Raw genomic sequence first — 247,037 nt, forward strand, 5'->3', positions numbered from 1 at the left:
AATTTACAGTTGGACATGACAGTTAGGACGGCCTTGAGGCGAAAAGGACTGGTGCAGCTTGTCCAACCCTCCATTCTCATCCCCCTTGGCAGCCCTACTGGCCTCCTCTCCCTGCGGTGGTCAGGAGCAGATTGGCAGCGATGTCTCCAGATTGCCCCCAGCTGTTCTGGGTGGGCGGGCCCTGTCAGAACTTCAGCCCTGTCAAAACTTTGACTTTGGGCCTTCCAACTGGCTGGAACTCTGGTCTGTCCTGGTGAGACAGGCTTTTCGCCTTCTGATTGGCCCCTCCACTTGTCAGTCTGGGGCCAAGGGGCCAATCCAGGAGTTTTGATCACGGACACAGCCTACCCCAACACTCCTTACTGTTTTATTAAGAGGGACAGATTCTATTATTAAAGTGTTGCACTTCATTTATACAATTATCATATGGATGAAACCTAGCTGGGTAGCAGCCCTTGTGAAAAGGATTTGGGGTTCTTAATATGAGCCAGCAGTGCGATAACAGCAGTAAAAAAGGCTCAGGAGATTTTAGGCAGAAGCGTGATGTCGAAGTCACATGGGGCATAAAGCTGTACACTGCTTTTGTTAGACTTTCCCTGGAGTACTGTGTTCAATTTTCAACCTCCACAGTTTAGAAAGGATGGCAACAAGCTGGAAGGAGTCCTGTGTAGGGCAACAAAGTTGGTGGGAATTTGGAGACCATGTCCCATGAGAAGAGACTGAAGGATCTGGGAGCACCTATGTTGCAGAAGAGACTCTTACAAGTTGATATGATTGCCATCTTCCAGTATGTAAGGCAATGGCATGCAAAGGATGAGGCAGGCATATTTTTGGTAGGATTTAAATCAATGCAGCAAAAGGAGGTTTCCTTTAAACTTGGGGAAGAGCTTCCTAACAGTGAGGTATGTTTGACACGGGTGTCCCCAATACTTTTGAGCCTGCAAGCATATTCAGAAGGCTGACAAAGCGTGGTGGGCACAGCCACAAAAGAGCTGCCTCGGGAGGCAAAGCCAACTGTAAACTGATTGCAGCAGCTTTCCTTCAGCCCCACACGGGAGATCCAGTGGTAGCGGCTGCTGCTACATTAATGGTTTTAAAAACCCCAGATCTCAAGGGGCCAATTAGAAGTGGCAGCCGGTCAAAGGTCCCACCTGCTTTCCAACTGGTGGGTGCCAGGAAAAGTGTCACTATGGTCTAGAATCAGGGGTAGTCAAACTGCGGCCCTCCAGATGTCCATGGACTACAATTCCCATGGGCCCTTGAATGCTGGCCGCAGTTTGACTACCCCTCACTAGATGACCCTGCTGGGCCCGTTCCACTCTGAGAATGAATAAATAAATAATACTTTTTGAGGGACAGAATATAGAACTGTCAAAAGTCCTGGCTTTTAAGGCTTTTTGGTTCTTACTCATACTCCTTTATAAAGACTGCTTCATAATCAACGCAGCAGTGAGTATTTCATGCTTCCCAGCAACAATAATTTCAAATAGCACTGGGATGCTAATTAATATATGGGGCAGAAATCTCTGGACATGGTGTAGTCCTCCAAGCTGGCCCCCTGGGGTGCTTTATAAAATGCACCACGTTCCACCGAGGGGCCTCATTTATTCATTTCCTCACCCACGAGTTTACCCTCCCAAGGATGCTAAATTGTCTTTCTGCTGTGGCAATACTTACTGGCATTACCTCCCAAACCATCGATGTTGCATTCATGCTGAGGTAAGACTGAGGGGTTTAGCTAGTGCTAAAGTACATTTTGCGCTGAGCTTCACCAGAAATTGGATGGGCATTTTATTTTCTGGGTTAGCTCTGCAGTTCATTTTTGTGCAGTCCCTAATGACAGAAGTCTATCACTTTTTAAATTGCAATGGAAATGCCTGTTCAAGCATGAAGTGTTCCATGCGGTGTCTTCTTCTTAGGAGACCATACCACTTTGAGATTCACATGAAGGGGTTACTGCTTTGGAGGTGCCCCCTCTTTCATGTCTGTGGCCAGTACCAAACCAGCCTCTCATATTGGGGTGCATCTCTATGTGTGAGTGAGATGCTGGTTTGGCTCTGCCCACTGACCTGAAAGAGGGGGCAGCTCCACTCTCTCCACACCATGCATAATTTTAAAACATCTATCACATCACACCTTAGTCATCTCTCCTCTAAAACGAAAAGTTCCGGACTCTTCAGCCTTTCCTCATAAGGAAGGTACTCTGGCCCTAATCCTCTTGCTCACCCTTCTCTGTCTCTCTTCTAGCTCTTCGGGGGCCTTTTTTGAAATACGATGACCAGAACTGTACACAGTATTCCAGATTATCCATGCAGGGACATTACGACATCAGTAGTTTTATTCTCAGTCCCTTTCCTAATACTTCCTAAAGCCGTCTTTGCCTTTTTCACCACTGCAGCACGCTGGGTGGACCCTTTCATTGAGTTATCTGCTACAACTCTGAGATAGCTTCTCCTCCTTTTTCTCCTCTCGGTCTCAGCAAGTTCAGACCCCATTAGCCTGTATGGGGATTTTGGCCCCAATGTGCCACACAGTTACCAACACTGAACTTCATCTGCCACACTGCTAGTCAGGGAGAGGTTCCAATGAAGCCTACTCACAGACTTCTGTAGGGCCAGACCGTTGACTATATCTGATGTTATCTGCAAAGATAACTCTGTTACTAACACAGTTTCCATCCCACAGAAACAATAAGCAACACACATACAGGAACAAATGTATATGGTTATACCTTGATCAGGCCCTTTTCACATCCTGCCAAAGATACATAAGCCTGGCCCCCTGGACAACCATTAACTTAAGCATAGGCACCATCACTATAGGTGCATCAGGATACATGGACTCCATCCTCATACAGTATTTCTATCCCCAGTTATGTCCATGATACCACAGATTTCATGAAGAAACTGCAGTCATACAATCATAGAATCATAGAATCGTAGAGTTGGAAGGGGCCATACAGGCCATCTAGTCCAACCCCCTGCTCAACGCAGGATCAGCCAAAAGCAACCTAAAGCATCCAAGAAAAGTGTGTACCCAACCTTTGCTTGAAGACTGCCAGTGAGGGGGAGCTCACCACCTCCCTAGGCAGCCTATTCCACTGCTGAAGTACTCTGACTGTGAAAAAGTTTTTCCTGATATCTAGTCTATATTGTTGTACTTGCAGTTTAAACCCATTACTGCGTGTCCTTTGCAGCCAACGGAGACAGCATCCTGCCCTCCTCCAAATGACAACCTTTCAAATACTTAAAGAGGGCTATCATGTCCCCTCTCAACCTCCTTTTCTCCAGGCTGAACACTCCCAAGTCCCTCGACCAATCTTCATAGGGCTTGGTCCCTTGGCCCGAGAAGGGGAGGGGGGGGAAAGAAGGAAAAAAAAACGGGAAGGGAAGGAGAAAGCGAGAGGAGAAAGGACTGAAATAAAGAAAAGGGGAGGGGGGGAGCGGGGAGGGGAGGGGAGGGGGGGAAAGAAAAAAAAACGGGAAGGGAAGGAGAAAGTGAGAGGAGAAAGGACTGAAATAAAGAAAAGGGGAGAGGGAGGGGAGAAGGGGAGGGGGGGAAAGAAGAAAAAAAACGGGAAGGGAAGGAGAAAGTGAGAGGAGAAAGGACTGAAATAAAGAAAAGGAGAGGGGAGAGGGAGAAAGGAAATACTCCAAAATCAAAAAAGAGGAGGAATCAAGAGGGAGTCAAAGATAGCCCAACCTTCACCAGCTACCAACCCACACCTGACTTATCCCCACCCCCCTACCCAGCCAAACCAAATTAAATCAACATATCCACCCACCAATCAGCCAAAACAATAAACCCAACACAATTAAACACCATCAACTGAGCTACCCCAAACCCACCCAAAAAAATTTACTCCTACCAATTAAACAACTAATCCCCACCCCAAACAACTGATTCTACCCCAAAACCACCCAAATAATCAATCCTACTAATTAAACAAGCAATCACCAATTGAACACCCAACCCAGCCTGAGGAAATTAGCTCAATCAACCAATTAGCCCAACTTACCAACCAACCCAATAACTTGCCCCCCACTTACCAAACAACCCTACCATCCAACTGAACCACACCCAATTCATAAACCTCAGTCCCAACCCAACATGAAATAACACACAGATCACTCATACACCACACACCCCTGGATTGGGCAACCCTGAGGTGCCACAATAGGCGATCGGGACTACCCCTCCAGGCTCCCACAACGATACACATCCTACACCCAACACATAACTACACAAGCGGAACTGGGAAGCCCTGAGAGGCTGTAATTAGCGATCAGGGCCAACCTCCCACAGATACACAACTCACACACACAAAGACAGAACCGGGGTTTAACAATCAACCCCAGCCAAACCACTGAACCAAGAATTGAACCAACAGTGTCCATAGAGCTCACAATGCCTAACAAATCTGAGGAAGGAGGAAAAGCAGGGGCCATGATAGGGTCAGGGATCCCAATAATAAGGGGCAAAGGCAGGGACAGCGGATGGCGGAGGTACATCAAACCAAGGGGGCCGAAAACCAACCATACTCAGGCCCCCTCCAGACTCCGCCCCATCCCTCGTGACACTAGGGTGGAGGCAAAGGTAAACAACCCGCCTCTGACACTGGTGCTGTGCAACGCCAGGTCAATAAACAACAAAACCTCTACGCTGCAAAACTACTTTGCAGAGCAAAGAGCAGACCTGGCGTGCTTGACAGAAACCTGGACCAGGGAGGGGGAGACAGTTGCCCTCAAAGACCTAGCCCCTGCTGGGTTCTCTGTCCTCCACCAGTCCCGGACAGCGGGGCGGGGAGGAGGGGTGGCAATCCTAACCCGAGAGGCTTTCTCCTTTAGAGCCCTCCCTGCGCCGTCAATACCAGGCATTGAATGTGTTGGCCTCGGATGGGGATCAACTGAGAGCGTGGCCATCTGGCTAGTGTACCACGCGCCCAATGCACCGCCAGATGCCCTGCCTGCCCTGCTAGAGGCGGTGGCGGCCTGGACGCTACAGTTCTCCAGTCTACTAGTCCTGGGGGACTTTAACGTCCATGCTGAGCTACCGTCCTCTAGAACTGGACAGGACCTAGTGCCAACCATGGCAACACTGGGGCTCTCGCAATTTGTTGTTGGCCCCACCCATCAAGCAGGCCACACCCTGGACCTTATTTTCGGCGTAGGTTTGGATGTGGATCTGGTCACAACAACAGCCGTGCCATGGTCAGACCACTATGCTCTAAAGGCTCGGCTAAGGCTTCCACCACCTCCTCAGTTGGGCGCCGAGCAAATTTTAGCTCGCCCGCGGAGACTTATGGATCCAATAGGATTCCTGAACGCTCTGCGGGAACCAATGCCTCCCGGCACTTCTCTCAATGGCCTGGTCAGTGACTGGCATGACAGACTGCTGACTGCCATTGATGAGATAGCTCCCCGACGCCCTCTCCGGCCCCGTCTCAAGCGGGCCCCCTGGTACACCGAGGAGCTTCGCGACAAGAAACGGGAACTGAGACGGCTAGAGCGAGTTTGGAGGAAGACTCGTGACGAAGCCTCGAGAACATCTTATAGAATGCAGATGAAAGCCTATGAGATGGCGGTGAAGTCAGTAAAACGCAATTTTTACTCGGCTACCATCGCATCTGCAGACTCACGCCCAGCTCAATTGTTTAAGGTAGTTCGATCCCTCACTGCTCTGATTGAAGGGCAACAAAACAGTAGCCAATTCGACATCAGCTGTGAGGCATTTGCGAGTCATTTTGCAGACAAAATCTCGACACTCCGCCACGACCTCCCTCCAACCTTAGATACAAAAAGTGAACTAGAGGCCCCTTGGCCATCTTTGGAGAAAACTATGAGTAACTTCAGACGACTCACGCTGGCCGAAGTGGACAGGATACTAGCGACAACAAGACCAACTACATGCCCACTAGACCCTTGCCCATCCTGGCTCTTAAAAACAGCCGGCATAAGAATAAAGGGCCCCCTCCGGGAGATAATCAACCTATCTCTCACAACAGGAGAATTCCCGGAGGGTTTGAAAGAGGCTGTGGTACGTCCACTGTTGAAAAAAACATCTCTAAATCCACAAGAGCCTAACAACTACAGGCCCGTCTCACACCTAGCATTTCTGGGCAAGACGATAGAAAGGGCAGTCGCAAACCAACTGACGGAGTACCTGGAAGAAGCTTCGGTCCTAGACCCATCCCAGTCTGGCTTCCGGCCTGGCCATGGGGTAGAGACAGCGCTAGTCGCCCTGACGGACGACCTCCGTCGCCAGTTAGATCGAGGCGGGTCGGCACTGCTGATATTATTAGACCTCTCAGCAGCGTTCGACACAGTCGATCACGAGCTTCTAGCTCGCCGCCTCATCGATGCTGGAATACAAGGGACAGCCCTTCAATGGCTGATCTCCTTCCTCCAGGATCGTGGACAGAGGGTTGCAATAGGAGAGAAAACATCAGGCCGCCGGCAACTTACTTGTGGAGTCCCACAAGGAGCGGTCCTCTCTCCTATCCTATTTAACATCTTCATGCGCCCTCTCGCACAACTGGTACGGAAGTTTGGGCTGGGTTGCCACCAATATGCAGATGACACCCAGCTCTTCCTCCTGATGGATGGCCGCCCTGACTCTCCCCCAGAAGCATTAGCCAGCTGCCTGGAAGCAGTGACGAGATGGCTCAAGCAGAGTCGTCTGAAGCTCAATCCTTCAAAGACGGAGGTCCTGTGGCTGGGTAGGAAGGGCCCATGCGAGGAAGCGCGCCTGCCTACCCTGGATGGCGTGCAGCTCTCTACGGCTCACTCCGCCAGGAACCTAGGCGTGATTCTGGACGCCTCCCTCACAATGGAGGCCCAGATCACAAAGGTAGCGCGGCTGGCATTCTACCATCTCCGCCAAGCCAAACTACTAGCGCCCTACCTGGCCCCGGAACACCTAGCCACAGTGATCAATGCGACGGTCACCTCTAGACTGGACTTTTGTAACTCGCTCTACGCAGGCCTGCCCTCAGCCCTGACCCGGAAACTACAACTGGTTCAAAATGCAGCAGCCAGGATCCTCACAGCAACACCGTGGAGGTCTCATATCCGGCCTATTCTCCACCAGCTGCAATGGTTACCAGTTGAATTCCGGATCAGACTAAAGGTTCTGGTTATTACCTTCAAGGCCATACGCGGTCAGGGCCCAGTGTACCTGAGGGACCGCCTCCCCGCCTATGCCCCCAAAAGAGCTCTGCGCTCTACTACCACCAACCAGCTAAGGATCCCTGGCCCTAAAGAAGTCCGTCTGGTCTCGACCAGGGCCAGAGCATTCTCTGTTCTGGCCCCTACCTGGTGGAACGAGCTCCCAGAAGAGATCAGGGCCCTGACGGAGCTTAAACAGTTCCGCAGGGCCTGCAAAAAGGAGCTCCTCCATCAGGCATTTGGCTGAGACCAGACGTAATCAACAGCGACCAAGGGCCCCTGCTCCCCCCCCACCCCCCCTCAGAATTCAATAAATAAACCACCCCCCTCAGAATCCCAGCAATAAGCCCTGGACCTGTTTGTAGTACTATATTGTTATACCGTTATATTGTGCTGTTATTTTTGGTTACAATTATTAGTTATCAGTTATACATGTTACAGACTGTTTTATGTATTGTTCTCTGTTATGATGTAAACCGCCCTGAGCCTCCGGGGAGGGCGGTATATAAGTATGATAAATAAATAAAATAAAATAAATCGCTCTCTTCTGTACCCTTTCAATTTTATCTACATCCTTCTTGAAGTGAGGCCTCCAGAACGGCACACAGTACTCCAAGTGTGGTCTGACCAGTGCCGTATTCAATGGGACTATGACATCTTGTGATTTTGATGTGATGCCCCTGTTGATACAGCCCAAAATGGCATTTGCCTTTTTTACCACTGCATCACACTGTCTGCTCATGTTTAGCGTACAATCCACAAGTACCCCAAGGTCTCATTCACACACAGTGTTACCTAGAAGCGTATCCCCCATCCAGTAGGCATGCTTTTCATTTTTCTGACCCAGATGCAGAACTTTACACTTATCTTTCATTGTCCATTGTCCATCTCCCAGACAACAGCCTTCTAGCCACCATGGATGTTGAGTTTCTGCACACCAACACCTCCCCCCCCAATCAGGATGGATTACAAGCCATTAGGAACATAATCTCTGACACCACCACAGCAGATTTTGCCACTGAACTCTACATGTTTGCTTTCACCCACAGCAACTTCAGGTTTGGTGATACCTTATGCCTCCAAATCAATGGCAATGCCATGGGCACCTGCATGGCTTCATAGATTATGCCAACATGTTCAGGGAGGATCTAGAAGAGCATTTTCTGAACTCCTACCCACTGGCACTTCTCCTGTACTTGGGATTCATTACTGACATTTTCAGTGTCTGGACCCATGATAAGGAAACCCACAAGAGATTTCACCAAGCATTCTACCTCACCATTAATCTAATTATGAATTACTCTGCACAATAAATACAGTATTTGCTGGCGTATAAAACTACTTTCCCCCCCTGAAAAACATGCCTCCAAGTGGGGGGGGGGTCGTCCTATATGCCAGGTGCACTTCATTTGGGATAGACATAGCTGCCCATAGTGGCCCATAGTGGCCCATAGTACTGTAATGTAATGTAACAAACTCTATATTTTGAGTGGAAATGTTGGGGGGTCATCTTATACGCCCAGTCATCTTATACGCCAGCAAATACGGTAAACTTCCTGGAACTACAAGACAGATACACAAGGTACATGTAAGTACTATATTACACCAGAAACGGACAGATGGCAGATATATTCATTTATATTTATATACTGCCGCTCTCAAATGTCTTGTGGCGGTTTACAAAGGTTCATGAGTACAATAAAATCCTGTAAAAACCCATTAAAACATAATTAAAACACAATATCACAATGGCAAATAACAAATATATAACCCACTCCCCTCCCCCCATTCAGCAAAGGTCTATTACTCTCTATTTGGGCTACATGTCTCCAGCTGTCAGCCCAACCACAGCACTCTATTGTCCCTAGCCAAGCCCTATGCTATAGTCACATCTACTCCAGCCCCTCAGACAGAGATACTCACTCAAAGGATCCACAGCAGGCATTATCCTCCTGATATGGTGAGAAAGATGATTGGAAAGGTCAGAATGAGACACAGGGACAGTTTGGTACAAGACAAGCCCAAAGAAAATGGCAACAGAACACCACTGGTGGCCACAGACAGCTCACAACTTAAGCCAGTTCAGCTAGGGATGCCAGCCTCCAGGTGGGACCTGAGGGTTCCCCAGAATTACAGCTCATTGCCAGACTAGAGAGATCCGTCCCCTTGGAGAAAAGGGTGGGTAGATTCTACGGTATTGTACACCACTGAAATCCCTGTCCTCCCCACGAATCCATCTCCAAATACCCAGGAATTAAATAATAATAATAATAATAATAATAATAATAATAATAATAATAATAATAATAATAATAATAATAATAATAATAATAATTTCACATCCTGAATTTGGCAACAAACAAACAAAAACCCAACACCCTTCCTCACCGGTGACCTAGCAGCCCTACCGACAACCCATGCTGGATAGTGACCCTTCCCTCACACAGACACCGGGCGGCTGACCTTTTCTTGCTTACAGACAGGCTGCTAACCTCAAACACCTCCTCCCTGCAATAAACTACTTCACAGCAACATGGGCTCTGACACCAAGGCCTACAAGAAACCAAGAAGCCAACTTTGCTCTCCTATAAACCCTCACACTATCCCTGGGCCCAGCAACATCAGCCAGGCCATCAAGTGGCAGCAATGCCCTCCTGCATTGGAGAAACAGGGTAGCCCCTACAGCAAGGAAGAAGCAGACATAAGTCTGACATTAGAAACCACAATATTTAAAAAGTGAGGGAATATTTAAACCTTCCAGGACATTCAGTTGCTGACCTAAGAGGAGCAGTTCTCTTACAAAGGAATTTTAGAGAGATTAGAGAAACTGCTGAATTGCAACTGATAATGAAACTCAAGACAATGCATCCACCTGGACTCAATCGAGACCTAGGTTTCTTGTCTCATGATTTTTCCACACCAGCTAGTGTCATTTGGCATCTGAAGTCACTGCACTCTCCAAGATATAAGAATAGAGGGATTCACATTCTATCTGTATCTGACGAAGGGAGCAGTGACTCGTGAAAGCTCATACCTTGACACAGATTTTGTTAGCCTTTAAGGTGCTACTGCACACTTACTCCTTCCTACAGTAAGCAAAGTCAGAAAAATTCCTTTCCAGAAAAGATATTGGAAGAACATCCCCCCCCCCCCTTCGAGACTGTAAAATAATTGTATCAACATCTTTGACCTCTTGCTTGGCAAAAATGAATCAAGAAATACAAACCAGAAAACACAAGTTAAGAGAGTAAACGCTGCATGCCAGTCAGTTAAGGACACTTGATCCTTAACAAACAATGCCTTTCAGAAACACACTGAAGATGTCAAGTTTCTTCCAGGTGTGGCTGCTGTACCTAACAGCAGAGCTCTTCTTATATGGCATCTCGGATGAAATCTGGAGGCAAACTTCCAGGGGCAGCTATGGGGGAGGGAGCTCTACATCAATTGCCTTCTGGATGGAAGAATGTCCATCCCCAAATCTGATACTCCTGTAGATTCTTTAAGCTCCAACCTAATAAAAAGAGGGATGGAATCTTTGATTAAGGGGTTAGTAGTGCATAAGCCATGTACTCCCTAAACCCTGCTAGATGGAGGCTGTGACGAAGGGGTTACCAACATCCTAGGTCTTCTTCCTTCCTTCCTGCTACCTCCCCTGTAGCCTGTTATCTAGCAGAAGGGCTAACCATTCCCTCCAGGCCTGAGTCACTGAGTCACTCCCTAGAAGGGAGACACTCTGCAGGATGCCCACTGCAGCTTCTCCCCTCCACCCGGAGTGGCCCCACCCTCTTGGGTTACTTGTCAGGAGCTATTGCCAATCAGGTGTGACTGTGCCAGGCTGGCCTCAGTGCCTTAAGGCCCAGAAGCACTCCACACTGCAGCTGTTCCTCCGTCATATGGCCACCCTGGGTTGGGCATACCACCAAGCTCCTGGGCAGGCCCAGCTTCCACAGGCCTGCCACCTTGAGGACTGACTGCTCCATTGTGCCCACTGGCAAAGACAGGGGCAAATTCTGTAGGATGCAGGCCATTGCTCCCGCTGGTCCTCTGGTACATACGGGGTGTGCTGGGGCTATCCCCAGAGATCCATGAGGGAAAGCTCAGTGCGACATGGTAGCAACATGTACATAATCCCACCCTGTGTTTGTGCATCCACATGGGTGAAACACACTGTGCATAGTGATCATATTGCTAGATAGGTGCATAAAACTGTAATATATTTAACTGGTTATCTGTTTTTATCTCACCCTTCTTCCAAGGAGTGCAGGGTACCTGGCTCCCATTCCTCTTGTTTTCCTCACAACAACTCTCTGTAAATGCATCAGGGGTTAACTTGGGTTGCTTAATTTTGCACTCCTTGAATTTCCAGTTATGCAAGAACAGCAGGTTTACTTTTCCTGGCAGTTTTGTTTTGGGTTTATGCAATATTGTTTAGCCCTTTTGATGGGCCAGGTCCTCTGCACTCCGTCACAGTGAGATCAGACTGTTGAAACCACTAACACTACAGCACTCCACAGGTGAGAGTCAGGTGAACTGAGCAGATACAATTGAGGCTTCAAAATGTCTTTCAGAATGTCAAGTTTATGAACAATCAGCAAAGCATTCTATGTATAAGGCTGATGAACAGGCCTTAAAATCATCGCCTGGGCGAGCTATTTTCATCTCCTTCCCCAGGGTGCCTGCCTCCAATGGGGACTTGGGGATCCTGCAGAATTACAACTCATCTCCAGATGAAAGAGACCAAAACCTGTGGAGAAAATTAATACTCTGGAGGGTAAACTCTATGGGGCTGTTGCCCACTGAGGTGGCCCCTGTCCTCACCAGGCTCAATCCCCAAATCTCCAGGAGTCTCTCTAAGTGGATCAGGCAACCCTGCCCCATATTGTCCATCGGTGGCCAGAACGAACTGGCAAGCCTCCCTCCAGGAGTAGACTAGATAAGGGGGAATTATGCAGACGAGGAAACCTTGCTGTAACTCTGCAAAAAACACCATGTTTTCTTCGGCTTCTGTATTTGGCGTTGTTTCCCCCACGGAAGCCCCACTTTGGTATTTTCAATTCTGCACAGTACTCACTCCTTCTGGTGGAGAGAGCACGTTTTCTGAATCATTTCCTCACATTATTTTAAACTTGCATTGCAATGTCTTTTCCTTTATACTGGTACCATGGACACCTTCTTTGGCAATTGTAAAAGTTCTGTGTTTTTGCTCCTCCCATGCATTCTCATCCACCAATGGGTGAGCAGACAGCCGCTTTCTGTTTGCAGCCCCTCTTCCATCAATGGGAGGTTGATGTGCCCCTTGGTCACCCCACCCACCACTACTATTACAACATCACACTAGCAGGGAGCGCAAAGTTGGACTAGCTCTACTGCAATGAATGGATGGGAACAAAAGTGGTCACTTGCACAGTGCATGGTTGATTATGGATTTAAAAAAAAATTAAAGGTGTTGCTTTAACTCTGAGGACTTCTGTTGGAGCTGCATGTAAACATGGAAGGTCATACCAAGATCCCTCTAAGCACCTGGGAGACCAACCAAAGTTTCAGGGTATGAATTTTGAAGAGTCAAAGTGCCTTGTTTAAAAAGAGAGTAGAGCCATTTCATGTTTGAGAGAGGAGCTTCAACACCTGGAAATTTGCACCCAGAAACTGTGATTGGTGTCTAAGGTGCTCCTGGACTCAAATCTAACTGAGGATACAAGTACACCAAATGAGGAACTGACTTCCATGGGGACTGACAGCAGAATTTGCGAAACAATATGTGAAAGATTATTTTATTTATTTTTCTATTTTTATACCACTTCCTCTTTACCATTTTGCTGCACTATTTCCTTATTTACTGCCCAGTATTACCTGACAAGGCATTTTATGGGACACTCCTAAGTACAGAATTGAAACTTCTGGTTTCATAACTTTGTGCCTTTTATTGTCCCAGGACTGTTGTAACCTGCATGACCTGTTTTCCAAGAGTCGGTCAACAAATTGTGCAAGCCAAGCCAACGTTCATAACCTCTGACTTACAAAAGCTATGCTGCACTTCAAAGAGCCCTTTTATATATGTATTCAGGGACAGCCTGGAACGGCCATTAAACAAACAAGAGTACCGCAAAAGACAGTGGGATTTATTACAAACACTCGAGAACAATATTTTAGAAATAAAAAGGCAGAAATCCTGCACCTTTATTAACCCTTACCATGCCAAAAAGCCTCCAGAACGCCTAGAACAGGCTGGAACAGGCATTAAACAAACAACAGTACCACAAAAAAAAAAAAAAAACAGCAGGATGCTTTACAGACAGTCAAGGATAATATTTTAGAAATGAAAAAGTGGAACTCCCACAACTTTATTAACCCTTTCCAGCCAAAATATCCGAGGAAAATCCTGGAACAGGCTGGAATGGGCATTAAACAAATAATAGTACCAAAAAAATCAGTAGGACATGTTTAAGGCATTCCAGAACAATATTTTTGAAGTCCAAACACAGAAATATCATGCACTTATTAAACTGTTTGAGGCTAAAATACTTCTGGAATATCCCACAACAGGCTGGAATGAGTACTAAAGAAATCATAGTACCTAAAAAAAAAATGGTAGCATGCAGTAAAAGCACTCTAGAACAGTAATTTGGACATCAAAACACAGAAGATCTGTCTGGTTGATTCAGGAACCCAGGAGCATGTGCAATCCCCCATGAAGAGCAAGCCCCAACGTAGACCAGTCACAGGACCCCACAGGTGAGAGTTCTAGGTCTTCTCCCCCGCCGTCCCCACAAAGCTCAGGAAACACTTCACAGTCCCCTGCAGGAAAGAGTTTTAGTTCTGCTCCCCAGGGTATGAAGAAGCAGGTACTGGTAACTGGGGATTCCTTGCTAAGAGATGTAGAGGCTGAAGTGTGTAGACCAGACTTGCTGCCTCGAGAGGTCTGCTGCCTACCTGGTGCACGCATCAAGGATGTGACAGAACGGCTGGACAGGCTCATCAAGCCTACAGATCATTACCCCTTCCTTCTCATCCATGTAGAAACAAATAATACGGCCCAGCAGAACGTGGAACATATTAAAAAAGACTTTGTGGATCTGGGGGAAAAGGTAAAGGTTGTGTTTTCATCAGTTCTCCCTGTAAGTGGCCGTGGCTTAGGAAGAGAGAGAAAAATTATGCAAGTAAATGACAGGCTACGTCACTGGTGTCATCAGGAAAGGTTGTCTCGAGAGGTCTGCTGTCATGTCAGACCAACCTTATCTCTTTTTTTGAGAAAGTGACTACCTTGCTGGATCAGGGGACATGCTGTGGACATAGTTTATCTGGATTTCAGTAAAGCTTTTGATAAGGTTCCACATGATATTCTTGTTCACAAGTTGGTAAAATGCGGTATGGATCCTGATTCTGTCAGGTGGATCAATAACTGGTTGACAAATCGTACCCAGAGGGTACTTGTTAATGGTTCAGCATCTTCTTGGAAAAGAGTGACAAGTGGAGTACCCCAAGGATCAGTCCTGGGGCCTGTGCTGTTCAACATATTTATAAATGATTTGGATGAGGGATTAGAGGGGATACTTATTAAATTTGCAGATGATACTATACTGGGAAGGGTAACAAATACAACTGAAGACAGAAACAGAATACAAGATGATCTTGTTAGGCTCGAGAAGTTCAATAGGGACAAATGGAAAGTTCTGCATTTAGGTAGGAAAAACCAAATACATCAATATAAGATGGGGGAGACTTGTCTTGGCAGTAGCATGTGCGAAAAGGATCTAGGAGTCTTAGTAGACCACACATTGAACATGAGTAGGCAGTGTGACTCATTGGCTAAAAAGGCAAATGGGATTTCGGGCTGTATCAAACGGAGTATTGTGTCCAGATCACGCACCCTGGTATGGTTCGGCCTTACTTGGAGTACTTTGTTCAGTTTTGGGCACCCCAATTGAAGAGGGATGTAGACAAACCGGAGCGTGTCCAGAGGACAAAGATGGTGAGGGGTTTGGAAACCAAGACATATGAGGAAAAGTTGGGGGAGCTTGTTCTATTTAGCCTGGAGAGGACACGACTGAGAGGGGATCTTCAAGTATTTAAAAGGCTGCCATAGGATGGAGCAGAGTTGTTCTCTCTTGCCATGGAGGGATGGACCAGAACCAATGGGATGAAATTAATTCAAGAGAAATCCCATCTAAACACCTGGATGACGTTCCTGACAGAGTGGTTTCTCAGTGGAACAGGCTTCCTCGGGAGGTGGTGGGTTCTCAATCTTTGGAGATTTTTAAACAGAGGCTGAATAGCCATCTGACGGAGAGGCTGATTCTGTGAAGGCTCAAGGGGGGTGGCAGATTACAGTGGGTGAGTGATTGGGTGGTGAGTGTCCTGCATAGTGCAGGGGGTTGCACTAGATGACCCAGGAGATCCTTTCCAACTCTATGATTCCATGATTCTAAATATTGTGCACAGATAAACCCTTTCCAGGCCCAAATGCCTCCAAAATGGGGGAAAGTATTTCACAGTTAAGTGGCTGCATTCCAATTTGAGCAGAGGTTTCCTGAGAGGAGCTGAGGAAATGTCCCCCACAGGTTCAGGAGTGGACAGAACAAACCCTGGGCCAACTAGAGGCTTCCAATTTGCCACATTTCTCCTGGGAACACGCAGCCTCCCAGGAATTTGCTGGGCATGTGGGGAGCGGTGGCACCCCGAGGAGTGGCGCCACAAATTATGTTATGTTATTTATTTAGCGTTCCGGTACATTGTTCTGCAGTGCAGGGCTGTCCCAAAGGGTTGTCCTGGTAAGGGTTAATACAGGTGCGGGATTTCGGTCTTTTCACGTCTAAAATAGAGTCCTCGAGTGTTTGTAATGCAACCCACAGTTTTTGGCAGGACTCTTGTTTGACCCATGCCCCTTCGGTCTTCTGCCCTGTCTCCATCATTCACGCAAAGCACCTATGGCCATGAAGCGCCATTGAACTGAAACACCATCACAAAAGGCCTCGCGCCGAGGGGCCATACTTCAAGCACGTTGGGCTCTTTAAACAAGGGCGACAGACGCGGGAAGACGGGCGCTGCAGCCAGCAGGTGCACCCCATGACGGGCCGGGCAAAGACTACGCATCCCGGCATGCCCCGCGCTCGCCCGCTCGCGGCTCTTTCAGCAGGCGGCGATTGGTGGCTTCCTCGGACGCGCTACTCCCCACCTCCTCCGAAACAACGGTCGGCCCTCCTCGCCCACACAGAGCCGGTGCCTTCCTCGGGGCCCCGCCCAGTGGGCGGGCTCGTCGGTCGGCATCCCCCTATCGCAGGGCCTGCCTTCAGCAGACCCACCCACCCACCCACCCGCCTCCTCGGAGGAGCCGCGCTCGCCCCCCAATCCCCGCCCCCTCCGCGCCCGCCTCAGCCGCGGTCCCGGCGCTGAGGGGGCTGCGGGGACTCCGCGGGAGCCGCGACCCGCCGCCCATGCGCAAGATGTTCTCCCGGAGGGGCCACGCCGACGTCCGCAAGTCCACCCAGAAAGCGCTGGACCCGCGCAAGGACGTCCTCACTCGCCTCAAGCACCTCCGGGCGCTCATGGGTGAGTGGGGGGGCGGCCGGGGGGGGGGCGAGTTCGAATTCCGCCCGGGATCCGGCCCCTTGGAGGCGATGCGAGGGCAGGGAGACAAAGGCAGCCACAGTGCGGGGACCCCAGCGTCAGCCCCCCTCCCGAAGAAGAAGAAGAAGAAGAGAGGCGGGTTTTTAGTCCCCCGCTTTTCACAACCCGAAGGAGCCCCAAAGCGGCTGACAAGCCCCCCTGGCCCTTCCTCCCCCCACGACAGGCACCTGAGGGGTAGGCGAGGCTGAGCGAGCTCTGAGAGAACTGAAACTAGCCCAAGGTTCCCCAGCTGGCTGCACGTGGAGGAGGAGACGGGGAGCGAACCCCGTTCTCCCCATTAGAGTTTGCCACTAACCATTCCATCACACTGTCACTCCAGAGCTGCCCGTAAGGCACATTTGTGTACTCCTTGAATGCAGATCACAGCTGAGGGGTGTCCCTTGTATGTGGGCGACCGGCAGCAGAAACTTGGAGAGTGGCTAGCTCTAGTCTGGCTGGTTCAAAAGAAGCCCACTCTCTGTAGGTAGCCTGTCCTCTCTCCCTCCGCCCCCCACCTGTAGTGCTGGGAAACAAGTTGCACACCTTACTGCTGTTCTGTCCCACAGCCTTCCATCAGTGTCACAATGACCTATTTCTCAGGGGCGTTGTTGCCAAAAAAAGATAGTACTTTAAAGTTCTCCGTGTTAAGTAAGTGTATGAGACTTGAAGTTCTGTAAATGGTGATGAAATCAGAAGGCGCACGAGAACAGTCTTTGAGCCCTTCGCACGACTCTTTGCAGAGCGTGTGGGTCATGTAAAAATATAAACCTCAAGGTTCATGCTGCCACATCCGGCCCATGCCCTGAGGCAGCCTTTTTGCTAGAGTAAGGTAAAGGTAAAAGTAGCCCCTGTGCAAGCACTGGGTCATGTCTGACCCTTGGGGTGATGCCCTCCAGCGTTTTCATGGCAGACTCAATACAGGGTGGCTTTGCCAGTGCTAGAGTACCCCTGGGCTTTTCGCCAAAAGTCAGTCATGTGAATTAACGATCTGCATTCATCTCACACTGTATCAGTGCTCCTGTGCGAATTGCTTGAGTTCGATGTGGGCAGAAGTGTCCTGCAAAGAGATCTTGAAATAGTACTGCATGTTTGGAAGTTTTGAGCTCTCTTAACTGGCTGAATAAAATTTGCATTTCTTGATTCTATCTTGTCTCACCTTCCTGTAAGTAAACAGAAAAGTGATCATCCAGGAAGTTGCACAAGATAATGGCCAGGTACTCACTGAGAGGTAAATTTTGTCTTGAGCTCCGTAAATTAACAGACTGCAAATTGGAGCTCAAATGACTGGATGCCTTGTCCAAAAGAGATCATGAGCCCGCGCTTCAGAAATGGCTGTGTTCCATGAAATCTAGATTCAAGTGAATAGCCATGTAGGTCTGAAGCAAGAGAACAAAATGTGAGTCCAGGGGCACCTTTAAGATCCAGCATGGCAACTTACCTGAATCTGCACTCAGTCATGTGAATTATTATTATTATTATTATTATTATTATTATTATTATTATTATTATTATTATTATTATTATTATTATTATTATTATTATTATTATTATTGGGGGGGTTACAGCCCCTAGACCCAAGTTGTCCATCTCAGTGAGGATTAGGCCACTAAAGTGTTGGTCTGTTGCAAGAAAATAAAAAAAAGTCCAGTGGCATCGTGAAGATTTAACAAGTCTTTTTTAGTCTTTAGGGGGCTGCTGGACATTAGACATTATTGAGACTGATTGAGACATTAGTTTATTATAGCTGTATGTTTTCCCTTTATATGAATTTAGGATTAGGATTGATATTAAAGGGATAAAGGCACTGCTTTTCCCCATGAGAACTTTGAAACATGCAGTGAGGACATCTCTTAAACATTAACTTTTGTAACTTTTTTTTTGTAACGTATAACCATGTTAGAGTTCTGGGAAGCTGTCGATAAAAGGTGTTCCTAAACAAGAATACTCAAGCTGTAGATTATTCGTTGCAAACCCCCCCCCCCCCCGCAAACAAAAATTTGTCCAAATGTATACATTATAATCTGCAAAATCTTGCAGGGATAAAAGCCTAAGTAAACCTGCCTTCAACAACTTAGTCTTCATGCACTTACCTAATTTGTTAGTAGAGGGGAGAACAATGTTCTAAGTCCTGTTGAGTCCTCAGTTGAGGGGGAAAGTGTCATGTAAATACCTAAATAAATAAATGGCCTTGCAGAATGTCACTGTCAATGTAGTCCGTGAGCCCCTGGTCCATACCTTACAGCAGAAAGGAGAGCAGGGTATAGCTTGGTTCTAAAGAGGACATTCCTAAAATTTTTGGCTTGTGTAACTCTATGAGGGCGTCATCCCAAGGGTCAGACATGACCCGGTGCTTACACAGGGGATACCTTTACCTTTAACTCTATGAGTTCTCTTTTAAGAAGCCAAAGTTTTGCTTAAGTGAATGCCTTTAGTCATTTATTTTGATTTTAGACTGCCCTGGAGGTTTGGGTAGGTAATCCTTGTTGAAAGCTATTAATTTAAAATGAAACATAATGGAGATTGAAAGTCTCCACCCTGTGCTATTTGTAACCAGGTGCCTAAAAGTTATCAAAAACTTAATTTTTGGTATCATTAGAATAGCCTACATCTTTTGTTTATCTTTTGTTTCTTCATATTGATTCTGGACGATTAGAATTCAAACTTGGTTATATGTAAACTAGTAATTCTGATTCTGTGTACCAGAAGGGTTAGTGCCCCTTTGAGAAATGAATTAAGTAATTTAGAGTACTTCTATCTTGTCTTTCTTCATTCTGTCCTGACAGCAAGTCTAAGTGAGATGTGCGGCTGAGAGAGAGGTTACCCTGTGAGCCCTATGAACTCAACAGAACAGAGTCCAATAGTGCCTTTAAGACCAACAGAGATTTATTCAAGGCGTGAGTTTTTGAGTGTATGCAAGGGAACAAGGATCATTAGAGAATAGATATAAAGGAAAAGTAAATTAGTAGCAAATTAGTAAACTGTGTCATCGCATCCAAATTATGCAGTATGATAATTCTTGGCTAAAAAAGCTAATCAGTCCTCTGGATTCAGTTGTAGTTCACAAAAACATTGGAGAAATTAAAAAGTAATTAATGGCAGTTCCCAGTTGTGGAAAGAAATAATTAAAAGACACTAGTTACTACACTTTAAACCTTATATCATGCTGGTACTTAAAGGATTCTCTGTGCCCTCATCCACAACAGGTGTTATCCATTTCAGCTCATTATTGTGGCTTTGTCTCCTCCTGTTTACCTCAACTGGAGGCAGATAACATTGCACTTTTGGTACATCTAGCACCTTTGTATAACTGAAGTTCCTTTCTGAGATGTGGGAGAGGCCTGGTAGGTAACCTGGGTTGTGCAAACTGCTCTTGTGATTTGGAGAGTTTTGGAATAAATCATGAAATCAGATAGCTGGAAGAAAATTATATTCTTGGTTGTCAACTTGGATTCTATGGGGAAAATGTGCCAGATTGGACAGGCCTGCCTCCTTGCAGATGTAACTGATTATGAAGAATGAGGGCATTTTATTATTTACTAGTATCAAACCCTGTTTTAAAAACGGGATTTAGAAAGTGGTGGCAGGAGGGAGGGCTCCTGCATAGTGGAGCAGCTCAGTGCAGCCACCCTCCCCTGCCCCCTGGAGGGTGGGAGGGCTTCTGCAGAGCATGGTGGCCCAGCCACAAGAGTTGGGCTGCCTGTGCCGGTGCTACAGAGCACGGCCAGCTGCCCTTCCTCACGCTTCGGTGGGGGGAGGCAGGAAGACCACTACGATACGATACAATAACATTTAATTAAAAGCAATATGGTACAAATACGGATAAAACAATATTTCTCCAATGTTGCGTACATAAAATTGTAGACGAGGGCTACTGAGTTACAATTTAAAATAAACACTGTGTATCAAGGTGGGGACACCTGTAAAACAGCTTTGGCTTGGATCTTCCTGGCGGCCAGAGCGAAAAGTGCCACCCTATATGAAATATAGGGGTCTATATCTGATAACAGATAGGCGACTTTATCAAAATCAGAAGTGGGGTGTGAGTTTGGTAGTAACTTGGCAAGGAATTTGCCCCTCGGTTCAGAATACAGGGGACAAGCCAAAACATAGTGGGGCAGGTCCTCCACAGATGAATTTCCACATTCTTTGGTGGGCAGGTGTGCTGGGAGCACAGCAGCCCATCCATAGGAGCTGTCCCACCAGGACTAGCACTGCACCTGTGGTGGAGTGTGGCCAGCCTCCTCCCACCTTTTCCCTGTTTTAACATTCACCTGGTTCTTCCTCTTTGCTGCCAAGTGCCCCAAAGGGGCACCAGGCTAGATCTTCTACCCAGGCTTTTAAAATTGTTTTTATGGCATGCCTGTGAACTATCTTTTGGCTTAATGACTTTGGTTTTGATGATGATGCATCAGGAGGAGTTCAGCAAACATTTGACTTTCTCATATTTGATGCTGAAGTCTTTCCCTACTCCATCAAAATACAACCACAGTCCAGTGGCACTTTGAAGATGGATAGCATGTATTATTGTATGATCTTTCATGAATCACAGCCCACTGTCAGATGCCTAATCTGTCTTTTGTTTCCAGCGTATTTGTCAACCTTTTTTTTGCTTTTTTTGCTTGTTCATTTTAATATTTTATTTAACTAAAGGAATTTTGTTGGTTCCTGGCCTTTTGTGAGTATTTTTCATTAGCTTTGTGGATTTTAATTTTGTGATACGGCTACAGGAATGTATACTGGGAATGGTCCAAGCATTCTTAGATCCCATTTATTTCCGTGAGAGAGATTTAAATATGTGCTCAATTCTTCCATTAAAATCAATTGGACTTTAAAGAGTGTTTATTTAGCTGGAGCACACTCTTCATTTTTTCAGGAAGCTTATAAAATAGGTGTGTCCAGACATTTTGGACACTGCCTCTCTTCCTGTTTTGTCAGTCTACTTTCCCAGGGGACTTCATTTACTCCCTGTTTATTTACTTAAAATCCATTTTCTGATGCTCTCTTTTCCTCCTTCCTTTAAAGTTAGGAAACCTGACATTTCCTAATCTTCCTCCAGACAATTTGCAGTCTTCACACTCTCCATTTCTTTCTTAAGACAACTGAGCTGTTTAGACAAGGAAGTCTAGGTTGGGTGACTGAATCCAGAGTGGAAAGGAGCTGTACTCTCACAGGGACTGGCTAAGGGAGGGGCCTGGGAGATTATCCCAAACCTGGCCAAGGTTAGGAATTCTCTTCTGGGGTCAGAGGTTTCCTTAGTCCTGTGTTTTGAGAGTACCAATAAGGGATTCTGGGGAGAGTAGACAGTTGTCTCTAAATAAGTAAATGTATTTGATTAGATATCTACTGCCAAACCCATAAACTAGTCCTGACTATTTAGTCCTCTCCCCAAAAGTTTAATACATTTTAGTTACTTAGTTACTTATTGGTAAACTTGCAATGCCTCTTGTGTGTGGTGGTTTTCTGAGGTAGAATTACAGGAGAGCATCTTAATCCAGTTGGCTGGTGCCGCTTTTCCCTATAACAGCAAGGCACAGATCATCAGCAGAGAGAGAGAGAGAGAGAGTGAGAAAGAGAGAAAGAGAAAAGAGAGAGAGAGAGAGAAAGAAAGAAAGAAAGAAAGAAAGAAAGAAAGAAAGAAAGAAAGAAAGAAAGAAAGAAAGAAAGAAAGAAAGAAAGAAAGAAAGAAAGAAAGAAAGAAAGAAAGAAAGAAAGAAAGAAAGAAAGAAAGAGGAAGGGATTTGTATTTGAAAGGAGGAAGTTTACATCAGCCACAGTTCCTCCCTCCTTCCCCAAAATAAAGGTGTCTCGTGCATTGGGATTGGGCTAAGTGCCTGGCCTTCTCCTGGTGGTGACACCTGCCTTTCACTTCAATGGGAACCCAAGGCTCATGGAAAAGCTATTTCATTACCCTTGTCCAAATGTCTTGGAAGGTTCCATTGAAAATGAATGTGTCTGTGTGTGTGTGTGTGTGTGTGTGTGTGTATGCACAAACAATGTTAATTGTAAGCCATTATTGTGAAAGTTATTTTTCTACATTACGGGTCATTTGTAAGCTTAAAGGCTTCTTTCTCTTACATGCTTTGTTTGATTCTCTGATGCATATAAAGTTTTCCCTTGTTTCAAATGTTCTTTCAAATTTCCCATCCTCTTCATCATGGGTCTCAGTCCAGGTAGCAACATGAATACCTTGTGAACCCAGAAGAAGTGGAGTCTGCTTCCTTTTATGTGAAGAGTCGTGAATTATTTAGTCTCTCATGGGTTCATGTAAGAGCATTAAACCTATTAGCAAGCTTCTTATGAGTAGGTAAAGAAATCGTGTTTTGCATAAACCCCTATACTTTTAACGTTGTTCCTGCATCAGCCCTTCCACTTATCCCCGTCTCTCTCTGTCCCCCCCCCACACACACACATACCCTGTGCTTGCCAAACAGTTGAATGACAGAAGCTGAGCAGACAAAAGAGATTATTACAAATATGGATTTTTCCTACACAGAGTACTTCTGGCACTTGTTCCAATGGATGTCAAGGATTTCTCGTTCACCTTGCTTGTTCTTTGTGTTCTTTACATAAACATCTAGTATTATTGTTTGCGTCGGGAGTGACTGGCTGTCCTGCTGGGAGCAGGGCTTCCTGTAATTCTCTGCAACTCTTAATGGGCATCATTGAGAGGCTTCTGCTGCACATCAGAGTTCGTTTGAAACTGCTTATCAGGATAGTCCTCAGTGGACTTCCAGTGGCCTATAACAGGGGCACTGTGGTCCTCCAGATGTCCATGGACTACAATTCCCATGAGCCCCTGCCAATACTGGCAGGGGCTCATGGGCATTGTAGTCCATGGACATCTGGAGGACCACAGGTTGACTACCCCTGGCCTATAAGCTTCTCCAGCAACAGCTGGAAATTGTGTCCATTGCACATATTCTATTCACACACATACAAAATTATCATACCCTCAAACTGATTAAAATTTTTAAAAGCATTTTTTTCCTGAGGAGTGTGTATGTGTATGCATGGGGTGTTTCATATAGAAAGTTAACACAAATCCAGGTCACTGTTGGGTATTCTAGAATTATTCTCAAGGACTTCAGCTCTTGATACAAACCCCAATCCCTTGATGCAAACCCCATATGATGGATATTAAGGAATCTTAATTGAAATGTTTTCACCATGGTGCTCTGTAAATGCAGTCTTCTAAGCACTTTGAAAACAGGAGCCACTCTGTTCTATGGTCACGGGAAAGCCAGCAGCTGTTCTGTCATCACTAGGCATATTTGGTAGCTCCACATCCATGAGTTAGGTCAGCAGGGCTGTTGAGTACATTGGGGATGAAGAAGACGATATTTCAGAGGTCTTGGTTGTTCATAGTCTTTGTTTTCATATTATAGGTTGGATCTGGGCATTTAAGGGGTGATCCAGGGGAAATATTTGTCTGTGGGGCTCATGGGGCTCTCAGCAAGCCCCAGCTTGACCAGACATCATAGCAATCTCTTGGAGGCACTGTCTGTTGTACAATTCTGGACAGCCTGTGTGTGTGTGTAGCTACAGAATGGCATAAGAAGGAAGTTGAACTTTTTTTTGCACAACCAGAGCCATTATTTGAGTGCTTCAATGGAACCATGCCAGATTCTGCTTCCAAAGCTAAAGTTACTGTTCCAGAGTAAAGGTTAGATGCTTTTAAAAATAATTCACGTAGCGGTACTTTTATTGGCCCTAACTAGAGTGGAAACAAACAGCAGAGAGGATATGTTAACATTTCTGTGCTATATATTCTGCAGGAAGGGTGGAAATCTGCTGTTTGCAAGAATGCTGTCTAAATCAAAATCTATTTATCCATTTTAACAACATAGATGCTGCCAAAAAATGAGCAAGCAGGAGGGGATTCCAGAGGTGTCCCAGCACTGAATAAATCTAAGTCAGGTGCTTCCTCCATTCTCCAATGCATAGTTAGTTTCTGTAGCATTTGTTGTTGAAATCTGACTAAAAGCCTGCATAAGCACAGGAGTTTAGCAAGCAACCAGTTTCCTGGCAGACAGTCTGCCTCTGCGGCAGTTCAACCTGCAGGTTTCTGGCAGGACAGTTAAGTCATCTTCCAGCATCCAAACTCTGAGGCTGGTAGTTTCAAAAAGGAAATTCACAGAATACTTAGAGGTGCTATATTTAAACATGTCCATTTGTAGTTGTCATTACGCCTTACTGTAAAATCTGCAAACTGGCCATCCCTCTTTTCCTGTGCAGATTGTAAGGTTGTCAGGCTATATTTAGAATCATAGAATCATAGAGTTGGAAGGGGCCATACAGGCCATCTAGTCCAACCCCCTGCTCAACGCAGGATCAGCCCTAAGCATCCTAAAGCATCCAAGAAAAGTGTGTATCCAACCTTTGCTTGAAGACTGCCAGTGAGGGGGAGCTCACCACCTCCTTAGGCAGCCTATTCCACTGCTGAATTATTTTGACTGTGAAAAATTTTTTCCTGATACCTAGCCTAGATCATTTTACTTGAAGTTTAAGCCCATTACTGCGGGTCCTCTCCTCTGCAGCCAACAGAAACAGCATCCTGCCCTCCTCCAAGTGACAACCTTTCAAACACTTAAAGAGGGCTATCATGTCCCTTCTCAACCTCCTTTTCTCCAGGCTGAACATTCCCAAGTCCCTCAACCTATCTTCATAGGGCTTGGTCCCCTGGCCCCAGATCATCTTCGTCGCTCTCCTCTGTACCCTTTCAATTTTATCTACGTCCTTCTTGAAGTGAGGCCTCCAGAACAATTCCCTATCCACTTAAGTATCTGAAAATCCAGATTGCAGTCCTTCAACTTATCCATCAGAACATCATGGGGAACCTTGTCAAAAGCTTTACTAAAATCCAAGTAAATGATATCAACCGAATTTCCACGATCCAGCAAACCTGTTACTTGGTCAAAAAAGGAAACCAGGTTGGTCAGGCAGGACCTGTTGGAGACAAATCCATGCTGACTTCCTTGGATCACCAAATTGTCCTCCAGATGTTTGCAGATCGCTCCCTTTAATATCTGCTCCATTATCTTCCCCACAACAGAGGTCAGACTCACTGGTCTGTAGTTTCCTGGGTCATCCTTCCTCCCTTTTTTGAAGATCGGAATAACGTTTGCTCTCTTCCAGTCCTCCGGGACATCTCCAGTCCTTAAAGAGGTTCTGAAGATGATGGACAAGGGCTGTGCAAGTTCTCTGGAAAGTTCTTTGAGCACTCTCAGGTGCATTTCATCCGGACCAGGGGATTTGAACTCATCCAGTGCAGCTAAATGCCTCTCGACAACCTCTCTATCCATGTTAACTAGACTGGATTTTTATTAAAGCGAGTGCCATGCTGACATCTGCCTATGCTTCTTCATGTACTTTTGTTTGGTGATAAGCAGGGGAAAGTAACACCAGTTTAGAATTTGACTCTATGATCTATATTAAATAGTGGGTTCAATAAGGTGTGGAGTCACTCGTGGAGTGAAACATGAGCTCTATTTGGAACGAACTAGAGAACAGCCCACTACCCTCATTTATATACAGTCCAGGCTTTCCACCATAGCTTGTTATTGGCTCTGTGCGAGTCCCCAGGTGTAACCTAATTAGACCTTTTGAACTATCCAGTAGTAGGGTGGATCCTGCATGTTGACCAATAATTTTAAAATGATTTTAAAGGTCCCTACCCCAGTTTTGGGGCTCATCAGTTGAAATGTTTCCCCAACCCTAAAATAACTTCACAGAGAACTCAGAGAGAACACTATAAAAAGGTGAATATGCCAGGTAAATACTGCAGAGCACTGAACCAAAGAGATAGTAAAAAAAAAAAAGCCAGGAATACCACTAGCAGTGTTATGGGAATATATACCTAGCCTTCTCAGTCATGGCTCTAAAGCTTTGGCTCTCCCTCCATTCCTCAGGGAGATTTGTCTGTTGTCTTTCACCAGTGAGTGGGTAAAGATTTTTTGGGGTTTGTTTGGTATTTCCCCAGTAACTGTTATTAGTGTAGTTTGAGCATTCTCAGCTTGGTTCAGCAGCACATACCAACCTTTTCTGGTGCCCATCAAACTTTTTTAGAAAGCGGGCGGGGCTAAGTGTGTCTATCTGCTCAGCAAGGCTTCTGATTGGAGATGTAATTGGTTGTGCAGATTTTTTTACAACATTGTTTTGGCAGCAGCCCATCAGCACAGGCATCTTCACTGTTTGATTGAAGTTCAAAATTGAGAAAGGAGTTTGGCAAGGCTTTATACTGTCGCCTTGCCTATTTAACTTGTATGTGGGGCACATGAGAAAGGCGGGATTAGAGGATTCATAAATTGGGATCAAGATTGCAGGAAGAAATATCAACAACCTCAGATATGTAGATGATACCACTCTAATGGCAGAAAGTGAAGAGGAACTAAAGAGCCTGTTGATGCGGGTGAAGGAAGAGAGTGCAAAAGTTGGCTTGAAACTCAACATCAAGAAAAAAAAGATCATGGCATCCGGCCCTCTCAATTCCTGGCAAATAGATGGGGAAGAAATGGAGATAGTGACAGGTTTTACTTTTGGGGGGGATCAGCAGGTGTTCTGAGTCGGTCGGCCTCAAGCAAACGCCTGGTGGAAGAGCTCCCTCTTGCAGGCCCTGCAGAACTGTGGAAGTTCGGGCAGGGCTCTGATCTCCTCAGGGAGCTCGTTCCACCAGGTGGGGGTCAGGACCAAGAAGGCTCTGGCCCTTGTTGAGGTCCGACACGCTTCTCTGGGCCCAGGGATCCGCAGCCAGTTGGAGGTGGCAGAGCGTAAGGCTCTTTTGGGGGTATAGGCAGGAAGGCGGTCTCTCAGATACACTGGGCCCAAACCACGTATGGCCTTAAAGGTGATTACCAGAACCTTAAGCTTAATCCGGAATTCAACTGGGAGTCAGCCAAGTTGTTGGAGTGCCGGCCGGATGTTTGATCTCCGTGATGTTTTAGTGAGAATCCTGGCCGCAGCATTCTGTACCAGTTGTAGTTTCTGGATCAAGGATGAGGGTAGGCCTGCGTAGAGCGAGTTGCAGAAGTCCAGCCTAGAGGTGACGGTCACATGGATCACTGCGATAAGGAAGGCCGAGCGTCAAACAATTGAGGCTTTTGAACTCTGGTGCTGGAGAAGACTCTTGCGAGTCCCTTGGACTGCAAGGCGAACAAACCGGTCAGTCCTAGAGGAGATCAGCCCTGACTGCTCCTTAGAAGGCCAGATCCTGAAGATGAAACTCAAATACTTTGGCCACCTCATGAGAAGGAAGTTCGCCCTGGAGAAGAGCCTAATGCTGGGAGAGATTGAGGGCAAAAGAAGAAGGGGACGACAGAGAATGAGGTGGCTGGATGGAGTCACTGAAGCAGTCGGTGCAAACTTAAATGGACTCCAGGGAATGGTAGAGGACAGGAAGGCCTGGAGGATCATTGTTCATGGGGTCGTGATGGGTCGGACACGACTTCGCACCTAACAACAACAACAACAACAAAGCTGTGGCAGCGTTGTGTGACTGACTCTGCTTTTTCCGGCAGCCATTTTTCAGCTTGCCCATCACACTGTTTTAGAATTCCACAGGTTTGGAAGATTGGGGACCCCTGGCATAGTGGCTAAAGTGTTGGACTAGGATCTGGGAAACCCAGGTTTGAATCCCCGCCCTCCCATGGAAGCTTACTGGGTGACCGTGTACCAGCCACATACTCAGAGTTGTTGTGGGTATAAAACTGAGGAAGGGAGACAGTTAGGGTGTAATTCAAGTAAATAAATCACATGTGTTTTTAGTGAATTATATAAGCTGTTTAAATGTTCTGATGATTCCCATTGGTGGGGACCCTGCTTGGGTGGAAATGTACAGTAAAAAATAAGCATTACTCTTTTCCACATAATGTTTGTTTTGTTTTTTTGTTTGTTTTTTTGCTCTACAGATGCTATTGATGGAAGTGAACTTAAACCATTTTTTGAAGCTAATTATTCTCAGATTTATTTTATCTTCTATGAAAATTTCATAACACTGGAAACTAGCTTGAAACAAAAAGGTAAGTTTTACTTTAAGGTGTTTCTTCAGTAGTTAAAGCCTTTTGGGTTCTTAATGCTGTTATGCTTATATAAATATTATTCTCCATCTAGAAAACAACTTCCCGTATATCTGAAAGACATTTAATAATTGAGGACTAAAATTTACAGTTGAGCACTAAGGCAAAATGTTACATATTTGTAAAGATTACAATACTAATCCTGTTCTTAGAGAACTGTTCTTTGCATCTCTACAAATAGCTCTAAAGAAAATTAGCCTTGAAACTCTGAGCATGGTTCAAGACATGCATTTGTAAGTGTGTGACTCTCTTTAAAGTTGTTTGTTTTATAGCTATGATGGACTCCCTTCCTCCCATTCTGAGATAAATTTTCCCTTCAAAATCAAGTGTTGTTCCTTCACAGACTGAGCTGCCCTTGCAGTATGGCTTCTTTGTTTGAAAACGAAGCTGACTGTATCACCCTGTCATTGATAGATCTTTTGGCTTAACTCAGCCCTGGCACTGTTGGGGAAGGTGGAGAGCCCTCTTTGCTTAAATCCCCTTTTCAGGCTTGCACTGATATGTGGCTGACAACTAACAAACAAAAGTAAGGTAAAGAGTTGTTGTAATGATTTGTTATATTGCTTTGTGCCCAGCATAAAAACCTGCAGTTTAAATTTGCAGGGAGATATGCTGGACATACAGCTATATAATATCCAATCAACTACTAGAGGGAACAAAACACGCAGAAAAAAAAGTAAAGGCTGAACTGAACTCAGAAACTGCATCTCTTGCAGGATTTGGTTTTCAGATTAGTATCTTGATCCGTAATAACAACAGTGTGCCTCTATTCCTAGGAAATAAATCACAAAGGGAAGAGCTGGACTCCATTCTCTTTCTTTTTGAAGTAAGTTCTTACATTTCTGAATCTCATGTCTACTTCATAGTAATAAGGAACAGGTTCTCTTTCTGGCAAACATTTCTCACAAACAGTATATCAAGATTGCTTTCTGACTATTTGACAGTGTTGTGAATAGGAGTTAGCAGCTCCTGTTCTCTCTCCTTCCTCCATATGACTAGGAACTGAACTGTTAACAAAATATTTTACCTGACATCTGGAGGGGTTTTTAAATGCTTCTGATTATTTCTTTGGGAATGGGAAGGGGATAAGTTAGAAGGCTCCTAGTAGCCTCCAGGGCTTGATAGCTGTCTTTAAAAGGTTTACTTAAATTTGCCCCATCCAGAGCAGGCTGTAGAAGGATTTGCAATATAGGGTAGATAGTGTTTGTATGCTTTAGTAGCTGTAGTAAGGGTTACACTAGTAGTAATCTGTGTTCATTGCTTTATTGCACTGAATAAATTTGCTTACTGCGGGTTGGATCCCACAGATCAATTGCTCTAACAGTGGCATTTTCTGGCTCCTTTGTCAAATTAAGATGCTCCTTTGCCAAAGTAAGACCCTCTTGCACCAAAAACATTCTTATTATCTACCTATATGCCCTCCATCTATTTATGTCTTGTTCCTTGCCTGGTCACAGTGCCCATATTGACTGTACGTCCTTTCTCCCTCTGAGGCAGAAGACAATTGTGGTGGGTGATTCCCACCATCCACTCAGGAGGGCAGGAACTACTTTTTTCTTTTTCCTGTCTTCTTGATGGAAGTCACCCTCCATTCTGCTTTTTTCCTACTTCAACAGGGAGAGCAGTTATTTTAGTTGGCTGTCCTTCTTTATTCTACTCTACTCCCGTACTACTTTCTCATTACATTCTTGTTACATCTTTAACTCTTTTGCTGAATTTCTGTCCCCTACTCCTAGGCTCAATCAAGAGAACAAAGACAAGCTCCAAATTGAAGCGGTGGCCATTTTAAACAGGCTTGCAAAGCATAACTTGCAGGGTGCTCAAGCTATAGATGGGAGAGATGGCAGCAGTGGCCTTCTCTCTGACAATGGTTTCATGTATAGTTTCAGTTATATGTAAACCACTCTGAGCCTTCGTGGAGGGTGGTATATTAATTAATTAATTAATTAATTAATTAATTAATTAATTAATTAATTAATTGGAGGCTTCAATCTCCACAGAAGCCACGGAACCACCAGATCGAGCAGGCCAGGGACACTAGCTGGGCTGCTGTGACTGTCAGAACACCACCATCAGAGTCCCAAAAGCACATTAAAAATGCTGCTTAGAAAATGCAGCATTGGAGGCTCAGGCCTGAGCATTGGAGGCTCAGTCAGCTGATTTCAAGAAGCAGCTGTTTTGACAGCCAGGGTGATGTACTTAGAGAGCTACCTACAGCCTCCACAAGTTAAATAATCCCGGAATTGGGAGGCAGCCATCTCATTTCAACCAAAGTTCTTCAGACTGGAAATGAAAATGTTCCTTGACCCTTTAATTTCCCTCTGAATTTCTTCATGTCTGTAAGGATGGAGATTGAAAGTTATTGTCAGCAGAGTGCTCTAAGATCAGTCAGACCCTTATCTAGCTGCCTTCCTCTCCCTCAGGGCATGAGAATAAAAGGGGAACTATTTTGAGTTGAAAGACTGTTGGTTGGCCCACTAAAGCAGCATGGTAAAAGGGGAATAAAGCCCTCTAATAACATATGGCCCCTCCTTCGAGAGTGACACTAATAACAGGGAGGAAGAAGAATTTCTATCAGATGAGGAAGATGAGAAGATAGAGATCCCTGAACAGTCAGATTTTTCAGATCCAAGGACTATAGTATTGTGAACATCAGGGTACATTAGCTTTGCTTTAACTTAAGAATGTTTTTTATTTAGCTCTTTGGCCTCTTCTCTCTCTGGGTGCACCTTCTTTTAGTTAATCTCTCAGCTTGTGTAGCCACTGACTGCCATACTGGAACCCTGCAGGGTCAAAACTGAGACATGCAAAGCAGAAACTTGCCCAGTTGCAGTTCCCTAAATTATTGATTCTGGGTGACTTAAATTTCCATGTGGACTCGTTGTCCCCAGGACTTGGCCCGGACCTGGTGTCGGCCATGGTGTTGCTGGGGTTCTCACAATTTGTTGTTGGTCCCAACTATCAGGCTGGCCATACCCTTGATTTGATCTTTGGTGCAGGTGTAGAGGTAGATCTGGTGGCAAATAACATCATTCCATGGTTGGACCACCATGCCCTAAAGGTTCAGCTAAGGATACCACCCCCTCCTTGTTTGGGTGATAGATGTATTTTAGTCCACCCACCAAGACATATGGAATCTGAGGGATTCATGAATGATCTGCAGGACTCGATACCCTCCAAAATCTTGTTGGAGGCCATTATTATTATTATTATTATTATTATTATTATTATTATTATTATTATTATTATTATTATTATTATTATTATTATTATTATTATTCGATTTATTTCCTGCCACTCCCTAAGCGGCACGTGGCGGGTCACAATGTCTTACAAACCCGTTAAACTCCCATTAAATGACTTAAAACCATCACAACATGGTGGACGCAAAAAGAACTGGCGGTCCCGCCTTTTGGCCGCCATTAACAAGATTGCTCCTGAGTGCCTCTCCGCCCTCACCTCAAACAGGTTACTTGGTTTTCCTCGGAGCTTCAGGAGAGGAGGAGAAAGGTTAGACAGCTAGAGCAAGTGTGGCGGAAGAATCAGGACAAGGCAGCAAAGACATCTCATTGCACACTTATGAGGGCATATGAGATGGTGTTGAAAGCAGTGAAGCATGATTACTTAGCAGCAGAAATCACGTCCGTTAGCTCTTGCCCATCACAATTCTATAGGCTAGTTCTGTCTCTTACCGCCCTCAAGGAAGGGCGCCAAAATTGCACTTAGGCTGTGAGGCTTTAACGGTCTTATTTGCAGATAAAGTCTTGTTGCTCTGCTGCAACCTTACTGCCATGGTTGATACAGAATGTGAACTGGAAGCTCCATGCCTGTCATGAGGGATTAGGTGGCTCTTTATCTGAAGTGGACAAATTGCTAGGGTCAGTGAGGGTGACCACTTGCCCCCGTGATCCCTGCTTAAGTTGGGCGACCAGTAAATAGGTGATCTACTAAGGGAAATTGTCAACCTCTCCCTTTCATCAGTAGACTTCCCTGAAAGGCTACAGGTGGCAGTGGTTTGTCCTCTTCTGCAGGATCCCTCTAGCTACTGCCGGATTTCACATCTTGTGTTCCTGGGAAAGGTGGCTGAGATGGCCGTTGCAGGCCAGCACCTGGCATTATTGCAAGAAAGTTCGCCCCTGGATCCATACCAGTCTCGCTTCTGTCCTGGCCGTGGGGTGGAGACCATCCTGGTTGCTCTAATGGATGATCTCCAGCGCCAACTGGACCCAGGCGGATTGGCCATTCTTGTTCAAAGTCAAGTCAAGCTGTAGTGAAAACCAGAGAGAGTGGGACAAAGGCAAAACATAAATTGGAATTAGGAACAGAGTTGAAAGCCAAAGAGTTGAGGAGCCAAAGCATGGTTGATAAACAAGTTGAAGAGCCAGCACAGAGAGGTCAGAGAAATCGGTGTCAGAGCAGGAACGTCAGACAAGCCAGAGGTTGAAGAGCCGGGGTTTTGCTGTGGCAAACTTGCCTCAAGGCTCTGCTGGAATAGCCAGAAGCCAGGTGGGGCAGCCCTCAGAAAGCCTGAAGCTAACCATCATCCATGGAAGGAGCTGCAGCTGGATCTCATCTACCCTGACAAGCATGGTAATCTTCTGACAGCTATCAGGGTAGATTGCCTCCTCCACTGCTGCTATTCAGGGCTTGCAGCAGCCTCGGCCTGGGACCAGTGCTGCTCCTCCAGGGGTTCTTCCATACTGGTATCTGGTTTATCCAAAGGCTTGACATAGTAGGGCTGGGTACCCACCTGTCTGGGCTCAGGCTGCTCATCATCAGGCTGGGTGGTAGCATCCTGGTAGCACCGAGAGTGGGTCAGGCACCTCCTCCAGACTGGTGTCCTCTGGCACCAACTCCAAAGGTGCAGCTGGAGTGGGCATGACACTGGTGGACAGATCTTGTGCTTCAAGATATCCGCACATACGCAGGATCTTAAAGGGTCTTCCATGAAGGATCCCCCTCGGAGGCATAGATTTTCCAAATTGGAAATTGCACACTGCACTATCATAGCTAACAAAATCTCCTTCTGCCTGAATCATACACATGCTAGATATTAAGAGAGCTCCAGAAGCATATATGCTCAGCACAGAACATATCAGTAAAACCAATGATGTATTCATTACCATCTTCTCATCAAACTTGGAGAGTAAAAAGTTCAGATCTATCATCAGTAACTGCCTCAAAGCCTACAAAAACTTGACATTCCACATTGTGGAATATCAGTGAGAAGTGCAGCAACTAATGCAGCCTTTGCTAAGCACCACAGTGGAGGAAGTATACTGCAGTGATATGGTCCTCCATCTTTATGTTCATCAATTATTGTTAATTCTGTGTATACAACTCAGCTGATGACACATTCAGCAGAAGAGCCTTCCAGCACATAACAAATGCAAATGATGATGACCTACCCCCCAAAATAGGACACTTATGGGCGGTCCTTCTCCTCTGAGGAAAGGAGGACATCTTGCCCCTCCCAATTCATCGTCAATAAGTAGGATTATCAACCTACTACCTTTCTAGTTTTATCTAGTTTCAGTTGTAACTGTTCTATATTAGTACGCATTTAAGTCAATGTTACATGTTACCTTTTCCCTTCTCCCTCCCCTTTGTTTTTGTTTTTTCTTCCTTTTTCCTCTTTCTTTCCCCTTTGTCTGGATGCCCCACATCTGAGGATCATTGTTTTCTACCACCCACCATGTCATTACTGCAATTTATGATATCACTCTTCCATGGCATAGGCTGATACAGGAGCCGCTGTTCTAGATAGGGATTAAATTGGAAGGGGGCAGATTACGATTCTGCTATTTTATATCATAGAGTTTTATGGGATTTTATTTTTATCATAGCCTGGACAGCTCAATTTGTAACCCACCACAAGCTGGCATGTCTGAGAGCGGTGGGGAATAAACCAAATGAATAAATTAATAAATATTATAGTTTTAAAGTCCATCTTTGACTGCGGCTTTCGACATTACCTGAACTGAAGGGAGGGACTCCCACCAAGGAGACAGGAAGGAGAAAAAAGTTCCTTCCTCCCCGAGTAGATGTCCTTCTTTCCTTAGAGGACAAGGGCCCTTCACAGTAAATATCCAGTGGTTGTTCCCTGACTTGGCAAAGTGTGTGGCTGAGTGTGCTGCCACTATGACTGACAAAGGTAATGACAGTGTGTGCTGTTCACTCTTCCCTGGTGGTGCTGGGTAGCATGTGCAGCGAGGAACATGGCTGACACATTACCCGCATGGTGGTAGGTAGGCACCAGAGGAAGTGCTCAGGCAGGGGGTTGGCCCCAATGTTCCCTCTAATCCCCCCCCCCTGCCCTGGAGCAGTTCAAATACTGAGCAGAATATGCTATAATTTTAAAATGGATAATGGGCAATGCAAGGCCCTGCTGCTGAGTGGGGCTTCCTGTGTTCATGAAAAGCTGCTCACTCATACAGCTCAGAGGGAACCCTGGTTGGCCCTGCAAGATGCCTTTGTTCCTGGCACCCCCCCCCCTCCCGGGGCAGTTCAGGGGTTATTGGCAATTTCCCCTAATGTTGAGATACTTTGAGATAATATTCCTTATGGTTTGCAGATAATCTGGTTTAGAAGTAGTTCCCAACATCATGTTGTAAGAACAAAAAAGTCACCAAATGGGTTATTAAATGCATCTGCTTGATTAAAAAGAAAAATTGAGCAGCCTGTTTAAGTCAAAGTTTACTCTTTAAATTATTCTTAGTCATGCAATAAATGCAGGAGCAAAAGAACTATGAATAAAAGAACTGGCAAGTTCCCTGGTGTGTTGGTTAGAAGTAGTACCTAATTTCTATTTCAAGTGTGCTAATGGATTTCCATATAAATGAAGTAAAACACAAAAGGGAGTATTCCGCACAAGGGGGTTTCCCAAGGTATTTTTTTATGATGAAAATCTAAACAAGATGTCAGTAGCCATTTGGAATTTATTTCAGATTGATGATTGATGATTACAGATGCTTTCTTTTTCACTATCGATAAAGATACACAGTATAGGGATTTAAAATTAATGCATAGACTATTACGTTGTTTTGGAGTTAATCTAAGTCTTGATGCTAAGAATAGCTTTGTACTTCATTCATGTTACCAGTTATTTGTTACGAAGAATCTAGAACTCTCTTCCTAGGGAGATTTGTTTGTCCATTTCTGTTGCCATCAGGGACCAGTGTTTTGTTTTGCCGTTCCGTCAGTGATCCCTCCTTCCTGACCAATGTTCCAATTGCTGTTTTTGTGTCTTTGCATGTTATTTTGCTGTTTTTAATTGATTTAATTATGTTTTTTTGGCGGGGGGTGTTAAAATATGCTTTATATATATTTTAATTAGCCATCTTGATAGCCCGTGGGAGGTTAGAAAGTGTGGGGATATAAATTTTGATGTTGATATTGATTGTTTGGCCTGCGAATTTCCAAGACCCATTAAGTTTTGACAGAAACAGTGGAATCCTTTCACTTATAGAACAGGATCCCTTTTGGGTTACTTTGAGTCAGATATCTTTTTTCTCTTCCGCCAGTGCAAACTTTGTTTTACTTCAAATTATTTAAAGTATAAGTTCTCCAATCTGGGGAATTGATTACTCAATTTAGAACATTTTCTTTAGCAATGGTAGTTAAACAACTGATACCTTTGAATAGCACTGTAAATGCCACAAGGAATCAGGTAGTCTTTTTATACTATTGAAGAAGTAATCTTCCCCGGTCAACAGATGGATTGTAAGCAGAAGTGAATACTTTGACAGAGGATACCCTGCCCCCTTTCTAAAGCAAATTAGAAATTTATCTTTTTTATCAAGTAAGGATTTTGAGTGGATATTATCTGCTAATCTGATATAAAATGTTTTATCCTGTTTTCTGCAGAGAATATTACAATTTCTACCAGAAAGAGTTTTCTTTCGGTGGCATTTCCACAGTATAGGTAAGAGAACTTGAGTGCCTAGCCATTTACTATACACATTTTTATTACTGATTTCAGTATGTGCTCTGCTTTTGATTTAAGTCAATATGAAAATTCCAATTTGTGTTAATGAAATTAAACTGTCCGCTGTTCTGCTTTCTTTTTATCAGTTTTGCTAAACTTGATAGAGGTATTAAAACGTTCTTTGAGATATAGTTCTTTTCATTTGTTAATGGAATAATTTTTAACAACTCAGAATTAAGGAATTAATTGTTCATTGGGTTGGTTCCCCTCACCAGCTTGAGGCAAGGGCTTTAAATTAAATTTTCTACTGTATACAATTACTGAAGGTTTTCACAGCTGGAGTCAACTGGTTGTTGTGAGTTTTCCATGCTGTATGGCTCTGGTCTCGTAGTTTTAGTCCTTGATGTTTCACTAGTAACTGTGGGTGGTATCTTCAGAGGTAAGACATGTCAAAATTGGAATCTCTTTGTGCCAAACTGTGTGGTGTCTGAACAGTTATGCTGAAATACTGGACAATACCAGTGGTTAATATGTTAGACCAGCCTTTTTCAACATTCTCACCATGGAGGAGCCGCTGAAATAATTTTTCAGGCTTTGAGGAGCCCCAGAAGTAATATCAGCTGACCATGTCTCCCTACTATGCCCCCTGGAGGTGACATGTTACCGGAAGTGACATCGCAACCCTTGTTAACAGGCATGCTCAAGGAGACCTGGGGGGGGATAGGATATGGTTTAAGCCAGGAGCAGGCATGCAGACTTCACCCCCCCCCCCCAGGCACAAAACCCATGAGAGAACCCATGCTCAGGGGAAGAGGGGGTGATGGAAGTGGCCAGCTCCCTAACCTGTGGTTGGGTCCATTAAGGCAGGAGGGGAAAGGCCATGGACCCCTTCCAGAGCTCCCGTGGACCCCTGTGGATCCACGAACCTCTGATTGGAAATCCCTGTGTTAGACTATACAGGGAAGCCATTGAAATTCACAAACACCAATACAGTTTCAACAAAAAAGAGTCTGAAAATCAATAAACCTGGCTACCAGCCTAAGAACACCAGAATAAAAAACCATGGAATTCTAAAAACACTTCACAACAGTTCATCAGACAAGACAGTTGAAGATCTTGACTAATGAACATGCAAATGAACTCCACTCAAACACAGAAAAAGTGCTTCCTAGTCCCAGTCCATCCCCTGAGAGACTCCCAGGTATCTTATTTTATTTATTATTAAATTTATAAAGCAGGAAGGTGATGCATTACCCCTCCTTCCCAATAAGTAAATAAAATGTCCAGCAACTGTTCATACACTCTACACTTTGGCAAGGAGAGATCTTGCCATGTCCAACCTCTGAAGAAAGCCAGCATGGTGTAGCGGTTAAGATCAGCAGCTTCTAATCTGGATTTGATTTCCCACTCCTCCATGTGCATCCAGCTAGGAGACCTTGGGCTAGGAATGGGAAGGCAACTGTAAGCCGCTTTGAGCCTCCTTCGGGTAGGGAAAAGCGGCATATAAGAACCAACTCTTCTTCTTCTTCTAGTCACAGTTCTCAGAGCTCTCAATCCCATCTACCTCACAGGTTGCCTGCTGTGGGGAAAGAAAGGGAAGGCGCTTTGAAACTCCTTTGGGTAGTGAAAAGCGGGATATAAAAACCAACCTTTCTCTTCTGGATGCCAGACCATGGCCGACACAGCTCAGAAAACCCACAGTAACCAGTTTCTACTCTATTCTTCCGATAAACATTCTTTGAAAAGGCAGATGAGGAGCTGAAGCTCTTTCTGGGCTGTCTCATTTCATTCCTTGGGGAGGTGCTCACATGATGGCAAAGCTCCTGCATACTGACTGGTCTGGCTTCTTCCTGGTTGACTTATAGTTTTCTATGTGGAGAGATGGTTTTCGATCAACATTGTTCCAGCATGTGAGTTCCCATGGCAGTGGACTGTGGTCTGACTCAGAAAAGGGCCACTGCTTCATCTACTGTGCATGGATTGTAAGCATTTCTGAGGGGACTGCTTTTGGCTAAGCTAATAATAATAATAATAATGGCTAAGCTAATAATAATAATAATAATAATAATAATAATAATAATAATAATAATAATAATTATTATTATTATTATTATTATTATTATTATTATTATTAGTGGGTTTAAGGCCACGTATACTTTGGCTGATAGAGGATACCTCAGATTATTTGGAAATGTTATAACCTGTTTTTCCTCTCCTCAGGTTCAGTCTTGAAGAAACTTTTGCACACTGGAAATTGTCTTAAGGTATTTTATTTTGTGATTACATATGCATAAAATGCTTTTTATTTACTTAAAACTTGCAGCAAAGGAATTATTGGAGAGTTCAAATCCACATGAAATTCAGCGCTCTATTTCCCTTCCAGTGCTTCTTGGTCGCATTTGTCATGTTAGGTTTTCTGTTTCACAAATGACATAGAAGCCCTGTCTGGCTGTTCCCAAGGTCTACCTGAGCTCCTTATATTGCTCTTGATTGCCTGCTTCTGGCAGTAATTCACCATCTGTTTTAAGTCCAGTGTATACTTTAGGCCTTTCTCTCAGAATTCCTTTCTTCCTTTCCGCATAGTGAATTGACTAGGGATGAAACGCCAATTCCAGGCTGAGAAATTTCCAGGGATCTGAGGCATAGCAACTCTACCTCCTGGCATCTCTTTCAGATTCTAGGGCATCCTCTATATGAAGTTTAATTCAGTCAGACAGATGACTTCTCTTTCCCTCAAAGAAATTGACTTGCTAAACTGGCTTGAAGTTCCTTTACTCTTTCAACATTTCTAGCTTTCATACCAGCTTCTCTATATGTGAGGAAAGGGCTTACCTGTCAGGAAATTCTAGTGAAGGAGAGTATATCTATAGTGGAAAGCATCTGGGTGAAAATAAGCGAGGGGAAAACAGCGTGGTGGTTGATGTCTGCTACCGACCACCTGACCAACGAGAGGATGTGGAAGTGACCATGTCCTCATAGAATTCCTTTTGAGATGGGGAGGCAAGGAAGCTTGTAGCCAGATGCGGATGTTGGATTTTCATAGGGCAAACTTTAATAAACTCAGACATGATGAGTGTCATACCATGGACGAGAATGCTGGAAGGGAAGGGAGCATGTGAAGGGTGGGCGCTACTCAAACAAGAGCTATTGCTTGCTCAATCAATGACTATCCCAGAAAGACGAAAACATTGCAGGAGCTCTAAGAAGCCTATTTGGATGAACAGAGAACTTCAAGAGGAACTAAGAAAGAAAAGGGAAATGTTCAGGAAATGGAGGGAAAGACAGAGCTCTAAAGAAGAGTACCTACAGGTTACTAGGCACTGTAGATCAATCATCAGAAAGGCCAAAGCTGAGAATGAGCTAAGATTGGCCAGGGAAGCACACCGTAACAAGAAAAGATTTTTCAGTTATGTTAGGAGCAAACGTAAAGTAAAGGAGGCAATAGGCCCACTGTTGGATGCGGCTGGACAAACTCTAATGGAGGATGCAGAGAAAGCAGAAAGGCTCAGCGCCTATTTTACATCTGTTTTTTCCCACAGGTCAAAGGGTTTAGGCACATCTAGAGATGGCAGTAGCCAAGAGATAGTGTCTGGGTGGCAGGTTGACATGGACAGAGAGGTTGTTGAGAGGCATCTATCTGCACTGAATGAGTTCAAATCCCCTGGGCCAGATGAAATGCACCTGAGAGTGCTCAAAGAACTTTCCGGAGAACTTGCAGAACCCTTGTCCATCATCTTCGGGACCTCTTTAAGGACTGGAGATGTCCCAGTGGACTGGAAGAGAGCAAACGTTATTCCGATCTTCAAAAAAGGGAGGAAGGATGACCAGGGAAATTACAGACCAGTGAGTCTGACCTCTGTTGTGTGTAAAATAATGGAGCAGATTTTAAAGGGAGCAATCTGCAAACATCCGGAGGACAATTTGGTCCAAGGAAGTCAGCATGGATTTGTCTCCAGCAGGTCCTGTCAGACCAACCTGGTTTCCTTTTTTGAGCAAGTAACAGGTTTGCTGGATCGTGGAAATTCAGTTGATGTTGTTTACTTGGATTTTAGTAAAGCTTTTAATAAGATACCCCATGATGTTCTTTTTTTATAATTTTATTATTTATTATTATATGAAGCATTTACAGAAAAGTAAAGAGAAAAAAGCGACCAGCTGATATGGTTTGCCATCCTCTTTTAACATACATATTCAGTTCCCATCACCTATTAATCCTAATCTAGAAGTTTTTACAATTTTTCTTAGCAAAATTATTGTTAATACATATGAGAATATGATCTATTATAAGAATATATTCTATTATTATCTTAAGTGATATACGGTCAGTCCCTTCATAAACTGGCCCTGACCTAAGAGTTACTGCTGCTGTCTTGTTAAACATATGAAGTATAGTTTGTCATCTTCTTTTAGTATACATATTGGCATACATATTCAGTTCCCATCACATATTGATCCTGATCTAGAAGTTATTACCATCTTTCTTAGCAGAGTAATTGTTGATACATATAAGAGTATAATCTATTATAAGAATATATTCTATTATTGTCTTAGATGATATAAAGTCAGTTTCCTTCATATATTGGTCCTGTCCTAAGAGTTACTGCCGCTGTCTTCCCCACAGGAAACCAGGAGAATGCTCCACTGTTCAACACATCCTTCAGGTGGTCGCAGAAAATGAAATTGTGTTTTTTTCCATAGTAGAGTATTTCTGATTGTCCTTCTGTCAGGGCCAAAGAAGTCTCTTGCTTGATTCTTGCTTGCAGTCGCCTTTAAGTAGGCTCTGTATACTTTATCAATCTGGATTTCTTCCTCTGGTCGCACAGAGATATCTCCTGATAGCTTTTTGCGTGCTGTCGCCTTTGAATAGACTCTTTTTATTTTGCTGATCCAAATAACTTCCTGCTCTAAATAGACTTCCAAGTTTTCGGTGCTTTCCTTCCTTAAATCTGTTTTCCCAAGTTCTTCCAAGGTGCTTTGGATTTTTACGTCCCTAGCTCTCTCCCCCTCCTGTTGATTAACTTCCAGACATTGAATTCTCGTTTGTATTGTTGACTGAGCTGTGTCCTCTTCAACTGCTCTCTCCAGACCGTGGGCTCCGTCCAAAAGCTCCCCCTTAGTCCCTCGGATTTCCTTTTCCACCTTATTGACTGCTTTCAGTATCTTTGAGTTCCCTTCGCATAACAAATGGAAAAGCTGTGCCTTAGTTAATTTTTCCATGGTTCTAGGCAGTCACAAAGTATAAACAGAAAGTCTCGTGAGGTCTCGCGGGAGCACGAGCGATCCCAAATTATCAGTTTGTCGATCTCCATATCAAGTCAGCTTCCCCCACTGAACTCTCTCCAGCAAAGCTTTAAAGTCTCTTTTTTCTTAAGCTCTCTCTTTGTTTGGTTAGTGGGTATAATTAGCTGGGAGCCTCTCACTCAAAGAAAGATGGAATTCACTTGTAAATTGGTTGGGGGGGGGGGAAGAGCTTGTGGGGAAAGAAAAGGAAAAACCCGAAAGCTTTCAATCCTTACTGTTGTAGACTTCAGCTCCTGTCAGTCTAGTAAAAGATGATCTGGGAAGAATGTAGGGTCAGCTGGTCGTTTCAGGCTTAGAAAGTTATTTATGACAAGAGCGCCATCATGACCTTAAGCACATGCCGCGGTTGATCCAGAGAGCTTCGTCTCTCTCCCTCTCCACGGATCTGTAGGACCCTCAGGATGCCGTTCCCAGTTCCTGGGGCGACCTGGGAGCAGATTTGCGTATCTGCTCAGGTCCGCCAGGTGCGGTTGCTCCTGACCCGCAGCATGGCTTAAGAGCCGGACAGAAGCCCAGATGTTACGGCGCCATCTTCAGTCGTACTTCCGATACCCAATGATGTTCTGATGGATAAATTGAAGGACTGCAATCTGGATTTTCAGACAGCTAGGTGGATAGGGAATTGGTTAGAGAACCGCACTCAAAAAGTTGTTGTCAATGGTGTTTCATCAGACTGGAGAGAGGTGAGTAGCGGGGTACCTCAGGGCTCGGTGCTCGGTCCGGTACTTTTTAACATATTTATTAATCATCTAGATGAGGGGGTGGAAGGACTACTCATCAAATGTGCAGATGACACCAAATTGGGAGGACTGGCAAATACTCCAGAAGATAGAGCCAGAGTTCAACGAGATCTGAACACAATGGAAAAATGGGCAAATGAGAACAAGATGCAATTTAATAAAGATAAGTGTAAAGTTCTGCATCTGGGTCAGAAAAATGAAAAGCATACCTACTGGATGGGGGATAAGCTTCTAGGTAACACTGTGTGTGAACGAGGCCTTGGGGTACTTGTGAATTGTAAACTAAACATGAGCAGGCAGTGTGATGCAGCGGTAAAAAAGGCGAATGCCATTTTGGGCTGTATCAACAGGGGCATCACATCAAAATCACAAGATGTCATAGTCCCATTGTATACGGCACTGGTCAGACCACACCTGGAGTACTGTGTGCAGTTCTGGAGGCCTCACTTCAAGGAGGACGTAGATAAAATTGAAAGGGTACAGAGGAGCGCGATGAGGATGATCTGGGGCCAAGGGACCAAGCCCTATGAAGATAGGTTGAGGGACTTGGGAATGTTCAGCCTGGAGAAAAGGAGGCTGAGAGGGGACATGATAGCCCTCTTTAAGTATTTGAAGGTTGTCATTTGGGGGAGGGCAGGATGCTGTTCCCATTGGCTGCAGAGGAAAGGACACGCAGTAATGGGTTTAAACTACAAGTACAACGATATAGGCTAGATATCAGGAAAAAAAAATTCACAGTCAGAGTAGTTCAGCAGTGGAATAGGTTGCCTAAGGAGGTGGTGAGCTCCCCCTCACTGGCAGTCTTCAAGCAAAGGTTGGATACACACTTTTCTTGGATGTTTTAGGTTGCTTAGGGCTGATCCTGCGTTGAGCAGGGGGTTGGACTAGATGGCCTGTATGGGTCCTTTTAACTCTATGATTCTCCAAAGCAAACAAAACCAATAGGCAAAAGTTTGTGTCTTCTTGAGATTTATTAAATCCTAAATAATCTTACAACCAGAATGGGTTCCCAGGTATTCAATCCCGCATTCTATTGCTTCTTCAGTGGTTGCAGTTGTAGTCTTAATATAACATCATATAACATCACCAGTATTACAGTATTACAGGTACAGGATGTCACATAGGCAATAGCTACCAGTGTATTTGGTCTTATTCATAGCACCTCCAAAAATCAGGTGAATGGAGGAAGATATTGAAGTTAAAAGAAACAGCTTGTGGGTTCAGAAGTAAAAACGCTGCATCGTACAATTCAAGTTTTACAGGAGAGAGATTACTTAATGTCTCTGGATTTAAAGGAAGCATACTTCCACATGCCTATTCACCTTCTGTCTAGACCAGGGATAGTCAAACTGCGGCCCTCCAGATGTCCATGGACTACAATTCCCATGAGCCCCTGCCAGCAAATGCTGGCAGGGGCTCATGGGAATTGCAGTCCATGGACATCTGGAGGGCCGCAGTTTGACTACCCCTGGTCTAGACAGTTCCTGCAGTTTGCCTTCAACAAGCATCATTAGCAGTACAAGGCACTTTTGTATGGCTTGTCAATTTTGCTGCGTGTTTTCACAAAGAACACGATTGCCTTAAAAGCGACACACATACACCTAACTAAATGCCATCTTAATCAGAACATACAACCTGAGACTAGCAGAACCCAACCCAACATATACCATTCAGTTGCTTCAATCCTATGGTTTCCTGATGAATTTTCAGCGTTGCCTGATCCTCATGAGGGATCTCGTTCATCTGGGAGCCAGAATAAATACCCAATGGTCAAAGGTTTTCTTACCAGCCGAGAGACAGTCAGAAAGCAGAATAACGGTGAATTCCACTTGTGAGCAGAAACTTGGGGGCATGATCTTCTCATCCCAACTCCTGGGCTTTCTCATTGCAACCATAAACCTAGTGCCTTGGGTGCGATTCCACACAAGGATTCTGTAACGGATGCTAATCCATACTAAAGAGACATGAGAAAGAAGAGACACAAAAGCTTCTTCCTAACATCAGTCCTGAAGAACTCAGCAAGGTGGTCGAGACTGTTGAACAATCTGAGCTGAGGCATTCATTTCCTTTAGCAGGCACACATCACTGTGGCAACAGATGCCAGAATGAACATATAGGGAATGCATTGTTTGGACTGGATGGCCCTGGAGAAACAGACATCGGAAGAGAGAAAGAACAACATAAACCTGTTTGAGCAAAGAGATATTAAAATTCCAGGGTCTGATTCAACAAGAGTATATCCTTGTAAAGCTGGACACTATTGCTGCAAAGCCCTGCATAAACCACCAGGGTGGTACCACGGTGGTACCAAGGCAATTCTACACATATACTGTAGTGGGCAGAGAAGAATCTGTTGGGATTCAGAGTGCAACATGTTCAGGGAACATTATGACTTTAATATGGGGTGATAAAAATTTTAGTAGAAGACTTATCTATTGTTTGTGGTTAAAATAGTTTGCAGATTAACAGTATCATCTAAAGTTTGTTGTTGTTAGATGTGAAGTGTGAACCCATCGTGACCCCATGGACAATGATCCTCCAGGCCTTCCTGTCCTCTACCATTCCTCGAAGTCCATTTAAGTTTGCACCTACTGCTTCAGTGACTCCATCCAGCCACCTCATTCTCTGTCGTCCCCTTCTTTTGCCCTCAATTGCTCCCAGCATTAGGCTCCTCTCCAGGGAGTCCTTCCTTCTCATGAGGTGGCCAAAGTATTTGAGTTTCATCTTCAGGATCTGGCCTTCTAAGGAGCAGTCAGGGCTGATCTCCTCTAGAACTGACAGGTTTGTTCACCTTGCAGTCCAAGGGACTCGCAAGAGTCTTCTCCAGCACCAGAGTTCAAAAGCCTCAATTCTTTGACGCTCGGCCTTCCTTATGGTCCAACTTTCACAGCCATACATTGCAACTGGGAAGTCCATAGCCTTGACTAGACGTTGACAGGATGCTGTCTAGATTTTACCATAGCTTTCCTCCCCAGGAGCAAGTGTCTTTTAATTTCTTTGCTGCAGTCTCCATCTGCAGTGATCTTGGAGCCCAGGAAAATAAAATCTGTCACTACTTCCATTTCTTCCCCATCTATTTGCCAGAAATTAAGATGGCCGGATGCCATGATCTTCGTTTTCTTGATGTTCAGTTTCAAGCCAACTTTTGTACTCTCCTCCTTCACCCGCATCAAGAGGCTCTTTAATTCCTCTTCGCTTTCTGCCATTAGAGTGGTATCATCTGCATATCTGAGGTTGTTGATATTTCTCCCTGCAATCTTGATCCCAATTTGTGATTCATCTAACCCCACCTTTCTCATGATGTGCTCCGCATACAAGTTAAATAGGCAAGGCGACAGTATATAGCCTTGCCGAACTCCTTTCTCAATTTTGAACCAATCAGTGTTTCCATGCCCAGTTATCACTGTTGCTTCTTTACCTGTGTATAGGTTTCTCAAGAGATAGATAAGATGCTCTGGTATTCCCATCTCTTTAAGAACTTGCCACAATTTGTTGTGCTCCACAAAATCAAAGTCTTTAGCATAGTCAATGAAGTAGAAGTAAATGTTCTTCTGGAACTCCCTAGCTTTCTCAAAGATCCAGTGTATGTTGGCATTTTGATCTCTAGTTCCTCTGCCTCTTCGAAATCCTGCCTGTACTTCTGGAAGTTCTTGGTCCACATATTGCTGGAGCCTAGCTTGTAGGATTTTAAGCATAACTTTGCTAGTTTGAGAAATTAGTGCAGTAGTTTGAACATTCTTTGGCATTTATTTATCTTATTTATTTATTTATTATTGCCCTTCTTTGGGATTGGAATGTAAACTGACCTTTTCCAATCCTGTGGCCACTGTTGAGTTTTCCAAATTTGCTGGCATATTGAGTGTAGCACTGTTACTGCATCGTCTTTTGAGATTTTGAATAGTTCAACTGGAATGCTGTCACCTCCACTAGCTTTATTGTTGCTCAGACATCCTAAGGCCCATTGGACTTCGCATTCCAGGATGTCTGGCTCCAGGTCAGTGAGTACCTAAAGTTACACCCTTCTAAATCTATTGAAGTTAATAAGTTTATAACAGTGTAACTCTGTTTAGGATACAAACACTGTTACTTTGTTTAGAACTGTGTTGTTAAGCTACCATACCAGTTTAGAACTGTGTTAAGCTACCACTCATTTTGGCAAACCTTCAAGGACCAAGAGCTTGCAGCTGGTTCACATGTTCTCTGCTGCTTGGATTGCCTCTTCCATTCTAGTTTGCAGTGGCCACAGTTCACTATGATATTTAAACCAGGCAGAGTATGATTAGGGCTAACCATCAGTGTCATGCATTGCAAAACAACCAATCTCATGGTTTGGAAACTGGCACTAGCCAGAGGCCACTCAGTTAGGGCATCTCAGCAAACTAGGATTCCCACATCCTATAAACGGTGGAGAAGGTGTATAGGTGGCTGTGGCACATTCAGGATTTTCCAAACTCTGGTTGGAAGACTGTCCAAATGGAATCATAATAAACATAAGGAATGTCACAGTACAAATGCAATAGACTCCTCAGGCTGACCAGATGTAATTGTGCACTGTTGACTTGACCAATATTCGCTGGCAGGGGCTCATGGGAATTGTAGTCCATGGACATCTGGAGGGCCGCAGTTTGACTACCCCTGCTTTAAGGGAAGAAGATTGTGAAAATAGCTACCAATTCTCCTAGAACAGAGTTTTGTGAAACCCTGGGGTTTCTTGACAGCCCTGGAAGGATTTCCTGAATGGATGGGAATTAATTGTTTTAATATATAACATTTATTAAGCATTTATTGGGTGATATGACCATATATGGTCATGTTGATCCATCCACCCTCTCCCAAAATGGCCAATGATGGTTCCTGGAGGGACTTAGGTGAGGTGCGTACACAGGTAGGTGGGTACGTAGCCATGTTTCACCACTATATTCTGAACGATGCCCCTTCCTGGGTTTCTTAAAGCCTGAAGAATGTTTCAGGAGTTTCTCAATAGTAGAAAGGTTGAGAAAGGCTGTGCTAGAGGAACAAGTAACTCATATGGGAATGACATGTTAATATGTTCTGTTTCTATTTGTTTTTGTATCATATGGAGTTTGGGGAGAAGCACCTGAAAAGTTAATTAATTAAAAATATTTTTTTAATTTGTTAAATATTTATCAGTGATATTACTACATATGGTTATATTGACCCCTCCTTCCCAAAATGGCCAATGATGGGCCTGGAGGGGTGAAAGGGGAGAGGCCCCAGGTGGGCATGTCCACAGCTCTGCTTCCCAACTGCATGATAACGTCACTTCTAAGGTTTCTCAGAGCCTGAAAAATGGTTCAGGGGTTTCTTAATGGTAAAAAATTTGAGAAAGGTTGGTATAGACTAATGGAAGGCACGGCACTAATCTCTTTTAATGAACAGGAGATGGTTTTGTTTTGAGTTCAAATATCCTATCATTTAAGGTAATTTAGCCAATTAAGATAAAGCTATTTATAAAGTTGCTCAGGTGATTTCTTATTTTCTCAACAGTATTTATCTTAGTCTTTTCATACAATGTGGCTTTCTATACCCACCCTTTTTAGATAAGATGCGAAGGAATCAGATTGTTCCTCCTCTGGCTGCAAGCTCTTCAGACAAATTGTGCCGAAGAACAACTGTTAATCTTTGCCTGTCTTGTTCCTGGGTTTCCTGCTGTTATGTCGTCAAATGGTCCATGTACGCTGGATACCCTCATTAGCCCTCCTCTCAGCTTGCCAGATGGTTCGTAGTTGTTCTATACAGAGTTTCTGTCAAGTTTCCAGCTTGGGATATTTATTGGTAGATTTTAATGTAACCATAAAGCAGAATGGACTCAGATCGGACAGACTCTGTCTCTTGATTTGAGCTGATTCAGGATATGTATTCTCATGATAAAACAGGTAGACCATTTCTGGATGTGGAGGCTCTTTTACTGACTGCAAATATATAACTTCCCTGCCACTTGAAGAGCTTATCCTTTCTTCCCACCTGCCTGACAGACTAGTGGAGCAACCAGTCCTTCATAGTAATATATTGCATATGTTCGTTTTGGGGGGGACATGTTGAATTGTGGCTCTGGGGAAATCCTTTGTATTTCTAACCTGCTTTTTGAATATAGGCTACCTTTCTGTACACTTGCATCTGATCCTCAGGCCTATGACTGACATGTGAAACAGTTCAGGAAACCTGCTAATGAAAAATATACTGGGATGGATCCAAGTGTCCTCCAAGTATCCTTTCTTCAGTCGAAAGAGCCTGCCTCTTACCTGTGAGGCTTTTCAAAATTCAAATTCAAATACCTTTTATTGGTATAATCATAGCAAAACGTCTATATAAAAGACAAGGCAATTCAGATCCCGGTTCGCTTTTCCTGCAATGGAAGATACCATTAAATTCGAGGAGGGCTCCATAGATTTGAGGAAGGCTTCAATCTTGATCCAAAAGTGAAGAATCAATATTTTAATAAACAAATATGTGGATTTTGCTTAGTGGAGTAGAAGAATCCACCCCAGTATGTCTGGTAAAAGGAGGTAGATTCAAGTGGGTAGCCATGTTGGTCTGAAGCAGCAGAACCTCATGGAATGGAAGTAAGAAGTTGCCTATAGGTATAAACTGCCTACTTCCATTCCTTGACATTTTACCTGAGGAAGTGTGCCTGCACACGAAACCTCCTCCCTTGAATAAAACGTTGTTGGTCTTAAAGTGCCACTGGAGTCTAAATTTGTTCTGGTTAAAGGAGACAGAGCAAGAGGGGGGTAACTGTGGTGGTGGGATTTTTTCTTTAAGAGAACTCTCAAACCAGACAGAAGTTCAACTGGAAAGGTATTTTATTAATAAGAAATAGAAATGAGCAAAACACACATACACAAAAACATTCCGAGCAGCAGAAAAAAAGAAATCCACAAAGTGAGGAGGGATATAATAACATACACATAACATACACACACACACTGCTGGGCAGATATAGGGAAAAATGTACCCTGGGACAGGTTGAAGTAATAGTCAGGTAAGCAATAGTCTAATGCAGTGGTCCCCAACCTTTTTGAGGCTGGGGACCGGCAGGGCAACTGCCCGCGCCTGCCGTGCATGTGCACCCGCGCATTGCGCATGCGTGCCGGGCCGCACATGTGTCATGCACGGCCGAAATCGTGCATGCGCGGCACTTGCGCGCATGCACGATTTCAGCCGCGCATGACACATGTGCGGCCCTGATTCCCTCTCCCCCCTCCCGCAATAAGAAGCTTCCTGGGCTGCAAGCTTGCGGCCTGGGAAGTTTTTTACTGCGGAGGGGGGACGGGGAGAGGGAGCCGCGGCCCGGCGCCAGGCCGCGGCCCGCAGGTTGGGGACCACTGCTGTAAACAATGTCCATTTCATCTATTACATTTCATCCATTAATCATAATTCATATCTCAAGTTACAATATTAGTTCACATACATTACTGAAAATTTCCTTAGGTAATTTGCCAATTCAATCCAAATTTTATTGAAATCTTCATTCTTTTTCTCCCCTTGAATTACTTTGTTATTTGTTAGTTTTTCCAAAATCATAAACTGCCTTATTTTCTTTTGCCAATTATCTAATGAAATATTATCTGTGTATTTCCAGTTAGTGGCAATTATCATTCTGGCTGCTACAGTCAGAAAGTTCACCAATGTTTTCTGCTTGCACTGAGCATTTTCATTCAGAAATAAACTGGGGAGAAGCAATTGAACTGAAGGTTCTAACTTCACATTTGTAATTTCACTAGTTTCTATAAAAAGTTTCTCCCAGAATTTCGGTATTGCTGGACATTCCCACCACATATGAATAAAAGTTCCCTCCTTCCCACTGCCTCTCCAACAATTTTTATCCCTAGATTACTTCATCCAATATACCCTAATAGTATAATACTATTTTTATATTACCTTTATAGCATGCTCTTGGACTTTCCTTGATATTGACTTGAAAGGAACTTGTCTAAATATCATTAACTACCACTTAATTAGAGTAAGTGGGTACAGGGATATAAGGCTGGGTGTTATTGCTGTCCTAGCTATATAGTGCCCCTTAGCAAGAGGAAGACTTGGATGCTAACAATTGGGGATGGAGTTCAAATAGTTAATGCCATTGTGTATACATTTTTTCAAAAAGTCTTGTTTTCCCTGCTTTTAGCAAAGATTTATCCTGAGGAAATAACACCTCTTCTACCACATGCGATGGGTGAAAAAATTACCGAGGACTCAACTTGCTACTTTCTTAAGATATTGTTAAAATACATGGTAATCCAGGTGAGTATACATGGTGCAGGCCTTGGCCCTTCCCTGTTCAGCATATCTGTCCCAGAGAAAGGGGTTTATTGGGCAATTAGTGGGGAACCTCCTCCTCTCCCCAGTATTCATCTGGCATCATGTTGAAGAAGGGGACAGTTAGTTTACTGCAGTTTTAGAGACAAGGACTAGGAGCAATGGGTTCAAATTACAGGAAAGGAAGTTCTAGTAGAAACCATGTTCATTAATGGAATATGCTGTCTTGGAGAGCTGTGGAGTCTCCTTTGTTGGAAGCTTCTAGGAGGAGTCCCTGCGAAGGTGTGGGGCTGGACTGGATGGTCTCTTCCAGTCCTGTGTGATTCTGATCTTCATCAGCATGACTCATTTGTGTATACTTTTGAGGGTTGACTTATTTTTTAAAGAAAAATCTTGTCTATTGCCATGGTCAACTATGGGTTTTGTGCTGCTGTTGATCTGTTGTTTCTGCTAATGTACGTACTTCAACTAAGGTAGCTTAGGACCTCACATACTTCAGACGTCTTCCTTCTCTTTGTTCCAGCATGACATCTAAGGTTAGCCAAGAGTATAATTTTCCTGTGCACCAAGTCTAAGCAACAGAGTTTCTCATGTCTCCCCCACAGTTGTGGAGGTTCATCAGAATCTCATTATTCTTAATTTTTATTGCTGCATGTTTGTGTGTTATTTGGGCAAAATGTACCCTGGGTCATGTTGAAGGGACATTATGATGCATATTTGTTTGCTGCCTAGCTTGAGATCTGGAGATGCTATTTTTAAAAGAATAACATTTTTAGTGTGTAATTATGATAAACCTATTTTGACTCCTGTGAAGGCTGCAAGCTTGGAATGGAAGAATAAGGAGAATCGTGATACAGGCTTTAAGTTTCTCTTTGCCTTGTTCCGACAGTATTATCTTCCTCATTTATTTCCATCTTTTACAAAACTAACCAACCTCTACAAACCTGTGCTTGGTATGTATTCATTATTTTAAATCTTTTGAATCAATACGGAAGGATTTTCAGAAGCCTATTTTATGTTTTGGCATGTATTTTATTTATTTATTCATTTATTCATTCATTCATTAGATTTATGTACCGCCCCTCACAGTGATGTCTCAGGGGGAGCGGAAAGGTATATTGTAACATTTGGGACAGTGAACGACATAACAGTTCTAACAGTAGTAACAACTGGGTGGGAACAACAGCTAGAGAACAAATAGTTTCTGTTAGGGACTTTATTAGATGTCAGGATTTGCCTGGTAAGGGACCAGGTTGTAGACAGATTGATGGCCCTCACCCGGAGAAAGAGCTCCATTTTGCAGGCCTCACAGAATTGTTCAAGTTCCTGTAGGGCCTTAATTTCTTTAGGGAGCTCGTTCCACCAGAGTTATTTGGGGCCAGGGATCACTAGATTATTGGAATTATTGGGAGGAAGGGGAGTATTAGCATCTTAAACCTGATCCAGTATTGGATTGGTAGCTGTGCAGCTGCTGGAGGATTAAGGTAATGTGGACTTTGGGTGAGGGCACAAGAAGCTGTGTTTTGTTTCAATTGTAGCTTCTGGAGCAGGGATAAAGGAAGGCCCACCAGAGCAAGTTGCAGTAATCCAGTCTAGAGGTGGCTGGTGCATGGATCACTGTGGCGAGGTGTTCTGGGGCAGATAGGGCACTAGTAGTTTAGCTTGGCTGAGATAGAAAAATGCCACCTGTGCTACTCGTATGATTTGATGAGCCTCCATGGTTAGGGGAGCATCAAGGATCATGCCCAGGTTCTTGGTCGATTGTGCTGTTTTGAGGCTGGGGAGTTGTGCTTTCCCACCTAACCAAAGGACTTCCATCTCCAAGGGGTTGAGCTTCATGCAACTACACTGGAACCATTCAGCTTTTGCCTCCAGGCATCTGGCCAAGGATATATGCCTTTTTACACAAATAGGAGCATATTTTTTCCTTGGCAGACTACGAGTTACTCAGCTCTAGTTCAGCTTCCCAGTTGCTAATACATGAATCTTGATTCAGAAAGTCTAGGAGCGGAAGAAGGTAGCATGCATTCATTTTCCAAGCTGCCCAGGCTTGAATATAATGTCCCATGTGGATGCAATAGATCTCCGCTTATTTCTGAAGTGGTAGGTCAAGCTGTTCTTCCCAGTAGTGATCTGGGGATGGATGTTTTATCCTCAGTGCAGCCCTACTTCCTCCAGAAGCCCTGATCATGCTGCCAGTGACTGGAGGGGAGTCCACTTGCTTCATTTCTCCTCCTCAGCTAGAAGCGCGCATTGCATTCTCTACTTCAACATTGTTCGAGATCAGCAAACACTGTTGTGGGAATTTGGTTTTCTGTTGTGTGTTTAAAATCCAAATTTAAGCCCTGGCAAAAGATGTGTGCTGCCATTGCTTGTTGGAATTTGTAATTATCTGTAATCATCTGTAACTGAATTGAACATGGAATGCAAGACTTACGGACTTTTGGCCCGTCGCACAGTTGGATTGTTCTCTCAGTCCTCTTCCAAGTTTCATCACCACTATAAATTTTCTCTCAGAGCCATAAAAAAGCCCCTTCTGCCTCTCCCACCCTCCAGAGATACCAGCACCTGTAGGATATACCCAGCAAATAAAGGATGCCTGGCAAACCTGTGAAGTGCCTGCCAGAACGCTGATATGTCCCTGAAATGCTAGAAGTTGTCTGTCTGATTTGGGTTGGAAAATATCACTTGCAACTCTTGAAGATGACCAGTTGCTTGTTGCTGAAGCAGGCCAGGAGGATTAAGGCAGCCGCATTACTTCCCTCATCTCTTGCTCCTGTTGGTTAGGTAGAAGGTTTACTGAGGAATATGGAGAAATCCTAATTCGTGGTGTTGGGCAAATTGCATTACTGTCTAACAAGTATGGTTCTCTGTTGAATTTTGAGCATGCAAGAACACTCTGCACTCCTCATGTCTTAACAGCAACTTTCCTTCCTGTAGAACAGGTAGATGTTGGATTATTGGCCTTCTCAGACCTTCGTAGCTATGTAGCCTTTTTAGCTGGGGGGAGACTGCCAGTCAAGTATCCCATCTATTGGATCTCTGGGGGAGATAAATGAAATGTACAGTATTTCTTCTGACTCATCAACATGGCATTGTTAACAGACGAGTCAGAATTCCTCAGCCAGCAAGGACAGTGGTCCCCAACCCGCGGGCTGCGGCCTGGTGCCGGGCCGTGAAGGCCTTGGCGCCGGGCCGCAGTTCCCTCTTCCCGCCCCCCCCCCCCCCCGAAGCAAGAAGCTCGCCAGGCCGCAAGCAAATCGGCTGCTGAAGCGGCCGATTAGCTTGCAGCCCGGCAAGCTTCTTGTTTCAGGAGGGGGGGGAGAGAGAAGCTTGCCGAGCCGCAAGCTAATCGGCCGCTTTGGCGGACTGCCGCGCGTTTGCGCTGGGGCTGCCACGCGTGCGCGGTGCCCCAGGCCGCCCTCTCCTGCCACTCCGGAGCAGCGGTCCGCAGCAACCGGAAGGTTTGCGGACCACTGAGCAAGGATTCAGCCGACACTCCGTGGAAAGAAGCATTAAAGTTGTGATGCTTGCAAAAAATTACTAGTGCGGTTTGGACCGTAGATGGGATCAGGAAGACACATCTAACTGATTATTCTAAGAATTAGGCTATTGATAATAATGAAGTCAGTGAAATGTATTCCTAAGTAAAATTGCATAAGATTGTTGCCTTTATCCTAACCCCGCCTAAATAAAGCCATAATGGCTTAGGGGGAGGAGTTAGGGTGGGCTCTGTCCGGGATGAGGAAGGGGGCTGATTGCCCCCTTCCTCCGGACAGACCATTGGTGGGGCCAATCGGCAGGCGCAAAGCGCCTGCCGATTGGCCTCTCCGATTCCCGCCCTGCGGCTCACAGTTGCTCCCTTGCCGGTGGCCTGATGTGTCGAGAGGCGCAAAACGCCTCTGACACGTCAGGCCGCCAGCAAGGGAGCTCCCGCCAGCCGCACTGCGTGCGGCTGCCGGGGGCTTCCTTGCCTAGCGCTCGCTGTATTGTGATTACAGCGGGCTTGATTACTAGTAATAATTATAAAATTGCTGGGAAATGGAATGCTGGAAAAGTTGAGAAGTATTATTGCACTCTGTCAACTTACATCTGCAAATAGTGATTTTCCTTCTCCCTTAGATTAGACTTGCAATGTGACTCATCAAATGTTTCATCTCAGTGTTGTAGATCAGGCTTGCTCAACTAGGGCTTTGTGAAGTGTTTCCCAAATGGGTGGGAGTTAATTTTTTAATGTATTTTTAAATTAGTTAAACGGTTATCAAATAATATGATCATATATGATTATGTTGACCTGTTCTTCTCCCCTCCCAAAAAGGCCAGTGATGGGCCTGGAGGGGGTGGGAAGAGGAAGGGCTTTGGGTGGGCATGTCCACAGCTCTGCTTCCCTACCATATTCTGCATGATGGCGCCTCTTCTGGGATTTCTCAAAGCCTGATCAATGTTTCAGGGGTTTCTCAACAGTAAAAAAGTTGAGAAAGGGTGCTGTAGATACTGTATGTGCATTTATATGTGAATAACTGGTTTAATTTTTTCAACAGAATAGAAAAGTGACATCCTGAACTTCCACTGTATTAGGTCCGATAAAATATTTCCTGTTTTGTGTTTTACAGACATCCCTGGCCTGCGACCCAAGCCAGCATATATCAGTACAACTTGTAACAATGAAAATGTTTATACCACAAAGATCCCCTATATGGCTGCTCGTGTAGCTTTTATTAAATGGATGGTGAATTTTTTTCTGGAGAAGAAATACTTCACAGCAACACAGAACTCAAAGAATGGGGGCGAAGTTTTGCCCAGAATAATTCAAGTATGTTCTGAATTCATTGTTTATTTCCAAATAACCTTAATTTATCTTTGGTGTGAGTTGCTGCCAGCAAGTGGCTTACCAGCATTTGGGTTGAATCCATCCTGAGTTAAGACTTGCCTGATGTTACTGCTGTCTTGGCGTATCCTAGCCTGCACAGAAAATGGTGCTGAGTGGTGCTGGGGGGAGTCAGCTCCCCTGGCCTTCCAGCAGCGAAGGGTTTGGTCGATACTGTTCAGCACCAGGTTCCCCCTGCCAAAGAAGCATGTCCTAAATTGCACTTTATATTATTTCTAAAACAAACCTTGGGTCAGAATTTTATTTTTTAATTAAATTTATAGCCCGTCTTCCTCCTTGGACTCAAGGTGAGCTACATGTAAAATATCCCCATAAAACCCCTCCCTAAAAACAGCACAAATCCAAAATTTACTGAAAATGCAAGATCCCTCCTACTTGCCACAGTCAGCTAACAAGGGTGTGCTAAATATTTTGGTGGGACCAGGGGCGGGGGGCACTGATCTTGCTAACCCAGCCTCAACCAAAGACCTGGTGGAAGAGCTCTGTTTTACAGGCCAGCTCCACCAGGGCCCTCAGTTCTCCCAAGTGCTCATTCCACCAGGTTGGGGCCAGGACCGAAAATGCCCTAGCCTGGCTCAAGTCCAGGCATATCTCTCTGGGGCTGGGGACCACTAACAGATTAGTACCCACAGAATGAAGTGCCTGCAGGGGGCATGACAAGCAGTCCCTCAGATAGGCTGGGCCCAAGCCGCAGATGGCCTTAAAGGTCAAAAACAGAGCCTTGAACGTGATCTGGGCTAGGACTGGTAACCAATGCACCCTGCCTCAGCACTGGCTGGATGTGGGTCCTCCAAGACTAACCTCCAGTTAGGACTGTAGCAGCTGCATTCTGCACCAGCTGGAGTTTCCGGGTCAAGGACAAGGCAGGCCAGCTGTAGAGTGAGTTACAGAAGCCCAGTCTAGAGGCGACCATCATATGGATCATTGTAGCCAGACGGTCTGGGAGCAGGTGGGGCCCTAGTAGCCTCGCTTGAGGGAGATGATAAAATGCTGTGCACATTACCCCTGTGACCTGTGCCTCCATTAAATAAAAGGCTATTTTAAAAAAAAAAGATTTTATAGCCGCATCATATATTAACATTCTGCATTTTGGAAATTTGCTGTGAGCAGTAAGTGCCAGGAACAGGTGGCTCTTAGTTAGCTCCATTCTCACAAGGATGTTATTCCTGGCAAAAAGCAAGTTATCTTCCAAAATCTTCCATTTCATTCTTGCAAAGTATTTCAAAATGTCAAAAAGATTGTGATAAAGGTGCAAAACGTATTGTTTAACAATTTTAAATATGGTTTGATTTGACAGTTCTGAAAGCTAAGGAACAAAGACGAAGTATGGGAAGGAAAGATAGGAGGTGTGTGCAGGTCTCTTTTCCCCTGGAGTGGCTTCAAGGGCATACCTCTGCTTTGGCTTGACTTGTCAGTGAGTTGGATCTGGACTTAGCTGGATAATCCATCTGTTTCCCTTTTCACTGCAGGCCCCTGCCCCCCTGCCCTTCCTCTGAGCTCCCCAGGAACTGCATTTTGTAGAAATCAGCAGTCAGCATTAGGAAGGAGGAGGCAGAACCGTTCCATTTTGCTGCTGGAAAATGTAGTTTGGACCCAATCCAGTGTCTGTGAGCTTTGAGAGGAGCAGGAAACAGGACTCCATTCTGCCCTGTGGAGATCTCCCTGAGTGAGCGATCTGTGCCTGCTTAGGGAAGAAGGGTGTCCAATGAATGTTTATTCAGTTTTGAAAAAGAAAAGGGGAGAAAGGAAAAGAGATAGGACAGATTGATAGTATTCTGCATTTCACCTGCAGAAATACATTATCATAAATTAATTTTAAAACATTTTAAAACTTTCTAAATAGAAAAGCATTTGCATTCTTTTCTGATATCCTAAAAAAACAATTCCAGTATTCTGCAAATACATCAAAAGGTTCTCTGTGCAATAAACTCGTTAGCTTTGCCATCGTTAACAATTCTCCCATTTTGTTCAACCAAATGTCAGTTCCAGGCAGCACTTGTTGAGCGACAATAAGACTGGCTGCCCCTGTTGTGTAGAACAGTGTCTTTTGTTAAAGGTGGATAAACCTGAAGAGAGGGAGCGAGTCCAGCAGGCAATTGGTGTGTGGGCAAGACTTTTAATCTGTTATCCAATGCCAGGTCCAAAGCCGAAAGTCAAAACCGGGTATCAAAGTGCATAGTGCCAACACAGACCAGCCATATTAGGAAGAAGACAAACAGATTAGACAATAAAATCAGAGTCCAGTAGCATCTTTAAGACCAACAAAGATTAGACAATTTGAAGCTTGTAGGTATTGTCATAAGACAGTCTCTTGCCTTTGCAGCGGCCACACAACTCTTGACGGTGGGGCCTGTTGAGGTCAATGTTCCTTTTCTGGGGGCAGGAACAACGAGCCTTGGCATATAATTGCTTCTCCTTTATCAGGATTGAAGCCTTTCTGACACTTGTGACAGAGCTGTTTCAAGTAAACCTTATTAGTTCCAGAGGTGCGCCATACATAAGCACTCTCCTGTCTGGTCTTACAGTTGTTGCAATGGAAGTAGCCTGACTGGAAGCAGAGCTCACACAGCAGATGAAGAATCTGCTGTGAAGGTTAGGTCTGTCCTCACCTCTGGTTGGTTCGTGTGTCAGGGATGAAAACAGCTGCTTCTTTCAATAGCTACCAAATAGTGCTGGTAAGAAGACAGCAAAAGACACTGCTGCTCTCCATCCAGTTCCAGGGGAAAAAAGTTAAATTGGCCTTGCTGCTGAAACCAGGAAGGCTGTAGAGTATACCAGATCTCATGCACTGGTCAAGAGAATGGTGTCTTCATGATTGCAGTTATTGCATGAATCAAAAAGTGGAATGATTTTGAAGCATTTATTGGCTGTTTTGGTGCAGCCCTTGACAATAGCTCTGTCATGCTTTTTAAAGAAATATCTTTCTGTTCCAACTAGGGTTGTGTGCGGCGGTGTCAGAATCGGCCATTCTAGGCTGACATAGCCAGTGCCGTGGGGGGGGGAAGGGAGGGGCAGGTGCCAGTGCGCAACTTGGCGCACACATGCAGGTGCGGAGCTCCACTCCTGCGTGTATGCGCCAACTAATGCACCAGTGCCCGCGCCTCCCCCCCCCCCCCCGGTGTCGCAGTGCTGGCTGCATCAGCCTGAAACGGCTGATTTGGACACTGGCGCACACAACCCTAGTTCCAGCTACAGTTATGGGGGGTGGGATGACTTGGTGCTCTTCAGCCCTTTCCTCCCAGCATATTACCAGACAGGTTAATCAGTTGCAGCAAGTCCGTCAGGGGGGCCAAAGTCATCCAGGTGGTTAGGTCATGCCTCTGCTCACTCAGGTAGGCAGGTTTACCTGCGGGCAGAGCACCTTCGAGGCCAAGCAAATGGACAGGGAGACTGGCTCAGCCAACAGGACCTGGGCGAGTGGAGCCTGAACTGAGAGATATTCACATAGATCGGGGTCCCTGTGATGGACCTGCTAGCGACATGCAGAAATGCACAAATACTGTGATTCCTGTCCTGCTTCTTCAACAAGGCAGCAGAGGGTGAGGACACCTTGAGCTTCCCATGACCACATGGCCTTTTGTATGCCTTTCCCCCGCTACCACTCATCAGCAGGCTGCTCAACAGAGTCAGGAGGGAAAAAGCCGAAGTGATAATCATTGCTCTACATTGGTTCAGGTGTCCATGGTTCTTGAAACTGGTCCAGATGATCAGTGGACATCTCACCTACCATGAAGATTTCCCCCTGAGAGGAACCTTGTATTCCAAGAGCCCGTTCCTCACCTGGACTCAGAACTGAAAGTGTGGAGATTGAGTGGTGCATGTTATGTGGTTTGGGGTTCTCACCCGAAGTCATGGTACTGGCCAGGAGGCCCTCAACCAGACAGATATATAGCCAAATGTGTACCATCTTCTCAAGGTGGGCAAAGCGTTGAGGGGTAATGCTTACAAACCCATCATGCAGGGACATCATCCACTTCTCATACAAGGGCAGGAAGCAAGGCCTAAAGGCTAACACATTGAAGCGGTACCTCGCAGCCATCACTGCTGCTCTGGGCTTGGAAAAATCATCTTCCTGGGCAGCTAACACATTCGACAGTTAGTCAAAGGCATAAAACTGTTGGACCCCCCCATTACAACATCGATTCCCTACTTGGAGTTTACCAACTGTCTTGTGCACTTTCACTAAGCCATCATTGAAGCCCATATGACAAGTGGAACTCAAATTCCTCTCCTGGAAGGTGGCCTTCATGGTTATAACCTCAGCCTGACCTATATCTGGGACGGATCACAGCTCATTCCACATCGGCTGCATTGTCGTCCCACACTCCGGTGTCAGAGATATGCCAGGCTTGTGGACTTCCTTTCCGACTTTTGTCAAGCACTGTCACATTGACCAGATGGACGTAGAAGTAGCAGCATTTGGCCGAGTTTTTGACCAATTACCACAAGTCTTGAGATTCTGACATCCTGTTCCCAACCTGGTGGGCAGCATGGTCATAGCTATCCACCTGGATGACTTCGGTCCCACTGAAGGTGAATGAATCATTGGATTCCCCTGAGGGTTTCTTCTCTTCAGTGGGGCAAAGTCATCCACTTCCCACCCAAGGAGGCCAAAAAAGAAAGGTACATTGCTCAGTCTCTGGCAGCCATATACCAACACAGCGCCCAGCTGGTAGCAGTCATATGCAACAGGGACCGACATATCTGAGGCAGAGATCCTTTGATGGACAGATAAGAATAGCCTGACACTGGACCAGGTGCGCAGAAGGACTTGAGCAGTACTGGAAGGGCAGGCTCTGGTCATTGGAAGGCAAGCTGCAGTCAGTTTGCATACCAACTGCCCTACCTACCTAAGCGAGCAAAAGTGTGACCAGCCACCTGGATGACTTTGCCCCTCTGAAGAGAAGAAACCCTCAGGTGAGTCCAATGTTTCATTCTAATCTGAAGATTTGGGTTTGATAACCTACTCCTCCACTTCCTGCCAGCTGGGTTACCTGAGGCTCATCACAGCCCTGATAGTGCTGTTCTCACACTGCAGTAATATCAGGGCTCTCAGCCCCACCTACCTCACAGGGTGCCTGTTGTGGGGAGAAGAAGGGAAGGCGGCTGTATTAAAAAAAACATTTCTTCTTCCTTTCTCACTTGTATTGAAGACTGTGGGCAGCTCAGTGCAAGATAAAAACCCTGAAATGCAGAGCACCGTCCCATCAGATCCAGAGAAAGGCCATTCAAATCACAACCTCTTGCCCGAGAGGAGGCTCAGCGATTCCAACTTCTGCAGCATTGAGGAGCAGCATCGGGCCGTCTATGAGATGGTGCAGCAAGTCCTCTTGTCTACACGAGGCTACATCAATTTTGTCAATGAAGTGTTTCGCCAGGTTAGTGTTGGGTGTGTGCACTTACTTCGAAGCGAGATTATACCTACATTAGCATAAGAGGTGCAAATATTATAGATTATTTTGTTATCTCAACTGCCGAGGTCTCCTCAGTGAAGGCCATGGAAGGAGATGATTCTTAGGTACCTGGCTGTTGCGTGCCATGCCAAAACCTCCAGTTTCCTCCTAGACTAGCCATGCCAGATCCTTGGCATTTGACCCCCCTTTTCTCTGTCATGCATTCTTTGTTTTTTTAGTGTAGCTCAGTTTCCCCTTGAAGCCCTACTCTGGCCAATGTTATGTTGGAGGCTGTAAACATCCCAGCTCCCAAGGACAGCACAGCTGGGGAGGAATCTGGGAAGGAGTATAGACTGCCTGTCTCCTCGTTTCGCAGCTTTGCTGATCAAACAATCGTGTTTGTGAGAACCAGCTTTCCCACATTCGGCTTAGGGGGCGGGGCCCAAGTAGTTAAAAACCCCGTTCCTCTCTTTGTGCCTTGTCTTGACCAACAACCCTGTGTGTTTCCTGAAGAAGATGCCTGCTCTGTTGAAATCCTCAGTAAAGAGTGACCTTGCCATGGACTGCTTGGCATGGTCTTGGTTTTGTCACTGTTGGGGATCGCCAGTTGAGCTCCTCTCCCAGGATCCTGACACTGGCATTATGTTGCATTCAAATCAAATCAGTCTTTCTGGGTTTTTTTTAATTGCATCTCAAAGTCTCTGCCTGTTGACTCTTTAACTCAATCATTTATGCTGGGCTCTGCCAGAATTCTAAACTTTTTAAGTTGTTGATAATTTACAACATTCTAGGGAGCTTTCCTTGTAAGGATGAATTCTCCTTAGGTCCATTGTCCACAGAGTGGTTGGAGAGTTAGGATGGTTGAGTGACAATCAAATGAATCCTAGTCCAAATTGTTGAAACAGAGCTCCTCAAGGGACAAGAAGTCAACCTGTGCTGGAAGGGATTGCACGTACCTGAAAGAGTGTCCCCGTGACCATTGTGAGATGCCACAAACACTTCTTCTGGAGAGGCAACAGATGAATGCCTTCATCAAATTCAGATTGAGGACAGTTCATGAGTGCTCAGGACCCAAACAGAATTGCTTCCAATTAGTTCAGGGATAGTCAGAGTAACCTAGTTTGATAGTTGATTCTAGTTTCTCACAGTTGATTTTAGTTTCTCACAATATGCTTTCTAGATATTATTGTAAGGTTATTCACATGTTTATAGACTGTTTTATGTATTGTTCTTTGTTCTTATGTAAACCGTCCTGAACCTCTGGGGAGGGCGGCATATAAATATAATAAATAAATAAACAAACAAACAAACAATAGATTCAAATGGGTAGCCATGTTGGTCTGAAGTAGCACAATAAAATCACCTTTAAGACCAACAAAGATTGATTCAAGGTGTGGGCTTTCAAGTGCAAGCACTCTTTGTCAGACTATATTCCCACTGTCATGATGGTAGTTCATAGTCTGAGGAAGAGTGCTTGCACTCTCACGCCTTGAATAAATCTTTGTTGGTTTTAAAGGTGCCACTGGACTCTGATTTAATTGTACTATGCTTTCTATTAAATTTGGTACTTGAAGGAGCCTAGAACTTTGCTGTCTAGTTAAAACGATAATAACAATGCTAAAAATAACTAATCAGATTTTAAAATAGCAACTTCAGAATAGCAAAACATAGTTCTAAAAACATGCTCCTATTGCTATTGTGTATGTGTGTGCAATCCTGTACATCTGGTACTAGAAGGGCACTGAATGGATGGCGTGCAGGAAAGACTTTCAGTAATCAGGATGCCACGAGAGCAAAGCCTCCACAGCTGGGATTAATTAATAGGTTGGAATATTGTTAACTGTCCTCTTCTGAGACAAAGATGTTAAGCTGTCCTCTTCTGAGACAAAGATGAAGGATAGTAATTTAACCTCACCCTTGTACAGTTTCATGCAGCAAGCCACAACTATCAGTGACTAGCACTTAGGGCACCTCCCTCTTTCTTGAGATCTGTGAATCGCCTTGAGAACATGGGGCTCCTCAGCAGGATAGGCCAGTCCCCATGTTATAAAACAAGGGTGTCCAAACTAGCTCTCCAGAGGTCCATGGCCAACAATTACCATTGGCCCCTGCCAGCACAATGGAATTGTAGCATGACACCACTCGTTCATCTGCTGTGTGTTATGGATTGGTTATCTGAGTTGCGTGCCTGCATTTAATTTACATGCAGCTCCTAGGTTGGATCTAGCACAGAAGGAATTCCTATCCATGGAATACAACTTTATTACTCCCTGTTGCAGCCCGAAATACCCCCCCCCCTTCCAATGCTCCTAGTGGAGGAGAGGGGACCTCAGGAACAGCACTGGGGGGGGGGGGGCACAGTGGAAAGTGGAAATAGATGGAACCCCCCCCCCCTCCTTCTGCCTGCAGAAATCCATCATGGGATTCAGGCCCTTATGTTTGTCTACATGGAGGTAACTGCTGTTGTGTTCAGTGGGAGTTGGTCCCTAAGCAATTCATAAGAGAAAAGAGCAAGAGTCCAGGAGCACCTTAAAGACCAGCAAAATTTGTTGCAGGGGATGAGCTTTCTTGAGTCATGGCTCACTTCTTCAGTGATTGCCACAAATTTTGTTAATCTTTAAGGTGCTACTGGACTCCTGATCTTTTCTACTATTATAGGCAGTAAAATAAGACCTACAGCTATAGACAGACTAACATGGCTACCCATCTTGTTCTGGTTTTAATGGGTGTTAACAGATACAACAGGCTGTGCATTTTTGAGAACTAATCCTTCTGTTCTTTGTTTCTTCATCTGCAAAAACCCATGTCCTGGTTCCTCTTCCCATTCAGTGTCTTTCGTCATCCCTGGCTTGCTTTCACTCCAGCTGCAGTTTTATTACATCATTTTCACATAATGACAATTTGTTTTCTTTAAGGTTACAATTTACTTGCACATTAGCTGGGTGGGTTAAAGTGGTGACATGCCTAAGAGCATCAACTCCTGTGCATGCTTTTGGTGGGGTGGATTTTACCGTGATAGAAAGGGCTGCTTTAAATGACCTACAATACGCTTTCTGTCTTTCCCGGTACACCGTTTCATTTCCATGACTTATCACTCAGGCTTCCTGTCAACATTTTAGGCTTTTTTACTGCCCTCATCAGAGATATCATCAACGGAGAAGGTAGTGAAGGTCTACAGGAAGTGGATACTTCAAGAGAAGCCCGTGTTCATGGAAGAGCCGGATGTGAAGGAAACTGTTGAAGAGGACGATAACGTCTTGGATCCTTCAACATCAGAGACAGATGGCAAACATGTATGCTACTGCTCATTACTAAATAGGTAGAAAGTTGATGATGTGCATTCCTCCTAATCTGTGACTGTTGGCCAAGATAGCAATAGATGGTCATATACAAAACAATGCATGAGACTAATTTTGAAATGCTCTGTTATCCCGTTTCCCTCGTCTCCCTTACACGAACAAGCCACGCTCAGTCAGCATTATCATCTGCGTTCTTTCTTTTAGAAACTTTGCTGACTCTGCAGAAGGCAATTGGGCCCTGTCGCGTGATGCTTAAAGCACAGGAAGAAAGATGTTGTGAAGTTGTGTAGAGGTCTGGCCTTGCTCTTTTGCCTGCTTGGCACAGGAAATTGCCCTGCCCCTTTTGGGTTTTCATTTACAGTGCCTGCATAGCTAGCAATTCCACTTTATCTTCTCTTTTTTTCTAAAAAAAAACAATCTCAGTGACACTGTGAAATGATAGATTCAAGTGGGAAGTTGTGTTGGTCTGAAGCAGCAGAACAAATTTTGAGTCTAGTGGCACCTTGAAGACCAACACAGTTTTATTAAAAGTATGAGCTTTCGTGTGTGTGCACACTTCTTCAGTGATGTTGTATTGGTCTTAAAGGTGCCACTATGGAACAACTAGTGAAATTTGGATATTAAGTTGTTCTTTCCTTTTTGTTTCAAGGTGTTGCATGTAGAGAACTTTTTTCCCCCAAGTAATATGTGGCTATAGCAGCACTTAGATTGCATATATTATGTATGCCTATAAATACATAGTAGCACACTCAGACAGCTTTATTAGGGCAATATATAGGATTAGAACTTAAGATCCACATAAGTGGAATCTTTGGCTTTAGAGTTCATAATTTTCTTACCAGTTAATTTTTACTCCTAATAGAAATATGATCTGCTTTTTTAACATCTTATCTGATCCATTTGGTGCCTCTTAATAATTGTGAAGAGTCTCTTGTGGCACAGAGTGGTAAGGAAGCAGATATGCTGGGGGGTAAACGGTAATGACTGGGGAAGGCACTGGCAAACCACCCTGTATTGAGTCTGCCATGAAAATGCTAGAGGGTGTCACCCCGAGGGTCAGACATGACCCGGTGCTTGCACAGAGGATACCTTTACCTTTATCTTTTAATAATTGTGAAACAGCCTTGGGCCTCAGACTGTCCAGCCTCTCCAGGGCCAATCAGGGTGCAGCCAGCTGCACTCTGATTGGCCCTGCCCCTACAGCTCCCATCCTCCCTCATCACGCCCTCACCCCTTGCCTCACAGACATGCCTGGCTGCTACAGTCAGCCAGTCGGTGACTCCTCCACTCCACTTGCAGGGCCCCAGGTAAGAGGCCCAGCTGGGGGGGAGCACTTCCCATAGGCCTGCAAAGGCCTCGCACAAGCCCCGGGTGTGCTTTCAAGGCCTTTGGGAAGCCATCTGGCCGAGGGGGAGTGGGGGGGGGGAGGGAGCGCTTCCCAAAGGCATGCAAAGGCCTCACCGAGGCCCCGGGTGTTCTTTCAAGGCCTTTGGGAAGCCATCCTGCTGAGGGTGGGGGAGGCCATGGAAAGCCCTTGCTGCCGCCCCGGGTGTGACCCTTTCAAACCCTGTTCTTACGAACGGGCTTTTCGACTAGTTGTTAAATAATTATTCACCTTATCATGCAGGTTTTGAATATAAAGGGTGGTTTTCTGTGTTGAGTCAAGGATGGGTTTCCTAAGCATTGTTGGACAGTCAGATTCAGAGATTCAGATACCTTTATTGGCATAAGATTTGATGTACATAAAGCAAAATTTAAAACAGAAACAAATTCCTGGCATAGACATATGGACAAACAGTAATATGGACAGCAGTAATAAAATCTTACGTCGTACAGCCAATCTGCAGCAGAGATAGATTTGTTCTTGAGATAATTGACTGAATTTTTGCAAGGTCCACTATTTGAGAAGGCTCCTTTACACTCAACAACATTTTCACTAGATGTTTCTCATCGATGCACAGGTACTTCAGTTTTCCCATAAACCCCCCCCCCCCAGATAATGATGGAATATCTGAAATTTGGGGCAGTTGAATAATAAGTGGTTAATGGAATCTGGTACATGGCACCCATGCAGACAACTTCTCTCATTTCGAGGGATTTGAAGGAAGTGGCCTCTTGATAGGTTTGAAGGGAAGATATTTAGGCTCGCAAGGAGAAAGGCCGTTTTTAGGGAATAGTCATCTAATACTTGAAGATATAGGGGCATTGATTTGTTGAACAGTCTTTCATAGCTTTCAGAATTGCCACAGAACAAAGTTTGAGTCCAGTGGCAATTATGAAAGCTGTGAAAGACTGTCCAGCAATATGGGTATGAGATTTCATTCTAGGTATAAGCCTTCATGTGCATGCACACTTTGGAAGAATTAATCTTTATGGGTCTTAAAGGTGTCACTGGGCTCTAACTTTGTTCTGTTGCTTCAGGCCAACATGGCCACCTGAATCTGTAGTTGCCACAGTTACAATACTGGAAACATCAGAAGACTACACCTAATTTGTGCATAAGATCAACATAATCCCTGTTGCTAGCATGTAATTCTCTGCTGCTTAATATAACAAGGCAAATAACTGAACCCATTTGCTTATTAGTGGTAGGTGATTAGAAGAAGCAGATCTTACTGAAGTTTTGCAGATGGTTTGCCAGGGATCATATCTGATAGGACAGGATAACAGATCCTCATGCAATTTCCAGTTCTGAAAAATATTTATTCACCACTATATGTATTTAAAGGATTATAACATGATTTTAATACTGTATTCGTGAGCAGTATTCTATTAGCGGTCTCCTTCCATGTCAGAAAACTCCCATGTACAAAATACCTAATTCACAACATGGCTGGGCAGGTTCACCGATGAACATGCATGAAGCAGCTTTTTTTCTGAATCAAACCATCAAGGTCAGTATTGTCTACGCAGGCAGTAGATGATGGAGGCTGCTGTATCTGGATGTATGTAAAACTTGTGTACAGCAGTGCCACTACAGTGATGCTGACACACATAGATTACAGACAAAAAGTTGGCATGTATATTTCAGGCCTTGACCAGCATCTTTGGCAGAAAAAAACATAAAACCTGCTAAGCCTCAGTGGTTTGGTCAAGTTCAGACCTACTGCTCAGCCCTGCCAGATCAGAAGAAGAAGAGTTGTGTTTTGTACCTTGCTTTTCACTACCCAAAGGAGTCTGAAAGCAGCTTACAGTCACCTTCCCTTGCTCTTCCTGTAAGGCAGGTGGGGTGAGAGAGCTCTGAGAGAAACTCTTCCATGAGAACAGCTCGAACAGGACTGTGACTAGTCCAAGATCACCCAGTTGGCTGCATATGGAGGAGTGGAGAATCAAACCTAGCTCTCCAGATTAGCAGCTCCCGTTCCTATCTACTGCACCAAGTTGGTTCCTGTGGGTTCTCTTGGGTTACAGCCCCATGTTAAAGAATCTCTGCTGTTTGTCTGCTTACGTCCTAAGCAGGAAGTTGAGTTACAACTTGGTCAGTTTCTTGGGTCTTTTGTTAAGATCCTCCTTAGCACTGTTATTAGAATTGGGTGGGCTCAATGTAGCTTTATGGCATTGGGCAGCAACTAATTTGGGGGGATATATGTCAGAGAAGGAATTCTTGAAATAACAAGGGTATGTTTCAGGTGCCACAGTATCAAAGAGCATTTCAGTGATGCTCACAGGAGGGCTGTAGCACCTAAATAAGTTCTTATATACACTGGCTTTGTTGAGGGTTACAGTTCGGTATATTTGTTCAATGTAGGAACATATTAAGATTTCAGGTTCTTGCTTAGGGATGGGCACAGACTGAAAAAAAATGTGGTTCATGGCCCCACAAGGCCCATTGAAAGGACCACATTCCTTTTAAATGGAGTTTGCAGAAAGCCTGAAAAACACCTGAGCAACTTTGAGTCCCTTTAAAGCCCTGCTTTCTGCTCTATCCTGAACTGCTTAAAAGTTTGTGGAAATTCACAGTAGACTTGCCATGAACTTCACAAAAAACAGGGTGAAATTTGTGACAAATTTTACTTGGTGGTTCAGTTAATGTCCATTCCTATACTTGATGGGACAAAGGGCTAGTCATGGGAGCCATTACATGGCATTTCTGTTGCCATTTATATCTCTGTCTCTTCATAACTATGACACCCAAACTTACCAGTACATGTTGATTGCTGTTTTTGAAAGCTTCCACCTGGTCATAAAAGGTCCTCCAGTTGGGGAAGAACCCACTCCTTCTCTAGTGCTGTCAGCAGAGGATGCATATTAGAAGATGAAAACAAGAACATTAAAGCTGGTGTTCAAGCTACACTACAGGTAAGCTGTACTTGGGGAGATGAGATCTTTAGACTAGACAAAGATTTTCTAATTTCCATTTTATTATCTTATTTTCATGTCTGCTTTAAGCAAAATTAACTCTTGGGCAGATATCTTCTCTTCCTAGTGAACTAATAAAGGTAAAAGTATCTCCTGTGCAAGCACCAAGTCATGTCTGACCCTTGGGGTGACGCCCTCTAGCGTTTTCATGGAAGACTCAATATAGGGTGGCCTTGCCATTACCTTCCCCACTCATTACCATTTTACCCCCCGGCAAGCTGGGTACTCATTTTACCGACCTCGGAAGGATGGAAGGCTGAGTCAACCTTGAGCCGGCTGCTGCGATTGAACTCCCAACCTCATGGGCAGACAGCTTCAGACAGCATTTCTGCCGCTTACCACTCTGCGACACAAGAGGCTCTTAGTGAACTAATAGACACAAAAAGAGCAGTGCCCCAAATAGAGTCTGACTAAAATTTAAACAGAAGCATTTGGTCTTAGTCCATACTCTGCCTTAAGGTACTAAAAATATTGATGTTGGCAAATAACTGCTCTTGGGGAAAATGCGGCAACTTAAAATGGAGCTGTATATATCTGACAAAGTTTGAGGAATGGTGGTGGGATTTCCGCTGGTCCAGTAAATTATGTCAGGTTCCCTACTTAATATTTATTCTCTGAAACTGTACAGAAACTATGTTGTGATACAACATACTATGAAACAAGTTTGTAGCAAGTTTGTATTTGCATTCCTTAGGCTTTATTTATGCCTCTTACAACACCATTCTCCCATCCAGGCAGGGCTGGCCTGCTTCCTGTTCTGGTCCTTTCCTATGCAGCCGCAGGACCTCCATCTTGGAGGGTTTGAGTTTTAGGCAATTTTGCTTGAGCCAGATTATCACTGCTTCCAAACATCTGACAAATGTTTTGGGGGGGAGTTGGGGTGGCCATCAGGAAATAGACCTGGATGTCAGTAGTGTACCCAGGCCAAAGCTACAGACCAGCTGGACAAGAGGGCTCATAAAAATGTTAAATAGAGAGTATCGTGCCTTTTGGAACTCCATAAGGGAATCGGTAACACTGTGACTGATTCTCCCCGACTGACATACTCTGATTCCATTTCTGGAGAAAGGAGACCCACCATTGAAGGGCTGTCCCCCAGATTCCAGCCCCAGCCAAGGCAGTGGGCTAACAGCTCCTGGTCGACAACATGAAATGCTGCCAATAGATGTCACAACACAAGGAGCCCTGAACTGTCTCTATCCAGTTGGTGACAGAGATTGTCCATCTGGGCAACCAGGACCATGTCTACCCCATGGGCAGGATGAAAGCCTGAATTGAATGGGTTGAAAGTCCCAGTTTCCTCCAAATGTGCTAGGAGTTGATCCGCCACAGCCCTTTCAGTCACTCTGCAGACTCATGCAGCTTGGAGTGGACTTTGACTCTGAGGCAGTTAAAAGGGATCTGAATCTCATGGAGCTGAAAAAAATCTGGCATTCCCAATTATTTAGCAAATTCAGAGAGTTGCACACTTTAATAAAGGGATTGGTAATCCGATGACTTGTTGGCAAATGACTCACTTTTATGACAGGTCTATTTGAAGAGGCTGGGTGTTAGAAAGTAATCCCAAATGGAACTCATCAGCTACGGTTCTTCCCCTGTCACTTGAAATATTTTAAGGTGTTCCTGACAAACTCTGCAAATGTGTTTTTATTGGAGCCCTGCACTGAAATACCTGCTCTCCTGAAGGAGCAAGTTGATGCTTGCCGAGCAGTCTTGAGTATATTTAGACGCATGATAATGGAGCTTCCCATGAATAAAAAAACCTGGTAAGTTCCACATGTCCCGCTTACATACTTGGGTGTCACAAATGAAGGTGGGGAGGAAGCTCAAGCAAATGGGGGCACAAGTGGTATTCTCTTCAATCTTGCCTGTCAGGGGAAGAAGAATGCGTTGGAAGAGGAAGATAATGGAGGTGAATCAGTGGCTGCGTAGTTGGTGCCGGCAGGAGAGATTTGGTTTCTGGGACCATGGGATAGGCTTTCTTGAGGAAGGCCTACTAGCACCTGATGGACTGCACTTATTGAAGCTGGGGAAGAATGTGTTTGGCAGGAACTTGTGGAGATTCATCAGGAGAGCTTTAAACTGAAGCCACAAAGAGAAGGAGACGATCAACATAGGGAGTGTAAGGAAGGAGAACGATTGGGGGCAGCTGTGATGCAGCGGTAAAAAAGGCAAATGCCATTTTGGGCTGTATCAACGGGGGCATCACATCAAAATCACAAGATGTCATAGTCCCATTGTATACGGCACTGGTCAGACCACACCTGGAGTACTGTGTGCAGTTCTGGAGGCCTCACTTCAAGAAGGACGTCGATAAAATTGAAAGGGTACAGAGGAGAGCGAAGAAGATGATCTGGGGCCAAGGGACCAAGCCCTATGAAGATAGGTTGAGGGACTTGGGAATGTTCAGCCTGGAGAAAAGGAGGTTGAGAGGGGACATGATAGCCCTCTTTAAGTACTTGAAAGGTTGTCACTTGGAGGAGGGCAGGATGCTGTTTCTGCTGGCTGCAGAGGAGAGGACACGCAGTAATGGGTTTAAACTTCAAGTACAACGATATAGGCTAATCAGGAAAAAGTTTTTCACAGTCAGAGTAGTTCAGCAGTGGAATAGGCTGCCTACGGAGGTGGTGAGCTCCCCCTCACTGGGAGTCTTCAAGCAAAGGTTGGATACACACTTGGATGCTTTAGGACAGTGGTCCCCAACCTTTCTGAGGCTGGGGACTGGCAGGGCATCGGGCCGCGCCCGCGCGGACCGTGCCTGCAGGCCGCGGGCCACGCCCCGCGCCCACGGGCCACGCCCGCACATCGTGCCGCACCCGCGCGGGCCATGCCCGCGCATTGGGCCACGGCCGCACGACCCGGCCCTGATTCTCTCTCCCCGCCCTCCCGCGGTAAGAAGCTTCCCGGGCCGCAAGCTTGCGGCCTGAGAAGTTTTTTACTGTGGGGGGGGGGGCGGGGAGAGGGAGCCGCGGCCCGGCGCCATGGCCTTTGCGGTCCGGCACCGGGCTGCGGCCCGCAGGTTGGGGACCACTGCTTTAGGATGCTTAGGGGTGATCCTGCGTGGAGCAGGGGGTTGGACTAGATGGCCTGTATGGCCCCTTCCAACTCTATGATTCTATGATTCTAAGGTATGGGGAATGACTTGCCAGTGGAGGTCAAGATGGCTTCCACTCTCTTGGCTTTCTGCAAACTGCCTTGGGATTGCACCATAAATCCTTCAAATGCTTTGATTTTGTTCATTACTTTTTCCAAACCACTCTTTCATCACACAATTTACCGATGATGCTGAAGAGCCAAATGATTAACGTGTATTTTAAGATTAAAATGTGTGAAGATCACAGTGGTAACTGTAAATGTGCTTCATGTTGTCTCCAGAACAGTCATTCCTCTGTTTTTAAACCATACTGCTTTTGATATAACAACACTGTATTATAACATAATGCATTGTGGCTTGCAGGTATGTTACGCATGTAGCTTTCCTGTATAAGATGTGGATTTTTTGTGTAAGAAAAGGTCAGGCTTGGCCATTGTTATTTCAATATATGATTTTTGATTCTGTCTTAGGGAGCAAATGCTACAAGTACTGCTTAGGATAACAGAAGCTGTCATGCACAAACCAAAGGATGGACAAATTAAGGACCTTTTTGCTCAGAATTTAGCAGAATTACTATTTCGGGTAGGTCTTGTGCTTTGAAAAGGAACATAAGACTGAAATAGACTGTAGAAATTGCATCTAGAAAGGAGCTAAGTAGAAATATACTGATTGTTAGAGGATGGGGGGAGGGGGTTGGCTTTCTCTGAATTATTTGTGTGCTGTTGCCAAAAATAAAGTGTTACAGCCTGGAAGTTTTTAACTTGGATTTAATAATTTTGTAACTTGCTATTGACAAAAATAACTACTTTGACTTCTAGAAAAACAACAGAAGGATATAATTTGAATGAAGACCAGGGAATTATTGCAAGGGACATGCTAACTTTGTTTAATGTAGCTACGTTGTGAGTGGGGTCGGATGCCCCAAGCTATGTTGTGTGTGTGTATCGTTTTGCCAAAGAAAAGAATGGAATTCAAACTGTAACTTCAGTTATTCTGAGCCCCCCACTCCACTTTACATCCTTTTCTCTTCTCACCACTTCAGACTCTGATTGTGGCTTGGATCCGAGCAAACCTGAGCGTTTATATTTCTCGAGAACTGTGGGATGAGTTGCTGCGTGTGCTGTCCTCCCTTACGGACTGGGAGGAACTGATAACAGAATGGGCTAACATCATGGATTCTCTAACATCTGTTTTGGCAAGAACAGTGTATGGAGTTGAAATGACCAATTTACCACTGGATAAGCTAAGTGAGCAAAAGGAGAAGATTCAAAGAGGGAAAGGTAAACCTTGATTAGGTTAAAATTATCATGTTAAATTTTGGGAGACTTTAGACTTGCCAGCTGTCATGTCTGTTTAGCCTTGGACACTTTAAGCCAGCTTTTTTCAACTTTTTGTCTGTGGAGGAGCCACTGAAATTTTGGGGGTTTCGAGGAACCCTGGAACCAGGCCAAAAATGTGGCCAAATCCATTAAGGCAGGATATAGAAGAAAACCTGGGAAGCCCCCAAGGAGCTCTCACAGAGCCCAAGGACTCCAGGGTATTCTGGTTGGGAATCCAGGGTGCTTTAGGACTGGACTAGACATTACGTTTTTTCATTCCCTACAAACAGCTGGAGGGAATGCAATTCAATACAATCAGAGGGCACCATTGTCAGTAAGGAGAACCCAAGTAAGGAGTTATTTTAATATTTTTGAGTGGCAGGTAAAGGTAAAGATAAAGGTATCCCCTGTGCAAGCACTGGGTCATGTCTGACCCTTGGTGTGACGCCCTCCAGCGCAGACTCAATACGGGGTGGTTTGCCAGGGCCTTCCCCAGTCATTACCGTTTACCCCCAGCAAGCTGGGTACTCATTTTACCGACCTCGGAAGAATGGAAGGCTGAGTCAACCTTGAGCCGGCTGCTGGGATTGAACTCCCAGCCTCATGGGCAAAGCTTTAAGACTGCATGATTCCAAACATGTACTGCTTCAGAGTTATATAAATAACTGGCCACTTGGGTGGGAGTTGTTTCTCACCCCCGTCACTATTCTAAGCAAAAAAGGAAAAAGGCTCCCTCTGATCTTTAAAAAGATATTCCGTGCATTATGGGGAAGATGAGATGGGCCAGGGGAGCTCGACCCAGCTCAACAAAAAACATTTGGCCTTCCCCCCCCCCCCCCAAGTGGACTCCATCTTTTCTTCATGATTTCCCCGTCTCCCTTCCAGTGGCCACTTCCATCTAGTATTCTGCTTGTATGTCTCTTCTGTCTCCCTGAGTCACATTCCGCTCTCTTTGCACACCACAGCCCCAAAGGAGCCACTGAAGCTTATGGTCAGTTTTTATGATGCAAGTACATTTGGTATGTTATAGTTTGAAAGTACTTTTTGAATGCACATTTCCTTCAATTAAATAAACATAATAATAGTTATGCTGGGTAGAGTACACTGAAAACATCTCTAACAGAAGTCTCCTTGACATGTATGGCCACAGCAGTTTACACTTTTCAAGTTGGTATGGTGGATTCTTGGTGGATTGTTCCCATTGTTTGAATTTCTGTCTTAAAAGGTACTATGCCAATAACTGTTTATGAGTTCTATCTTAAAATATCGCAAACTAACAGTTTTCCTTTAGTCCCAAAGCTACAGCCCTCAGAGTTCCAATTTCTACAATATCAAGGGGCCTTTCCTACTTCACATTATCAAACAAAAAAGTGTTCTAAAATCTGTCTGCTGTCTAATGAATTGCAGACCCCGGATTCACATTCCCCATATTGTTTGTCTATCTCAAAGGTGGCGTTTTGGAACTTCAGAAAACAGTTACAGTTGGCAGATCTTTTTCTTTGAGCTGGAGAAATCATCCGGAAGTTGTGGAACCCATGAGATTTCGGAGTGCCACCACCTCTGGAGTGCCAGGCATTGAGAAAGCAAGGAATGTGGTGCGCCAAAGGACTACAGGTGAGGCACAGGCAATCTGATGCTCTGATGCTTTACGCCTCAGAACTGAACGTGTCAGTGACATGCCATAGGGAGGCATTTTCTGCCCTTTGCTATTTGATCTCCTGAGCACACTAACTACCTTTCTTTTCTTTTTTCTGGCCATGCTCCCTGGGTAGACATTTGGGTCTTTACCTACATGGCTCTCCTGCAGAACTTAATACAATTCTTGCAGCCTGTTGCTGCCTTGAGCAAGTCTCTGGAGAGGCAGCATATGCATTCTCCAAATAAATAACAAAGTAAAGCATTGTCTTGTGTTCTGTATGAGAGCTTGACAAATTGGTGAGCACTTTTGTCCCAGTTCCGTTAGCTGCTGGGAGTGAGAAATCCTGCTAATTTTTTTTTTTTGGGGGGGGGGCTAAATAAAGATTTTTTTCCTTTATGAGTTTCTGGTTGTGAAACCTAATTAAGTGGAAGAGTGCTCAAGCTTCAGTGGGATTTCTACGCATGATGTAACAGCCCTTTGGTGCAACAGGTTCTTAAAAATGGAAGGTAGGACAGGACAACGGCCTAATCTAGGATTCAGAAATAGCATTTCTTCCTCAGTGGAGAAAAAATATCTCTGGATGGGTGATATTTCCTCCATGTTTTATGGGCAAGACATATGCATATTATTGGCAAAACCTCCACTGTCCTGAAGATGTGCTTAACTCACTAATCCATCCCCTGCTTCTCTTTGGGTGGACAAGTTTCCACAGCTCTCCCATGTCATTTATTAAAAACTTCCTCTCCCAGTGGAGAGAAGTATATGAAGCTGCCCCACATGGAACAATGCCCTAAGGCAGCAACCAGAGTTGAGCCACCACAAGAGGACAGCTTGACTGCCCCTTCCCCTGTGATCCTGGCACCAGCCTTCTCAACAGTGGCACTTGTACTTCTGTTACTGCTCACCTCTCCCCTGCTGAAGCACTGGTAGGGATGGGAAATTGACACCTGGCCCTCTTGGATGCCAAAGTGCTGGTGGTGGACGTGCCCATCCATGGAGCCATAAATGGCTCTTCTGACTTGCAATAACAGCACCTCTTCTTAAGGTGCTGCTCTCCTCTCCCCTGCCAAAGCACCGGCAAGAACATCAGGTCCTTTCCTGCTCTGAAGCACCAATAGGATGGAGGCCAGTCAACAGAGCCGATGAGAGCTCTCCTGAGCTTGTGCCTTTCAATGTCAATCACACCAGGAGGCTCCAGCAAGCACTACCTCTACCACCCCCATTGTCATCCTCTGCAGGAAAATATCTACCACAGAATGGGGTAATCCTCTTTTCCTTTTCTCCCATTATCCTTAACAGGGTATCATCCAGCCCCCCTGTCCCTGCATCATGTCCGAGCATGATGTAAAGTGTGAACGGGAGGGAGGGGAGGAATGAAGAAAGAAGATGGGGAAAACAGGCAGAGGGACAAAAATTTCTCTTCACATCCCCCCCCCCCGTGACGCCACGAGCCATCTAACGGATCCAGGCATTCTTTGGAAAAACCCCACTCTTATTCCCTGGATCCCAGAAGTACTCACAGGGCAGCCATTTTAGCTCTTTGTCTAGGCCGTGAGGCTGACACTCAACTCTAATCTAGCTTGCCAGGATGAGGCGCTATGCTGCTGCCCCCTAGCCATTCCAAGTCCCTGCACTCAACTCTGCTTCAGATTCCATGGCTTCTGTTGAGGGAGAGGGGAGTGGTCAGGGGAACATTCCACTTCTGGCTCAGATTCTGCTAGCTTTCTCCCTCAGGAGAATCTTACACTCCTTTCTGGGGAAAGCCAGGTTGGCCTAAGACTCTGTAGGACTAGCCACTCATTGGCTCCAAATCTTCTTTTGTCTCTGTCCTCTCCCCTGCCAAAGTACTGGGGATGGGGAGTGGATCACCAGCCCTGTCCTGCTCTGAAGCACTGGTGGTAGCAGGTAGCTCCCTCTATAGAGCTGCCCACAGTTAACTTCAAGCAGGCACCTTGTGTCCCATCAACTCTGCATAGCCAGGATGGCCTGACTGCCATCTCGTTTCAGATGTGATTCCTCCAAATAAATGGGGGCAGCTCCCTTAAGGAGCCTGTGAAGTCCTGGACCTTGTCCTCAGAGCAAGTGCAGAGGATCCACAGGGCAGAGGAATTTCGTTCTATGTCTTAAACTGCGCCGGTCCCTTTCTACCTCCAAGTCTTACTCAGCTGGCAAATGAGATTGCAGATCTTTCTCTCATTGTTATATAATCTTTTTAAACATGTAATTCCATAGTCACTATTGGCCAGCCTATTAATTTGTGTTCAGATGATGTAGCAGGTGTGGTGCAGTGTAGCAGCAAAGAATGTGCTAGAGGAAAATCTTATCTTGGCCATGATCATGCTTGGGAGCTACTGGTTCAGCCCTTTGTGGACATGCAACTTAGTATATCCCCACAATTTATGTATTTAATTTGTATAGTGCCCTCCCTAGTGGCTCAGGGCGGTGAACAACACTGGCCCATTATACAACAACTAGGGTCAAAGCTAGGAATGCACCAGGCACTAGGACACAGAAAGAAAGACAGAAAGGACAGAGAGGAAGTTAGAAAAAAGACAGAAAATAGAGAGGAAGGACGAATAAAGCAGAATGAAAGGAAGTTAGACAGGAGAAAGGGAGGGATGGAGGGAGGGAGGGAGAATGAAAGGCGGGGGGGGGGGAGAAAATAGGCAAAAATACAGAGATGGAGGGAGGAACAAAGCCAGAAGGCAGGAAAGGAAGGCACAGCAGGCCACCAGGCATTGCCATACAGGATCAGGCCCCAGATCCTTCTTCCCCAGTGTCCTGGGCTCCTGGGACTATGGGGAAGCAAGATGCGGCAGGCGAACAAATCATGCCATGCAAGATTGGGCCACCGGGCCCTGGATCCTCCCACTTGGCTCCCACTTGGGCCAGCACACAGTGTTTTCAAGGCCTCCCACAGCCGCCCCAGCACAGGGTGGACTGCAGAGAGGCCTGTGGAGGCTGGCATGAGGCCAGTGGGGCCAGCATATAGTATTTTCAGGGCCTCATGTAGCCACCTCAGTTCAGGGTGGGCTGCAGAGTGGCCTCTGGAGGCTCGCACAGACCCAATTGGGCTGGCATGCACCGTTTTGGGGGCCTTCCTGCCCCCCAGAACCCAGACAGATGGTGCCAAAGCCTGCACAGGCTGCGGTGAGGCCATTCGGGCCAGGAGCGAACATTTGTGGGACCTTACTGGCCTGGACAGGCTGTACTGAAAGTCTGCACAGGCTGGGGGGGGGGGCATTCGGGGTGGTTCCAGGCATTTTCAAGGCTTTCAGATTGACAATGGATTGACAATGGATTGACAATTGACGCTGTGCGCCTTCCGAATGGCCCCTCGAGTTTTTGTCCTGGACTCGCCCCGCCCCTTTCTCCTCCCACTTACCCCTTACTCCTTTATTTATACCACTCCCCGAGCGGTTTACAGATAATAAACTTCAATAAAACTTTAAAATGTTAAGCACACCATAAAATTTAAAACTACACAACTCAGTGCAAGCATGCAATTTCTTTCAGTAGTACTTCTCCATGTGGGGGGTTGTCCAGGGGAGGCCCCAATTGATGATCCCTGGCCCCAACCAAAACCCAAAATGGCTCCATTCTGGCATTCATAGAACTCAGGCAGAAGACAGCAATTAGAACTGGGAGCCAAAAGATTCCTTATTGGCAGATTCTCAGCTTTTGCTTAGTTCTCTCTATCCTTCCATGCATTGCTGCTGTGTTTTGTTGCTCCTTCCTTGTTCCTCTATTTACAGGTTAGACAGATCCTACCATTCAGAAAGTTGGTTGTCTATTTTGTTTTCATGCCTGTGGTGTTTTAGTGCAAAGTGCAAATATATGCAAGGCAAGCACTGTAATCATTGAATTACCATGTGCACAAAAACTTGTGACACAAAACCTTTTTGAATTGGCTGTGGGCAGACTTAACACAGTTTCCCCTCTAGAATAACTCCTAAAACCATCACGTGCCTAGTCGTCTTGTCAAATGCCGTATTAATCTGCAACATTAATACCTTTGGGTCTTGTCATCTGCAGCAGTGTGAATTGGCTGTGATAATATTGTTTTACAGCAAAAATACTTTGCTTATATATCATTTTTGTCTGTTGGGAGTACTTCACGTTGTACGCTTGTCAGTCAAGTCAGTTAGTACACATCTGAAAGCGAGCGTGTTTTCCCCACCTAATTTCCTTTGTTGGGACAAAAGGAAGAGGAACTCCCCAAAGTTTCCATTTTGCCCCACTTCACCTGAATTGCATCTGATTTCCAAACCAATTGACAGGATGTCAGACTCCTGCTTTTCGAGATGCAATCTAATTTACTAACCTGGCGTTTACTCTCCAGGAGACCCCTGGGTGCCTCTCCCAAATTCAGAGCACACGAGAATTAATCTAGCGACCACCATCTCTGTAAAAGTTTGGAATGTTTGGCTTCTTGATGTTTTGGGAGACTGTATGGCTTGGATCCAATGATACACAGAATCATCAAGCCACTTATGCAACACTTGGCACTTTCCTCCATATGTATTACAGTGCCCGGAAATTGGTTGCACAAGAACTTGTGTAAGCAGAAATGCTGGTATAAGTGCAACAAGTTTGATTTTATGCAAGTGGCTACTGCTGATTTTTCTCTTGTATTACCACATGTGCAAGAGCTCTAGTGCTGCCCAAGTGGAGATTTTTCCCTGGATGCAACCTCTATGATTCCTCTCCTCCATTTCAGCTGCAATTAACCCCAGCTTCTCCCTTCTCCCTTTGCTCCATGGCCCGCTTAAACTCTTTGCCTCCTGCAATACCAGCCTGCCTTCTAGGCTTGGATGTTTCTAGTCTACTCTCTCCTAAGCCACTTCAGCAGCAGGGCAGGCAGGAAAAGGTGTGCCTGATGATTTTGTACCGTGTTGCTGAACGTGCACATGCCAAGGGCTCTCTGATTACGAGGGTCCATCCCAATTTTCTGTGTCCTCTCTGCGCTAATTCATGGACCTGGCTTTGCCTTCTGAGAGATCTCGTCTCGTTGACTCTATAGAGGCAGCCTATACATTTTCTACTGGTGAGTGTGTTTTAAGTTGCAGTTTCAGGTGTACAGGTGCAAGGATAGCCGTCCTTTTAAAATATTAAACTGGATGTGCTCTTGTGTATGTGACTCTTTCCCGGCCTTCGAGGGCATCCTCTCCCTTTTCTTCTTTCTGTCCTCTAGCACAGTGGTCCCCAACCTGCGGGCCGCGGCCCGGCGCCGGGCCGCAAAGGCCATGGCGCCGGGCCGCGTCTCCCTCTCCCCGCCCCCCCCCCCCGCAGTAAAAAACTTCCCAGGTTGCAAGCTTGCGGCCTGGGAAGCTACTTACTGCGGGAGGGCGGGGAGAGGGAATCAGGGCCGGGCCGCGCCCGTGCAGGCCGCGTCCGCTCGGCCCGATCCGCGGGTGCGGCCGGGCGCAGCTCGATCCGCGGCCCGATCCGCGGGTGCGGCCCGCGGGTGCGGCCGGGCGCGGTTTGCAGGCGCGGCCCGAAGCATGGGCGCGACCCGATGCCCTGCCGGTCCCCAGCCTAATAAAGGTTGGGGACCACTGCTCTAGCAGCATCTATCATTCGTAGGTTCTTGTGCTGGCCTCACTGTTGTGTTTGCATAGAATGGTGGACTCACTCAAACCATGTCAATAGTTTTGCGTGAGTCATTTCTCTTTGAATGCCATGATTCTAACTCAATTTGACCAGCTAAGAAGTCCATGCTAAGGAAAGCCTCAGCTGCTGAGTTTCTGTCTCTTGTGCAGTCACAAAACACACCTCTTTACCTGCACAAATCCTACTTCTCAAAGGCATTATTTGGGAAATGGTCTGGCATTTTTAATGGCGATGATAATTAAATCTGAAAATAAGTGGCATTTTTATTGAGGTCTCAATTTCATATTTTTAACGTGCTTATGTCTTTTCTAATTAAAGCAGTGAAGTTCTCAGAAAATATATTTAGTAATGGAAATAGATGTGTTCCTTTTTCTTGGTAAAATGATGGGTCCTCTTTCCATTGTTTTGTCCTATAATGCTGCCTTCTCCCTGCAGACAGCCATATGTCTCTGTGGATTATTGTAACCCATTTGCTTCACTGTAACCTAGTAGTTGTGCTCAGGATATAATTCTAGTAGAAGCAGGAGACAGAGACACTGTGCCAAAGAGAAACAAAGTCAACAAATGATTTGTGCCCTATAGCAGTGGTCCCCAACCTTTTTATCACCAGGGACTGGTCAATGCTTGACAATTTTACTGAGGCCCGGGGGGGCCTTTTGCCAAGGGACGTTGCCACTGCCTGAGCCCCTGCTCCACTTGCTTTCCCGCAGCCCGCTGGGGGGGCACTGCCAGCAGCAGCTGCAGCGCAGTGCCACGCCAAGGGGGAGCCCCAGCCATAGCAGCCACCGGAGAGCACCAAAGGTGAGCCGGCGGCAGAGTGGCAGGGCAGCCCCCGAGGCAGCAGCCAGAGAGGAGGATGAGGAGGAGCCGCGGCCCGGTACCAGTTGCTGGACCGGGGGTTGGGAACCACTGACCTATATGATCTTTGCAACTAGCAACTTCAAAAGCTCAGACTAACTTAAGCTTTAGCTTTGGAAACATTCAGTGTTTTTTTAAAGAGAAAAATGAATGATTGTATCACTCCTACTGAATTGCTATTGGTTAATCAGTTTATTGTAAAAGAAAAACAATGTCCTGGGTGCATAGGAATTCATGTTTAAGACATTTTTCCTCCTTTATTTATTATGCAAATGAGCCTCTTGTGGCGCAGGGTTGTAAAGCAGCCGACAAGCTGTCTGAAGCTCTCACCATGAGGCTGGGAGTTCGATCCCAGCAGCCGGCTCAAGGTCGACTCAGCCTTCCATCCTTCCGAGGTCGGTAAAATGAGTACCCAGCTTGCTGGGGGGTAAACGGTAATGACTGGGGAAGGCACTGGCAAACCACCCCGTATTGAGTCTGCCATGAAAACGCTGGAGGGCGTCACCCCAAGGGTCAGACATGACTCGGTGCTTGCACAGGGGATACCTTTACCTTTATTATTATGCAATGACCATGACTATAAGCTGTTTTACTACTTCTCTGACAACTGTCTTGTTAATTTATGTTTCCCTGGAAGCTAAGCGAAGCCAGTCTATCAGCAACTGTGCGCATCTCTGTGAGGCTTTGCCTGCCACTAAAAGTGTCCCTGTTCTCCTTCATACTGTGAGCTCTCTCTTACCTGGTCTCTCTTACACTTCTTATTCTCACACGCTTTCAGGTATGATATTTAAAGCAGCTTTGTTCTAAATACTCTGTTTTGTACTGCTTCTTATCTGCACAATTCTGAACACGGGTATTTTTTTATCGTATGGTGTGTGTCGTGTAGCCAGGAGGTCCAGGATTCTCTGGCGGAGGTGGTTGGCCATTGCCTGCCTCTGCATCGTGACCCTTAATGTTCCTTGGCGGAGCACCATACAAATCCTTGGAGGTCTCCCACCCAAAGACTATCCAGGGTTGGCCCTGCGTCACTTCCAAGATCTGATGGGATCAGGCCTGCCTGGGCTATCCAGTATTGATAGTACTATATTTTGGATGAAAACGGTAATGTTAAGACATTCAGGGTCAGTCTCAAAGAAAGGCTTTGTCATCTGAAATTCCCAGTGGTGGAATCCCTCAAAGGCCGTTTAGCTCCACTGTCCTCTTGCACTTCACACACAACACTGTCTCCGCAAGTATTCTTAGAGTGGTTTGTAACAACTCCCCCCCCCCATTGTTAGGAATTTGGCATTAATGTTGTAGGGATATTTCCCATGATACACTGGTATCACAAGGAGTTTTATGTGAACTCTGCTAAAGACATTGCAACTGCAAGCCTAAAAAGAGATGTGGCTTGTCAGAAATATGGCAGCTGCTGAGTATTGCATACTTGCACCCTTAGGCAAACTGATGTGATGGAAGCGTGTTACTCTGCCTTCCGTGCACACTCATGGTTCTTTGGATTCTTGCGCCATCTTTGCTATATAGCATATTCAACAACTGCTTTTTAGTGTTCTTTGGCTTTTATTCCTGAATGTTTAGCTTACCAATGCAAAGCTCACTTATGAATGTTCACAGCCTGATGGAATGGCCTTGGATTCTCACAAAGCAAGCATTTTTCTGTCTACCCGTAGCCGCTATCTGATGTATCTGCTGCAGTTCATTAGGCCACCTTTGCTGTTAGGTGGGGGAAAATTCAGTTACACTGTAACTCCACAGCCTTTATTTCTGATCCCACTCACCAATCATCTGTGTGCAGACTGCGGCAATTGGGGCTTATATTCAAAGGTGTAATTAGCATTAGCACACAGCTATAAAATAGTAAAACAAAGGGTAGAAAGCAGTTGCAAGTAGTAGAAGAAGAAGAGTTGGTTCTTATATGCCGCTTTTCCCTATCCGAAGGAGGCTCAAAGCGGCTTAGAGTCACTTTCCCATTCCTCTCCCCACAGCAGACACCCTGTGAGGTGGGTGAGGCTGAGAGAGCCTGATATTACTACTCAGTCAGGTTTTATCAATGCTGTGGTGAGCCCAAGGTCACCCAGCTGGCTGCATGTGGGGGAGTGCAGAATCGAACCCGGCTCACCAGATTAGAAGTCCACACTCCTAACTACTACACCAAACTGGCTCTCAAATCAGAGATTGCTCAGTTGAATGAAATGAAGAAATCCTAAGAAAGTATCATAGTTTGCCTAGCTTAAGGAGGACAAAAGAAAAGAACAAGGAGAGAAGAACACTTCATACTTAACCAGCGTAACCTGCACAAAGAGAATGTGGAATAATGGGCCCATCCTTTTTGCGGGGTTGATTTGATTGAGCCAAGGAATGATTTACTAAATTCACTAAAATCCTAAACAGTTTGCTTTAACTTCCAAAATTTCTCAATTTTGTTCCATCTACAAAAAATGTACACTAGAGGGGCAGGACACAGGTGAGGAGCAATGTACGTGAATGGATATTCACCAACAGTGCTCTGCCCCCAGCATCACCATGTTGCAATCAGAAATATTTCCTCTGTTAGTTCCTTAGCTCATGTTGATGTTGAAATAGTGGATGTTTTCGCAGAGTAGTACTAGTACCAGAGTATTAGGGCTACATCTCTGGGATGGGATTCTCTGGTACTGTAAACTACCAAGTTGACCCCAAGCTGAAAACATTTGGAGTGAAGTTATGGCAGAAAAGCGATCAGTAAAGATGCGTAACATCTCTTTGTAAATAAGATAATTGTTTAAAACAAAAGCAGAAAACCTTGAATAATATTAATGTGACTATTCACCCAGAAATAATGGCCTGGAAAAGCAAGTGGTCTTCCGTGCTTTATAAAAAACTTAAATGTCCCCAAAATTCCTCTTGTGGGTTGTGATCTACTTAGATCCCCTCTGGTCAACCAGCAAGTGCAGAATAAGCCACAAACTTGTTGTAAAAGTGAAATTATAGTTATGAGATAGAGCACTTCACACCACTAATAAGCTGGAATTTGGTCTATATAAAATTCCAAACTCCCTAGTTACTAGAAGAAGAAGTCAAAGAGTTGGTTCTTATGCCTCACTTTTCACTGCCCAATGGAGTCTCAGGGCGGTTTACATTCACCTTCCCTTCATCTCCTCACAGCTGACACCCTGTGAGGTAGGTGGGGCTGAGAGAGTTCTGGCAGACCTGCTGTGCCAGAACAAGGTCACTCTTCTGACTTCATGTGGAGGAGCGGGAAATCAAACCTGGCTCCCCAGATTAGAGGCTGCCACTCTTAACCACTACACCACGCTGGATAAAGTCAAACAAGAAATTATGCTTAGTGATTGGAACTCAGTTTGTGAAATTTCTTCTTAGTTGCCCAGTAGAAGAAAGGAGTGTAACTTGCTCCCTCCAATTGTATCCACTTTCTGTCATTACGTAGCAGAAAAAAGGCAGTAGTTTCCCAGTTCCATATTTGTCTCTAAATGAGTATATGGTCCAAAATGAAATAATATTTGTTCTGTTCTCTCTGTTGATCAGTAAGAAGGGTACATTATAGGTATGCCAGCCTCCTGGTGGGATCTGACGATCCTCTGGAATTCCAGCTCATCTCCAGACTACAGAGATTAAGAAAGTGGCAGCTTTGGAGGGTGGACTTAGTGACATTGTACCCCACTGAGGTCGCTGCCCTCTCCAGGTCCCCTTTCCAAATTTTCAGGTGTTTCCCAACCTGGATCTGACAAACTAGCATCCCCATCCCTAGCTGGTACCAGGAGACCTGACAGTCCTAATACATTGTGTTACTGAAATACATATCTTATCCCCATATAAATATTTGATATGGACCTTTATAGAGACTGTATGTTTGAAAATATTTTTGTATCAATACCTGCAGAAGTGGAAGAATATGAGCAACCAGAAAATGGAGCAGGAACTGAGTACCAGCAAGCAGAAGATTTTGCAGGAATGGAACGCAATGGTCCATTCTTAGACCAGGAACAACAATTAACTCGAAGCAGCAGCACCTCTGACATTAAAGACCAATGCAGTTCTGATATTTTCCAAGGTAATTTAGAAATAATAGGAGTTGCCTTTCCCTGCATCCTCTTTAAGTGTCTCAGAGAAAAAAAACTCCTTTTGCTCCCAAATGCAGTTGTTTCCTGCTACAATAAGTGCTGTATTCTTTATTGATTTTTCTCTATATTAATTTAATTAATTTGATTGATTGATAGAAAGATAAGCTAATGCCTAAGAAGTTCTATTGTGTTGTATGGTCTACAGTGACATCCTAATGGCAGATTATTAATGTAGAGGGATTTGCTGAGAGAGAGTTTTTGGATTCACCAAGACTGAGAAAATTTATTTAATGCTGGCAGTTTTTTGTTTGTTAAAAAATGTCCATTCTATTTTTCTCTGGATCAGTGAGACTCAAAGTGGTTGACATCATAGTTAAAAATAAATGCAACCTTTCATCAGTAGGGGAGAGGCAGTCGAGGAATCCAGTAATAATAAGAATAACAGAAATGCCAGTAAAAGGAAACACACCGTCATCTTCATAAAACGATAGAAGCACACAGAAAAGCCCCGTTTTATGGAGCTTCTGACCACTGTGCATGTTTGGGGCTTCCTCGCATTCTTGGGAAGCCACTGGAAAAAGCACAACAAATTCCAGCTAAACCAGGCATTGCTGACTTGTATGGAGGATTACCAGTAATGCTTTGTCTAATGATCGGAACTGTGTTGTGATTCCAGGTGGGTGGAGGGAGTCTCACAGATATAAGGATTATAAATGGTTTTAAAAGTGAAACCATGTTTCTGCAAATGGGCACAGTTGTAGTACTTCTAAACTGAACATTTTCCAACACACTGAATCATCATTAGATTAGTATATTGTGCTGCCCTACATCCAGGGGGAGTCCCAAGTCCTAACACGCTTGGCCATTAAGCCAAGACCAAATCATTCCCAAAGCCATGTCCTAGTCCAGGCTGCATCTTAGCACTAACCGAGTATGTCAGAGTCCAGGTGAGCCATTTTTTTTACAATGTAATTGAGGTTCAATTCCTTCCCCCTCCCCCAGATGAACAAATGTATTTGTGCTTCTGTGCTTACCCCAGATTTTTTACCAATTTAAAGGTTTGCTCAGTAGTCTAGTGCAAGTGCATAATTTACCATGGATATGCATACCTTAGAAAGATAAAATGCATTTTGTCACTTTTTTTACTTTTAAATTTTTACTTTGAACTTCACAGTTCGAAAAACAGAAAGCTCGCAGAATCTAACTTCAGAGTCCCAGTGTGTTCAAGAAATTAAGGAGTTGGTGACTAAGGGAAACTCTATCCAACAAGTAAGTGAAATTAATATACACCGTAACCCTGATACCATCAAAAAACATCTTATTTGTGCTTTGTTGCATTTTAAAAGTTGCCTCAAGTCTGCTTAGAACAGGCCAGAGATTTAAGTACTGTTTATACTATTTGCCCTAGCAGCCTTTTTATTGAGGAATTGGGTCCAATCTCTTCTGTGATCCATGGAGTGTCCCTGTGCACCACAGAAATTCCTTTCTGTGGATGCAGATGGATCCTGCCTGAATATGAAAAAGAATGGTACAGCTATTTCACGGCTTTAATGCTTGTATCCATTGGAATCTCCTAATGATTGAGGCTGTTCTGAGAAGTTAAGGCCAAGATGTCCAGAGCTTTAAATCGTATTTACCCTTTTTTTGTCAAAATCCAAAACACCCGAAAGAAAAGACCTGGCATACACTGAATGTGCACAGAGTTCTGTGCATTTACTTGAATGGGACAACTACCTTCCCACTTCATTTCACACACCATTCAGACCCTGGGAAGGAGACTATCCAAAGCAACAATTACATTCTGGATCCTAAGCATGCAACCTACTGGGCCTGTACCATCGAATGCTATTACTGCCCACTCAACCAAAGTAGCAACCGAAGGAGCGCTCAGCACGAGGGTGCCCGTCAGTTAAATCTGCAGAGCAGCAACATGGGCATTCTTCTCAACAGAATTGATCAAGCAGCATCAGCCAAAGTGGCCTTTGGCAGGTGGAGAGCGGCAAAACGCTTCAACTGCCCCCCCCCTGCCCCCAAAAGTGAAGCTGAGGTGCAGCTAACCAGCTCGGATGACTTCCCCCACCGAAGTAGAAACATTGGAACCTACCTGAAGGTTTCTTCTCTTCAGTGGGGCAAAGTCATCCACTTCCCACCCAAGAGTGCAGACATTTCTTTAAAAAGCTTTTTAAAAGAGATGACACAATCATTTTATAAGATAAAATACCATAATGCTGTATGGTAACATCTGCAGAAAAGTTTGTAAGTCATTTCTCTGATACAAAGATGAGATGGTTTGCAATTTGCTTGTAGTCTCAGGTCTCTGTTGTTGTTGTTTTGGATTTGTTACCCACTACTGTTGGCAAACCATCTCGTGGCGGGTTACAAAACTAAACCCCAATAAAACAATTATTATAACCCCATTAAAATATAACACACACCCTGGTGGCGAAAAAAGCTGTCTTCCCACTCCACAAATAATCCCTTCCTGGCGCATCATGGGGACATCACGGAATGTGATGGTTCATTCCGGCAACGGTCTGGCCTAATATAGACTTGCCTGGAGACTCCCTCCTGGAGGGACCCATAATCTTCCGTGCCGTGGTCTCGGCCATAAAACGAGCATCATATTAAGCTGCTCAAGTCAGTGTTTGTTTTACGTGGTTTTTAATTGTCTGTTTTTGTTGTATTATTTTAGTGGTGAGCTGTCTTTTGAGAAGGTGGCATATAAATTTTCTAAATTAATAAATGAGTAATAAAGCAATTGTAAATCGTGCAGTAAGAGAAGTTTTTCTGTCTTGAAATTTTGCATGCAGGCAAGGAATGGTTCAACTGAATCAGATCCCAAAACTGACATGCAGCAGTTGTGTGGGAGTCACAAGGAAAGAGAAAAGAGTGAGTGCCAGTAAACTGGATGTTATTTGTTCCTGTACTAGAGAGTTGTTTAGAATGCACGGGAGTCCATTAATGGTTATCTTTGATAAGAACTATAATTTCTGAATAACTTACTTATGTTCTGAAGGGTTCCTTTTTCACTGAGTTATTTATTTATTTATTGGCTACATTCATTTTCTGGCTACATAGCTGGAAGTGTGAGCAGCGACACATCCATTGGATGCAACAGTGAAGTAGATATCACCCTGGTCCCCTGGCAAGCATGCGAAGAAGACCATGATGCCAACATGCCAACTGATATATCTGTTGATCCAGACGCATGCCACTGGTTACCTCTGAATCCTACAGATGGCACAAATTTAACAGGTATTTTTCTGTCCAAGGATGCATGGTGCCAACGTGCACATGTAGATTGTGTGTGTGTGTATGTGTGTGTGTGTACATAAATAGATGTAGAGCTATTCACGTGCACATTATCTTTCTTTGTTTCCCTTGAGTAGAATATAAACTAGGTTTTGTAAAATACTCATTCTTGACCAGACAGAGCAGGGATTTGTGTACACTGGGCAGCCTATGCATTTTAATAAGTTATGTACCAGAGAAAGAAACAGGAACTAAAGAGCCTGTTGATGCGGGTGAAGGAGGAGAGTGCAAAAGTTGGCTTGAAACTTAACATCAAGAAAACGAAGATCATGGCATCCGGCCCTCTCAATTCCTGGCAAATAGATGGGGAAGAAATGGAGAAAGTGACAGATTTTATTTTTCTGGGCTCCAAGATCACTGCAGATGGGGACTGCAGCAAATAAATTAAAAGACGCTATGGCATCCTAAAAAGGCAGAGACATAACCATGCCAACAAATGTGTGTCTAGTCGAGGCTATGGTATTCCCAGTTGCAATGTATGGCTGCAAAAGTTGGACCATAAGGAAGGCCGAGCGTCAAAGAATCGAGGCTTTTGAACTCTGGTGCTGGAGAAGACTCTTGCGAGTCCCTTGGACTGCAAGGCGAACAAACCGGTCAGTCCTAGAGGAGATCAGCCCTGACTGCTCCTTAGAAGGCCAGATCCTGAAGATGAAACTCAAATACTTTGGCCACCTCATGAGAAGGAAGGACTCCCTGGAGAAGAGCCTAATGCTGGGAGCGATCGAGGGCAAAAGAAGAAGGGGACGACAGAGAATGAGGTTGATGGATGGAGTCATTGAAGCAGTAGGTGCAAACTTAAATGGACTCGGGGAATGGTAGAGGACAGGAGGGCCTGGAGGATCATTGTCCATGGGGTCGCGATGGGTCGGACACGACTTCGCACATAACAGCAACAACCAGAGAAAGATAGGCTTCTTTAGGCTTATTCCTGATAGTGCTCTGAGAATGCACTCATGAAAACGAAGCAGACAGCTAAGAAATTTTGGCTTTTGAGATGGGAGAACGTAGAACAGTGACAGCCAGGAAAGGGTCAGTTGATGAGTAGGTAGAGAGGAAAAGGCACTGCAGGTAAGGGGGAACCACTCAAATGATCTGTAAATGTGATTTGAGAGCTCCCATTGACACAAAGTGAACTGAAAGGGGAGCCAAGTGTTAAAACTAATAAAAAAGCAGGGGCAAAATTTACCCTGTATTCCCTCAGTATCTTTTACCCCTAGAGTCTTCCCAATGCTCAAGCATAGAAAAGGAAGATGGGGAGCTAATACAAGCTAAGAGCTAATACAAGCTAATAATGGGGAGCTAATACAAGCTAGGGAGTTCCAGAAGAACATTTACTTCTGCTTCATTGACTATGCTAAACTCAGAAAGAAATTAAAAAAACACTTGCTCCTGGGGAGGAAAGCTATGGCAAATCTAGACAGCATCCTAAAAAGCACAGACATCTCCCTGCCAACAAAAGTCCATCTAGTCAAGGCTATGGTATTCCCAGTTGCAATGTATGGCTGTGAAAGTTGGACCATAAGGAAGGCCGAGTGTCAAAGAATTGAGGCTTTTGAACTCTGGTGCTGGAGAAGACTCTTGCGAATCCCTTGGGCTGCAAGGCGAACATACCGGTCAATCCTAGAGGAGATCAGCCCTGACTGCTCTTTAGAAGGTCAGATCCTGAAGATGAAACTCAAATACTTTGGCCACCTCATGAGAAGGAAGGACTCCCTGGAGAAGAGCCTAATGCTGGGAGCGATTGAGGGCAAAAGAAGAAGGAGATGACAGAGAATGAGGTGGCTGGATGGAGTCACTGAAGCAGTCGGTGCAAGCTTAAATGGACTCCAGAGAATGGTAGAGGACAGTAAGGCCTGGAGGACCATTGTCCATGGGGTCGCGATGGGTTGGACACATCTTCGCAACTAACAACAACAACAATACAAGCTAATAATGCGGAGTTCTTGCAGGAAAGAAAAAGCATGTTATGGCTTCTCCAAAGGACCATGGGCACAAAACAAACCTAATAAAGGAAACATCGGTAGAAGGGCTAGACATACACAAATGGTTCGAGGATCTTGAAATTGACCTGCCAGTGCTATTTACAACATATTTATTATATTTACTAGAAATAAAGCCCGTTTTAGCTGAAACAACAGGTGCTAGCAGGGGGGAGGGGGGGAAATAGCAAAGAGAGAGGGTGGTAGAAAGGAAGAGAGTGATCAAGATAGGGAGAGCTTGGCATTGGGAAGAGGAAGGGAAGGGGTTGTCCAGTCTCTGTGTTTTGTATGTGGGGTTGTGGTGGTGTGGTGACAAATGAGGACATGGGTGTGGAGAGATGGATGTCAAGAACCTGTAGTTTGGAATGTTCATTGAATGTTGGAGATGACTGACCTTTGAGAATTTTGGCATAGTGCTTTCCAGAGCCATGTCTTCATATACGCAAAGGGAAAATCAATCTGGACACTCTTCTTAGGGGGAGATTACATGGCAACCAGTTCCTACCAGTTCTGCATTCAACCTCATTTTCCTTCTTGTGTGAATTAGGCCACAGACACTGAAATCCCCATAACAGACACCCTGTGAGCAAGGTGGAACTGAGAGAGCTCTGAGAGAACTGGGAATGGTGTCTCTAAGCAGTTTAAAATCACCTTCCCTTCTCCCCATAACAGACACCCTGTAAGGGAGGTGGGCCTGAGAGCTCTAGGAGAACCAAAAATGGTCCACATTCACACAGCAGGCCTCAGGTGTCTCAGTTGTTTCTTCCTCTCCCCATAATAGACCCCCTATGAAGGAGTCAAGCCTGAGTGCTCTGAGAGAACTGGGAATGGCCCCCAGCCCCGCAGCAGGCCTCAGGTGTCCCTTTCTCTCCCCATAATACGCATCCTGTGAGGGAGGTTGCTAGGGAGGGCGGCGAGTATAGGTGCCGGCCCAATCAGGGTGCCCAACCCGGCCCAACCCGGAAAATCATAACACCACGCTGGGGCCAATTTAACATCTTTGGAACTGGTTGCATCCTGATTGGCCCATATTCCAGGCCGGACACCCCAAACACACTCCTCCCACAGTGGCGTTTCACAAATATGTAGAGGAACCATGGATAAGGATAAAGATATACTGCCATCTGCTGAGGCTCAGGGAGTGCACCAACAATAAGATCACAAGATGTCATAGTCCATTGTATGTGGGACTGGTCAATGGAGTACTGTGTGTAGTTCTGGAGGCCTCACTTCAAGAAGGACGTAGATAAAATTGAAAGGGTACAGAGGAGAGCAACGAAGATGATCTGGGGCCAAGGGACCAAGCCCTATGAAGATAGGTTGAGGGACTTGGGAATGTTCAGCCTGGAGAAAAGGAGGTTGAGAGGGGACATGATAGCCCTCTTTAAGTATTTGAAAGGTTGTCACTTGGAGGAGGGCAGGATGCTGTTTCCGTTGGCTGCAGAGGAGAGGACACACAGTAATGGGTTTAAACTACAAGTACAACAATATAGGCTAGACATCAGGAAAAACATTTTTCACAGTCAGAGTAGTTCAGCAGTGGAATAGGCTGCCTAAGGAGGTGGTGAGCTCCCCCTCACTGGCTGTCTTCAAGCAAAGGCTGGATACACACTTTTCTTGGATGCTTTAGGATGCTTTGGGCTGAGCAGGGGGTTGAACTAGATGGCCTGTATGGCCCCTTCCAACTCTGTTTCTATCTTTAACCGCTCCTGCGGAGCGGATTAAATAAAGCCCTAAGGGCTGTGTGGGAGGGCCTGTCCGTGATAAAAAGTCCCTTTTGGGCACTTGGCCCGCCCTAGACTCACTGCCCAGATGCTTCGCCGGCGGGAAAGGAGCAGGGCTGCCGCGTTGAAGACGCGGCGGCCCTGCTCCTTTCCCACCGGCAAAGCATTGCCCTTACCGGGGGAGAGGGAGCCCACAACACTGACAAAGCCCTGCTCCTTCCCACCCGCCCAGCCACGCGCCTCACCGCCGCCACCCAGCCGCCCTTCTCGACACTCCACACATGACTCCAACACAGCCTGCCCTCACCGCCCTCCCCTCTAACACAACGCCTGCCAGGATCCACCGACACTGCCGCGGCAAGAATGGTAAGCCCCCCCTCACCACACCCCACAACACCTGCCCTCCCACCTCTCCGGCCCCACTAACTACCCCGCTTGCCGCCCCATTCCCCCCTCTGCACAACACCTCCCACCCACTCCCACACCTCACCACCGCGATCCCCCGTCGCCGCCTCTCCCACCCAAACCGCGCCCCACCCAGCCAGCTTACCCTGCCCCTGGTCGCCTGCTTTCCCGACCACAACGTTCGCTCCCAGCCACGGCTGCGCCCAGCCCGCACGACCCGCCCGCTGGCTTGAACGACCACAGACTAAACCAGGCATGCGCCGAATCTCCTGCATGCCTGGTCCCTCTCCCCCACGCCCGCCCCGCCCCCTGGCCCTGGAGATACACCAGGCATGCGCGGGATTCCCCATTTCCCTGCTTTACTCTGCGCGACTTCCGCTGCCCGCCCACCTCTCACAGCCTCTCCGCGCCCCTGTTTGCTGCCGCCCGCCATCCCACACAAAGGGCGCCAACTCTGCTGGGCTCGCCACACGCCACGGACCGGAGGACGGGTACGCTGTGCACTGCATCCCTGTGTCTGTCGCCATTTCCCGTCCACCCACCACTAGACCCAACCCTGCCACCAAACCGTCGCGCCCGCCACCTAGCTGCTCCCCATACCCGAGACGCGCCCTGCCCAAACTGCCTCTACTCTGCCCATTTTTATAAATGGGCTTTAATTCTAGTGATTCTATGATTCTAATAAGCAATCTCAAAGCCTTCTTGAACTCCCAAGAATCAGACCTCAATAGAATTGAAGGCGGCATTTGACTCTATCTCCCACATCGAGAGAAATTAGAGTCTAATGTTGATGGACACCTGCTATTTTTGATCTGAGCTCTTCACAAAAAAAACATAGATGCAGTAGACAAGGCTACCTGTCGGAAGAAATAAGGACACAAAAGGGGTGAGATGAGAGCCTCTTGACCCCTTCTGTTTTTCTTTTCCCTCTTAATAAAACAGTAAGGGGTGTTGGGGTGGGCTCAGTCCGTGATGGGGAGGGGCAACAATTGGTTCCATGGCCCTGGACTGACAAGCGGAGGGGCCAATCGGAAGGCGCAAAGCCAGTCTGCTCCTGACCACCAAAGGGAGAGAAGGTCAGCAGGGCTGCTGAGGTGGGGGGGGGGGTGAGAACGGAGCCTTGGACAGGCTGTGCCAACCCTTTTCGTCCCAAGGTTGTCCTAACTATCATGTCCAACTGTAAATTGCCTCAGAACCCTGACAGAGCTGGCAGGAAGCTGCAGAGTGAGCTCCCTCCTCCTCCCCCCTTCAGGCCTGCTGTGAGGGAGCCTCTGACAGGCCCTGACTGAGGGGAGGAGGCCTTTCCAAGAGCAACGCAGGGGAGCCTGAGGGCCTTCCTTTTGAGGGGGGGGGGACTTTCCCCTTCTGCCAAACAGTTGCCTGAAGGGAGGCCACAGAAAAGCCCCTTCTCACTTAAAATACTGCTCTGGCTGGGGGTTAGACACAGCCAAGCCATGTGTCTTTCTTCTTTGCAACTCTCTGCAGATTTGAGGTCACTGCACAGCGTTATTCTGCAGAGGAAACTGGCTCTTTTGTCTCCTGTTTCATCTGCACAACAACCCTGTGCAGTAGGCCTCAAGTCTTTCAATTCAACAACAACCTGTGTGGGAAGCCTTAAATGTTTCTTCTCTACCACAATCCTGTCCAAAGTAGCCCTTTCTGCCTGAGGAGCTGATCTTTATACTCTGCAAGTGAGCTGTCATTCCAGGAGCTCTCCAGGCTCCACTTGGAGGTTGGCTACCCCTGGGTTGGAAATATTCCTGGAGGTTTGGAGGTGGGACTTCAAAATCGTACAATGCCTCAGAGTCCAGCCTTCAAATGAGCCATTTTTGCCTGCAGTTGGGAGGGAGTGGTGCAGGAGTGTCCCTCCTGGCCTATGGGTTATGGCCAGCCCTTACCAGCAACTGTTTGTATTCTGGGGCACAGACAGGCAGACCAACATGAGTCCTGTGAGTCTGGAAAGTGCAGGAAGATCTAAATAAATCCTTACCGCCTGAAACTAAATAGTGAGAGGGAGAGGAAGGGTAGACGATTGGAAAATGCTTTGAGACACCTTAGGCCTGCGGGGTCACTGTGGCCCATTCCCAGTTCTCTCAGACCTCTCACAGCCCCACATACCTCACAGGTTGACTATTGTGGGGAGACAAAGAGAAAAGGTGTTTGTAAACTGCTTTGAGACTCCTTTGGGTACTAAACAACAGGGTACAAAAAATCCGTTCTTCTTCTAAGGAGCAACCATGAAAGAAGCATGTGGGCACATAATATTTTATCAACAGTGAAAAAATGGAGAAGAAGGAGCAGGGTGGACACCTGTGTACTGTGACTACCCCATGTGTATTAGGGCAGAGGGGCATTTCGGTGAATGTGGCCTAATTCATACAAGAAGGGAAATGACGCAGAACTGGGGGGAATTGGTTGCCATGTAATCTTCCCCTGAGAAGAGTCTCCAGTCTGATTTTCCCTTCACATATCTGAGGACATGGCTCTGGAAAGCTCATCTGTAACCACTATGCCACAATTCCCAAAGGTCAGTCCTGTCCCACACTCAACGAACATTCCACACCACAGGCTCTTGACACCCATATCTCCACACCCATGCCCTCATTTGCCACCACAACCTCCCACACAACACACACATTCAACCCCATGCCCTTACAGACTGGACAACTCCTCCCCTTCCTCTTCCCACTGCCAAGCTCTAGCGCCCATTGTATTCTTGGCTACAATGGGCTTTGCCCCTAGTCTTATATAAACAACATAGTGACTTGCATGAAGTCAAACACTGACTCCAGTCTCAACCGTCTTTCAGGCTCTCTGGAACTGTCCTTGGTCCTGCAGGGCCCTGATGTTCCCCGGGAGATCATTCCAGCACACTGGGGCCAAGGCCAGGGCCAATTTAACATATTTGCAGCTGGGAACCCTGAGCAGTTTCTGCTCACTAGATTTTAGTTTCCTATGGAGGACGCACCACAATGCTGCCATTCCACACTGGGTAGAATCGTGGCATTAAAATGTTTTAAATCAAGGATCAGGAGGAGCTGCATTGATGGCAAAAAAATGGGGAACTGTATGCTTTCTATGCATAAATGGTTGGATAGTAGCCCTTATCGTCAGCTTTCCTGTCCCCTCCTGTTTTTATGGTCTCCAGGTGTTCCACTGAGAAATCGGTTCCGTGCCACTCTGACTTCTCTCCCTCCCTGAATAGCTGCTGGGGGGGGGGAGGGGGCGGGGGTGTTCAGCATTTAGTCACTGTGGCTTGGAGAGCCCTGGGGGGTCTGCTGACACAAGAGATAGGTGGGACAGTTTCTGGCTCTTCTTCATTTCAGCTACTTGGTTTACGTAATTTGAGGCCATAAGTCTTCCCCTTTGGCTGCCAGGTTTCAGGTGTGGCCTGGAGATCTCCCAGAACTGCAGTTGATCTCCAGACTTCAGAGATCAGTTCCCTGGAGGAAATGGCAGCTTCAGAGGGTAAACTCTATAATCACGTCTCTGTTGAGCTCCTTCTGCTCCCCGGATTTCTCCCTCCCCATGCTCCATCAAATCTCAGGGAATCTCCCAACCCCATGGGATCCTCCCTTTTCAGTGTTCATAAAGCACTTCTGGTAGAGTTCTTTTATTCCTTTGCACAAAACATGTAAAAACTTTAAATATTTGGTTTGTTGAGAGGTTCAGGCAGTTCTTGTCCCTTGTTTGTGGCACAAAAGTTGGCACCATAACTCTTTGTAAGATGTTTCTCCTGTAGCACTAGAGGGCGCTAGATGCCCACAAGACCAGTGTCTGAAAAATTATACAAGCAGATCCATCAGTAAAGAAGCCTGCTATTTAGAGCCTTCTGGCTTTCATATTTTTCATAGTTTTAGCAATTCTCTTTACTGGTACTGAAGTGTATGCTCATGCCCTTTTGATCTGTGGTACACATTCATATGAGCCTCTTGTGGCGCAGAGTGGTAAGACAGCAGACATGCAGTCTGAAAGCTTTGCCCGTAAGGCAGGGAGTTCGATCCCAGCAGCCGGCTCAAGGTTGACTCAGCCTTCCATCCTTCTGAGGTCGGTAAAATGAGTACCCAGCTTGCTGGGGGGTAAACGGTAATGACTGGGGAAGGCACTGGCAAACCACCCCGTATTGAGTCTGCCATGAAAACGCTGGAGGGCGTCACCCCAAGGGTCAGACATGACCCGGTGCTTGCACAGGGGATACCTTTATCTTTACACATTTACACATTCATATTATATGTGATGAGGTTTTATGGCAATAAAATATGTGAGTGAGAGAGAGAGAGCGCAAGAAAATTTATTCTTGAACCATGATCAGGGACTTAGTCCAGATTCCCAGACATGTACACAGCTATGCTTTCCAACCATATTGTTCGTGATTGTTCCACTTCTGAGGTTTCTTGAAGCCTGAAGAATGTTTCAAGGGGTTCTCAATGGTAAAAAAGTTGAGAAAGGCTGGTATAAAGGGATGACCTCCAAAATGTCCTGTCATTAACAGCCTTGCTTAGGTCTGGCAAGCGGAGGCCGTTGCTTCCTTGACTGAGTCAATCTATCTCAAGTTGGATCTTTTTTTCCTGCTGCTTTCAACTTTTAGTAGAAGCATCTTGTTAGTTACTAACCCCCAGAAAACCCACCCCATTTCCTCTTTTAGACAGCACTGAATTCCTTGCCGATGACTGCAGTATAATTGCTGGTGGGAATCTCATTGGGTGGCATCCCGATTCTGCTGCCGTACTATGGAGAAGAATATTGGGAATTCTTGGAGATGTAAACAGTATTCAGTCACCTAAAATACATGCCAGAATTTTTGAATATCTTTATGTGCTGTGGTACAAATTGGCAAAGGTAAGATTGAATTCAGTTTATCAGATATACAGCTAGTCAGATCATTTCAGCTGCTCAAATAATAGATTAAGTAGCACTCTTATCTATCCTGTTTATCAAAAAAAATCAATGAGTAACACTTTTTAAAGCTCTTCTTAAGAGTTTATGGATTTATTTATTAAAATATTTGTATGCTGTTTTTCCTCTTAGTACAAGATGGCTAACACAAAAATAGACAAACTGTTGGAATGAAGCATGTCTTAAATAAAGCTGTCTCCAGACTAATGTTTTTATTATCCGTTTTTCAAAATTTCCTGATCACTGCCATTTTTCCTATGTATTTAAGAGAGGGAAGAACATCATAGTAATGATCTTGGAATAATTAGATTATAATTTGTTTAAGAATACTATAAATTTTTCCCTTCTACTGCGTATCCCTGGTTGGTGATCTGTTGGGATATATTTCATAAGAAGGAAGAGGCTTTATATCATCTGCTCCAGATACATGAGTCTCCCTCACATGGCAGTGGAGAGAAAAAGGAGGAAGCTAATCTGCAGCGAGGAGAGAGTTTGAACTGGCCTTGCCTTGACACCCTGAATACTGAAGGATGGTGTGGCAAGAGGCTGGCTTGGATCCCACCTACAATTTCTGTGACTTTGAGAAGGGGGTGGTGCTTGCTTATTCCCCCCTCCTGCAGGAGACCTCTGATTCCTAGAGTCAACTGGCCTGTTAAGAGCAGGTTATAAATCCAACAATAAATAAATTTCCACCTATGGGAGAGGAGAATGGGTGAAAAATGTCCCTCCTTCTGGCACTCATATAAATTCTAAGCAGGATCCAAGCCATGAATAGCACAGGTGATTTCTTATCTCCAGTCCAAGCCACATTCCCTTTAATTCAAGAGTCCTGTTAGGATTGAGATTTTCAAAGAGGGCAGCCCCTCCTCCGAAAACAGGGAAGCCTGTAGTTTACATACAAAAGGCCAGGAAATAAACATTGTATTTCATTTTCTCTTAAGATTTTGAATGTTTGGCTAATTGTTTGGGTTTTATTTTATTTAGATAAGAGACAATCTTGCGATCAGTCTGGATAACCAGTCGACTCCCTCACCTCCTGTTTTAATCCCACCACTCAGAATATTTGCTTCATGGCTGTTCAAAGTACGTTTGAAAAGTTTTCTGCTAATCATTGTTGTTTATAGAGATGTTTTGTGCAGATGATCTGGGTGAATTTAATACTGTTTTGTCTCCTTTAGAGCTGACATTATTGTGCTGCAACCTTGTTGTTCTTGTTAGATGCGAAATTGTGTCCGATCCATCGCGACTCCATGGACAATGATCCTCCAGGCTTTCCTGTCCTCTACCATTCCCCAGAGTACATTTAAGTTTGCAACAACTGCTTCAGTGACTCCATCCAGCCACCTCATTCTCTGTCGTCCCCTTCTTCTTTTGCCCTCAATCGCTCCCAGCATCAGGCTCTTCTCCAGGGAGTCCTTCCTTCTCATGAGGTAGCCAAAGTATTTGAGTTTCATCTTCAGGATCTGGCCTTCTAAGGAGCAGTCAGGGCTGATCTCCTCTAGGACTGACCGGTTTGTTCGCCTTGCAGTCCAAGGGATTCGCAAAAGTCTTCTCCAGCACTAGAGTTCAAAAGCCTCAATTCTTTGACGCTCGGCCTTCCTTAGTCCAACTTTCATAGCCATACATTGCAACTGGGAAGACCATAACCTTGACTAGATGCACTTTTGTTGGCAGGGTGATGTCTCTGCTTTTTAGGATGCTGTCTAGATTTGCCATAGCTTTCTTCCCCAGGAGCAAGCATCTTTTAATTTCTTTTCTGCAGTCTCCATCTGCAGTGATCTTGGAGCCCAGGAAAATAAAATCTTTCATTACCTCCATTTCTTCCCCATCTATTTGCCAGGAATTGAGAGGGCTGGATGCCATGATCTTCGTTTTCTTGGTGCTGAGTTTCAAGCCAACATTTGCACTCTCCTCCTTCACCCGCACCAACAGGCTCTTTATTTCCTCTTCACTTTCTGCCATTAGAGTGGTATCATCTGCATATCTGAGGTTGTTGATATTTCTCCCTGCAATCTTGATCCCAATTTATGACTCATCTAACACCACCTTTCTCATGATGTGCTCCGCATACAAGTTAAATAGGCAAGGCGACAGTCTACAGCCTTGCCGAACTCCTTTCTCAATTTTGAACCAATCAGTGATTCCATGCCCGGTTCTCACTGTTGCTTCTTGACCTGCATATAGGTTTCTCAAAAGACAAATAAGATGCTCTGGTATTCCCATCTCTTTAAGAACTTGCCATAATCCAGCGTATGTTGGCAATTTGATCTCTAGTTCCTTTGCCTCTTCGAAATCCTGCCTTTACTTCTGGAAGTTCTCAGTCCACATATTGCTGGAGCCTAACTTGTAGGCTGCAACCTAAGAACCTCTTATTTATTCATTTGTTTGTTTGTTTATCTATTTATTTTTATATTTATATACCGCCCTCCCCGAGGGCTCAGGGCGGTTTACAGGAAATAGGAAAGGATACAATTATTGTGCTAATCTGCAGCTTCAGTAAACATAACCATATTGACTGTACAAATCTGCATATATGTAATAGCTGAAATAATCATTCCAGATTCCTTTGTTCTTAACTTCTCATTATGGATCAGTAAAATATACTCAGAAGTGCAATTTGTTAAAGAAAAGGTCTGAGCAGTGACCACAGATTGGCACAGAAGTAGGGGGCCGGGTGTGTAACTGAGAATGAGCCTCCCCAGATCCACTGCCTTGTTCACTGTGACACTCCAGATGTCAATGGACTACCATTCCCATGAACCCCTGCTGGCAGGGGCTCATGGTAACTGTAGTCCATGGAAATGTTGAGAGCCACATTTTGGCCACCCCTGTCCAGGCAAATAGGCAATGACTGAGGGAAGTGCTGCTGGGCTGTTTTGCTCTTGTAGTGAATGAAAAATGCAGATTCTCCCGTTGGTGGAGGAAGACCCTCTGCTTCTGGGGATTTTTTTTAGCCAATTTTCAATCTTTTGTCTTCTTATCCCATAAAAGTGAAGTTTTTTCAGGAGTCTTTGGTACGGGACTTCATCAAAAGCCAATCCAAACAATGTCTGCCAGCTCATTCCTGTCCATGTGTTTATTGTCACTTTCAAAGAATTCTAAAACTAAAAGGTTAGTAAGACAAAACTTATATTTGTATAAGCCCGGGGCAGTGGGAAGGTTGGCAGGGCTTGCCAACCTATATGCTTCAAAACTTTATCTTTAATAATGATTTCCATAAATTTACCTAGAAGAGACCTTAAACTAGCCTGCTATAATTTCCTGAATCGCTGATGGATCCTTTTTTTTTAAAGAGTGTTTCACTGACCACTCTCGAGGTCTCCAGTACAGAGGCTGATCTTAGGCACATGGTACATATCTTAGAAGAACTGTAATCACTTTAGAATGGGTACCATTTGGTCCTCATGATTTGTTACTTTGCAATTTGTTCTAGAGCTTCACCACAGTGTGCCCCAACTACATATCCTCCCCTGCTGAAAACACCCACAGGGTATGTCCTATCTAGAAATTTTACTTCTTTGGTATGATTGGAACACACATTTCTCCAATCAAAATTAGGATAGTCATTTTTAATACCCGAAGAAGTCAAGGCACCCATTATCACAACTCCCTTTCAATTGGATGCCTCCCTGATTTTCTTTATCCATCTGAAGACCACCCTGCATATTTTGGTCAGGTCAACACAAAACCACAGTACTCAATTACTGTCAGGATCTGATATTGTCACCTGTAATGATTCTGGAATTGGTCCTTTTAAAGGTTCCTAGCTTATTAGACACTTTGCCCTACAGGATGTACACGAATGAATGAAGAAAAGGCGGATTTGAGCTTTTCCCTTGCCCTTTCCATGAAACTTGATTCAGCCACATGTAAAGAAGAGTATGTCAGCAGCAACAGCAGCAACTCCCAGTGATAGACCCCATCCTGAAATCGGAATCTTATTTCTGATCATTAAACAGCCTCACAAAGTGTCTCAGTCTGGTTCTGAAAATGCAGTCTGAAGATCACCATCAACTGCGTTAATCCAATTTTAGCTATACTTATTGCTTGGTTACTTGGACTTCTTGACTCTAATTAGCCCTTCCTGGTAATTACCACCACATATACTGTCTCTGTCTACCTACATGTAATGGTTGAGGATGTCTGCCAGTACATGAAAGCTTATACCCAGAATTAAACTTCGTTGGTCTTGAAAACTCTGTTCAGTGAAGTCACGTTGGGTATTTTTACTCTATATTAATCTAGTAATTATATAGCAGTGCAAGCACATTTACTGACAAAACAAACCCTTGTCTTTTTCAGGCTACAACTTTACCGGATGAATATAAGGAAGGGAAGCTACATGCATACAAGTTGATATGTGCCATGATGACCAGGCGCCAAGATGTTGTGCCAAACCCTGACTTCTTAGTACATTTTTATCTGGTTATGCATGTCGGCTTAACTAGTAAAGATCAGGTATGAATACAGCACTTCTGGCTTGCATTCATTTGCCATGTTTTCTAAATAGTTTGTTGTTAATATAATTCAAATTTTTCAAATGTATTGATTTTTACTGGATTTGGGGTAATCTATACTTTCTCCTTTCTTCCTCATGTAAACAAAACATTTCCTGCTGGTTAAAAAAAACATCATCACTGCTTTAATTTTCTGTTTTATCCCAGCTGAAACATTCTGGGTAGAAAGGAGAGAAGAGGCAAGGGCCCAGGCTCAGAAGTTTCTTATTTAGATAATGATTGAGATAAGATAAATAGCATGTAGGTGAAGGAAATGGCGAGGGCTTTCTAATGAGTAGCACAAATTAGAACAGGGAGCCAGTGATGTAGGAAAAGTGAGGCTGTGGAAATTAGGAGCAATTTTTTCTAGACAAAGGTTTTTTGAGAGATTTAAAGGTGTTGTAGTGCCTTCTTGGATAGAGAAAGTGGAACCGGTCCTGAAACCTGCCAACATCTAAAGGGGGGTTTTAGAGCAGGAAACCAAAGGCACCAAGTGCAGAAGAGCTGGTCTGGGTACTGCAGGGAAAGAAAAGGCAATTATAAGAAGAGACAAGAAAGAAGTAATATGCTGAGAAGCAGGCAAGCAAAGGCCAGTGTTACGGAAGGTGGAGTTCAAACCAGTTCTGATTGTAAACAGAGTTTACTGTTTCTTCATTAGCTCCGAGCCTGAATAAAAAAACTCCAGTATTTTTTGGTCACTTTCTTTTTATGACACTTGGTGGCAGACTTGCTGCAAGTTTTCCAGTGAGTCCATTCAGGATGGAGCATTTGCGGAGAGTTTAGTTTGCTTGCTTTAGAGTTTGCTATCTGGCAGTATAGGCAGAGTCATATATTTCTTTTCTTTTTCTTACAAAATCAGTGAAATGGGGGGGGAGATGCTATACCACCCATTTACAAACTCAGATAATAGAATAAAACTTTAGTTTCTACATGGACTAATAAACCCCTGCTCAAGTGGGCTCCTTCTGACCCTAGCCACTGATCACTGATGCGCGGTGCTCTCCTCTCCTGGTGATCTGTGTGGGTTGCTGGAAGAACTGAAATCCTCATCTGTTCAGGAAACGTTACACAGAGGAGGCTTTGTTTTTCTCTTCTTCCAGATTGGCTGTGCCAGGCTGGGAAATTCCCATCACTCTAAATCGGCTTCATTTGCCATCAGTGATGTTGTTGCATAGTCAGCTAAAAATGTCTGTATAGTATTGCGATGTTATGTCCATTACATGATTCTAATTGACTAGGATCAGACTGAAGGAGAAAGAAGCCCTAACAAGGGGGAACAATAGTTGTGAACAAATATTAAAATGAGGGCAGAAAAGGGGAGGGGGGTCTGAAAGCACTTCCTCAGAATAGGTGAACTCTTAGTGCAGGACTTGGTCAAAGAAGCTTCTAGTCATTTTGAAGCTACCAGCTCTGGAGAAAAAATATTGCACCTTCTCACCTGTCCATTGTATCCTGCCTTCCAGACAGCTTTGCATGGACATAACTTTTGCATGTCAAAATCCCAAATAACTGAAATATAGTTCTCACACTCTGTGTAAGATATTCAGGTGTTATGTCTGGTCCCACATAAGTTGCTGCTCTTAGGCTTGACTGTCCAAGGGCCTGAAAGTTGTTGAGGCCAGTTCAGTCAGAGGGGTGGGACAACACAGTCTTGTTTCCTAACATATGTTGCTTCCTCAACAGAATATCTAGCTAATCCTAATAGTCCCCTAAATTCTCCAGATGTGTTGTTGAACAATGCTATTCTTTATATATAAAGACCTTACCATCCTGCTGGCAACATGCTGAGCCTCTGATTGGTCCTCACTGGGGGATATCCCTCCAATAGAGTGATGGCAGTCTCTGACTGAGGGCCAATCATAGGCTCTTCCCTGCCCCTCTGCTCCTCCTCTTCCTCTGTGCCACTTCCCAGCAATTAGCATGAAGAGGAAGAGCAGCCAGGAGGTAAGCCCAGGAGCTGGGGACAGCGGTCCAGTCATGCTTCACCGCAGCCATCCTTTGCTTCCCAACCTCCTGGCTGTAGGGAGGGCCATCTTGCTGTGCCCTCCAGCAGCTGCGCAGTGCACCTAAGCCTCCTGGCCATGGGGAGAGGTCGTCCAGCCTAGCCTGCCTCCTGGCTCTCCCTGTTTTACAAGAGCAAGGGTGCAAAGGCAGAGGGTGAAGAGCAGCAGGACTTCTGCAGATCATGGCAGCCCAGCTGACAAGCTTGGCTGCCCTTCTCTGCAGGGGCTCTTCCATCCTTCTATGGCACATTTTACAAATGGGCTTTGCTACTAGTACTAGAATAAAGGAAAAGGCATTGTAAAGTCACTGTGAAGAAGACACAGCTGCTGTGTGCTCTAAAAGCAAAATCCAGGTTGTTCTCCTTCAGACTCTGTCTTCCTCCAAACACATCCATTGTTTCCAGGCAAAAATAACTGCAGTCATCAAGTGGGGGCAACGGCAGAGAGTAGTTCGTATTGGTCTGCAGCACAACAGCTAGATTTCAGCTCAGTAGCTTCTTAAAGACAAACAAAATTGTGGTTTTGGGGGGGGGCGGGCTTTTAAGAGCCTTTGTCTCAGATCTCCCCAAAATCTTGTTGGTCTCTGAGGTGTTACTGGGCTGGATTCTAACTGGAAAAAATAATTCATTCAGTTACATATCAGATTTGAAATATATGTGAAATAAAATTTTGTCCCAAGCAGCAAAACAAGTCCCCCCCCCTCATGCAAGGCAAAATTTTACATTGATGAGAGTAAAAGATGGGAATTTCCATGGGAGGTTAATAGTACCACATCCTACTTTGTATGTCTCAGTAAATTTTCAGTAAGAGACACAGTAGGTTTTATGGGATCTCTTGAATTTAGACATGACAAGTGTTATGGGATCTCCTGAATTTATTTGGAATAACAAGTGTAGCTCTTTAAATCAACTGATGCATTATGGGAGTAAGTGTGTTCATGAGCCACAGCCCAAAAGTTTAATTCTCAATAAATACATTAGTCTTTATGGTCTCCTTCACGCACAGCTATTTCTCTAGGATTCATCTGATTGATTGATTTTGCATTGTTTGGGTGTTGGTCTTCAGAATTTGCTGTATCAGACTAATTCCCAGTTTTATGGAGTGTTAATTTTAACTGGCATCTCAACAAACAGCTGTGATGGGTGCCCATAGTTCTTAGGAATTTAATTTTGAAAGTGCAGGATGTGCACGTGAGCTAATGCCTAGCATAATAGCCATTTTAATACTTTCATAACTCCCTTTGCAACATGACAGTGAAGTAGTTATAAGCCTTGTGCTCCATAATTCTGTTCAGAGTTGCCTTTTTTAGTGGGGGAAGAAGGCACAAAATGACAGCTGGCTGCTGCCCCTGCATATGATTCAGAGCTGATGTCCCTGCTTGCTTCCTTGCTTGCTTGCTTCCTTCCCTCTACCCCCCTTCCCTTTTCTTCTTGCTGAAAAGCATCACAGCTAAGAGAGCAAGGCTATGCAACTGTTGCATCATTTCATTTTTTAATTTGCGAAATTGCATCATACTATTGGTGTGAAAATCAATTTGAATTAGAGGCTCTGAAAATAACTATATGCTGTAAATTGCCAAATTCTGACAACCCAAAAGCTGTATTTATGGAAATTAAACTATTTGTATTTCCCTAATCTGCATGTTCCTTGCAATTTGCACAACTCATTTGGGGAGGCAGTTGTGTTTTATGTTGTGAGGGAGAGTGTTTTGGGTGGTGGCGGTGGTTGTTTTCAAGGCACGGGGAGGTCAGATGATGGGGAAAGCCCTCCAAACCATTCCCACATCTTCCTGCACATTTCCAGACTCTGCTCAGTCACTACCAAGCAAGAGAACAGACAGAGACCAAGTGTGCTTACAGCTCCAGTGATTTGCGCAGAAACCCAATCTGCACAGTAGAGTGGAAAGCAGAGCGGGGAAAGTGAGGCAGATCTCACCTGGAGCAGTGTCGCAAAAACAAAGAGACCTGATATATATATATCACAAGCTATTATTTTTGAAAAGGTTACATCATATATATTATGATGATGCTCACTAGCAGCAACAAAACTTGTATTATCTTAAATAGGGAGAGGTTCTGCTGTGGAAACGCATGACTAAAAATCTGCCACTTAATTTAAATGTCCCTCCTTTTTAAAAGGGAAAAGATGGTAAGCTCTTCAGTCACCAAAATGTCGTCCCATTCTCTGTAATTAAGGGTAGGAATTAATCTGTGAAAATACCAGCTTGTTTTTAGTGCGGAACAACCAACAGTCCTTTTAAGACAGATGGTGGGCTCTCATGTTACATCTGGAAATGGCTACAGTTTGAACAGCGCTGAGAAAGGGGCATTTTTAAAACTGGCCTGTCTGTGAACTTGAAGCAAGTCGTGGGGGTGGAAATGTTTTTAAGTGATCTTTGCCACAATTTTTAATGCCGCTACTTTGACAGTGACAGTCTGTAAAACGATAATGCTTCTTATTGCGGCAGAACCTGGAGAGTTCCCCCTTTTGTTGTCCCATTTGCAGCACCGCAGTGCAGAATTTTGAATTGCCAGAGTTTGTAATGGTTCTTCCTGCCCTTTTCCATAACAACATCAACACTAAATTATACTGCTGCAATTATGTAAACAATGAAAATGCTTCCAGAACAAATCCCTCATTTAAAATTTTCAATTTCTGTAATTGTGGAATGATTTGGAGCCATAATCAGACAGAATTATTCTACACATTTATCAGTCAATTATAAAAGAAGGAAAGAAATGCTGGATAAGTAAACGTATTTCGGTTGCCATCTCCCTGTGCATATGCTTCTCCCCAGTTGCTGTGTACCTAGCATTCAATTAAAATGATTGATTTACTAGGCTTTAAGCTGCTGAATGCTGCTTACATTTATAGACTTGTACTTTAAAAGGATGGAAACAACCTGGCCTGTTTGAACTACCTGATTGTTTTTTTTTTTTTTGTGGTTTTTTTTTTTTGCAAGATCATTGACATAAAGCAGATGTTTTTGTGTGGTTACTTTCTCAGGAGTCAAAATCTCTTTATAGATTGCTGGTTCATTTCATGACAGGTAGTTTTTTATCTTTCGGTATTTAATGTTCAGTAAAAACAGTTTGCCAAAACTCCCTGGCAACCTTGAAGTCAACCTAAGTCAGTCACCATAAAAAAATTGAGTCACAAACTATTATTTTTGAAAAGGTTACAATAGAGGTTGAGGTTAAACATTACACACCTTCAGCCTTTGGAAGTGATTAATAATAAATCTATGAATAACCAGTGATCTATAAGAAAAGTGTTCATGAAGATTCTAGGGTTGCCAACCCCCAGCTAGAGCCTGGAGATCTCCCGGAATTATAACTGATCTCCAGACCAGAGAAATAAGTTCCCCTGAAGAAAATGGCTGCTTTGGAATATGGACTCTGGCATTGTACCTGGCTGAGGCCACTACAAACCCTTCTCCCCCCCCAAAAAAAAATCTACAGGAATTTCTCAATCAAGAATTTGCAGGACATGTCAAATTTGCTCATCCCAGGTGGGATTTGTACTGGCTTTAGCCCTCGGCAGTGTCATATTTGCATTTGCAGTCACTATGATCTTGAGCAGACTTTCTCAACCAGGGTTAATGAAACCCTGGGATTTCTTGATGGCCCTGGAAGGGTTTCCCGGATGGATGTGTTTAGTAATTTTTTATATACTTTTAAAATTTGGTAAACAATTTTTGGTGATATAACTGTATATGGCCATTTTGACCCACTCATCCCTCCCAAAATGGCCAATAATGGGCCTGGAGGGGGTGGGAAGGGGAGGGGACCTGATGGGTGTGTGCTAGGGACGTACACCTCGGCTCGGCCGCCTCGGCGATCACTGAAGCCCGAGGCGGCACATAGGAAGCCAGCACCATGGAGCAGAGAGCAGTGTGCCACCCCTGCTATCCATGCCATGGCGCTGGCCTCCTATGCACTATCTTGGGCTTTGATGATCGCCAAGGCAGCCAAGCCAAGCCACAGGTACACATATATGTTTCCCAATCATATTCTGCACAATCACACTACTTCTGGGGTTTCTTGAAGCCTGAAGAATCTTTCAGGTATTTCTCAACAGTAAAAGTGTTGAGAAAGGCTAATCTAGATCCAGGTCACAATGGATAGATCTGACACTACCCCAAGATTTGTGAATTCTATGTAGCATCAATGACAAAACTATGATTTTGAGGGGGTTAATTTGTGAAAGGAATTAGATTTTGATTTTGCTTACCACCCTGTTGTATGTTTAACTTCAACAGAGGAAATCTCAAAAGCAATTTGTAGTCCAGAAAACCAGAAAAGAGGAAGACCAAACCTGAGATGAATTGACTCAGTACAAGCCTTCAATTTTCAAGACCTGACCAAAGCTGTTATCTAGGATATTTTGGAGGCAATTAATTCAGAGGGTCATCATCAATCGGAAGCAACTTGACCACACACAAATACAATATAAATGAACTTTAGCTCTTCGTAGTATTGTAGCTGAGCCTCCACTCTGTATTCTCACTCCTATTAAAAAAGAAAGGAACCAAAGAACTTGTTAGGGAGATAAAGTTTTATCTTACCTATATTTTAAACAAAAGTATAAAGCTGACTAGTTCTCTCACAGAGACAGGTGAGACCTTAAAACAAATTTTGCAATATAAATATGTACTTGGTCACTAATTGATCCCAGACTGATCTGATAATCTTTGTCTTGTGAAAAGAGTATGGCCTTTGTCTGCATGCACACAAAAGCTCACACTGGGAATAAAACTCCGTTGGTCTTAAGGGTGTCATCGGAATCAAACTTCAAACCAACATGGCTACACACCTGAATTAAGCTTTTCCCTTGTACATTTTCATGTGTCCCTCCCCCCCTTTCCACTAAACTTCAGCAGTTGAATGTGATAATAAACAATTATCTGGTCTTTACTCTTATTATCTGAAAAACTAAATGTTGACATATAAATTGAACAGGCGCAGCAGTCTTCTTTATATGTACTGAGAGTTAGAGAATAATCTATATAGATTCCAGAAAGCATTTGGGGGGTGGAAAGTATTTTTCCTTTGTCAGATCAAATTGTGTGTGTGTGTGTGTGTCCTTATTAGAGTAAAAGTGAAACGAGCTGTTCATTGGCATACTCGCTGGCTGTTTAGACGCTCTTTTGAAGGGGTATAGGACTTAGGGATATGCGCCTCGGCTTGGCTGCTTCGGCGATCACCAAGGCCAGCGCCATAGTGCACATTACCAGTATAGGTGAATAATTTTCATTTATGCTAAAAGGCTGGGTGTAGAGCATTTTATTTTCAGCTGGAAGCTGTCACCTGGCTCCCCAGATTTTCTTCAGTCTTCTGTTTCCACAAAGGGATGTAGAATTCTAAAAAATCAACATACACACTCTTCTTCTTCTTCTCCTCCTCCTCCTCCTCCAAAAATAGTGTTCTGGGCAAGTGAGAGGTGGGGTGGCCCTTGTTTAAAAAAAGGAAAGAAACAGAAGTGTCCTCATTTCAGTGATAACTGAGTCACACAAGAATTCACAGGACCCACTCTGTTTAGTGTACTTAACTGTGGGATATTTTGTCATGTTTAAGCCACCATATGTTATCCCCAGGCAGACAAGCTAAAGAGCATTCGAAATGGTCAGCAAAAATGAGCCTAGGCCTGGGAAGTGTATCATGTTTATCCTCACAAAAAGATTAATGGCAACAGTGGGCATTCAGGTACTTTCCAACCAGCTTGGTGATGTCAGAAAGCAGGAGGGAACAACAGTTTTTTCTAGCTTTTCAGGGAAGATCCAGATCAAGATTCTGGTAACAACACAGTAGGCAGGAATTGAATATAATAACCTTGCTGGATGGTAGAACGGATGGTTTGGAGATGCTGCAGAATTTTTAAATTCTGGAAAGTATTGTGAAAGCTGGGTCAGCATATGTTTGGTACAATTTATGCCAAACTATAAGATGATGCAGAGTTCCTTAATCTGTTTTACAGCCAGATCATATTAATCTGTTTACTCATAAGAAACAACCACTGAGATCAGTCAGGATTATTCTCAGATAAGTGCATATTGGCCTGCAAACTTAATCTTCTGTTGTGCGGACTTAGAAGGGTATAACTCTGCTCAGGGCTGCGTTGTTAGAATGCTTGTATGTTTTCCCTAATGGGCGCACAGTAACTGCAAGACCATTTTGTGTGTTTGTGTGTATTTTCCCATCAAGCTGCTTCCAATTTATAGCAATCCTATGAATTAATGGCCTCCAAAACATCCTGTTGCTAACAGGACTCTCCGTTTGCAAGACCTGAATGAGGCTTCCCTGCCTGAGTCGGTCCATCTCAGGACGGATCTTCCTCTTCTGTTTTATGCAAGGAAAATAGTATGTCCGAGGGAAGGAGTTAAACTGTTTTTCTTCCCAAATTCATGTCTGCCGCTGTTTACGTAGGATAAATGTTGTGTGGCTTCAGGCATGGAACTTCCGACATCTCTTTTTCCTTGATCCTTATAATATAGCATATAAGGTCAGCCACTAATAGCCTTGTCTCTAACTTGATAGAATTTTAAGAGAAAAACTGCAATGTTAAATATGTGAATGACTTAAAGTATGCTTTGCTTTCACCAATGTATGTGGTGCTATATTAGATGAACAAATATGGTGGCGTCTATGGCCGTATTTCTCAGTGGTATAATTATGTTCCCCCTCATTTGGATGGCCCAGGGTTGGTAAGTGGGGAAGGTAAGTGGGGTTGGCCTGGTTCGTATTTCAATGGAAAGCCAGCAAGGAAGTCCAGGGTTGCTGCCCAGAGGCAGGCCCTGGCAAAAACTATCTCTGAACATGCCTTGAAGATCTTACAGTGTTGCCATGTTAACTGCAACTTGACAGGACTTTTTACCTATAATCTCAATCGTATGTTTCCTTTCTTATACATCTGTCTGTAGAGACGATAACATGCAATAGTCCAAAATGAGTTCTGCATTGTTCACAAAATGTTGTGTAGCACCCCAGTTGTTTGTGACATAAGCTTCTGTAGGCAGTAGTCTGCTTCATCAGAGCTCTTTGCTTGCTCGCCATGTGTGTACTCAAGATAATAAGGGTGACTCTATTGTTTCATTTCCAGGAAATGTGATTATTATTGTACCTGTAAAGAAATTGCTGCAGACTCTCTAAATTTCTTTTGAGACACCAGTTACCTTTGCATACATTTGTTTAGCAGATCCATTCATTGTCATATTCAAGAAAACCAACAGAATCCATCTTGCTTAAAGCTTCTAAAAGGAAGGAGAGAGAGAAAAGTACTAAAAAGGTAAAGACCAGGGGTAGTCAAACTGCGGCCCTCCAGATGTCCATGAACTTCAATTCCCAGAAGCCCCTGTCAGCATTCGCTGGCAGGGGCTTCTGGGAATTGTAGTTCATGGACATCTGGAGAGCCGCAGTTTGACTACCCCTGGTATAGACAATGCATGGATGCCTGGCCTTGACCCTGTTGTTAGTACCAGGTTTCTAGTCTAGGGTAACCCCAGGAGGGGGCAGAGGCTTCAAAAGCCAGCATCCTGGTGTCCCATTTCTTCACTGACTCAGTGGTAAACTATCACACTGGTATGTAAAAGGTGTCCAATTCAATCACTGACATCTCCAGCTAAAAGAACAAGATAGGAGGCAATATGAAAGACCTCTGCCTTCAAGGCTGAAGAACTTGGCCAGTAGACAATACTGATCTTGATGGACCAATGGTCTGATTAGCTATAAGGCAGTTTGATGTGTTCGTGTGAACCTGGAAGTGACTTTGGTGGCAGCAGCACCCCAGGAATTTCCCAGGTCTCTCCTCTTTTACCATAGAGATTTGGAAATTCCTAGAGCATCTTATGATGGAAGTGATGATGCCATAAGACAATGTGCCATCATTTCCCTCCCCCTTGTGCACAATTTTGCTCCCCGTTCTCCATCAAGCAGCAGCAGAAGCGCCAGCCCTCAGGGTGGCAACCCCAGTTCAGCCATCAGCAGATTAGCCTGAAGTCTGCATGGTCCCATTTTTCATTCACTTCACTGGAACTTGCACAGCAGAACTTCCTGGTGAACTGTATCCTTTGTGCCTTTGTCTCCCAGCTGAATAACCTTAGAAAACAAAGACATCTGGGATGGGAAGAAAGGGTAGAGGGCTTGAGCCCAGCCCTCTCATTTTAGAAATGAAGCACGAAGGATTTGGATTGAACTTTCAGACATGTAGTTTTGCTTGCTCCTTTTAGAAAATATTTCAGCAGCAGCATTATTAGCATTAAGATTCAGAAAGGAGTTAAATGTGCTGTTTTCCCTTGTGTGGGTGCATGAAATTGATACAAATGCAGCAAGGTTAACAGTTAGTACTTATTAATCTTTAAAAATACTCCTCTGCTGCCTTTCATGCCAAGATTCATGAGTCTTTTTATTGCAGCATATGTCAACAGAGATGCAGCCCCATCTGCTGTGATAGAGCTTGTTCAGACACTAGGCGCGCAGCACAATGCTTACCTCTTTCAGTAATTACAGGTGTGTTGTGTGGAGCCCAATGCATTAATCAGCCCCTTAATTATGGGAAAGGTGGATCTTTTGTTCTGTCTTCCGAGCAGGAGTTTACCAGCCACTTTACGAGCTCCAGCGTCCATCTGCTCATTCTTTCACAATATTTGCCTTGACTGATATTGCCTTTAAAATGTATCACGGGAAGTGATTAAAACCCGTTTGAACATTAACCTGAGCGGCGTTTCAGAGGTGAAAATGCTGGCTGCTGTGATGCTAAAATTTATTTACCTTTTAAAGCACATTTCTGTAAAAACATCCATCATGTTGGGTTGCGATAGAGAAAGATTAAGGTCAGCAACTTTTGTCCATCAGCTATTTTTAAATCCAATATCCAATCCAATATAATATAATAATAAAGCAAAACACAGCCAAACTTCCTTAGATCCACAGTGGAAAACTTTAATTTATGAGAAAGGGACATGAAGGTCTAAAACAAAATTTCAAGTCAGTTGATGTGGAGGATATGAGTTTGCTAGCAAAAGTCTAGTTACATGAGATTTTGACTTATTTCAATATAATTTGTACTAACATTTTCTTATATTGTCCTCTTCCCCACCCCCCTTTCCCCTCTTGTAATATATTGTTATGGCCCCTTATGACATAAACAAGTAAAACTGATTTTTGAATCAGGGGAGATAGTCATGCAAGTTCATCCGTGCTTCCTTAGGCTAGTGTTGATTTCTAGACAACAAGAAGTAGAACAAAAAACGAATGGAGGCCAAAGATGCTTGCTAACCCCTTTTCAAGCCTGTGAGCATGAGTCAGTCGGTTTTATACTATTACAGTATTCCTACAGCATATGCATTTTGAGGTCTGCAAGGCCTGGAGACAAATTGCTTTTCTGTTCATTATATTTTCAGGGGAGTTTGCTTTTCTCAGCAGAGCTAATGGTTGCCTTGAGGGGTGGTCTTGGCAGACAGGCAAGTGAGGGGGAGGGACCATGGCTCATTGGTACAACATCTGCTTGACACACAGGGAGGTTCAGTCCCAAGTTTAGTCTTTGGCATCTTCAGTTAAAAGGATCAGGTAGGAGATGAGACCCTGATGGGTTCCAGCCAGTCTGAGGAAGACTGACTTTAATGGACTAGTGGTCTAAGGCATCTTCCTGTGTCCATGTGGAAGACTTAAAACTAAATAGATTCCACAGCTGCTCTTATACTGTTCTTATACTCCTCCAAAGAGAGCAGGGTCTTTCTTTCTGGCCCTGTGAGAGAACGATCTCCCCCCCCCCTCCCCGTCCACCCTAATGCAGCAAATCATAAATAGTTAGGATAGTCCCCTTGAATGGAGTTCAAGCAGCATGGCATTCTTCTAAGCATTCTTATCATTTTGATGGGTGAAGTGAAAGGCAGGAATTTCAAATGCTGGTGGAATGTGGTCTATCCCATAAGAGTTCTTAAATCTTTCTTTGAAGAGGTGAGATTTTCTGAACTTGAACTATCTCCATTTCCAAAGATGGGTTAAAATTTTTGCCAAAAAATCCCTAATTCTGTTTGCTCAGAGGCTGCAGTCTCAATCAGACTTCCTCCACAGGAGTCAGTCATCCCATCTTCTTTCAGAAGAACAAGAAGGGACATAAGCAGTGAGGGTGGGCGGGGGGGGGGGTGAATAGAACACCTCGATGCCTTTCTTCCCTCACTTCACACACGAGCATTTGGCCTCTGTAGGAAGTAGGTTGGAACCTTCATTTTGTTTTGCTGGTGGTGGTACTTTTCTCCATTGCAAGGAGCCATCTTTGGAAATTTTTAAACAGAGCCTAGATAGCCATCTGTCGGAGAGGGTGATTCTGTGAAGGCAAAGGGGTGGCAGGTGGCAGTAGATGAGCGATTGGGATGTGAGTGTCCTGCATAGTGCAGGGGGTTGGACTAGATGACCCATGAGGTCCCTTCCAACTCTATGATTCTATGAGCCTGGCATATAGTACTCTTACATCACTGGAGGAGTGCTGTATGTTATCAGGGAATTCCTAATGTTCAACATTGTTGAACAAAATAGCAGTTCCAGCCCACTTTCCCCCCTTTTTTTAGCATCAAGGGTTGTGCTGTGAACCAGACAGAATTATATATCAACAGATTGCGGGGGGGGGGGGGGGGTTGGCTGTTATAGAACAGAACCAGGGCATAGCAAAGGTATCAGGTCAAGCAGCTAGAGCTGAGTGCATTTTTAAAAAATGCATTGCAACTTGGATGTTGAAGGTATTCTGAATGTTTTCCCCCTCCCCACATATCTGTTGTAGTTTGGCTTACTTTTGTGAAATGTGGTTATGTGAATGTAGTAGATGGATATAGGCAGGTTTCTGTGATGTCACTGGTGATGTCCCTTTCCTTCATATTGGTGACTTTATGAAAAGGTTATTTTATTTTGCATACATTTTCTGAACGTGTTGGAATACTCCTGATAGAATCGCTGCAGCATGGGAGTTTTTGTGTAACTTTTAGAAAGGAACAAAAGTTTTGTCAAATGCCATGAATATGACTTCTGACATTTCTTTCTTTAAAAGAAAAGTAGCAGCAAATTTTAAGCTGGGTGCTTCTTCTGCTCAGCGCAGGAATGAATGTATCCCCTTGTTTAGCAAGGCAAAACCTCAACCAGCAGTGAGTTCACTGCCAAGTCTTTATCTCCTGAGCAGCACATCTCCTTCAGGCTGCAGTGTGGACAAAAGGGCGCTGGTGCTACAGCCCTCTGGCAAAGGTCTTAACAGGCTGTAAACCTAAAAGCTCCGTTTCCCCCCTTCTTTCTCCAGGATGTCTTAAATACGGTCATCAGGCACTGCCCACCCTACTTTTTCTTCTTGGGCTTACCTGGCTTCACGTTGCTGATAGGAGACTTCATCACAGCTGCAGCCAGAGTGCTGAGTACAAACATGCTGGAAGTAAGTATGGCAATGCTGCCTGTCCGTGTTCCCGAGAGAGGGCACCGTCGTTAGTGAGGTTCAGATTTCTCTACTCTAACAGGTGTCGGCTCATTAGTGCAATGTGAGACCGGGCTCTGGGGGCAGACACCGTGGCAGCTGAGGTGTGAAATTGTAGGATAAGGTGACACACGAGGACTGCAGAGGTGTTTCATCAAAAGGACAAAGTGTGAGAAATCATCTCCTCGCTAATAGAGCAGCACCATTTGCACTCTAAAAGCAAGACTGGAGCTTCAGAGTCTTGAAAGGTGTTGGGGGTTTTGTAGTGGTTTTTCTGGGGAGGGGGATGAGAAAATATTGTTAAATGAGAAGCCATGTAATTTTTCCTGCGACAGATGGAATATGTGGCACAGAGAAGGAGTCATTTTTAAAACCCATAATTATTGCTGTATGGTCCAAGTGTACTGTCTTGGGTCTGAATGAGGCTGCGTTTATTGTTTATTTATGTTCAAGACTAGATTCAAAGCCTGTTCGTGAGAACGGGCTTAGAAAGCCCCCCCCCCCCCCCGCCGTGGCTGCCCAGCAGATACATAGAGGCAGCATTGACCCCGGGTGTGGCATTTCTGGGCCCAGTGGGAAGGCCTGCCCCCCCTCCCCCCCCAGCAGCAGCGCAGCCTTCCCCTCGGGCCTAGAAGCACACCCGGGGCCTCCTTCTTTACTCACAGTGTCCTGCCACTTCCCCATCGCTTTCTGGCCTGTCCTGGTGAGGGCCTAGATTGTGTCCTCACCAGATTGGCCAGAACTGCTGTCTGTCCTGGTGATGGGCCAGTCAGGAGGCGCTTTGCGCCTTCCAATTGGCCCCTTATCCAAACTGGTCCTGCCCGTTCTCCGCCCACTTAGCCCTTACGAATTATGAAGAAGGGAAAGATGCACATAGAAACTTGTATGATGCAGACTGAGGAGATTAACGTACACAGGAATCTGAGTTTAATGATAATTTTGAGGTGTCTGGTCCTTATTTCTAAGTTTATAAAAGCACTCTTTTTAATTTTTACATCAAAAATTGATGGTGAGGAGATGGAATTTTTCAAATTTATTTTTATTGGATCACAAATTAATGTGAGTGGCGATTGCAGTATGGAAATAAAATGTTGGATAGCTCTGGGTCGCTCAGCAATGATGAGCTTGAACCAAACAAGGATATAAGCCTGACTACCAAACGTAGACCCTCTTGTGGTGCAGGATGGTAAGGCAGCTGACATGTTGTCTGAAACTCTGACCATGAGGCTGGGAGTTCGATCCCAGCAGCCGGCTCAAGGTTGACTCAGCCTTCCATCCTTCCGAGGTCGGTAAAATGAGTACCCAGCTTGCTGGGGGGTAAACGGTCATGACTGGGGAAGGCACTGGCAAGCCACCCCGTATTGAGTCTGCCAAGAAAATACTAGAGGGCATCACCTCAAGGGTCAGACATGGCCCGGTGCTTGCACAGGGGATACCTTTACCTTTACCTGTATATTAGTTAGATCTATCAGTAGCCACCTGCGGTAGATAAAACTGAATGCTGAAAAAAAATCAGACAACAGAAAAATCTATTAGTTTGAACTCTGGTGCTGGAGAAGGCTTCTGCGGGGCCCATGGACAGCAAAAGTCATGAACAAGGAAATACTACAGCACATAAAGCCTGATATATCACTCACTGGTAGGGAAAATCATGAAACTCCAGCTCACTTACTTTTTGCCATACCATGCGATCCAACTCAACGGGGAAGGCGATTGTGCTCGGATTGGTCAGTGGAAAAAGGAAACCAGGCTGACAGTGTGGTGGTTAGACACAATCAAAATGGACGCTGGCCAGAGCATTATACAACTAAAAGGAGTGGTGCAAGATCAGAAATCATGGTGACAGTTGAGCCATAGGATCACCAAAAGTCAAACTGGATTAAATGGCTATCACCATTCTTTTTCCAGTTGACTGCCATGTTAAAAATGTATGTAAATGGACAAGAATTGAACATCAGTAAATCACTGGGAAAATATTCTAAAAGCAGTTTTGACTTCAGGATCTATCAAACACTTCTCAACTATATTTTCCCTAGGAAAGAAGGTTTTGGTTCCTTTGGTATGGGTGTGGGATGAGGGGATGTATTAGCAATTCATCATCATCATCATACTATCAATAAAATGTGCAGAAAACTATTTAAATCAGAAATGTGACCATTCCGTTATATTCTTGAGTCTGATATCAATAATTGGAAAGGAAACCAACATAAATACATTATCTGGGAATTGTTTTGTGGTCTACTTACCATACTATCTAAAGGAAATCATATATTGACTAGTCATGCACCATTCATTTGGTCTCCAAAGAGACATATGCAGGAACATCTTCAGAGCAATTCTGTGATACTTTAACAGATTTCCATGCACCGAGGTTGAAGCAGTCTAGGAAGGCACTTTTATATGCTGCCCTACCGATCCGTACCTTGATGTTCAGCATTGCTACCAGTTTTATCATTCAAACATATGTGCTCTGTTGTACTATAAAGTTTACAGGATTTAATCAAATCACTAGATGGTGGGTGCAGCCAGTAAGCAGCTCCCCACAAAGAGGCCCTGTGTGGCCCAGTGCCATCTTCAGTGGAAATTTTTCTTTTTTGAAGATTTGAACTTTGTTCTGCTGTTTCAGACTAACACAGCTACTCACCTGAATGTTTCTCCTTTTTTGCTGTTTCTCTGCACTGACATCGCTCCTTTCCCTCCCATTTGGGCTATTGAGAGTGAGTGGATATGAACCAACAGGGACTTTTATTAGGTCAATTTAATCAGGGCCTCTTTGTCACTCGACACCCAATAATGGTATATGACAGCTTAGTGGAGGGGGGAATATCAATTGCATCTTTTCAGCAAAATCTGAAAGAGAATGTATGCTAAGTGGATGAAGACCATGAAAGAAGAAGCATTACCCAGTCACAGTTTCTGGGACTGCTTCATGCAGTGTGTTTGCAAAGATGCATGTCCCCTTTTAGCAGCAGAGGAAGAGGTCCATGTTGGCTAGCTGCAGAACTGCAAAAACCTATAATGTGTAAAAGGTCCTCACATCTGTCCCCCTCAGGCTAGAGCATGATCAGTCAAACTGAGGGCATCTTTGCATGGCTACTGGGCCTGTGGACATCACGCCGCCCCATGCTCTCGCCTCTAGTTGGGATGGGGAAGTAGGTTGGGAGATCATCCGCCATGTTATGGGTTTTTAAGTCTTTTAATGGGGGTGCTTTAATGGGGTTTTAAGACAATGTTACCCGCCACAAGCCCATTGGGGAGTGGTGGCATACAAATCTAAGAAATAAATAAATAAATACTCACTGGAGCATGCTATACACACAGCATCAGTCTGGATGATGCTTTATTCCGCTACCTCTGTAGCTGCCTTTGCCCCAGTACGAGCTCCTGTCACAGTGAACAGGCCCAGTATAGTCTGTAAATGCATCTGGGCTGGGGGCACTGCTGGCCTTTGTGAGTGACTAACGACAACCCTAGAACAGCACCGTTGGACCTGCCCAACTGATCATTTTAAGTACTGTTGTTCTAAGAGGGAATTACCACTGATCTGTTTATTGAAAAGGTTTATTTTTCCCTGTCATATCTCACAGGCACCTCGCTTAGAAGCTCATACCATTCTGGGTTCTCTGGTTTGCTTTCCAAATCTGTATCAAGAAATGTCACTGTTGCAACCTGTCGCTGAAGCAGAAATCATCACAGGAGCTGCAGACATCAAAGTAAACACCAGCTTTGTTACCTGATCCATATTTTAACAATTTGACAAGGTGGGAGTGGTGGCTCAGTGGTAGATCATCTGCCTGGCATAGAGAAGATGACACATTCAACCCCTGACATCCTGAAGGGCTGCTGCCAGTTTGAGCAGAGAACACTGACCGTCGTTAATCTACAGTCTGGTTCAGTTTAAGGCAGCTTCATGTCTTTGTGTGTTCAATTTGAAAACTGACTTTTATGTTAATCCCCTTTCCCCCAAAGCCAGGGACAGGAAGATGAACATATTCATTCCATGAAGCCTTTTGTACTTGATGTGAACAAAGTGGTTAATTCAAGTGGGTAGCCATATTGGTCTGAAGTAGCACAACAAAACAAAATCAGAGTCCAGTGGCACCTTTAAGACCAACAAAGATTTATTCAAGGCGTGAGCTTTCAAGTGCAAGCACTCTGTCTTGAATAAATTTTTGTTGGTCTTAAAGGTGCCACTGGACTCTGAAAGTGGTTAATGTAAAGTGGGGCAGAGCTGCATTGCTATATGTTCCTTCCAGGCAGGACTGGTACCTCTTCATGTTCTAATGAAGTTCTCCAGAAAGATCATCTAAATCTGCCCCCCAGATTTTGGAGCTGTTGATTTGGGGGGAGGGGTGTCTAATAAACAGTGTGGAAATGATCTTCCAGTGTTTCCTGACCTCATTCTGATTGGCCAGATGATGCAGTCAGTGAAAAGATGCCTGTTAATAAAAATAAAAGCATCACAGACACTTAAGTATGGCAGTTGCAGACCAGTGCCGAAAAGGTAGCGTTTTGGATAGTGCTTTAATAACATTCCAGGTAATAGAAACTCCCCTGTTCAGTGCAGCCCTAAATTTTGCATTGTTTTGAATAGGTACACAGTTGGTGATCTTGCCCAGTTTCTTTTAGCACTTGGCCACTGTAGTTTCCCTACTTCACCATTTTCAGCACACCAGCATTAATTTTTTTTTCCTGAAAAAAAAATGCATGTGCTTTGGCACTGAGCTGTGATTGAGCTAGTTATCCAGGAAACAAAAAGTCAGACATTTCATTCTAAGAAATTGCATTTGGGTAGGAAAGAGTGCTAGGAATTATGAATTCATCATATGAAGTGAGGCTACATATATCTTATCCATTTGGTGCCTCTATATAATTGTTAAACAACCATGGGGGATGAACAATCCGGCCTCTACAGGGCCAATCAGGGTGCAGCCAGCTGCACACTGATTGGCCCTGCCCCTACAGCTCCCGCCCTCCCTCACCTCCCTTGCCTGACTGTTAGAGGCTCGCACGTCTGTGACTCCGCCGCTCCACTTGCATGGCCCCAGATAAGAGGACCGGCCATGGGGGGGGGGGTTTGGGGGAGAGGGAGCACTTCCCAGCGGCCTGCAAAGCCAAGGGTTTTCCAGACCGCCGGGAAGCAGGCCGTAGGGGGTGGGGGTGGGGGAGAGGGCGCGCTTCCCGCCGGCCTGGAAAGCGCTCAGGAGTGGGTGGGGGAGAGGGAGGGCTTCCTCGCAGAGGTGCTGGGTGTGCTTCCCAGGCCAAAGGGAAGTGCTCCTTCTCCCCCACGCCCCGCCCTGAGCACTTCCCAGCGGCCTGGAAAGCAGTGGGGCAGCTGAGGGGGAGGACCCTTTCAAAGGCCGTTCTTATGAATGGGCTTTGAAGCAAGTATCTAATATAATGTTGGAACAACTGGCTGTTTATGAAGATCCTGCACAATCCCTCAGAATCCAAATATTCCAACTTCTCTGTATTTACCGTCTCCATATTATTTGGGGCCACTGAGTGGTATGGGATTTTTCGACAAAAGTTTTTTAAAAATTAGGCAAGATGACTTTTAATGTTTTTAATTAATTTTAAAACCTAGTTGATCTATGGAATTAATATTTTATTGTCTGTTTACTTGTTCGAATTTGTTGTTACTCACCTTGATCTTACTGGGGAAGGACAGGTTATACGATTAAAGTTTATTTATTTGTTTAATATGCATGTGGAGTGAAATGTTGGTTTCTAATGATTTTTGTTGTTCTAGTGCTGCCTCGTTAATATTATTTTGAAGAATGCCACAGATGAACCAAGTGAAGCCGCGAGGTATGATGCTGAATGAGACAGATAATGTCGTGAAATACAAATATACTCTTCTTTTTGTCTGAAAAGATTGTACTCGAGATTTGACAGCAGGAAACGGGTTTGCAGTGCTTTCAGCAGGATGCAGCCTTAGATACTGGGTGTGTGGTATAGCCGGAAAGCCCCTTGGTTGCTACTCAGTAGAGAGACTCTCTCTGTCCGTCTCTCTCTCTCTCTCTCTCTGTGTCTGTGTCTGTGGGCAATTTATTTTATTTACTTGAATATTCTTACCCTACCTTTCTCCCTCATGTTGACCCCAAGTGATTTACCTTGTTCTCCTTTCCTTCAGCATATCCCACCTGTAATCCTGTGCTTCCCTCACAGAGGAGGGATTTGAACCTGAGCCTTCCCAATCCTAGCCCAACACTCTTAACCATTACACCCCACTGATCGGGGCACAGTGGCAAACCTAACGAGAAGCATTGATGGAATACTGCTAAAGGCAGTTGATAGATCAGAATTATAGCTGAAGTTAAAATTTAGTACTAGCATGGAAAGTATAAGCTGGAGAAAGCTTTTCATCGGTCTGAGATGGTATGGCCATCTAAATGATATTTTTCTTGTTTTTGAAGGTGTTTAGCTCTGTGCTGTCTTGGCCTGTGGATATGCGAAGAATTAATGAAGTGTACAAACCACCCTCAAGTGAAGGATGCAATAAATGTTTTAGGTGTGACATTGAAGGTACTTGTATGGCATGAATCTGTGTAGTTCAATTGCACACAATGAGTGTTTGAGAAGCTGAGAGTATTAGGAAGATTCACAAGTATTATAGCGAGTAATTTTAAGCTATCCATATTGAAAACATAAGGCTTAAAACAGATTTCCCAAGTTACGCCTAGAAGAAGTGTCTCAAATTACCTGATATTAGATGTGCTCTAAAATAAATTATTTGTTTATGTGATTCCATCTTTCTTTTTGTTTTCTGGAGGAAAAAGTGCAGTTTGAGAAATATTGTAATGAAGTTATATTTCTGTGGTGTGTAAACCCTACCTTTCGAGGGTTTCTGTACAAAATAATTATTCCAGTAGTAAAGGTCTTTGCTAATATGGACATATTGGTTTTATACCTAACGGATGTGTGTATTCACCCTTGCAGTTTTTTAACAAGCAGATTGCTCAGATTGCCTGTGATATCTTCGAACTGCTGGCAGCTTACTGGGAAAAACTTCACAAATACGAATCTTCTCTCCCAAGAAAAATGATTGAAGTATGTTTATTTCCTAAACTCTTAATGTGTGGTACTTGATATGCTATATTTTATTATTCACTGAAATCTGTAAACAATTAGCTACATGTGACCCCCATCTGAGAACAGATAAATCTGTGAACTGGGGCTAGAGGGAGGCAAAACAGATTTTTCAGCCAAGTTGGGGCACTCTGCAGGTTTGCAGAACAATCTGAATTGTTTAAAATGATCCATTGGCCATGTCTGTGGAGTTAAATCCCTTGAACAGTAAAGAGGACGCTCGTTCCTTCTTACATCACCATGTGGCTCTTGGAAGTCATGGCAGGCCTCGCGATGGCAAAGCAGCCCAAGGACCATGCTGGGCAGCAATGAAGCAGTTCTGGAGTTAGGTTGGGCTGAGGCTGTCAGGGAGCACTGCCAAAACAGCCCGGGAGCTGCCCTGGGCTCAGTGCCAGCTACCTGAAAGACTGGGGACTGCGTTGGGTCCAGTGGTGGCTGCTGGAGCAGCAATGAAACAGCCCAGGAACTGCTCTGGGCTTGGTGGTCACTGCTGGAGAGCCCAGGGGCTGTAGCATGGCTGAAGCAGCCTGGGAGCTGCATCGAGTCTAGCAGCAGCTACCAAATATCCCAGCAAAGAAGCAGCCTGAGAGCTGCACCAGGCTAAGTGACTGATGCCAGAGAGCTCGGGGGCTGCACCAGACTCGGTGAGGGTCGGTCAGAGAGATGGGATTCTTCCCCGTGATTCTCGTTTCACATATCATCTAAAGGATGTGCCTCATTCTGTTTTTAAATCTGTGAATTAATAATAGCCTTAGAATAAGCTTAAGCTTAGAATCTTAAATACACAGCAAATATACTTTACCAGTATTTAGGGTAGTTATTTACATAGGGTAATTATAAACCTGGGTGTAATTCGCAAATGTCCATTTCTGCTCTGAGTGAGAATAAGCAAAGAGGTTCTTTAACTAAAGCATTTTCCCTCAGTTGTCTCAGGAGGATTGCCAAGGTGGTCTGCAGTTGAAGAGCTAGATGGGAGTGCAGCAGCACCTTAGAGACCAAGAAGATGTATGGGAGGCAGTTTCAGAGGGCAAGCTGTTTTGACCTGCAGTAGAACAGCCAGATTTGATTCCAGTAGATAGAACCTGAGAGAGCAAGGAGATTTTCAGGGTCTACGTTTTGAGAGCCAGAGCTCTCTTCATTATATACAAGTATATATAATAGAGACCCCTGAGTCCTTATATCACAGTCAGAAGGTAGGAAGATCTATTCCTGCTTGTTGGTATTGAAGGTCCTACGGGGTTTGAATCCAGCCTATGTAAAATCTGGGAAATTCTGCCAACAGTTGGATTTTTTTTTTAATGTTCTCAAGGACAAATAAAGGTGGGCAGGAAAGACTAAGACCCAAGGTATCTGGGGAGTTAGTGGGGTTGTTGTTGTTGTTGTTTACCAGACAACCTGAGGAACTGCACTCTGTAACCTTAGTTGGTTTGGGGAGACAAAACCTTTCATTTGGAAATGTGTGTGTTTGTGTGTGCAGATCATTGTCGCCACCATCTCATTTCTGTTGCCTAGTGCAGAGTATTCCTCGGTGGAAAGCGATAAGAAGGTACGTGAAGAGGAATTGACATTGGTGGAGTCATAATATTGCAGTGGAATTGTCCTTGTCGAATAGGGAGCTTATGCTGTGATACTTTCCTCTCAGTTAAGTGTGCTAAGGCAGTGGTCCCCAACCTGCGGTCCGCGGCCCGGTGCCAGGCCGTGAAGGCCAGGGCGCCGGGCCGTGGTTCCCTCTCCCCGCCCCCCCCCCCACAGTAAAAAACTTCCCAGGCCACAAGCTTGCGGCCCGGGAAGCTTCTTACTGCGGGAGGGCAGGGAGAGGGAATCAGGGCCACAGTGCATGTGCCCATGCGCGGGCGCAGCCATGCATACGCGGGCGCGGCTGTCGCCCTGCCGGTCCCCAGCCGAAAAAAGGTTGGGGACCACTGTGCTAAGGGGAACACACTTGCAAACATAATGACTTGTGTTTGTTTCCCAGGATAAAAAGCCGGTCTGGAGCTGGAGCTCTGCAACCACAGCTTGATGTTTATTTTATTTATTTTCATATTTATGCCCTGCCTTTCCCCAGGGGCTCAGGGCGGCTTTCAAAGTTTAAAATATGCAACATTAATAAATAGGCTTTAAAACTCTTTTAAAAAACACTTTAGTGAAATTGTCCTGAATAGGTGCTGAGCACTAGTTTTATTCACACCTTGGAGGTCCTACATCCAGCCCATCCTCCAGCAGCTGCGCTGGCTCCCAGTTGAATTCTGGATCAGGCTTAAGGTTTTGGTTATCACCTTTCAGGCTTTGTGCGGTCTGGGCCCAGTATACCTAAGGGACCGCCTCTCCACCTACACCCCTCAAAGAGCATTGCGCTCTACTACCTCCAGCCTCCTGGTGGTCCCTGGCCTCAAGGAAACCCTCAACCAGGGCCCCCACCTGGTGGAAAGAGCTCCCAGATGAGATCAGGGCCCTGACTGAACCTGGACAGTTCTGCAGGGCCTGCAAAAGGGAACTCCTCCGCCAGGCATTTGGTTGAGGTTGACCTAAACCGTCGCTTCCAATTGCCCCCTAGCCCCTCCCCCCTACTACTACGACTGCTACAAATACAAGATACTGGGTCTCAGGAAGAGTTGAGCTGAGGCTCCTTGTAGTTCCACCATTCCTTAATGTTGTTGCTATTATCTTATTGTTGTTGTTATTCACCTTGTAGTTCTAGAAATGATGTTACCTGTATCGTTTTTCTTGTTCCATGTAAACCGCCCTGAGCCTTCGGGGAGGGTGGTATATATATGCAATAAATAAAGAATACACTTATGTCCTGCACATATGTATATGTGTCTGTTTATAAGAAAGAGCCAGTACATGTTCACCTTACAATTAAACCGGGGACCAGAGCCTGGATAAATTTGTTGTGAAAATGTTGACTAGGGATGGGCACAGACCAGTTCCTGACCCTAAATTCATCACCTTATTTAGACAGTTCATACCTCCCTCCTCCCTGAGGCTTTAGTGAGACACCTCCCCTGAAGATTTTCTGGACCTTCAGTCTGGCTGGATTTGTGCCAGACTCATCTAAACCTGTTAGCTGAGCAGGACTGTCCACCCATCACCTGTTAGATTTAAATGATAGCAAGTCATTTAAACCATTTTGCTTCCCTCTTCCAAGCTGGGAATGTGAAAAGGATAGCTGAAATGGCTACTAGTCATTTAAACCTAAAAACTCGATGTGTCCAATTCAACAGAGGAAAAGCATGTACAAAATGTTCAGCTGCAATCCATTTCAGCAATTGATTTAAAGCTGTTGGGCTGAAATGGCTGATAGCCATTTTGTTTCTAAGCAGAGAGAAGCAAGATGGACCAGCCCAAACTGGCCCATTTGTTTTGGGCTTTTGGTTTAGTTGGGTTTAGGGTTTAGGGGTACAGTTCAGGAACAAACCCAACCAGAATTTTCCGGTTTGAGTCCATCCCTAATGTTGAATGTTAATATGAGAATTGCTCAACATACATGTTAGGAAAAGTCAGATGCACTCCATATAGGCCTTCACCTGGATAGCCTAGGCTAGCCTGATCTTGTCAGATCTCAGAAGCTAAGCAAGTTCCTGACTAGTATTTTGATGAGAGACCACCGAAGAATCAGTACCAGGAGTGTGGTGTGGAGGGAGGCAGTGGCAAACCACCTCTGAAAATCTTTTGCCTTGAAAAAGCACTTTCACACCCCACCCCCCTACACTGATTGTAATGTATCGTTTATAGCCTGTGGCCAGGGCTACTGGGGGGAGGGGCAAGGTAGATCTCGCCCCCCCCCCCCGATATTCTCAGTGGCTCTTAATGCTTTTTGTTCAGGTAGACTCAGAAGTCATAGAAATATAGGTACATCTTATTTGTGTGTAAATTTTCCCCCTGTTGGATTAGAGTTTGGGCAATTTTCTCAGCAGAGGTAATATAGTGTGCATCTTTCCATTTTTAGTTTATAGTTTCATTATTACTTTGCCTACTGGATTGGTGTATGACCTTGCCCCTCAAAATGCTGCTGGAGCCTGTGTTTACATCTAGCCTTGAAGATCAAAATCTTTCTAATGCTCCACTGCTTGATTACATCTATAGGGTGAGTGCGAAGTATTATCTCTGAAGTGCTTGTATTCCCAATGCTTAATTATGTGGTCTGGTATTAACATAAGCCTAATGAAGCGAGTTTATGTGGTTTTGGGGTGTTACCTACAGAACACCATGTTTATCCCTGAAAACAAGTAGTGATAACAGCATCTTGTTTGAATCATGAATTATTGAATTGTGTTCCATAAGTTTTTAAACTACAATTTGAGCAGGAGCTGTCCCCTGTGACGTTCTCAGCAAAGTCTTGCTTACATACTGATAAAACACTTCTCTGAATAAGTTATTTGCCTTTAGATGCTTAGTAAGTAAACATAGAATGTAGTCAGCTGAATGGTGAGCATCATCTGGGGACGAAGACTGAGCAACAGGGAAAGAAAACATGTGCCAAAGTTGACCACTTTAAAGCATATTCTGTGTTGAAAGTGAAGGCAATGTATTTATCCACAACCACTGGGTCTACCTAATGCTGTTGACCAGTGCTGTTCCAGATGATAAGAAATCCTTTACCTTGATCTGGGGGGAGAAAAGTCCTCAGAACTTTGTGAATGAAATCTATCATAACTGGCCTACCTCATTAATTACAGAGATGTTTTCTTGAGGCCTTGCTGTGACATGTATGTGGGGCAGCCTGGCAGTGTGGATAGAAGGCTGGATCTAGATCACTCCCAGCAGGTGAATCTTATAGAAAGGGACTTTGGCAGCCTATTGAGCCTCTAAAATTCTGTTCTTGGATGCCAAAGAACCCTCAGTAGAAGGGGTATCATGATCCCCATTCACCTGGCTCTGGACTATGACCTGGAAGCCTCTGAGGATCCAGAAATATGGCCTGGAGGATGCTAGGAAACTTCAGAAGACCTCTTCAGGGCAGGTGCTCTTGGCTAATCAGATGTTTGTAGGATCCAAAACTTGATTTGGCCTGTCCACTCTCCAGATGAAGCACAGTGTCTTTGTAGTGTTTGATGTATTGCATTTGTTCCTAATACACTTTTCTGCTTTCCTTTCAGGTTCTGCACAGTTGTGTTCATGGCTCCAGTACATATACCCAGCAAAGCCATTATCTATTAAGCCTAGCAGATCTTTCCAGTGACAGCTACGATCCGTTTTTGCCACTAGGAAATGTCAGGAATTCTGAACCCATGCAGTTTCAGCCTTCTGCAGACCTCAGTAATTTGCTGACTGTCGTTGAAGGTAAGGAACTATTTGGAAGTAGTAATTCACTTGAATTCTGTATGTACTAGGAAATGTAATACTTTTAATTAAAAAACACCTAAGTATGCTCATGAGAAAAAGTTTTGAATTCTTTCTAGTCATCACCTGTTTCATTAAAGGAAAGCCCTTAGCAAACTAGCATGCTATTTTAAACTGGAGTATAAAGGAATTCTGTGGGTCCACATGCTCTCTGGTGACTCACATGGGAGGGCTCCTGCAGAGGAAGGCAGGCAAAACTGGAAGGTGGTAGGTAGCACTGGTACGACCAGATGCCCTCCATAGTCCTTGAGGGAGGTAGCTTCATGGCGAGTGTGGAGTGGTGAGGCCTCCCTTGCCCTAGTGGGAGGTGGGCTAGCAGAGAGCTCTGGGTGGTGAGGTGGCATCTAAGTGGGTGAGTTCCCTCAGCCTCTTGGGAGGCAGGGCCACTTCCATCAGCCTAGGAGTGCAGGAAGTAAGATACACTGCAGCAGAGCATATCCAGGGGGCTTCTGCCACCCTCCTGGCAGTGAGGAGCATGGGGAGGGTGGTGCAGTGGGGCACACCCTGCCAGTGGCCAGCATCCTCCTCCAGCTCTGTGACTCACCTCACCTCCTGGGGGCCACTCCTCCCCATTCAAAATGCCAGGAAGTGACATGGGGATGGGTGGGAAGAGCTTCTGATTGAACCTCAGTGGGGAAGAACCCTCCCAGTGAGGACCAGTCAGAGAGGCCCCTCCCCCATTCTTCCTGACCATGTGCTTCTTGACCCTCTAAAGCAGTGGTCCCCAACCTTTTTATCACCGGGGACCAGTCAACACTTGACAAAGCTTATAATGAGGCCCGGGGGGGTAGTCTTTTGCTGAGAGACGTCGCTGCTGCCGCCTGAGCCCCTGCTCTACTTACTTTCCTGCCGGCATCCCTGACTTCCCGCCACCCGCTGGGGGGCGCTGCCAGCAGCAGCTGCGCAGTGCCACGCCAAGGGGGAGCCCCAGCCATGGCGGCCGCTGGACAGTACCAAAGATCAGCCGGCGGCAGAGTGGCAGGGCAGCCCCCGAGGCAGCAGCCGGAGAGGAGGACGAGGAGGAGCCCGGTACTGACTGATCCACGGACCTGTCCCAGTCCCTGGACTGGGGGTTGAGGACCGCTGCTCTAAACGAGAGGAATGGGAAGGCGACTGTAAACTGCTTTGAACCTCCTTCGGGTAGGGAAAAGTGGCATATAAGAACCAACTCTTCTTCTTCTAAATGGCCGTCAGTGGAGAGGGGCCAGTCAGAGGGCTGACATGTTGTCAGAAGCACCATACACATTTTATGTTGGATGATGGTGATGGTGAGGTGACCTGTAAGGAATGAATTTTTCCTACATTGATTATCCTGTTACCTTAGACAACAATTCTTCAGTGCTGCATTATGTTTCAGAATGAGCACAAACTTCAGGGCAGCCTCAAACCAAATCCCATGGTGCAAATGTGCATGTGCGGGCTGCCGTGCATGCACGTTTGTGCATTGGCTGCCGCGCATGCGCGACGCCCGGATCGCCTTCCCCCCACCACTGGTCCGCAGCCTAAAAAAGGTTGTGGACCACTGGTCTAAGCAATAGGTTATACAAATAAGTTAAATTAAAGACATCTGTCTTAATAACAGCAAAGGAAGTAGTCATGAATTTTGAGGTAGACCTCATTATTTCCCTGGAAAGCTGGTGTCATTTGGCCAATTTATTGTAACCAGCTGATACCCCAGTGGCTGCTTTATCAAGATGAAAGGAGGCAAGTCTAGTATAGTACCACTTTTTCTATAGTTACCTTGCTGGCCTTGATTGAAGCTCGAAATTTCCTGTAGCTCAACCAGGTTGTTATTGGAACAAGTCTTGAAGTAAGTGGGCAATCTTTTTTTTTGAAATGTAGCTTGACCCCCAATCAAAACATAGCTTTGTTATGGCCTAATCGCTGTTTAGAGAGCCTCTTATGGCGCAGAGTGGTAAGGCAGCAGACATGCAGTCTGAAAGCTCTGCCCATGAGGCTGGGAGTTCGATCCCAGCAGCCAGTTCAAGGTCGACTCAGCCTTCCATCCTTCCGAGGTCGACTACAGTGACACCATTAAAACCAATACAGTTTAATTAAAGGTAAAAGCTTATGTGTACATGCATTTTATATGCCAGTAAAGGCAATACTATGCTAAGGGTGCATGTATCTGAAGAAGTGTGCATGCACTGCACATGAAGGTTTATACCTTGAATCAGGGGTAGTCAAACTGCGGCCCTCCAGATGTCCATGGACTACAATTCCCAGAAGCCCCTGCCAGCATTCGCTGGCAGGGGCTCCTGGGAATTGTAGTCCATGGACATCTGGAGGGCCGCAGTTTGACTACCCCTGCCTTGAATAAAACTTTGTTGGTCTCTAAAGGTGTCCCTGGACGTGAACTTTCTGCTGCTTCTGACCAACACAGCTACCCACTTGAACAAAACTGTACAGTAATTTTACAGATTTATAGATTGTAATGGCCTTTTTAAAAAGTGCATGCCATTTTAAGCAAGCCTTCACCTTCTCATAATGGAGAATGAATTTCAAAAGAATAAAACTCCCTACATAACTTGCTGGACACAATGTAACTATGTATTGAATGAGCTGGCGCATATTTATTTTGCTGATGCTTGTTTTTGTTGGTCACTTTCAGAAAGGAGGCGGAGAAGTTTGGAGCTGATTCCTTTAACTGCACGAATGATTATGACTCATCTAGTCAACCATTTGGGTCATTATCCCCTCAGTGGAGGACCTGCTGTTCTTAACAGCCTTCTCAGTGAAAATCACAACAACTGTTATGTGGAATCAGCTGAACTGTCTTCTGAAGTCTTCAGAAGCCCAAACTTACAGCTGTTTGTATTTAATGATAGTACTCTTATGTCATACCTTCAGATTCCTTCAGAAAGGGTGGCAGATGAAGGATCAGCCTTTTCAGAAGTAAGAGTAATTGTAAGGGACATTTCAGGGAAGTACTCATGGGATGGAAGGCTAATGCATGGACCATTAGCTGGTTGTCTTCCAACTCAAAATAAGCAAAACTCCCCTGCCACTTGGGACAATCATAAACAGAAGTTTGAGACTTCAACCGACTTCATTCAAGCATATGAAGGAGAAGATGCACTTGATAAGTTATTGGCAAGGATTGGTAACAGTAGCCCAGAGTGCCTTTTATGTCCTCAGCTCGGACTGAATGAGCCTTCACAGCCCCCCTGCATGATAAGCCATGACCAAGAGAACAATATCTTAGAAGCAATAATGCAACAGAGTTGCATAGAAAATGCACATGGATGCACTTTGAATCTCAGGATGCAAGTGGAAAGTCAGGAGGCACCGTGGCCTATCCAGTCTCAAGCGCCATTTCACTTATGTAGGCTCTTGCTAAACGATCTAGGAATGCATTCTTGGGACAAAAGGTAAGTGCTCCTGGCTGATCTCTATGACTGCTACTATTGCTCATCAGCCCTCGAAATGATACCATAAAGGGAAAACCCTACCAGTGCCAGAATCATGGCCCCCCTAAACTCGTAAACTGAAGTTCAGTTAACAAGAATGAGTTGGATTCCACATTCCATGGATACAGAACCCATTGCTCTTCCCACCCTTTGCTCCCTGCTGCAGACCTTGCTGACCCCAGCACAGATTATTGCTGGGGTTACGAGAATTTGCACTGATAGCCTCACTGATCAGATAGCTCCACTGGGGAGCTCCTTCTTTCTCTTCCATGGACAGAACACCACCTATGTGAGAAGCTGAAAGGATGAGTTTGTTCCCTGTCCCAGCCTCACTGCAGCTGCCCCCCCCCCCCGACACAAACACATGCTAGTGGAGGTAGTAGTTTACATGAGCTCCTTGATCTGGGCAGCACATGTTCCTGGATGGAAAGGCCATGGCGGTGATGCTGGGAAAGAGCCAATGTTTCTAAAGGTAGACAGTTTGTGCCATAGTATTCTCTATTACTCTGTATGAAGGTGCAAGTTGGACAATGAAGAAAGCTGATTGACAAAGCAGTGGGTTCTTGACTAAATCAAGCCTGGACTCTCCTTAGAAGCTACAATGACTAAACTGAGGCTGTCATACTTTGGTCACACCATGAGAAGATTAGTCACTGTAAAAGACAATAATGTTCGGACAAATTGAAGGCAGCAGGAAAAGAGGAAGGCCTGACACGGGATTTATTTATTTATTATTTTATTTATATACTGCCCTCCCCTGAAGCTCAGGGCCGTTTACATAAAACAGGGAAACAATACAGATAACTCAATAATTATAAACAGTAACAATACAGTCATAACAATAGAACAGTATATTAGAACAGAAGAACACTGGTGAGGACATTGATTTAACTTTAACATACTGATGGCCCCGTGGATTGGATGACTCAGGGGCCAGTGGAAGGTGATTGGTTCAGGTGAAGAGTGCGGACTTGCGAGCTGGGTTTGATTCCCTGCTCCTCTCCCACATGCAGCCAGCTGGGTGACCTTGGGCTCGCCACAGCACTGATAAAGCTGTTCTTACCAAGCAGGAATATCAGGGCTCTCTCAGCCTCACTTCCCTCACAGGGTGTCTGTTGCGAGGAGAGGAAAGGGAAGGCAAATGTAAAACAACTTTGAGACTCTTTCAGGTAAAGAAAAGCGCCATATAAGAACCAACTCTTCTTTTGTAGGACATTCATTCATAGCATCGGCATGTCAGAAGTGACTTGACAGCACTTCACACACACATACACACACATTTGTATGCTTTTCACACCCATGAATGCTGGAAGGATAGCTCTCCGAAGTGCCCCACTTTCTACTTTGGTGTTGCTCCATTTATTGCTAGATCAGATTTGTATGAATGATAGTTTCATGAGCAATCCTTTTCCTTCTCCTTCATAATAGCACTATGGAATATTTTTGCCCCAGAGAACAAGTTAAAAGCATACTCTTTGACTCTTTTGGTGTGTTCCCCAATGCTGCAGAGCAATTTTGCTTTGGCTGAATGCAAAGCAGCAAGTCACTTGGATTCCACTCACCTGCCTATGTGTGGAAATATTTGTGTTCAGAACTCAGTTTGTCTGTTTGGTGGACTTTTCTGTCCCCTCTCAGTGGCACAGATGAAAAAGCATATTTTTCTGCAGATATATGTATGTATTTGTACATTTAATCATCCCTGGCAAGTGGATACCCCTTTTCATTGTGACTGGCTTCCTCAGCAGTGTGAGTTCTAGGCAGACTACTATTAGTGATTACGTGATGGAGGAGAATTTGAAAATCCTTTGTATGCCCAGCATCTCTTTATCCAGGATTCTCCCAGGGGGATTGTGCATGGTTTCTCCACTACCCCCGTTATTGCTTTCAAGTGTCTCAACTGTGTTCAACACTCTGGGCTCCTGGAGGATACTAAGGTATCACAAACTGAACTGGTGTGTCTCAGAGGGAGGGGTCTCACTCTCTCTCTCTCTGCTCATTTACAAGATCTTATTTTTCTCCAGATCTGCTTTTCCTATATGGGTGGCATCATTTTGCTGTTTTCGACTTAGTGGGGGGGCACCCCACTTTTAGATACAGTGATGATCGGATGGATCAGATTCAGCTGGTGGAAATTGCCATGCTGAGCTCTGTAAGAGTGGTCTTGTAAGAAATGTGAGAAGTCCTATTAAAAACTTGGGGTCAATTTTTTTTTTATCATTTGAAAGACTTAGAACCTAATGTCCATGTGCCATGAAGCTCTTCTACTATAACTTGTATATTCTGTATGCATCTGTAGAAAAAGTTTTCATCTATTGAAGAAAAACTCAAAACTATTGAGAGAGCTGAAAAATTTGGACTCCAGGCAATGGTGAGTTTAATGATTCCTTCAGCCAAACTTCTAGTATTTAATTTGTTTACCGAAGAAGGCCCAATTCTTAGTTTGATGCTTACTTATGTTTCTTTGACTAATTTTAGTAGAAAGTGTAGGATAATTATGAAGAAATCCCATATCAAAACTCATTTGACAGTTTTGGTTGGGTATTCCATTGAAATTTCCCAAAGAAGAGTTCCTGTTAACTTTGGCACAGTTTGTTGAGATTAGTGTGAAAAGCTTAATACATGGGATTAAAGATAATCAGTGTGGACTAGAGATCAATTTATCTAATAAATAGCACGTAAGCCTATGTCCCCACCAAGCAACCATGGAAGAAGATCTGTCCTCTCCCTCATCCCTCCAGGCTGTTACTCTCCCCCCCCACACACAAGCCAAACCCCAAACTCCTACTCCTCCCCCACAGATTCAAACCCTGAATTCCACTTGTTCCCCCTCTCTGCCACACTTCTCCATCTCACAGTCTCTCTTGAACCTTCTCCCCTGTTTGCATTGTAGGTAACAAGGTTTCACATCCATAAAAGCAATAGAATTGATTGATTGATTGATTTTATTTATAGTTAGATTTATATACCGCCGTTCACCAAAAGGTCTCACGGCGGTTCACAATAAAATATAAAATCGCAGTAAAATCACATAAAACCCCATAAGTACCCATTATTACAATAAAAAGATGGCATTCTATTCTGTGTCTCTCCCCGCTTGTTCAGAGAGAGGTAAGACGTTAGTTCCGTAAGAGAGAGAGGAGAGGAAAACTGGCCGATGGACTAGGGATCTTGGATGGAACCAGGCTCTGTCTTTGTGGTGGAATTAACCCCCCAGGCACCCTGTTCTAGAATACGCGGAATAGCCAGAACGCAGAATGCAAACCTGAATGAGAAGTTTACAGCTCCAGCCTTGTTCCAACAGCCCACAGCCCAAATATGGTGTTTTTTGCAGCTAGACCACCAGAAACTTTTAGCTATGCTTGCTTATTCTTCCTGAAACTAAGCAATAGAACATTTTCCCCTTTAAATAAGTAACATGGTACATGAGGAGGGGTGGTTCCAGTCTCTGATAATGTCCATAAGCACAATATCTGACACTATAATCTTTTTGCACATTTTAGTTCACTAAGGTTTAACTTGATTATCATTATAGTAGAGCAAGATTCCAGTCTCTATCACCTTAAAACCCAACAGAATTGCTACGGTACAAGCTTTTGAGAGTCAAAGCCTCCTTCATCAGACGATCTACAGATGTGACAAAGGGAGCTTTGACTCTCGGGAGCTAAGATGCTGGAAATCTTATTAAGTCCCTAAAGCGCTCCTGGACTCAAATCTTGCTCATCTACTGCAGACAAACTCTGCTGTCCAAATTATCCCTGTATTAGAAAGTTATGTATGAAGGGGGAGGTGCAAAGATGGTAAATTGGATTGTTATTGTTATATTGGATTTTATAGCATGAAAAAATGTTGAGTTAAAAAGCAGGAACTTTAACCAAGCATGGCTTTTGATCATCAGGTATAGAAGTTGTGTTTGTAGTTAATTAGTAAGTATAGTGGTACAAAGCTAAATAATGTGTCTTGTTTCGTATGACTTTTTTTTTCCTGAGTGGCTTTTTACACTGACAAATAAGCTAATCTGATAATTGTTTATAGGATTTCTTTGATTTTCATTTTTTATTTCAAATTGTAGCCGTGAAACTCACAAGATTGCAGTGTTTTATATTGCCGAAGGACAAGAAGATAAATGCTCTATTTTGTCCAACCCAAGAGGCAGCCAATCCTATGAAGATTTTGTGGCTGGACTAGGTTGGGAGGTAACTTGTTATCCAAACACATAGCTTAATGACAGTAAGATGAGTGTATGCTTCTGAATTAACTTGCTACCTCATCGAAGAACATGACAGTTTCCTGCTATTTCAGATAAACTGTTTGTTTCCTTCATTAATACTCTGCCTTTGTCTCCAATTGGGACCCAAAATGGCTTAGAGTGTGAGAATCATACAGTTGGAAGGGACCTCCTGGGGCATCTAGTCCAACCCCCTGCACTGTGGAGGACACTCACAACCCTATCGCTCATCCACTGTAACCTGCCACCCCTTGAATCTTCACAGAATCAGCCTTCGTCAGATGGCTATCCAGCCTCTGTTAAAAAATTTCCAAAGATAGAGAACATACCACCTCCTGAGGAAGCCTGTTCCACTGAGAAACCGCTCTGTCAGGAACTTCTTCCAGATGTTTAGACGGAATTTCTTTTGAATTAATGTCATTCCATTGGCTCTGGTCTGTCCCTCCAGGGCAAGAGAGAACACTGTTCTCCTCATCTCCAAAATAACCCTGTGAGGTAGATTAGCTGACAGTGTATGACTGGCCCAAGGTAACCCAGCAGGTTTCCGTGGCAGAGTGGGTATTGGAACCTGGGTCTCACAAATCCTAGTCTGAAACACTAACCACTAAGCCATACCAGCTCTGTTGAGTGAGACCTGGAGGAAACAGAGTATCTGCCCCTGTAATGAGTTGGCAGAAGTGGGTTTTTTTTTTGGTTTTGATACCTTTAATCTTCATGTTCTTTTCTGGTAAGTCAAGAATAAATGTTGGGAAGGGGATGATGGATTCTGCTACATGCCCTCTGAGTCATACTAAGGCTAGGATGCAAAACATCCCTTGCTTGCCTTCAGGTTTACATGTGGACCCCAGGTAGTCCTTTGTCCAGGCAGCTTACAGACCTTGTTTAGCTTTGCAACTGTAAAAAATGTTGCTTTAATGTTTGATTTAAAAACATACATGTACATTCTGCTGTGCAAAGTAACATAATCAACAATACAAGTCCCTAACCTGAAGAGTGTTTGACGATATATCTGTAGAGGTAAGATTCCAAAATGAACTGCATGCCAAGTGTCCCTTTAGGCAGGATCAGTCAAGTATATCAACACAAATGGCAGGATCTTAGACACAAGCAAGGGCATAACAAACGTGGCATCTGTTTTATATGTAGCTCCATGAAATATTAAGAAATTTCTGGGTGGTTTTTTTTTTAGATAAAGGGCCACTAATTAAATTTTAATGTTAAAAAGAAATAGTGCTTCATCTTTAGTGTTGCAGCCACCATAAAATGTACATTATATAGATACAAGGAACTAAGTCTCAGTAATTTTAGTGGAACCCACTGCTAGGTAATTGTGCATAAGATTGAAACTGGAAAGTAAATGTAATTCTTCCCTTTTTTGTTACTTAAGGTTGAACTTTCAACTCACTGTGGATTTATGGGTGGCCTTCAGCGTAATGGAAGCACAGGGCAAACAGCACCTTATTATGCCAGTTCGACAGTGGAAGTTATTTTCCATGTGTGCACACGCATGCCATCTGATTCTGATGATTCGTTGACCAAAAAGGTAACCGAAAATGGAAAAGTCAAACAGTGCAATGGATATTGTTCCTCCTTAAATATATTTGTTCTGGGGCATCCAGGCATAAATCACTCAAGTGGGGTTGGATTTTGAACCACACAGATTTGCTTTAGAGCTAAATTTGAATGGTATACTCTGAAATGGGCAGAAAAAGTTGGACAAAACTGGATCTTTTACAATCCATCAGTGACTCCCCTGAAAGTGCTACACTAAGGTTAGGATCTAAAACACTCCTTGCTTGACTCCCAAAGACCTCCAGGTCACTTATATGTAGATCCCAGGTATTCCTCTGCTCAGGCAGCTTGCAGGCCTTGTGTAGCTTTGCAATTTTTGTATCATTTATAAATTTAGAATATAATTTAGAAGATTAGAATATTCTACTTGAACTATTTTCAACCAAGTATGAAAGTAGTGTCTAGTAGTTCTAACTATAACTGTTCAGGTGTTACGAGGATTCCAACCAGTTCTGACCATCATTTTCTTTCTTCTCCCAGTTTCCAGGCATGACAAGCTCGTCAGCTAGGCTAGTAGTTTAGCGTTGTGCTTAATAGCATGACAGAAGGTCATACCACCTGCTGGTCAGAAAAGCTGCCTCTAAACATGACCATTCACCAGCAGGCTGTGATCCACAGAATCAAGCAGATGTCATAGGAATACCTAATTATTAAATTCTGGTTTTGTATGAAAATAGTTGAGCTCTCACATGCCTTGCCTAAAATAACTAATATTTTGAAAATTTTGAGCAGCATTGGTTCTACGATACTGAAAGTACTTTTTTGTGCTCCTTTAGCTCTGTAAAATATGAACCGCTGTACAATGGTTGTCGTTAATGAAAGGTTTCTTCCATTGTCATAATAAGGGAGAGGGTGGTACCTTTCCGAGCACAAGGATGTCTCACTTGGCAATGTATTGGGAAGGGGCCCCCCATACAGACAATCTTACAGTCATAATAGACATTAATAGTGGTAGCAACAAGCATAATCTCTCCTTGTCCAGGCTGTATAGCTTTTTCCGCGTATGTATAGCTTTTTCCGCGAAACCTTAGCAGCAAATAGCTTCTTGGTTTGGAAAATTACCCCCACCCACACGCACCCACATACTGCACTCTTGTTCCCTTACTCAAGAAATTTGTTAGTTCTAGCTCGATTAGATTTTTAGCAGCTAATCTTAACTGCAGTAGGGAGTTGTGAACTGGAGACGGGCTATGCTATTGGATTTGTTCAATTCATTTGACTCTAGGACTATAATTGCACTTATGTCTTACAAGGCTTTTTATAGCCTCAGGCTGGCTGGCAGCAGAAAACAAATTGGCAGTGAATACAGTAAGAATGAAAGGGAATGAAAGGCACACATTATCAGTCTCCAGGCAATGCTGTTCTGGCAGGAAGTTTCTTGGTTAATTTACAAATAAAACTTCGATTTTAGGATGGGCACTCTGTCAGGCAGACAATGGGAATGTCAGGACTGGTCATTACTCAGGGAAAGTAGCAGCCAGGCCTGCCCAAAAACAGAAGTTCTTCAATCACACAGACAACTCCTTTCTGGAGCCAGCTGGCTTCATGATGCAATTAATAGGAAAAGGAGGTCAAACTATTAGGTGTGTATCCCATGACCACTGTCAGCCATGGTGTGCTGCCTGGCAGGCAGGCAGGGAGCAGAATAGCAAACGCTGAATGCCTTTAGCACTATTGAATCAAGTGGCATATGCAGAATGACACACAACCAGGCCTGGAACATGCAATTGTTTTTGTACAGCTTGAAAAATAATAAATTGTCCAGTGACTGACAAACAGCTTCTGATGCACAGACTGCAGTTGGGGAAATTAAGATGAGACATGATGGATAATAATAAAATTCAAATTAGACTCATTATTGACCTTTTGTCATGCGAACATGCTATTTAATCTGTCCCTATGCTTTTAGTTTTGGGGTTAAATATTGTAAGAACAAATTATCTGTGCTCTTAATTTGTGTATGTTGCTTATTACTAATATCATCCTAGGAAGATCCTCCAAAAACTGTCAAATGGCAAAGGGCAAATTACTGGCTAATGACTGCAATTTGCATATCTATTGCTTTTGTTTTAAACAATGGTATTCCAGGTATTGTGTTAATAATGCGATTTTTTAAAAAAACCAAAGGCCCAGTATTAAAATAGCTTTGTGGTATCTTTAGACTTATCTAAAATATTTCTAGTGATGACAGGATTTCTCTAGCTCTCCTTAATTTTTTCCTCATGAATTGCATTTAAAATCTATGATGGCTAAAGACTGAACTCGTTCCCAGAACTAATTTCCCTGCTGTTTTTATGTTTTGTAAAGTTCTTTTTTCTGACAGTGCCCCCTCAGTCTTCTCTGCATAAGTTTGAACTTACTGGTTGCCCATTTAAACAATTGCTTTATCTCTCTTTTGTAAACAGATCAAGATAGGTAGCTGTGTTAGCAGGCCTGCAGCAGTAAAAAAAGAGCAAGAGCCCAGGAGCAGCTTAAGGACTAACAAAACTGGTGCCACACATTTTGTTAGTCTTTTCAATGCTTCTGGACTCTTGCTCTTTGGAGAGACATCCATTTAGATGCTTGTGAACCATCCTGTTCCTTTTCATGTTCCTCGAAGTTCCAGTTCCATAACTCTGTCACCCACATGTTACCTTAAAATGTATTATTTGTTCCTATCCCCTAACCTATCCCGTTTTTCTTTGTGTTCTCTTTTAAATGCGGTGACTAAAGTGAGCGTGTTACCTGAGTTGCAGTTGAATGAGTGTCAGGTATTGTGGCAGACTTCTGACGTCTTCTGGTTGATGGTTCTGTTCATGCAGATTGTTCTGACTCATACTGAGCTCATGCTCCAGTATAAATTCCAAATCCTTTTTTAGCAGTGTCACTGTCAGACTAACCCAAGGAAGCTTGCTTGAAATCCACCAGGGCCAGAGCTTTCTCTGACCTGGCCCCCACCTGGTGGAACAAGCTCCCAGAGGAGATCAGGGCCCTGCCGGAACTAGAACAATTCCGCAAGGCCTGCAAAAGGTAGCTCTTCCGCTAGACATTTGGTTCAGGTCGACCAGAACCAGCATGTTCCACTGGGCCCCTGAGCCTCCCTCCCATGAAATTCAATGTCTGATCCAGCCAACTATGGGTCTGTCAGTATGCTGCAGTTATGAATGTACTGTTCTCACTAATGTTCTATTGTTCTACTGTACTATTGTTCTATTGTTATTTTACTGTTATTTATGGTTAGTGATTTCCTGTTTTGCTGTTTCCTGTGAACTGCCCTGAGCCTCAGGGGAGGGGATGTGTATAAGTGTAATTAATAAATAAACAAACAAACCAAAGCTACCACCATCTTCTTTTCAGATAAAACTTGACTTTAATGGGGGGAGGGGTTAAGCCCAGAGCTCCAAATTTTTCAGGAAATTTAAGATGGTAAAAACAAACCATGATAGCTATCCCCAAGCATAAGAGTTACTATGTGCCGCTGCCATAAAAATCTGATGCTCTAAAGTAGCATAATTTTAAGTTCTATTTTATGATCTGTTTTAAATTGTATTGTATTAAATGACCATATTCTATTGGTCTTTTATGTATTAACTTCACATAACTTGGTCTGAATGACTGTAATGAAGTTTGAACTGAACTGAGTTCACTGGGCTCAGTGCCTTGACCTTCCAGGGCTTCTGTGCAGTGAAAGAAGTCTTCCCCGTGTGCAAAGTGCTCAGAAGAGTAGTGTGCATGAACGGAGAGTCTGCTTCTGCCAGGCCATCCACTAATAGAACAAAGTCTCCCTTCCCTGTCTCTTCCCCTCTTTCAAAAGCTGTGGTCCTTGAACTTAGAACATGTGACCTGAGTCAAGAAAGTCATGAATTAGGTTGAGTTGGAAGGCAGGCTGTTGCTGAGGCCTGAGCAGCAAGTGACGCTTGGAGAATTTGCATTTATTTATTTTATTTAAAATGTTTTTATGCTGCCTTTCCACCCAAACAGGGCTTCCCACCCAAAGTCTGTTTCTTGTGCACGGCAGTATTCTCCCTCAGCTTAGACTGCTGTAAGATGTCGCAGTTTCTCTAGCCAGAATCCTACCAGTATTATGAAGGAAAACATTATTTCCCTGCTTTGAGTAAGCGGCAGCTCAACAATTAGTTCATGATGTTTTTTGCCAGAGCATATTTCCTGCTAAGAGCCTAATGCTGGGAGAAGAGCCTAATGCTGGGAGCGATCGAGGGCAAAAGAAGAAGGGGACGACAGAGAATGAGGTGGCTGGATTGGAGTCACTGAAGCAGTAGGTGCAAACTTAAATGGACTCCGGGGAATGGTAGAGGACAGGAAGGCCTGGAGGATCATTGTCCATGGGGTCGCAATGGGTCGGACACGACTTTGCACATAACAACAACAACAATTTCCTGCTAGCTTTGTCAGCCATCACTCCACGAACCATTTTGGTCATTCCGATTAATAGTGAGCCTATTTGTCATTGCAGCTTCGTCACTTGGGGAACGATGAGGTTCATGTTGTCTGGTCTGAACATACCAGGAATTATCGCAGGGGCATAATACCAACAGATTTCGGAGACGTTTTAATGGTTATTTATCCGATGAAGAATCACATGTTTTTCATAGAGATCATGAAGAAACCAGAGGTATGTTTTTTGTTACCTTCATTCTATCTGTGATTACCAGTATTTGCAGAATAGGAACAGTTCTAACACTTGAAGACACTCCGTTAATCAAGAAGATTGCAGACGAAATTATACTATTACCATTTGGAGGTTAAAAATTAAGTGATATCTTTAAATATTGATGTAAATGATGAGGAACAAGAGGACTCGTTACTGAGGAAGGTATTTTCACTGAAAACGGATATTACCGGGATGTAGTTTTGGCAGAAGTCCTACTGAATAAAAGAACACTTAAAGGGCCCACATTATTTTTGAATAATATTTTTATTATACTGCCAATGGGATAGGTCTTTCTTTTTCTTGGGTGAACAGCATAGACTTTCCTATATCACTCTTGTGACACTCTTAATAGCAAACTCTGGGTAATATTTTTAGATTTTATAACATTTTATGTTGAAAGTTTATTTAAGACACTTTTGCCTCACCCCTGGGGTTACTTGACAGCCCTTGAAGAGTTTCCCAAATGGGTGGAAGCTAATAATCTGTACACCGCCCGTGGCGCCGCGGGCGCCACGGACTAAATAAATGGTTAAGGGGCCTTGAGGAGGGCTCTGTCCGTGATGAGGAAGGGTCCGAATTGGACCCTTCCTCACGACAGACAATCGGAGGGACCAATTGGCAGGCGCGAAGCGCCTGCCGATCGGTCCCTCCGATTCCCAGCCCCAGCAACTGCGAGCCGCGCTCAGCGCGGCTCGCAGTTGCTCCCGGCCTGACGTGGTGAGAGGCGCGAAGCGTCTCTCACCGCGTCAGGCCGGCCCCAAGGAAGCCCCCGCCGCAAACACAACACAAGACTCCAGCCGCCGAGAAGCTGCAGAAAAAAAAGAAACACCCCCGGAGGAGCCTTTCGCCGCTAGCGCGACGAGAGGCAGCAGAAAAAAAAACCCCTGTAGGAGCTCCAAGCCGCCGCGCCCACGAGAGGCAGCAGAAAAAAAAAAACCCTGTAGGAGCCTTTCACAGCTCCAAGCAGCAGAAAAAAAAACCCTGTAGGAGCCTTTCGCAGATCCAAGCAGCAGAAAAAAAAACCCCTGTAGGAGCCTTTCACAGCTCCAAGCAGCAGAAAAAAAAACCCTGTAGGAGCCTTTCGCAGATCCAAGCAGCAGAAAACAAAACCCTGAAGGAGCCTTTCCCAGCTCCAAGCAGCAGGAAAAAAAACCCCTGTAGGAGCTCCAAGCCCGCACGCCCACGAGAGCTAGCAGGAAAAAAAAACCCTGCAGGAGCCTTTCACAGCTCCAAGCAGCAGAAAAAAAAACCCTGTAGGAGCCTTTCGCAGATCCAAGCAGCAGAAAACAAAACCCTGAAGGAGCCTTTCCCAGCTCCAAGCAGCAGGAAAAAAAACCCCTGTAGGAGCTCCAAGCCCGCACGCCCACGAGAGCTAGCAGGAAAAAAAAACCCTGCAGGAGCCTTTCACAGCTCCAAGCAGCAGAAAAAAAAACCCTGTAGGAGCCTTTCGCAGATCCAAGCAGCAGAAAACAAAACCCTGAAGGAGCCTTTCCCAGCTCCAAGCAGCAGGAAAAAAAACCCCTGTAGGAGCTCCAAGCCCACGAGAGCTAGCAGGAAAAAAAAACCCTGCAGGAGCCTTTCACAGCTCCAAGCAGCAGAAAAAAAAACCCTGTAGGAGCCTTTCGCAGATCCAAGCAGCAGAAAACAAAACCCTGTAGGAGCCTTTCCCAGCTCCAAGCAGCAGAAAAAAAAAACCCTGTAGGAGCCTTTCACAGCTCCACGCAGCAGAAAAAAAAAGCACCTCCTGGTGTCCCCTGGGTCCTAGCGCCCATTGCATTCCTGGTTGCAATGGGCTTTCTTGCTAGTGTTAATATATTTTTTAAATTTGTTAAACATTTATTGGGTTATCTAACCATATATGGTCATGTTGACCCCCCTCCCCCCATGGGCAATAATAGGACTGGAGGGGGTGGGAAGGGGAGGGGGTCCAGGTGGGCATATACACAGCTCTGCTTCCCAATCATATTCTGTACGATTGTGCCACTTCTGGGGTTTTGAAAAGCCTGATGAATGTTTCAGGGGTTTCTTAAAAGCAAAAAAAGAGAAAGCCTGCTTTTCAGCTATGAAATATTACCAGACTGATTTTGGAACCCTGTGCCATTCTGTTTCTTCAATAGCTTTGAATATTTCCCAGAATAAAACCCTTCTTATTGCTCTTAGAGCCCATTCAGATGATAGAAGGTAATAAGAGAAAAGAACACTGTATGTGGCTTGTAGTTCTGAGTCCTCAATTGTACTGTAATTTGCAGAGTAGGAATTCATGGATTTTATTCATGCTTGACTGGCCACTGGTTCAACTTGCATTCTGTTCACTGGTCACAAATGAGGACCTGTTTTTCAGTGATAAATAGTTCATAAGCCTGTTTCTTGGTTGACAGTTTGCTTTTTGAATATGTGCATTCTCACACAGCCCAATCAAGCTCTACTGCCCTCCTTCCTTACTATCTGTTACGCTCAGCAAGCAGTTGTTTAAATAGACAAATAAATCATAAATCATATAAATCAGTTATAAATAAACCAACCATAAAGCCTGCTGCATGCCAAAATATGGCGTGCGCTAGTGGGAAGACGTTTGGGGGGGAGGCAAGGCTGTAGAGGCATAGAATCATAGAGTTGGAAGGGGCCATACAGGCCATCTAGTCCAACCCCCTGCTCAATGCAGGATCAGCCCAAAGCATCCTAAATCATCCAAGAAAAGTGTGTATCCAACCTTTGCTTGAAGACTGCCAGTGAGGGGGAGCTCACCACCTCCTTAGGCAGCCTATTCCACTGCTGAACTACTCTGACTGTGAAATTTTTTTCCTGATATCTAGCCTATATCGTTGTACTTGTCGTTTAAACCCATTACTGCGTGTCCTCTACTCTGCAGCCAATGGGAACAGCATCCTGCCCTCCTCCAAGTGACAAACTTTCAGATACTTAAAGAGGGCTATCATGTCCCCTCTCAGCCTCCTTTTCTCCAGGCTGAACATTCCCAAGTCCCTCAACTTATCTTCATAGGGCTTGGTCCCTCTGAGAGGCCTCCCTCCTCCCCCTGGCCTTCCCTGTCACTGTACAATGCAGTGCAGCTACCTGTGGCAGTGTCGGCAGCAATGCCGCCAGATTGCCCCTGTGTGGGCAGGCCCTGGGCGTGGCCTGTCCGAGGCAGCGCGTCCCGATTGGACCCTGCCTCAGACAGGCCGTGCCCAGTCTCTGCCCACCCTCCCCTTAGGCTGTTATTTGAACAATGAAGCGCTGTTAAAGATGCTGGTTTTAACAAAATTATGCCCTGTGGTGTTTGACAAAGATGTTCCTTACTGATCCTAATAGCTGCTGCTGAGTTTGAACCAGCAGCATGTTTGGGCATGCTTAGTTTTACAAAGGCTTTTGTGCAAACCAGTTTGGCAGGTGTGTTTGTCATGGACTGAACAGGTTGGGTGATCGACTCATATTAGATGGGCACCTTTAAAGACTTTTGTGGCGAACCTTCCAGCACTCCTCCTCACAGTAAGCCCCAAGACACAGAGTTGGTTCCTGCTGCATTCAGACGTAGATGGAAGTCGGGTTGCCCACTCTGGCGCAGTTCGGCCGTTCAGATGGCCGCCTCGGGCTTGGGTGATCGCTGAACTACGCTGGAGCACACAACCCTAGCTGGAAGGAAGCCGGGAGTAGGGAGGCATCACAACTTCCTCACACTCTTGTGTTCTTCACTGGTTGCGTGTGCAGTTTTTAAAAATATATTTTATATTTTTGTGTACTGTAACATGGTTTTGTCAAAAGGTGTATTTTTGGAGTCAGCAAGGGTGCCCTTGCGCATGGGCCCTCTTCTCAGTTACTGCCTACATAAACAAACATATATTAAATTGGAAGCATGTAAGCAGCTTTGATAGCAGAGGGGATGTCTGTGTGTGTGTGTGTGTGTGTGTGTGTGTGCTGAATCTGCATTCCCTGTAATTTTTGAAAAGCTGTCAGTGTCATCAAAACAAAACAACATTGTCTCATTTTGACAACTTCTTAAGCAGACATCTTCTTATTCATCCACTTACAAAGATTTTTAAAATAACGCTGCAGAATGAGTGACACTTGCAAAAAAAAGGGGGAGGGGGACCAATGTGTGCTGAGTAAATGTGGACTAAAAAGATTGTATACTTGGTATGCTGGAGTAAACTTCTGACGAGTATTCAGTTAACATATCATTGGACTGCAGTTATGCATCCATTTATATAAAAAAGTCTTCCTTTAAATAATATTGAACCTATTTGAATACTTCTCGGCACAGGTAGCCGAAACCTCAAATTTAACCATTTTTTACATTGTGTGGACAGACCTGATCTCTTCTTGCATCTCCTCTCCCCTTGCCCTGGGTGACCTTCCCGGCCATGCCAGAGGTGATGTGATGTGCTCTGGTGAGCCCACTCCCACTTGTTCAGCTGTCACGGGTTTTAAAATAAATGGCCCAGTTTTTTAAATGCATTTTATCACAATAGCCTTGTGGCCCTGTTCCTTGTGGGGGATGAGGCAGCTGCCTCTTGTGTTCATAGATAATGGTAGATTTAAGCAACTCTCCGACAAGCTCCAGTTTGTGCTGTTGCCCTGAGGCGTCCGGACCCCATGAAAAAGCAAAATGTGGGACAGATTCAGAAGCAGATGATGTATAACCAATCCAAGACAAACATGCTCAGAACAATAAGCATAGCTCTGAAATGTATAGGTTTGCCCCTTGTTAGGACTTTGTGATTTGAGATTATTATTGCTAGGTTTATTACCTTCCGATATCAGTAAAGCCGTCTCTGATGGAGTTGATTTCAAAAATGAACTTTTGTTTTTCAAGGCCTAAGCATCTTGGCCTCTAGTAGCAACACTTCTTCTTAGAGAGAAACTGCACTAAAATCTTAATCTTGGGTCACAATATTGTCTACTTACACTGAAGCATGTTATAAAGTGTTGATGATGATAGATTGCCCCCTTGATATGGACACCTTCTCAGCTCTCTATGTTCAAATTGGCTCCCTAAATAGTTTCATTAAAAGTCATGTGTGGATTGATAAGGATTCTTGCAGAATAGGAAGCTTGAGAGGAGGAGAGCTTGTTCTTTTCACAAACGCAGCTGTACCTTCAAAGTATCCAGGCTGCAGAAAGAAAAATAGCAAACTGGAAAATGTATTAAGCCTTCCATTTAAAATACAACCTTTTCAGTGTAATAAAATTAATCTGGACATTTCCAGGGCAAAATGTGGCTGACCTTTCGTTCACCAGCTACTGACCCCCAGTGAATGAAAGCAGCTTTTCGAGAGAAATGGCTGTTTGGCTTCAGTCCCTGGTATTTAAATTGCATTCCCTAATCAAATGAAAAAGCTGTCTCTTCTCTGTCAGGTTTCAGGATCCATGGTAACATTTGGCCTTTTATGTACATGTTAGCCTTTTTTGTTTGCATCTAAGTAGAGACACCTGGATCAATGTTAACATTCACCGATTTAGTATTAATAGTTTCATTATGTAAGAATCTCTGATCAGATAGCTGTTACTTTTGTTATATTGCTACAGCTTGCATTGTGTTTATTTTTTTCCCATTATTATCATCCTCGGCTTGGCAACCAGGCAACGATTTGCAAACTTTTTTGTCTTGATTAATTAACCAATATAATTATCGGTAACTGCGATGCAGTCTTTTGCTCAACAAAGCCGCCAAGAGGAAAACAATAGTAAGTCTGTTAGTCTGAATGCATTCCACGCGTCGCAGATGCATTAAGATATTCCGAACAATGAGACAGAAAGCAGCCTGCGAGAGCGGACAAAGAGCGCCTTGCAGCCTCAACACGCTGTCCATACCGCCAGGGATATGCGGAGAGTTCCCTGGGACACAGATGCCTCGTTAGATAGCGGCCAGTCGGCAGAGATTTAATTCTCAGCCATTTGGTACAATAATTTACTAATTCACCAGTTTTTAAAACTGTGTTGCTTACTGTGGAAGACAAGTCTTTATCCTCAAAGGCTTATTTAAATTTGACTGTAGCATTTTTTTAACTGAGCACAATGGAGCTTTTTTCCTTTTCTTCTTCCCCCCCCCTTTTCTTTTGCTTAATAATTGTAGTAGAGCCGAAGTGGCAGTGTGAGGAATATTAATCGTTTCATGATAACGTTAGAATGTGTGAAGGTCACCAGGAAGGAGGTAGTATTGTTTCTTATCTATATGTTTATCACACAAGATCTTTTTATTCTTAGATTGGTGTGTTTAATCTGAGCACCTATTTTTCAAGAAGAAATCCCAGTTTTGATTGTGTAAAAACAAATAAAATGCTTTTTTGGGAGAGATTTCATTTTCCTGGAAGTAGCTGGGAAATCAGTCTCCTGGGGACTGGGTGAATCTCTTGGGTTCTCCACACTGGCCCTTGGCCACAGCCCTATCTTTCAGATTCGTGTAGAACTGACTATCCCACATTACTTGTATGTACCTCAGATGTCAAGGGGGGGGGAATCAGGCCAGTCAATTTAAAGCAAATGGCCCAGTGGCTATTCTTAGTGTGTGATTCAAAATTTGAACCTGAAATAGTTTGCATGGCCAATTATATAATTACTGTTTTATAAATGCTAAAGCACCTGCACAAGTGCCTATAAACTTCCTGTTCTGCTGTGGTGCTACATCAAAGTACACAATCCCGGTCCTCAGGACATGGCAGTGCCCAACAGGTCACCTTGGACTGTTGCTCCTGAGCCCGGAACTAGCTCTGGCTTGGTCACACCCAGTTCATGGCAGCAGCCTTCCACATTTCTCCAGCAGCCTTAGGGAGACAGAAGTCGATTCATGGCTGTGTTTTTTCAAATGGGGCAGAGCTGGACCATGTTGTTCTGCTTATCCTGTTTTTGTTTGTTTGTTTGTATTTTGGCTGTTAGTCTATTTTGTAGGTTATTTTGCTTCGGTACCCTCATTGGCGGTATCAGGATGACCTAGCATTTTATTCATATATTTTATTTTATACCCCGTATTTCTCCCCCAGTGGGAACCCAAAACATCCCTCTTTCTCGTTGTCTGCATTTTAGCCTCACACCAGACTCATATGTTAGTTTAGTCTTAGACTGTGTGACTGGCCCAAGGTCAGCCAGTGAACTTCCGTGGCAGAGTGAGGATTTAAACCTAGGTCTCCCAGGTTCTAGTCCAGCTCTGTAACCACCACTCCACACTGCCTCAATGCCTGCTTTCAATATAACATATAAAACAGGGAGGGAAACAGATTTGCCGAGAGCCTCCAGGGCCCCCAGACCAAGATTCCCTCGCCCCTCCTCCCCAACCCTGCCTCAAACCTCAGTATCAAAGCAAAGCAACTCTCTTGGCCTGAAACTGTGAACAGAATAAAAATAGTTAATCAGGTAAGAGACAGTAAAAATTAAAGAATAGGTTGTTGCCAGAGCAGCCATCTTCTCCCTCCACCACAACTGGCTTTAAGGGGGGGAAATCAGCAGGTGAATATATGCGTCTGTTGTCATTACTCAGTGATGATTTGAAACTCTCAAGAGTGTCTAATTTTTTTTAAACAGTCACAGATTAATGAACAGGATTACAGAACAAAATCATGACACTGCTTTGTTGTCAGATCTACATGAAATGGGCTGTGCACAATTTTTTTTCTGGGATGAAATAAACTTTCACATCACTTAAGATTTCAGTCAAGCTCCCAAACACATGAAAATTGTAACAACACATGGCTTAATTTCTGTGACTTGTAAACAGTAAATACATATGTGGTGGGATGCAACCAGTTGTTTTGCTGGTGATAAAGGAAATAGGTGCCCTCTATGTGTGGGGCAGAAGTTGTTGTAAAGAGAGGAAACTGGGAGAGATTCAGTGAAAAGGCTGTCTGAATCACACATCACAGAATCATAGGGTTGGAAGGGGCCATACAGGCCATCTAGTCCAACCCCCTGCTCAATGCAGGATCAGCCAAAAGCATCCTAAAGCATCCTAAAGATTGGAACCAACCCACTATCTTGCTGGTTATGCTCACTTATTAATTCTTGTGCCCTTTTAGAACTTGGAAGATATGTCCAGGAAGAAATTCAACTTTCCCAAATATTTGTGACACACATTTGTTGCAGGAACGGTGGAACATGGTGGACTTTAATTTTTTTCCCTTTCAAGGAACCCTCCATTCCCACACAAACCCTCTTTCTGTACTGCCTCCCTCAGCCCCACAGCAGAAGAGTTGGTTCTTATATGCCGCTTTTCTCTACCCGAAGGAGGCTCAAAGCAGCTTACATTTGCCTTTTCTCTCCCCACAACAGACACCCTGTGGGGTGGCTGAGGTTGAGAGAGCCCTGATATTACTGCTCAGTCAGAACAGCTTTCTCAGTGCCATGGCAAGCCCAAGGTTGCCCAGCGGGCTGCATGTGGGGGAGCGCGGAATCAAACATGGCTCGCCACATTAGATGTCTGTGCTCCCTACCACTAGACCAAGCAGACAAGGGCCTTAGCTTGGTGCCACTGCTCTGATCCTGGAGAAATTGTAAATGCGACTACAGCAATTTTCAATTTCTGTAAACCACTTTAAATATTTTTAATAAAAAGCTGTACAAACTATTACTTCTATTTTAATAGAAAAGCCTAAACACTCTACTAAATAATTCTAAAAATTAGATAAGCTTGGAATTAAAATTAATCAAATAAATTAAATCAAAATTAAATTGAATTAATAAATTAAAATTAAAAAATAAAAGATGAAATTATTTTATTTATTCATTACTAAATTTATATGCTTCCCCTCTCAGAGTTACTGACAGTGTGGTTCATAGCCAAAATAAATTACAACTAAAGCCAGTTAAAACACTTAAATATTTTGTAATAGCTCAACTTCGTTTCTACCTCACCGTCTCCCCCTTGGGGAGTGGCTTACTTTAAGGAGGGCACCATATGATGGTATCGATTCCTTATATATTTACTTATGTTCTGCCTTTCTCCGTAGACAGGAACCCCCTAAAAGGCTTATACTATTCTCTCCTCCGTTTTGGATTTACCATGAAGTTAGAATAATGAACAGAAATGACAGGGATTTACAGTAGCCTTTATCCAGGCTTATAAGTGAATGTTTAATGATCAGAGAGATTTTGTAACCGATAACTATGTTGTAGTCATTCACGTTATGCTTGCTCAGGCTCCAGGCACCCATAATTTGGTCTTGGTCTTTTGTCTCAACACTAAACTCTAAGGATGTGTCCAGGAAGAAATCCAGTAGGTGCACCTTTCCCAAAGATATTTAAGGCACCTTTTCCAAAGATACTTAAGGCATCTGTGCAGTAGCTACAGTACTTCTACAGCAGTTTAGCAAACACACACACAAAAATAACCAGTCCAAGAATTGCCGGATTGAAGCCATCTATAAAAATCAAAACCTTTAAAGTTATTCTGTGAAAACTGGTCAGTATCTAAAATTGTCTGGTTTTTAATCTTTTAAAGGCTTTAAAGGGGCCATAATGGAAGTTAGGAAAGAAGTGTTTTTAACCTGTTAACATCTTTTAATTGGACTTCGTCAGCAGATTTCATTCCGCTGGGAGCGGTGAGGCGATGCAGGGAAGCCACTTGGAACCAGTGCAGCAGCTTTGTTCAACTTGCGGGGTTCAGAGGCTGGAAAGTGGGGAGACTGTGCAGCAAGAGTGACCCACTTAGCACTTGACTATGCCCTGTTGCTGCATAAGGAAGACAGCTCTGCAGTTCCTCCCCAGACCCCAGGAGACCCTTTTGAGATGGGGAGGCAAGGAAGCTTGTAGCCAGATGCGGATGTTGGATTTTCATAGAGCAAACTTTAATAAACACAGAGACATGATGAGTGTCATACCATGGACGAGAATGCTGGAAGGGAAGGGGAGCATGTGAAGGGTGGGCGCTACTCAAACAAGAGCTATTGCATGCTCAATCAATGACTATCCCAGAAAGACGAAAACACTGCAGGAGCTCTAAGAAGCCTATTTGGATGAACAGAGAACTTCAAGAGGAACTAAGAAAGAAAAGGGAGATGTTCAGGAAATGGAGGGAAGGACAGAGCTCTAAAGAAGAGTACCTACAGGTTACTAGGCACTGTAGATCAATCATCAGAAAGGCTAAAGCTGAGAGTGAGCTAAGATTGGCCAGGGAAGCCCACTGTAACAAGAAAAGATTTTTCAGTGATGTGAGGAGCAAATGTAAAGTAGAGGAGGCAATAGGCCCACTGTTGGGTGCGAATGGACAAACTCTAACGGAGGATGCAGAGAAAGCAGAAAGGCTCAGGGCCTATTTTACATCTGTTTTTTTCCCACCAGTCAAAGGGTTTAGGCACATCTAGAAATGGCAGTAGCCAAGAGATAGTGTCTGGGTGGCAGGTTGTTGAGAGGCATTTAGCTGCACTGGATGAGTTCAAATCCCCTGGGCCGGATGAAATGTACCCGAGAGTGCTCAAAGAACTTTCCGGAGAACTTGCACAACCCTTGTCCATCATCCTTGGGACCTCTTTAAGGACTGGAGATGTCCCGGAGGACTGGAAGAGAGCAAACGTTATTCCAATCTTCAAAAAAGGGAGGAAGGATGACCCGGGAAACTACAGACCAGTGAGTCTGACCTCTGTTTTGGGGAACATAATGGAGCAGATATTAAAGGGAGTGATCTGCAAACATCTGGAGGACAATTTGGTGATCCAAGGTAGTCAGCATGGATTTGTCTCCAACAGGTCCTGTCAAACCAACCTGGTTTCCTTTTTTGACCAAGTGACAGATTTGCTGGATCGTGAAAATTCGGTTGATATCGTTTACTTGGATTTTAGTAAAGCTTTTGATAAGGTTCCCCATGATGTTCTGATGGATAAATTGAAGGACTGCAATCTGGATTTTCAGATAGTTAGGTGGATAGGGAATTGGTTAGAGCAGTGGTCCCCAACCTTTTTATCACTGAGGATCGGTCAACGCTTGACAATTTTACTGAGGCCCGTGGGGGGAGGTAGTCTTTTGCCGAGGGACGCCACTGCCTGAGCCGCTGTTCCACTTGTACAGTGCCATGCTGAGGGGGAGCCCCAGCCATGGTGGCTGCTGGAGAGCACCAAAGGTGAGCCAGCGGCAGAGTGGCAGGGCAGCCCCCAAGGCAGCAGCCAGGGAGGACAAGGAGGAGGCATGGCCCTGGACCGACTGATCCACGACTGGTCCCAGGCCCCAGACCGGGGATTGGGGACCACTGGGTTAGAGAACCGCACTCAAAGAGGTGTTGTCAATGGTGTTTCATCAGACTGGAGAGAAGTGAGTAGCGGGGTACCTCGGGGCTCGGTCCGGTACTTTTTAACATATTTATTAATGATCTAGATGAGGGGGTGGAGGGACTACTCATCAGGTTTGCAGATGACACCAAATTGGGAGGACTGGCAAATACTCCGGAAGATAGAGACAGAGTTCAACGAGATCTGAACACAATGGAAAAATGGGCAAATGAGAACAAGATGCAATTTAATAAAGATAATTGTAAAGATCTGCATCTGGGTCAGAAAAATGAAAAGCATGCCTACTGGATGGGGGATACGCTTCTAGGTAACACTGTGTGTGAATGAGACCTTGGGATACTTGTGGATTGTAAACTAAACATGAGCAGGCAGTGTGATGCGGCGGTAAAAAAGGCGAATGCCATTTTGGGCTGTACCAACAGGGGCATCACATCAAAATCACATCATAGTCCCATTGTATACGGCACTGGTCAGACCACACCTGGAGTACTGTGTGCAGTTCTGGAGGCCTCACTTCAAGAAGGACGTAGATAAAATTGAAAGGGTACAGAGGAGAGTGACGAGGATGATCTGGGGCCAAGGGACCAAGCCCTATGAAGATAGGTTGAGGGACTTGGGAATGTTCAGCCTGGGACGTCCCTGGAATTCTCGGGGGGCAGGGGAGTGAGGAAGTTATGGTGGCTGAACAGTGAGCAGCAGGTGCCCAGAGAAGAAACCATGGGTCTATCTAATGGCTGTCCTGGGTGATGCCTGTTGAGGAGTGAGAGACGGAGTGGAAGATCGGAGGCTCCGTATGACTCAGCAAGGCAGCTGTCGCCAGATCAAGGAAACATCAAGTTTCAGCATGGCATGTGGAGATCTGGGAGAAGGAACAACACACTCTGGCACATCGGGCTGTGGAGAGCAAAAGTAGCAGAGAGCAACAGCCAGCTTCTCTTGCCAGCCGGGGGGAGCCTGCTGGTAAGGAGGAACGTCTTACCTACTGGCAGAGACCTGCATGGGAGATTGACTGGAACAACATCTGCCTCTGGACTTTACTGGGCGGAGCTGGGGAGAGTAGGATGTGGCCTGCCTGGTCCTACTTGCTGATACCATCTGGTGGTGATTGGGTGAACTATACCCCTTTAGCTTTAAGAACAGCACTTTGATTGCCAATACTCAGCTGCCAGGGTCCTCCCAACAACACCTTGGAAGTCAGACCACCGTGCCCTGAAGGCCCAGCTGGGGGTACCACCCCCTCCCTGTTAGACTGACAGGTATATTTTAGACCGCCCATGGAGACTTATGGAGTCCTTATGAACACTCTGTGGGACCTGATGACCTCTGGTGACTCGTTGACAGCCTTGGTGGAGAACTGGCAGATTACTCCTCAGTACCCTCTCCACCCTTGCCTCAAATGTGCTCCATGGTATACCCAGGAGCTTCATGGGAGGAAGAGGGGAGTGAGACGGCTAGAGCGGGTGTGGCGGAAAACTCACAATGAAGCAGCAATAACATCCTTCCGCATGCTTCTGAAGGTGTATGGCAGGGAAGGTGGCAAAGTGGGAGATTTGTGTCGCTGAAATTGCATCCGCTAGCTCTTGCCTGGCACAATTATTTCGGGTAGTTCGGACTCTCACACCATCGAGGAAGGGTGTCAGAATCGTAGCAAATTGAACTTTAGCTGTGAGGCGTTTGCGAGCTTTTTTGCGGACAAAGTCTTGTTGATCTGCCATGATCTTTCTGCCACGATTGATACAGAATATAAACTGGAATCTCTGTGGCTGTCATGGGGGATAGATAACATTTGATGGCTTCAAGTGGCTCTCTTTAACCCTGGTGGATTAGTTGCTGGGCTGGATGAGGGCAAACACTTGTCCTCTGTCCCTCTGTCAATCATGGTTCTTCAAATCGCATGACCAACAGATAGGAGGCCTTTTGAGGAATATTGTCAACCTCTCCTTGTCATCTGGAGAGGTCTCCAAAGGACTTAAGGGAGCAGTGATTCACCCTCTTCTGGAGAAAAAATCACTGGATCCAATGGACCTTGCCAGCTACCACCACCCCATCTCACGTTTAGCGTTTCTGGGTAAGATGGTTGAGAGGGCCGCCGCAGACCAGCTCCTAGTATTCATGGATAAAGCTTCGGCTCTGCACCCATACCAGTCAGGCTTCCGTCTTCACTACAGGGTGGAGACTGCGCTGGTTGCCTTGATGGATGATCTCCAGTGCCAGCTGGATTGGGGCAGTTCAGCTATCCTCGTGCTTTTAGATCTGTTGGCCACATTTTATGTTAGTGAGCTCACTGCCTCACTGGGACGAGGATTAGGGGGATGGCCTTAGAGTGGCTAGTCTCCTTTCTGCAGAACCAGACAGAGAAGGTGGCACAGGGGGAGGAGTTATCAGACCCATTAGTGCTCCCCTGTGGAGTGCTGCAGGAGACAATATTCTCCTCTACATTATTTAACATCTACATGTGCCCTCTGGCACAGCTGGTCTAGATTTTCAGACTGGGCTGTCACAGTATGTGAATGACGCCCAGCCCTATCTCCTGATGAACAGACATACTCCCCCCTGAAACATTCACCCAGATGGCTGGAAGCAGTTTCTGGATGGCTCAGGCAGAGTCGCCTGAAGCTCAGCCCCTCTAAGACAGAGGTCCTGTGGCTGGGTAGAAGGGGGCAGGACTAGGAAGCACGTTTACCTGCACTGGATAGGATGCAGCTTAGGGCTGTACCTACCACCAGGAACTTAGAGGTGATCTTTGGTGCCTTCCATTCTATGGAAACTCAGGTCACAAGAATAGCCAAAATGACATTTTATCATCTGCACCAAGTGAGGCTGCTATCACCCTACCTGTTCCTAGACCACTTGGCCACTGCCCTTATCCCTGACACGTAAATTGCAACTGGTCCAAAACACGGCTGCTAGGATCCTTACAAGGCATGCTGGAGGGCCAACATCCAGCCTGTGCTGAGGCAGCTGCAGTGGTTACCAGGTGGTTCCGGATCAGGTTTAAAGTTTTGGTTCTTATCTTTAAGGCCACCTATGGTCTGGGCCCGGCTTATCTGAGGGACCATTTGTCTCCTTATGCTCCTCACAGAACTCTTGGTCAGCAGGCTTGAATCTGTTGGTTGCTCCCGGTCTCCGGGAGGTATGCCTAGCCTCGACCAGGGCCAGGGCCTTTTCAGTCCTGGCCCTAACCTGGCGGAATGAGCTCCTGGAAGATCTGAGGGTCCTGACAGAGCTCTCTGGGTTCCGCAGACAAAGCTCTTTCTCCAGGCATTCGGTTGAGGCCAGGCCAGGAAGATCAGGTCCTTCCCTGCACAGGACTTTTGTACCAGATATCTGGGCAGAAGTACCCCCTTGGAGTAGTGGCCAGGGCGGTGGTAGTGGTTGTTGCCGGATATGCATGGGGGGGGGGGAGGATGTAAAGGGGATCTTGCTGCTAATACTATACTGTATTTTTATTGTATTCTGTTGGGTTTTTATAACTGAATGTAAACCGCCACGAGTTGGTAGGTCCAGGAGCAGTGGTTAATAAAAACTAATATTAATAATATTAGAAATTATAATACTCAGCTTGTTTTCTAAAACATGGGCATCCCCAAAGATGTTTCGGGACTTCTCCATAATTTAGTGAGTTTAAACGGTAAGCCAGCCTTCTGAGTCACAGAAAGATACATTGGGATTTTGAATGCTAATCCAAGGAACAGAGTTGCTTTTGAAATCTGAAACCAAATTCCTGCCTGTATATATTGTTACCACTAACAGCTTAACCGCACCAAAGCATAAATGGAGACATTTTTTGTAGACTGGGCCAGCCTGCGAACCCATGCTTATACACTTGGTGTTTAAAGGAGTGTGTGGGTGTATTTTATTTCAGTGCTTTCTATGTGTGACGTAGAAAACTGTAGTATCATACTAATAGATTCCTATAATAATCATAACAACTAGAACAGACCTGATGTCCTTATTCATAGTCTATAACTTTTATTTTGGCAGGTGCCATTTTTTGGTCCTTTATTTAATGGAGCAATAGTGACCGCAGAACTGCTTCCAAGTCTTATACGTGCCACGTGCATCAATGCCAGCAGAGCTGTGAAGTCTCTTATAACTCTCTATCAGAGCTTGTATCCTTTTTCGGTCATCCAGTTTGGTTCGAGTTCAGAATTGCCACTGTCGTTCTTCTTTTTGTGGTAAGTGTCAGCTTGAATGCTGGGTTTTATCTCTGCTAGAAAGCATTTTCCGACAGCCTATTTTATAAATGTCATTGCTTAATTTTGAACTGATCTATTTTTATGTAACAAGGGGTTGCCTTCTGAGTCTATATAAAATATTAATATCTCAGATTTCCCTTTATTAAATTTAGATCCTGAAATTAAATTAAAATGACAAATTTCCTTCATTAGTGTAGTGCCTGAATCTTCCAACTTAGAAAAATAACATCATCTGCATACAAGCGTCTTTGGAAACGTCCTCAGTGTTGGGGGGCTGGCTCTGAGTCCCTATGATGGTACCTGCTGAGTGGAAGAGATGGGGGAAAGATGCCCCCTCCTATTGTGATGTGTCTCTATGTTGACTCTACTCCGACCTTGGTGACTCGGCTTTGGTGCTGACTGTCACAATGAGGCTTAGGAAGACCAAGCACCCTTCCCCGCTGATGACATCAAATTATATTTCAAACAAGTGATTAGCATGGCCAACACACTGAACTTGGACTACAGATCTAACCTGGACAACCAGATGATCCTCTCAGGGAGGTCCTCTTTTCCCTAGATGTGGGACCCATTGCTTTGCCTTTTATTAAACACAATTAGTGAGATTGCTGAGAGAAACCAGCCTCAATCTCTGCCTGCTCTAGAAAAAATCACAGTCTGTACAAAATCAAGAAGGAAGGGTGCCTGTAACTACTTAGGCACCATAGACCAACATCTGTTTTCTGGAGTTGACACTCCATGCTAAGACAATTCAATTCCTTGCAGACTTGCCTTCATACTTAACCTGCTGAAATCAAGGGGCTTGGACTGGGAACCAGTGCTTCCTGCCACTGAAGAAAATTGTAGCAGGGACTAGGTAGCTCCCCTTTAAGCTTTGGTCCGGCATTTACTTTAAGATTAATTCCTCTTATTGCTTTGTTTTGTGTTATGGCAACTTCCAACAGTTCTAATGTTAGAGCTAATAGTAAGGTTGAAAGTGGGCAACCTTGTCTAACACCTCTTTGTCAGTTTGGTGTAGTGGTTAGGAGTGCGGACTTCTAATCTGGCATGCCAGGTTTGATTCTGCGCTCCCCCACATGCAACCAGCTGGGTGACCTTGGGCTCACCAGAGCACTGATAAAGCTATTCTGACTGAGCAGTAATATCAGAGCTCCCTCAGCCTCACCTCCCTCACAGGGTGTCTGTTGTGGGGAGAGGAAAGGGAAGGCGACTGTAAGCCGCTTTGAGCCTCCTTCGGGTAGGGAAAAGCGGCATATAAGAACCAACTCTTCTTCTCTTAAAATATTCATTAATTTTTACCCTCATTTTCCAATTTCTATATACCGTATTATTTCATTCTATTTTTGGAGGTTGTAACTGAAACCGAATGCTGAAATAGTCTCTCTACTCTATCGAAGGCTTTCTCTGCATCCAAAAGCAAAAAAGCAGATTTAATTTTTAATCAAATCTAATACATTTGCATTTGTAGACATGCTGGCAGGGGCTCATGGGAATTGTAGTCCATGAACATCTGGTGGACCACAGGTTGACTACTTGTGGTCTAGTTCATGACAAGCATATGGGTTCCTTTTTACATGGCTTACAATTATATTTGGTTCTAAATGGATAATATTATTGTCCATGTCTTCTTGCATTTCCTTACTGTTTTGCGTTGATTGTATCTTTGAATTCTTAATGGGTTCAAAAATATGAAAGAAGTTGATAAAGTTAAATATTTAGGTATTTGGTTCAGTAAATCTGAAAGAAAAAATATCAAGCTAAATTTTGACCCAGTTACTATATAGATAGAAAGTCAAATACAAAGATGGCAAAAAATAAAATGATCAGTTTTAGGATGAATTATAAAATAATATAAATTAAGATATTACCAAAGTTAGAGCCTCTTGTGGCACTGGGTGGTAAGGCAGCCGACATGCTGCCTGAAGCTCTGACCATGAGGCTGGGAGTTCGATCCCAGCAGCCGACTCAAGGTTGACTCAGCCTTCCATCCTTCCGAGGTCAGTAAAATGAATACCCACCTTGTTCGGGGGTAAAACGGTAATGACTGGGGAAAGGAATGGCAAACCACCCTGTATTGAGTCTGCCAAGAAAACGCTAGAGGGCGTCACCACAAAGGTCAGACATGACTCAGTGCTTGCACAGGGGATACCTTTACCTTTTATTTTATGTTTTTATTTTAAAATTTTATGTTTAACAATTTATCTATTGAAATCCTGAGAAATATTATTAATTGATTGACAACAAATCTGTAGCAGATTTGTTTTTACAAAACAAAAATCAAGGATAGAAATTGAGAATTTATATAAAAAAGAAAGGACAGTTGAGCTATCCAAATGTTCAGTATATTACCAAGCATCTAAAATGTTTTGACTAAAAGCTTGGTGCAACCCAAGCGCTGATGTAGTATCATATGCGATAGAACAGGAGTTTGTGCAGTTTCCTTTAAATAAATGTCTATGGATGGAAAAGAAAGTTAGGGGAAGAAATTATAATCAAGATAATATGATAACAAATAATATCTTACAGACCTGGGATCAAATTAGATATAAGATAATTCCAGATAAATAAATAACAGCTGATATGAAAATAGGAAATGTTGGTTTATCCAACATTTTGGTTTATTCATAAATGTTCGTTTATCCTGGTTTATCCATAAAATGGATTTATCTATGAAATGGAAAGTCAAGATAAATATGGCTCAGGCAGAGTCATCTGAAATTCAGCCCCTCCAAGACAGCCCTGTGGCTGGATAGAAGGGGGCAAGATCAGGCAGCACGTCTCCCATGCCTGGATGGGATGCAACTAACACTTGCACCAATTGCCAGAAATTTGGGGGTGATCTTTGATACCTCCCTTTCAATGGAGGCTCAGATCTCAAATGTAGCTTGACTGGTGTTTTTTCACCTATGCCAGGCACGGCTACTAGACTCTACTTGTCCTCAGAACACTTGGCCACAGTGATCCATGCAACGGTCACTTCCAGATTAGACTTCTGTAACTCGCTCTACATGGGCCTACCTTTGTCTTTGTCCTGGAAATTGCAACTGGTAGAAAATGCAGCTGCACGGGTCCTCGCTCGGTCATCATGGAGAGCCCATATACAGGCAGTGCTGCAGCAGCTGCACTGGTTACCAGTTTTCTTCTGGATCAAGTTCAAGGTTTTGAACTTTAAGGCTATATACAGCCTGGGTGCCACCTATCTGAGGGACCGCTTATCTGCTTATGCCCCCTTGGGGCTCTTCGCTTTGTGGGTATGAACTTGCTGGTTGTCCTAGGGCCCCAGGACATTCACATGGCCTCGACCAGGGCCGGGCCTTTTCGGCCTTGGCCCCAAACTGGTGGAATGAGCTCCCTGAAGAGCCGAGGGCCCTGAAAGAGCTATCAAGGATCCGCAGGGCTTGTAAGACGGAGCTCTTCTGCCAGGCATTTGGGGGGGGGGGGGGGAATGACCGGAATTACAAGCTTTGGGCCCCATCCTACACTAAGCACCCTGTGTTAAGCATTTACCATCAGAACCCTCGAGTTATCATCTAGGGCCATTGGACTGGCCTCAAGGCTGGAACAGCTGAGTTGGATTGGGAGTCTTAGGAAGATTACACCGCCATCTTTTGACATTGTCTTTTACTGTTTTGATATTGTTTAATGTTTTAATGGGGGTTATGGGTTATATTGTGTTTATTTGATTTATATTGCTAGCTGCCAGGAGACAACTTTTGCCGAGGGTGGCAGGATAAAAATCAAAGTATGTATGAATGTATGTATGTATGTATGTATAGACAGACAGGCAGACAACCTAGATAAAAAGTGATAACTAATTGTATTTGCTGACATAACAAGTAAACAAAGGATCAATTTATCTTTTTAATTATTGTCAGACCAAAAATTATATAGGTTCTTTAATTTAATTTTTAAAAATTAGCTTCTGGTATGACCTCTCAATGACTTTAAAACAACATTACCATCACAAAGTCTCCGTAAGAAAGATTTACTTTATTCTATTACAAAATTGTTTGAAGAGTTGAAATAACTTTCAGATTAGATAGAATAAAAAAATGGGGAATGTCTAAATGAATAAAATTGAATTTTATTGTTTTAAGAGATTAAACTTAACAATGTCTAACTTTTAAAGAAAACCTGCTAAAATGATATATATGTGGCATCTTTCACTTGATAGCTTACAAAAATTATAGACTAAAGGCGGAAGAATACAGGTGCTGGTATTGTAACAAAGAGAGAGCTGACTTTTTCCATGTATGATGGGAATGTCCTAGAGCCTTTTTATATTGAGACAAGGTTATTCAAATTATATCAAATAGCTTATAAATTATATTAAACAGCTTAGAACTAGTTACCATTGAATCCAGAAAATATATTACTGAAGTAGCTATCTAGAGTACAAACAGAGCAACTCTCTATAATTCTCATCCATTGTTGTTCCTCTATATATTTATGAAACAGCCTAGGGGGTGGGATGTGTCCGGCTGTCCAAGTTAGAATAGGGCTCATCAGGGTGCAGCCAGCTTTGACCTGATTGGCCCTGCCCTTGCAGCTCCCGCCCTCTGTCCCTGGACTCTAGCCTCTTTGCTCTCAGATGCCTCAGTGCCTAGAGCCAGCAGCAGGTAAGGGGAGAGGGTCCTGGGCAAAGGGTAATGGTGGAGGCCTTGCTAACGAGGGCCTCTTGGCCTGCTAGGCTGGCCCTGCTGACGAGGGCATCCTGGCCTGCTGACTACCTGCTAAGGAGCTCTGTCCCTGGCCCTGCTAACATGCTGCCCAGCCCCCATCCGCCCCACTTGATCCAGCTGCGAGCTGCAGCCTGAAGCCACCTCTAAAGAAGAATATCTGCAGGTTACTAGGCGGCACTGTGGGTCAGCCATCAGATGGGCCAAAACTGACAGTAAGCTGAGATTGGCCAGGGAAGCCCACTATAACAAGAAAAGCTTCTTCAGATATATAAAGGAGCAAATCTCCACAGCTTTTCAATCTCTTTTTAAGTGACCTCCCTAAGGTCCTGACTGAGGTCATTGGACACCCACCGATCCTAGGGAAGAGGCCTACACCATTACTGCTATATGCTGACGACACAGTAATCCTATCAAGAACAAGAGTAGGTATATTGAGATACCTTCGTGCCTACATTAACTATTGCAAGAATAACTTACTTCAGATAAATTATGGCAAATCCAAAATAATGGTTTTTGCTACTAGGAGGCATAAATATAGATGGAAAATAGGGTCAAATGCGATCCAGCAAAACCTTCATTTCAAATTCCTGGGCATAACCTTTTCCTACAACAACTGGGCAGAGCACAGGAGATCTGTCACAAAATCTATTGAAAGTCAGCTGGCATTGCTATCTAAATTCTTTCATTGTAAATGTAATAAGAATCTACCAGCTGTAATGAAAGTGTTTGAATCTAAAATATTGCTTCGTCTCCAATATGGGGCCCCAATGTGGACTGAGGCAGCAAATGGAGATCTTGAAAAATTACAAGCCTCTTTCTTGCGGTCACTGCTCAGAGTGCCTAGTTGTGTAATCAATAAAACCCTGTTTGCTGAACTTGGTCAGCACCTGAATGCAACATGGAAGCAAACTTTTTACTGGCTTGGGTTATACTTTAAGACCCGCCAGGGGAGTCTGGTTTCTAATCTACTGTAAGATCCCTTTATGTCCAACTGATCAGCGTCAGTCCAACAGAAAATAGCAACAATGGGATTAGATCTATCATTTCTGATTGGACATGATGAGAAATCAGTATTGCTGCAGATTATCCATAGACTGGAGGATCTGAAATACATCCCTATCTTTGCGCATTAGACAATTCACTTTCAAGCTTTTTTGCCAGCTAGAATGAGCATCTTTCCTTCTAATTTAATGAAAGGCAGATTTAATAAGATCTCTTGTTTCCCAAAGGCTGTGCCTGCATGGGTGCCCCACTACAGAGACACTGGATCATTGAATCTTACACTGTCCTCACTCTGAGAGTTGTCATCCAGCTAGGAGAGTATCCTTACGCAAGGCTAATATCCACCTAGACGGGAAACACTGCATTGGGATAGCACTGAATGAGAAGGACCTTGCTAAGATGCATGGGATTGCACTGATCTTAGTCCAGATTTTAGTTGCCAGCTTGGAATGGATGAATGCTACAACTGCTGTAACTGTACTTGATTGTGTGTAATTGTTTTGTTTTGCAAACCTTGTAAATACCATGTTTGTACTGTATTTTATTTATGTTTATTCTTCTGTTATGCCAAAAAAGGCTTTGTTGTTGTTGTTGTTATAAGAAGCAAACATAAGGCAAATGAGGCAATAGGCCCATTGTTGGGTGAAGATGGAGAGACACTGACAGAGGACAGAGAGAAAGCAGAAAGGCTCAGTGCCTATTTTGCCTCTATTTTTTCCCAGAAGAAAATGGACACATCTAGGGATTGTAGTAGGCAAGGTATGGTATCTGGGTGACAGGTTGACATGAACAGAGAGGTTGTCGAGAAGCACCTAGCTGTACTGGATGAGTTTGGATCCCTTGGGCTGGATGGTGTGCACCTAAGAGTGCTCCAAGAACTTCCTGGAGAGCTTGTGGAACCTTTGTCCATCATCCTTAGGACCTCTTGGAGGACTGGAGGTGTACCAGAAAACTGCAGAAGAACAAATGTTATCCCAGTCTTCACAAAATGGAGGAGTGATGACCTGTGAAACTACAGGCCAGTGAGTCTGATCTCAGATGTAGGGAAGATGATGGAGCAGATTTTAAAGAGTGCAGTCTGCAAATATCTGAAGGACAATTTGTTGACTTGGGGAAATCAGCATAGATTTGTCTCAAACAGGTCCTGTCAGACCAATCTGGTTTTCTTCTTTGACTGAGTGACAGGCTTACTAAATCATGGAAACTCAGTTGATGTTGTTTACCTGGATTTCAGTAAGGCTTTTGACAAGGTTCCTCATGTTCTGATGGGCAAACTGGAGGACTGCAGGCTGGATTTCTGAACTGTTAGGTGGATAGAGAACTGGTTAGAAAACTGCGCCCAAAGAATAGTTGTCAATGGTATTTAATCAAATTGGAAGGAGGTGTCAGCACTTGGTCTGGTACTTCTCAACATTTTTACCAGTGATCTGGATGAGGGGGTGGAGTGATTCCTCATTAAATTTGCAGATGACACCAGATTAAGAGGAGTAGTGAGCACCCAAGAAGATAGAGATAGAGTTCAACAAGAACTGAGCATTATGGTAAAGTGGGCAAATGAGAACAAAGTGCAATTCATTAAGGAGAACAGACTTCTACATCTGGGTCACAAAAATGAGAAGCATGCCTACTGGATGGGAGAGACAGTTCTGGGTAGCAGTGTGTATGAATGAGATCCTGGGCTACTTGTGGACTGTAAGCTAAATATGAGCAGATAGTGTGATGCAATGGTGAAGAAAGTGAATACAGGTGTTCAGGCAGGCATTTCTTGTCAGCCCTGCACTTGTACAGCATCTAGCATACTGTATTTGGCAGCATTTAGAATGGACACCAGTTGTGGTGAAGCCTGTTGAATCTGAGCCGCCCACTTGATAGGTCTCGAGCCCCATCCTGGGGGGTTTCCTAGGTAGGGTCTGGCCAGGCTCCCACTGTATAGACCGTTTCAGGTGGGGCCATACCCATGCTGGCATAGACAGAGTTATTATATGCATACTTTGTGAATGGGAGCAACTCAGTCCAATTGCCATGTTGGTAGTTAATGAAACATCGCAAGTATTGCTCCAGGACCTAATGAACTTATTTGGTCTGACCATTGGTCTCAGGGTAGTAACCAAAGATCAGCGCTTGCTCCACCCCCATGAGCTTCAGCAGCTCCTATTAGAACAACAAACTGGGCTCCTCTGTTGGAGATGGCCCCATGTAATCTGAATATGTGCTGGATGAACATTGCAGCCAGCTTTAGCACCATAGGGAGTGGCATGCAGTGTACAAAGTGAGCTTGCTTTGAAAATAAATCAACCACCACCCAGATGAACGTCTTCCCATGGCTGGGGGGCAGGTCTGTAATAAAATTCATAGAGATGACCTGCCAAGGTACTGTTGGAGTTTCTAGAAGTTGCAACAAACCCTGTGGTCTCTCCTCATAGTGGGCCACCAAAACTAGTGCAGAGTCTTTACAAAGTTGAAATGCCCAGCTGCCCAGCTGTCATGGTACAATTGCAACACCTTGCGAGCCGCCTCAGGCACAAACACATGGCCCCTATGGTAGAAGGTGCGTCCCCACTCCACCAGTTCTAATAAAGGGGGAAGAACATTTAAGCCCGTGGAGCGGTCATGATCAGCTATACCACAGGGTCTGGTCCCTTTAAAGCAGGGGTAGTCAAACTGCGGCCCTCCAGATGTCCATGGACTACAATTCCCAGGAGCCCCTGCCAGCATTCGCTGGCAGTGGGCTCCTGGGAATTGTAGTCCATGGACATCTGGAGGGCCGCAGTTTGACTACCCCTGCTTTAAAGGCTCCCCACAAGTCTGGCAAGGCAGGGGGGAATGTCTAAAAGGAGCAGGGCCCGGGCCCATTAAAGGCTTTCTGCCAGCCTGGTAAGGCAGCGGGGAGCATCTAAAAGGATCAGGGCCCAATCCCTTTAAAGGCTTCCTGCTAGCCTGCTTAGGTGGAGGAAGTGTTTAAACGGAGCAGGAGCCCTGTATTACAGCCGTTTTGCCTGGGGGGGTGGGGGGTCTTGAACAATCCAAAACCTCTTGGCATAGGCAAGTCTGCCAGGAGTCTTCGGAACATTCAACAAGTCATTGGAACTTGGCTTACTCAATTATATTGTATAACAGATAGATGATTCCAAGCGGTAGCTGCAACCTTAGTTGGTATTCTAAGCTGAGATGGGACTTGTCTTTTCTGCTTCTCTGGGGATGTTTAATATTAAGTCATGATTTTTGCCGTCACTAGGGTGTGACCAGGACTGGAGAGGCATAAGATGGCAACTAAATCCCTCTCTGCCCATAACAAGCCCCTGATGCCACTACTGTACCAGAGCCAGAGTTAGTTACACTGGTAGAATGTCAGCACAAACTAGCACTGGCAAATCCCCCCTTTGTACCACCCTTCAGATACATGGTTTAGGATTGAACTGATAAACAAATTTGGTTTGCATTTTAAAAGTATACTGATTAAGTTTATGTATGTCTTTATACAGAGATAGAATGCTCGTGATCATTAAATTTTTTCCTGCATTTTGTTTACTACAGCATCTATTTTTCTCCCTGCCTTCTGTTTTTTCCAAGGGGTATAGAATGTAGCTTGTCACCTGCAGTTTCCATCTAGCCTGTTGTAACCAGAAAACTGCTTGGCATGTTAGGGTGTGAATCAGAATTCTCCAGCACATCCACACCAATCACTGCAATGTCCTGATGAACATTGCAAGAGCTCTAATAGGTGGTGTGAAAGAGTCCTGACCTTCATTTTGAAGTGCAGTATCCCCACTGGAGTAGATCAATAGCTTGGCTGTCTGTCACTGTTGCTTGCCTTCGCTTCTCACAAAGAGAATGTTCTCCAGGCAGCAATCAATAGCTGTAATCCGTTCCAGCCGGTAAGGATGTGTAAGGCTTTTAGGGTAGGATTAACAATGGATTTTCTCTGTGTGCCATAAGGTTTACTTAAAATTATTACATAGGTACTGTAAAATCTTCAGGGTACATCTCAGGGGTGGACAAGCAATTCTATGCTGAGTTTGGCCATTCCATTTAAGCCTTTGGAATTTCATTTATTAAATATCAGTCAGTAACCTTTTATTGGCATAAAATATGTATGACATATAAAAATAGGGTTTAAAATTTCAACAAAATAATAAAATAGGCCATGGGGTTACATAACCAAGCAGATCTTAAAATGATTAAATAAACTATAAATGATAAAATACAAGGTAGGCAGCATATTATAAAAGCATCTTAGTTAAAACTCTGGCAACTAAAATGGTTACCTCTGGGTCTTTGTCAGAGAGCAGAAATTGCAAGGTCATAGATTTACTTACAGAAGGCTTGTTTCCCAGCAAAGCAACAAAGCTGTCATCCCGACACTGCTCATATAAGGGCAATCTAACAAAATGTGTGAGACAGAGTCAGGGCAGCCAGAACCACACGGACAGAGTCTCGCATGGTATGGGATACGGTGGAATCTTCCCTCTAAGACCTTTGAGGGGAAGGCATTCATTCATGCCAGGAGAAAAGTTCTTCTCAGGGGTGGGACATCAAGAAGATTCAAATATGTAGGTATAATATTTCTCTGCATAGTGATGCCAAAGAATGCTGGTGAGCAGACTCGAGGCTGGGTAGGTATGAGTTCTTGCTGCTCATGGTCTAGTATTCTCTGTTTAATAATCCAGAAGATGCATTTTTCTTCCAGAGGTAGTAGGGAGTTCAGATCAATGCCAATGGAGACTAATTTTTGTTCAATAGCCTGGAACCATCGAAATTTAAGAGGGTCACTTTTTAGACAAGGTAAAGGCTGCTAGTTTCTACTCTAAAATAGTCTGACCCAAAATTTAAAAGTAGCTATCCAGGCCCTTGTCTCTACCCTAATTTGGCCAAATTCTGTGCAAATGGCATGGTAGGAGACACAATTGGGAACCCCTGCAATTTGCCTATAGAAAGCAGATTGAACACCCTCAATAGATTTATTAAAAGCAGGAACCCATAAGGGGCATCCAAACAGGAGCTGGGACATCACTTTGGCATTAAAATTTTTAATTGCTGCAGGAATAAATTGGTTACCTTTTGCAGAGAAAAAGAACTGTTTTATCAAGGAAGATGAGGATTTGGCCAGATTGATAGCTCGTTGGCAGTGGGAGCGCCAGTTCTGGTTGTATTGGAAGGTAACACCTAGATACTTAAATGTTTTGACTTGTTCTATTGAGGTGCCTCGAATAGACCAAGTCATTGCATGCCAGCTCTTAGAGAAAACCAAAACTTTTGTTTTACCATAGTTAATTACTAACTTATTATCTTGGAAATATGGTAAAAGGTGGATAAGTATCGTTGTAAGCCAACCCTTGTATATGAGAGTATTGTAGTATCGTCGGCATACAACAACAAAGGAATATGCAGGGAACCAAGTTTTGGGGGATGACCATTAATAGGTTCCAGTTTTTGCGCTAAATCATTAATGAATAAACAACAAGGGGGCCAGAATACAGCCTTGCTTAACTCCAATGGTCATTGAGATCTTAGAGGTTAAGTCTCCCTTTGAAAATACTGGACTTGACAGGAGGTGGACACATAGTTTTTGGATGAGAAACACAAGTCTCGGTTCCATACCCATTGATCGCAATTTATTCCAGAGCATATCCCTATCTATCTTATCAAAGGCACTTTTAAGGTCTATAAAAGCTGTGTATAGCCTCTTACCATTTTGGGACTTATATTTCTCGGCCAGGCATGAGAGAATTCAACAATGATCTATAGTAGAGTTACCCTGCAAGAAACCAATCTGTTCAGGACCTATACTTTGAGAGCGAACTCAATCAGTTAGGCGCCGTTCAAGATGTTTTGCATAAATCTTACCTATAATTGATAATAAGCTAATAGGTCTAAAATTATTAGGGTCGTTATGGTCACCATTTTTAAACACAGGAGGAGAGTGCAAAAGTTGGCTTTAAACTCAACATCAAGGGCCATTCCGCACCAGGATCTATGTGGCAAATTGGTTGCGGGACGAAAAAACGCCATTTTAAATAGTGGAATTCGTCGTTATGCTTACCTGGCTTTGTAGTGGAATCCAGTTGCGTTTCTATCGTTTCCCACAGGTTTCCGGTCTCGGCAAAAATCGCTAGCCAGGAAGCGATATTGCCGAGCTCGTCCTGCCCCTGGCTGTCAAGCAGCCAATGGGCGGCCGTTATCATGATCCCAAAAAGCCCCTTTCCCTTTAAGGAAGTTAAAAAAAAAAACAAGTTGCAACAAATCTGTGTTGATTCGTTGCAACGGAAAGACCCATCTAGGTAGCGGGTGGTGTTTGAGCTGCCGTTTCATCGTTGCCACGCTCCCCCCGAGTGAAAAAAAAATAACCCCCCCTGGCACGGGCGCGATTTTCGGCCGAAAATACAGTAAAAAATAAAGGGAAAATAAACCAGCAAACGGGGCTGTGTGTTTCGTACTTGGTGACTTAAAACAGCTCTGCAGCCTGGGAAGCCTCGCTGGGTAAATGAAGGCTTGCCGGTGCGTTGATCTCCGCTCGCTCGGAGAAAAAAAATGGTGATTGCTTCGCCGGAAGATCAGAGGAGAGAGCTAGGGGGCGGGACTTTGCAGAAACTGCAACAATGGTAACGCACAGAACTTTTTCGCTAGTGTTGCTGATTGGTTGCAAGAGTGTAGTGCGTTCCGGAGGGTGAATCCACTTTTTGGGATTTCCCTGAAAGCGCTACAACGAAGTGCTTTTTGCGGATCGGTTTCAGGAGTGTTGCAGATTGTCAATGACGTTGTTCATAATGGCAAAACTGTAGCAATTTCAATTTGTAACCGTTGAGCTAGTTTGGACAAGTGCAGAATGGCCCCAAGAAAACGAAGATCCGGCCCTCTCAATTCCTGGCAAATAGATGGGGAAGAAATGGAGATAGTGACAGATTTTATTTTTTGGGCTCCAAGATCACTGCAGATGGGGACTGCAGCAAAGAAATTAAAAGACGCTTGCTCCTGGGGAGGAAAACTACGGCAAATCTAGACAGCATCCTAAAAAGCAGAGACATCACCCTGCCAACAAAAGTGCATCTAGTCAAGGCTATGGTATTCTCAGTTGCAATGTATGGCTGCGAAAGTTGGACCATAAGGAAGGCCGAGCGTCAAAGAATTTAGGCTTTTGAACTCTGGTATTGGAGAAGACTTTTGCGAGTCCCTTGGACTGCAAGGCAAACAAACCGGTCAGTCCTAGAGGAGATCAGCCCTGACTGCTCCTTAGAAGGCCAGATCCTGAAGATGAAACTCAAATAATTTGGCCACCTCATGAGAAGGAAGGACTCCCTGGAGAAGAGCCTAATGCTGGGAGCGATTGAGGGCAAAAGAAGAAGGGGATGACAAAGAATGAGGTAGCTGGATGGAGTCACTGAAGCAGTAGGTGCAAACTTAAATGGACTCCGGGGAATGGTAGAGGACAGGAAGGCCTGGAGGATCATTGTCCATGGGGTCGCGATGGGTCGGACACGACTTCGCACCTAACAACAACACCACCCTTCCAGGGCCATCAAGAAACCCCAGGGTTTCTTGTTTGGAATTTCAAGTCAAACGCCATGGTTTAAACCAGGGCTAGTCAAACTGCGGCCCTCCTGATGTCCATGGACTACAATTCCCATGAGCCCCTGCCAGCAAACGCTAGGGGCTCATGGGAATTGTAGTCCACGGACATCTGGAGGGGCCGCAGTTTGACTACCCCTGGTTTAAGTCTTACCAATGTACAAATTGTACCAATCAATTCTTCTCCATCTATGGATTCTTCTCCATCTATGGTTCCTTTTACACTATTGTGGCTTATCATAATTCAGATGCCTTCTTCCTAGGAATTGTCACACTAGTGATCCTTAGGAACTTAAAGTGAACAAGATCATATATTTACAGTAGCATGTAGCCATTTGGCTAATAAGATTTGGCTAATTGCCAGTGGCATTTGAGAGCAACTGAAGCTAATTCAGGAAGTCTTCCTAAATGGTTGAACAGTTTTAAGCTCTTGCCCAGCAATCACTGAAGAATGCTTGAAAGGGGAAGGCCCTTTTTGATGCCAGAAGTGTTTACAAAATAAACTAGCTCAGTTGTGAAGCTTGTTTTGTTTCTCTGTCCTTAAGCCAGGAGGCAGAAAACTATTTTGGGAAAGAGCTGACAGGTTGGATTCCACCAGCCCCTTCTTCTGCCAGTGGAAGGCAGCATCTTTGCCTGATTCAAGAGTCTAGTGGAAAGGGAAGGACAGGGCCTTGTGCCAGGGAAAGCCTTCACCTGGATTTGTACAACAAAATTAGAGTCCAGTAGCACCTTTAAGACCAACAAAGATTTGTTCAAGGCGTGAGTTTTCGAGTGAATCATAGAACCATAGAATCATAGAGTTGGAAGGGGCCATGCAGGCCATCTAGTTCAACCCCCTGCTCAACGCAGGATCAGCTCAAAGTATCCTAAAGCATCCAAGAAAACTGTGTATCCAACCTTTGCTTGAAGACTGCCAGTGAGTGGGAGCTCACCTCCTCCTTAGGCAGCCTATTCCACTGCTGAACTACTCTGACTGTGAAAAAGGTTTTCCTGATATCTAGCCTATATCGTTGTACTTGTAGTTTAAACCCATTACTGTGTGTCCCTTCCTCTGCAGCCAATGGGAACAGCATCCTGCCCTCCCCCAAATGACAACCTTTCAAATACTTAAAGAGGGCTATCATGTCCCCTCTCAGCCTCCTTTTCTCCAGGCTGAACATTCCCAAGTCCCTCAACCTATCTTCATAGGGCTTGGTTCCTTGTCCCCAGATCATCTTCGTCGCTCTCCTCTGTACCCTTTCAATTTTATCTACGTCCTTCTTGAAGTGAGGCCTCCAGAACTGCACACAGTACTCCAGGTGTGGTCTGACCAGTGCCGTATACAATGGGACTATGACATCTTGTGCAAGCACTCTTCGTCAGACTAAGAACTGACCATCATTACAGTAGAAATATATAAGCAAAAGTTAATCATGTTACATTAGTAAACTGTGTCACAGCATCCAGACACAGTGGCATGATAATTCCCTGCCAAACCAGCCAATCAGACCCCTCAAACCCATTTGTAGTTCACAGAGACATATCAAAAATAAAACTTTCAAAGCCAGTGATCCACAGCTCACACCCTACTATTTACTGTCGGCCCCATCTGTCTCCATACCAGTGTGAAACTTTCTTAAAAGTAGAAGCTAAGCTGGCAGCTATCTCGTCCTGGGACCAGAAAGTAGAATTCAAAGTTCTTAGTCTGACGAAGAGTGCTTGCACTTAAAAGCTCACGCCTTGAATAAATCTTTGTTGGTCTTAAACGTGCTACTGGACTCTGATTTTATTGTGCTACTTCAGACCAACACGGCTACTAATTTGAATCCACTAATTTGAATTGTGACAGCCAGCCACTTGTTAACACAGTTCAGCAAGTAGGAATTCTAGGAGCTGAAGTGACAAATGTGGCGTCCTTTGTTTACCTGTCCACTAGCCCCTCTTCCCTTTCTTAAATAATAATGGTGTTTGTATCCGTGCTCATTCAGAAACGTTATCCATAGGCTATTTTGCTGTCCAGCTAAGTAATGAATGCAGCATTGCAGAATTTGGGAAGTGTATGGGTTTAGCCTGTAGTGTTTTCTTCACTAACCTAACTCTGAGGCCTTGTTAAAATGATGCCACTTGGCTAGCATCCTTGCTACAATATTCATTTTATGCCCCCGCCCCCTTTGACAGTGAAGGCAAACTGGATTTGTCAGCCATCGTAATAGTGTGACAGCCCTTAGCAAATGTAATCTAAACCTTCTGTCAAGTCAAACATCTTTACATTTGGTCATAGTTGCATAGAATTTAGCATGAATTTGAATGAATACCAAACATGTGACTTTGTTTAACCCTCCTCGGCAAGTATGGCATTTTCTGGGGGTGGGGGAGTTGAACATTCATACTGATCCATGCACAATCCCAAAACAAGTGAATTCCTTGTAATACTGCTTTTGTTAAGGAACAACCAAACTGTCAGATAGCAATGTGTAGTGGCTTATGTCAGTTTGGTTGGTCCCAATCAAAGGGATTTTATGTTGATCTTGCCATGCCAAAATGCATTGGGGGTGGGGTGGGGGGTGGCAAGTAGCTCATGTATTGTTGAAGCAAGCTTCAACTTAAATTTTGCTTAAGTCTTCCCTGGCTCAGGAACTGTACCACTTTTAGTAAGAGGGAAAGCTAAGGAAAGATGTCCTCAATCAGTACTTGCCAATTATTTAGTCATAATATAAGCTAATATAATCCAAATTTTATTTCAAATGGAAAACTAAAAATCTAAATGCCATTAATACGTGAACTGGTAAAAAATAAAGTGATATTTTCATCCTTCTGAGGCTTACATGGTGATTTAGCTCGCTCCTCCTCATTAACATTCTAGTTCTGTATTGGCCCTGCTTCTTGGTAGCTTACCAGCTGTTCATGCTGCTAGTTACAATGTCTGATGTGTTCCGATCCCTGGGTTCCTGTGCTCACCACAGAGAAGAGACAGTCTTTCCATTGGGGATATCCACGTGTCTGCCTGTCAGCAGCGGCACCGAATAAAGTAATAGGTCCTCGCATGGCATATGGTGTCTGGGTTCATACAAGATGCAAAACTATTCTGCCACTAATGCACAATGACTCATAGCATTGCTAATTTTTCCTAACAAAAGCTCTCTTCCACACCCACACTTTTAACCCCTCGGGCTAAAAAAGCTTCTGCTTCAGTCACAGATCTTTGAAAATGTAAGGCCAAAATGTGAATTAAAGTGTACATGTGACTATAAATTTGACTGTAACAATTCACTCCAAGGGAAAGTAATTGTTTTCTGGTCAAAATCATGTTCACATTTTAGGGACATATTGTTGATATTGTTGACATTTTTATGTGTGCCTAGCTGAAGTGCCTAGCCTTTTACACTACTTCTGAAATGACTTTATCACAGAGGATCTTTAATAATTTTGTCAAAGATGGAATTCAGGCTAGTGAAGCTTTCAGCAGGGTTATTTACTCAGCAGCCTTTTAGGTGGGCAGCTTTAGCTGCAATGCTAGAGACAAAGGTCAATACTGGAAGAGCAAAGATGGTATCTAAAAGCCACACAAACACACACACAAAATATTGCATTGTTCAAGTTCAGAGCTAGATAAACTGATCTAATCCAGTTTAGGATCGCAACAGGCAGAGCAAATAAAGCTCTAGCCCCTTTTATTGCAGAGCTATAAGGGGAAAGGCTTATCTGCAATGGAAGGGACTAAATACCTTTTTAAAAGTGCTGAGAATTTCAACGATCCTATATACTGATTATCAGGCATTCCAATGATATTCAGATGCAAGCTTTAAAAACTTAAAAGTCTTGGTGATGGGAAGTGGCTGCTGAGGAGAGCCTTCACAGAGAAACCTGACATGTGGAAGCTCCATTGCCATTGTGCTGTGTGGTTAACCACCGCAATATGGAGGCCTATCTCCACAGGGAAGACAGTTCAGAGATGGGTGAGTAGGAAGCTGAAAGTCATTTTAATGTGAGAAATCTATTTTATTTATGTTTACATTTCTAGACCGCCGCCCCTAGCATGCTAATACTTTTAGAATCATAGAGTTGGAAGGGGCCACACAGGCCATCTAGTCCAACCCCCTGCTCAACGCAGGATCAGCCCTAAGCATCCTAAAGCTTCCAAGAAAAGTGTGCATCCAACCTTTGCTTGAAGACTGCCAGTGAGGGGGAGCTCACCACCTCCTTAGGCAGCCTATTCCACTGCTGAACTACTCTGACTGTGAAATTTTTTTTCCTGATATCTAGCCTATATCGTTGTATTTGTAGTTTAAACCTATTACTGTGTGTCCTCTCCTCTGCAACCAATGGGAACAGCATCCTGCCCTCCTCCAAGTGACAACCTTTCAAATACTTAAAGAGGGCTATCATGTCCCCTCTCAACCTCCTTTTCTCCAGGCTGAACATTCCCAAGTCCCTCAACCTATCTTCACAGGGCTTGGTCCCTTGTCCCCAGATCATCTTCGTCGCTCTCCTCTGTACCCTTTCAATTTTATCTATGTCCTTCTTGAAGTGAGACCTCCAGTACTGCACACAAAACTGCACACAAAACATATGGCGGTTTACAAAGGAAAATATCATACTCCCCATACAAATATACACAATAATAACAATTTAAAACCAAACCCTAACAGAACAAGAAATGCCAATTCCAGTGTGACCCCCCCCCCCCCAAAAAAAACTTCCTTATGCTCTGGGCATCAGTCTCGGTGCAGATGACATAAAATTGGGTTGGCAACTGAGTTTACAAACTGCTCCCAGTATGGTCTAACGCCATACCCAGAAGTGCGGGGGGAAGGGACCTGGGCTGAATCTGCACGGAGTTTTTATTTCAATCCCAGGTCTATTCAGTCCCTGCTGTCTACACTGAACGCGATTTCGATTTTGATTTTGGGCGATTAAAATTTTTATCTGCAACAAGCATTATTGATCCTACCTTTCTCCTGCGATATCCTGGAAGGGATATAACCCTTAATATTTGAAAAATCGGCATAAGTAAAGGTGCAGCTCTCTGCTTTTCCTGAAATAACTTGCTGCTGAGACTCCAACGCTGTAGAAAAGCCCTGATTGGCCCAGGTGTCAGTTCAAAGGCTTCCTCGTTCTCAGGTTGCAATGCTTCCCTTAAAGGGGAAGCCCTAACTTCTCTCAGCAGAGGCTCCAGAAGCCCTAACTTCTTCTCGTCTTGGATTTATTCCCCATCCTCTGCTGTCTCCAATCCTCCCCCCCCCCTTAAGAAAAGAAAGAGGTCCCTGCTGTGCCAGGCTCCCCCCCCCCCTTCTGACCTTTCTATTTTTACATTTTTAGTAGCTGAACTACAGTGGGTAAAATCCTTATAGCCTCACATAGTGCAGGCACCTTAAGAAGCTTGAGGCTCATGGAAGCTGGGTGACAGCTGTATGCTAAATCTCACCCCATTTACTGTCTGGAATAACATGTGCAGGAATTCATTGATGATGGATATCCAGAGCTGTGCTTTGGATATAAAGACTTTCCTGATGCTGTCTTCAGACTTAACCAGTGGGATTGTGCTTTCATGGCAGTGCCCTCTGCAACATATTTTTGAAGCCATATGCAATTGGGGAGTGCCTTTGTAATTTATGTTCCTTATTATTTTGCTGAACCTGACTTCAAATGCAGTTCATTGTGTCTCATTAGCAGTGTGTATGAACAAGATCTTGGGGTATTTGTGGACTAAGCTAAATCTGAGCAGAAAGTTTGATGTGACAGTAAAGAAGACAAATGCAGTCTTGGGCTGTGTCAACAGAGGCATCAAACTGAAATTGTAAGATGTCCTAGTCCTGCTGTATATTACATTGGTCAGACCCCACCTGGAGTCCTGTGTTCTGGAGGCCTCGCTTCAAAAAGGATGTGAATAAAACTGAGAGGGTGCAAAGGAAAGGGACAAGGATGAAAAGGCTGAGGGACTTGGCAATGTTCAGACTAGAGAAGAGGGGGGTTGAGAGGGGACAAGATTGCTGACTTTAAGTATCTGAAAGGATTGTCACTTAGAGAAGGGCAGGGGAAGGTTCCTGTTGGCAGCAAAGGATAGTCTCTGCAGTAATGGATTTAAACTACACGTAGAATGGTATCAGCTGGAATTCCAGGGTAGTTCAGTGGAATCAACTACCTAAGGAGGTGGTGAGCTTCCCCTCATTGTGGTGGACTTGCAGGCTGATCCTGCCTTGAGCAGAGGGTTGTACTAGGTGTCCTTTATGGCCCCTTCCAACTCTATGCCTCTATGTCCATAGCTTTGATAAACAAATTCCTTGTTTGCTTGCAGGCACAAGTGTTGGCATTTAGGTGCCTTTTCTAAAGAGCAAAATGGCTAACGGGAGATTCCTAAATGGCCACCTGACCAGTCACCCTGAGGTTGTACTTCCTTCCTGCCCCAGTTTCTGAACGAAGCTTATCTTAGCTCTGCAGTCAAATTTTGACTTCCAAATACTTGCAGACTCTTGGGTAGCATACTTCAAATATATTTTCTATTTAAATCCTTATGTTTACATGGGTATGCTGCGTATACCAATTTTCTGGTTAAGAATGTATTTTGAAATGTCTAAAATGAGTCCATTTGTTTCCATCTTAGTGAATGCTAGATTGTTTAGATACCAAAAGCTCTTTTTGTGGGGCAGTCAGGGAGGGGCCATGGCTGAATGACAGAGCATCCACTTTGCATCTAGAGGGTCCCACGTCCAACCTGGCATTTTCAGCAAAAAGAGTGATGTGAAAAAACCTCTGCTAGAGGCTTTGGAGGGCTGCCAAGTAGCACAGGCACCTGTGCCGAGTGGTGGGGTATGAAGTTTAGCAGGCTCAAGTCTTGTGAAGCCAGGTGGCAAGATTTGGCCAGTGTGCTCCTCAGAGGGTTGAATTGCTGGATTTCACAAAACCAAAAATAGAGTCAGTGTATTAATAGAAGAAGAAAAGGCTTGACTGCTCTTGTCCTTTCCACATCCAGTGGTTTTCCTCCCATTCCAGGAGAGCTTTGCTAAAATTGATCTGCTTCATGTAAAGTGTAAGAAATTGTACTAGTTCTTCAAGGTGTCTTGTTTTTGTATTTTCTGGGATGGTTTTATTCCTAATTAGGTTATATACTGCCTGTTGTTCTTTTGTGTTGTCATGCTTGACATGTTACCCTGATTATACAGCCCGTCTTATAGGTATCTCTAATTGTGATTGATGTGTAATCATTCATTTTATTGAGCTCATTAAGATCTGGAAACCTATGTACAGTAATTAGAACTCAGATAGCCTTTCCATCTGTTCCACAAGCTCTGTTTAATTAATGAACTTTTAATGTGTTTTGGGACCTATAAAAGACATGTAGTATTTTCCATTTGTTGAACAGGACTTGCATACCACCATTTGTACTGTTTTGTTGTGTGTGTGTGTATGTGTGTATACACACACACATACACACACACACACATATATACATAAGCAGCAGGTGCAAACTTAAATGGACTCAGGGGAATGGTAGAGGTCAGGAAGGCCTGGAGGATCATTGTCCATGGGATCGCAATGGGTTGCACAAGACTTCGCACCTAACTAATATATATACATACATATATACACACGTATATGTACACACACTCACGCACCCTCAACCTGCTGACTGGGGAGGAGCGACGGCCAAGCGGCCAGGAGCCCTCTCCATGCCTCCCCAGGCCTGCCTCCCCCACACACACAAACAAACACACCTTCCTCATGCTAACGCCCATTTTATTTCTGCATGCAGCGGGCTTCACAACGTGTGTGTGTGTGTGTGTGTGTGTGTGTTTATTCATTCATTCATTCATTCATTCATTCATTCATTCATTCCTAATAGGGTAAGTCTCTCTTACTTTGCATGCACAAAGCAATCTTGTTCAAGTCAATTTGTGGACATTAATTATTTAATTGGAATCCATATGGCCTTGGGTTCGGCAGGTCAGTCTCACCACTTAAATGTCATTTTGGCCATTTTTATTTTTTTCTGATCTTTCTGACTGTGCTTGCTGGTGAAAGGCATTTCAAATGCATCTGTAGTCCAATGAGAATGATCCGGGGGAGGGGGGGTGGCAGATCCTTGCTTACTGATGTCCTCTGATACTAACTGGCCACTGTGCATAGAAATGGTTCGATCCTGCCTCCAGCACTACTAATGTCAAAACACCTGTGCAATTGGGGCAGGGGGAGACTCCTGCAGAGCTCTGGATTCCCTGGGTTGTGGAAATGGAATCTTAGAGCCTGGCAGCTTTGTGCAGCATACATTTAATTTTTTATGATGAAAACTGAAAATTCTGATACTGTCACTTTTAGTACTAGCAAAATCAATGGCCAGTGTATGTGAGTAGTTGAAAGACAGCAGAACCATACCTCTGTGTGGTACTTGTTTCATTGTTGGCAAAGATGTCCTTGTGCTGTGCGTTCCCATTTGTATGGGAAATGGAATTCAGAGCAGGCCATGAATAGATTGTCTGAAAGATTAAAGTGTGCACTGTGCTATTTTTTTATGGAAGAGTGCCTTTGATGTGCAAATGTTCATTTTCCCTCCTTTCATTCAAAAGTGCTGGACATTGTTTTGCTCTGAAGATTGCCTATTCGTATAGGCACATTCTACCAGCTTTGTTGTCAAACCTAGCTTGAGGAATATAAATAAGCGAGCCTAGTTAATCTTGGAATATGGTGACACCAAATAATGGCCAGCCCAAGAAGATACATATCAAAGAACATTTGAAGCTTTTGTTAAATGTTGGAGCATTGCCGAAGCATTGAAATGTCAAGGAATCTATAAATGTTATAAGCTGAAACATAACATTCCTTTAATGCAATGGGAGTCAGTAACAGCAAATAATGGAATTCCGTTTGCAAAGGGGGCTCAATATTATTTTTAACAATAATAACTTTGCAATAGCTAAATTGTATTGCAAACAAACAGCAGCCTTAATAGTCTGTGGCTGATGTTTTCTAACACATCAAGATCAAATTATTTTGTTCCACACAAATTCATTTACAGAGAGCTCTATACATTCATACTTAAGTGGTGTCAAGTCACAACCAATATACAGCAACTCCAGCAAGGGGCTTTCATGGCAAGTGAGAAGCAGGACTGGTTTGCTATTACCTTCCTCTGCAACAAACAATATATGGAGACACTGATTGGTTCAAGGTCAGCCAAGGAGGGGACAAGGGTGTATCTTTTCACCCTTTCTTTTTAACCTTTATGCAGAGGTAATTATGCGGAAGCTTAATCTGGAAGAATCTACAATCGGAGTCAGAATTGGAGGTCGTAACATCAATAATCTCCACTATGCAGATGATACAACATTCCTTGCTGAATCAGAGCATGATCTGAAGACCCTGATAAAAAGACTAAAAGAAGAAAGTGAAAAGATGGGACTATACCTAAACATCAAAAGACCAAGATCATGACAACTACTGGAAGTAGCACCAAAGTTACGGTTGACAATAAGAACATTGAATGTATTGATGATTTCATCACTCAAAGTGGTGGATGCAGCCGTGAAAACAAACAGCGAGTAATTCTGGGCCAGAACGCAATGTTAAACGTGAACCGAATATGGAAAAATAAAGATATCAGCCTTAATACAAAGTGCTGGCTAGTCAACACCATTGTCTTCCCCATAACAAGCTATGGATGCGAAAGCTGGACCCTAAAGAAAGAAGACAGGAGGAAAATAGATACTTTCGAATTATGGTGTTGGAGATGAATGCTGCGAATCCCATGGACAGCCAAAGTTAGCAACAAGATAGTTTTAGAGAGGAGCAAACCAACTATGTCATTAGAAGATATTGCAGCTAAAACTCACTTACTTTGTAAGTAAGTGATCATGTGATCAAACTCACTAGAAAAATCATTAATGCTCGGCATGGTCAGAGGCCAAAGGAAACATGGTTGCCAAAGGATCCGCTTGCTCGACGCGATCAAAGCCGACACAGGGATGACCATGAACCAACTGAAAGAAGCATTCAGAGACAGGGGTGCATGGTGAAGACTTTCCTAATGAATCGCCAAGGGTCGGACATGACTGAATGGATAACATCATCCTCTGCAACATCTTCCATGGTAGTCTCCTGTCCAAGTACTGACCCTGTTTAGTTATCCAAGATCGGGTGACACCATGTTGCTTTCCCTGATTTAGAAAGAACTAGAATCATACAGTTGTAAGGTACCTCCTAGGTCATCTAGTCCAACCCCCTGCACAATGCAGGACACTTACATCCCAATCGCTCATCTACTGTAACCTGCCACCCCCTTAAGTCTTCACAGAATCAGCCTCTCTGTCAGATGGCTATCCAGCCTCTGTTTAAAAATATCCAAAGATGGAGAACCCGCCACTTCCTGAGGAAGCCTGTTCCACTGAGAAACCACTCAAACTGTCAGGAACTTCAGTTTGCCTACATCCCTCTTCATCTGTGATGTTGAGAACTGAACACAGTACTCCAAGTGAGGCTGAACCAGAGCAGAGTAACGTGGTACCACCACCTCCCATGATCTGGACACAATACTGCGTTTGATACAGCTCAAAATCCCATTTGCCTTTTTAGCCACCGAGTGACACTGCTGACTCATCTTCAATGTATGGTCTACTAAGACTCGTAGATCCTTTTCACACATACTACTGCCAAGGCAAGTCTCCTCCATCCTACATTGGTGTATTTGGTTTTTCTACTTAAATACAGAACTTTACATTTGTCCCTATTTAATTTCATTTTGTTCGGTTTAGACCAGTTCTTGAGCCTATCAAGATCATATAGTGAGCCAGGCTGGATTCCCCACTCCGCCACAGCACTAATACAACTGTTCTGACTGAGCAGTGATATCAGGGCTCTCTCAGCCTCACATTCCTCACAGGGTGTCTGTTGTGGGGAGAGGAAAGGAAGGTGATTATAAGCTGCTTTGAGACTCCTTCAGGTAGAGAAAAGCAGCATATAGAATCATAGAGTTGGAAGGGGCCACACAGGCAATCTAAGTCCAACCCCCTGCTCAACACAGGATCAGCCCAAAGCATCCTAAAGCATCCAAGAAAAGTGTGTATCCAACCTTTGCTTGAACACTGCCAATGAGGGGGAGCTCACCACCTCCTTAGGCAGCCTATTCCACTGCTGAACTACTCTGACTGTGAAAAAAATTTTTCCTCATATCTAGCCTATATCGTTGTACTTGTAGTTTAAACCCATTACTGCATGTCCTTTCCTCTGCAGCCAACAGAAACAGCATCCTGCCCTCCTCCAAGTGGCAACCTTTCAAATACTTAAAGAGGGCTATCATGTCCCCTCTCAACCTCCTTTTCTCCAGGCTGAACATTCCCAAGTCCCTCAATCTATCTTCATAGGGCTTGGTCCCTTGGCCCCAGATCATCCTCGTCGCTCTCCTCTGTACCCTTTCAATATTATCTACGTCCTTCTTGAAGTGAGGCCTCCAGAACTGCACACAGTACTCCAGGTGTGGTCTGACCTCTATCTTCTGGAGTATTTGCCAGTCCTCCCAATGTGGTGTCATCTGCAAACTTGATGAGTAGTCCCTCCACCCCCTAATCTAGATCATTAATAAATATTAAAAAGTACCGGGCCGAGCACCGAGCCCTGAGGTACCCCGCTACTCACCGCTCTCCAGTCTGATGAAACACCATTGACAACAACTCTTTGAGTGCGGTTCTCTAACCAATTCCCTATCCACCTAACTATCTAAAAATCCAGATTGCAGTCCTTCAACTTATCCATCAGAACATCATGGGGAACCTTATCAAAAGCTTTACTAAGCTTTACTAAAATCCAAGTAAACGACATCAACCGAATTTCCACGATCCAGCAAACCTGTTACTTGGTCAAAAAAGGAAACCAGGTTGGTCTGACAGGAACTGTTGGAGATAAATCCATGCTGACTTCCTTGGATCACCAAATTGTCCTCCAGATGTTTGCAGATCGCTCCCTTTAGAAGGGAGCGATGTTGCCTCCCCCCCAATGCCCAGGGTCCCCGGGGTGGGAAAGGAATAGGGATGCCGCATCTTTGACGCCATGTCCGTGCTCCTTTCTGAAGATGGAGGAGTGGCGGGGCTGGAGGACTTAACCCGCGGGCTGCCAGCGCAATCTGCGAGGTGAGTCCCCGGCCGGCCAGGCGAGGCCGGGCCAAGCCACCAATGGGGAGCCGCGCTTCGTGCAGCTCCCCATTGGTGGCTTGGCCCTGGATTTTATCCTGGACAGGGCCCGCCCTAACTCCTCCCAAACAGCCCTTACCCTTTTATTTAATCCGTTCTGCAGGAGCGGTTTAAAGATCATATAATAATAATCTAGCGTTCAGACTAGTCACAGTTCAGGTTTTTAAATTCCCTTCAGGGAAGATGTAATCAGCTCAGTATAGGCAATGGATGGAAATTACTAAACAACTAACAGGATATCAATTCTAAAAGAGTGGGTATTTTAACTCATGATCTTGAAAACTTGTTGGATCAAATAATTATGAATCAAATATTAGCAATAGCTTATAAACAAAGGACAGTTGTCACTTCACATGGATGCTTACAAGGAATATTTTAATTTAATGAACTAAATGTGAGCAAAAGTGTACAGCAATTAACAAAAGTCATACTGTGTTTAATGAATAAAAGATTTTTGTGGGGTACTTGTTAACTTTAGAATGACTAGCTAATGTAATTGAAGTGCCACCACCTGGTAGGGAGGTTTTTCAGTCAGCTGCCAAAGGAGGCATGGAATCGAGAGGACCAGGTGTTCCGTTATGCCTTTCTGATTGTTGTCGTGGAGTAAACAGCATGGGGTCACAGTATGACTAGGCAGCTAGAAGCTGGAAATTTTACCCCAAAAGTGACTCCTCTTAAGTCTTTTGTCTCTTTTTAGTATACAAGGAATCCTGTTCAGTCGTATGTAGTGTTTGTGGCCTTGGAGCTGTAGATAGATCATTCCACACTGTGGAAGAGAAAAGCAATACTGGGGAAGAAAACATTTCTACACAGCCAGTCCCTCCAAATTATTGCTGTAAGACCCAAGTGTTCTAGGGCAGCACAAGGCAAACCCCTATATTCTCACTGCTTTATTTTCCAGGCAACACTTTGTAGGTATGTAAAATTCTGATCTGTATTTTTTTTAATTACATAAAGGAGTACTAAAGTGAGTGATCTTTCTCCTATTCTGATCTTTAAGGACCAGATGCAGTTGTTTCCAAGATGGTATCTGACTTACAATTGCCTGGTACTTTAGGGCAGTGGTCTCTCCATTTTTCAGGCCTAAGACCCCCACTGAGCTGCAAATGTGATGTCTTGTGACAGTCATGTGACTGAAGAGTTGGAGCCAGAGTTGTGACTTCAGCGGTGTCAATGCCATGACCAAAAGAGCTAGAAATAGGAAATAGGCTGCCATTTTCCTGCTGGAGGTAGGGATGGCATGAAATCACCTCTGAACAAAACCTAGAAATGAGATTGATCTGCTCTAGGAATTGCCAGAAATTGTAGGGTTTTGCTGTAGAGTTTACAGTAATTCCTGGAGAGGCATGATGTCATTTCTGGGTTTTCCAAGAAGTGCCCTCAGACTATCACCAGCTAGGCCATTATTGGCAACCCTAATCTGTCGCCCCTCCCCCACTTTCTCTTAGACTCAAAATCTGTCATAGTTGCTGCCACCCAGCTTCACTTCACAATAAGCTGTGGTAAATCATTGCCCAGCCATGCCTCAGACATTTCTTAGGCCTGTGGTGGCAAAAGGGAAGGAGGAGCTGTAGCCAGGGAGGAGCTGCTGTTGAATCCCAGCATGTTGCTGCTCCAAGTCATGGTGACAACAGGCCCTGGTCATAGGCCAAGAGTTCCCAAGGTGGCCACTCAGCAACAGCTCTCCGGAGGAGAGAGGTGCCCAGCATGCCCTGTGGCAAAGCACATGTCCCTCATGAGGTGAACAAACGGAGGGGTTGTCGCCTTAGGTGCCAGAAGTTACACCTGCTGCTTTGGAGGGCTTCCCCCCTCCATTTAGCTTGGAATCTCATATTTTCTTCTAAACACCCAAGATTTCCCCTAAGTATGCCACACTGTCCTTCGTAGTGGTTGTCCTCATCATATTTAGGCTTCCCGTCCTTCAGGTGAGCTGGAGTTCTCTTAGGATTACAACTGATCTCTAGACTGATGTGATCAATTCCATGGAGGAAACACAGCTTCAGAGGGTAGACTCTATGGAAAGACATCCCCATTGGGAACTCCTTCCACTCCCCAAACACTATCGTTCCCAAGTACTGCCCTCAAATCTCCAGGAATTTCCCAAGCTGGAGTTGGGAACCTTAGTCATACTGTTTCCATTATCCTGACAGGGGCCGCCTGATGCAATGACCACTCAAAGCTACTTCAGACTGAAAAGAAGGATAGTGATGAGGCGATTTCTTCTCCATTGGGTTTGTAGCATGCCACACCTCTCCAAAGAATACATTTTCCCATGAAAACATTTTCAGCTCACCCTACCATTTGGGGGCTTTGAATATAACGGTTCTGTTCTGGTCATAACCGTACTTCATAGTTTAAGATAATGAAGTGTGCATTAGGAGGTGTCGTTTTGGATATTTCTGATCCAAAACTAAACGGCACTGTTCTGGATCAGAAATATGAAGTACATGCCCCTAATGTGTATTATTCTGAAGGGCTCTCTAACTGAAAATGTCTTGGTAGCACTCCTAGTTGCAACAGAGCAGTTGTGTTAAATGTAATCAATTTTATTCTCTTAGCCAAAAACTGTTACTTGGTTAATGATTTGCAAAATGAATATCTCTCCCCAGTGTTTTGAGCAATTCTAGCACACTATCTAATTTCAGAATTATTATATTTTTAAAATTGTCTTTGTAGTACTTTCTCCTCTACTTAACTGCCTTTGCATGGACACCTAGTTGTGTTTTGTTTTACACACCCTCTGCAATTGCAGAACATGACCTGCAGCAGCTGTACATGCCTTGATTTATCTCCAGTTTGCTTTCATTCTGGATCCTTGCGATAGAGTCGCACTCAGACTCCTCATAACAATAGGGCTCTTTTCAGCCGTGCTTGAGAATCAGCACCTGCTGTGCACACTGGCACAGATTACAGGTGCCTCAGCTCCCTTGGCCATTGTGTAACTGGAGTTACCACAGGATGGGGGAGCGACAGTCTTGCTCCTTCGCTAAGGAACCCCCTGAAATCTCACTTTGTGTGCTTTATCCGCAGTACTTCTCATTTGTTCACTAGCAATGTTTGATTTAGCAGTCTACCCGCTATGAGCTATCACCATAAGCTAGATGATCCTTTACCATGAAATTCAATGGGTGATTGTAGGCTGGTTGTGCTCACCTTAGCTGACCTCACAGGTTTGTTGTTACCACAAAAGAGAGGAAAGGGGAGACATATATTTTGGGGGTGTCAAGCACATAGCCTGCGGGCTCAGTGCGAATGCATAATGGGTGGCAGAAGTGGGAGGGTGGACTTCAGGGAGATACTGTAGAAGTGATGTTTTAGCATGTTTGTATTTTGAGTAAAAATAGTACTGTTGATTAGGTTTGCTAGTGTCCTACATAGATTTTATATCTCCAGTGCCTGGCACTATAGTTTATGTCATACAGGGCCTGGTTTGGCAAAGCGATATTTACATCAGATCCAGCCCTCAAAACAAATGAGTTTGACCTCTTTGATAGACCATCCTGAGTCTCTTGCATGGTAGAATAAATGCAACAAATGAATCTGTTAAAAGCTCCTCTTTTCCGAGAGGAAGATAGCAGTGTTTCATCAGAGAACACAGGAGTGATTTGCAAGTCCCAACTTTATCAGAGCTCCCCCTCCCACCCTTTGTTCTATTTCAAAGAAACATATCTGAACAAAGTCTTCTGTCTTACTCTCCTGCATGAGACAGAATGGGGCAACTCCCACAAGGATTTTAAACACTATATGGGGATGGGCATATATCCCCTGGGATCAAAATTTGTCTTATGTCCAGGATTATATTTTTTTATTGTTTTGTTGTTCTTAGGTGCAAAGTCATGTCCAAAGTCATGTCCTATCGCGACCCCATGGACAGTGATCCTCCAAGCCTTCCTGTCCTCTACCATTCCCTGGAGTCCATTTATTGTTGTACTTTATGTCCCTGTCTACTGTCTCACTGAGAATGCATAATGGGTGGCAGAAGTGGGAGGGAGTCCATTTTATCGTTTAATCTCTATCTAGAAATTGCTATAAAATCAAGTGGTGAGTGGTGAGTAGCCTCACTTCCAATCCCAGGTGAGGGTATATTTTCTACTCTTTTCTTCAGCAAGCCTTCCCTTAATGGTGACCCACAGTGGATTTCACTGTGTACTGTCACACAAAGCAGCTACATAAAATGGTTGGGATCACCCCACTGTCACTATTTCAGCTTCATCCACAGTCTCCTGGAACACTATTTGTGATTTTTCCCCCCTTGGGTGAAGATCTGTCTGCAGTGTCCCTTATCCGTTTTCAGGTCACGCTTACTTCCAAGGGCAAAAGCGTTGCTGCTTGTCATATAGCCAAGTTGGAAAAACTGAGGATACTTCAGTCTGGTGATTAGAGCTGAGAACAGGCAAAACAGATCTTTCTACAACCTGAAAACGGCCCAGGTTTGCAGGAATATGTGGAATCTTAAAAAATAATTGAGGATTCTTTTAAAACACAAAATTATAAAAGAAGGGCCTGTAGCTTTAATAAAATGGATTCCCTCACTGGCTGTAGCTAGGCAACCACAGCATTGCAAGGCTTGGTTTCTGTGAATGAAAGGCAGAGGGCATGATTCTTTCCAGGGTTGTTTTGGCTTTTGAGCAAGGACTTATTAGGGCTCGGCAACCGCTGAGTGACCCAACTGCATGACTCACCTGGCTGCTTGCTACTGTTTGACAACAGCCACTCTTGTAGTATAGTGTAGTAGTTAGAGCTTCAGAGTAAGGTTTGGAGATGTAGGCAGGGGTGTGCACTCAGCTAATTCAAGCAAAAAAAACCCCAATACCTTTGGGGGATTAATTCTGCCAGTTACTGATTTTGATTATTTTCCTGGTTGAGTGTGAAAAATCTTTAAAATATTCAGATAGCCAGAGTTGAAATGCATTCAAAGGGACTGCAGTCCTTTTAATGCCTTTGGACTCGAGTTGACCCCAAACTGAAGTTGCAGCCTGGAGTAGAGAAGTCATCTAAAAGGACCACAATTCCTTTAAATGCCTCCCACCCCCCCCCCCACCCCCCGCAGTGGAAACAAAGGAGGCTAGGTGCACCTTTTGGAGGAGACCATAAAATTGAAGGGAACTTTGAAAATAAAATCCGTCTGGGATTCTTACAAAATGGGGGGGATGTAAACTAATAGTTGGACATACATAGTTTCATCCCGAAGATTAAACGCTTTGATTAAGCTGGAGATGTGGTACAGCTGCCATAAGGATGAATCTAGGCTGAGAACGTATCAGTTTCCATGGCTAGGATTGCCAGCTTCCAGGTGGGGCCTGAAGATATCCTGCTATTCCAACTGATCTCCAGACAATAGAGATCAATTTCTCCCCCTCTCCCTTTCTGATACCTTTTCCTCTCCTCTAGGGGCTGTTATCAAATGGGGGGGGGGAGGCAAAAGAGTGACTAGATGGAGCAACCAGGGTACGAGACAGAGTATCTTCAGGTATGCCTCCTGGCAAGAGTCCCTCCCAAATTCCTGCTGAAGGAACGACTAATGGATGGCCATGGGGCCATGAGGACCAAAATGCTATTTCTCTCACCCTTTTCTCCAGTATAGCTAAACATTGTATGCATATTTGCCTGTTGTCAAAACAAGCCTTAAAAACAAGCCTTACTTCCAACTAGGGCTTCCATTCCCCCCCCTCCCCCCGTGGCCATCAGTGAGGGATTCCAGGGTTGGGTTGCCAGATCTAGGTTGGGAAACTCTTGGAAATTTGGGAATGGACATGCACCTCAGTGGGGTACAGTGCCATAGAGTCCGCCCTATAAACCATCAATTTTCTCCTGGAAAGTTGATCTCTGTAGTCTGGAGATGAGCTGCAACTCCAGGGGATTCTCAGGTCCCACCTAGAGGTTGGCATCCTACTCGCATAAACTTGAATTTGGTCTTCTAGAAAAAGAATTCATGGGGGGATTCAGTTCCCTTTTGCCGTTTTAAAGGCACATTTATTTCTGCATGCATGCTGACTTCATATCCATGACATCCCTGTACCAAACCAGAACCATCTGCTTTTCACTCCTGTGCCATTTCTGACTTCCAATTAAGAATTAAGAAGTATATATATTTTTGGGTTTCATTTTTATGTGTTTGTAGCAACTTTTCTTCACCGATTACTATCTGTTGAGGCTGTTGAGACTGTTCAATGAAAGAAATGGGGTGTTGAAAAGTATAACATAGCTAAAACACCTCACTGCAGAATTGAATGCTTTCAGTTGGATCTCAGATGAACTTTGAAGGTTGAAATGTATAATGGGAGCCTCTTCTGCCTAACCTACAAAACATATTTTAAGAGGATCTTCAAAGCCCAGCCCAGAGCCACACAACATGGCAATTCAGTATTAGATGAGTTAAGCAAAGTTATGCCAGCAGACAGGAGTTTGAATTTGTTTGTTTGTTTATATACTGCCGCCCCAAAGTCTCGCGGCGGTTTACAGAAATTTCCTCCAAGAATGCTAGGAGCTGATCCGCTGCGGACCGCTCCACTAACTTGCCCAAAATGCAAGATACGAGACTGGGCAGTAGCTGGCAGGGCCCCGTGGGGTAGAGGGCACACCACTGCCTCCTTGAGCCCCTCAGGGAAATCTCCTGATGTTAGGGAGAGATTTACAATTTTCCTTAAGGGGCCTCCTATCCGTTTGTCACCCGATCTGAGTGGCCAAGACGGGCAGGGATCTAAGGGACAAGTGGTGGCCCTGACCCTAGCAACTTGTCCCTCACTGACCCTAGCAACTTGTCCACTTTGGTTAAAGAGAACCGCCTGAAACCATGAAACACCAACTCCTGTGACAGACACGGAGCTTCCAGTTCGCAAACTGTATCAATTGTGGCAGGAAGGTCATGGCGGAGCGATAGAACTTTGTCCGCAAAATAGCTCGATAAAGTAACACAGCTCAAATCCAATTCTCTTATCTTTTAATGTCCCTCTTCGAGGGCAGTAAGAGACCTAATCACTCTAAATAATTGTGCTGGGTGAGAGATTGCGGATGTGATTTCTGCGGTGTAGAAGTCTCATTTCGGCGCTTTAACTGCATTCTCATACGCCCTCAAAAGCGTGCGATGAGAAGTCCTAGCCGCCTCGTCACGAGTTTTCCGCTGCACTCGCTCTAGCCGTCTCATCTCCTTCTTTCTCTCCCAATGCTTCTGGGAATACCATGGGGCCTGTTTGAGGTGAGGGCGGAGAGGGCGCCTAGGAGCAATGTTGTCAATGGCAGCCGACAGGTGGGAATGCCAATCCTCCACCAAGGCTGCCAGTGAGGTGCCGGAGGGCATCGGGTCCCACAGAGCATTCAGGAATCTCTGGGAATCCATAAGTCTCTGCGGACAGTCTAAAATATGTCCGTCACCCAACCAGGGAGAGGGTGGCATCCTTAACTGGTCCAGGGCATGGTGGTCTGACCATGGAACGATGTTATTCGCCACCAGATCTACCGCTACACCTGTGCCAAAGATCAAATCAAAGGGTATGGCCGGCCTGATGAGTGGGACCAGCAACAAATTGCTAGAACCCCAATATCTCCATGGCTGACACCAGGTCCAGGCCAAGTCCTGAAGGCGGCGCGTCTGCATGGACGTTGAAGTCCCCCAAGACCAGAAGCTTTGGGTACTGCAGCGTCCAGGCAGGCCTGACAGGGAGTCTGGAGGGGTGGAGGGTGAGCGGTACACCGACCAGACAGCCAAGTTCTCGTTCGACTCCCACTCAAAGCCGACACATTCTATCCCGATGGTGCAGGGAGAGCCCTAAAGGAAAAAGACCCCCGGATCAGGACCACTACCCCCCCTCCCCTACCTTGGAGCCGGGGCTGATGCAGGACAGAAAACCCAGTCGGTGCAAGATCTTTCAGGTAAAGTAGTTTAGAGGGTTGGGATAGGATCTGGGAGACCCTGGTTCGAATCCCCGCTCTGCTGCTGCGAGTCATACACTTAGTATAGGCTGCTTTCCAGGGTTATTATGAGGATAAAATGGAGAAGCAAAGAAGATTGTAGGCCACTTTGGATCCCCATTGAGGAGAAAAGGGGGATATAAATGAGGTAAATAAATACATTTCTGAAAACTCCTTAAATATATAGCCTTACAAAGCCAGAGGAAGATCAAGCTTCTTGTATTTGTATTTCTGTAATTCTAGGGTTGTCAGTGTTGGAACATGCAAGAACTGTAGTGTGCGTGATTCAAAAACATATGAATATCCTACAGGGAACATCAGAGGAGATGTATTTAGTAGTATAGTTTGATTAGAACTCCCTGATATTTTTCAAATAATCCTCTCCTGATTAGCTCAGTTAGAGACTTCCTGCTCCTTTGAGCACACTTCTCTCTCTGCTTGCCTCTGGAACAGAAAGAATGAAGACAACAAAACCATTAGACTGTAGGACTGATTCTCCCTCTTCTCTTTCTTTGCCAGATTGGATCTCTCCATAATCAAACTATTTTATTGTCTTAAATATCCTGGTCCTTTGCTCCCTTTGTATATTTAAACTTTGCCAACAGCCATGTACCTCTGGCCACCAGTGTGGAGGATTGCCAGCTCCAGGTTGGGAAGCATCTGGACCTTTGGAGATGGAGTCTGCGGAGGGCAGGTACCTCAGTAGAGTACAATTCCATAGAGTCCACCCTCCAGAGCATTCATTTTCTCCAAGGGAACTGATCTCCGTAGTCTGGAGACAAGATGTAATTCTGGGGGATCTCCTGGTTCTACCTGGAGGCTGTCGTACCTAGTCAAATCAAACTAACTTGGTACCTGTTTATACTGTGAATATCTGTCTGAATTCAGGAAGAACCCTGTCCATCTGTCAAATTTCACTTGGCTGTTTCAGCCTCTTGGGAAGTTTTCTGTTCAGCAAAGCTGGTGTCTCATACGACAGCTAAAGAATAGCGGCATGTCTGCCTTTGTAGAAGTTATTTGTAATACATCATGATTTTTCTTAGCTGCCTTTAGAATACTAAATGATTAGATAGTATAAGTGATTTCTTGTTTCCTTTGTACTCCTAATAAGGTATCATGGTTATTTGATGCTCTGATCTAAGTGCTTGCAGAATTCCCCCAAAACTTTTCTGATAGAATTCTACTGCTGTGGTATCTACTGGACCATAACCAATATTTAGCATACTTCCCATTTTGAAGTTTCACATGAAAAGTTTCACTGAAAAGAAGGTTTATTTTTAAGAGACATCCTGCTTTATGCAGCCAGTAATTAAAGTGTGGATATAGTGATGGCCACAGGCATAGACGGCTTTTATAAGAGGGAGTTACAGCCATAGAGGGGAGGTCCATCAGTGGCTACTAGCCATGTTGACCAGAGAGAACCTCCACATTCAGAGGCATTCAACCTCTGAATCCCAGTCCCAGGAGGTAACCTCAGGGGAATTGTTGGCCCTCTAGAGTGCCCAGTTGTTGGCCCTTTAGAGCCGTGGTTCTCAGCCTGGAGGTTGGGACCCCTTTGGGGATCGAACGACCCTTTCACGGGGATCGCAGCAGGGCAAGCAGCTTGGCCGAGGGAGCGCTGCCACTGTTGCCGCTCCTCCTGCAGGTGCCTGCGCTCAGCTGCCAGCCGCTCCACCCGCGCCTCCACCGTGGCGAAGTCTCCCCCCCCTCACAAACTGGCGGTAGAGAGTGTCACCCCCCTCCTGTAGTTGAGGATGCTGAGACCAAATGAGTAAGATTAAGCCATCGTTGTTGCCACTATTGTAAATTTATTGGATTTTATTGTTATTTTATGGTTTTAGGGGACGGGGTTATGTAAGCCGCCTCGAGCCTTCGGTGGGAGGCGGGGTATAAATACAATAATAATAATAATAATAATAATAAGAAGAAGAAGAAGAAGAAGAAGAATGTTCTGAAAAAATCAATACAATGTGATGGATCCCTAGGATTGTAAAGGGAGTGACTTTCATGCCTTCCCTCTTTCCATTGCAGCCTTCTGTGCCACCCAGAGTCCAGGGATGAGACTACAGGGTGGACTACAGTGAGAAGAGGGAACGTGGGAGGGGGGGTGTAGCCTCATCTTGTGCCATCTATTCTGCTCTTTGCATATGAGGAGGAGTTCTATCCAGCCTCTCAGTCCTCACAGCTTGGGGGGTGAGGGCTACAATAGCAATGGGGAAGGCAAGAATGCTTTATTTTATTATTTTATTTTATTTATTATATTTATATACTAAATTTATATATTTTTATTTATATACCGCCCTCCCCGGAGGCTCAGGGCGGTTTACATGGAACATAAGAACAGTACATGAAACTGTAAACTTTCTGTAAACTGTAAACTGTTTACTTTCTGTAAACTCCTGCTATTAGAGGCTCTTTAGGACCCAAAGCCATATATGTAGAGCAGGGATTCATAGAATCATAGAATCATATAGAGTTGGAAGGGACTTCATGGGTCATCTAGTCCAACCCCCTGCACTATGCAGGACACTCACATCCCAATCACTAATCTAATGTAACCTGCCACCCCTTTGCCTTCACAGAATCAGCCTAAATGTAAATACTTGAAAATAGTTATCAGATACCCTCTCAGTCATCTCCTCTCTAGGCTAAACATGCCAAGCTCCCCCAACCTTTCTTCATATGTCTTGGTCTCCAAACCCCTCACCATCTTTGCTGCCATCCTCTGGACACGTTCCAGTTTGTCAACATCCCCCTTCAACTGGGGTGCCCAAAACTGAACACAGGACTCCAAGTGAGGCCGAACCAGAGCAGAGTAAAGCGGTACCATCACCTCCCGTAAAGCGGTACCATCTGGACACAATACTCTGTTTGATACAGCCCCAAATCCCATTTGCCACTGAGTCACACTGCTGACTCATGTTCAATGTGTGGTCTACTAAGACTCCTACATCTTTTTCGCACATATTACTGCCAAGACAAATCTCCCCCATCTTATATTGATGTATTTGGTTTTTCCTACCTAAATGCAGAACTTTACATTTGTCCCTATTGAACTTCACTTTATTCAGTTTAGCCCACTTCTCAAGCCCATGCTCAGCGGCCAGCTGCACCTCCAGTGCAGTCTCCTGCCAGGTGCTCCAGGTGGCAGCACAGCTTGGCGGGACAAGAGGCAGAACTGAACTGGGAGACCCCGGGAAAAAAACAATTTATGCACAATCATGAACAATGGATCTTCATGCCATTGGTCAGTTGTGGTTTAATTTCTGTGAAAGAACACTTGCATAATTTTCCTGTTGGAGCTCACCACAACATGAAGAACTGTATTAAAGGGTCGCGGCATTAGGAAGGTTGAGAACCACTGAGCTATCTGAATCTCCAGACTGCCACTGTCTCCAAGGACAGAATGATGTCTCAAGCAAAAATCTGATGATTTATCCATGATATCAAACCACTTTTTGGTTAAACTGTGGTCTACAAATCACACTCATATCATTCTTTGAGATTCTGGCATGGAATTCCTTTTAAAACTAGTTTCAGGTGTGTAGCCATTTTAGTAATGCAGAGAGAACACTGCTGGGTTGGTGTAGTGGTTAGGAGTGCGGAATTCTAATCTGGCGAGCCGGGTTCGATTCTGCATTCCCCCACATGCAGCCAGCAGGGTGAACTTGGGCTCGCCACGGCACTGATAAAGCTGTTCTGACCAAGCAGGAATATCAGGCTCTCTCAGCCTCACCTACCTCACATGGTGTCTGTTGTGGGGAGAGGAAAGGGAAGTGGATTGTCAGCCACTTTGAGACTCCTTCGAGTAGAGAAAAGCAACATATAAGAACTATTCTTCTTATCCCTGAGGAAAGCTATGGCAAATCTAGACAGCATCCTGCCAACAAAAGTGCGTCTAGTCAAGGCTATGGTATTCCCAGTTGCAATGTATGGCTGCGAAAGTTGGACCATAAGGAAGGCTGAGCGTCAAAGAATTGAGGCTTTTGAACTCTGGTGCTGGAGAAGTCTCTTGGACTGCAAGACGAGTCCCTTGGACTGCAAGGCGAACAAACCGGTCAGTCCTAGAGGAGATCAGCCCGGACTGCTCCTTAGAAGGCCAGATCCTGAAGATGAAACTCAAATACTTTGGCCACCTCATGAGAAGGAAGGACTCCCTGGAGAAGAGCCTAATGCTGGGAGCGATTGAGGGCAAAAGAAGAAGGGGGCGACAGAGAATGAGGTGACTGGATGGAGTCACTGAAGCAGCCGGTGCAAAATTAAATGGACTCCAGGGAATGGTAGAGGACAGGAAGGCCTGGAGGATCATTGTCCATGAGGTTGCGATGGGTCGGACATGACTTTGCACCTAACAACAACAACATTAACAAGCCCCTCTGCACCAGGTAGCAAAAGAAGATGGGGATGCCTCTTCATGGCCAGGTTCACAGCCAGTGTGATACCCTTCTCTAATCTGCATATGAAGAAGTATCTGAAGAAGTGTGTGCCTGCACATGGAAGCTTATCTTTATCCATCCATTGTTCCTCTTAATATTTGTGAAACAGCCCTGAGGGTGGAGAGTGTCCTGGCTGTCTGAGATGGAATAGGGCCATTCACCCTGATTAGCCCTCCCTCTCCCAGTCACGCCCTCCTTCCCTGGGCGCTAGCCACTATGGCTCCTACTGAGAGAGAGAGAGAGAGATCTGCTCCTGCCGGTATCCATTGGGTCCTAGTGCCCATTGCATTCCTGGTTGCAATGGGCTTTCTTGCTAGTACCTTGAATAAAAAATTGTTCAGTCTTATGGTTCTGCTGTTCTTTGTTCCATCTTGGCAAGTGAACTCTCTTTGATGGAAGGAACACATTTCAGGGAAATCCTTCAGAGAACCTAGTTGTAAATCCCAGGCTTCAGGTTGCAGTACCTGCCTGGCTCCCAGTTTCTCTGACCACCCATGCAAGAGCCCTTTGGTTTGCTTTTCCACAGAACTACTTTGTCCCACGTTGTGTATATCTCTTTTCTACAGGCTCCAGAGCCATCTGCCATCATGTACATTTGCCTTGCTGTGCTGTCTGCTGGCTATCTATGCCCTTCCTTGGGACTTTGTCTGCTGTCTTCTCTAAACATCCTCAAGAACTCTCCTTCAAAACCAGAGACCCCTCAAGGGTGATTTTTCCTTATACACTAATTGCATACAGTGCTATCCTAAGCAAAGTTACACCTTTCCAGTCCCTTTGACTTCAGTAGCTTTGGAAGGGCATAACTTCTGGGTTATTGTGAGATACGAAAACTCTTTGTCTCAAAGTAAAAGAAAAATATGCATGGATTGTTTCTCTCCCTTGCACTCTGTGGTTTCCTTTGCATTTCCTTTGTATCCATTTTATTATTTTAAGATCCTTCCTTTCTTCCAACTGGCCTTAAAGAGATTTTCATAGGTTTAAAATGCAGAGAACCATGAACTCTAATTGCTTTACCAGTTTCTGACTTACATCACATATTAAAAAGAGTTGATTCGCTTCACTTTAATCAGCACCACTATGCTAAAATAGCCCGAACAAGCCCAGAGAGAATTCTAGGGGGTCAGAAAGCTACTGGCATTGCTGCTCTTTCAGCCTGCTGCCTTTTGGATGTGCCCGACCTTTATGTTGGTAACTGGGAAATCTCCCTGTTTAAAGAATCTGATCAATAGGCTTGCTCTCCAGGTGTTCAGTTGATGCTGATTCCCAAACGCCTTTGGGAATCCTTCATCAATACTGTGTGAATGTTTCCTTCGCCTGAATGTGGAATACTCCTTTCATTGTCCTGAATTAACTTGCCGGTCTGACAAACTTAACGTGCAGTGTGGAACGTGATGCCTGTGGGCGCCTCCTCAGTCCAATACGTTGCATGCATGCGTTGGATGCAAGAAGCCGTTTTCTATAGGAGATTATTAAGCACAGCATGCCAAGAATTTCCAGTTTATCTGCCTCGTTTGCCCAGAGCCTGCAGAGCAGATTGCAGGCCACAAAGGCAAGAAAAGGGATTGAGAGTGGATGGCAGGTCCACAGAGGTCCGCAGGCAGGCTCAGGTGGTTTTCAGCCATAAGTTTAGCTAAGCTCTTCCCATAATTTGTCACGCCTTGGTCTGCTCCTGCTGCGCCCACACGTGCCAGCTTAGTGTCAGAAAGTCTGTGCACCAGACGGCCACTCAGGCCTAACACCCTGCTGTTCAGGACCAGCGGCTTGCTGCGTCAGTGTGGAGCAGAGAGCCCTGGCAACAGCCACGCTCTGAGCAGAATAAGCATGTCCATAATGAGACGTGAATGGCCTCCGTCAGTCCCTTTAGAATAGGGCCTAGGCGTGTGCCGCCTCTCACAGGAAGTTTGGCAGCCTGTTAATCAAACAAGAGTCATCAGGAGTTCAGCCTGTAGCAGGAAAGCAGCCTCAGACACAGTCGGGCTCTGCTTGGACGGTCCCAGAGCCAGGTTTTGCAAGCAGAAACGGCAGCAGGGACATTGGGTGAAATGCTGGGCTTTTAAAAGATTACTCCACTGTGATGAAAAAGGAGGTTGATCTGAAAAGATTTTTCACTTTTTCAGGTTTGTCAGTGCGAAGAACTATTGGGGTGTTACTGTGGAAATGGCTCATGATTGCCCTCACCCAAGGTGGCATTCACAACATCGAATGCACTTCAAAGTCGAATGATAGTATTGCTAAGATGTGACGTTTTCTCTCATTTTATGCAGTTCCTCATGCTTTGCCGCATGTCCAAAACACAAGGAAAATCTGCAAAGCAGTGACAGAAAAAGACATGTCACATGGACTGTCTGAGAGTTTAATTCATGCAGTTGTACGCAAAATATTCTAATCCATTGTATATTTGTTCCGAATGTTATCCTGTTATTTGAAGTGCGTGGTTCTCCTTCAAAGAAAACAGAAGCTGCGCACAAAGAAAGAGATTTGCTCTCTCCACTGTGAAAAGCTGCCACAAGCAGGGGTCCTATTAAGACAGCTGGAGAGTTGCTTCGGCTTGTTCCGCTTGTAAGTTTTATTGGCGACTGGTTTTTGATTCTGCATTTGAAGGGTGTGTGTTCCAGGTTGCCGGGTTTTAATTAAAAGGCGATGCTGTTGGTTTCAAAGCTTTGTCGTCTGCATAATTAAGACTGGAACATACACACATTCTATTTCTTTTAATGAGGAAGCATCAAGAAATGAGACATAAACTATTATAGCCAGCAAAGCTTCTAAGACAAATGCTAAGTTTATCGTACTTGCGACTTCAGAACAATGATCTACGACTTTTATTTTAAATTATTATGTCTTGCATTTCTTTCGTTTCCCCCCGCAGCCTGTGGCTTTGATGTAATTATGTCACCATTTTGAAAAAGTTGTTACAATATGCCTTCAGTGTCATTCTGTGGTACTTTCATTGAGCTCATTAACTGTCACACTTGCTCCTTGTTTAGTGCTTCATGGTTGTTCATTTATTTCTTTCAGAAGTCTCTCAGTCACTTTTGGCAGTTAGCTCCACATGGAAACTCTTTTCCCGTCGCTCTTGCTGGAGTTGCAATGGAGCATCCGAATGACAGCCTCCTGATGCTTTCCTTGCCTCAGACAACCCCCCCCCCCCGTGGCTGTCATTCCCACCACCACCACCGGAGGGCATATTTTCAAAGAATCAGTCATTGGTCCTGATTTTTTTAAATTATTGATGACAGAATTACTAATTCTTTTTAAATTATTCTTTTTGCAATGCTAGAGAAATTGCTGGTTTTTTTAACCCCCTTAAAAAGCTGTGGTGAAACGACAGCCATGGAGTGTTGATGCAAGAGAAAATGATATTGATATGGGCAGGAGCGTAAAAATGCACACATTTTTATCCATATGGTAGGCAAACATGCTTCTGCTGTGAATATTATGGAAAGGTCATACCAGACCAGGTTTGGGAAAGATCAGAGGAAAACCTCAGAAGTGCACAACTAAAGGCTATCATATGGATGTTCCCAGTAAGCTCTCTGGTTTTGTAGGTGAGGCAGAGCAAAGCATCCAAGTGGAAGCAGCCTTTCCGAAACAAAACCCAACCCCCTTTATGCTGTTGCTGGAAAAGGCTGCTCTCGGGTTCCTGGTGCCCATATCAAGCAACCTGAAAGTTGTTAGCTATGACTCCTCTGGCGTCATGGCAATATATTTCTGAGAACAGAGTAGTTACCATCATAGCTTTTATGGGCTATTGGGGGTTTTGTAATAGTGTCCATGTATGCATTTTCCTTAACCTGTTTCCTGTAGTTATGAAGAAAGAGCTCTGTATCTTGAAGCAATAATCCAGAGTCACAAAGAAGCAATGACATTTGAGGATTTTGCTGCTCAGGTCTTCTCTCCCTCTCCCAGTTACTCTCTCAGTGGATGCGGTGAGTTGGTGCATGTCTTCCCCCCCCCCCCTTTCTGAACACTAACCGCTGAGAAGCTCTTGAGCAGCAGATGTACACCTGTTTTCCACTGATAAATGGTTGCAAATTTAAGAAGAGCATTCTCCCTCTGAATTAGCTAATGAATATCAAAAGGAATGATGACATTCATTTTAATTTGTTTTGCATCAGAACCGTCCACTCGGTTCCTTTCTTCAGCTATCCTGTTAACCCCTGAATCCAGCGAGGTTAATGAACTTTCTCTCACTAATGTGTTCGGGTTCATTCAGGAGTGCCGGCTTCTTGCTGAGCTGGGAATATGTTGTTCAAGAGCTGTTGTGAAGCGGTGCATACATATAAATATATAAATATATATGTGTGTAGTTCCCGACAGCAGAGGCCATTGCAGCTAAGGCTAAATAGGGATTGTTTCTGGGGAGGGAGGAATATAAGGATGGTGTTTCAAGTGCTCAAAGTCACAGTGTGTCTGCATATGTTCCACATGTTAGAAGGATTTTAAAGTTAGTCAAATTATTTTAACCATATAAATACCTTTGTTTTAAAAAGAAAACTTGCTTTAGCAGCATCTCTTAGAAGAAGCAGAACACGAGGCACTCTTGACAGATTTCTCTGCGGAGGATTCCTTTATGCTCTGGTTATGCCCATTTTGAGAAGCCCACTCTCCCTAATTGTATTAGGAGGCTGTGTTGGATTGTCTGATAGATTATCTCAAATCCTGGGGAACATTTTGGCGCACCTGTTTCCTTTCTCTTGCTGTGACTGACCAACCTATCTTTTATATGTGAGCTTTTAAAAAATAACAAATTAAATTTAGTGAAATGAATCACTTGACAAATAAAATCAGACACACATCACTGTTTAACATTATTGGCTTAGGTCCTTGAGCTTTCGGAGCTTTGTGAAGAGATAAGAGGTATATGCATGTACTTCTGTTGGTCGCCCATAGCAGCAGGCAGAAGGCTTTGGAGATAAGCAAGCTGGCAGGAGTAAAGAGGAGCCTGTGCTATTTACATAATCGCACCTCTGCTTCCTGGAGAGGCCTCCGGAGACAGAAATGGCCTCTATTGATCTTTGTTGAACTGGAATGCTAAACAACATCAGAAAAGATAGTTACAACCAAAGCTTTGATTAATGGTTTCTCCATTAAAAATGTGGCACAGCTGTGAATGAAATTCTTTACGTACTCTGCCAAAAACACTGTGAAAGTAAAAAAAAAAAAAAAGCTATTTTGTAAAAGTATAGATTGTATATGTGGGGCTTTATTATTAAGTGATGCAACTGGCTGCTTGATAGAAAATGGCAACAGGGAAGTTACAAACTTTGAAAGTGTTCTCTTCTAGTCCGATTTACTTACCCGGATTTATTGCTGTTGGGCATTGCAATATGGGTGGGAGCAAGACGGTGAGAAATAGTGGGAGTAGATTGAGAGGACCCACCCTGGTGGGAGCCTAGGCTGCCCTCCCCACCACCCACCGGGAAGAGCGAGATTCAAATATAAGATTGCTACAAGAGCACAGCTGTGGCTTTTGCGCAGTTCCAATTAACCATCCTAAGGCTTGAGCAGAAATTCCCTGTAAAGTGGGACCAAATACTCAACTGTTCAGCAAATAAATTACCTAGATAAGTTGGCCATGTCTGTTCTAGAGCTGTAGAGTTTTTGTCAATAGTTATTCAGACCCTGTTGGACTCTCCGCTCGTTTGGCTGTGTTTAAAGCGGCCTTTCTCCACTTTTTGACCAGGGCTAGTCAAACTGCGGCCCTCCAGATGTCCATGGACTACAATTCCCATGACCCCTGCCAGCGAATGCATTTGCTGGCAGGGGCTCATGGGAATTGTAGTCCATGGACTTCTGGAGGGCCACAGTTTGACTACCCCTGTTTTTTACTATGGAGACACCCCTAAATTTTTTTTCAGGCTTCAAAGCATACCAGAAGTGATGTCAGCCGGCCACACCTCCTTGCCACCTGGGAAGTGAGATGTCAGTCACGCGCATGCATAAATCCTTGTGAACTCCAAACTCTTTTTAAAACCTCTTTAAAAGCTCTCACTTGTTAGCAGTATGCATGGCATCAGTAAAATAAATTGCTTCTTAAATGAGAACTTAGTTTGATTTGTTCATGCAGTGTGCTGAATCTCAAAACTCATTCTTACCAGAAGCAAAAAGCCAGCAAATTTAGGCCTTTGTCTTCATCTAGAACGGCCAAAATCTTACATAGTAGAGAAAGAAAGCCATCTGGATGGAAGATTCGCACACAGAGAGAAATCCTGGTGACTTCTTTAAAAAAAAAAAATCTCTCCAAGCCATGTCCATCTCCCCTTGCCCATCAAAACTTGATGTAGTGGTTAGGAGTGCAGACTTCTAATCTGCTGAGCCGAGTTTGATTCCCTGCTCCCCCACGTGCAGCCAGCTGGGTGACCTTGGGCTCGCCACAGCACTGATAAAACTGTTCTGGCAGAACAGTAATATCAGGGGTCTCTCAGCGTCACCCACCTCACAGGGTGTCTGTTGTGGGGAGAGGAAAGGGAAGGCGACTGTAAGCCGCTTTGAGACTCCTTTGGGTAGAGAAAAGCAGCATATAAGAACCAACTCTTCTTCAAAGGCCAGAGCTGGTAGGTGGGTGCTAGGCCTTGAGAGGCCCAATCCCCCCACATCCAAGACCCAGAGCTCATTTTCAGGGCCCTTAGTGCTTACTTGTGGGTGCGCTCTAGGCTGCAAAAGGCACCTCTTCCCCCCCCCCCCCCCCCCCAAGGCTTGGAGCTTGCAGAATGCCTGTCTGCCACTTCCATGCCGTCACCGATGACACAGGTCGGTAAAGTGGTCGGAACTCGGCTAGCAAAGATTTGAATGGCCAGGGCCCTCCCGTTCCAGCCCATCATTTGCCACTTTGGGAGGGAGAAGTCAACCTACAAGGAAGGTTTCTGTTTTTAATGTAAATAATAATTTTTAAAAATCCCAACATGTCACGGTACACCACGGGTGCACCAACTGTGATTTACACTCAAGGACAAACACGGCATAGACACACTTAAGTGCAGCCTGTCATGTTTAGTAAAATGGCAAACTTTATTTGGCCAGTTAAATCTACAAAATGATTTTCAAAATCTGTGATAATTAATCATACACATTTTCATTTAATCTACATAATTTTCAAGTGAATTGGGGGGGGGGGCATACTTCCTCAAAGGTTGGGATAGGCCCCAAGCTCAGATGGGGCCTGCTCTGTGGTATGAGAGAGAGCATGAATGCGTCCTTTAAAGTGACTGGAGATATCTGAAATAATGCATCAATAATCTGTGTACCAATAGAAAAACAATTGCCATTTTTTAAAAAAAATGTATTGCCAAAAGAGTCCATCAGAAGTTCTAATCAGTGAATCTGTTTGAGTCAATTTCATTTATAAAGCATCTAAAACAACAAAGTGCTTAAAAAAATTCAGTAAACCTCCCTGTTCACAGATTTACAATCTAAAGAATTAGAGAACGGGCCAGCATTCAGTATTGAAGCCCTCCCCCCGTGGCTATTGGTGTGCTGAGCTTTCTGTGTTCAGTAAATGCCCCCCAAACTGCCTTTCCTGTTACAGGGATATCACTTTCTCCTGCTGCTTGACTTTTAAAAACTCTCAGGCTGCCAGGAGTCAATAGAACAGCGTTTGAGTCCAGCAGCACCTTTAAGACCAGTAAAGTTTAATCCTGGGTATACGCTTTTGTGTGCATGCACGCTTCATCAGATGTGCATGCATCAATGTATGCTTGCTGCACACAAAAACGTATACACAGAATTAAATTGGGTTGGTCTTAAAGGTGCCCCTGGACTCAGACTTTGTTCTGTGCATGCCATCATCCCTGGATCTGTCTGCCTAGGCCTAGGAGATGCTTGGTTGTGAAAACACCTGATTGAAGGCAACCCCACGGGGCTTTCAAGGCAGGAGACGTACGGAGGTGGTTGGCCATGGCCTGCCTCTGCACAGCAGCCCTGGGCTTCCCCACTGGCCTCCCCTTCAAGACTAGCCAGGGCCGACCCTGCTTGGCTTCCAGGATCTGATGCGAGAGGGCTCACCGGAGCCAGTCAGGTCAGGGAGAGATGCTCAGCTATGGCTGAAAGGATTAGAAGGATGTGACACAATAGCCAGGAGGCCAAACCAGTGGGAGCCTCTTGCACGTGGCCTCCTGTGGGCCAAGAGCAGCTGTCTGCTTCACAGATCTTGCATTGCCTCCATTTCAGCAGCAAGCCTGAGCAGAGTCCCTATTCAGAGCCAGGATGCTAATTTCATTCTCTTGGTGCCGTAGTAGGAGTTCACATCTGCTGGGGGGGGGGGGGGGTTGGGTTCCATGTGTTTGCTTTATGAAAAGGTTCCAGAAAACTGGACATCTTGACACTGGAATATAACTGCCGACTTCTGTGGCATCCATCCTGCCTTGTGTATCGGAAGTATTTGAGGGGGTTGGTCCTTCAAAGGGTTAATAGCCCTGGCTGGGGAGGGGACTGAGCTCATCACAGCCATGGCCAAGTGCATCTGTTCACCATGAGGTCATTCATGAGCATACAAATGAACTGGGAAAGAAAGGAGGAGGCTCGGGAAAGAGCCCACCCAACACTTTGTGCCGTTTGCACAGAAACAGATATGTGCAAACTACACATCACAGCACCTTTCACACTGTCACGGCGCAAAGAAGAAACGATGGTGTGTGCCACAACCTGATGGGGAACGGGCTGCTTAATGTCCAGCTTCCCCAAGTGATGGTGTGATGGATGCCTCTCCTTAGCATTCTCCGCGCATTCATCCATATTAACAGTCATTTAAAATTTTATTTCCAAGTTGTGCATCACACATGATCATAAATCCTTGACTTCAGCAATAATAAACCAAAGACAAAAACAATCCTTTTGTAAATATGCCTCGCCTTTTTAAATTTCAAGGACAATTGCACAGCCTTTTAAAATATTACGGCAGGATATGGACTTAATTTTCATTTTTGTTCTTAGTTTTTTAAAACTCTTGGTGGGTTTGTGTGTGTGTGTGTGTGTGTGTTTTGTTTCCTGATCTTTATTCTTAGCTGATGCAGCCACTTCAGCTGACCAGATACTGTGGTTTTTCTTTCCTCTGATCCATAGAAAATCTTAAGAAAGTTTTCTTGAGTAGCAAAAAGGCAACATGATGGCTCCAATGGAGATGTAATACAGGCTGCCTGGTTTGCAGATCAATTAGCTGCTAATTTGTGGTTTTTCTAACAAAAACTTAATTGCATGACTATGACTGATTTTGCACAGGAGGAAAAGGCCAGACCAGCGCCTGCATGACAGCGGGGCAAACCCCCACTTACAAATGAATGATGTCACCAGCAGCCCAGCCCTCTCCCAGCCCTGGCCCGCTTTAAGGCCTCAGGTGACCCATGTTAAGGGAACACTGATTTTTCAGCATTCCCCTTTGTAAAGGGCACCACAGGAGGGCAGAATCAGCTATAGCCCCCCTTGGCCTTGCAGTATCAGTCACATCAGTAATAAAAGTTTATTGGCATTAGCCATGGGCCATCAAATATAAAGCTTATAAGCTGATAACTAGAGGTTGCTGCAATTGGCTACAAATTACAAAGTTTGAATTAGAATAAACTCTCATTTTGAGAAAACAATAAAATGTTTAAAAATCTGCTTAGATAAATTGGACTTAATTTTTCTAGCAGTGAGCCCTTGGCTTTGCAGAAATTGTTGATTTCTAGATTTAGAAAACAAGTGTTCATTATAAACAGTGAATACCCATTTATATGAGCAGTGGTCCAATCCTCCTGTAATATCTCGAAATTGGGAAGTGGAGGGCTAGTGCCCTCCACTTCCCATCAGAATCTCTTCGGGTTTTGAGCGTGGTACCTTTGGACAAAATACTAGCCCCGCCCCGTCTACCCAGATCCTATGGGCTGTGTTTAGATGCAGTGGCACCAACTGGAATAATTAGTGTTGTATTCCCAAACAATATTATTGTGGTGTCATCCCAAAAGTTCCTTGCACTTTGGAAGCTTTGAGTCTCAGAAGCTCCTCTTGTTGGCCTCGGCAGTGCTCCTGGACCCACATGCAGCTGGGAAGGGCCTCTTACAGAATCATTAGACTTTTCTTGGGTTATTCCCCCAAGCCAATATTGTTGCTGAGACCACTTTGTCATTGTCACAGCAGCACCAAAGGGTTTTTTCTCTCTTTGCCTCTCTCAGCCCCCTTCTGCCATTTCCATTTCCCCCTCCCATATCCCTGGAGGCCTTGGGGGGGGGCATTTAAAGAAAAACCCAGCTTAAAGCCACAATGATTTGTCAGTGACCATTTCCTTAAAGACCAGAAAATCCCTCCAGGGGCAGGGAGGCTATGGCAAGGAAGATGACATTGATGTGGGGAGGCCTTGCAGAAATGAAACCCCACTTGTCCACGGCATGTAAAGAAGCTTTGGCCATGGCCTTTCCCAAAAGATTGTATCAGACTAGGTTGGGGAAAGATTAGGACAAAGCAAAAAGAAACCAGGTCAGGGGATAGCAGTCTGTAGCTTAAAAGAACAACAAAAATGGCTCCCGTTTGGGTGCCTCGATAAAGCCAACTCTCCCAAGGGAAGCTGCCCCCACTTTTCCTAGACGGGTAATAATGCCCACATGTTAGCCCGTATCCTCTCCAGCTAGTGTATGAGAGTTATACCAAAGGATATATTTTCACTGGAACAGATGGAAAACAACTCCTCCCCCTCCCTTTTTGAATGGATTCGACAGGACCGTTAAATCATATACCATCACACACACACACACACACTGCACACAGAGCCATTCTCATCCCTCTCTCTTCTGCATCCTCAAAGGTGAACGTGTATGAACACCTTCATTTCTATGGCAACAGACTGACACAAATAGAATTGTGACTTCTCTAAAGGATAAGCAACAGCAGCACCGAAGAGGAGGAAAAAATGCTTCGGGGTCTTTTCAGACAATCAGAAATTAAGCCAAAAGACCACAGAAGGGCAGCCGAGTGTCTTGTGGTTACCATGGCTGTAAGCTTTGTGGCGAGCCTCTTGTGAAAGAACCTCTTGTGGTGCAGAGTGGTAAGGCAGCCGTCTGAAAGCTCTGCCCATGAGGCTGGGAGTTCAATCCCAGCAGCCAGCTCAAGGTTGACTCAGCCTTCCCTCCTTCCGAGGTCGGTAAAATGAGTACCCAGCTTGCTGGGGGGTAAACGGTCATGACTGGGGAAGGCACTGGCAAACCACTCCGTATTGTGTCTGCCAAGAAAACGCTAGAGGGCGTCACCCCAAGGGTCAGACATGACTCGGTGCTTGCACAGGGGATACCTTTACCTTTAAGCTTTGTGGACCAGAGCCAGAGGCTTCTACCTGAAGTGACACATGTAGATGGGTACAAACAGAAGGGCAGGGGATGGGCGAAAGGCGCCTGCACACAAAAGCTTCTACCCAAAATAAAACATTGTTGGTCTCAAAGGTGCCCCTGGACACAAACTTTGTTCTTGGCTTCAGATAACATACCTGGTAGAGGACAGGAAGGCCTGGAGGATCATTGTCCATGGGGTCGCGATGGGTCAGACACGACTTCACACCTAACAACAACAACACACCTGAAGATTTGTTAGGGCTTCTTCCAGTTATGTAACATATCAAATTAAAAGAAGGGTTACAAAAAAAAAAAACACATTACGGGCTATCTTTTGTATTTTCACGCATTGACCTGTTTTAAGAGAAACAAACATTCATAGTCTATGCCTGCCAATCGCATCTCTTTCCTGTTTGGGGAACAAAAGGGTTTTATAGTCTGTGAATCCATATCCAGAACAAAAGCAATATCTGACTGGTTTGGAACTTTTGCTCCTTCTGACTTGTCAGCTTGATGGTTTTGCCCCTTCGTTTGTTTGCTTCATTAATGGGGATCCTGGAATGCAGATCCAGATAATCTTTAATGGCATAAAAGGGGCCCTGGATGCCATCACCCTGAATTTGCCCCTTAGCCAGCATCTTGCCAGCAGTTGTTACCTTTAAAGGCACCAGACTAGTGACAACCACAGCTGCCATGACAGAGTATAAAAAGTTGTGTATGTGGGAACTTCAGCACTCTTATGCTGTCTTTTAGAAACTGTATGCAAGTGAAAACTTAAAATTCCATGTGCAGTTTGCCTATAAAGGCAAAAGTTTCAGGGGAGGTGAGGGCAATCTGGCTGTGACATCTGTCACCCCATTGATCGCCAGGGTTGATTCAGCTGATCTGGCTAGGCGGGTGTCCCTTACCTTCCTCGCCACTCCATGTGCAACCCTCCCAAAGCTGCGCATTCAGTGTTCTGTTCATCAGTCTGGGGTATGCGACAGCTGTGCCCCCCTGCTAGAACCCCCAAACAAGCTCAGGGGTGCCGACTCCTGGTTCAGAACTATCTGGCAATTTAAGAGTAGAGCGGAGGAGAGGGGCCTCTTTTGGGTATAATGCCATGGAGTCTGCCTTCCAAAGCAGCCACTTCCTATAGGAGGACTGGAATAAACGTTATAAAAAAATAAGCAGCTGTAATTCTGGGAGATCTGAAGGCTGGCAACCCTACTGCAAGAGGCCAGTCCTCCCTGGGGTGTAAACTCAGGCGCTGCCGTTTCACTGAAGTTCTCTCTGTATAGGAACAGGATGCAAATAAGTATTTGGATTTGGTGTATGATTTCTTTGTTTAAATTATTCCTAGGCTGCGCTGTCAGCTGGAAGGCTGTTGGGGCAGCCTCCCAAAATATCTTTGCAACCTTGTGTGTGTTGCTCTGTGCATATAAGTAGACCAGTTGAAGATCATCATGGGGATGGAGGCCAAGTTGAGAGATGAAGGAGGAGATGCTCAGTGTGATGTGCGTGTTGCGGCTGTCTGTGTTGTGGGAATAGGCAGGCTGTACAGGGGTTGTGAGGAAGAGATTTTTCCCTGTCTTGGTCTTCCATTTCTTGCCTTGTGTGTGTGTGTGTGTGTGTGTGTGTGTGTGTGTGTGTGTGTGGAGGGGGAATGCAATTGGCCACCAGCTTCTCCATTGGTAATGGTGCTGATGTTCATTAGCTCTCTTACCAAATGACAGGCGCTGGAGGTATCATTCACATTAACTCACGCAACTTGTGTGTGTGTGTATCCCCCCTCCCCTTGGTATAATGACTGTGTAAGCAATGTGTACAAGGCTGCCATTAGAGCAGCAGGTGCATGATCCCCATATTTACGTGATTTTGTGTTCTTTCTCTTTAGATTAAAATATGTAAAGGTCTCATTACAGTAATTGAGAAAGGTAAGAGGTTGATCACACGGGCTCCATTGACTAACCAGGCTCCTTCTTGCATGAAGCTGGGATTGCTCTCGCATAATCGGGCTGCTCTCTTCCTCCGGGGATGGGTGCTGCACCAACAGAAGGGGTCCCTTGCGATGCTTTGCAGCCAGCTCTAAGGATCTTGCTGCAAGGAGCTCTTTTCCCCTGCATGTCTCCACTTCACAGGGAAGCATCCTCTACTCCCCCCCCCCACCCTCTTCTGCTCCTGTTTGCTTCAGGCGGAATCTGACACCAACACCTGCCAGGGTGGAAAATGTCTTTGTTTCTTTGCCCGTTTGTTTGAATGGCTGCAGCGGAGCCAATGGGCTTTGAGGCCACTTTACTTTTTTGTGCTGCTGTTGTTTCCTAAGCACCCCAGAATAAGATCTTGAGATATTGCTGATAAGGAGCAGCACGTGCCCCTGCCAGCCCTTTGCCTCCTCTCCACTTATTAAGGGGCTCTCTTTGTGGGGAGGGCAGATTGCTGAGCTGGGGCCAGTGAATGGAACAGCTGGGGGAGGAAAAAAGAGACAAAAGAGGGGGAACACAGGCTGCCCTGAACCTGGCAATTGGCGGCATTGTCTCATTGCTGGAGAGCAGGCTGGCCACCCGCCAGGTGTGACCTCTGCAGTCTGCCTGGTCCTGCTTCTTTGGGGGATTTCCAGAATGGAGGAAGAAAGGAAGGGAGGAAGGAAGGAGGGAACGAAGGGAGGAAGGGAGGAAGGAAGGAAACTGCCCAGTAGCAGAGCCAAGGTCAGGATTTGTCACTGGATGGGCTGCTGAGGCACCAGATGAGCTCTTACAAAGCTTTCTCCCAAAGAGAAGGGACCAAGGAGGCTTAAAGAACAACCAGTCAAGCAGCTGACTGATTCATCAGGGTGAAGGATGATTCTATGGCAAAATGGAACTCCAGGTCAGTCAGATCCCTGCCAGACAGTTTGTATCAGACCTCTGATTTGTGCAGTTCCTCTTTGCTCCTTCTGCAGCCGTTGCCTCCCCATCACTCAGGACCTGCTAGAGGGAGCCACAGAAGCAGGTTTTGCAGTTAAGCCCTTGGCAGGGGAAAGTTTTGTCTGAAGGAATGTGCAGTCTTGAAAGGCCTGCTGGAATGTGCCATGACAAAGGGCGAGGTATGGCTGCCCTTCGCTTGCTTGTTTACATTGCACAGCTTTCTCAGGTGCATAGGAGGGCTCTTGTGGGGGGGGGAGGGTTTGCATGAGCAGTGTTGCTTGAGCTTGCTCATTTGGGGGAAAGAGCATTATTTGGGCCATCTGTCAATCTTCTCAGCTGCAGGAATGTAAAACACAGCAGCACCCTCCCTTTGTTTCTCCCAAGGGAAAGTATGACACTTTAAGAGTTCAATCAAAGTTCTGTACCTTTCACACACAGTTATCCTGTTGGCTGGTTGGCTTTACATTTGCAATGCACTAAATACTGATAAGTAAATAGTCTGAATCCCCACTCATTCGATAAATTCCTAAGTGAGCAATTAACTAAGGCCATTTTTTTAATATTCAGTGCAATCCCAAGAAGAGTTACACTCTTCTAAACCCATTGACCAGTGAATTTTAGAGGATGTGACACTGCTTAGGAGACAGCAGTGCAGGACTTTCGAAATTACTTTGGCATAGTTTCCTTATGAACTTTGTGTGAATTGCTTCTCAAGAGAAATTTGAATCTGGTGCATTTAAAATAGTATATACACCCAAGTCTTGTTTATACTTACATCCAGAAGCTCGAACCATGAATGGACAGGACAGATCTTTCTACAAACATGAAAAACAGCCCTGGTTTGCAACGGGGGGGGGGGGGGGGGGGGATTGAAATCTTTAAAAAAATGCACTGGGTTAACGCAAACAATAGAATCAAGGCCTCTAGTTTAAAGAATTGAATGCCATTAGTAGGCCATCATAACATTATTGCCAGCTTTCAAGCCTTGGTTTTTGTCAGTAAAAGCCAGGAGGAAGGACAGGGCCCTTTCCAGGGCTGTTCTAGCCTGGCATCAACTAGCTAGTGACTTGCTACCAAGCGATTTGCATGACTCATCCATAACTGGCTGTTTGCTACAGTTCAGCAGTAGCCACCCCATGAGAGCTAGTGTGGTTTCAAATTAGGATTTGGGAGACTGAAATGCAAGTCTCCATTCTGCTGTGGAAGATCACTGTGTGACGCTGGGCCAGTTGGCATTCTCAGATCAACCTGCTCACAGGGTTGTTGTGAGAATGAATGGAGAAGAGAAGAGAAATGGAAGCTGCTTTGGGCCCCTGCAGAGGAGAAAGGTGGGGTATAAATTAAGTAAATAATAAAGATAGCTGAAAATGGAGGGCAGATAAAAGGTAGGTTAGTGAGTGAGCAGGAAGTGAAGACACATGAGGCCAGGGGGGTTGCCAGGAGGAGGGAAACGGAAGACGGTGAGGGGAGGTGAATACAAGAGGAAGTGAAGTGTCTCCACAGAACTTTGCAGTTTCACCACCATGTTGTTCCAGCTTGACAACCACACACTTTTTTGCAGGGAGAAGCTGTTGGGAGGGAAAAAGAGAAATAAAGGAAGTTTAGCTGCTGGGTGGGAAGGAGGGAGGAGGCAGGAAATGCTGGGAGGGTATGGTGAAGGAGAAAGAAATGAGATGTTCTCCCCCTGCGAGTCCTTGAGGGTTCATTGCTTCCAGTGGAGGCATATCAGTGGAGTCATATCAATGGCAATTTCTATCTCTGGCTCAGGTTTGGACTTGAAGGAAGATCTTGACATATTGTTTCAACTGACCCGTCTGTCTTAAATTTACTGTTCTGCTGACAACTAAGTAGCTGTCTCTGTGAAGGCCAAATGGCCTTTCCTTGGCTAAGTCCAAGAGGAACGGGAATTTAATTTGTGGCATTTGCTGTCCCTTAGATAAAGTGGCTCCAGTGAACATGACAGGGGAGTAGGCTAAGCTCTGAGCATTGTTGGGGTGACTTGCATGAGTAAGCTTTTTGTTGTCTGAATGTCAGAAAGCCTGACGTGGAACCCTCCAAACCATAGACCAGGGGTAGTCAAACTGCGGCCCTCCAGATGTCCATGGACTACAATTCCCAGGAGCCCCCTGCCAGCGAATGTCCCTGCCTCGCCGGCAGGAAAGGAACAGGGGAGCTGCGTCTTTGACGTGGCAGTCCTGCTCCTTTCCCGGCAGCGAAGCCTCTCACCGGGCAGTCCAGGGCGGGCCAAGGGGCCAATGGGGAGCTATGCTGCGTGCGGCTCCCCATTGGCCACTTGGCCCCAGAGTGACACTCGGCTCCTGATTGGCCCCTCCGAGTTTTTATCACGACTCGCACTGCCCCTTTCTCCTCCCACCTACCCCTTACTGCTTTATTCTTACCACTCCGCAGGAGTGGTTTACAGATTGCCCAGCATTTATTACACATGGCCCTTGTCCTTCTTAGAACAGGGGCAGGCCTTTAAATGGCCACACTCATCAGCTGCGGGAGTGCTGTCATTTATTCAGTGTATGCGACTGAACCTTTCCAAACCCAACAGCTATTCTGGCAGTGGCCTTTCCCTTTCCTTGTTATGCGTGCAGGGCTAGCCAGCCAATCCTAGCCAGGTGCCCACAGAGGGAAGGGCAGGGAGGCCTTTTCCTGTCCCAGGAAGAGCTCCATGTTGCAGAAAGGTGGGGCAAGTAATGAGAATCCAAGTAGAAAAGGTCCGGGAATTATAATATGGCATATTAGCCTTTGGGCTAAGTGGCAAACTTTCCATGCAGAGCCCACCTGCCTTTTCTCAGCCCAGCCCAGCCCAGCTCAGCCCACACCTCAAGAGTCTGCTGACAAGATGGCCATGCAAGGGGTCAAGGCCCTGGTGCAATTGTGGGATTTATTGGAGCACAGATAAGGAACAATGACAAGAATCGTTGGCTGAGAAGGCTCCAAGGGGCCTTCAGGTGTCTGCTGCTGTTGACGCATTTCCTACAGTCTTCCGTTCTCAGAGGAGTTTGCATGAACGACTTTGGTTCAGTGGTAATAAAAATATTTATCTATGAAAGAGTTGCAGGCAGATGGGCAGCAGCATTGCTTAAAAGCACTTTATTGGGAATAAGCTGATGAAATGACATTTGCATACGCTGAGCTTCCCCCCACCCACCCCCTGGGACCCCAGAGCCACAGTGGCAAGAACTGTGCTCAATTGCAGCATACATGTTTCATTTCTTTGGAGCGCTGATTATAATCACGCCAGGGAGAGGCTGGAGTTGTATGTTCCATCTCTGGGGTATACACGGCCACACGGCCTTTAAATGTGCACTTCGTCTTTTAAATTACCCGTTCCTCCGTGGCAGAGAGAGAGAGAGCTCTGAATGTTAGACTTAATTGCCTGGGGGGGGGGGGGACTGACTGATTGGAAGCGTAGGTGAAATGGCAACATGTAAACAGATACTGCCTTCATGATGTATTTCAAAGAGTCACAGAGGTTTATGTGAACTTCTGAAAAGAGATGTGGGAAAGAGATTTCTGCCCTCCAGACTGCAATTGTCAAGCCACAGCTGGAAAACAACCATGAGCCCTTGAATGCAAGACCCCTTGCTCCATCAGACGCCCACGTGCTTGGAGGGAGAGGGCAGTCATCTCTGAAGAAGGGGGGAGGAGTCCTTGAGATAAATGATCATCTGAAGGATTCAACCCAAAACGTGAATGCTGTTTTTGTCATAGTCAGAATTAGAGCCAGGAGCTTTCAGGGCTGTGCTTTAAGCCATCCTGTGGGGAGAATGTTCCCAGGACAGTTTTTGGAAACCCTTTGTTGTTTTGTTCTGCCTCAAATACATTTCCCTCAAGTTTCAGCATGTTTAGAAACACCTGCTTACAAAATAACCTGCATAAAATTATTTCTGCACACTTAAATGCAGACTTCAGGTGGCTCGTGGAGGAGGAAATAGTGATAGGCACGTGGCTGACCATTTCACAGAAATACTTTCCCCGGTGAGAATATGGGCTGCTGTTCCAGGAAGTCCTTTATATGACAGGAGCTTCCTACTGAATTTCCTCCATGCCCATCTTGTAGACACTGTGCAACAGTTCAAGGCTGCGTTCAGTATCTCCTTCCCGATGTGCCTCTAGCTCTGAGGGGCTCTGCTAAGGAGACGTTATTGGGATCGCCCCTCTTCTTCCTTGGGATGGTGCCAAAGTCTGCATTTAGCTGTCAGGAGCAAACCACAGCTAGTCTGTGTCAAGAAGAAGCCCCAGATCCTCCCACAGAGGGAGCCACAGGTGAGGTCTTGGTGTGTGGGGATGGCCATGTCTGGCTGCCTGAATCAACTGGGGTTGAGGATCCCAGTTACTTGGGAAGGAATTCTGTTTTGTTGGAACATCCCCATTGGGATGGCACAGCAAATTAGATCGGAGGCCAGGAAGCCTGCAGCTCCATGTGAAAGGAAGTGTGCAGGTTGCACAGTGGAGACGTGCTGATGCTCTGAACAGATGGTGGCGTGTTTGGGACCTCCGAACAGAGCCTCGGTTCTGCAGAAGTTCGTTGCTTGGGTCAAGCCACTTTCTGTGCCGTCGTCAGTGGCCAGTGTGGAGGCCGTTCCCTATTCAGGTGCTCTTGAAAACAGAAGGAAAAGCCGGGGTAATAAAGGGGAGCATATTAACAAAGGTCCCCCACGCACCAAACAGCACAGCCACATCCTGGGCTTTTCCTGATCCTGCTGTCAAGGGCCCTTGTGAAGGTATCCCTCTTCCCCAGGAGCCAAAGCCACCAATTGTCAGACACTTTTCTCCTTGGTTCAGTGGAGAAAGCAGAAATGGAAGCCTGCCAGGACTTTTTGGGGAGATGCAGACCGTGGCCCCACTTGTGACTCCTTCCTCTGAACTCACGGGAGTCCTGACCTTCCTCTGCTCCCTGGAGCTGTCCTGAAGTAGTCCTGTGACTTTGCTTCCCACAGACCCTCCTCCCCGGTCCCTACAGTGTTGAAGAGGGTAACATCTCCGTAACATCTGAGCAGATACCAGCTTTGGCAGGCCCTGGCCTCTGCTGTGCTAACTGGCTTCCCCTGTGGCTTCATGAACGGATGCTGCTGTCACAGGCTTGTGGCTTGTTTGCTGGTTAGCTTGAGTGAAGAGGGCCCCACAGTGATGCCCGTCCCGTCCCCGTCCCCCCTCTCATTGCTCCTGTCTGGGCTCAGGGCTGCGCATTGTGCTGTTGATGTGTCCAGCAGCACCCATGCAGACAAGTTGGTCGTTTGGAATCTGGACTGGAGTTGCATTTGGGTCCCACGGATTTTCTAGAAATGACACATCTCGTAGAACTGTTCACCGATGATTATGTAATTTTGAATTAATTGTTTTTCTTTCCAACAATATTTCCATTTTTTTTTAGGCTGTCTCCCTACAAGCTTGAGTGCTGATCTCACAGCATCAGCAGGGGCAGAGCTGGCAGAGCCGATGTCTCCACCGTTCACAAGCGCCACAAAGAGCAGGCTCTCTGGGAAGTTGCGCCGCTCTGCCAGCGCACTCAGTAAATCTTCAACGTGAAGCACTTTCAAGGCCGAAGACCATTTCCCTTCCAAGTCTCCCTTTAGGTTACTTAGTGTATGACTGGGACAGGTAACTCTGAGAGACGGGTAATGAAGTCCTTTTTGCTAGGAAATCACCATTGCTTTAAGTTTTCATGTCGGTCACCTGGGAAATGTTACTTGTCTATCACTGGGAACAATGAAGTCAGGCTCCAGGCTCTGATGGACAATATCATGATTTAGCTTTCTCAGTTTACTATACCCACAATCTAACATCGCAGGAAAAGGATGTAGACCGAAACCCAACTTTTCTAGCTCCCTGCATGTGATATTTGTAATTCCATTACTTAGGGCTGTGCGCTTCAGCTCAGTTTGGCCGCCTTGGCAATCACCAAAGCCCCATGCGGCCAGTGCCGCAGCACAGAGAGAAGGGGTGACGGCGGCAGCAGCACACCAGCCGGCAACCACGCACAGGCACAGAGCTCTGCGCCTGTGTGCGGCCGCTGTCTGGCGCACTGCCCCTCCTCTCTGCACTGTGGCACTGGACTCCTACGCGCCGCTTCGGGCTTCGGGGATCGCCGAGGCGGCCAAACTGAGCCAAAGCACACAGCCCTGAAATGTACCATTGAAATCTCGTATCAGGTGTTACATGAAAGCTTATTTTCATTTAACGAAGGGAAGACTCAATTTAGCAAAAGAAAACACTTTCTAAGTCCCGCAGATGTCAATGGGAGAGAGAAGTACATGCCTAATTCTTTTCTATGGAAATAAATGCGATTTAAAAGTGCTTCTCTTGAGCTTGACACTGCCTAGCCCTTGTTAAGAGTAAGGATGAGAGACTCGTTCTTTTCAGTTGCTCATCAAACCTGCTGTTCCCTCCATTCTGGTGCGCATAATTCACAATGCTTAAACCACCAGTCTGCTTATATGGAAAAATACAAGCAGCTGAATTATACATCAAGAACTGGATTTGTTCAGTTAATTTCATTTTCTATGCCATCCAGAAAAGCTCTCCATCTAAAACAAGGACGGCCCACACCATCGTACTGCAGAAGCCACTTTGCCTCGGCCGTGTGCCATCTGTTGCGCGAGACAATTGAACCCAAGCAAGTTTTGCTGCTTCCAGCGGGTTTGATCCTGCCTCTCAATCACCTGGCTCAAAACTGAAAAAAATTAAGGGCAACCAAGCATTTGGAGAGCATTGGGACATCTGAGAAACACAGAGAGATGCCTCCACTGCCCTTGTACCAGTTAAAGCACATTTGCTTCAGTTTCTGCACATCCAGTGGAGGAAGGGATTTGGCTGTGGGAGGCTCTTTTCCAAGAGCAGTGGACACCTAGAGCCATGGGAGAATGATTTCATCACATCTGAAGACGCACTTTGACTTACTGCACTGGTGTGCTCAAAACTGCGGTCTCTGAGCCCCTTCATGTCTCACTGCAGCAGGCTTCATGTTTGCAGGCATGATGGAGGTAGAGGCCCAGTGACTTGCCTTCGGTGCCGGGCAGCTGAAGGGGGGGGGGTGTTCCAGGCCTCCCAATCTGACCACAATACTTTGGGAAGAAGTGAAGAAGAAAACCACCCCTAACCCCGACTCCTTCCTTCCAGGTGTTTGTATCAAGCTGTCTGCCTGCTCTAGTCTAGAAGGTTGCTGTGTCCAATTAGTTTGGTTTTCATCTCCATTTCTAAGATAGTCAAATTATGCTTTTGTAGTCATTCTAGGGTTGGGAACACTGTGCCACAGAAAGCACTTTAAAGTTATTAATGGGAACAGGGCTTTTTTATTACTGTGGTGGGAATATCAAAAAATTACGGTCATTTATTGGAGGAACCACCATAGCATGCTTCCAAGTATGGTCCATGAAGTATATGGCAACTTTTGGGCAGAGTAAACATCCAGATGTTTTGCACACATGAGCTGAGCCCTGCGAGGTGAGAAGGGAGGAAGGGCAGCGCTGTCGTCTCTGGAGGTCTTGGAGGGGGCGTTATCAGCCGCGTCGTCTGCTTCGTTGCCCAAACCTTACAGCGGTGTCTATCCTTTCTCTCGGAATTATGGCCGGATCCAAGTTTAGTGTTTCTGAACCCAGAAAGCAAGCCCAGGACATGTTTGATAAGAATGGCAAAGCCAAGAAGGATTTTGGGGCCATGAGAGAAGCAGGTCTGTTTCAAAGAGAGGGGGGGGGGTAAGCCAGCGTCTCTAGAGCCACCTCTTGAGCAACCTGGAACTGAACCTTTGGGTCACTTCAGTGCTGGTTGTACTACAATCTGGCTGATTTCAAACAAGAACAAATATTCTGCACACCTGAAACCACTCCGAAGGGTTTGGGGAGAAGAAAGATGTGGGTTTTTTAAGCTATCACCCAACAAATAAGTGAATTTGAGTTGAAATTTGGCTAAAACCAGTTTTGTTTTTTTCTCCCTCCTGCCCGCCAAGATGAATGACACTCTGTGCAATAAAAATACTACCATTTTGGGACAACATGAAATATAAGTAGCAGCACGTGGTATTCTGTTGAAAGCCAAGATGGCACCGACTTCTGGAGCCATCAGCAGCTGACTCCCTGACACAGAATTGAATGCAGCCATTCCGATTCATGCTGCCAGAGGTCATTAGTCAGCAGTTCTTGGGTCATTAGTCAGCAGTATCCCATTCACCAAGAGATAGATTGTGTGTGCGCTGATTGGGTAATCTACATAGACCCTACTGATGCCTTTAGAAGTTCTGAGGCTTGAACTGTAAGATTTCTTTGCTTGGGAGAGGGTAGAAATCTACATCCTTTTCCTGTGAAGTTTCTTTGCTCTCTCAGGTCTATTTTCAACAGTTATTGTGTCTGATGTAGGATTTGTTGGGTTTTTCCCCCCAAGAATGCAGCCTTAAACTTGAGCCTGTGACATTCCTGTGCATATCATTTTGAAGGGATTTCTTTTCTCATGTGCCCCAGTGGCAGCTGGTGTGTTTTTTAAAAACAAACCTTAAAACCTGTGAATGTGTTACTCCAGTGGCTATATGTTTTCATGTATGTAATTATTTATTTATTGCTTTTTGCAAACTACTGATGGTAACTTGTGGGGGTACTTAATGCATCAAGATGGGGGGGGGCACACAAAATCACAGGAGAGAGGCACAATTTGGAGGTTGCCACCTCACCCCTCCAAACCCACCCCTCTTCTAGAAGCTCTGCAGGCCTTGAGAAGCCCCCCCACCCCCCACCCCCCACCCCCCACCCCCTACCCCGTCAGCAGACCTTCAAGTGCCCCCAGCATTCCACCCTTCCCAATCCTACTCCGTCCATCCGGGTTGAGGAGGAGGGCTTTTCTCCCCACATTTTATTCTTCTGGTGAATTTAATTTACAACACGATGTATTTCTGTATATCAATAAATGTCCCCTGCTATTTCTGTGGATGGCCAGTTGCTGCTGCATTTGACATAGGCACAGAGACCACCCAGTTTATTTATTAGACATAGTATCATTAGTAATAAAATGAATTTGCAACTAGAATCAAGCAGATGTTTGGCCACCAAGGAATATACTGGGTAAGCCGCTGTCTATCCAAGTGAGAAATTCAGCCTCATTCTGACAAATTCGTGTCCTTCCAACTCAGTGCAGGTAACCTGTGGCTGGTTGCAATTCGCACCTGGATTGTCAGGCTCAGGAGGGCTCTCGGGTTGTGCCTTTGCAGTGAATTAGGAAAGTAAGCAATGTGTTCTGAAAATCTTGTTGGTGTGTTTGATTGGTTTTTCTTTCGTTCCTTGCTTGAAAGGAGGATGACTTGATTTATCGATTAATAAAATTTATCATTCATACACTAGGACAAAATGGCTCAGATTAGTTGTTTTTATCATTGAGGTGTACATCTAATATGAGGAGTTGCTAAAGTGACATTGATTTTATTCAGTACAAGCAAGTAGGTATACTTCCACTTGCTGATTTCAGAGGAACTGCATGTCCACACCAGAAAGAAAGAGAAGCCGTCATGAGAGAAGGCAGTTGTGGAAGAGGAAAGAAAGCAAGTGTTGATTTAAAAAAAAACAGCAGTGCAGAGAAGCCAGAACACGTTCAGGGTAACTTGTGACCCCAGAACAGTACGTCCACCCCTATCTGCTGCTTGGGGGGCACCGTGGCTTCCACGGACACCTTTCTTGGTGTCCACCAAGTGTTCCTAAACACTTAGATGGGGCCAGGTGATGCTGAGCAGCACTTCTGACCGGCCATGCAAGTATAGGGTTGCTGACTTCCCAGCAGGGCTTGGGGATCTCCCAGAATTAGAACTCATCTCCAGGCAACAGAAATTAGCTCCTCTGGAGAAAACAGCCCCATTTGGAGGGTGGACTCTATGCACTGCATTTGTATACTGCTCTAATTGCTCAGGGCAGTTTACAAGTTTATAACATACACACACCACCTCCCAAGAAAGCCTGTTCCATTGAGAAACCTCACTGTCAGGAACTTCTTCCTGATATTTAGATGGAATTTCTTTTGAATTAATTTCATCCCATTGGTTCTGGTCTGTCCCTCCAGGGCAAGAGAGAACAACTCTGCTCCATCCTCTATATGGCAGCCTTTTAAATACTTGAAGATGGTTATCAGATCCCCTCTCAGTCGTCTCCCCTCCAGCCTAAACAGACCAAGCTCCCGCAATCTTTCCTCCTACATCTTGGCCTCCAAACCCCTCACCATCTTTGTGTCCCTCCCCTGGACACGTTCCAGTTTGTCTACATCCCTCTTCAATTGGGGTGCCCAAAACTGAACACAGTATTCCAAGTGAGCCCGAACCAGAGCAGAGTGAAGCGGTACCAAACCCATCCTCCCCAGGCTCCATCCCCAAAACTCCAGGGCCCATTCCGCACAAGGATCAATGTGGCAAATTGCTTACAGAAAGAAATAACGGAATTTAAAATAGTGGAATTCGGCGTAACGCATACCTGCCTTTTTAGTGGAATCCAGTTGCGTTTCAATTGTTGCCCACAGGTTTCCGGTCTTGCCAAAAATCACTAGAAAGGAAGTGATTTTTTCCGTGTTTTGTCCCGCCCCTAGCCATCAATCAAATGAGCAACCAATGGGCGGTTGTTACCATGCTCCGGAAAAGCCCCTTTCCCTTTAAGAACAGTTTTTTTTAAAAAAAGGAAAACACACGTTGCAACGAATATGCCCTGATTCCTTGCTTCCTCCTAACATAGAGACCCATCTAGCTGGCAGCTGGCGTGTGAGCTGCCGTTTCATCGTTGCCACGCTCCCCCGAGTGAAACCCCCCCCCCTGTGCACGGGCGCGATTTTCGGCCGAAAATAAAGGGAACTTGCAAACGGGGCTGTGTTGTGCTTGGTGACTTGAGGGGAGCTTTAAAGCAGCTCTGTGAAGGGACTGCAGCTGGAGAAGCCTCGCTGGGTGAATGAAGGCTCATCGGCTCGTTGCTCTCCGCTCGCTCCGAGAAAAAAAAATGGCGAACGCTTCGCCGGACGTTCAGAGGAGAGAGCCAGGGGAAGGGACTTTGCTGAAACCGCAACAATGGTAACGCACAGAACTTTTTCGAAACTGTTGCAGATTGTTTGCAAGAGTGTAGCGCTTTCCAGAGGGTGAATCCACTTTTTGGGATTTCCCTGGAAGCGCTACAACGAAGCGCTTTTCGCGGGTCTGTTTCAGGAATGTGGCAGATTGTGTGCGACGTCGTGCATAACTGCAAATTAGTAGCGTTTACAATTTGCCACACTCCTGCTACATTTAACTTGTGCGGAATGGGCCCAGGTATTTCCCAACATTGTTTCAAGGGAAGCTTTCTCCTCCACAGTCCTCGCTTTATACTTTCTCATCCCTCTTTCCTAGCGTCTTTTAATTACCCTTTCCCCTCCACTTGAGCTCCCTCTGTGTGTGTCTCCACTTTCTGCATCAACCATTTTGTGGTTGCACCCACCTCCACCCTGTGTCAGAATTCCAACCCCCGGGCCTAGAAGGCAGCTTCATGTGCTTCTGATGGCTGCAGGTGAGCCCCTGGGCTGCATCTGCACCGTTTTCATTGGGCCATTCAAAGCAGTTGCTTGCTGGCTGGAGAGGTGGCCCGGAGAGCACTTCTCCTCTGCCAAGCATCTGCTCTTTTCCAGAATTCTGAAAACTGCTTGGGCTGGAATGGACAATTCTGCCCTGCTCTAGAAGGTCTTCATTAGTAAGCCATTAGATTTAGGGATGTGATTTCTTGTTAAACAGAAATAAGCATGCACAGAATTTGGGCTCCAAACCACGTTCTTCACACAGTAGTTCAGAGTATTCCTTGCCATAATTTACTTTGTTTAACTTGTCCTCTGACTGAGCTGACCATTGTCTTCTATAAAAGAGATAAATGCCCTCCTGTTGTACAAACATTTACTCAGGCAGACTATAACTCCATTCAGATGCACTCAACAGCCCATGTGATCAAAAACAAGACTTTAATTTCCTGTTTGATTATGGTTGCCCTACACAGAAACATTAATGTTCACTAAAAATAAGCGCAGCTTATGTAGCCTTATTTTAAACTGCCGAACAGCACCGACACTTAGTAGGAAGCAGACTAAAGTAAGAGGATCAGCAGATTAATATCTCAAGTTTCTTTCATATAGTACAGGATTGATACCCCGCCAAACACCCTTCTTCCGGGGGGGGGGGGTAGAAGGATAGCCTGGATCAGAATCCATGGGCACCCCTCGTGGACCCCAACAAAGAAGGAAAATCTTTGTGCTCAAAAATCTGTGTCTGTGAACGCAACAAAATGGAACTGGCAGATCCATCCAGGATGTCCAAGCCAGCATCCTCTTCAGGGGGCCATATGGTGAGGATTTGTGACACAAGAAGAAGAAGAAGAAGAGTTGGTTCTTATATGCCGCTTTTCCCTACCCGAAGGAGGCTCAAAGCGGCTTACAGTCGCCTTCCCATTCCTCTCCCCACAACAGACACCCTGTGGGGTGGGTGAGGCTGAGAGAGCCCTGATATCACTGCCCGGTCAGAACAGTTTTTTCAGTGCCGTGGCGAGCCCAAGGTCATCCAGCTGGCTGCATGTGGGGGAGCGCAGAATCGAACCTGGCATGCCAGATTACAAGTCCACACTCCTAACCACTACACCAAACTGGCACTCCTTCATTCAGGACAGCCTCTTCAAAGGACGTCTTGATCTCTCTGGACAACAAAATCAGAGTCCAGTAGGATGGCGGTGGGCAGCAGGTGACGCGGAGTTGCTCTGTTTTAATTCTCTTATTTTGACTGCCAGCATCCTGCGGGTTTCTTTAAAGACGGTGTTCATCTGCGGGATATATCCCCTCACATCTATAACATCTGAGAGAGAAGTTGAAGATTTATTTCTCAGAGAGTTACACCCCTGCTCTCCTGTCAGTCCTCCCAGACGGGCAACTCCCACCTGAGTAAGCAACGATACGATAACATTTATTGTATGTAGCCAAAGGCCATTACAAAACACAATTAAAACAATATGGCACAAATATAAACAAATAAAACAATATTTCTCCAATATTGTGTACCTAAAAATGTAAACATGGACTACTAAGTTACAATAAAAGAGATAAAATGGTGTATCAAGGTGGAGGCTCCTGTAAAAATGCATTAGCTCGAATCTTCCTGGCAGCCAGAGCAAAAAGTGCCACCCTATAAGAGATATAGGGGTCGACATCTGATAACAGATAGGTGACTTTGTTAAAATCAGAAATAGGGTGAGAGTTTGGTAATAGCTTGGCAAGGAATTTGCCCCTGGGTTCGGAGTACAGGGGACAAGCCAAGACATAGTGGGGCAGGTCCTCCACAGATGGATTTCCACATATGCACAGGCGTTGGGCTGTGGGTATTCGGAGATATCGCCCAGAGAGCATGGCTGATGGCATCATTTCAAACCGCAAAGATGTTAGGGCCATTCTAAGATTACGTGTCGTTATATTTACTAAATATGATGCTCTGGAATGGTCTTTTTTAATTGTTTTATACCATGGGGCTGCTTGTGATAGCTGTATTGAAGAGTGGTCGATCAGAGAGTCAGCTTTGAACACCCAATCACGTAAATCAGAAATATTGGCTGATGTATGCAGTAAGTCATCTGGTATGGTATAGCGTGAAAGAATGGAGCTAAAAAAATCAGACCGAGTCCTGTCCTTGCTCAATAAGAGCTTAAAACTTTGATGGTTTAAAGAATCTAATTTGGTTGAGATGTCTTTCTTCCAAGATTTCAGAATAGCTAAGTGGGCACGGGCTTTGAGTGAGGGAAAACCAAGCTCTGCCCTCATCAGGGCTGCAGGGGACCCTTTTGGAAGAGCCAGGATACGTCTGAAGAAAAAGTTCTGAATGGGCTCCAAGCTATTGATTGTTTGTTCTTTCCAGCCCCAGATGTCAATGCCATATAGTAGGTGAGGAATGACCTTGGCTGCAAAGAGCTTTAGAGCTGGGTCAACTAGAAACCCTCCCCTGGTATAATAAAATCTCAGAATGGCTCCAATGATTTTTAGACCAGAGGCCTTTATAGTTGCAAGGTGGGCATTCCAGTTTAGGGTCTCACTGTAAGTGATCCCTAGATATTTAAATGTACTACACTGTTCTATAGGAATATTGTTTATACTCCAGATAAATTTTTTAGGTCTTTTCCTGAAAACCATAACTTTTGTTTTTGTGTAGTTAATGGAAAGGGACTCTTCCTTACAATAAGTACCCAAGTTGTTAAGTAGCTTTTTCAGACCAACTCTTGTAAGGGAAACCAGAACCATGTCATCTGCATAAAGCAGGATAGAGACCTTTTGCTGACCGACAGAAGGGGGTACAAATTCTGGGCCCGATAGTCTTTGAACTATATCGTTGATATAAATATTGAAAAGCAGAGGGGCTAGTACACACCCTTGCTTTACCCCTTTCCTTACTGCAATTTCATTAGTTAGAGAGCCTGAAGCACCTACCCTAATTTTTGTGTGGGTGCCTGAGTGCAGTTCATGCATCAGAAACAGTAGGCGTTTATCGATGTTAGTTTCCCTCAGCTTTGACCAGAGTCTGTCCCTATCAATGGAGTCAAAAGCTGTGGCTAAATCAATGAAAGCTGCGTATAAGGCTCTCGTAGGGCCTTCTATACTGGAGTAGACTAAGTAATGGAGGGTTTGGCAGTGGTCAGTGGTAGAATGGCCTCTTCTAAATCCTGCTTGGTGTGGGTGTAAGATATGGTTGTCAGCAGCCCAGTCCTCTAGTTTATGTAAGAGGAATTTTCCATAGAGTTTAGATGCGATATTTAGTAAACTAATGGGGCGGTAGTTTTGTGGGTCGGTCTTGTTGCCTTTTTTGTGGATAGGAACCACTATGCTCATCTTCCAGCCATTGGGAAAAATGCCTGATTCATTTATCTGGGTGAAGACCCTAGCTAAGACTGGGGCCCACCAGTTAGGGAACGCTTTAAATAAATCAGGTGGAATCAGATCTTCTCCAGGTGATTTATTGGAAGCTAGGGATGTAATAAGGCCTCTGACTTCAGCCTCTGTGACTGGGGGCCAAGCTGGTAAACTTAGAGAGTCAATGGAAATAGCCTGGGTGTTTGGTTCTGTATATGGTGGGGGAGGTGGCCAGGCTCCAAAGGTTTTCGAAAAGTGTGTAAACCAAGTGTTTCCAGATATTTGGGCTTCAACCTGTTGGGGTGATTTTGCAAGCCCAAAAGAAACAAGGTTCCAGAATTGAGACTCATTTTTCTCCTTTACTGCCAGATTTAGTTTGTTCCACATATGTTTAGCATAGTCAGCTTTCTTACTTTTGAGGAGACTCTTATATTGGGATCTTAATCTGATGAGCTCTAACATTCTGTTATCCTCTCTACTGCGACGGCTCAGCCTCATACATTTGACTAGCTTTTTCCTGAAGGTTTTGCATTCTTGGTCAAACCAGCCATTATTGGGGCAGGATAACAGCTTTAGAGGTTTATTGTTGATAAGCAGAGGTTTGATCAAGCTAATAATTTTGTCATAGTGTCCTATGGCGTCATGGCCAGGCTGTAAAAGGGCTGAATGCAGGGATTTAAGGTCATCACTCGTCAGAGCTTGAGCTATGTTGTTTTGTACCTGCTCTGACCATTTCAGCCTCCTATTGCCAGGAAATGTACCTTCAGCGAGTTCAGGAATTGGAGGTAAAAGAATGTTGCTATTATATTTAAGTAAGAGCTGTAGAGGGCAGTGATCACTTAAAGGAGAGTTACCTACTTCAAAAAAGACCACCTCTGTTAGTAAAGCAGGTGAAACTGCTATATAGTCTATGGTGCTAGCATGACAGGAAGATAAAAATGTGAAGGAACCACCAGACTTATCAAACTTAGAGCCATGTAAGACATAAAGATTAAACAAGGATAGCAACTCCAATAATTTTAGACCAGGCTTATTAATTGTAGGGTCTTGTGAGACTCGTTCTAAAAGACATGTGTGCTCCGCGATTTGAGAGTTGACATCTGCCCTAGAGTCAGAGTGACCAGGGCCAATTCTGGCATTAAAATCACCACACATAATTATTTGGGCATTAGGAAACTGAGAAGAAAGGGTTTCCAGTGTGTGGGAAAGTTGGTCCCAAAGTTTCCCTTTATCCTGTGACAGTGAGAGTTTTGGAGGGACATATACATTGATGCACAGGAGGTTGCCGAAATGTGGTCCCTTAATCAGTAATGCTTGGATGTAATTTGGGCAGCTGCTTTCCAGGGTCTGAACCTCTGCTATTAAGTCAACCGCTACAAGGACGGCCAGACCGCCACTGCCCCGGCCCTTACAATGGACTTTGATTGCCGGTGTGGCAAATGGCTGAAAACCCTGTAGAGCTACAGAGCTTACATCTTGGACCCAGGTTTCCTGTAAGAAAAGAATATCGTAACCACTTAAAAATTTTGAGAATTCAGGATCATAGAATTTGTTCTGCCATCCCCCCAAGTTCCAAGATAGTATCTTTAACAGTCAGTCCGAGTTTGAAATTTTATCTAATTCTCCCCTTGAATCTGAGAAGACACATCCATTTTTGGAGGGGAGTCCATGAGTAGAGGAGGACTGTTTCCGTGCAGATGGGCCGTTTTTCACAGGTTCACACTCCATTGGCTGGAAGATTGAAATTTCATCTCTGGAGCTCTGTATCTTATCAGGGAGTAACTTGGGCGGAGGGAAAACAGCTGGAGTGCTTGGTGATGTGGATGTTTGGTTGCAGTTTGTTGGTGGGGATAGGTTTTGAACTGCTGAGACTTCGTGAATTTTCAAAAGTTCCAACCTGAGACATTCTAGTCTGTTTGTGATGGCTAGACGTTCTGATGTTGGGAGGGTCGAAAAGGAGTTGATAAGGCCCTCTTCAAAGGAGTTTTCAAGGTGAAGATCTCCAGAACTTGAGAGTAGGCAGTCTGGTTGGCCAGGCCGTCTAGAAGGGTCCTGTTGTAATGTGTTATTTGATGTTTCCTCAGGAAGCTTTTCTGCTGGTATAGTGGTTTTCTGGCGAGGAGGATTTGAAAACAAAGCAGTTGTTACAGTATTAGTGAAGACTCGAATGGGGAAAACTCCTTTAGGACCCAGGATAGATTTCTGTCTTAGGAGTAGAGAAGGTATCCTTGGACTATTGAAGGTGAGCATAATTCTCTGTGCCTGATTTGCATAGTTAAGGAATTCTGTTGAGATTAGGTCTATAGGGAAGTGCCTCTCTATGATTAGGGTTCTCAGATGTTTGATAGCCAGGTGCTTAGAATTCCAAGGGGGGACCCACCCCTTGTACCGGCAGATAACCAGGCAGACTTTACATGGTTGTAAAATCAGGTGTTGGAGTTTTCTTTTGTCTTCTGACTGCCTTGTGTAAGGATTCTCACAGGTCCTTGTGGTTGAACCAGAAGGATAATAAGATGGCTGAGGGAGAGGCCCATTAGAGGCTAATTTGGACTCCCTCAGGGTGACTAGCCTTGAGACTGTCTGGGTAAGTTTTTCGAGTAGATAGCCATTCCTTTTCAACGCGCAGAAAATACTCTCCACTGTTCTTGCAGTCAGCTCCAAGAGTTCTCCTGCAAGGTTTTCTGTGCCTCCTTTACTGTCAGCTTCTAGGAGTGAATTGTTTGGATTTAAGTTTAGGTTTTCTTCAGTTTCTGCCAGAGGAGTAAAACGGTTCTTGGTGGGAATGCTAAATGTTGAGGCATTGCTGGTCACAAAGTAATCCCCTATTCTCGTCTGTTTTTGAGCTGGCAAGTTTAAATCCTCTTCACACCTGCGTTTTACTCCCATTCCCATATGATGAGTGGCGGCAGAGATACTTGGACAATTAGTTAAAGGAACAGGTAAGCAGACAAGCAAAAAATTGCTCCAAGCTGAAAACAATTTTTTGTAACTTTGTAGTTCTGTAAAACAGTGGTTATTGAAGAAAAAAAAAATTCTCCCCCCTTTTATACTAAAGCTGCTATTGGAGAGCTTGAAGTTAGGCTGCGATTTATGGCCCTCTGCTAAGGAGGCACTCCTTGATAGGCGCTGCTCTTCCGTGGTTGGTATAATTAACAAAATAAGATTGAGGAATGCCTTCAGTTCAGAGTAGCACAAGATAGCACAAGATAGCACACAGCCACAGACCTTCAGGAAACTTCAATTAGCAGAGTAAAATAACAGAATAAAATATAACTTGCGGAGCGGGATAGCCGGTGTTTCTATCTGGACGCCATCTTGCCGTTTAATCACCTGAGTAAGCAATTAGGAGAAGGAACCTCTCAAGCTTATCCGACAAGTAAGCCTTCTGTGTCTTCAAATTATATTAATTAAATGGGGAAGAGAAAGAAACAAGCTAGAGTATCGAGCCCTCCTGCGGTTATGGCAAAACACCCTCGCATTGAGAACTTTTTGAAAGAAACTGACACTCCTTCTGTGGACCACAGAAATTCCATGCCTGACGCTTTGCTCGAGGGCTCTAGAACTCAGGGAGAGGGACTCCCAAGATTATTGCCAGGAAGATCAGTCGAATCTGGATATTGGCACTCACCCCATTGCACCTTGTCAAGAGAAGTCTCTGATATCACCCTCCCCTGTTCCTGCTACTAACTGGAGCCTTCTGGCAGAATTTAGTATATTAATGGGTGACAGTCTTCAGGCCATTCTCTGTTTTTTACAGGAGATATAGACAAAACTGGACAGTTTGAGACCTAATCTACAATCTCCCTCTACAGCTGTTGAGGAGGCAACAAAAGAGTTCTCTGTAGCCCCAATTTGCCCACAGGTTTGCCAGCTGAACAGACATCAAATTGCTCTTTTAATAGGCCCAGATCCAAGGAACAGAGGTAGATGGTCTAGCCGGATGGCTATAATGTCGTCATTGGCAGCACTGACTAACTTTAATCGATCATTTATTGATTTGATTTCATTTTTTTATCCACCCAAATTCATGTCAGCTACCAGGCTTGTATTAACTCTTAAAAGTGACAGTTTACCGAGGACCTTATGGAACAGAAAGACTTTTCTAGCTCAATTTAAGATCATGATTACTAGGGTCTTTCATGACCCTACAATAAGACCACTGCTTCCTGAAGATTACAATGCAAGAATTAAAAACTGCACCTCTTCACACAAACTTCTATCTGGGAATAACAAGCCTACCATAGTAAGCAGCCCAGGTGATCTGAGAGACATTTCAATGAAGCCTGGCCTCAAGGAGAGTGTCCTTGCAGTGGCTGACAATGTTACTAGATTTCAGGAGAAGTGGAGCTCCTCCTTGAATCAAACAGTACTAATTTCGACGCATCCAAATGAGATTGACTGTGACCCCTATCCAGACAACTCTGACAAGTTGACAAGTTTGTCGACATCTCAGCAATCCTCTAATCTACAGATCTGTGGAGCTAGTGACACTGCTTTGCTATCAAATTTTACTCTATCCCACTCTCCTCCAGATGTGATGCCGCTTTCGTCCTCCAACTCTACAGCTACCGCTGTGACCACTCAAACTCCTTCCCTTCGACAGTCTAATACCAACGGCTGTGTTTGTCCAGAATCCTTTGAGGCCATCAATCTGATTATGCTTGAGGACTGACTATCTCCTCAGAATGCAGTCACTCAAGACTCAAATCTACGTCTAGTATCCTGGAACATCTCAGGATGGGGGAGGAAATCTAATGATCCTGACTTAATGAAATACTTGCGTTCTTTTGACCTTGTGCTTCTTCAGGAAACTTGGATAATGAGGGACTTTGTAATATCTGGATTCTCTTCATATACCAGCTCTGCCTTCAAAACCAACTCTAAAGGCTGACCTAAGGCAGGATTTTGTTGCCTTGTGAATCTGGCATCTACTCTTAAAGTAACGTATTTAAAGGCAACTCCTCCCTATGCCGAAGCAATTTTAGTTAAACATACTATGGGTCAGCTGCTTTTGATAAATGCATATATCCCTCCTTTCCCTACAATCGACTCTTTATCCCATGCTTGGTCGACATTGAGAAACTACCTAGAATCCTTAATGGCTAACTATCCAATGGCTTCCCTTGTCCTGGTAGGTGATCTGAATGCAAGGCTAGGTGCTAACAACGATAAGCTTGTGGCACACATGCACTGGGACTGTAATGAGCTGATTCCACCTTCATTCTCAGTCCCTAGGGCTTCCAAAGACCAAGTAATCAACCAAGCAGGGCCTTATCTGGCAGATTTCTGTGCCAGACACAATCTCCGGATATTAAATGGATCTCTCCCAGGAGATAAATTTGGGGACTTCACATTTATCTCCCCTTGAGGAGCAAGCGTGGTGGACTTTATTTTAGTATCACCAGATTTAGTTCCACAGGTCATTGGTTTTAAGATAGATACTCGATCGGAAAGCGAGCATTCTCCCATCCAGATGAGGCTATCTTTAGGAATACCTGATGATCCTAGACCAAAGGCATCCTCTAACCATACCTCACATTTGACGCATGTGAGATTGAAATGGTCTAATGACCTGAGAGCCCAGTTTAACCAGTGGACTTGTACAGCTGAGGCACAGTCTCTCAAACAAGCTGTATTCGAGGACGAACTACCAGTTTCGGCCATAGCAGCATACGAAGAGGTTATCCGCTCTATTGTGGATTCAACTAAATCAAGTCATACTCCCAGTAATTTTAAAGGAACATCCCCTTGGTTTGACTCCCAATGCTGGGCCCAGAAATAAAATCTACGACGACTTTACGTTCCGAGTTCTCTACTACGCTTGCCTCCAGCTATTTTGAGGCTAGAAAAAGATGCCAGCTTACTTTGGCAGAAAAGGAACATGACCATGCCTTGAAGAAATGGACCCGATTACTGAAAGCAGTCCAATCAAGAAATACTAAAGACTTCCGGGCAGAGGTATCGGGCTCCATTCAGCCACTTAATGTGAACTACTCTTCATCTATCTCAGCCTTTGATTGGATGGGACATTTTTCAAATCTTTTTTCAGAATCGGTACTAACAGAGACCTTGGATGATTTCCTGATTCCATCTAATGTACCTCTCTGGCCTGCTGTTTCTCAAGAAGAGATCTGTGATCTCATAACTTCAATGAAATCAGGTAAAGCCCCGAGCCCTGACAGCATTCCTATAGACCTAATTAAAAACAACCGAGAATGGTGGTCTGAACCACTGGCTCATCTATTCACCTTAACTGATAAATTTGGGGTCCTACCCGATTCATGGCTGAACTCCATTATAGTCCCAATTTTCAAAAAAGGTAGCACTAACATTCCTAGCAACTATCGCCCCATAAGTCTATTATCTGTACTGGGGAAACTATATTCAAAACACTTATTGGGACGTTTATTAGACTGGATGACTATTAATAATCTACCAGGCAAAGAACAAGCAGGATTCCGCTCTGGATGTACCTCACTTGACCATTGTCTTGTATTATCCTTTCTAGCAGAAAAGTACTCATTACTTCTAAAAGGCAAATTATATGCAGCTTTCATTGATTTACGGGGAGCATTTGATTCCACCAATAGATCCCTAGATCCACCAATAGATGCTTGCTAGATTAAACATCTTCCCATCAGCTGTCCTAGCAGGCAGATACAGCAATGTACCAATTGGGAACAGACTTTGTAAATTTTGCCAATTAGAGCCTGACTCAGTGCCACATATTCTACTCTATTGCCCATCACCTTCTATGCTTAGACAACAACTGGTTGTCCCTATCACGATGGACCTTTCTGGCCCTATGGGCAGAATAACCAGACATTTGTTAGCTGATAGGTCCCCAGAAATAATGGAACTGGTGGCCGAATTCTTGGCTACTGTTGATACAAAAGGACAGTCGGCTAGGCAAGAATCAGGTCTAGACCAGGGGCACCTACAATTGGTGGAAATTGCTGATTGCTGGGCATTCTGGAGGAATCTACTGTTGGTTACTGCTTATTTTATTCTCTTATTTGTTTAGCTAGACTATGTAAATTTTTATCAATTAATTATATTATGAATTACCCTTGTTCTCGTGATGTTTTATATGCCATTAAAGTTTTTTTTTTAATTTGAGTCCAGTAGGACCTTTAAGACCAACAAAAATTGATTCAAGACGTGCACTTTCAAGTGTGTGTACTCTCGCCTTTTGTTGTCCAGAGAGATCAAGACATCGTTTGAAGGATTTTGTCGTTCAACTTCAGACCAACATGGCTACCCACTTGAATTGATCTCTCTGAGTGCCACATAGCCCATTCTTACGAAGCTTCTAATTTCACAAGGCTAGGTTTCCCAGGTGCTCTTCCATTTTAAGATTACCGTTTCAGGTATAAAAAACAGTCACACATTGTTCCATGTTCAGTGATCTGGATCCTTGTTCAGCATTGTTGATACCCAATGTTGTACCTCCTCAAACACATTGTTGGCCAGGTGTTAGTCCTTCCTGACTCCCTCTCCTGGATTGGTAAATATCATCCTACCTTATGCTATATCTGTGTCATTTCAATCCTTGAATTTCCTAAAGACTCTTGTATGTTGGATGCTCTGTGTTACCTCCGATTGTATATCCCTAGACCCCCCCAAATAAATCTCCCTGATTGAATGCTAACACTGTCTCTGCTCATTGAAAATGGTTTTTACTGTGGAAAGTGGGAATCCAGAAAATTGGTTGTTGGCTAAAACTGGTTTAGTCTAGCAGCCATCTTGGGAAGCCTACTCTATTTGGCTTAACAGGCTTTTTCAACCTTTTGACTGTCGCGGAACCACTTAAATGTTTTTTCAGGCTTCAAGGTCACCCAGAAGTGATAATATGCCCCTTTAGAGAAGTGGGCACAGAAGTGAGATGTGGGAGCCAACCAACTAATCAATCAATGGATTGTTGACCATTTCCATGGTGGAGAAAGAGACGAGACCTGTACAGCAACAGGGGAAGGGGCTTCAGTGACGTCTAGTGATGTCAGCGGCCATCTGAACTTCTAGGATCGGATGCATAACCCCAGGGGAGCTTTCACATAACTCCAGGGTTCCCCAGACCCCTGCTTGAGAAGCCCTGATATAGTGCAAAAACTGCTCTATTTCCACTTGTCACACACCAAGGGAAGACATCTGGCTTCTTCCACAACTTAAATGGATGTCACCTTTCTTTCTTTCTTTCTTTCTTTCTTTCTTTCTTTCTTTCTTTCTTTCTTTTTCTTCGTTCATTCATTCATTCATTCATTCATTTATTTATGTGCCGCCCCCCCCCAGAGGCTCAGGGCGGTTTACATTGAACTTATGAACCATACATGAAACAATCTGCATTGATAACAGGAAGCTCAGCTGGCCAACAGAGCCCAAGCCACTAAAAACCCTGCCCAGCCAGTATTTCAATTTGGCCACGTTGTCCCAGGTTCTAGGTGAGCAGGTCAGCAGCATAAAACAGGATGGTTTCCCCAGTGGCTAACTTATATCGGGGATTGGGGAGATTCTGCTTTTGGATGTCGTTCAGCTGTTTGCTTTTGTAGAAATGACAGTTTATTTCTAATCCGACAACTTCAATGGGAGCCAGTTGCATAACCATGAGGGATAAATTGGGAGGAATCATAGAGTTGGGAAGTGTATGAGAGGCCACCTAGTCCAACTCCCCTGCTCAGTGCAGGATCAGCCTAAAGCATCCAGGATCAGGATCTGTCCTGCCATTGCTTGAAGATCACCAGTGAGGGGGAGCTCCCCACCTCCTCAGGCAGTCACCTCCACAGCTGCACCACTTTGATCATGAGCACTTTTTTCCTGATATTCTACATGTGGTTTAAACCCATCACTGCGGGTCCTTTCCTCTGCTGCCAACAGGAACCTTTCCCTGCCCTCCTCTAAGTGACAACCTTTCAGATACTTAAAGATGGCAGTCCTGTCCCCTCTCAGCCTCCTCTTCTCCAGGCTGAACATTCCCAAGTCCCTCAGCCTTTCCTCACAGGGCTTGGTCTCCAGGCCCTGTAACATCTTCATCCATCTCCTCTGAACCCTCTCAATTTTGTCCCTGTTCTTTTTGAAATGAGGCCTCCAGAACTGCCCACAGTGGCACTAGGACATCTTGTGATTTTGATGATGGTGGCTCCTCCCCAGCTGGGCTAGAGCTGCAGGCTTTCTCCCGGGTTGGTCGGAGGATCCTGGCTGGGCCAGGCCTTGTGCTGGCCTTGGAGCTGGCAGCCCTCGGGATCTGGCAGCATTCCCATCTGTGCTGTTATCAGTTGGGGGCCAACAGCACAGTGAAGGAATGTTACAATGGAATCCACACCGAATCCAGGTAGTCTTTCACCTGCAGGGCAGATAGACGGCAGGTCAATACTTAGGCCGAAGTGAAGTGGCCCAAGGCAGGCAGAAATCACTCAAGGTTGTTGGACAATCCAGATCAGGAACAGCAGGAGATCAGGTGGGAAAGGGGTCCACGTACACAGGCGTGTGCAAGGCAGCAGGTTCACATGATGCACCCAGCCAGAGAATGCAGGCAGCACTTGCAAGAAGTCACACAGGGAGACTAGGACTGAATCTGCATGGAGCTTTTATTACAATCCCAGGTCGATTCAAACCCTGCCATCTCCACTGAATGCGATTTCCATTTTGATTTGGCGCAATTTAAATTTCCCTCTGCATCAAGCAGTATCTTAGAGTGGATATAACTCTCAATATTTGAAAAAGTGGCAAGAGAAAGCATGCAGATCTCTGCCTGTTCTGAACTTGCTGCTGAGCCTCCCTGGTAGAGAAGCTCTGATTGGCCAAGGTTTCAGTTCAAAGGCTTCCTCATTTCCAAGCTGCAAGCTTGCCTTAAAGGAGAAGCCCTAACTTCTCTAGGCAGAAGCTTCAGAAACCCTAACTTCTGTTGGTAGAGATTTGCGCCTTGTTTTTTTCCTACCTCCTCTGCTGCCTCCAATCCTTTCCCCCCCTCCCATTCAAGAAAAGATCCTGCTGTGCTTGGCTCCTCCCCTCCCCCCATGAGCTTCCCTAAACACGTGCAGAACACTTTTCTATTTCAATGGGGGAGGAAGACCCAAGTTCAAATTGATCTGGATTCAGCAGGATCGACAACAGAATAAACAAAGTAAGTGCAAATTCAGCCTAGGTCTATCAGTCCTCATTCTGCAGTGACTCAGGTGCATCCTCTAACCTTTGAGGGTAGCAAGCAGCCAGCCAGGCACTCCTCCATCTGAGACTTAGGTCTTATCTCTGCTTCTGCCATTGTTGCTCGAGAGGTTTGCCACTTCCCTGGGAATCTGCCCAGTTCAAGATTTCTTGGTTGAGGTTCCTCTTCCTCCTCCTCCTCCTCCTCCACCTCATCACCAGCCTCCACGGGCTGACTTCTGACCCTAGCCCCCCATCACAGTCCCTCCCCTTCCATGCGGGTCAGGCGTGGCTTCTGGGGGCAAGTGTGACAGAACTCCTGGACCAGGCCTGGAGCATGAACTTTGTCTGCAGCCTCCCAGTCAAGCTGGACTATTAAGCATTGTAATTGCCCACGCGCAGTGCCCAAGTCCAAAAGGTCCCTCCACATCATCTACGGCAACAGGGGAGTTGGGGCCTGGGCGGTCCACAACAGGCTGTGCAGCAAGATACAAGGAGGGCTTGTGGAAGAGGAGGAGAATCTGGAGAGGATAGGTCCAGGCACCAGGACCGACCCTCCTCTGTGGGATCACCAGAAAGGGCCCAGTGTAGCATCCTGCTGGCTACTTGGATGGACGGGAGACATTGAGGTGCCTTGTAGGTGCCTTGTCCTCTATGCTGCTTGCCAGGACAGCTGTCTCTTCCCCACCGCTGGCTCAGAGGCTGTCCCCACTCTGCCTGCCTGCCTTGGGGACTCTGGGGACATGCCCATGCCACACAAGAGTATCTCTCTGCTCCCTCTGCCTTCTCCTGATTTCCGTAGGGCTTTTGGAAGCTCTGCCTAAAGGTCCGGATTGTCTGAACCAGAGATGCCCAATGGGGTCCCCTTGAGCACTGGAGCACCCATGGACCCCTTTCCTGGTGCTCGCCAGCCGTTTTTAGAAAGTGGGTGGAGCTTTTGCCCAGCAGACCTGGCTGAGCAGATTTTAAAAGAGGTTTCTTTGGCAGCTGCTGCCACCACCACAACTCAAGGCTCTTCATGGGCGACTGGGAGGAAGCCTTTGGGGGGCTGACTCTGCTGCAGCCATTTTTTCAGAATTCTGGAGGTGGGCTTTAAAGAATTCTTTAAAGAATTGGGGACCCCTGGTCTAAACGGACCTCATGCTGTACCCAGATCAGCAGACTGAGGGTTAGGTAAACGCCTTTTCTCTTAAAAAAAACTCTCCCATGACTGAAATCTCCCCCCACCCCTTATCCTTATGATTATTCCCTGGTACAGGATTCGCACTCAGCTAGAGGCTCGGCTCTTTCTCTTTCAGCCTCTCTCCTTATGCAGCTCTTCAGGACATAACAATCAGATTGTTCTTAAGCTTGAGTACATTTTTGTTCCTGTTCCCCTTATATTTCCCTCAACCTGGCTTTGGAAAGGACCTGCCTGCTTGATGGTTCCTGGTGGCCTCTTGGCAGCCTAGGGAGCTTGGCTGCCCCCTCTAAAGCACGTGCTCTGCTCCCCTCCAATTGGCAGGTGTGTCACTTTTGCAAGCTCACCTGGTGCAAGTGGGAAGAGGTTTCCCCGTTGTGCTTCATTCCACCCAACTTCCACCCAACGGGCTGTTTATGGATGAGTGTCCTGAACCCAAATCAGAGAGTTCACCTGGGTCGAAAAATGCACGTGAAAGGGAGTTACTGTTCCTTGCAACCATGTAAGTAGAGTTTACTTTAGCAGGCTAAAATTATCTAGAAAATGCCAAGCCATGACTTTTCTCACAATCTTCATGTCAGCCTTTTCCAGCTTTTTTACTGTTAAGAAACCCTAGACGTTGTGCGATTGTGTTGGGAAGCAGAGCTGTGCACATGTCACCTGGGCCCCTCCCCTTCCCACCCCCTCCAGGCCCACTATTGGCCATTTTGGGAGGGGGGTGTGAGTGGATCAACATGACCATATTTGGTCATATGACCTGATAAATATTTAACAAATTTTAAAAATAGACTTAAACATTATTTAACTCCCACCTGTTCAGGAAATCCTTCCATGTCTATCAAGAAACCCCAGGAATTCCCAGAACCCTGGTTGAGAAAGCCTGCTTAAGGCGGAAGGTCAGATTACAAAGGATTTGGCCGTTTTCTCTGTTCTAGTACCGCAGCAGCAGGGTCTTCCCTTCTGCACTCTTTTATGGTGGCAGCCACTCCCCCCCCCCCCCGAAATTTTGGCAAGACCGTTTTACTGCTCCTCCTTCCAAATGGCTTTGATACTGGGGGGGGAGTAGGGGGGGTTGATGATGTGAAGCCAGAGAACACACAGCAAAATTATGCAGATGGACCACCATGTCTTGTGACTGTGTGTGTGTGTGTGTGTGTGTGTAAGAGAGTTGCAACACTGCAAGGCCATTTCTCAGTAGTGCCCAGTGTGCATGCCTGCCTCTGCCACCAGCCACAGTGATGCTTCTCCACCACCTCCTCTTGGAATACTCCAGTGACACAAAACGTCCTTGGATGTGCATCCGAGAGGTGTTTAACCCTCTTTTCCTCCAACGTCACTGGGGCAGATGCCTGGGAAATCCTGCTGAGGAGAGATTTTGTTTGCAATGCCTCAGACTCCTTATTCCATCTGCTCCTGGAATGTCCAGGTTCACTCAGCTTCGTGGTCCCCCAGCGGATGGCCTCAAGGAAAGGGAATTCTGCCGTGCAGATGGGAAATGCTGGATTAACGTTCTGGTGAGCAGCATTGATTGGAACTGTCGCCAAGGGTTCGTGGGCTATTTTAAATCACCACTGTCTGTTCATGGAAACTGTATTTTCTACTGGCTGGCTGTTTCTGTGTAGGCCAGTGAAGGGATTCTGCTCTGAGCTGAGCAATTGCTGCTGAGACCATCCGTGATCTGCCACGGACACTGCTAAAGTGGCACCGCTCTGGTGACCAGCTGCAGGGGGGGGGAGCAGCTTCAGGCAGGGGCTAAATGGAAAGGTTAGTCCCTGAAGAACGCAAAGCTGGAGGCCAGGAATGCCTCGGAATCAACTTCTTGCTCAGAGGAGTTCTCCCCACAGGACCTGACAGTATTTCAGCCATTGCGTTTGGGTGCTTTGTTGGTGGCTCTCCTGCAGCTGTGCCGCCAGGGCCCCTCCTTGGCTTGTGCCTCTCGCCCACCTTTCCCCCCCCCCAAAAAAAAGAATTCCTAATGAAAGGCCATTCCAATCATTAATCTTCCTGTTGAACATTAGGTAAGGTTTGCCTTAGGTTTCTTCTCATCGTTTCCATTTCTGGGTGGGATCGCTGAAGATGTGCTATGGCCTTTAACTAGGCTTGCCAACCTCCAGGTGAGGCCTGGAGTTCTCCCAGGATTATAAACGAGGGAGGGAACAGCAGCTCCCAAGGGCAAATGCTAAGGCATCTCATACATCCCGGGCAAACCCCCTCCCCAAATTCTCCCCCTCACAAGCCCTGACCCCAAATCCCCAGGGTCCCTCTCTTCAACACTCGTACGGTGGAAGTAGAACTTCCCGTTATGGTTGTGTGCTTTGGCCACCAGAACGGCCATTACCGCTGGCTGCCTCAGGCTGGAACGGCCACTTCCGCCTTATGCCCACGGGCGCAGAATCACCACCCCATGGCCAAGTTGGAGCCAGGAAACGCCTTGCAGCAGAGAGCCCCCTGCAGGAGAGCAGGCGTGAGAGCACCCTCAGCTCACCTGGGGGTCTAGGTTGGGAAATTCCTGGAGATTGGGGGGGAGGGGTTTGAGCCACCAGAGGGTGGAGTTTGAAGAGTGGCAGGTGCCATTTTCTTGGAAATTAGGGGTAATTCCAGAATAGTCCTGGGAAAACCTGAAGTGTCACTCTTTTGAGGAAGAGTGCTTGCTCTCAAAAGCTCACACTCTGAAGAAAACTTTGTTGGTCTTAAAGGTGCTACTTCAGACCAACACCTTTCAAGGTAGACTTTCAAGATAGAGCCTGGAAAGAGCTGGGCTCCGGAAGGGGCAGGACTTCAATGTCATAGGGTTCCACTCCAGGGATGCCAGCCTCCAGGTGGGGCCTGGAGATCCCCTGGAATTATAGCTTCTCTCCAGACTGGAGAGATCCGTTTCCCTGGAGAAAATGGCTGCTCGGGAGGGGGGACTCCAGAGCAGCCGTTTTCTCCAGAAGTTCTCTCTAGACGTCCAGGGGCCACCGTTGCCGACGCCCCGCCCTTCCCCGGGGCTCCCTCCCTCTGGGCCCGCCCGCGCCACGTGCGCCGGGAAAGAGGCGGCTGGCTGCAGCTAAGCGGGGAGGGAGGCGTGCAGGGACCAGCGGGGAAGGGGCCTCGAGGGCCGTCAGGAAGGCCAGCCCTGGCAGGAGGCATCCTCCCCCCGCCCCCCCTCGCCGTCTAGGCCCCTTTGGCCCGGAGGGTGCTCGGGCGGCAGCCGGACTCCCCCCCCCCCCCGCGGCCTCGGGGCTGGTCGGAGCTGCCGAGGCCGGGCCGTGACTGCAGCTGAGAAGCGCCCGACCACAATGGCCGGCGCTCCGTCCGGCCCGAATCCAAAGCGCCGCCGCCTTCGCCTATCCCCGGGAGCCCCGGCCCAGCGACGTGGGGGGCGGGCAGCTGGCACGAGCACTTCCCAAGGAGAAGAGCAGTTTGCATTTGAAAATATTTTTATTCGAATAGCAAATAGTTATACAGTTAAAACGTTCTATGAAGCACCCTATAAATAGCTAACAGTTAAGAAAATAATGTGTGTAGAAAAGAGATTGCATCTAAAAGTAAGCAGAGCCCTCCGGGCAGGGGGGGGGGAGGGGGCGTCGTAGGCTTATTCGCCGTATAAAAGTGAAAACCCTTCCGGCTGAGCCCGCGGAAAAAGGACTCCGAAGCACAGTGAAATGGCGGGGGGGGGGGCGCGGGGGGGGCAGGCGGGGTCAAGAGGCCAAGCGCGTCCGCACAGAAGGAACACCACCATCATTAATTAATAATAAATAACGAATAAATAAATAACCATTACGCAGAAATCAACATGTACACAAGAAGCGTCAGGCGGCCGTCCTCAGCGCAGACGGGGCGCCAACAGCAGGCCGGCCGGCCGGGCGGGCGGGGGCGTCTTAAGGCAGCTTCGACGACGGCTCTTCCCTCCTCTGCGGAGCGGCGGTCGAGTGAAGGCATCGGCGGCTGCGCTGGGCCGGGCTCTCTCGGCGGGGCATCCCGGCCGCGCATCAGATCCAAGTCCGGACAGGAGTAAAGCCAGATCCATAAAGCTAATCGAGGGGGCGGCGGGGGGGGGCGGAGGAGGCCCGCGGGTCTCTCCGGGCTCCGCGGGCGGGGAAGGCACGGCGGGCGCCTAGCAGGCGGGGCGGACGGGCACCTGGAGCAGGATGACCTGCCGGTTCTCCGAGGGGTGGCACTTGTTGATGTGGCGCGTGAGGCCCGGCGAGCTGTAGAAGGTGGCCGGACAGTACTTGCAGGGGAAGGCCTGGGCGGCGTGCAGCAGGCGCAGGTGGCGCTCCTGGCCGCTCTTGCTGGGGAAGGGCTCGCCGCACACCGGGCACGGGTGGCCCTCGCCCGCCACGCCCAGCGGCTCCGCCGCCCCCGCCTCTTCTTCGGCCTCCCCCTCCTGCTGCTGCGGAGGCGGCGCGTCGGGCGGCGTCGGGGGCTGCTGCGGCTGCTGCTGGTGGTGGTGGACGGGCAGGTGCTTGCGCAGGGCGCTCTGGCGGCGGAAGCGCTTGGCGCAGCGCGGGCAGGCCAGCTCCTCGCCCCCCGCTGCCAGGGCCGCCTCGCGCTCCCCTCCTGCTCCTCCTCCTCCTGCCGGTGCCGCTGCGGGGCTCGGCGTGTCGCGCTCGCTGCCGCTGCCGCCGCCGCCCTTGTGGGGCTCGTCCTTGGGCTTGGCGGGGCCGGGCGGGCGGGGCTTGTGCCAGCGGCGGTGCGAGGCCAGGTTGGCGGGGCAGCTGAAGAGCTTGTCGCACTCGGGGCAGCGGTACTCGACGCGCACGATCCGCGAGCACTTGTGCTGCGCCAGGCCCAGCGGGTCCGGGTAGCGCTCCTTGCACAGCTGGCAGATGAACTCGCCCAGCGGCGCGGCCGGGGCCTTGGCGGGGGGCGGCGGCGGGGCCTGGGCGGGCGGGGGGGCGGGCGAGCCCTCCTTGATGCGCAGGCCCAGCACGGGCGACGTCGTCACCTCATCCTCGAAGGGCAGCCGGCGCGCCGCCTTGGTGCGCCGTCCGTGGGGCCGCTTGGCGCCGGGGCTGCTGCGTCGCGGGGGCGAGGGGGGCGCGGCGGGGGGCGGCGGGGCGAGGGCGGCGGCCCAGAGCTGGAGGTCGGCGGCGGGCGGCACGAGGAGCGGCGGCGGCGGCGGGTCGGGCGCCGGGAAGGACTCGGCCGAGGCGGGCGAGCCCAGGGCCAGGCGGCGCTCTTCGCTGGGGGCGCGCGCGGGGCCGTGCAGGGCGGCCGGGGAGGCGGCGGCGGCGGGGCCGTCGGGGGTGCCGAAGGGCGGCGGGGCGCGGGCCGGGCCGGGGGGCGGCGGGGGCGGGGGGCGCGGGCCCAGGTCCCCCCCGGCCGCCGGGCAGCAGCAGCAGCAGCAGCAGCGCGCGCGGTACGAGAGGGGCGTGGGGCGGCGGCTCCTCTTCACCAGGAAGCCGCGGGGCATCCTCGGCCGCTCCTCCGCCTCGGCCCGCCGCCGCCTCCCTCCGCCTCGGGCTGCGTGTGCGGCATGCGGGGCTGGCTGGCTGGCCGGCCTTCCTTCCTTCCCTCCTTCCTTCCTTCCTTCCGCCGCGGCTCTCCGGCCTCCCGCGCTGCGCCCCCCCCAGCGGCCCAGCCAGCCCGCCCGGCCGCCCGGCCGCCTTTTAAGGGGGAGGGCGGCATTGTGCGGGCCTCCCGCTCCGCCCGGAGCCAATCAGCGCTTCCCGCGGCTGCTCCCTGGGCGGCGGGGCGGGCCGAGGTAGGGAGGGCCGCGGCAGATGCACCTGAGGGCGGGGCCGGCCCCACGCCCCGCCCCCCCGCCCGCCCTGCTCCGCTCGCGGAGGCGCACGTGCCGCCCTTTGTGGCGCTCCGGGGCCAGGCAGGGGCCATGCGGGGGGGGGGAGATGCGGCTGCCCCCCCGGCCCTCCCCCCCCCTCCTGGGCCCCCCGCGGCGGCTGCGGGTCTGCAAGGCCAGCCGGGGCCTGCTGATGGGGGGGGTCGGGGGGTCGGCCCTTTCTGGGGGTCGCGGCCCAGGGGCGGCGGGAGGGGGGGGGGCGCGTGCCGCGGGGGGGAGGGGGCGGCCTCCAGCCTGCCGAGGCGGCGGCGGCGGCGTCGGGCTCCCGAGCGCTGTTTCTTTCCCTGGTGCTGAAGTTGGCGCGCGCCCTTCGTGGCCGTCCAGCGGAGCGACCGGGGCGCCGAGGCGTGCGGGACTGGCTGCACTGCAGGGCCGCGGAGAAGGGCCTCCGAGAAGGCCCCGTGGCGCTCCCCGTGGGGGTCCCTGGCCCCGAAGGACCCGCCCCGTCCCGTCCGAGGCTCTCTTCTGCCTCCTCTCGCCAGGCTGCTTCGGGCGGCCTCGGAAGACGCTGCAAGATCCTGGGCCCGCCTGGAGCCCCGCAGGCCGCCCGAGCCCAAGGGCCGCAGCAGGAGAGGGCGGCCGGGCTCCGTGGCGAGGCGGGGGGCGGCGGAGAGGGCGGCCTTCGGGGGCAGCCGCTGTGGGCCCCCTCTGGCGATCCCGGCCTTCCCTCCCGCCGCCCCCCCCCCGCCCTCCTTGCAGCCTGACCTGCCGCTTCCCCCCCCCCCCGACCGCCCTCCGCCCTTCCGCCTCCCTGGCTGCGGCCCCGCTTGCCCCGATGGGCCCTGGCAGAGCGGGGACGCCGGGCGGCTCCTTTGCGGGCGGGGCGGGCTGGGGGCTGGGGGGCAGCACTGCCAGGAGGGGGCGACCCCAGGGACCCCTTCGCCCCGCCCGTCTCGAGCGCCAGGCCTCCCTCTCCCCGGCAATGCGAGGCCGGGCCCGGGATGAGCAGCCGGGGGGGGGGGAGGGGACCGGCTCCTTTGGGAGACCAGTCGACTCTGGCTGGCCAACCTCCCGGGAGAGGCCGCCCTCGGCACGACGTTTGTGTGTCTGTATCCCGCTCAGGGCGGTTGGCAACCAGCGTAGGAAAGAGCCGGGCCCTCCAGCGGGGCCGCTTCGACTCCCGCCGCGGCTCCCCTCGAGCCATCCCGAGAGGCCCCAGTGCTCGTCCAAGGAAGGCCGGCAAAGGCCTCCTGAGCACGTGCAAAGAGCCGCTCTCCGGGGTCCTGCTCTAGGCCTGCCCCGCCGCCCCGGGCCGCCCTTGCTTGGCCACCCCGCCCTGGTCCAATCCCGTCCGAGGCGCTCCTCTGGCAGCCCGGGGAGCGGGATCGCCTTCACCCACCTGGCCCGGGAGGAGGCCCGACAGGACGGGTAGGCCGGCGCCACCTGCACGCCTCCCGCGGCGCCTCAGGGGCCCTCCCGCCAAGGCCGGGGGGAGCGCGGGGGGGGGAGGGAGGCTGCGAGGCAAGCGCTTCCCCCAGCCGGGCTCCCTGCGTCGCCGCCCCCCCCCCCTGGACGGGCCAAGGAGGGAGCAGCCGTTCCTAGCGCGGGCGTTTTGCACCCGGAGGGGTCCCACTCTTCCCCTTCCTCTCCCCGCAACAGACCCCTGCAGGTGGGACCGAGAGAGCTCTGGGAGAACCGGCAGAGGAGCCGCGGTTGCCAGCTCCAGGCGGGGAAGCTCCCGGAGGTTTTGCGGCGGAGTATGCGGAGGGCGGCGCTCGGGGAGGGAGGTCGGGCCAGAGAGGCCATCCCGCAGAGCGGCCCCTTCGTCCGGCAAGGCGCATTGGGAAGACCCCCGCCCCGGTCTCAGCCCCGAAGAGCCACCAGGCCCAGGCCGGGATCCGCGGGGGGCGCCAGCTGGCCTCGCCCGCCAATTCGCCCTCCGGCAGCCCGGGGCCGCCGCGCTCCCTGGCCGCCCACGCGAGGGAGGGAGGGAGAGGCGCCTGGCTGGCCCGGGGCGGGCGGGGGGGGGGGTCGGGGGGCCGCGCGTGGCGCGGGGCGGCCTTTGTGCGGCGGAAAGAGCGGGGGACACGCGCGAGACACGCGCGCCGCCACCCGCCCGGCCCACTTTGTTCGGCCGCATTAGCATAAAGCTGCCCGGGATGGCCCCTCCAGCCGCCGCACAAAAGCCGCGCCGAACAAAAGCCGCCGCCCGCCAGCCAGCCAGCGGGGCAGGGGGCCGCTCGGGCCCACCCTGAGGAGGGGGCCGCTGGACGGGGGGCGGACCATTTCTCCAGGGGAGATGGGCTGTCTTTCCGGGGGATCCCCAGGTCCCAGCTGGAGGTTGGCACCCCTAGAGTGGGGGGGGTCACTGCCTGGTCTCTTCTTGTCCCCGGGCCAATATCTGAAGTCAAAGGGCCGATCCAGTTGGGGGGAAGGGAGAGGGGTCCACCAGAGCGGAGGTGCCGGGGACACAAACCGAAAGGGGCCTTCTTCCTGTGCCAGCCACCCCCTGCCACCCTCTCCCCTGCCCCACACCCTCCCGAGGGAGCCTGGCAGGAAGACGCCCTGGTGCCCTCATGTGCCAGCCCAAAGGGGCAGCCCCAAGCCTGCCCCCCAAGCCCCAAAGGAAGCCTGTCTGAATTATATTTTGGGTGCAGGACATGGTGAGTTAACCAATGCAATGTCATTTCTCATATTCCTTTGTGCTTCTAAAGGCAGAGATGTGATTATATGTTTGGTTCTAGGATGAAATTTGCAAGACTGATTTTCGGTTTCCAGAACCAAAACATTCTAAGACTCTTCAAGCAAAAAGTAACAAAGAATTTTAATTTTTGCATTAGAATAGCTTCATTTATTTGCTTCCCTTACCTGGTGGTTTTATTGTGCTTTACTTGACACTGTGTACACCCCCCTTTTGGGGGGGGCTCAGGTCCGTGGAAGAATCTTGTGGGCTCAGCTCAGAAGCCACCAGGAGTCTCCTCTGAGCCCCCTTGGAGCCTGCTGGGGCCACCCAGACCTTCCCCAGTAAGTGAAAGGGCCATCTCCCCCCCCCCCCGCCCCAGACGCATAGGCTCCCCCTCCGCCTCCCCGGGGGCCTTTTGTGCTGGGCGTGTGCTGTGTGCAAAGGGCACGCGTGTCCCCCGGCCGCAGCTATTTGCTCAGCGATGTGCCTCCCCTGGCCGGCTCCCCGCTTAATAGGGGAGGCCGTCGTTCGGCAGCCATTAGCATACAGCTGCCAAAGCGGTGCCTCCCCCTCCCCCGGCTGGCTCTCTTCTGGGCCAAGCACGCTTCCTCCCACCCTTCTCTTCTCCTGGCTTCTCTCGACCAGAACAACAATCAACAGCTTCTCACACATGACTGAGCTCCCCCCCACAGGCCCCTCTGAATATTGATCGGCTGGTTTTACATCTCCTCCTAATCCTGGCTTATTAGTGCAAAGATTCTTTTTAAAATGAAAGAAAGGAAGCGTGATGGGTCTAGAACGCCAGCAGCTATTCATCGGCTCTGGCAGGAACGAAAGAGAACAGAACAAATATCCTCGGAGAAGAGCCTCGGGTGGCCAGGCCAAGAGGCCGCAGCAGCCTCCAAAGCGGCCCTCCCCCCCCCACCCCCAGCCGCCCGCAGGGCAAGTGGAGTATTTTCGTTTCCGCTTTGCAGAGGCAGCTGCCTGGTGGGAAAGGCCTGCCGCCCTCCAAGCTGGAGGGCGCACCGATCGCCATGGGCTGGCAGGAGCATCGCCAGCTGGCAGCAGGCAGGCCGAGATGAGAGCCCGGTCAGCTGAGCAGGAGGTTTGGGGACGTGGCCGCCTTTGGACACCAGCCCTGTTGCGATCCTTCCCCTGTCTTAGGAGTCGTAGCAGGAGCCAAGGCCCAAAGGCTGGCTGAGAAAGCTTCTGGAGGGCTGCCCCCTGGAAGGAGCAGGCGGGGCTGAATGGCCCTACAAGACGGCTTGTGCAGCTGGGCTGATGGGGAGGCAGAAACAGCCCTGGGAAAGGAGCCCCCCATCTGTTGAGGCCCCCTTGACCAAAGTGAGATGCTGAGAGCTACATCTTCCTTGGCCCTGTGAGCCAGAGCTGGTTTCACCCCAGACGAGCCCTGGGTTGGCCCAACAAGGAGGGCCTCACGGGGCCCTGCAGGGGCTTGGCTGACTCCCAGCCTTCGGCAGCACAGAGAGAGAGAGAGAGAGAGAGAGCCCCCCCCCCCCCCGGCCTGGCTGAGCTGAAGCCAAACCTCTGCTGCGGCCTGGATCCAGGGGCACCTGGAGGACCAACTGAGTTTTCGTCAAGGCACAAACTTCTTTTGATATCTGCACTCCTTTAGATACTTCTTCAGCATCATAAAACCAGAGTCCAGGAGCACCTTTAAGACCAACAGAGATTTATTCGAGCTTTCACTCGAAAGCTCAGCCACCTGAATCAATCTTGACATCGTTGACCTCCTTCTCCTCCACCCCCCCTTTTTTAGGAATGGGGGTAGGAAGGGGATCTTATTATTGTGCTGCCATGTTGTGACAACTCTTTTAATGGGAGTTTTAATGGGTTTTTTAAGACATTGTGACCCGCCGCGAGCCATTTGGGAGTGGCGGGAAATAAATCAAAATAATAATAATAATAATAATAATAATAATAATAATAATAATAATAATAATAATAATCTTTGTTGGTCTTAAAGGTGCTGCTGGACTCTGGCTTCATTGTGCTGCTTCAGACCAACAGGGCTCCCCATTGGAATCTATTCCTCAGCATCCGGAGAAGTGTGCCTTCAAGGTGCCCCTGGATCCACCCTTGTTCTGCTGCTTCAGCCTAACTGACCATTCAGGAGCAGAATCTTTTTCTGGGAAGGAGACACAACTCCCTTGCGGGCCTCAGCCCCTGCAGTCACCCTCCACTGTCTCCCTTGGACTGTTTTTGCGTGGGGTTCTTAAACTGGGTCTAAAATGCAAGTGGGAAGACCTCCCTTCCCCCTTCCTCAGTAGCTCCCTTGGGCTGACCTTGCTTTGTAAAGCCCTATGTAGACCCAGATCGCCATACATACAAAAAAAATAAATCAGGGTGTGCCTTTAGTGGTTAAGAGCCAGCTTGGTGTTGTGGTTAAGAGTGGCGGCTTCTAATCCGGAGATCTGGGTTTGAGTCACTCCTCCACATGCAGCCAGCTGGATGACCTTGGGCTAGTTACAGTCCTGTTAGTGCTGGTCTTGCAGAGCATTTCTGTCTAAGATCATTTTTAAAGTGGCTGACTGAGGGCATCATCCAGCACCTGCTCACGCGCTCCACTAAAGAGAAGTCCTTCCATGGCTACTGGCAGTGGTGACGGAAGGGAACCTCTGCGTTTAGAGGCAGTGAACCTTCGAATAAGCGTCTCAGGAGGCCATGCCAGGGAAAGGCTCAGGCCCTGTGCCCTGTTCTTGCCCACTGGCCTGACCCAGCAGGGCTCTTCTCATGTTCTTAGCAGGATCCGTTCTACATTTCTTTCACACAACATTTGGCTTTACTTTCCCGCCTCCTGATATTTTTTCCCCTTCCTTATTGGCTGAAACAGAAATGAAGAACACTGGGCAGGCCCAGCTGTAATTGGTGGCTGGGATGCCTTTAACAAGGGAGTTAACCCCACAGCTGCTGGGTCACTAGCCAGCACATTAGAGAATTGAC

The 247,037-nt window shown here is 45.7% G+C and overlaps 2 protein-coding genes across 6 annotated transcripts; one reads left to right on the forward strand and one right to left on the reverse strand.

Annotated features, from left to right (window-relative positions):
• Positions 1-16,494: 16,494 nt before the first annotated feature.
• Positions 16,495-220,257, forward strand: RALGAPA2 (Ral GTPase activating protein catalytic subunit alpha 2). 5 transcript variants are annotated; one of them, XM_077309750.1, is made up of 41 exons: positions 16,495-16,712; positions 28,673-28,783; positions 29,617-29,666; positions 36,707-36,764; positions 38,988-39,031; positions 48,370-48,547; positions 50,958-51,073; positions 51,903-52,041; positions 55,702-55,901; positions 61,130-61,354; positions 64,489-64,662; positions 68,839-68,967; positions 70,645-70,793; positions 72,592-72,703; positions 73,164-73,401; positions 74,890-75,054; positions 82,188-82,328; positions 85,431-85,601; positions 86,786-86,880; positions 88,422-88,500; positions 88,690-88,866; positions 97,677-97,870; positions 98,912-99,010; positions 102,230-102,385; positions 115,707-115,835; positions 119,462-119,587; positions 121,627-121,685; positions 122,294-122,402; positions 122,817-122,927; positions 124,444-124,512; positions 126,916-127,053; positions 128,066-128,249; positions 130,921-131,680; positions 134,016-134,087; positions 135,789-135,912; positions 137,332-137,487; positions 141,970-142,128; positions 157,356-157,483; positions 199,118-199,239; positions 208,478-208,517; positions 214,873-220,257. In XM_077309750.1, the coding sequence occupies exons 1-40, from the start codon at positions 16,598-16,600 to the stop codon at positions 208,480-208,482; spliced, it is 5,766 nt and encodes a 1,921-aa protein (XP_077165865.1). In that variant the 5' UTR covers positions 16,495-16,597; the 3' UTR covers positions 208,483-208,517; positions 214,873-220,257. The 5 variants fall into 5 exon arrangements, with proteins under 5 accessions (XP_077165865.1, XP_077165863.1, XP_077165866.1 ...); XM_077309748.1 differs by lacking the exon at positions 208,478-208,517; XM_077309751.1 differs by lacking the exons at positions 199,118-199,239; positions 208,478-208,517 and having other exon boundaries at positions 157,356-157,549.
• Positions 220,258-239,615: 19,358 nt separating this feature from the next.
• On the reverse strand, positions 239,616-241,343 carry INSM1 (INSM transcriptional repressor 1). Its single transcript, XM_077310432.1, has one exon. The coding sequence runs from the start codon at positions 241,061-241,063 to the stop codon at positions 239,762-239,764; it is 1,302 nt and encodes a 433-aa protein (XP_077166547.1). The 5' UTR covers positions 241,064-241,343; the 3' UTR covers positions 239,616-239,761.
• Between the last annotated feature and the right edge of the window lie 5,694 nt (positions 241,344-247,037).

This window comes from Paroedura picta, chromosome 14, assembly GCF_049243985.1.
Source record: "Paroedura picta isolate Pp20150507F chromosome 14, Ppicta_v3.0, whole genome shotgun sequence".
Lineage (NCBI taxonomy): Eukaryota > Metazoa > Chordata > Lepidosauria > Squamata > Gekkonidae > Paroedura > Paroedura picta.

Coding starts and splice junctions, on each gene's coding strand:
- RALGAPA2 (XM_077309748.1), top strand. CDS start 16,598: ATGCGCAAGATGTTCTCCCGGAGGGGCCACGCCGACGTCCGCAAGTCC. Junction 86,881..88,421: donor AGGGAAACTCTATCCAACAA/GTAAGTGAAATT, acceptor TTTTGCATGCAG/GCAAGGAATGGTTCAACTGA. Junction 119,588..121,626: donor CAGGAGCTGCAGACATCAAA/GTAAACACCAGC, acceptor TTGTTGTTCTAG/TGCTGCCTCGTTAATATTAT.
- INSM1 (XM_077310432.1), bottom strand. CDS start 241,063: ATGCCCCGCGGCTTCCTGGTGAAGAGGAGCCGCCGCCCCACGCCCCTC.